This window comes from Balaenoptera borealis, assembly GCF_965194805.1.
Source record: "Balaenoptera borealis genome assembly, chromosome: 8".
Taxonomy (NCBI): Eukaryota; Metazoa; Chordata; class Mammalia; order Artiodactyla; family Balaenopteridae; genus Balaenoptera; species Balaenoptera borealis.
Genome location: NC_138865.1, coordinates 38,347,584 through 38,622,515, shown reverse-complemented (window position 1 = coordinate 38,622,515; position 274,932 = coordinate 38,347,584). Strand labels below are relative to the sequence as shown.

General features: G+C 39.4%; 2 protein-coding genes across 9 annotated transcripts; one reads left to right on the top strand and one right to left on the bottom strand.

Annotated features, from left to right (window-relative positions):
* The first annotated feature begins 38,071 nt into the window (after positions 1-38,071).
* NAA35 (N-alpha-acetyltransferase 35, NatC auxiliary subunit) lies at positions 38,072-132,823 on the top strand. 7 transcript variants are annotated; one of them, XM_082401178.1, is made up of 23 exons: positions 38,072-38,163; positions 39,051-39,179; positions 50,341-50,374; positions 55,748-55,862; positions 56,723-56,797; positions 59,105-59,272; positions 76,457-76,523; positions 76,603-76,646; positions 78,156-78,206; positions 78,876-78,959; positions 79,785-79,899; positions 99,449-99,627; positions 105,344-105,403; positions 108,689-108,795; positions 117,967-118,033; positions 119,434-119,532; positions 120,146-120,324; positions 123,665-123,801; positions 125,531-125,598; positions 127,740-127,880; positions 128,582-128,704; positions 131,492-131,572; positions 132,423-132,823. In XM_082401178.1, exons 2-23 carry the CDS (start codon positions 39,056-39,058, stop codon positions 132,480-132,482), a joined length of 2,178 nt encoding a protein of 725 aa, XP_082257304.1. In that variant the 5' UTR covers positions 38,072-38,163; positions 39,051-39,055; the 3' UTR covers positions 132,483-132,823. The 7 variants fall into 7 exon arrangements, with proteins under 7 accessions (XP_082257304.1, XP_082257300.1, XP_082257301.1 ...); XM_082401174.1 differs by having other exon boundaries at positions 38,077-38,198; XM_082401177.1 differs by having other exon boundaries at positions 38,089-38,329.
* A 5,999-nt stretch (positions 132,824-138,822) lies between these two features.
* GOLM1 (golgi membrane protein 1) lies at positions 138,823-203,288 on the bottom strand. Of its 2 annotated transcripts, none has more exons than XM_082401237.1 (10): positions 203,011-203,283; positions 192,846-192,995; positions 190,432-190,611; positions 170,488-170,542; positions 167,498-167,600; positions 160,757-160,886; positions 148,322-148,481; positions 147,380-147,649; positions 145,680-145,793; positions 138,823-140,246 (listed from the first exon to the last, which is right to left on the bottom strand). In XM_082401237.1, the coding sequence occupies exons 2-10, from the start codon at positions 192,972-192,974 to the stop codon at positions 140,236-140,238; spliced, it is 1,152 nt and encodes a 383-aa protein (XP_082257363.1). In that variant the 5' UTR covers positions 192,975-192,995; positions 203,011-203,283; the 3' UTR covers positions 138,823-140,235. The 2 variants fall into 2 exon arrangements, with proteins under 2 accessions (XP_082257363.1, XP_082257362.1); XM_082401236.1 differs by lacking the exon at positions 138,823-140,246 and adding an exon at positions 140,267-140,546 and having other exon boundaries at positions 203,011-203,288.
* Between the last annotated feature and the right edge of the window lie 71,644 nt (positions 203,289-274,932).

The following is a 274,932-nucleotide window of genomic DNA, read 5'->3' as shown; positions in this document are numbered from 1 at the left end:
GTGGATTTCTTTAGGTTTATCGTGTTTGGGGTTCACTCAGATCTTGAATCTGTAGGTTGACGTGTCTTGTCAAATTTGGGAAGTTTTCAGCCCTTATTTCTTTCAGTACTTTTTCAGCCCCATCTTCTTTCTCCCCTCCCTCCAGGACTCCAATGACACAAATGTTAGATCTTTTGTCATAGTCTCACAAGTCCCTGAGACGCTGCCAACTTTGTTTTCAGCCTATTTTCTCTCCGTTGTTCAGGTTGAGTAACTTCTATTTTTCTATCTCCCAGTTCACTCATTCTCTCCTCTGTCCCCTCCATTCTGCTGTTCAGCACCTCTACCAAGCTTTTTACTTGGTTATTGTGTTTTCCAGTTCCAAAGTTTTCCTTTAGTTCTTTATATCTTTATCTATCTTTGCTGAGATTTTCAATTTCATCGCTGAAGCTTTCAATCTTTTCATTTGTTTCAAATGTGTGCATTATTGCTTATTGAAGCATTTTGTATCATGGCTGCTTTAAAATCTTTGTCAGATAATTCTAACATCTCTGTCACATCATGTTAGCATCTATTGATTGTCCTTTTTCATTCAGTTGAGAACTTGGTTCTTAGTATAATGAGTGATTTTTTTGAAAACTGAATGTTCTCCTATTATGCAATAAAACTCTGGATGTAAATTAACCCCTCTGTTTTGGGAGGCTTTCTTTGACCCCTTCAGCAGGAGAAGGGGAAGATGCTGTCTTATTACTGCTGGATAGAAGTAGATGTCCAGATTCCCCAGTTGGCCTCCACTGACACCTGAGGAGGGGCTACCTCAGTACTACTGGGCAGGTGGGAGTTACCTCTCCTCACATGATCTCCACTGGCAGTCTCCCCCGTGAGGAGGGGGAAGGGTGCCTTGTTACTGCCGGATGTTAGTAGAAGTCCAGACTCTTTCTGTGGTCTCCACAGGGGTAGAGGTGGAATTTGGTTGCTGGAATGAAATGTCCAGCTCCCTACTCAGCTTTCTCTGCTACCACCCCTGCAGGGGGTTTAGGACCCTAGTCTAGGCTTTCTCCTCAGATTTTACTGGTGTGGGTGAGGGTGAGGCCACAGATTTTTTTCTATGGTATTTGGCTGGAATAGAGTGGTTATCGTCTAAAAGTTTTCTGCTTTGCCTAGCTGCCCTTTCCCTTATCCTTTGGCTAGAAAGAGCAGCCTTTGGTTGGGGCTATTTTTGTTTGTGCGCATTGATGTTTCCAAGTTGCTGACTTCTTTAGCTCCAAGTCTGAGATATATGAGGCCAAAAGGAAACCCAAGGAACTTACTACCATGTTGTTCCTTGGACCCTGCGGCTCCTAGCTGGTCTTCCTTCTTCTCTCCACATATCAGAGTCTTCTCATGTTTATTTTATGTATAATTTTCAGGGTTTTTATTTGTACTTAGTGAGAGGGATCAAGAAAATTATGCCTACTCCATCATCCCAGAAGCACAAGCCTCTAGTCTGTGTTTTTCTTTTTTTAACTATGTATTTTTGGCCAGATATAAATTTATTTCTTCTTCATAACACTTAAATTATGATGGTACAATCATTTCATTTTAATCATTATCTTATACTTGCTTGGAAAGATCTATTATATTTTTTGAAAACTAAAGTTTTAAAGCTTTTTACTGTCATTTAAACATTGCTTGATATGACTATATACATGTTATTTATAAATACATACCAGGACATATAAAAATTAATGAATAAACTCAAATGCAATGCAGAAGAGAAGACTGGAAGTTCAGAGGATTGCATCACTGAGTTTACAGTCTGCTTCAACATGATGTAGTAAAAAGTTCGTTTTGCCTTTTGTGCAATCTTCCCAGGTGGCAGAACTTACTGTTAGACCCATATGTATAATCTCACTTTTCAAAAATCTGTTAATATTTGTACTGACTCTAGTTATGCCTCTGGGTCCTTTGCCTTCATGTCCATAAACAATTGCCAAAAAAAAAAAGGCAAAAAAACAAAACCAAAAAACCTCTAAAGATTCCTTACTTTTGGACAAGATAAAAATTCCTAATAGCATGTCACATTCTGCTGTGGTTGTTATAAAATGTTGTTACTCTCATCAATAATCCAGTCATGGCTATAGCCATTCTTTGTTCTTAAACATGTTAGCTATACTCCAAAATCAGAAAACCGACAGGCTGTCCTTGCACCCAGATTGTCTTTGGTGCACACCAATGGCCACTTGGTAACACCAAGGTGTACTCCCTTCCTTGCTCAGAATCCAAGAGGGAAACGCTAGAAATAATTAGGTAAGATTGGTAGGCTCCCATCCCCAGTTTTTGTTTTTGTTTTTTGTAATTGCTCTACAGTATTGTCAAAGCTGCCCCACTTGTCCATGAACTGGGACCAGATGTCACAAAAATTTCTGAGGTAGCCTGATTTACTGGTAAACATTTTTTGGTCAGAAACTGATTAGTATTCATTTTCATCAGTCCTTACTGGGGAACTTTTACACAATGCCAAGACTGAACAAGATTATTAATCCTCTCTTTTGTATCGACCAAGATTGGAACAAAGATCATTACTGGAATTAAAAGTGTGTTTCAGTAATCCAGAGTAATCCAGTACCTTGATGCTTGATCAATACTAAGCAACATTCTACCCGGACTTTAAGTTGCAATTTTAAGATGAACAGGGTTCTCTGTCAAGAAAAGAGTAAAATTGACCTTCACTAAGAATGATGGGCCCAAGCTGGTAACTGTGACTCTTTGCATGATTTGGTAGCCTAAGAATACAATAATAATACACTTTTTGATTGTCATATCAATGTACAAAAAATGTAAGTATCTCTAATTTCTGTACCTGTTTTTACACATCATTCATCACTGTGTGAAGGATCACTAAGATGTTTTGTCTTTCACCTGGGATGATAGATGTGATGACTGAGCAGATGAAGGCAAACAAGTAGCTGAATATTGAGCTGGGTATGGCAGAGTTCTAACTTTGCAGACTGGCACTTCTCTGTTTTATCCCACTGAGAATATACTGGGTTCCTATATTGTTGCAAAATGTCAGTAGCAGCACCAGACCCTAGGCTGTGCTAAAAATATGACCCTTGAATATTTCCACATTGTTCCTGTGGTGAAACTTGCAGCTTCCCCACTTGTTTGTTTTCGCTTTCGTTGCCTGTTCTTTGGGTGTCAATTCCAAAAAATCATTGCCAAGATCAATGTCAAGTAGCTTTTGCCTTGTGGTTTCTTCTAGGAGTTTTATGGTTTTCGTTTTACATTTAAGTCTTTAATTCATTTTGAGTTGATTTTTGTGTACGGATAATGGTTCAGTTTGATTCTTCTGCATGTTGATATCCAGTTTTCCCAACACCACTTATTAGAGACTATCCTTTCCCATTTAATATTCTTGGGGCCTTTGCTGAAAATTAGTTAACCATATATGCATAAGTTTATTTCAGGTTCTCTATTCTGTTTCATTGGTCAATGTGTCTCTTTTTATGCCAGTATCACCTTTGTAATATAGTTTAAAATCAGGGAGCATGATGCTTCCAGCTTTGTTCTTTTTGCTCAAGATTGCTTTACTTATTTGGGGTCCTTTATGGTTCCATAGAAATTTTAGGATTGTTTTTTCTATTTCTGTGAAAAATGCCATTGGGATTTTGATAGGAATTTCAACTTAAAGAAAAAAAATTACAACTCATAAAGGCACCTATTTTATATGTGGAACCTATGCTTTCCCATACTTGCCATGCATTTGGTCCATTTCTTGCCTTATAGGTTTAAGTTTGCACAGTACCATACCAGTTTACACCTAATATTTCGGTATAATTATTAATAGCACCCCCTTATACTGTCAGAAGTATCCCAGTTTGGCTGAGAAATTATATGTTCACCTTATACATACATGTTGTAATACCTCCAACATGAATTATCTCCCAACTCTCCATATTGAAAAGGTTCACAGCTTCCAAGACGTAAATAAAACACTACAGTTTGATAGAATAAAATAGTACAATTTCTACCATATGGAGTTTTACACTTTATTCAAAGACTGAGGACTAAGCTGGCCTTTTTGGAACAGGGCAGCAATCCTTGGCTACATCTAAAATCTGCTCACTACTGCTGTGGTGGTCATTGTCCTCGAATTTCATGGCTCCAGATTTCACCTTTGTCAACAAAGGATGAGTATTTATTTGGCAAGAAATATGAGGTCAATATTCTTGTTAATTAGAACTTGTTTAGGATTATCGTGTACTCACATAGAAAAAAAGAAGCTGCTACATTGCAACAGTCTGAGAGATGGGACCTAGTTACACAGCCAGGTAGACTTTTGGGGAAATTTAAGGGTAAAAATTGAATATTAGCAATATTGTGAACTATGGTAAGCCTGTATATAGTGATAATAGTTAGAAAATGTTGCATATATTGTAGCCTTGAAAGAATGCATCAAAAGCTTTCTTTTAAGGATTGAAAAGTGCCCATTTTGTATTTAAGAGAAAGCAAATCTGAAGCTCAAATATTAAGAGATCTCATGCAGATTTAAATCTGATTTAAAAAGAACAAAACTGAGAGACTGGCAAATAAAAATGCCATAAGCTCCTTATTTCGTTGTTTTGTAGGTAATATCTTATTCATCCTTTCTCTATATCTGGAAGTAAATTCAAAAAATAGGCTTTTTAAAAACATGCTAATTAATTTAAATCCTCATAATTAACTAAAAGTCTATTTAAAAACTAAAAGTGATGTACCATCTCCTCTGCAGCTATAAAGAGAGAGAGAATTTTATTTTGCATCATAAATCAAATTCAAAGGATCTTATTTAATAAGATGTTAAGTTGAAACTTTCACAAAAATACCCATCTTGTTCTCCTTGTGAAATATGGAGACTTGTGTGAATTTGCATTAACATTATTTAGGTTTTGTCCTCTCTTAATGTAAAGTCTTCCAGGAAATATTATTTGACCAGAGTCCTTTTGAAAAACCCACTAGAAATTATTGTCATATCCTTTGAAAATAACCTCCAAAATATTCTATATTTTTAATTATTCTTCATACTTGATAAATTGTAGCTCTGAGTGTCATGTTGACTTGAAGATGTAATGTGGCCACTTTTTTAGGAACATCTCTGTATTCCTAAAGTATAAAAATACTTGTCAGATTTCTTTATCAATGCAGAAAAAGATCATTGCCAGCTTGATTCTGTTGGCACATAATTGAGAATCTGTTTTTCACTTAATTTAGCATGAGACTGGTGATTTTGAGAGACTTTTCATTGGTAACCTACATGCATTTTATTCCATAATGTTTTATATTTAGATTTTTATGTTATTTTTGAAATACCATTTTAGAGAATAAACTAAATAGTATAAGGCAATAGCTCCAAAACACCAATCTGCACACCTCTGTTTCCAGATAATCAAATTTTCACTGATTCTTGATGAAAGGAGAAAAATAACAACAAATTACTGAACTTTACATAATACTGATTTATCCAATTTAAAGGATCATCCTTTATGAGATTATGTCCTTACTGATTTTTTGTATCAAAATTCTTTCTTTTATGAAATAATCATGATGGTTAACATTAATTTTTATTATTTTTTAATGTACTTGGTAAAATAAAATTTTCCAACTTTATGTTTATTCTGAAAATTAAAATAGAATTTTTATGTTCTGAGAAATTAAGTTCAAGTACTCTGTTATCATCAGAAGTCACACATTACTACCACTTTACTGTTCATGAAGTGTTTAAAATAACATACATACAGCCAAAATACCTGCACCAAGTTAAGTTTACTAATCAGGAATACTGGGGCTTCCCTGGTGGCGCAGTGGTTGGGAGTCCGCCTGCCAATGCAGGGGACACGGGTTCGAGCCCTGGTCTGCGAAGATCCCACATGCCGCGGAGCGACTAGGCCCGTGAGCCACAGCTACTGAGCCTGCGCGTCTGGAGCCTGTGCCCCGCAGCAAGAGAGGCCGCGATAGTGAGAGGCCCGCGCACCGCGATGAAGAGTGACCCCCGCTTGCCACGGCTGGAGAAAGCCCTCGCATAGAAACGAAGACCCAACACAGCAAAAATAAATAAATAAGTCAGGAGCTCTTAAAAAAAAAAAAAAAAGAAATACTGATTTTAGTCCAGAAGTGAAGATGCTCAGTGTACCTGTAGGCTAGACTTAGCATTTCTCTTCTACTTGACCAATACTGCCACTGATGATCATAAAAGCTGGACAAAATACAGAAAACATCTACTTGAAAGCACCAGAAAGATAACGTAGTAAAGAATTGCTGGGCCAAAGAATTGCTTCCAAGAGAAGACAGGAATCTTGGCAGTTGGAGTCATTTCCTTCTGGGACATTTGTCACTTGAAAGTCTGAGTGGTGCTTTTGACAGCTTTCATGTAAAAGAGGGACAAAGATTTTCACCAAGGGAAAAGTCTGATTAAATCCCCCGCTTTGGGACAATACCGTAGAAGATGGTATCGTAGGAGTAATGGTGAATCAAAAGCTTAACACCCCTTACTCAGAGTACAACCCAGCTCCCAGTTATTTAGGTGGCCCATAAAAATCTTAGTCTCTGAAATTGGATTAAGGTAATCCAAGATGGCAGTGGTCATAGGCATCTGCTCAAAACAAATGAAAATTTTTTGGGGGAAAGATAACATCCTAGGGCTCATTCAAATAAAATGTTCAGCACATACGCATAGAGAACCAGGCACATAAAGAGACAAGGCAACATGAATGAAGACAGTAATAATCATAAGCAACAAAACTAGATCCATAGGGATTCTGGATATTGGAATTAACCATGCTTACTATATGCAAGTAAACACAACTTAAGATAGAAAATTCAGCCCAAAAAACCCCACAAATCCCTGAAAACTGTACCAAAATGACATAGAAGACTTTTTGAAAGAAGTATCCAGAAATTTTAGAACTGAAAAAGTACAGTAACTGAAATTAAGAATTCAATGGGTGGGTTTAACATCAGATTTGACATAGCTGAATAGAGAATTACTACAAGATAAGGCAGAAGGAAAAGAAAATAACCAGAGTGAAGCATAGAGAGAAAAATAGATAAAAATTATGGAAGAGAGAATAAGAAACCCAGAGGAGATGGTGAAAAAAAAAATCTAACATGCATTCCACTGGAGTTTCAGAAGAAAAGGAAAGAGGATGTGGGTCAGAAGAAGTATTTGAAGGGATTATAGCTGAGAATTTTCCAAGCTGATTGAAGACATTGTTATTACCCAGATAGCCTAGAAAACAGAGCCTGAAGCAAATGTTTATTTGTTTTAACACTTTATTGGAGAGTGTTATCCCACAGGAGCGGGAAGGAGGTAAAAGTGGTGTGAGACAAAGAAGGAAATAGTACAAATATAAGGACTGTGTTTTTACCAACGTGGCCATAAACTCATGACAAGCTTATTATTTAGTCTCACAGGGCATCTTCAGAGAGGGTACATGAGCAACTGTTATTACAACAGTCTGGTTAGGAGGAAGAAGGAAGAGAAGATTATCCACCAGTTCTCCTCTTGCATTGGGTAGAGTCCACCACAGGGGTGATAACTCATAAACTTCAGGATTGTGTATGTGTGAGTGCCCAGTGGGTACAATGTTATCTCTCACCTCGGCCACACTGGGAAAGCCCCAGGGCAGGATATGAAAGTGCGTGGTGCATGCATGATGTGAGACAACTGCAGATTGTGCCCAAGTGTGACAAGGGATGGGAGTAGCCACCACAGAGGGCAGGAGTGAGGGTGGAACTGGGGGCTTTGACCTGAATCTGTGACAAAAAGGCTAGTGCATGGATCCAGGGTGACACACAAAGTAACTCTTGTACAGATATCAGTCCAATCAATTCAAGAAGTCCTACAAACCTCAAGCAGGATAAGAAAAAGAAAGCCCACCTAGGCACATTGGAATAAAACTACCAAAACCCAGGAAAAAGAGAAAATCTTAAAAGAAGCCAGAGAAAAAAAAGGCAGATCATCTTAAAAGTGAACAACTAAAATGATAGTTTACTTCTCAGTAGAAATAATGGAAGTCAGATGACAATGAAATGGCCTTTTCCACTGGCTGAAAGAAAATAACTGCCACAAGCCAAAAACTGCATGTTGTAATCTCTAAGACAGCAGCAAAAGCAGAGTAAAATGTGTCTAACTTCCTAGCAAATAGAGAATAAAAGTAAAAATTTTAAAAAAGCAATCAATCCAAAAGAGGTAAGAATGGAGAGAAAATAAAACATAGAGCAGATGGAAAAAATATAAATCATGTGGTAATTACACAAATATATAATCACAAAATCAAAATATCAGTAATTACAATAAATGTAAAGAGATTAAAAGCTCCAATTAAAACACAAAGAATGACAGGCTAATTTAAAAAATAAACCCCAAGGAAGAGAGTTTAGAGTTCATCTCCTCCCAAGTTATCTATAAAGTATCTATCTATCTATCTATCTATACATACATACAACCACTTGGCTATGGTTTGAACTTGTAAACTATAGGAATCTCACTATATCACTATGTCCTGATCCAGATAATTCTTTTCTAATTCAGCTCCTTTGCCTCCAAATGTTAGAGTCCTTTCATTAATGAGCCAAAAAATTCATTCTAGTTTTACTTTATGGAATTCCATGACAGTCCTTCAAATATATAAATATTGGCTACCTACTTTTTCCTTTTACATATCCCAAATTCTTTTCAACAGCTTTTACATGATCTTCACCATCTTTTTATACTGTTTATGAAAACAGCCTCTGCTATATTTGGCTCACTGATTCAGTTTGCTGAGTTATTTTTGGGTTCTGCTTGAGTTGCCCATCATATTGGCACTTTCTTAAGTTTCATGTCATTGGGAAATGATACAAAGCCATGCTTTCTGTGTTTTCATCTTATTCAATGAGAAAAATATTGAATAGAACATATCTGATGACAGTGCTTTAAAGCAGGGATTGGAGAGCGTTCTCTAAGTTGACGTTCATCCATTAATCAGCATCCTGAAAGTCTCAGCATTTAAATATTAATATCAAATATGAATCAATAATAGCAATAACAAATGTAAATCAATAGCCAGCTCACTTTTCCCCAATTTTTCTGCAAAGTCAGCACAAAAGGCTTTGTTAGACATCTTGCTGAAATTCAGATACCCTAGGTCTACTTATCAGACTAGAGCTAACAATTTCAGTTGTGATGGTAAATCTCATTCCCATTTGTTTATGGAGACAGATAGGCAACTATAAAATGCAGCCTGCAGGTTTAGATTATTTTGGTACAATAATCCGGCCCCTCATGCATCTACAAGCACTGAAACTGCTGGATATTACTTTTCTAAGAAGAAGCCACATTGGAATATACTGGATCTTTGAACCCCTGGAGAAATTCAACTGGTCTCAAAGCATGAATAATCAATAAGTAAAACCAGTCATAGCTTTCAGAGACCCCAGGGACCACTGCAAAGAATGTCAAGCTAGACTAAGGTCTCCTACAGTCCAGAAATTACAAAGAGGTTTATCTGAGGCTCAGAGAGCACTGGTCTCAGAATCTAGGTGAAGATGCTCCATGGAGCATTTGATTTATGTGGTACCAGAATTCTGAGGTCCTTCTTAGTGAATTGGAACCATGGCAATGGACTCTTTTCCTAGGGGACCTGTATGCATTAGAATGCTTTATGCTGTGTGTAACAAAACCCTGACTCAAACTGGCTTCAACAATAAAGAAATTCAGGGACTTCCTTGGTAGCACAGTGGTTAAGAATCCGCCTGCCAATGCAGCGGTCCACAGGTTCGAGCCCTGGTCAGAGAAGATCCCACATGCCACGGAGCAAATAAGCCCGTGCGCCACAACTACTGAGTCTGTGCTGTAGAGTCTGTGCTCCACAACAAAGAGAAGCCACCGCAATGAGAAACCCGCGCACCGCAACGAAGAGTAGGCCCTACTCGCCGCAACTAGAGAGAAAGACTGTGAGCAGCAACAAAGACCCAACACAGCCAAAAATAAATAAATTTATTTTAAAAAAAAAACAGTAAAGATGTTCATTATTCCACCAAATCAACTCCAAGAAGCAGAGCAGGCTTCCAGGTTGGTGGATTCTTTAGGGAGGACTGTTATCAGCAACCCAAGAAACTTTTCATCACTCCACTTTGGAAGAGAAATAGAACTACTGCAACTGACTTCCAACTATTTATCTGGGATTGAATGGAGGTGGATGAATCGACCAGTGCCCATGACAGTGTTTTTGAACCCTGAATGTAGACTAGAACTCCTAGTTCTAATCCAGGGTTTCTTTCCTAACTTTTAAGATAGAGCAATAAAATTGAAGTTAAGGGTGTAAACTGGCTGGCCTGAGAACATCTAATAGGCTGTAACTTTACCCCCACCTACCTACTTATGTGCAGTCCTATGGAGACTCTCCAACATGGCGCTAACATAGTTCTTAAATTCTAAACAGAGGCCTGGGGTGAGGTGTCGTGGGAGAGCACGAGTTCCAAAGATATGATGCTTGAGAGGAAACCTATTTTTTCTTTGGAAGCTTGTGGCAGAAAATCTACCAGCGGGGAAAGACACCTAGCCTAATTTTCATCAACCTAGCCTAATTTTAACTAATAATAAAACATAAGCTGATGGATGATTCTGTATTTCATTGGCTATTCAATAATGGACTTAGTGAAAAGAAACTGGAACTAATGAATAAACTAAGAAATGGGCATTGACTTCATTAGTATATGCTATCCTTACCTTTGATCAAGAATATATGAGCTAGCTAGCTATATAATATGGGCAACAATATTTTTCTTTTTTCTTTTTTTTGGCCATGCCATGCGGCTTGTAGGATTTGGGATTTTAGTTCCCTGACCAGGAATTGAATCCGGGCCCTCGGCAGTGAGAGGGTGGAGTCCTAACCACTGGACCGCCAGGGAATTCCCAGCAATATTTTTCTTAATTTATTTCTTACTTATTGAGGTGTTTTGAAAAACAGGGAAATATTTTTGACAACTCAATTTATTACATATACTAAAATTTACAATGTACGCTAAAAAGAGAAACTATTAGATGAATTAAAAATGAAACATTGATTTTACCATAGAATGATTTCACTGTTCTTGGACATGTACATTTGTCTCAGTCATGTGGATCGCTATTTCAAAGATAAGAGGATTGAAAGGAAGAGAATTTCATTTCTAGAGGAAAATGAGTGTGTAACTTCTGTTGATTAAGAATAAAATTGCCTGAAATTGAAGCAACTCTCATTCAAGCCACATACTTTCTGTCTGGTCTCCCTAGCTTTGGAGAGACTCAGTATATAAATTTCTAAGAAATAGACAGGGAGAATGCTGGATTTGCATACAAATGTTGGTGCTTTTGCCAAATGTAGCTATGCAATGTAGGAAAGCTATCTCAGGAACTGACAACACGTATTTGGATAATGGCATCTTGGGATTAGAAAAGACTGTGTATTTCTATCTGATGCCTGCACTGCATTCTACAAATAATTACAAGTTAATTTTTTTTGGAATTTAATATTTTAATGCAAATATTTCAATGAAACTTTGAGACTCACTCAACCTCTTATGTATAGATATTAATTTAGCTGACTATGCTTTTGACACTTCATAATTTATTAATTTGTTCAACAAATTTGGTATCTGCCAGACAGGCACTGCTCCAAGCACTGGGGACAGAGCAGAGAACAGAATGGGTACAGTCCTTGTGCTTGGGGAGATTACATTCTTGGGGGGAGGCAGGATAAATAACTAAACAAATGAAAACAAGGTAATTTCAAATAAAGATTAGGCAATGGGACAGGATGATAGGATAGAGAGTGATATAGGAAAGCAATACGAGCTGGTCAGAGAAGGCCTTTGAGGAGGGGATCATTGAGCTGAGACAGAAATGATGCAAGGGAGGCAGCTATGTGCAAAAAATCTTCTTTCACACCAATATGAATAATATATACAAAACAATACTGCAGCACGAGCACAAGGTCTTATTTCTTACAGCTGGTTGGTGCTCAAAAACTGGTTTCATTGAAAAACTGTCTCTACATCTGTGTCTCTATTTCTGCCTTGCAAACCAGTTCATCTGTACCATTTTTATAGATTCCACAGATATGCGTTAATATACGATATTTGTTTTTCTCTTTCTGACTTACTTCACTCTGTATGACAGTCTCTAGGTCCATCCACATCTCTACGAATGACCCAATTTCATTCCTTTTTATGGCTGAGTAATATTCCATTGTATATACATAGAACAAACATATGGACACCAAGGGTGGAAGTGGGGGTGAGGGTGGTGGAGGGGATGCATTGGGAGATTGGGATTGACATATATACACTAATATGTATAAAATAGATAACTAATCAGAACCTGCTGTATAAATAAAATAAAATAAAATTCAAAAAAAAGAGAAAAACATTTATAATAAAATACTTACAATTGTAGATGTTAATTTGTCATGCAAAATATGGTCAAGTTTAGTAGCTGCCTCAAGATGCTACAGTCTGATGTCTGTATTGAGGGTCACTGAGAACTAAAGGAAGGAGTAGGAATTGCTAACTTCTACTTCCAGTTCTACTAGTCAGTTTCAGTTACCATAACATCATCAAATGCTCTTTGTGCAAATGTGAGTATCTTTGGCAGCTTTTTTGTTGTTTGGTCTTAAGTTGGAATACAAGTTATTTAACAATAACAAAAAAATGGACAGTCGGTGATATTTCACAGGCTTCAGACACATCTTCCTTAAATATTTCCATATGTTTTCACTTGTAACTGTGAAATTGTAGATAAAACAAAAACAGGATTACAATATGCTGTTGTCTAAAATATGCCAGTTGGTAAACTTTCCAAAAAAATATAGGTACCAGGGCATGTTCCTGCCCCTAAATCTTTCTTTAAAATTATTTTAAAACAAAACTTTAAAGAGATTTCAGGAAATAGTTTGATTTTGTAAAGATTTAAAATGGTTCAAAAAGTATGAAATGGTCATATTGAACACAATGTTACTTACACTGCCTCAGAAGATGAGACCAAAGATTCTTCTAAGAGGATTTTATTTTCTGAAAACTCGTTATTTAACTCCTGCAGTTACAAAAGTAGTAAAGGGGAGCAAAATTCATATAAAAGAGAGGCGATGCCACATGATCTGGCATACATATCTAGGAGAGTTAATGAATGAGAGAAAAATGAATGAGGATGATTAAGACATGAGAGGAGCTTCAAAAGAAAATAAATTAACAACCAAAGGATTAAGAAAGGTCTCTTGAGAAATCTGATGACATCCTTAAGTGTTTTACTAAAACACTTGTGTTGTGAAAGTCAGTTATAGAAGATGGCATCTCCTACAATCCTGTAAAACTCAACACTTGAATTATTCTTTATTTGTTCTATGATTTGATGTTTTCTTAAAATTATAATCTAAATTTTATTTACCATAAGGTAAAGTTTTTACATTTTTAGTTTTATGTTTCAGGATAAATTTCCAATTAAACCTTTTTTTTTTTTTCCCTATTGTAACCAACCAAGCAGGCTTATTGCCTTCTGTGCAATGAAAATACCAAATATCGAGGCAACAGTCCTTTGCAGAGAGAAAAGTCTTCATTGCAGGGTAGCCAAGCAAGGAGACAAGATCTATCAGATCTATCTCCCCATTGGCTTTTGAGTGGGATTTTTTATTGTGGGAGTAGGGAATAGGAGGGTTTGGAGGCTGAGATGATTGGTGGAGGGGTAGATGGAATTTTCTTTTTTTGGTTGCACTGTGCGGCTTGTGGGGGCTTAGTTCCCCACTGGACCACCAGGGAATTCCCTAAAGGGAAGTTTCAAGGGTCCTCTGCACAGGCGCAATTGCCTTTTATGTCTCTTCATGGGTGCAGTGTGCAAATTCGGGGGCTTTCCATATGTTACATGAGGTGGATTTTCAGCCTGTGATGTCCAGAGTTCACTGCTCGGTCATTCTAGTCCTTCAAGGCACCTGTGCAATGTTCAGTTGACAGGACCGTCAACAAGTTATTTCCTTATCTGCAGTTTTCTTGGTATTCTGCAAAACAAGCTAGAGGTCTTGGTTTATTATCTTTTGTTTCTACCTTATGGGCCCTAAGGGTATAAGGCACAGGGTATGGTTTCAGTACCTCCTTCTTTTGATCTTTCCTTAATCCTGAGGCATACTGGGTGAAGACAGCTGTTAAGGGGCATAGGCCTAACAAGGGCTTGAGGAATGAAACTGTTTCACACTCAATTGTAAATACTCACGGGTTCCAAGATGAGGTCAAGACTTTGGGTCTGGGCTTCTATGTTGAATGATCATCATATGGGTTGGGGTTTTGGGCTTAAAGAAACATGACAGGCAGCAAGTACAGAGTTTGACAAGAAGGAATATAAATCTTAGCAAACATAAAACAATAATACCTAGTTCAAAAAATCCCTCAAATACAGACCTCATTCCCAATGGGATGTATGAGATGATATTTTCTAAAAGATCGGAGATTGGTTCAAGATGGAGGAGTAGAAGGACGTGTCCTCAGTCCTTCTTGCGAGAGCACCGGAATCACAACTAACAGCCGAACAATCATCAACAGGAAGACACTGGAACTCACCAAAAAAGATACCCCACATCCAAAGACAAAGGAGAAGCCACAATGAGACGGTAGGAGGGGTGCAATCACAATAAAATCAAATCCCATAACTGCTGGGTGAGTGACTCGCAAACTGGAGAACACTTATACCACAGAACTCCACCCACTGGAGTGAAGGTTCTGAGCCCCACGTCAGGCTTCCAAACCTGGGGGTCTGGCAACAGGAGGAGGAATTCCTAGAGAGTCAGACTTTGAAGGCTAACGGGATTTGATTGCAGGATTTCAACAGGACTCGGGGAAACAGAGACTCCACTCTTGGAGGGCACACACAAAGTAGTGTGTGCATTGGGATCCAGGGGAAGGAGCAGTGACCCCAGGGGAGACTGAACCAGAGCTACCTGATAGTGTTGGAGGGAATCCTGCAGAGATGGGGGCTGGCTGTGGCTCACCGTGAGGACAAGGACACTGGCAGCAGGAGTTCTGGGAAGTACTCCTTGGCGTGAGCCTTCCCAGAGTCTGCCGTTAGCCCCACCAAAGAGCACGGTGTAGACTCCAGTGTTGGGTCACCTCAGGCCAAAAAACCAACAGGGAAGGAACCCAGCCCCACCCATCAGCAGACAAGCAGATTAAAGTTTTACTCAGCTCTGCCCACCAGAGCAACAACCAGCTCTACCCACCACCAGTCCTTCCCATCAGGAAACTTGCACAAGCCTCTTAGATAGGCTCATCCATCAGAGGGCAGACAGCAGAAGCAAGAAGAACTACAATCCTGCAGCCTGTGGAACAAAAACCACATTCACAGAAAGGTAGACAAGATGAAAGGCAGAGGGTTATGTACCAGATGAAGGAACAAGATAAAACCCCAGAAAAACAAATAAATGAAGTAGAGATAGGCAACCTTCCAGAAAAAGAATTCAGAATAATGATAGTGAAGATGATCCAGGACCTCGGAAAAACAATGGAGGCAAAGATCGAGAAGATGCAAGGAATGTTTAACAAAGACCTAGATGAATTAAAGAACAAACAAACAGAGATGAATAATACAATAACTGAAAAGAAAACTGCACAAGAAGGAATCAATAGCAGAATAACTGAGGCAGAAGAACGGATAAGTGACCTGGAAGACAGAATGGTGGAATTCACTGCTGCAGAACAGAATAAAGAGAAAACAATGAAAAGAAATGAAGACAGCCTAAGAGGCTTCTGGGACATTAAACGCAACAACATTTGCATTATAGGGGTCCCAGAAGGAGAGAGAAAGAGAACGGACCAGAGAAAATATTTGAAGAGATTATAGTCGAAAACTTCCCTAACGTGGGAAAGGAAATAGCCACCCAAGTGCAGGAAGCACAGCGAGTCCCATACAGGATAAAACCAAGGAGAAACACGCCGAGACACATAGTAATCAAATTGGCAAAAATTAAAGTCAAAGAAAAATTATTGAAAGCAGAAAGGGAAAAACAACAATTAACATACAAGGGAACTCCCATAAGGTTAACAGCTGATTTCTCAGCAGAAACTCTACAAGCCAGAAGGCAGTGGCATGATATACTTAAAGTGATGAAAGGGAAGAACCTACAACCAAGATTACTCTACCTGGAAGGATCTCATTCAGATTTGATGGAGAAATCAAAACCTTTACAGACAAGCAAAAGCTAAGAGAATTCAGCACCACCAAACCAGCTCTACAACAAATGCTAAAGGAACTTCTCTAAGTGGGAAACACAAGAGAAGAAAAGGACCTACAAAAACAAGCCTGTAACAATTAAGAAAATGGTCAAAGGAACATACATATGAGTAATTACCTTAAACATGAATGGATTAAATGCTCCAATCAAAAGACAAAGTCTTGCTGAATGGATACAAAAACAAGACCCATATATATGCTGTCTACAAGAGACCCACTTCAGACCTAGGGACACATACAGACTGAAAGTGAGGGGATGGAAAAAGATATTCCATGCAAATGGAAATCAAAAGAAAGCTGGAGTAGCTATACTCATATCAGATAAAATAGACTTTAAAATAAAGAATGTTACAAGAGACAAGGAAGGACACTACATAATGATCAAGGGATCAATCCAAGAAGAAGATATAACAATTATAAATATATATGCACCCAACATAGGAGTACCTCTATACATAAGGCAACTGCTAACAGCTATAAAAGAGGAAATAGACAGTAATACAATAATAGTGGGGGACTTTAACACCTCACTTACACCAATGGACAGATCATCCAAAATGAAAATAAATAAGGAAACAGAAGCTTTAAATGACACAATAGACCAGATAGATTTAATTGATATTTATAGGACATTCCATCCAAAAACAGCAGATTACACTTTCTTCTCAAGTGCAGACGGAGCATTCTCCAGGATAGATCACATCTTGGGTCACAAATCAAGCCTCAGTAAATTTAAGAAAACTGAAATCATATCAGTCATCTTTTCTGACCACAAAGCTATGAGATTAGAAATCAATTACAGGGAAAAAAACATAAAAAACACAAACACATGGAGGCCAAACAATACGTTACTAAACAAGCAAGAGATCACTGAAGAAATCAAAGAGGAAATCAAAAAATACCTAGAGACAAATGACAATGAAAACACGACGATCCAAAACCTATGGGATGCAGCAAAAGCAGTTCTAATAGGGAAGTTTATAGCTATACAAGCCTACCTAAAGAAACAAGAAAAATCTCAAGTAAACAATCTAACCTTACACCTAAAGAAACTAGAGAAAGAAGAACAAACAGAACCCAAAGTTAGCAGAAGGAAAGAAATCATAAAGATCAGAGCAGAAAAAATGAAATAGAAACAAAGAAAACAATAGCAAAGATCAATAAAACTAAAAGCTGGTTCTTTGAGAAGATAAACAAAATTGATAAACCATTAGCCAGACTCATCAAGAAAAAGAGGGAGAGGACTCAAATCAATAAAATTAGAAATGAAAAAGGAGAAGTTACAGCAGACACCACAGAAATACAAAGCATCCTAAGAGACTACTACAAGCAACACTATGCCAATAAAATGGAGAACCTGGAAGAAATGGACAAATTCGTAGAAAGTTATAACCTTCCAAGACTGAACCAGGAAGAAACAGAAAATATGAACAGACCAATCACAAGTAATGAAATTGAAACTGTGATTAAAAATCTTCCAACAAACAAAAACCAGGACCAGATGGCTTCACAGGTGAATTCTATCAAACATTTAGAGAAGAGCTAACACCCATCCTTCTCAAACTCTTCCAAAAAATTGCAGAGGAAGGAACACTCCCAAACTCATTCTATGAGTTCGTCATCACTCTGATACCAAAACCAGACAAAGATACTACAAAAAAAGAAAATTACAGACCAATATCACTGATGAATATAGATGCAAAAATCCTCAACAAAATACTAGCAAACAGAATCCAACAACACATTAAAAGGGTCATACACCATGATCAAGTGGGATTTATCCCAGGGATGCAAGGATTCTTCAATATATGCAAATCAATCAATGTGATACACCATATTAACAAATTGAAGAATAAAAACCATATGATCATCTCAATAGATGCAGAAAAAGCTTTTGACAAAATTCAACACCCATTTATGATAAAAACTCTCCAGAAAATGGGCATAGAGGGAACCTACCTCAATATAATAAAGGCCATATACGACAAACCCAAAGCAAACATCATTCTCAATGGTGAAAAACTGAAAGCATTTCCTCGAAGATCAGGAACAAGACTAGGATGTCCACTCTCACCACTATTATTCAACATTGTTTTGGAAGTCCTAGCCATGGCAATCAGAGAAGAAAAAGAAATAAAAGGAATACAAATTGGAAAAGAAGAAGTAAAACTGTCACTGTTTGCAGATGACATGATACTATACATAGATAATCCTAAAGATGCCACCAGAAAACTACTAGAGCTAATCAATGAATTTGGTAAAGTTGCAGGATACAAAATTAATGCACAGAAATCTCTTGCATTCCTATACACTAATGATGAAAAATCTGAAAGAGAAATTATGGAAACAGTCCCATTTACCATTGCAACAAAAAGAATAGTATACCTAGGAATAAACCTACCTAGGGAGACAAAAGACCTGTATGCAGAAAACTATAAGACACTGATGGAAGAAATTAAAGATGATACCAACAGATGGAGAGATATACCATGTTCTTGGATTGGAAGAATCAATATTATGAAAATGACTATACTACCCAAAGCAATCCACAGATTCAATGCAATCCCTATCAAATTACCAATGGCATCTTTTACAGAACTACAACAAAAAATCTTAAAATTTGTTTGGAGACACAGAAGACCCCGAATAGCCAAAGCAGTCTTGAAGGAAAAAAATGGAGCTGGAGGAATCAGACTCCCTGACTTCAGACTATACTACAAAGCTACAGTAATCAAGACAATATGGTACTGGCACAAAAATTGAAATACAGATTAATGGAACAAGATAGAAAACCCAGAGATAAGCCCACGCACCTATGGTCAACTAATCTATGACAAAGGAGGCAAGGATATACAATGGAGAAAAGACAGTCTCTTCAATAAGTGGTGCTGGGAAAACTGGACAGCTACGTGTAAAAGAATGAAATTAGAACACTCCCTAACACCATACACAAAAATAAACTCAAAATGGATTCGAGACCTAAATATAAGACCGGTCACTATAAAACTCTTAGAGGAAAACATAGGAAGAACACTCTTTGACATAAATCACAGCAAGATCTTTTTTGATCCACCTCCTAGAGTAATGGAAATAAAAACAAAAATAAGCAAATGGGACCTAATGAAACTTCAAAGCTTTTGCACAGCAAAGGAAACCATAAACAAGACGAAAAGACAACCCTCAGAATGGGAGAAAATATTTGCAAATGAATTAACGGACAAAGGATTAATCTCCAAAATATAAAAACAGCTCATGAAGCTCAATATTAATGAAACAAACAACCCAATCCAAAGATGGGCAGAAGACCTAAATAGATATTTCTCCAATGAAGACATACAGATGGCCAAGAAGTACATGAAGAGCTGCTCAACATCACTAATTATTAGAGAAATGCAAATCAAAACTACAATGAGGTATCACCTCACACCAGTTAGAATGGGCATCATCAGAAAATCTACAAACAACAAATGCTGGAGAGGGTGTGGAGAAAAGGGAACCCTCTTGCACTGTTGGTGGGAGTGTAAATTGATACAGCCACTATGGAGAACAGTATGGAGGTTCCTTAAAAAAGTCTGTCATACAGAGTGAAGTAAGTCAGAAAGAGAAAAACAAATACCATATGCTATCACATATATATGGAATAAAAAAAAATCCTTTTGAAGAACCTAGGGGCAGGACAGGAATAAAGACGCAGACGTTGAAAATGGACTTGAGGACACCAGGAGGGGGGAGGGTAAGCTGGGATGAAGTGAGAGAGTGGCATTGACATATATACACTACCAAACGTAAAATAGATAGCTAGTGGGGAGAAGCCGCATGGCACAGGGTGATCAGCTCGGTGCTTTTTGTCCACCTAGAGGGGTGGGAGAGGGAGGGTGGGAGGGAGATGCAAGAGGTTGGAGAAATGGGGATATACGTATATGTATAGCTGATTCACTTTGTTATACAGCAGAAACTAACACACCATTGTAAAGCAATTATAGTCCAATAAAGATGTTAAAAAAATAAAAATAAAAAATAAAAATAAATTAAAACTAGAAATAAAATCTAATAAGTCTTTTCTTCGGGACCATATGACGTGAAATTTCTGTCTGAAATATGTAAAGTACTATTTAAATATTTGCTATTAATCTTATGTTCTTCCAGCAAGCAGTTACTGAACCGACATCATTTCCCACATCAGATACTTGGAACCAAAGGAATTGTTTACAATCTAGAGGAGAAGAGACAATTACAATATAAACAAAAAAATGAACCAGCTACTGAAGTACAATAGAGTTGGAATGATTAACTGTTCCCTCTCTATAAAGGTAGGATGAGTACAATCATGAAGCATATTTTCTGGCTTAGTTTAAGTAAACAAAAGCTGTATATATCACAAACTTCTTGGGTGATTGTGCCAGAGCATAATTTGAACTTGAATAAGATCACTAAAATGTGATCTTGTGGAAGATCACTCAACATATACACAATAAATGCTCTTCCTCTACAAAGCTGGGCCTCACCCGGTTTTCTTTGCCTCAGTGAATGACACCACCAGTCATCAAAACAGGAAGGCAGAAATCTAGGGGTGATTCTTGGTACCTTCTCCATCTCTCCTCCAAACTTTCCTTACATCCATTCCTGTACAGTGGTCAAGGGTGCTGGCCATGAGTCAGCTAAGACTCTGCCACTTTCCCACTTGGCACGTTATTGAACCTCTCCAAACCTTGGCAAGTTATTGAACCTCTCCAAAGCTCCTGATCTATGTAATTGAGATAGCAAATTCCCACATTTTACAGTTGCAATGAGGATTAAGTAAGACAGTGTAAAACCTGCTACTTAGTAAACCTTCAATAAATGTTAGTGATCACTCATTACCCTACCAATCCATTACTACAGCTTATTGATTTTTCCTCCTCAATACATGGCTAATCCGTCCATTTCTGTCTTCACTCTCCCATCTTGTTAGTACATGTTACCACCACCTCTCACCTGCACTACTGCAGGTCTCCCCACATCCATTTCTGTTTCTCAGATCCATACTCCACACCACAGCCAGAGTAATTTTTCTTTTCTTTTCTTTTTTTTTTTAACATCTTTATTGGATGTATAGCTGATTCACTTTGTTATACAGCAGCAACTAACACAACATTGTAAAGCAATTATACTCCAATAAAGATGTTAAAAGAAAAAAAGAAAGTAATCAGATTTCAGCTGACTTTGGCTTACTCTGAAAAGAACTGAGCTTCTAAAAGAGTGGGTATCATTTCCAGACTGTAGGAGTTTGAAATAGGTGAGAGTGCAGAGAGAAGCTTCTGTTTAACAATTAGAACTTAGCATTTAGAATCAGTGATAAGTTCCAACGACACAGGTGGATGAGGTAGGCAAGGGGAAAACTAATATAAAACTTTAAGAACCCAAGCAAAGTAGAAAAAAAGAATTATCTAGGAATGGGATGGAGTAGTGGTGAAGATTCTTAAATAGCCCTAATGTTTTTACTAAAACAGTATTCTGTTTTAATTAAGATTAAGGTAACTCAGTAATATTGAAGTAAAGATGTTGAGTGAGGGAGAACTCCATTTGTGTGTTGCCAATTATTTGGCTTTTTTCCCCTTTAAATGACCCAAATGCTTGGGAAGGAAACAGAATTTGTTGTAGCAACTCTTGAAGCCATTACTATTAAATTATTTAGAAACGTAGATATGGAAATAAATAACATGGCAGTTTATGAATTTCTCATTCCTTCCCATCAATTGCCAAGAAACTATGCTACAGACATCTGTCCCAGAGTCTCCTTACCCCTGCTCCTGGGCACCCTTTTGTGCTTCCTGTAGAGGTAGCAGATGGGGCTTCTTAAGATCAAATACTACTATGATGGTTAATTTTATGTGTTGACTTGGCCACAGGGTGCCCAGACATTTGGTCAAAAATTATTCTGGGTGTGTTTGTGAGAGTGTTTCTGGATAAGATTAACACTTGAATCAATAGATTGAGTAAAGCAGATTGCCCTCCCCCGTGTGGGTGGGTCTCATCCAATCAGTTGAAGGCCTTCACAGAACAAAAAGGCTGACCTTCCTGTGAGTAAGAGAAAACTCCTCCTGCCTGACTGCCTTCTAGCTGAAATATCAGGGTTTTTTCCTGACTTCAGATTCTAACTGAAATATTGGCTCTTCCTGAATCTCAAGCCTGCTGGAAATACACCACTGGCTTTCCTGGGTCTCCTTGTTTTCAGTGTAGGTGTTAGACTCTTAGCCTCTATAAAAGTATGAGGCATTTCCTTATAATTATTATATATGTACACACACACATCCTTTTGGTTCTGTTTCTCTGGAGAACACCGATTATACAACCAGAGGTGGTCGCAACCACAGCACAGCCTGGCCATAGAAGACTTTTCTGAGGGTACCTGGCGAGACCAGCAAGAGGAAGGTGTCATGAGTCCAGTGATTCATGAGGATGGACTGGGCTTGGAACAAGAAGCTGAGCCTTGTCTTCACTGTATCAGGGCTCATCCAGCTTAATCCCCACTTCAGGCTAGATGCAGGCTAGATTAGCTAAATATACAGTAGAGTTCAATGATTTGGTTACCCCAGATTGTATTTTTGTCAATTTTCTCTAGAGTAGTGGGTCTCAAGCTTGGCTGAACATTAGAATCACCTTGAGGGTTTCTAGAAATCACATTACCCTAACCATACTGCAGACCAATTAAAACAGAATTTCTTCAGGGGAAGCATGGACATCAATATTTAAAGCCCCTGGAGTGGTTTCTAATGTGTAGCCAAGGTTGAACCTCTGAATCTAGAACATACCAAATTTGCTAGAAACCAAACATTATCTAAATTACAGTTGTGAGTACCAATATTCCTTTAATTGTGGTGTATATACCTACCTGACAAATTGGGTTCAGAAAAGCAATAAATGTTTTATAACTGATTCTTTTTCATGACAGAAGCCTCTGTCATTTTGCGGATTAAAGTTACAAACATCTTTATGAGGCCTCATTTAATTCTTAACCCAAACCTAAAAGATGGGGAGTGTTATGACCACTTCCAAGATGGTAAATCTGAAGGCTGGGAATGTTGTGACTTGCTGAGGTTCATAGAACTAGTAAATGGTGAAGCCAGAATTAAAACTCAGATCCTGATGGATCCAAATTCAGAGTCATTTCTACTCCTGACCCGCCTATCAATATAGTAAACTAGTATATTCCTCTATGACCTGAGAAATTACTGTTTTCACTTTGCACTGAACTCTGGATGCCAGGAAATAATGAAATCTGTCCTCATCTAAATGTTTACCATTTTTTGTATAATTATATCTTTCTGTCCTTTCCCTCTTATTCTGTAGCTTTTCCTGAGGGGTTAGGGAGAATAGCTCATTTATTTCTGTGGCTTCAGGGGTATAGAAAAAAAATCTAATTTCACATCTGATAAAAACAAGATGGCTTTACAGATGATGAACTTGAGGTTTAGCCAGAAAAAGTAACTTCACTCCTTAGATACTTAGCTAGTAAATGGCAGAGCAAGAATTTAAGCCCAGCTTCATGTAGACTTAGTGACCATGCCATCTCTACTGCTTACTCTTTGCAGATCACCCCCACAGTGACATTTCCAGCTCTCCTGATTTTTTTCCCCTGGAGATTTTATTGCTTAAGTACTTGTCTCTAGCCCAGCCTGAGAGCTTTAACCCACACAGATTAGATGGGCTGTCCCGGTATGTAAACCTTCAACTTAATTTCTCCTTCGATGGTTTTCTGTATTCTGTCGCCTAGTATGGTGTTAATCTTGGATGAGGTACCATTCAGTGGGCCCCATTAGTTGGGTTCCCAGCGGATGATAGCTCTTAGCTTAAGACCAAGGCTGATATATACAGCGTTGCATCCAGGTGCTACTTGAAGGGTTTGGTGGGATCTCTCTGGAGTGAGTTTGATGTGAATATCATAGTAGGTAGTTAAGCTTATAGTGACCAGTGTTACAAGTTTGACCAGAAACTAGATTTCAAGTATTTACCTGCTAAGTGGTCTTAGACGAATCCTGGTATGCCTGACTGTCAGAGAAATCAGGTAGTCGGATGAAGCTCTGTCAGCACTGTCCAGGGTCAGACATGCCTGTCTCCGGGTCATGGTGCTGATCTGCCTGCATGGGTGGCTACCATATGGATGTGTTCTGGCCTGCCAGGCATGGGAGGGGACAGAGGTACCAGCTAGGTGCTGCTCTACTTCTCTGCTTTCTCCCTCACTGTCTAAAAACTCTGAACTCTGACTTCTCCTGGAGTTATGTAGATGAACAGCACCCTCCCCCATCCACCCCCAATGCCCACCACCACCACACCTCCACCACTTATTTAACCTATGGAATTCTCTAGGGGTATTTAGGCCATTTCACCTACCAGGAACCAACCCAGGGGCTCAGATAACTACTGTTCAAGAATAACTCCAGTGTAAGAAGTCATGACGGATGATTGAGCTCTGCTGGGAATCCCACTATACATAGAGGTCTGTGCTCTAGAGGTTCAGGTGGGGCCATGCAGAAATGCCCATCTTCACAAGTTGCCCATTTTCTGCCATCTAGCCAGCTGAAAATCAACACATGACTAGTGAGCTGGAATTTGTGAGATACTATCGCTAGCAGCTCTGCCTCTGGTTCCTGTGGGTGGCCGCAGATCTCTCCGTGGTACCAGGCTGACCACAGACAATGCTGTCTTACAGGGAGCTTGTCTTCTGCCTCTGGGAGAGTGTCTATTCCAGGAATTTGAGTTCTGACCAAAAATATTTCTTGCCTCTCTGAGCTGGAATCTCAAATCCTCTAAGAGTTGACTTTAAAAAAGTTTTATTGATAGTTAAGTTATATACCATAAATTTCACTCATTTTAAGGGTGTACTTGAATGATTTTTAGAAAACTTAGAGTTGTGAAGCCATTACGATGATCCGATTTTAGAACATTTTCACCACTCTAAAAAATTCCTCTTGATGATTTGCAGTCACTCCCCATTCTTGCTCCCAAATATCCCAAATTCTTTTTAAAAAACAGCTTTATTGAGAGATCTCACATACCATAAAATTCACCCATTTAAAAATAGTGTACAATTCAATGACTTTTTCGTATATTCAGAGCAACCATTACCACAATCAATTTTAGATCATTTTCACTACCTCAGAGAAATCCTGTACCCCTTAGGCATCATCCACTAACCCTAGCCCAAGGCAACCACTAATCTACTTTCTATCCCTGTGGATTTGCCTATTCTGGATATTTCTTTTTTTCTTTTTTCTTTTTGGCCGCACCATGCAGTACACAGGATCTTAGTTCCCCCACCAGGGATCAAACCCACGCCCTCTATGGTGGTAGCGTGGAGTCTTAACCGCTGGCCAGCCAGGGAAGTCCCTGGATATTTCATTTAAATGGAATCATATAATATGTGGTCTTTTGTGACTGGCTTTTTTCACTTAGCCTGTTTTCAAGGTCCATCCATGTTGTGGCATGTGCCAGTACTTCATTTCTTTTTATTGCTGAATAATATTCCATTATATGGTTATACCACATTTTATTTATCCGTTCATCAGTTGATGGACATTCAGGTTATTTCCACTTTTTGGCTATTGTGAATAATGCTGCTATAAACATTCATGTACATGCTTTTGTGTGGTTATAAATTTTCATTACTCTTAGGTATTTACCTAGGAGTGGAATAGCTGAGTCATATTGTCACTTTATGTTTAGCCTCTTGAAGAACTGCTGGACAGCTTCCAAAGCAGCTGCACCATTTTACATTCCCATCAGCAATGTATGAGTGTTCTAATTTTTCCACATCCTCACTAACACTTGTTATTATGGGTCCCTTTTATTAGTATGAAACGGTATTGTGGTTTTGATATGCATTTTCCTGATGGTTTATGATGTTATATTTTCATTTGCTTATTGGCCATTTGTGTATCATATTTGGAGAACTGTCCAGATCTTCTGCCTTTTTTTAAAAAAAATTATTTATTTATTTTTTTATTTATTTATTTTTGGCTGTGTTGGGTCTTCGTTTCTGTCCGAGCGCTTTCTCCAGTTGCGGCAAGCGGGGGCCACTCTTCATCGCGGTGCGCGGGCCTCTCATTATCGCGGCCTCTCTTGTTGCGGAGCACAGGCTCCAGACGCGCAGGCTCAGTAGTTGTGGCTCACGGGCCTAGTTGCTCCGCGGCACGTGGGATCTTCCCAGACCAGGGCTCGAACCCGTGTTCCCTGCATTGGCAGGCAGATTCTCAACCACTGTGCCACCAGGGAAGCCCCTTCTGCCTATCTTTAAACTGAATCATTTGTCTTTTTATTATTGAGTTGTAGTAGTTCCTCATATACTCTATATACAAGTCCCATATTGGATATATGACTTACAAAAATTTTCTTCCATTCTTTGAGGTCTTTTTACTTTCTTCAAAGCTTCTACCACTGTTGTGGCACTCTCCTTCATTCTGGCTCATGGTTGTACTTAGTTGTTAACATGCAACTCTCTCCCTTGAAATCAGAAGCTAGTTGAGGGTCATGCCTTTATTTTGGCACACCCTCAGAAACCTAGATAATTCTTTGCACACATTTGGGATTTGAGGACTAAATTCTAGGTCCCGTTTTCTGAAGTATTTCAAATAATATCACTAAAGCCAGAGATTGTTTTCAAGCAAAGATGACCCAACTGCATTGTATCTGGATGAAATAAATAGATGAATACAATTGATTCTATCCATTGGCAATTATTCCCTTTAACAAGGAAAAATAACATTGCTATATCAGTCAACACTTTATAAATAAGTCATGTCCAAAAATTCATTTGTATGGCAGTTATTTGTAATGCTGAACATATTTTCACCTAGTACCAATTTGATAACAATGGTTTAGTTTATGATTCTGGTGTTCGAATCCAATTAAATTTTTGAAGAAGCATAATGCCAAGAGTACACTAAGTACATCATAGGCAAAAAACAAACAAACAACAACAACAAAAGAAAAAACCAAAAAAACCATAATCCTCATGATCTGGACTGGTCTAGGAATTGAAGATTATTCATCACATTATTTCTATGGGAAAGTGTGTCGTAGCATTGGTCAATAGCATAAATACAGGTCTCCTTTCTGTGTGAGTCTGTTATAGACCCAGTGACCTCTGATCAACAAGTCTGAAGTTAAAAGATCATTTGGAGCTATAAGGAGCATTTCTCACAAACTCCAGGGTAGACCAGTTATTCCTAAGGATGGGATATGTGAACCTGAGGTCCTACCCAATTGCCAGTGCCAAGAAATAATAAACATGTGAGCATTATAGACTATCAAAATGATGGCCATGAGAATTATGCAGTTACATGGACACATATTCACAGGTGCAAAAATGTAGGACTTGGTATGTTAAACAGCACCTCCCTCTCCCTGCAGTCATTCACCCAAAAGGGAAAACAACAACAACAAATTCTGGCAGAAGAAAAAAAATAGAAACAAAGAGATTAATATGCTAACAATAATTGTGTTTGGCATGAATTAGTGTGTCCTGTTTTTCTTTCTTCTCAATTACCTCTAATTTGCTAAATTGCTTTATAATAAAACACCAGAATAATTTAGTTTCATAAATTATAATTTCTGTGAGAGCAGGGATCTTATTTGTCTTACATACAGAGATATCACCACTGCATATAAGAGAACATGGTGCAAAAAAAAAAGACGCTTAATGAGTATTTGTGTTATATAAAGTAATCAAAAAGTTACAGAACTGAAAAAATAAGAGTTTGTAATGCAGTGATGGTAAAAGAGGTAATTTTTCTTCTTTGCATTTTTCTCATATGGAGTAAAGAGAGACCAACACCATGTGAAGAGGCAAAGAAACATATAGGTCTGTGTTGTGGAGAAAGAGTCTACAACATGAATGCAGTCCGCTGTTAGCAGAACAAAAAGGATGTGCAGAAGTGAAAATTGTATACAAAAATCCTAAGAAATAGGCATGTCCTATCTTGCTCAGTCTACTTTAATTTCCAGGAAGGATGAGCAAATAATGAAAGAAGAGGAGTGCTTGCAGACATTTTTAAGTTGTATCTGTTTGGTTGTAATATATGTGTGTAGAACGGTGTATCTCATACCTTAGATTCTTGAAGAACATTGAAGTTATGATGCTCCTTTGAATCTTTTAGTACAACTCCAGGTATTCTACCACTCGTGTGTTGACATTATAATGATAACTCTAAATTTCATATATTGGCATTATCTAGTTCTTGAATGTCCCTAAGGACATTACTAGTTCTTGAATGTCCTTAAGGACATTCCTAGTTCTTGAAGATCTCTAAGGAGAAAAAGAATAGAACAGTACTGCAAAATTGCCAATCTTAGTTTGTAACAGATCTTTTTTTTCCCTACACCCTTACCAATATATTTTATCTGGATTATTTTCAAATAATTTTGGTAATAATTTTGTAAGAAAGATTGCTAGAGTAGATTTCATTTTGCATTCTTTTTGGCTACTTTGCCTTCCAGTTTTGAATGAATCATATTATTAGTATTAACTTCATGTTTTATATTCCTACTTAATAATACCAATGAATATAAATCTCTTTTGTTTGTACTAAAGTATACTTTAAAGAGTATCTGGCATACAAAGATGGAAATATTGCTATTCTATAAATAACAACATTCTTCTCATGATTTTCTACATTTGGGTCGCCCAAACATGTTTTTTTTACCTTTGACAGAATTCTCCGAGGACTTCAGATGTCTAGGGACAGTGCAGGTTAAAGTACTATTTCATACTTCTTTTCTAAAAGGTAAACATGACCATCTATAGCTCTTAAAAAGTCATATGTAGGGACTTCCCTGGTGGCACAGTGCTTAAGAATCCGCCTGCCAATGCAGGGCACATGGGTTCAAGCCCTGGTCCAGGAATATCCCACATGCCGCAGAGCAACTAAGCCCGGGCGCCACAACTACTGAGCCTGTGCTCTAGAGCCCTCAAGCCACAACTACTAAGCCCGAGTGCCTACAGCCCGTGCTCGGCAACAAGAGAAGCCACTGAAATGAGAAACCCGTGCGCTGCAATGAAGAGTAGCCCCCGCTCGCCGCAACTAGAGAAAGCCCGCGCGCAGCAACGAAGACTCAACGCAGCCAAAAATAAATACATAAGTAATTTTAAAAAATAAATATCAAAAAAAAGAAAAGTCATGTCTAAAGGATAGGGAGAAATTTATATGTCTCACGTAAGCATCTATATTTTTGGTTCAATTTAGTTTAGAATAAAGGTGGTTTTACATTTTATCTCAGGGCTGACAATCATAAGAGGCTTAATGTAAATCTTCAAGCTTCTGAAAGGCTGCTTTTTAGGCAACTAAAAAGTACTTCTGCAAAGTGCTGAAACTAAAGCATGAGTGCCTTTATAGTTTTATAAACTCAAGTCATTGAAATGGATTTTTTTTTAAATTAATTTATTTTATTTTATTTATTTTTGGCTGTGTTGGGTCTTTGTTGCTGTGTGCGGGCTTTCTCTAGTTGCTGCGAGTGGGGGCTACTCTTCGTTGTTGTGCGCCAGCTTCTCCTTGTGGTGGCTTCTCTTGTTGTGGAGCACAGGCTGTAGGCGCACGGGCTCTAGGTGCGTGGGCTTCAGTAGTTGTGGCACACAGGCTCAGTAGTTGTGGCTCACAGGCTCTAGAGTGCAAGCTCAGTAGTTGTGGTGCAAGGGCTTAGTTGCTCTGTGGCATGTGGGATCTTCCCAGACCAGGGCTCGAAACCATGTCCCCTGCATTTGCAGGCAGATTCTTAACCACTGCGCTACCAGGGAAGCCCTGAAATGGATTTTTGAACAGATGAGCATATAAAATAAAGATCCTTTTCCTCAAAGATGTTTAAAAAATGGAATAAGCAGACATGAATCTGGGTGTGACAAAAGTGAAGTCCTGGAACTTTATTTTCAGTACTAGATAAATAGCTTTCTATACCATGTAGTCAAGTAGCACTAAATAACTGCAGTATCAGAGGAATGAGGAAAAGGATTACATTATGTAATTTTACAGTTCTCTAAACTTTGATTCTCACAACTCTGTAAGCAATGTAAAGTCATTGCTTTACGAATGAGGACACTGGAATTTAGCATGTTCAAGAAACTTGCTCCAGATCCCTTCATCAGACTTCCTGTTAAATATGGAGGACAGGACACAGGTATCAACTTCCACAAAATGAAGATGAAAAGGCACACACTCACGAGAACAAAAGAAATGGATGAAGAAAAACCATGCCTTTGATGCTATGAAGCAGATGGATGAGGGCACTTACTTAGTGGACCCAAGAGAGTTGGATCATGAGCCAGTGATGGGGAAACCCAAGAAACCACTCATTTTGTACCACAGAAACACCTAGAATTTCCAGGAACAGATGGAACCAGCTACCTCCCAAGGTGGAGGTTAGGATGAGGCTAAAAGAAGGGGAATATGTTTCAGAAGTACCAGGACCTGACATCTCCTCCCCAATGGGGAGGCTGTGACAGCCCCTCCTCAATCCCTGTGGAAGATTGGAAAAGGTAAAGGAATCTCTGGCAAAGGGGGTGCTTATGAAAAAGGGAGATTAAGTGAAAATATTATAATGGATATTGATTCTCCCTCCCTCATCTCCCAGCCTTCTTCCTCCACTCCAAATGGCTACTCAGCTAGTATATTTTTGGAGCAAAGCTGCTAAGTTGCACAGCTCTGGGGGAGCCTTTCATACACACAGTTTATGTGAAAGACACCCCTGGTGTGCAGTGCCCAGGCTTGCACAGCCACACATGAAGGCCCTGGATCAGAAGCACCTTTGAGAAATCAGACCAGCCCAAGACACAAGACCCAAAGTTGATGCTGTTAAAGATTCACCAACTGAATGGCCCAGCCAGGTCTTCTCATAGTGAAGACAACATTTGACAAGCCCTTCCTGGAAGCACAAACCCTTAGAGCTACTCTTTGAAACACCATGCTTCAATACGAACTTCTAGCCAACAATCACCAGACTGAAGAAATTTCTCATATGAAAGACAGAGACTGAAAAAAATTAGAAAAAAATAAGGTATGGAGGGAGAAGAGAAAATTATTATTTATGTTATCAGAGATCTGTTATCAGAACATAATGCATATGTGGAAGACAGTATTACAAGAAACATTTAGGGAACCAAAAGGACCTCTTGGAAAAGCATCTGACATTTTCTCATTATTAAATACAAAGAATGAAAATTAAAGGAACCAACTACTCATCTTATTTTTAAAATTTATTTTATTGAAGTACAATGCTGCGTTAGTTTCTGCTGTACAGCAAGGTGATTCAGTTATACATATATATATATATATATATATATATATATATATATATATATATATATATATATAATTTTTCATATTACTTTCCATTATGGTTTATCACAGGATATTGAACATAGTTCCCTGTGCTATATAGTAGGACCTTGTTTTTTATCCATTCCATATATAATAGTTTTCATCTGCTAATCCCACACTTCCAATCCATCCCTCCCCACCCTCCTCCCCCTTGGTAACCACAAGTCTGTTCTCTATGTCTGTGTTTCTGTTTTGTGGATAAGTTCTTTTGTGTCATATTTTAGATTCCAGATATAAGTGATATCATATGATATTTGTCTTTGACTTACTTAGTATGATAATCTCTAGGTCCATCTATGTTGCTGCAAATGGCATTATTTCATTCTATTTTATGGCTGAGTAATAGTCCATTGTGTGTATATACCACATCTTCTTTATCCATTCATCTGTCAATGGATATTTAGGTTGCTTCCATGTCTTGGCTATTGTAAATAGTGCTGCTATGAAACTTATCTTATGAAACTAGAAGAGGACTACCAACAGAGCCTGAGATGGCATTAATGAGGAAACATAAGAAATTAATTAGTTAGAAAACATACAAAAAGTACAAAAAATTAAAAGCTGGTTTTTTTGGGAAAAACCTACAAACAGAAAAATTATATGAGTTAAATTTCTTACTAACCTGAAAAGGAAAAAAAAAAAAAGGTCAAGATCTGTCGGGAACCAGCTGCAAGCTGACACAGTCCTTGTAGCTTAAAGCATGGCAAAGTTCTGCTTAATTCTTGACAGGACCCGAAAGAGTTATTAGAGAAGATATGAGTCGTGGCCCGTGAGGTTGCTTGCAGTTTCTCTAACTATAGTTTGTCCTTGGCATGTTTCGGTAATCACAGTCTGTTCTCACGCATGTTTATATTCTGGTTCGCAGAATGTTTTGTACTATAACTTCAACATTAAGGAAATACTGTCTGATGATTCTGTCTTGTGATTTTAACAAAAACATGTGTTGCCTACTGCAATCTATAAAAAGAGTTTTGATGGGAAATAAAGTGTGTGTGCTTGTACACCACCCTCCTGACCCCGTCTCTTCTTAATTCCCTCACCTGCTCTCAGGACTTGTTCCTCAGTCTAACAGCGACTGACAAAGATCAGAAAATCACGAAGGAGAAATAACACAGATATGAGCGAGATTTAAAAGAATCCTATGAGGGGAAAAAATACTGGTGTGTCTGAGTGTTCCACAATAATTTTATTAATGTGAAAGATATAATCCATTTGGAAGTTAAATAGAATACAAAGCAATATGTACAGTGAGAACCCACTTTTAATAAACAAAACAAAATAAAAGCATATATATGCCTGGAAAATGAATGAACAGTATAAACAAACATCATCTTTCAGTCTGGGATTATGGGTGATTTTTATATGCTGGCTTACATGCATGAGTAATTTTTTATATTGGTTTTATAACAAGAAAAATACCCAATGGTTATGGTAGTAAAATTTTAATAAACATTAAAGAATTTAGGTCACTGAACAGTAACTGTTTAGTGTAACATTTAAAGGAAGCCAATTTAAAATTTCCCAATTTACTTTGCAGTTTCCACACCAACATGCTTTATTTTGTAGCAACATACTTGTTGCAATGTTTCATGATACTCATGTTGCTAGGACTATGGTAATACAGAAGAGTAAAGACCATTTTGTCCTTCAATGAGATAAAGCCATTAGGGACAGATATTTGGCTACTAATTTCTTTCTTCAAGAAAACTTTTATTATGAAAAAATTAAACATACACAAAAGTAGAGAGAATAGTATAATGAAGTCTTATATCCATCAACATCTTCCATAATTATCAACAAATCTTATTCCCTCTATCCATTTACCTCCAAACCCACTGGATGATTTTGAAGCAAATACAAGGCATCAGATATTTTCACTTATAAATATTTCAGTATGTATCTCTTAAAAAAATTAAGACTGATGTTTTTAAAAGATTACTACAATACCATTATACTACCTAAATTTTTAAAAATGTAATATCAAATATCCAGTCAGTCATCAAACTTGCTCAATAGAGTCAAATTGTTTACAATATTTCAATTAGGATCTAAAGTTTATCTAATTCATACTTTTTCACTATTTCTTCTCTCATTTTCTCTTCTAATTCATTAATTTCATATTCTATCTGCAATTGGTTGATATGTCTTCTATGCTCATTTCCCACTTTGATAGAAGTTTAAGTTTCAATATTCATGCATTAGACAACTTATAAGGCCTTGTAAGTAACCTACCTATGTAGTTAATCTTTTTTTTTGTAAAAAATTGACTTGATAGGTCCCAGGAAACTGCTTGAAAATCATCCATAAAAAGGAATTTTGAAAAGATTTTCTTATAAAGAAAGCAGTGTTATAAGTTATGTATGTGTGTTGTTATTAAAGGGATAATTCGGTGTTAACATCTCTTTCAGATTCAGCGAACCACTCTCCTGGTTTTTCTTCTGCTTCAGCCTTTGTTCTCAGAGTCCTGGATCCTCTTCCTCTACTTGATCTCTAAATGTTGAGGTTCCTCAGACTCAATTTTGAGCCCACTTCCCTCTTGATAGCATCTTCTTATGTGATCTCAATAATTCCCATGGTTCTAAATGACATTTTTATTAATAACTTTGACTAAAAAATAATTTCAAATAGCAAATAAAAAAATAAACCAAAACAAAAACTAAACAACCAAAAACAAGTAAAAAGGCAAATGACACATTGGCTTAAAAAATTTCAACTTAAATAAAAAGTGAATATATAGAGCATCTTAAAAGAAAAAAGAAAATAATCAATCCCATAGACAAATGGGCTAGAGATGAGGACAGACAGATCACAGAGAAAGGTGCAAATTGTCCTTAAAAAGATAAAAAGATTTTCTACCTCACTCATGATAAGAGAATACAAATTAAAACTATACTGAGATAGCATTTTTATCACTTAGCAGTTTGGAAAAATTCCAAAAGATTGGCCACATACTGTATTGATGAGGTTATGGAAAAGGGAGCACTCTCATACGTTGCTAATTGTGGGGAGGAAACACTTAATGGGGGGAATTTGGCGATAGCAAAATTACATGTGCATGTGTTCTTAGACCCCAAATGCTGCTTATGGGAATTTAGCCCAAAGATACACTGGCAATATTATGAAAAGGCATACGTACACTGCTATTCATGGTAGCACTATTTATAATGGGAAAACCCTGCAAACAACCTAAATGTCCATCAACAGAGAACTGGTTGAATAAATTATGGTGTATTCACTCAGTGAAGTGGGGTGACTATCTTTTTAGATTGTCAATCCAGGACACAGCCACATAGGAAAAAAATATATAATAAATATACACATATGTCTTAAACATAAATTTATGAAAAATAGATATTTGAAATTGTATATTCTGGATTTAATTTTCTGTTACTTAAATGCCGTTTTTAAAACAAAACAATAGGACTAATTAACAGTGGTGATCAGTAGTAATTGGTAGTAGGAACAACTATTTAATGTGTGAGAAATACATAACTAGAAACATCATAAGAGGATACTTATACATTATCCCTTAACACAGAAGTTTACTTTAACTTTTTTATAACTCTTTATTGGATTGCTGTATCTTAAAATACATAAAATATAAGACTTTTAATAAGGAGAATGTAAATATGATAGAACTAACTAAACTGATATTACCTATACCTACTAAAAACTAATGCCATTTTTTTTTTTGTCACAGAAACATGGTGATACATTAGGATATTTTTACTCTTTCTATTTCCTTTTCTTTTTTTTAAGAGACATCAATGGTTTAATGGATGGGGGGAATCATGTCTGAAGCAAGGTTCTGGAGTGACACCCCACTGTGTGCAGCTGACAGCAGGGAGGACACAGTGGCAGTCTTCGCTGGGCTCTGTTTCCTTTTCTGAAAGCATTTCTCTGAACTGCTTATAGACTTTAGGACATCCTTAGCTTCTTTTATGTAGTGGTAAAACTGAATACATTCAAACATAAAATTCACTTTGGAAGCTCTTCTTTTATCAAAATCATGTTTTTCTGGTTCTTGGTGTCAGTACAATGTGATGACGTCAAGCTAAATTTCCTCTCAACACAAATGTTTAAGCATGGAACACTTAGGATTTTACAAGTCAAGACTTAGACTCATAGCAGTTAGTTTCCACCTCTCCAAAAATGCCCATCTATTCGACATCTATGGGCTTGTTTAGGTAGACCAACTATTTGTCAATCAGTTCCTTTGCATTCGTTTATTCAATATGCAGTCTAACTAATGTGTAAAACACTCATTTTTCAGCACTGTGAAGCATATGGATGGCACGATAAGTTAAACCTCTCCTTCTCAGGGAAAATGGTTTCTAAAGCAGAGAGATACATAGAACTTGTTAAAATAAGTTTGAATTTCAAATAAATTACAGTTTTAGTAAAGAAATTAAGAAAATCTTGTTTCACTTGGCTACTTTGTTCTGGTGATTTTTCTTTTTCTTTTCTTTCTAACTTTTTTTTTTTTTTGAGTTATTTTGGAAGCAGTCTTATTTCAAAAATTTGGTGTTTTGCTTTGTTTTTTTGTGTGCTGTATTGGTTTTTGTCACAATCTACACATAATACTGAATAACTCAGATGCAGTTAGTTCATCCTTTTCTAGATTTCTTATGGCCTCTGAAAAGATCATCAAATGCTTTTGGAGAAACAATATAAATTTCTGTTTTACTGTCATTCTTTTCTATATTCTTATCTTCAGTGTATTTAGTGAGTACCTACTATAGGCCAACCACTGCTTTTTATGGTAGGGATACAACTTTGATCAAAATAGTTAAAGCTCCTGCCCTTAGGAAACATTATTCTATATGAGACATGAAGATGTATATTTTTCTGTTTTTAAAATCAACTTTACTGAGGTTTGATTTACACACAGTAAAATGCACACGTTGTGTGTACTTCAATGAACTTTTACAAATGAATTCGGCCATATAGCCACCACCATAATCAAGATACAGAACGTTTCCATCCCCTCAAGTCACCTAGCCCTATTCCAATTAATCCTTCCTTGACATCCACCTCGTCTCCTGTCAGTCACTGTTCTGTTTTGTCATGATAGATTAGATTTGTCTTTTTTAGAATTTCATAAAAATGGAAGCATACTCTTTTGCTCATACTCTGATTTCCTTTGCTCAGAATAATGTTTTATGAGATTCACATTTTTGCATGTCAAGTAGTCATCCCTGTTTGTCGATAATTACTATTCATTATATGAATAATTACATATCATTGTATGGATATGCCACAGGTTGTTTATCCATTCACCAGATGATGAACATTATGGTTGTTTCCAGTTTTTGATCATTAAAAATAAAGCTATGAAGAGGCAAAAACCAGAGCCGATCAGTGGAATGTTAACTATGTAGAAACATCTGCTAAAACACGAGCTAATGTTGACAAGGTATTTTTTGATTAATGAGGGAAATTGGAGCCAGAAAGATGGAAGACAGCAAAGAAAAGAATGGAAAAAAGAAGAGGAAAAGTTTAGCCAAGAGAATCAGAGAAAGATGCTGCATTTTATAATCAAAGTCCAAACTCCTTTCTTATCTTGACCATACTAATAAATATAATTTATAAGCTTTGCCATTGAAGGCTCAGCTGACTGAAATTACTTTAACATTTTGGAGATCATGTATCTCTAAAAGCATGAATTGGAACTGCACTGAAAGTCAAATTCACTTAAAAAAGAAATTAATGTGGCTTCACCAAGAAAAAAAAAAAAGCTTTTGTGTGTAAAGTAAAAACCTAGGAGTGTAATTGTTGGATCACGTAAATGCGTGATTAATTTTATAGTAAAAGACAAACTGTTTACCAAAGTGGTTGGACCATTTTGGATTCCCATCAGGAACATATGAGAGGTCCAGCTGCTCCATGTTGTCAACATTTGATACCGTCTTTTAAATTCTGGCCATCTTAATGGCTATGTAGTGATAAGCATGCGTTTCGTTTCCTACCCATACTAGTCTACTTATGTAACCCCACTTTAAAACTGATCATTTTATTAATTTCAGGAAAAATCTAAACCATGTAAAGGGTGTAAAAGAAAATAACTGGCTTGATTCTGCTTATATTTTGTTTCCATTTTTCCGCATGAAATCCCCAGGCTCTCTAGGAAACATAAAACCGGTGTCAGGCAGGCTCTTCATTCAAGGCCCCAACATCTAAGGCCTGCGCGTACTTCCACCGCTTCCTCGCGCCTCCCCGACACCTTTCTAAGAATTTCCCAGGGAACCACGCGGCGCGAAGCGGGGCGGGCTCTGGGTCCCCAGGCTCCGCCCCCTACCGGCACCCACCCACTACCCAGAACAAGGCCGCAGGCTGGAGAAAGAAGGTAGCTTCCGGTCTCGCGACTGGCTCTAATCCCGCGAGAAGAGAAGATAGCCGCCCCGGCCGAAGGCGGTCGGTAGCAAGGAAGGGGGTGTGGCCGGGGAGCGCGAAGTCCCAAGGCGTGAGGGAGAGGAGGCGGGGTCGCGCGCACAGGGCGTACGCATGCGCGCACGCGGCCGGTCGGGCTGGGCTGAGAGGGGAGGGGTTGGCGGCGGCGGCGGCGGCGTCGATATTTCCGCGATCTGGACGGTGCGTGGCGGCGCGGTTGGCCACGGGAGAAGTAGGTAGGGACCGCCGTGCGGAGCCACTGAGACTTCTTCCCTCCCGTGTCAGAGAGCCGCAGCCCCCCGCGCGGGTGGCGGACCCTGGGGACGCCAGGTCACCCTGCGGCCCCTGCCCACCCGCCGCGCTTCAGGTAGGAGCTGCGGACTTCCCCGTGCCCGCCGCCCGCCGGGGCCCTGGCCTTACTCGGTGTTATCGGGGCGACGACCTGGCACCAGGCGTGCCAGTTCTCCCGCGCGACGACAGCCCTGTCCTTGCCTCCGTGCCCGTGGGGCTGGGGCCGGGCCGGGCCGGGCTGACCCGGGTGGGGCGATCCCCTCCTCAGGTGCGCCCCCGCCCTGGGCCCGGCGGCTGGGGCCCGGCGGTGCGCTCCCTCACGCCATGCCCCCGGACAGGCTGTGTAGGGGTCCGGCCGGGCCGGGCGAGGTTGGCCCGGCGAGCTCCGGGCAGGTGAAGGACCACCTTGACTTGAGTAGTTGCTGGGGTCTTGGGCTTCGAGAGGGGACCCTGAAGAGTGCCTTGGTTATTTGTGGCCAGTGTTGAAAGTAGGAAGCTCTGGAGTTGGTTCTTTTTGGGCCAGTGGTGGGATGGTTTGTGATTCTTTCTTCCTAAATAGGCAAACTGTTTGAGTCCTGGTAGATGGTGGGCTCTTATTAAATGAGCAGCAGCAGTGTTAATTGACGTGGGATTTAATTGCAGTAAGGTAGTTTTTTACAGTGCGGTCCTCAAACTCAGAAGAGCTCTGCTTAAAGAGTTTAGTAAGACTTTCATCCAATACTTAAACGCACATGGTTTGCAAATACTCTTGCCCCGAAAGCTACATCCTCTCTTTTACACCAATATTAATTTTATAGGAATAATGGTTATGAAAGCTTCTGTAGACGATGATGATTCAGGATGGGAGCTCAGTATACCAGAAAAGATGGAAAAAAGCAATACAAACTGGGTGGACATAACCCAAGATTTTGAAGAAGCTTGTCGAGGTGAGTTTGAATTTTTGAATTAGAAGTTCAAAATTTGGGAAAGGGTGCAATAAAAATGTGGATTGTAATTTCTAAACTATCTCAATAAGTTTAAAAAATCAACATGTGTGGTTTATCGAGTTTGTTAACCACACTTATTCATTCTCTATCTTCTGATTTTAACTTTCATTTAAAGCCAGTTTATATAGGATATAGCATTAAATACAGATGTTCAGGCAGTTTCTTGGGTTAAAATTTTCTAACTTTTAAGTAACAGGTTAGAGAGCACATAGCAATAATTTCAAACTGTGGAAATATGAATTCTGTTGCCCTAAGGACGGGAGTATTATTGTATATTTGAGGTTTGAAAATAATCAGATCATGTCATTCCCTGCTTAAGATCCTCCAGTGGCTTCCTGTTGCATGTAGAGTAAAATTCAAACTTCTTCCCTTTGGCCTATGTGATCTAGTGTCTGCCTCAGACTTTTTTTGTACCACTGCTTCTCTAGACTCATTATGTTTAGTCATGAGATCCTTATCTCATTAAACACACCAAGGTCGTGTCCCCAGGTCTTTACATAGCCGGCTTCTTCCTGACCACTTAAATGTTACTGTCCCAGGGACTTCTCTGGTGGTCCAGTGGTTGAGACTCCGTGCTCCCAATGCAGGGGGCCCAGGTTCCATCCCTAGTGAGAGAACTAGATCCTGCATTCCACAACTAAGACCCGGTGCAATCAAATAAATTAAAAAAAAAAAAAAAAAAAAAAAAAAGTTACCATCCCAGTGAGGTCTAACAGCCAATCTAAGCAGATTTATCCCCTCATTCTCTTCTATCCAGCTCCGCCTCAGTTGAATCACCCTGCTTTATTTTCTTCATAGCACTTATCTACTGTGAGAAACCATCATTTTCAGTTACCTTTTGTTGTTAGCCTCACCCACTGAAATATAAGTTCTGTGAGTGCAGAAATCCTGTCGATAACCCTAGCACACAGAACAGTGCCTGGTACATAGTAAGTTCAGTAGATGCTTGGGCATAAATGATTGGAGAAATAAGCATATTTGTTGTTTGAGAAGAAAGAGCCTTAGGGAGAGAATGAAGGTAAGAGAAAGGAACAAATGATAGAGTGAGAGCTTGAACTTTAAGAGAGGATGGGATCAAGAACATTGTAGAGAAATTAACCTCAGGAAAAGAATAGGGACTTACTGAGACAGGAGGAATGAAGGTTAAGATGATGAAGATACAGGTATATTTCTAAGTGGGTGGGGAGGAATGGTGGAGGGATTCACACCTTGATGGCTTCTATTTTCTTGGTGAACGGAGGGTTAGGCTTTTAGTGATGGTGACGTGTGTTTAGAATAGTGCTCTTAGGGAGAGGAGTAAAGACTTGGAGCAGCTGCAGGTGGAAAGGGAGCCAGCTGAGTATAAGCAAAGCGATAACTCATGTGCTTACCCTTCGACTGTTCTGAAATACATGTCCAGTTGAAGTATGCCTAGGTGAGATAGTGGAAAGAACGTTAGACTGAGCGTTGGGTGACTGCCCAAATATGTCTCTCTAAGGGAGAAAGAAGTGTAAGTTACAGTGTAGTTTTTTTTTTTTTTTTTTTTTAACGTTTTTTTTTTTGTTGTTGTTGTTTTTTAATTTATTTATTTATTTTTGGCTGTGTTGGGTCTTCGTTTCTGTGCGAGGGCTTTCTCTAGTTGTGGCAAGCGGGGGCCACTCTTCATCGCAGTGCGCAGGCCTCTCACTATCGCAGCCTCTCTTGTTGCGGAGCACAGGCTCCAGACGCGCAGACTCAGTAATTGTGGCTCACAGGCCTAGTTGCTCCGCGGCATGTGGGATCTTCCCAGACCAGGGCTCGAACCCGTGTCCCCTGCATTGGCAGGCAGATTCTCAACCGCTGCGCCACCAGGGAAGCCCTACAGTGTAGTTTTTGTGCTCAGTGTTCTTAAACTATTAAGTGGATCACACCTATAATCTCGGATTGATTTTCAGTGACCTATAAAGGTTTTATGAAGTATATATGGCTTGAGTTGGGCCGTAAAGGAGTGGTCAAGTTTCTGTTAAGTGAATGTTAGGGAATTACTCTAAACTGAGATGAACCATTAGAGCCAAAGTTCGGTGAGACTTTATGTTTTTCTCTTTAATATAAATTTATTTATTTTTGGCTGCGTTGGATCTTCATTGCTGCACGTGGGCTTTCTCTCGTTGCGGCAAGTGGGGGCTACTCTTCGTTGCCGTGCACGGGCTTCTCATTGCGGTGGCTTCTCTTGTCGCGGAGCACGGGCTCTAGGTGCCCGGGCTTCAGTAGTTGTGGCACGCAGGCTCAGTCGTTGTGGCTCGCGGGCTCTAGAGTGCAGGCTCAGTAGTTGTGGCTCGCGGGCTCTAGAGCGCAGGCTCAGTGGTTGTGGCGCACGGGCTTAGCTGCTCTGCGGCATGTGGGATCTTCCCAGACCAGGGCTCGAACCCGTGTCCCCTGCATTGGCAGGCGGATTCTTAACCACTGTACCACCAGGGAAGCCCAGAGACCTTTATGTTTGATGAACAGTGAATAATTCTGCTTCTTTGGGGAAGGAACCTTGAGTAGAAAATATGGTTTAATACCTGCTTCAGTGTGGATTGAGAGAGGGTGGCATATCATTTTGTTGCCAGCATCAGACTATCCTATTAAATACTCCTCCATAATTAGCCCTTGTACTGTCTCAGGTGGCTCAAATGTGAGGTATACTTCTTGAAACTAAAAAGTTGATAAAGAATTAATCTTTATGTATGATTTTTGGACTGAAGGCTGTTAGCATTCTTGAGCCTATGGTATTAATAATTTGTTTTCCCCTCCTGAAATAATCAGATTCATAGCCTTAATTATAGGTTAGACTTCTAACACCTTTCTGAAAACTAAATTTAATACACATACCATTACATCTTTTTCTTAACTGTCGCAGTGGTTTCTCTTTGGTAACAGTGTGATGGCATTTGGATAGACTTTGGTGATTTCAGGGGAGGGGAGTACTATAAAATAATCTGAATACTGCTGACAGCGTTTTTCATGCACATTTCTACTTATTCTTTTAGAGGCTCTTCAGAATCTTCTGGATCAAATTCTAACTTTCATCGTTTATTTCTTATTGGTCAGATGGCACACATTCCTGCCACATTTCCTATAGCTGACATTGAGGCTTTTTTTTTTTTTTCTTTTCCAAATTATTTTGAATGTGTAGTGCCATCACTGTTATTTTACCTGATATGTAACATATCATTCGTCTAAATTACACCTCTGAGCTTCCCTTCTCTGGGAAACCTTGCCCAATTCAGTCCATCTCATTTTGTTACCTGTAAAGCCTCTGCTCTTTATATTCCACTTGTTTGTCTATATTTAGGTACTTTCTGAATTACAAAGTTACGACTTAGACACTTCACTGAAACATAAATGATCATAAAAGATACACTGCTGCTGCTGCTTCTGCCTGCTAGATTCCCTTCTTCCACACTTGCTCTGCATAGGCAACAACCTCTCCTAGGATGTTGACACCATTAGGTGTCTAGAGCCCAGAGGTAATCCAAGGTCAGCTATAATTACTTTCATTCTTTCTAAACTCTAATTTAGGAGGATATGGGCCCATCCTCTCATCCTATTTTCTTCTCTCTTTGATGGCTTAGTTCATTCTTCCTTAGTCAATCTTTATAACAGGTATCACTGTTTAGGACCCCCATAAGCCATCCAGTTCCTTTAGGTCTTGCCCAGTACTTTCAGAAAACTCCTTTTGTTGTTTTCTCTTCCCTCATTTAAAATCCAGGATGCTTAAGCCTCTTATTTCTCTTCTTTCCTGTTGTCTTCTCTCACCCAGAACAATATATTTGTTTTTAAGAATAAATGAATATTCTAAGGCCATGTTTCTTCAAACCAGAGAATATCTGGATCTTGTACTTCAGAAGTATGAGAACCTGTATTACATGAAATGCTGTCATTGTGGGTGATTGCCAGGAACCAGCATAATTATGAACACAAGCTTGGGCCCTGACACTGTAGCAATACTTGATTATAATGTTATCATCCATTTGGTCTGGAATATGTTTCTGTAATCTTTTAAAAAGGTTATCATTGAACTGATTGCATAGCATTTAACAATTATTATAGAAGAAGTATAGATTCTTGATAAAATTTTAATGGACTTTCACTCCACCCCCTCAATTCATGAACCCCAGTTTGAGAATCATTGTTCTATGCATTTGCTGTTTGTTACCATTTTATTCTAAGAGGAAAAAGATGGACAAAAATTGTCCTGGTGAAAGATCAGGGCAACCTGTAAAACTTTTTTTTAAGTGATTTTGGTTTTGGAAATGAAAATTATGTTTTCCTTGTTCCATACTATCAGGAATATTTTTAGTGGTGGGGCATGGATGGGGTGAGCAGCACTGGTAATTGTGGATCATTCTTGTTCGCCACCAGGGGTGATTTTGCCCCTCGAGGGACATTTGCCAATGTCTTGAGACGTGTTTGGCTGTCACGTTCGGGGGTGGGGGTTTGCTGCCAGTGTCTAGTGGGTGCACATTGAGGATGCTGCTAATCATCTGATGCACGGTGTGGCCCCCACAAAAAATAAGCTTTCTGCCCAAAATAGCAGTAGTGCCGCTTAGTTCACTCCATTTAGATTACTTTTAAGAATGTTCAGCTATCATTTAACCTCTTTGACCTTGAATTTTTTTAGGAAAGGAACACATGGATGTCATAAGACCTCTAACGACTAGCATTAAATAGCACATGCAGTAGGAAGGGAATGGGATCTTTGTTGCATTTTGAAGGCTCTTCTTACCAGATTTCCCCCTAATCTTGTATTGTTTATCCTGCTCTATGTTAGGAGCTTTGGTCAATAGAAAAGGTGTCCTCAGAAGTCACTATTTTCCCCCTGTTAGTTGGTTATTTTAGTAATCATGATTCTAGATAGCAGGCTTTTATTGCTGTTTCTTGATTCCCCCCACTCCCATTTGGGCATTATCTATGGACTTCCCCCCACATAGTTAGAGCTATGCAAATATTATTCATAGCTGAGCCAAAGAGTAAAACTGTTGTTGCTTTTCCCTTCCTACACATTTCTGTTTTATGCAAAAAATATTTATTCAGAAACCATGTACTTGTCATTAATTCTACCTTACACCCTTCACCAGTTGTCTAAATCTTCTTAAGACATTCAGGCACATCAGACATCCTATTGTGTTTAATCTCCATAAAGAAATTTCTTCTCAAGTCTCTTACTTTGCTCAGATCTGGACTTTTGCCTTTTGTACCTGGTGTGATCCTGAGATCTTCCTTCATCATCAACCTGGGGTTTCTTACTTTTCTCCCTTGTTTTGATTAGACATCTTTATTATCTTCCTGAGTAAAACACATGGGAGATACAGTTTTTTGAGACTCTGGGTGTCTGAAAATGTCTTTATTGTATCCTCCTGCTTTATTGATAATACATCTGGGTACGTTTGAGAATTTTGAGCGCATTGCTCAAGTGTCTGATGACATTCTGATTACTGAGCTTTCATATGTAACCTTTTAGTATCTTCTCTTTGTTCCCCATGTCCAGAACTTTCACAATGGTTTGCTTTGTTGATGACTCTGGAGCCCTTTCACTTTGATCTTTCAGTTCTGGGGAATTTTCTTTTCTTTTTTTTTTTTTTTCTTAAAAATAGTTTTATTTTAAATCCAAATGAATTTTTAGTTTAAATCCAAACTTTTACAAAAACTAAACACTTTCTTAATTAAGTATATACCAAAAATATCAATGATTTAACTTGCTTCTGTGTATAGTTTTTCCAAACATGAGCACCACCATGATCATTACCATTACAACTATAGCATTCCTTTTTTTTTTTTAATTAATTAATTTATTTATTTTTGGCTGTTTCGTCTTCGTTGCTGCATGTGGGCTTTCTCTAGTTGGAGCGAATGGGGGCTACTCTTCATTGTGGTGCGTGGGCTTCTCATTGCGGTGGCTTCTCTTGTTGTGGAGCACAGGCTCTAGGCTTGCAGGTTTCAGTAGTTGTGGGACACGGGCTCAGTAGTTGTGGCTTGAGGGCTCGAGAGTGCAGGCTCAGTAGTTGTGGTGTGCGGGCTTAGTTGCTCCGCGGCATGTGGGATCTTCCCAGACCAGGGCTCAAACCTGTGTTCCTTGCATTGGCAGGCGGATTCTTAACCACTGCACCACCAGGAAAGTCCCACGGCATTCTTTTTTAAAACTTGTTTTTCATCCAGAATTTCACACATTAATTTTTCAGTTGGATATTTAAATTCCACTATTAATCATTAATCACAGAAATGGCAGTCAAAGATATCCTCTGATCTTCCTTACTCTGACCCTCTCTCTTTTCACGTGGCTTTCTGAGTTTGGCAATTGTCAACAGATTTACGGAGCTGCGGGAAGAAGCTGATGATTTACGGAGCTGCGGGAAGAAGCCGATGACCCCATTTCATTCTTCCTTCCCTCTGTAATTCCTATGTCTGTGTAAGGATAGGCTCTCCACTTCAATACAAGTCTTGCACAGGATGTTCTACACATATATTTTTGTATATTTATTGAAAAAAATCCGTGTATAAATGGACCCACGCAGTTCAAACCCATGTTGTTCACGGGACAACTATAGATCCTTCACACGCCTTCTCAACACTGCACTCCACGTAACCACTGAGTGACAAACATGGATGGGTTCATTTATCTTGAGTCTTTCTTCTATTATATGTGGAATCTGCTATTCAAGTCTGATAGGTTTTTGCTTCCGTTTGGTCTTTTCTGTTTCACATATTCTGTGGGGAACTTTCTTGAATTACTCTATTTCCTCTTTGTTTTTTTCTCTATTCACATTATGGAGTGTTTACTATTTGGATATTGAAACGTCTAGGCTGATTATCTGTTTTTTTTGTTATGCTTTCTTGCCCATTTTCCATCTCTTTGTATTTTTCCTCAACGCTACGGACTGAATGTTTGTGTCCCCCCAAATCATATATTGAAACCTAATGCCCAATGTGATGGTATTAAGAGGTGGGGCCTTTGGGAGGTGCTTAGGTCATCATAGTGGAGCCCACATGATTGGAATTGATGTTCCTATGAAAGAAACCCCACAGAGCCTCCCTAGTCCCTTTTGCCATGTGAGGTTATAGTGAAAAGATGGCTGTCTAGGAAGTGGGCCCTCTCCAGACACTGAATCTGGTGGTGCTTTGATCTCAGACTTTCTAGCCTCCAGAACTGTGAGAAATAAAAGTTTGTTATTCATAGGCCACCCAATTTATGGTATTTTGGTTATAGCTGCCTGAGTGGACTAAGACTCTTAATTTAATTTTTCTTTTCTGCTGTAATGTTTTTAATTTCTAAGATTTTTTCCCTCTGAATGTTTCTTTTTTTAATAAAAGTAGAGTGTTCTTGTTTCAGGGTTGCACTATTTTTTCTCTCTAAGAATAATAATAGTTCTTTTGAAATTTTGTTTCCCAATGTAGTGTCTTTCCTCCAGCTTGCCTTTTTTAGTTTGTTTTCTTTGGTTTCTATCTTTCGTGTTAGGGGATTACTTCAGATATCTAAGAATCCTTTGTTGCCTGTCGAATGGGGGGGCTGCCAAAAAGCCAGCTGGAAGCTCCGAATTTTTGAGCAGGACTCTTCTGCTATGAATGCCAGTATCAGGTGATCTGACTTGGCTTTTGTGTTGGAGAACCTCTGGTGTCAGTTATTTAGCTCCTTCCTCTTGGAAAGATTATATTCTGTAGAGAAAATTTATCTAATCTCCTGCTTGAGGTTGAAGATTTGACTGTCTGCCTGTGATTTAACAGTTAAGTGGGGGAAGAGGTCTGGAATTTTCACATATTCACTTAATGCCCCCTCTTCCCAGTACTGAACCCTACCCTTCAAATAACCTTCTGTCCCTGGAGATTTTTTGGTTTGCCCTTTTCAAAGAAAGCCTTCAGTATTATCCAGGGTGAGGGAGGGGTAGTTATCTTGTTCTGTAAATTAGGGCAGGGCTCTGGGCTGTCTGATGACTCAGTTCTCTATATTTTAGCCCATCTTTATATCCTCACTTTCAGAGGTAAGTGGTAAATCGGATTGGTTTTGGCTTTCTCCACTGCTGGTTTTATTTTTCTTGGGTTTGCTAGGAAACGTCTTTCTGTTTCCAAGTTTCCCTAATTTTGTTGTATTATTTCTGTACCTATTTTTCCTCTTCCTTTAGGTTCATAGCTTTCTTTAAAAAAAAAAAATTATTTTTTTCCTTTAATTGTTTAAATGAGATTTCAGGAGGGAGTTAAAGGTTGTTGCATGTGTTCAGTTGGCCACCTTTACCCAGAGGTAAACTTTAATTCATCTGTTTAATTATAACTGTACAATGGTATTGGATTCCAGCTATATCATAGATTCAGTAGGGCCTTCATAGCGACCCTAGCAGTGAACTTAACCATCATGTACAATGTTATGTGTAGAAATATATTCAAAGATCTGTAACACCAGTTTTCAAATGATCTTCTCATTTATAAGAGGGTAAAATGTATTTGCGTTGTCAAATAGTTCCATGTTTTTCTCATCCCGTTAGATTACTTTTCTTCAGGAGAATGATCGTATGCTTCAAGTGCTTAGCACTGCTGCAAACCCAAACTCCAGCTACAAGTTATAGTTCATTGTTCATTGCCAAGGCAAAAGGGAGGATGTCCTAAGGAACTTTAACAGAATCATCTAGTACAAGCCTTCATTTTACAGATGATAAACTCAGGGCCCAGAGTGATCAACTTGCTTCTGGGTCTGTGGAGTGTTCAGTGAAGCTATTTGGTACCCAAATCTACCCTAAGTATATGGTAAATTATTACAGCAATTCTCAATTTTTTGGTATCAGAACCCCATTATACTCTTAAAAATACCCTCTTATGCTTTTAAAAAGTGTTGTTTATGTGTATTATATGTATATTGATGTTTACAGTATTAGAATTTAAAACAGAAATTTAAAAAATACTTGTTCATTTGAAAATGGTAATAAACCCATTGCATGTCACCATAACATTTTTAAAATGAAAAATGTATTTTCCAAAACAAAGAACAACTTTGAAGAGTGGCATTATTTTATACTTTTGAAAATCTCTTTGATGTCGGCATAATAGAGGGCACCTGAATTCCCTATCTGCTTCTGTGTTCAGTCTGTTGCCACATGTCGTTTTGGTAGAAGTATAGGAAGTATATCAGGCCTCACCAAATATGTAGTTAAAAGATGGTGGAACCTTTTCAGGTAATTGTGGATATTCTTTGCTACTATACCAAAACTTGGCAGGTGGTAGTTTCTTAAAGATTAAGTTTGCAGTGTGGAATCTGAAAGCATATCAGTGGACCTTTCATGCTGTGTTACATAAAGTATATTGGTCTGTCTAGAACGTTGAATGGATCTTTTATCCATGCCTGATTTTGTAACATGCATTGCTATTTGCAAAATATTGGTTTAGTGAGTTAAGCACATTTTCCAAGTGTTGACACATTTCATTATACAGTATTAAAAAGCACATTTGTTAATATCGCCACAGTATCCTCAGGAAAGCCTTTTTAAGTATTGGGACACTGTCAAGTTCACAGTGGCAGATACATGTTTTCCAGAATTCTGATTTTTTCTTGAAAGCTCAAATTTTATCACTGGCAATAAACCTTGTCAGTTATTTTCCTAAAGTGACAAACTCATTTATTTTCAAGAAAATGTCATATTGACAAGTCTGAATAACTATAATTTGTCACTGTTCTTTCAAGTAAAAGTGGTGTTCCATGATAGTTGTGCAAGAGCTTTTCCTTGAGACAGTCTCTTACTTTGGTAAGCAGAGGAAGTGTTTATGTATACTTCCCATTTGTCAAATAGAATATTAAAAAGATGTATTCAAAGATTGAAATTTAATTACATATATCAGGACCAGCCCTAGGATGAAGTGAGTGAGGCAATTAGGGTACAAAATTTAAGAAGGCACTACTTGAAAGTACCTCCTTAAGTTTTGCACCCTCCATGCCTTACTTGCACTCTGGTCCTGGCCCTGAGATTAATAATTTTTACTGTTCCATCAAGGTCTTCTTAAGTGAAAGTGCATGGAAGTGAAGAATACACTGTTTAGCTTGGGGCCACTGTCTTGATTTGTGCTGAAGCTACAGAGTTTTGCCCTTTTCCTCTTTACACCATTGCTTTTGCATCATCGTTGTAAATGTCAACACAATGAAAAAAAGTTTAGTATTATTTACAAAATGTATTAGTATTATTTTAGTATTTTAGTTTTAGTATTATTACAAAATGACTTTAACATCACAGACTCCTGGGTTCTCAAACCATCTTTGAGAACCACTGTCTGTTCTATTATGCTTCATTATAGTATTTTGATAAATGCTTCTCATTGATTTATCTGTTTCAGTACATGGAACTTTAAAAAATGAATGTCATTTAACTTATTAGCTAGGGAGATTAGTAATATTCTGAGAACTGCTTCTTTATGTCTTCCACAGGAGTTGACCATCAACATTTAAGCTACTTAAAAATGATACAGTAGTGGTTCTCCCTTTACTTGCACATTGAAATCATCTGGAGTACTTTAGAACCACTCTATGGGTCCCACTCCTAGAATTTGATTGGTTTGGGGTGCTGATTGGACATTGGGGTTTTCAAAAGCTCCCCAATTGATAGTGATATGCAGCCAAGGTTGAGAACTGCTGCTTTATGGAGGATTAACACTCTTTTGATCAGCTGTTTATGCAAGTGTTTTCTACATTATTTAAATAAAATGTAATAAAAAAATAGTTTCGACACTGTTCCTGGGACAAAAAGAGATTAGATTATGATGCCAAGTAGGTTAAAAACAACTTGAGAAATAGCATACAGTTCTGTGAAAAAGTATACTTAGGGAGAAATGTATTAGTGGTTTTTTTAAAATGAGGCTGATAATTCTGGTTGTATTATTGTAGCCTGTGATGGGTCACTTGTTAATTCTCAGAAGTTCAATTTATAGTTAGTGTTTAAATATTCACTGTGTAGAAGACATTATATTAGTAATTGAGTAGAAATAACATGACCATTTCTTAGAAAATGAAGTTTAAAGGACTGCAAGCACATTTTTCAGGTGCTAATATTTTGTTTCATTTTTTTCTTAGAATTCACAGTTAAATATAAATAGGTATTATTCAAAAGATTTTTCTCTTTGTTTCTTTTAGAACTAAAGTTGGGAGAACTGCTTCATGATAAGCTGTAAGTATTTGTGTCCTTTGAAATAGTGTAGTGTAATATTTCCATCTATTTTGTCTCCTGTGCAATAGTATTCCTTGAAGTCTGAGTAATTTTACATTTCAAAGCTGTAAGAATAACACTAATTATATATTTTTAACCTTGGTCAGCTGTTTTGGGGCAGCTGACCTTAGTCGTGATAGGAAGTGGTTGTACCTAGTGAAACTGTGACTTATGGTCATTCCTTGAGGGTAGGTGTACAGGATGTGGAATTTCTTGAGAAAAGGTATTGGTTGCATGTCGTATGTGATAACGCTGGTTGATGACCAGAGGTAGGTGATTAAATGCCTAGATGAAAGTAGATTGAGAATCCCTAGAAAGGTAAATGAAAGGAAATTCTTGATTATATTTATACTCCCATAGATAGCCTCAGTTCCCATACTGCTGTGGCCAGACTCAATTTTCAAGGTTGGGAGTATGAAATTTTAAATTAGTAAGTAGACAAGATTGGACATTTGTTAGGGGAAGTAGGAACTTGAAGCTTAATTCTTCTCAGACTTTAGTGACATCAGAATCATCAGAAGGGTTTTAAAACACAGATTTCTGGAACCCACCCCCAGAGTTCCTTATTTAGTAGGTCTAGTGTGGGATCACAGAAGTTGCATTTCTCAAGTTCTCAGGTGAGATTGATGCTGCTGATCTAGGGACCACACTTTGAGAACCACTGTAGGTCATCATTTTGATGTCACAGGCCGTGATAGGAAGGATATAATGAAATCAAACCATAAGCTAATGCAGGAAAGAATGTGGCTCCTGACTATGGAATAACATTTGAGAGAGGGCCGCTAGAGGGACATAGCCCTCTTCATTTCCCCAAGGTTTTAGACACTGAGCCCAGGGATCATGATTGCCAGCAGCCTGCCCTGGCCATCTATTAAATTTGTATCCTTTTAATCCATATCTTCTTTAACTGTCATTTCTTTTCCCCCTAGCATGTATGGTCTTCTAGCCTTCTATGTCATTTACTTATCTTTATTGTTTGTTTCCTTCCACTAGAACGTAAGCCCCATGAGACAGGCAAGTTTTTTTTGCTCACTCATGTATCTCAAGTGCCTAGAACAGTGCCTAGCACATAAGCAGGCACTCAGTATTTGTTGAGTGCATGGAATAGCTAACTTACTGCTACTCTGGTTTCTGTAGCAATTTTACTAATAAAGCAAATACCTTATTTTTAAAAAAAATTTTTTATTGGAGTATAACTGCTTTACATTGTTGTGTTAGTTTCTGCTGTACAATGAAGTGAATCAGCTATATGTATACTTATATCCTCTCCCTCTTGAGCCTCCCTCCCACCCCCCACCCCACCTGTCTAGGTCATCACAGAGCACCGAGCTGAGCTTCCTGTGCTTTATAGCATGTTCCCGCTAGCTATTTTATGCATGGTAGTGTATATATGTCAATCCTAATCTCCCAATTTGTCCCACCCTTCCCTGCCGCCTGTGTCCACATGTCCGTTCTGTACATCTGTGTCTCTGTTCCTGCCTTGCAAATAGGTTCATCTGTACCATTTTTCTAGATTCCACATATATGCATTAATATACGATATTTGTTTTTCTCTTTCTGGCTTACTTCACTCTGTATGACAGACTCTAGGTCCATCCACATCTCTACAAATGACCCGATTTTGTTCCTTTTTATGACTGAGTAATATTCCATTGTATATATGTACCACATCTTCTTTATCCATTCATCTGTTGTTGGACATTTAGGTTGTTTCCACGTCCTGGCTGTCGTAAATAGTGCTGCAATGAACATTGGGGTACATGTGTCCTTTTGAATGGTTTTCTCAGGGTATATGCCCAGTAGTGGGATTGCTGGGTCATATGGTAGACTTTATTGATCTAGCGTTTTAATTGTGCCATTAACAGCTTTTCTTTAGTTGTTTTCATATAAGCAATAAACGGATACTTTGTTTTTAACAAATTTAAACATTAGAGATGAAGCAGAACTTCCCATGACACCATCTCTCCAACACAATCTCTGTTCTTTGCTTGGAGATAGTCATTGTTATAAGTCATCAGATTGTTACATGTCCTGGACCTATAAAAAATATATATACTTATATACGTGAATGAAATCTATAGAACTAGTTAACTGTAAATGGGGATATATAGTACAGTATTCATCTATATGCCATTTTTTATGTAAGGGACTTGAGCATCTGTGGAGGCTCCTGGAGCCAACCCCCTGTATAGCAAGGGCCGACTGTGTGTATTCTGCAAATTCCCCACCCCCCCCTTTCAGTATATCTTGGAGATCTTTCCATGTTAGCTCCACCTTGTTCATTTTAACTGCTGCTTTTTATTTTATAAAATGACTGTACCATAATTTGTTCTATGGTATCCCTATTGATGGACATTCAGATTGCAACATTTTTTGGTAACATGGGAAAATTGAAAACATTTAATTTATACAAGCCTCTTTATACATATACATGTGCAAATGATTTTTAGGATAGAAGCCCAGAAATCAAATGACTGGATTTTAATGGATTCAGTCAAATTTTTTCCCTCACAAAAGTCTTTATCAATTTACACTAACACCAACAGCATATGAGAGTACAAATTAAAAAACAAAAGTTTCCTTACCCCGCCCCCCCCCCGCCAAAAACCAGCATCATTTTGTTTTGCATTACTTGATTACATTAGAATTTGAATAGCTTTTTACTTTTTTATTAATAGTTTATATTTTCTCTTCTGTTAATTATCCATTCATGTCCTTTGCCTACTTTTCTTTGGATTATTTGTCTTTTCCTATTTGTATGAGTTAGTTATATATTCTGGATATTAACTTTTTCAAAATTACCTATATTAAAAATATTTCCCCTAGATAATTGTCAGTGTTTTAACTGACTGGTTTATTGTTGCATATAAATTTTTAATATTTTACACAGTTGGAGTTATCAACTTTTTTCTTTGTAGCTTTGTTAATTATTAAAAGAGTTTTTGTTTGTTTGCTTATTTTAGGTTTAGAACTTAGATCTGCCTGGGGTTTGTTTTATTAAATTGCGTAAATCAAAGATTTCACTTTTTCAGGATGGTTAGCCATTTGTCTTAATAGTATTTATTGACTAATACACTGTTTTTCCACTAATTTGAAATTCCACCTTTATCATATGTACTTCCTACAAAAACATGGCTTTGGATTGTTTTTTCTTCATCTGTGTATGCTAGAATGCTTTTAATTATTACAGGTTTATAGTATCTTTGATATTTGGTGAATCCCTATTGTTTTATTGAAAAGGTTCTTTTCCATTTTTGCATATTTTCTCTTTCGGCTTGACAAGCTCTTTGAAAAATACCATTTGGGTTTTGATTCGCAACATTGTGTCAGATTTATAGATGAGAGTTTTCTTCAGTATGCTCATATTGTCAGAGTATCTTAAATTGAAGCATTAAGAGGTTTGATGGATTTCAGGGAGTGTCTCCTTAAAGCTCTTCTTTTTTTTTTTTAATTGAATTATAGTTGATTTACAATGTGTTAATTTCTGCTGTACAGCAAAATGATTGTTATACGTATGTACATGTTTTTTTATGTATCCTTTTCCATTATGGTTCATCATAGGACATTGAATATAGTTCTCTGTGCTATACAGTAGGACCTTGTTGTTTATCTGTTCTCTATATAATAGTTTACATCTGCTAACCCCAACCTCCCACTGCATCCTTCCCCCAACCCCCTCCCCCTTGACAACCACAAGTGTGTTCTCTATGTCCGTGAGTCTGTTTCTGTTTCGTAGGTAGGTTCATTTGTGTCATATTTTAGATTTCACATGTAAGTGATATCATACGGTTTTTGTCTTTTTCTGTCTGACTTCACTTAGTATGGTAATGTCTAGGTCCATCCATGTTGCTGCAAATGGCATTATTTCATTCTTTTTTATGGCTGAGTAGTATTCCATTGTATTTAGGTACCACACCTTCTTTATCCATTCATCTGTAAGTGGACATTTAGGCTGTTTCCATGTCTTGGCTGTTGTGCAATAGTGCTGCTGTGAACATAGGGGTACATGTATCTTTTTGAATTAAAGTTTTGTCTGTATATGCCCAGGAGTGGGATTGCTTTATCATGTGGTAATTCTATTTTTAGTTTTCTCAGGAACCTCCGTACTCTTTTCCGTAGTGGCTGTACCAACTTACATTCCCACCAACAGTGCAGGAGGGTTCCGTTCTCTCCACATCGTCTCTAGCATTTGTTATTTGTAGAGTTTTTAATGATGGCCATTCTGAGCAGTGTGAGGTGGTACCTCATTGTAGTTTTGATTTGCATTTCTTTAATAATTAGAGATGTTGAGCATCTTTTCATTCATGTGCCTGCTGGCCATTTGTATTTCTTCTTTGGAGAAACGTCTATGTAGGTCTTCTGCCCATTTTTCAATTGGGTTGTTTGTTGTTGTTGTTGTTGAGTTGTATGAGCTGTTTATGTATTTTGGAAATTAAGCCCTTGTTGGTTGCATCATTTACAAATATTTTCTCCCATTCTGTAGGTTGTCTTCATTTTGGTTATGGTTTCTTTTGCTGTGCAAAAGCTTGTAAGTTTGATTAGGTCCGATTTGTTTATTTTTCTTGATGTCTTACTGCTGCTGCTTTTCTGAGAGAAATGATTTAATGTAACAAGGTAGATGTCTTTATTTTCCTGGTAATCTAATGGCTTAGACCAAGCAAAATAGGAAGTCAGTAGCTTGATGGACAGTCGAACTTTCTTTTAGGCTTTTCTTTTCTCATATCTCAATTAAAGATATACTAACTAATCTGTCCACACTACATCACAACTATCTGCTTCTATGTCTAATAAGCTACAAACATCAGACCATCAAAATTTCTGGATTTTATTTTTTTCTTATGTAATGGCCAAAACTTTGGGCATTATAGATGGTAACATGCCAGGTTTTTAGACTTTCAAGGTGTAAAGAAAATGAAAAAAATCTAAAAGTTACATTTGATAATGATTATTCCAAACATAACTTTCTAAGTGTTAAATAGAGAAAATTATTTAAAGAAGGCAAAATGAAATCCATTGTAGATCAGTTGATCTCTTTTTTTCCAAAAACTTCTAATGTGTGAACTTTTTGAAGGAAGAACAAAAACAACTTTGGTTTTAGTTCTTTTCTTGCCTCATAGTACATGTAAAATAATTTGAGTGACAAGTACATGGAAGAATTTTTATGTTAAAGGAAGATTATCTAATTGAAGTAGAAGTGATAGCAAGTTGGGAAGACCAAATACATAAAATAGGGTAGTTATTTAAAGTACTGTAATAATTTTTGTACCATTGTTGGAATCTGGGTAAGCTTATTAGTTCATAAACAATTTGTAGAGTCAGTTTTTTTATTTGCAGATTTGGTCTTTTTGAAGCTATGTCAGCCATTGAAATGATGGATCCCAAGATGGATGCTGGCATGATTGGAAACCAAGTTAATCGAAAAGTTCTCAGTTTTGAACAAGCTATCAAGGTAGTCACCATTGTGCCTTTTGTGTTTTCTTTTGTTGTTTGTTATTCATATTTTAAAACATTTTGATTAATAACGGAAATCAAACTTCGTATGTTAAAGTGTAATTTTCTTAAATGCCTCTCAGGTATGTAAACAAGCGTTGGTTATCTTTCTCTTTCCATTGAAATTTTAATTGTTTAAGGTCTCCATTAAAAGCTTGCTCTAAATTTGTGTCTGTGTGCATTTTTTAAGTTAATTTTTGAAAGCATTTGAGTATGTATTCATATACCTGGGTAATTGGCTTAGGGATTAAATTTTATGTATTAATATATTAAGTAAAATGCTCGTGGTAGTGAACTAGATGTTTAACTCAATGAGAATTGATTTAGAAGTTCATTCATAGTTGCCTCAGAGTTTAATTTTTGCGTATTTTGTGAAGAAAGATTTGCTAAGTAAGTGGATAGTGTTAAAAAAAAAATTATGAGTAGTATAGTTAATTAGTTTAAGGGAAATGTTTAAAACATTTTTTTTCTTTGTAAGTAGTTTTATTTTCTTTGTGAGTAGTTTCAATTCATTAAAATGCTTCATACTTATTAATGTTTAAAACTAATTTGAACTGTGCTTTTAAAATGCTTGTTGGTTTGACTTTATTTTTTTATAAAGGCCTTTATTCTGTTTCAAATTTGAGAGGCTTTGATTTTTCATATTGAAGACCCATTAAGATACATTATTTTTAAGAATACAGAGTTAATTTGGCACCTTAGTTTTATCAGCTGATGAGATAGTTTCCTTAGAACTGATATTTTAAAATATTTACTGTACATAGTAGCCATACATATTTTAAAAACTTATATATATGTCATATTTCCCCTTCTTTTTAGGATGGCACCATTAAAATTAAAGACCTCACCTTGCCTGAATTGATAGGGATAATGGATACATGTTTTTGCTGTTTGGTAAGAGTTAAGATAACATGTTGGTTAATTTAAAAACTGTGACTTACTTGAATTTCAGTTTGGAAGTATATACATCAACATTGAATATGAAATATATGTAATGCTTGGCCTAGTAAGATGTACATAAGATTAGCAGGCCAAGTTATGCTGTAGGAAACAGCATTTTATCTTTTCATCTGAGTGGTTTTAGGTTCTCATTTTCTGGAAGGATATTTTCTTTCCAAGGAAGATAATAATATATAGGCATTATCCAAAGTACCCTTTTTATTCTCACGCTACCCAGGGAAACAAATCTGAAATTGGGAGGTTCCATTAATAAGCATGAAATTGAACCAACGAGAATTTTGGATTGGCTTTGGATAAGTTTTTTTCCTAATCTAAGGTATACTGAAGTAAACTGGCCATTTTCTACTATGAAGAAAATTTTTTAATGATTTTTATATATATGCTGAATAGGTTGTCTTCCCTGGATCATGTGGTTTAATTGTGGGAAAATTCTCATTTGTACAGCCCTTTTTTCTGCCCCCTTCTTTCTGACTGTCCCTTTCTTTTTTAAACTTGATATTAAATCATTGTCCTTAGAAATAATATAAAATTTCTTCATTTGTGCATCCAGTAAAATACTCATTGATTGCCAGTGTGTGTGAAGTACTTCTGTTATGTATTTTTTGTGTGTATTTTTCACTTTGGTCTTTTTTTTTTTTTTAATAAATTTATTTAATTTATTTATTTTTGGCTGCATTGGGTCTTCGTTACTGTGCGCGGGCTTTCTCTAGTTACGGCGAGCGAGGGCTACTCTTCATTGCAGTGCGTGTTCTTCTCATTGCGGTGGCTTCTCTTGTTGCGGAGCATGGGCTCTAGGTGTGTGGGCGTCAGTAGTTGTGGCATGCGTGCTCTGTAGTTGTGGCTCGCAGGCTCTATAGGGCAGGCTCAGTAGTTGTGGCTCATGGGCTCTAGAGGGCAGGCTCAGTAGTTGTGACGCACGGGCTTAGTTGCTCCGCAGCATGTGGGATCTTCCCGGACCAGGGCTTGAACCTGTGTCCCCTGCATTGGCAGGCGGATTCTTAACCACTGCGCCACCAGGGAAGTCCCTCACTTAGGTCTTATATCAGCTCTGTGAGCTATCTGGTGTCACTCTTATCTATTTGCCTAGGGTTACTTTGCTAGGAAGGGGCATAACCAGAATCCTGGTCCTGATTCTTCTTCCTCCAAAGCTGTCTGTTTCTCTCAGAGATGTTTTAATTACTGTTTCGCCATTTACTGTCCTAGTGGAATAGGATAAAAGGAGGCAAGGAGGAGGATTTTTGTCAAAGTTGAGGAACAATTCTGTGAGACTCGGGGCTGTATCTAAGTTTGAACTTTAATAGGCAGATGGTTTTCAGTCTGGAAAGTCTCTCTTCTGCACACTAGTAACACAAAATACACATCTTAATTAGAGCAGTTTTCATGTGCTTTTCTCATTTTGTAATGTAGCATTTTTTTTTGCTCTATTGCAGAATTCTTGGACTTAGTGTAAATTATAACTGAATAAACTTGGGCAAATTATTTACACTCTCTGACTATTTCTTTATATGTAAGATGAGAAAAATACCGCCTTCCTCAAAGTGTTAGGAAAAAATGAGATAAGATATATGAAAATACCTAGCATAGTACTTAGATATCATAATTACTCAGTTTTGGCTGCTGTTCTTCTAGCTTCTAGCACATGGTACTTGGCTCATGGTAGTCACTCAGTAAAATGGTGTTGCCTGATTATTTTTGTGTTTTAGAAAGATCCCTCTGAATGGGGTTACTGAAGTAGAGGTGGGAGGCAGGGAAACAGTTGCATAGTTTCTTGTAGTAATCCAGGTGAGATGTGATGCACTTGACTGGGTTAGTAATAGTTGGGTTGAAAAAGAAGAGTTGAATGAGTGGCTAAGAACCAGGTTAGCTCTAAAGTTGTGAATTCCTTAATTTCATGGGTTTTTATTGACTACATTGTAGAATTGATAGCTTTTGGATGTGATGTAAGGAGGCCCTGTAATTTCATTAATCTCTGAATATTCGCAAACTGAATTATATAAAAGAATGCTTCCCATATCTGTTACTTTAAGGTAATCATGTTTTTAATTCTTGAAAGACTTTAGTTAATGAAAGTGAATTCTAACTGTATTTTGTCTTTTCTGACCTTCCTTTTAATCATCTTTTAAATCTTGTGATTAATCATATTTATTTGGGCCTGTGGCACTCTGGCCTTTGACTGTTGGATCAGACTTTTCAGACTCTGTGTATCACCTTAAACATGTGCATTCTTTTATTTCTTTATAGATAACATGGTTAGAAGGCCATTCCTTGGCACAGACAGTATTTACGTGCCTTTACATTCATAATCCAGACTTTATAGAAGATCCTGCCATGAAAGCTTTTGCTCTGGGTATCTTGAAAATCTGTGACATTGCAAGGGAAAAAGTAAATAAAGCTGCTGTTTTTGAAGAGGTAAGATTTTGTAATATAAGAATTCCTGAAGCTCGTTGACCACCTTATTCAGTGTGAAGTATTTAAATGATTGTGTGATATGTATTTTTTTGTCAACATTTATAGTTAAAAATAGTTTTTTAAAGTAATATGCTGTTGATGTTTACAAATATATTGGCTAAAACAATCCAGTTTTCTCCAAGAAAGGACCTTCATCTTAATGTGTGTTCCTTCTGTCAATCTCAGTCTTTAGATAAGAGGGAGCTAAGGAAAACAAAGTTATGAAGAATAATTTAGAATATAAACGTTTTCTTCCACTTAGTACTAAGTACCTCAGCCTGAGGAAGTGTTGTGCATTTTAGACATAGAAAGATTTTTTTCTCTTTATCATAAAAAAAAGATTTCAGATACTGATATTTTAAGGGGAGATGTGATAGCATTTGAAACTATTGATAAGTAATTATTTTTGTTTAATTCTTTACTTTGTTGAAACTGTTTTTTTTTCCACACTGTTACTGATACAGAATAAATATCTTAGGCTCCAGCAATGGTTCAGTGCAAAGCTTTTCTAAATTTATATTATGTATATGAGAATAATGAAATATATGCCTAATGTGATTTTCACATTTGAATGTGTGGCTTATGAGTTGTTTATGAAATACTGTGTACTTCTTATACACTCATTGGTTTTTTAGCTACATATTTGAATTGATATGGATGTCATTATGGAAAGTCTTATCCATTTGGATGGAATTTTTTATAAGATTAGTTTGAGTTAAAAAGTGAGAAGAGTCATACAAATTATTTTAAGTACATTCTTAAAGTACACCCAAAAAGACATAAAAAATCAGTGGGAAAGAGAAAGGATTTTTTTCCCAAATAGTACTGGAACAATTAGTTAGTACCCTTGAAAATTACTTCATCAGCGTTTTACATCTTCCTTAGTCCATTTGGGCTGCCATAACAGCATACCATAGACTGGGTAGCTTATAAACAATAATTTATTTCCTATAGTTCTGGAAGCTAAGAAGTGTAAGATCAAGGCAACAGCAGATTTGGTGCCTGGTGAGGGCCTGCTTCCTGGTTCATCTTTGCACTGTGGCCTCACATGGCAGAAGGAAGGGTGGGGAGCTCTCTGGAGTCTCTTTTATAAGGACACTAATCCCATGTATGAGGGCCCCAGCCTCATGACCTGATCACCTCCTAAAGGCTCCATCTCCCAGTACCATCACATTGAAGGTTAGGTTTCAACATATAAAATTTGACGGGACACATTCAGGCTGTTTACTGCAGTTGATTGATATGTCTTAAGTCTCGATCTATAGGTTCCCCCTCTTTTTTATTTTTTATTTTTTTAAGCCTTGCGACTTTTTGTTAAACAACTCTGTGGATTCCTCCCAAAGGCCCCACCTCCAAATACTATCGCACTGGGCATTAGAATTTCACATATGAGTTTGGGAGTGAGAGGGGGACACAAACATTCAGTTTATAACAACATCAGAGTAAATTGTAGATAGAAAAAATATTTCAAGTGTAAAAAGTTATTTAAAAATCGGAAGACAGTTTACGGAAATAAAATGACCATTAAACATAAGATTCTTAACCTCACTTTAGAAATGCAAATTAAAACTGTGAGATACCATGTTCTACCTGTAACAGGCACTCACATGCTGTGTGTGTGTGTGTGTGTGTGTGTGTGTGTGTGTGTGTGTGTGTGTAGGATATGAATAGTCATTGTTTCCCTCTTTTTAATCTTTGAAAAGAAAGTTTATTTGGAAATATTTTCCAAATAACAGCAGTTACAGTAACAGCACAAAGAACACCCAGATTCAGCTGCTATTAACCTATTATCTCATTTGTTTTTTCAGTTTTTCTCTCATGCATGTATGTATATATGTATTTTTTTTCTCTGAATCATTGCAGAGTAAGTTGTGTACATTATGATCTTCTTCCCTGAGACACGTCAGTATGCACCTTGTAAGGAAAAGGGCACTCTCATACACAACTACAGCACAATTATCAACCTCAGTAAATCTATAATACCAATCCATTACCCATGTTCCATTTCTATCAGTTGACTCAGTAATGTCCTTCTTATCTTTCCCTACGGTATGGGATCCAGTCTAGGATCATGTCCTTCATTTAGCTGCATATCTCTTTAGTGTCCTTTAATCTATAACAGTTCCTTATCCTTTTGTCTCTAATGACAGTAATATTTTTGGAAAATGCAGCCCTCTCCTGCTTTCCCCTTTTTAATAGAATGTTCCTCACTTGGGGTTTGTCTGCTCTTTCTTCATGATTAGATTTATATTATGCAGTCCTGGCTGGCATATGATGTGAGTGATGTTGTGTCCTTCTTATGATATCACATCTGAGGCATACAGTGTCCATCTGCCCCTCAATGGTGATGTGATTTTATCACCCCATCAAGGTGTTTTCTGATTGCTATATGGTTACTTTTTAAAAAAAATTTATTTTACTGAAGTATAGTTGATTTACATTGTTGTGTTAATTTCTACTGTATATCATAGTGATTCAGTTATACATATATACACATTCAGTTATACATATATACATATTCTTTTTCATATTTCTTTCCATTATGGTTTATCACAGGATATTGAATATAGTTCCTGTGCTATACAGTAAGACTTTGTTGTTTATCCATCCTATATATAATAGTTTTCATCTGCTAATCCCACACTCCCAATCCATCCCTCGCCCACCCCCTCTTCCCCTTGGCAACCACAAGTCTGTTCTCTGTCTGTGAGTCTGTTTCTCTTTCATAGATAAGTTCATTTGTGTCATATTTTAGATTCCACATATAAGTGATACCATATGGTATTTGTCTTTCTTTTTCTGACTTACTTCACTTAGTATGATAATCTCTAGGTCCATCCATGTTGTTGCAAATGACATTATTTCATTTTTATGGCTGAGTAGTATTCAACTGTATATATACCATATCTTCTTTATGCATTCATCTGTCGATGGACATTTAGGTTGTTTCCATATCTTGGCTGTTGTAAATAGTGCTGCAATGAACTTTGGGGTGCGTGTATATTTTCAAATGATAGTTTTGTCTAGATATATGCCCAGGAGTGGAATTGCAGGATCATATGGCAACTCTAGTTTTTTGAGGAACCTCCATACTGTTTTCCATAGTGGCTGCACCAGTTTACATTCCCATATGGTTACTATATCTAACCTTGCATACATAATAAGGAATCTCTAGGGAAACACTTTAAGATCATATAAATATCCTGCTCATTAAAGTCTCTCCCTATATATTTAGTATCCATTCATGATACTTGCTTGGACTAATCTTGACTGTGTTGGCTGCAAAATGATGATTTTGAACTCTAGCACTCCCTCCACATTTATTAGTTAGGACAGGATTCCATTATAAGCAAGATTCATACATTTTTTGATGGGAGTGTAAATTCATACAACTTTTTAAAAGAGCAGTTTGGTAATATCTATGACTTAAAATGCATGTCTTGTTTCAGCAGTTTCACTTTTAGGAATTTAGCCTATAAATATATTTGTGCTTATCCCCAAAGGTCTACATACAAGGACATTAATTGTAGTGTTGTTTGCAGTAACTAAAGTCTGGAAACTAATGTCCATCAATAGGAGACTCATTAAATGACACTACACTCATACAGCCAAGTAAGTGTTGTGTAACCTTTTCAGAGGAGGAGGTGGGCTTACTTATACAGATGAGATTAGATTTCCAAATTAATATAAAATAAGTTAGGTGTAGAAAAGCATGTGTAGCTTGCTACTGTTTTTGTTTTCTTTTTTCTAAAGAGATAGGTACTTAAATCTTCATACACAAGAAGATAACTAGGGTATTTGAGGGTCAGGGTATATACTTGTTTGTACTACTGGAATTTTTATTATATGCCTGTATTACTTTCTTTTTAAATAAACTAAAAAAATTTTTTTATGATAGAAGTAATCAAATTTCTATATAGTCTCTGGATGAAGGACTTACTAAGAGATGGGAGAAATCCTAAAGGAAAGGACTAATAGGAAGAAAACTGATAGAAAAAATTCTTAGGAAAAATATAGACAACAAAATAATCAATTTTTGTGTATTAAGATCCCATTCAAATAAAGCATGATACTAAAACCCGAATGAATAAATGCGCAGTAAAATAAATACCTCATTCATAGAGGAAGGTTATCAAATGGCCATAATATTTTAAAAATTTAGGCTCAGTGTAATCCAAGAAAAACAAAATAATAATTAGTTCACTTTTCATCTACAAAGTTTTTAAAATGAGAATATTCAATGTTGGTAAGGATGCAATATGTTGGCACTTTTTTTTTTTTTTTTTTTTTTTTTTACTAGTGGGGGGTATGCATTAGCATAGCTGTTTTGGAAAACAGTTTGGCAGTGTATATATCAAGAGTCTTAAACATATTGACACCATTTAAACTAGTTAGTTCACCTCTAGAACTCAGCCTTAAAGAAATTATTAGAAATGTGGATGCTTTATGCCCAAGTGCATTAATCAGTGTTTTTAATAGGGAAAACTGGTATCAATCAAAATGCCACCATTAGGGTTATGGTTGAAATAAATTATGGTTAATTTATTACACATAACTGATTACGTGTAATGAATATATAGTGATCACAAAGTATTTAATATAATGGAAAAAGGCATACTTTAAAAGGTTAAGAAGGCAGCACACAATGTAATCAATTATGTAAAAATAAAGAAAACTGAAAAGAAACATAAACAAAAGTTAGCTCCTAGGCTGGAAAGATGATATTTTTCCTGTTTTGCTAAACTTTTCAGATTTTCCAGATAAATTTGTCTCAGTTTTAATAATTAAAAAAAAAATTGATCTTCCAGTAAAATCCTTAAGAGGCCTGGTAATGAATAAATAAGAACGACTTAAATAATTTGCTTGTTTGAAGTGGATGCTTCAGAAGTTCCTAGATGATTATGTATTTTGTCTCTGCTTTGTTTTTACTCCTGAACTGGAGACGTTTTCAGTTGCCTAAAGATGTTTCTTTCTCAATATCTTGCTCTCATGCAAATGGGAACCACAGTTCCCCCATTGGATGGCTTTTCCTCTTGGATTCTGTATCTTGTAAAATGGTGTCTTTAGTGTTATCTTTGATTACTTTTTTTAACCTCCGACATCCAGATCCTTTTACCTTGCAAGTGTCTTGAATCTGGGCACTGTTTTTTCTTCCCTCTCATTGTTCCTGCTTTAGTTCATGCCTCTGTCCGCTTTAGGTTAGGCTCCTGTGAGAGTTTCTGAACTCTACTATCTGGCCTAGTCTTTTCCCTCTAGTCCATTCTCCACTTGACCATCAGTTTCTTAAAGGTAATCTGGTCATGTTCAGTTTTGCTCTTTGAAAGTTTTCACTAGGGTGTGTATTTTAATAAAAGTAATGATACTTGTACATAGTATACAAAATCGAATAGCCCACAAGACTTATAATGAAAAAATTATAGTGCTCTGCTCTTTCCTTATCCATTCATAATAATATTCAATTCTTTTAGCTTTTTCTACTATCTACTTCTATGTTTCTGTATAATAGGCTTATATTCTAGTTTCTGGGTTTAAGGGTTTATCAGTTTTTAGCTATAGTATAGCAGCACATTTTTAGCATATGTTTAGCATTCATACATTACCTCCTCACTCCAAATAGTAATTCACTTTGTGGTTAAATCATTCAATTCTGACATTATTGTGATTGTATATATATTAATGACAGATGAGCCAGAGTAGTGTATGCTTTTTTTTCCTCATACAAATTTTTTTTTTCTTGAAGGTAATAACTACCTCTTCTTTTTGGTTTGCTTAGTTTTATGTGTACTTTTCCTTAATTCTTCTTTTCCCATTATTATTAAACACATCAGGTAATCTGTATATTTCATCATGTATATAAACATCTATATATATATATATCAGGTAATTTATAATTTTTGTTTTGAAATGCTCTTCTTGAACTTCTTTGTTCTCTAGCTTCAGGCTGGGTCAGTTGCTTTCTAGGCCCACTGCACAGCTGTCATCCCAGGTTTCTCTGCACCATTCTCCTGGGAATTCCATTTCCCTCTCTTTTTGTTAGATCCCTAGTTACCTGGATCTCGTGCCTTTATTGTTCTTAGTTTATTACTTTGTGCAGTGTCTCCAGTTTCTTCGGGGAGACAGGGAGGGAATTTTTCTTTGAGACCTTGCATGTCTGAAAATGTCTTCCCTGCCCTCACACCTGATTGATAGTTTGGCTGTAATAGATTTCTAGGCTGGAAAATAACTTCCTCAGCATTTTGAAGGCATCGTTCCACTGATTTGTAATCCCAGTGTTACCATCCTGATTCTTTATATGCAACTCATGTTTTCTCTTTAGAAGCATTTAGAATTTCTCTTTTTAATGACCATACCTTAGATTAGTCTTTGTAACCCCTTAATGATCTTTGAAGTTTAAAGCATCCCGTTCTTAGACCACCACCTCTGTTTCTAAATTACTTGTGTTCTGATTCCTAGAGTTCTTCACTCCTACTTGGACTTCAGTTTATTTATATCATCGTTTCATTGTTATTAACCTCTTGACCCTCTTTTCCAAATTTAAGTATCATCATCCTTTATTACAGTCATTCCATTGCATATACTTTCAGCTCCCTTCCTCTCTTGCCTTGTTATACCTCAATTCTAGTTGAATCTAACCCTTGGCCTACTCTGCCCTTAAACCTGCACATCTCAGTGTGACTGGAAAAAAATTCATTTCCACTGATTGGTCCTACTACCATTTCATCACCAGTAACTGCACGTAGGCCCTCCGTGCTCCCTAACAATCATTACATTTCCCTAGTTCATTCACTCCACTCCCCTCAAACTTCTAACACTTTGACCATCCTCACTTGAAGCAAATGACCTACCTTTCTGTTGCACTGAATAAACAGAAGCAGTCTTCCCACCTACTTGCATATGTGACCTCTTTTCTGCTGCCCTTCTGTTATGTAGATAAACTTTCTCTGCTTCTAAGAGTGATCCCTTCTGCTTGTGCCTTAGATTCCATACTCAGTCTTATATTCAAAGACATTGGTCTACCAATTCTCACCTTTATCCCTTGAGTAATGAATTTGCTGCTCTACTGGATCATTCCTATCAGCATACAAACATGCTTTATTCATGTTACTCAATCTCAAAAATACCATTTCATGGCATAGTTTTGTCCTTCAGCTTCTGCCCATATCTCAGTTCTTCTTTTCAGCCAGTATCCTTAAGAGGTGTTCATACCCACCGTCTCTGGTTCTCTCCTCTTTTCTCTGTTGAATCCACTCCAATCAGGCTTTGAACACGTGTTCCACCAAAATTGTGACATTATGGTCATCAAAGACCTCAGTGTTGCTAAACGCAGTGGTTAATGTTTGGTCTTAAACTTGACCTATCAGAAGATTTTGACATAGTTGATCACTCCATCTTTGAAACAGATTATTTTCTTGGCATTTAATATGTCCTTTATCCCTGGTTTCCCATCTCAATGGTTGTTCTTGTTTGTCGTCTCATTCTCTAAACCAGCAGTATCCAATAGGAATATAATGCAAGCCACATACATAATTTAAAATGTTCTAGTAACCATGGGTAAAATTAATTTTAATAACATTTATTTAGCCCAATATATCTAAAATAATACTTCAATATATAATCAGTTTAAAAATATTAATGACCCTAGCTGCATAGGGTATCCTGTGTGGAGGATACCAATCCATAGTACTATCACATCTGTTTTTTATTTAGTATTACTACCCACTTCTGTGGAAAGCTGGGCAAGACACTAATTGTAGGGTATTCTCTGCCTGCCACTGGACCTTAGAAGTGGGGGAAGAGACAATTTACAAAACAGGAAATGCATATGGCTTACAAAATTATGGGAAAAGAATTTTTTTAAACAACTCACTGATGATCCAAAAATGCATGTTAAAACTAGATACCATTTTTTTGGCCTGTGAAGTAAATGGGTATAAATGTGAGACAACCTGAAGCTTGCAACAGAGCAATAAAATGGACAGTTCTTTTCTTTTTAATCTTTATTTATTTATTTGGCCGTGCCGGGTCTTAGTTGTGGCACGCAGGATCTTTTAGTTGTAGCATGCAGGATCTACTTCCCTGACCAGGGATCAAACCCGGGCCCCCTGCATTGGGAGCGTGGAGTCTTAGCCACTGGACCACCAGGGAAGTCCCTAAAATGGATACTTCTTTTCCTGTTGGAGAGAGAATAAATTGGTCCAGATATTTTGGGGAAAAAATATTAATGAAATATTTTGAATTCTTTTTTTTCTACTGAATATTCTCAATCTGGTATGTATTTTACACTTACAGCACATCCCAGTTTGAACTAGTCTCATTTCAAGTGCTCGGTAATTATGTGGCACACAGCTCTAAACATTGGTGTGACTCAGGCTCACTCTTTACACTTCTTTATCTATACTCTTGATGATCTCATGCAGTTTCGTATTTTTAAATTCTGTCTCTGCTAATGAGGCCAAATTTATATTCTTAACCTAGGCTTGTTCCCTAAATGTCATATTCATATACGCTGCTGCCTATTCTACATTCTCACTAGGATGTCACACATAACATTTCCAAAATGAAGCTGCTGGTTTTCCCCTTGCTTCCAACTTCTTTCTTCTGTAGTCTTCTCAATCTCAGCAAATGGAACTCCATTCTTCTAGTTGCGCAGACCAAAAACCTGGGCATCATCCTTAACTCCTCTCTTTCTCCCGTACCCTGCATCTAAACCCTCAGGAAGTCCTTGGCAAACTACAGCCTGCAGACCAGCCCTGCTGCCTGTGTCTTTTATGGTCCTTGATCTAAGAATATTTTTTTTCCTTTTAAATGGTTACATTTATATAGTTATATAAGTGCCTACTCAGTATTCTCTGTTTTGCCACTTGGTCTGCAAAGCATAAAATATATATAATCTGGCCCTTTAAGAAAAAATTTGCCTATCCTTAATCTGTACTATCTATTTATTGATTTCATTAACATATGCTGGACATTGTGGCAAGTGCTGGGAATAAAATGATAGGCATATCACTTTGCTGTGCAGAGTGAGGATGGGAGTCTAAGAGCTTCTTTCTTAGACATCCAGCTTCTTATTCCTCTAGCCCCACATCTTTTTTCTTTTTTTTTTTTTAATTTATTTATTTTATATTTGGCTGCGTTGGGTCTTTGTTGCTGCGCGCGGGCTTTCTCTAGTTGCGGCAAACGGGGGCTACTTTTCGTTGCTGTGTGCAGGCTTCTCATTGCGGTGGCTTCTCTTGTTGTCCAATTACTTGGCATCTTCCAAAAATTGCCGTATGTGTCTTGAATGTTGTCTTCCATTTTCTTTGTCTTCTTTGTCCTTTGGAATTCAAACTTTTCATTCCTTTACTGATGTATAGTATGATTTCAAGAGGTGTAGTGGAAATACCACATTTAACCAAAAGTCCAGTGTTTCTACTGCCTACCTGATAAGATTCAAAACCCTTAGAGTATCTATTTTTATCATCTGGCCCCAATTTTATTACTCATTTTTTATTACTTCTTGATTTTTTTATTGAGTTATATGGCATACGACATTGTCTAAGTTTAAGTAGTATAGCATATTGATTTGCTGCATTTATATTGCAAAATGATTGCCATAGTAGCATTAGCTAACACCTCTATTGTGTTACATAATTGTCATTTCTTCTAGTGTTGGGAACAATTAAAATGGAGTCTCTTAGCAAGTTTAATGTTTATAATAGTTTTGTTGTCTGTAATCACTGTACTGTATATTAGGTTTCTAGGACTTACTAATCTACTAGTTGCAAGTCTGTACCCTTAAACAACATCTCCCCAATTCCCCCACCCCTAGCCCCTGGTAAACACCATTTTACTCTCTGCTTTTACGATTTTGGTTTTTTTAGATTCCACGTATGAGAGAGATCATACAGTATTTGTCTTTCTCTGTCTGACTTAGCATAATGTCCTCAGGGTCCATTAATGTTGCTGCAAATGGCAGAATTTCCTTTTTTTCTTATGGCTGCATATTATTCATTGTATAAATATACATCTTCTTTATCCATTCATTCATTGATGGACACTTAGGTTGTTTCCATACCTTGGCTATTGTGAATAATGCTGCAATAAACATTAGAGTGCATGTCTCTTTGGTTACCTGTTTTCATTTCCTTTGGAGATACATATACCCATTAATGGGATTGCTGGATTGGGTGGTAGTTCTAATTTTAATTTTTTGGGTAACCTGCATACTGTTCTCCACAGTGATTGAACCAGTTTACAGTCCCACTAACAGTGCACAAGGGTTCCCTTTTCTCCACATCCTAGCCAGCATTTGTTATCCCTTGTCTTTTTGATGATCACCATTCTTAGGGGTGTGGGGTGATACTTCATTGTGGTATTTATTACACGCGTACCTCGGAGGTAATGCAGGTATGGATCCAGGCCACCACAATAAAGCAAATATTGCGATAAAACGAGTCACACGAATTTTTTGTTTTCCCAGTGCATGTTAAAGTTATATTTACTATAGTGTACTCTATTAAGTGAAACAGCATTATGTCTAAAAAAACAGTGTACATACCTTAATTAAAAAATACTTTATTGCTAAAAAATGCTAACCATCATCTGACAATGCAGGGTTGCCACAAACCTTCAATTTGTTTTAAAAAAAATGCAGTATCTGCAAAGTGAAATAAAGTAAAATACAGTAAAATAAGGTATGCCTGTAAACCTTTTTCTTCTCCCCTGGCATTTTATTCTTCAGCTGGTCCTATATGTTATTCTCTTTCATTATCCCATGCTTGTGCACAGGATGTTCCTTCTGACTCTTAGGCCTTTTCTCTTCTCCTTACCCTTTTAGGGCAGAGTCTTACTTAACTTTAAACTTGGATCCCAATCTCCTGACTTCCCCAGACTTCAGTTTTGTTCTCTGTTGTTCTTTAGCATGTTCTTCTGTCATAGGTAGTGTCTGTACATGCTGGTTTGCATAGAACAGTCCTGCCTGACACCTTTTGTCCTGGTATAATTATTACAGCATCCCCTCTTACCCTTAGTAGTATACCAGCTTGAATGTGGATGTGATGTTTGGAGGTACTGCTTCATTTTGTGAACATGAAGTGACAGATGTAAAAATCTGAAAGCTTAGGATAGTGGAGCTGAAAGAAAGATTACTTTCTAATATTCTAATGTTCATGTTATTTGGCATGCTGTAAATCTGTATCATTTAAGTCAGTGTAGTTGGATTTTTCTCTTACTTGCAGCCAAGCATATTTCTAATACAACAGTAAATAAATGAAACTATAGAAGTTCTTGGCTTGTCTGGCAAAGAGTAAACACTATTATCCATTTGATGTATATGTACCCATGTGTATTTTACTTAACATGATGGAATTATGTAGACTGTTTGCAACTTGCATTTTCCCACAGAGTATAGAGAATAGATTTCTGCACATACCAGCACATGTAGGTAGATCTACCTCATTGTTTTTATTTGCATTGCATCGTGTTGAGAATACAGATTTTGAAGAACTATTTCTGGCATGAATCATCAAAGGATGCTCAAACTAGTAGACAAAAGTATAATGAGACACAGGACTTGTACCTAGCCTCAGTGTATCATCCCACAAGACATTTATTAATTACAAAAGGGAAAATGATAAGTTTACAGTGTAGACACTTAGTATCTTAGCCAAGTGGCCAGAATTAACCACCAGTAATGGGATAAGTCAACACCATATGTGTCTCCAGATTCAGTGATCTAAGAAGGACACAACATCACTTCTGTGGTATTCCGGTCAAATATCCTATCAAATATTAAATTGATTTGAATTTTGGAAAAACATAAGACAAACCCATATTGAGGGACATACACAAAATAACTTTGGCTTGTACTGTTCTAAAACAGGGCATGAAAGACAAGGACAAAAGAAATGTTCCAGATTAAAGAGACATCAGTTTCCTGATTTGATAATTGTACTCTGGTTTTGTAAGAGAATGATTTTTGTTTTTATAAAATCACACCGGCATTTATAGATAAAGGGGTATCATAGTCTGCAACCTAGTCTCAAAGGTTTCAGGGGAAAAAAATAGAGAATTATAATGTAAAATGTGGTTTAATGTTATCATTTGGGGAGTATGGGTGAAGGGAATATGGGACTTCTCTTTACTATTTTTGTAATCTGAATTTTTTTCAAAATAAAAGTTAGAAAAGCCTCTGGGGAGTGAGACCACATAAGTTTGTGTTCTTACTCTGTCGCTTACTAGCTCTGTGGTTTTTCGGAATTTAACCTTTCTATGCCTCAGTTTCCTCATTTATAAAATGTAGTTTATAAAAGTACCCACCTTAGAGCATTATTGTGAGGATTAACAAAGTTAATACAAGTAAAATGTTTAGAACAGTGCCGGGCACATGATAAGCACTTAATAACATTAGCTGCTCTTAGTAGTTGTAGGAGCAGCAGCAGCAGTAGTATTCCACTGTATGTACAGTAAATTACAAGCCACTTACTAATGGACATTTAAGTTGTTTCAAGTCCTAATCTGAATTATCTGTGCACATGTTTTACCCTTACTTGTACCCTTACTAGGTTACCCAGTATCTGGTCTGTGGTAGGTACTCAAATTTTAGTTGAATGAATCAGATTATCTTAGGAGCCCCTGAAATATTTATGCAAAGTATTTTATCTGTGAAATGAATGTTTAAAGCAGTAATAAATCACAACTGATACATTGTGACTATTAAGTTTTAGAAGGGGTTGAAACAGTTTTACTTTATTAGAATATTAGTACAATCAAGATTACTGCTTTGGTGAAATCACATTCAATTCTGATATTGGGTGTTCTGTTACAGTTATGATTGTAAATATTTACTATTCTAAATTTCTTTGCAAGGCTGCATTGTTTTAAATGCTGTGTTTTATAGAATGCTAAACATCCCTTATAATTTTCTGCAGTTATATCTTGGTAGTATTGTAAAGATATTGTAGAGTACAAGCGAAGAACATGGGCTTTATCTGTCAAGACATCTTACTTCTGTCCCTGGATAATAAGCTCTATAACTGCAGTGATAGTATTTTACCATTGTATCCCTGGTATTTAGCCCATACCAGCCATCATAGGGTGCTCAGAAAATGATTTGTCCATTGCTCAGAAATGGACAAAATTTTTTCCCTACTAATTACTCACCTCTAAAATCTTGATATCAAGCATACTATCCTTTGATCCGTACCACTTACTTGGATTCCCCTATTCCTTCTGTCCTTTAGTGCCACAGAGACCTCCAATTCATAGATGCTGTCGCTTTAGTTTTCTCTGTTACTTTCCTCATGTTCTCATTTCCATGGCCCAGTTAGTGCTAAAATCGCTTTTCAAACACCCTTGCCCCTCTAATCTCATAATGTGTCACTTCTCTGGCAAAACCCCAACCACCTGCCTACTTGCTGCTTGCACCCAAACAACAGAAGGCAGCTAGGGAAAATTCACATCTGTGTGTCTGTTCTCACTTTAATTTTAGGACTGCAAGTCTCAGATGGGCACTCAACACTAGAGACAATCCTATCCTACAACACTTCCGTAGCAAACTTGCTTTTCCAGTCTCTAAGGTGACTTTTTCACATCTGTTACTTCTCAGACCTCCAGTGCCAACCCTCACTGTCAGCTTGCTTTCTACCTTAATGGGACATTAGATACAGTCAGATGTAATTAGAAGTATCCCATCTTCTCATTATCACAAATGCTAACCTGTTACGGTATCCACACACTCTGTTGTTGTTAAAATGAAAGTGTCCCTGTGACATTCTAAGCTCTCAGCCCCTCCACTGTGTTCTAGATTCTATCCCCTCCAGCCTACTGCAGTTTGTAACCCTTTGTATTGTGTTGCTGCTGTATCCTTCACTACTAGATTATTCTTACTGGCATACAAACATGTTTTTATATGACTCAATTTAAAACCAAAACACTGCAGTTCCCTTGATCCCATGGCTCCTTATATCTACAGTCTCATTTCTCTGCTACCCTATATGTACCAAAAACTCCTTGAATGAGCTGTTAATATTGATTTATTTTACTTTCTCTTTCGTTCTCTTCTCACCCACACCAATTGGACATTCTTCTACCACTACACAGAAACTGGTCTTAGCAAGGTCCTTAATGATACCCGTCTTGCTAAATCCAATGTTCTCACTCCTCCCTCTTCAGCCTGTTGGCTTCATTAGACTCAACTGACCACTTTTTGAAATACTTTCTTCTTCCTATTTTGACAATCTGTTGGATTTCTTTCTTTCTCACTGGTTAGTCTATTTCCTGTGCTTGCTCCGGTAGATCTCCAGTTCTCTTGGGCTCTCCCTGGGTTGATTTCCTCTAGTTCTGTGGCTTTTAATACCAACTATAAGCTGATGAAGTCCAAATTGATATCTCTAATCCTGATTTCCTCCTCTGACTTTCAGACTCAAGCAGGTGCCTTCCTGAAATCTTCCCTTGGATGACCAAAGGAATTACAAACTTAATATAGTTAAAATTGTACTCCATTTCTGCCCTTAAACCTGCTCCTCCCAGACTGCCCCATCTGAGTAAATGACATCATAATTTACCAGTTGCTCAGACTGCAAAACCCTTGATTGTACTACAGTTTACCTCATATTCAGTTCTTCAGCACATCATGTTGGCTTTACCTTTTAAATATATCCTGATTTCAACAACTTCTCATCATTTCTGGTTATCATATCAGTCCCATTCACCATCAGCTGCTGCTTGGACTGTTGGGTGGTATCCAGTATCTGGTCTCTCTGGGTTTACTTTGATTTTTGTCCTCCTCAAGTCCACAGAGTTTCAGTAGTGATATTTTAATGGCAGCATCTGTTGACATAACTCTTCTGCTTCAGACCTCCAATGACTTAGATTAAGTTCTTGTTACTGAGGTTTGTATTACACAGACCTGTGATAGTCTCCCAGATGAATGCTTTTCCTTAGACTCTTCTTGGCAAACTTAAGGGTCCACAGATAGGGCTTACAGGTTGGGTTTTTTTTTTCCCCCATTTTCTTTTTTCTACACAGTGTTGGGCTACTTAATTTTTTAAAACTTGGTAACATTAAAAAATCTGATGATTTTACATTAAATTAGGTTTTTCTGAAAACCTAGGAGACCGTACCAAACTAGTGCTGTATTCATTCATGGCCCCAAGAGGGTAAGCAGCGGCCTACTTCCTTTAGATGACATGTATGTTCTCTCATTTGCCACAGTCTCCACCACTCCTCAGTATAACTTGTAAACAGCCTGATGTTCTTAGTAAGGTTAACGGCCAAATGGCCCCTGCCCTGAAGTAGCTCATCAATCCTTCAACAAATAGGTTTGAACAGTACTCTGTGCCAAGCACTATTCTAAGCCCTAGAGATAAAGCATGAATACAACAAAGCCCTGAGCTCAGAGATTATGCATTCCTTGGGACAAATAGTCAATGTGTAAGTAAACAAATTACATATATAATGTCAGGTGGTGACAAGTTCTGTGAAGAAAAGTAAAGTAGGGGAAGGGGATATAAAGTTGTGGAGGGTGCTATTTTAGAGAGAATGCACAGGGTAAACCCTCGTATGAGAAATTGACATTGAAACAGAGGCTGAAATATAGTAAGGGATGGAGCTTTGTAAATCTTTTCAAGAAAATCAGTTTGGGGAGGGGGGTTCAGCGGGTACAGAGGTCCTGAGAAGAGTATGTGTTTGATATGCTTGAAGGACAACAAGAAGACCTGTGTGATTGCAGTGCAGTGAACATGGAGATGAGTGGTAGGTAAGAAATGGGGTTGGAGAGGGAGACCAGGGCCACATGATGGAGTGCCTTAGAGGCCATGGGGGAATTTGGAATTTTACTGTGAGGAGGGAAATTCCTGAAAGGTTTTGAGTAGAAAGTGACATGAAATGGCTTATCTTAAAACAATCTCTTTGGCTTTTGGTGGTGAATAAATTATATAGCAGACAGTTGTGGAAGGTGGGGGACCTGTCTGGAGACAGTTATAGAAGTGAGAGATGGTGGATCCTTGAACTGGAGAAAGCTGTGAAAGGAGTCAGACTTGGTGATTAGAATTTGAAAATAGATCCTACAGTGTTTTCTGATGGATCTGATATGGGTTTGGGGAAAACAAGATGACTTGAAATGCAGGTTTTCAGCCTGAGTAAAGGGATGGGGGTGCCTTTTAGCAATGTGGTAAACACTAGGAGAGTTCCTATTTAGACATGTATAATTTGAGAATCCTGTTTGATGTCCAAGTAGAGACAGAGTATAAACTTCATCTGGAGGGTAAGTTTATAGCTCTGTAGTACAACCTGAGACTTTTGAAAGACCCAATCCTGTGAGGCATACAATTCTCCTGAGTTCTTTGAGACTAGAGACATTGTTTGTACTTCTGTTTGTCAGATATAGTACCTGACGTGAATTGCATGCTTACTGATGTTTTTAAGAGTCCAGAAATTTCACTGTAGTTCTGGCCACTGCTGTGAATATCTGTTATTTCATTATGTTAGGCTTTTATATACATTTTTATAAGAATCGTAATGTGGCAGAAACACTCCTTTAATAGAGCTTCTAACTGCTTAGCTGAAATCAGCCAGATATTATTAAACTCTTCATAGTGAATCCATTAAACCACTTAATTTGCTAATATCTCATCAGTGTTTTAAACGATTTTGAGAGTGGGAATCCATGTATGATAAATCATTTTTTTTCTTTACAATGGGCAGAAGCGGGAATGTGGTTTTGCTGTCACTGAGTAATTCTCTTTGAGAAGACTTAACCTTTTAGCCTAACAGTGTGTAAAATGACATAATAAGTTTTGAAGAGTCTTGTTTAAATTTTGCAAATAGTAATTATTACATATTTACTGTTTACCTGTGAATGTGAGAATTCTTTGTAAGTGGGAATTATTTGTGATATTATCATAAGCATTATTTTGCAAATGAACATATTAAATGCAAGTATGCTTAAATAGCCTAAGGACAGCAATTGAAATTAAGGGGACAGAGACAACATTAGAATGTGGTGTTTTAATGGTATGCCTGTAAAGAAAGCTTGGATGTATGATAGCAATATTTCGGGTGACATTCCATTACTGTTTTCTTATTAGCAAATAGTGATTTTCTAAGAGAAATATAATGAAAGGTTTTGCTACTATTCAAGGGCCTAATTATTGCTTTTCTGTATAGGAAGATTTTCAGTCAATGACTTATGGATTTAAAATGGCCAACAGTGTGACAGATCTTCGAGTTACAGGTAAAACCATTTATAAATATAATTTACAAATTTTACATTTGTATTTGTTTCCTTTTAAAATCATTGTCTCTCTTTCTAGGCATGCTAAAAGATGTGGAGGATGACATGCAAAGAAGAGTAAAGGTATATATTTTTTTCTCTTTTCTTTGGTATAGGATATTTATATTCTTCTAAATGTCAGGTTAACTTTAGCTAATTACAAATAGCTAGTGTAGGTAGGACCACCAACTTTCTTTATATATGCCGTACCTTTTTTTGGTAATGAATTAGAACACTGCTAGAGGGGTTTCTGGTGAATTAGTGTTACTTTCAAGTGTTGCAAATTTAACCCTTTCAAATTTTTTCAATTTTTTGCCAGTGTTTTAAAATTTTAGTATGCTATTTTAAGAATAGCATAAGATTCTAGAATTTTAAATTCCTCAAAGGTAAGGACTACCTTCTTCACCTTTGTATCATTAATAGTTAAGGCAGTGTCTAGAACATAGCAGAAGAGCTCAGTAAATGGAAGTTCCTCAAATCTGATAAAAGCCTTCTTTGAATGACATCCTTTGGCCAGATGATCCTTATGATTTTGTTCTCATAGAAATTAAAAATGAAAAAAAGTTACATTTCTACTGTTTTTTTATACCTGTATAACACAGCATGGTTGTCAAAACAATTTTACATTATTGTCTTATTGGATATTTACAGTTATTCAGAGCATTAGGCAATAAAATGCACTTTTAGATGAAGAAAATACAGCTGAAAAGAGTTTAGTAACCTGTCTTGAGTCTTATTAAGGGCATGCCATTAGTAAGTGGCAGCTCCAGGGCTAGAACCCCGATCTACTAGATCTTCCTGTGGTACTGCCTTGGAATTTTGTCAGAATAGTCAACCATATGTAACACATGTATTAACAAGATGTTTTACATTTTAGTATAGAACTGATCAGTATTTACCATGTGACTTTATGATGTGATTTTGTAAAGGTTACTTTTTTTTCTAACAGGGTTAGTTTGGAGAGCATCAGGAATTTCAGTTAATAGATTTTTTTTTTAAATTAATTTATTTATTTATGGCTGTGTTGGGTCTTCATTTCTGTGCGAGGGCTTTCTCTAGTTGTGGCAAGCGGGGGCCACTCTTCATCGCGGTGCGCGGGCCTCTCACTATCGCGGGCTCTCTTGTTGCGGAGCACAGGCTCCAGACGCACAGGCTCAGTAATTGTGGCTCACGGGCCCAGTTGCTCCGCGGCATGTGGGATCTTCCCAGACCAGGGCTCGAACCCGTGTCCCCTGCATTGGCAGGCAGATTCTCAATCACTGCGCCACCAGGGAAGCCCCAATAGATTTTTTAAAAGCAGGAAGTACTGTATACCATGTGCTTCTGCTTATGTTTTTCATTGTTTTGCTTTTGCTATTTTTAATACCGTATTCTTTTGTGTGATCTTTATAATTTATATCAAAATGAACTTTCTGTACATAGTATTAATAGGAAAATAAATAATTGATACAGCTTTTTTCTTCCAAATATTTTTCTTCTAATAGATTCTTGCATATACTCAATAAATTAATTTATTGCTTTACCTTGTATAATTGTAATCTAATGCTTTTACAGGTTTGTGTGTGTTTTAATATACCTTTTTTAAAATTTTAGAGTACTCGAAGTCGACAGGGAGAAGAAAGAGATCCAGAAGTTGAACTAGAAGTAATTGAACTTATTTTCTGGTAGATAATATCAGAGAAGTTAATGTTGTAGTTTTATGAAGTACGTTATAATTTATGGAAACCCTTTTTAAGGTATTTCTTTACAAATTGGACATTGCAAGGGAGTTTATTTCCCTTGTATTTATTTTGATAGAATTTTAATACAGCTCTTTCAAATACATGATTTCAAAGCTCTTCAATATTCCTACGAGGTAGGAAGAAAAAAATGATTTTTTTTTTTTTTTTACAGATGATCCACCAAAAGTTGGCAGAATTCAAGAACTTACACAGTATCAAAAGTTGTCAAACCTTTGTTAAGATCCTAAATTTTCTGACTCTGCTTAAAGCACCTTTTTATCAGTCCTTTTAAAAATGCTAATTAAATCAGTTTTGAAATAATAGTGTAACTCCTGACTTAGGGAAAAATCAGTCCTCTTGATACATAAGCTTTATTATGTATTTCTATTTCAGTAAAATAGGCTTTGTTTTATTATGTTTCCTGCAGCTCATTTTTCAGACATTTAAAAGACTATAAGTGAAGGTGTTTGTAATGTATTCAATAGTAAGTTATTAACACTGAGATTTAGGACTTAAAATACTATATTTTAAAATGAAATTTCTTTGACAGACTTTGCATCTTTTAACTTTTAGTCCTTTCTTGTTTTTTTAGCACCAACAGTGTTTAGCAGTATTCAGCAGAGTGAAATTTACTCGAGTGTTATTGACAGTGCTTATAGCCTTCACTAAGAAAGAGGTAAGGGTATTTACTATAAATTTTAGTGTTTCTGTTTTCGATGGAATGCTTTATTTTGGTAGTTCTGAGACTTTTTATTGAAATGTATACGCACACATATACAGCACTCAGCATTTGGTGTGTTTACATCAGAGTATCCCTGATTTTCTCCAAAAGTCACATGAATTTTACATTCTGTTCCATAACATGTCCATGTCTGTTGTTGATATAAAAATAACGTATTATGTATTAGTGGATAAAATAATAGAAGCTGAAATTGCTTCTGGGTAGTTATTGTGAATTGGAGAAATTAAAAATGAGAATTTTAAGTAGGCCTCTTTCATTCAGTTAAATAATTAACTTAGATTTGTGTGGAATAGATGGTGAATATTTTTGTGTGTATATTGCATTAACTCGAAGTAAATTACAGACTAATTTGTGAATAGTTAATAAGTGGTAAGCAGAGATCCAACCTTTACTAACTTCTGTAATTCTGTTCTTTTTTTTAAATTTCACCTTGATGAGTGACTTAGTAGGAATGTTGCAATTTCCCATTTTCTAGTTGATTGCATCTCTCTTTTTTTTTTTTTAAACATGAGATTAGTAGAATAAACCAGAAATGTTTCCTATTGTTCTTTAATGGCTCCTATAATGTATAGATATGGGTAAAAAAATTATTTCTATCCTAACAGGATCTGGGCATCCTATATTAAGTGAATAGTTTGTGAAAACCAATGTCATTACAGCAAGCATTTAATTTCATTATTGTTTATAGGATTTTCCTATTTAATGTATATCTTTCAGTGAAAGAATATGTAAGAATGTTTTTGGTGATTTATTTGCTAGACCAGTGCTGTTGCAGAAGCTCAAAAATTGATGGTTCAAGCAGTAGATCTTCTTTCTGCCATTCATAATTCATTGCATCATGGCATCCAGGCCCAGAATGATACTACAAAAGGAGGTAATTGTCTGTTTTGCTCCTACTTTTTTTTTGTTCTTTCCCATCCAGCGTATATAGTGTTTGGTTTGTTCTAAAATATCCGTTAAGTCAGTCTATGTAGACTTTGGTATGTTTTGCTCCATAGACTTATATAGAGTGTTTATGGTACCTTCTTTTTAAATTTTTTCTAGACCAGTTGGCCATCTCCTGTATCTTACTGTTTGGGTTCTGAATCTTTACTCTGTCTCGTAATCACTCAGTGATGTCAGCAGTAAATCATTCTTTTTTAATGACCTCTTCCCTTTACTCCTTTGAGAGATCATCAGCTCCGTTACACAGTCTTCCCTGACTCCACCAGGCAGGCCTAGGTATTCCCTCTGTGGCCTCATTGCATTCATACATGCCTTTGTTACATTTTTTTAGTATATCATATTATAGTTTACCTTTTGTCTTTCCATGAGATTTTTAGTACTGTTAGGCCAGAGTCTAACTTTGTGTGGTCTCTACAGTGCTTGGCACGTTGTTGACAGGCAGTAGATTTTATTTATGAATTAAGCCTTAAAAATAAAAGGCATAGTGTACCTTTATTGTAAAAGCCCTGACTGAGTTAACATTTTAGTAATGTGTAGCAATTTTGGTTATCCTTAAAACCATTAAAATGAGATGATATTTGTATTTTAAAATTAGTTTTTCACAGTTGTTAGTCCTCTGACCAGGAAGTCCAGTTTTATTGATTCACACTCCTTTCCTTTTTCATCCTTTCCCCTCCTTTTAGGGACAGAAGTTGTGGTATTCCCCTTCCCATGAATTTTTTTTCTTACTCAAAGGTTAGGTAGTGGAGCAGTCCAAAAGGTAATTTGGTTTAGGAAATCAGTATTATCTTTATGGATAATAATTATACTGAACTTATAAATTCATTATTAATTCATTACCATTTTCTTTTTCTCCAGGAGAGAGAAAGATAAGTGACTATTAGATGATTGACTAGGTGACATTCTGTAACCATGGGACCTTAAAAAGAAAAAGGTTTTTATGCATAGCAAGCTATCTAGTACATGTTTACAGAGAGGTAAACATACCTACAACTCGTCAATACTTTGAAATCTAGTGCAAGAATACTTTATGGAAACCACTGTAAAATACATTACTTCCAAGTAATTTGTTTGGTTGGTTATGTATCAATAGGGTATTATGATGCAAAACACGAGTCTTTCAGATGACTCTATTCTGATGCTCCTTTTGCCATATCCTGACTACTGTGGGCTGTTCTTGTATATAACTGAGGATAATAATTGCCATGGGAACATTAGTTGCCCATGTGGTTTGTGGCTTCCCTGTAGTTCACATCAGTCAGCACTTAAAAATAAACAAACAAACAAACAAACCTGTGTGTATATTCTCAACTGTTTCTCTGATTTTATGGGTTGTTCATGAGTAAGCTTTAGGAAGATGGTTTGCATAAAGTTGGTTTGAATAAACTAAGCAAGTGAAGTTTTAAATTTAGGGAGTACTCACTCTGTGCTTAGTTAAACACTGTTTAACTCACTTAATTTAACTTTGTAATTATCCAACTGAAGCATGAAGCTAAACAGTTCTATAATAAAAAAAAAAGTGAATGCCTTCCCAGCAATGTTTATTCTAAGAAAATGGTGATTAAAGCAATAGTGTAGATTAGTTTTGGTCTCAGGTTATTCATTTTGCCTTCTTAATATTAGTACAACTGCAGCTAGTGACAAAATGACTGTGTAAAGCTTGAAATTGCTGAGCATTAATTTTAGCTTCTCATTGAAAAGCTACTTAATCAGTGGGAACTTGGAAACAGTGGTATAAAGGGAGAAAGTAGGAAGAATCAAACTTGATTCAAGGATTACTTGCTGGTCGGTTTACTCGGTGGATGTGATGTGTTGAAGATGAAGGAGGCAGAAATGGTTTGGGAACAGGAGATGCTTAAGGAAGGCAGCTCAGGTATGACGAATGGGATTTTTTGACGCGGTGACATGGAACAGTCCACCGGCAAAGTAAATATTTTGCTCTGGAAAATGGATGGAAGAGCAGGTTTTGGAGTTATTTTCATGTTAAGTGCTAATTGAAATTGAAGGAGTGGATATGGTTGCTCAGGGCTTGCTGAGTTCAGGACCTTGAGTTAGAACTTTGTTGAAAAAACAAGAAGAGGATCCAGTGAAGCACATGTTGCTCCTCACGTTTGCTTATGCTGTTGTATTGCTTGTGAATTCTGTGCTTCTTTTTATATGTCTGTGGAATCCTTCAAAATAATGTTCAGATCATTTCCTCCAATGAGATTTTCCATGTTCTACTTGTCAAAATTTATTTCTCTTTCCCATATTCTTTTATAGTTGTCTGTGGATTAGGCTTGGTTTACTCCTTAGAATGCAAGTATCTTTAACAGTTGCTAATGGAAATGAAAAATTTAATTAAACTTATGTTGCCTGAAATTGGTAGGTACTTTTGAAGTGTATCTCCAAATCTGACGTTCAGTTTCAAGAGGCCTTGGAGAATTCCCTGGCAGTCCAATGGTTAGGACTCTGTGCTTTCACTGCTTCAAGGCACGGGTTCAGTCCCTGGTTGGGGAGCTAAGATCCCACAAGCTGTGCAGCACAGACAAAACAACAAAAACAGAAAGAGCCTTGTCATCCTTTTGAAAAAAATTAAAAGGGGTCTGATTCAAGTGGTAGATTAAAGACATGCATTTACCTTCTGAAACCTTAATGAAACAGTGGTAAGTGTTCGGATTTTTTAAAAAAATAGGTATAATCAATAACGAGGAAAAGGAAAAGAAGACAATAGTAACAGAATTTTAAAAGCTGGAAAACAGAAGGACATTGAGCTGTCTGTCCACAAGTAACTGAGTTCTTAGCCACTGATAGGGAAAGTCAAGATACAGTCCAGTTTATACTGCAGATCCTCTGAAGGGCCTCATTTTTAGTATACCAGGTACCTCTAAAAATGAGGATGAGAATTATGGTGATGAGAACTGGTTAAAAACTGTTTAGAAACAGAGATTTCCTCCCCATTTTCTCCATGGTAACATTCCTGAGCCTCAGAATACTAAAAGTTTATTCTCTGGAATAGGGGAGCAGAGAGATTCTGAACTGAGAAGATACCAGACACTGTTGAATGGTACACATTATGGGGAGCTAAGTGGTAATTTAAGTACTTATTGTAACACCTGTTCTCCCCTTTCCTGCACACCACATCAAGCTCTAGCTGTTTTTTCCCCCCTACTCAGCTTCCAAAACAGTGCAGCCTGGCTATTGCACTTCACCTAAGAATTTGGAAGACTCTTAGGGAAATCTGGCAAACCCAAGAGATGGAGAAAAACATCAGCAAAATCTAAATTTATTGGTATTAGCAGTTCTCCTGATAAAATGGTTTGGTAGAAAAGCCTAACCTAATTCATAGAGCTCTTAATGAGATTTTTGGTCCTTTAGTTTCAAGCCCGAGTATATAGTCATGGGTGGAAATGTCTAGCCTATAAAAAAGACCAAAACAGGCAAGCAAACAAAAACCTTTAAAAAAATGAAAAAAAAAATCAATGCGTATGTAAAACAAAAATAGGATGTTATTTAAAAAAAGGGAAAAAAGAATATATTTGAGGTTCACAATGTAAGAGCAGAAATCATTTAAAAAAATAGAAAATATAGAACATAAAGTTGAGGAAATCTTAGAGAAAGTAGAATAAAAATGAACAGGTTAAAAATAAGGAGGAAAAAAGTAAAAATACAATAGGATCAGTCCAGAAGGTCCATTGTCTAATAAAGATAAATAATAAACAAGATAAATGAAGGATAAATTAATAAAAGTTTTTCCAGAAATAGAGATAAGAAAATAGAAGCAAAAAAAAAAAAAATCATTTGATCATTTAAGAAGATTTCCTGGAAGGAAATGAAGCAAATACCCAGGTTAAGAGGGCCAGTAAAGAGTTACCCAGCACAATTAGGATGAAAGTAGACTTCTATCGAGGCATATCATCATGAAATTTCAGAATAGTGGGGAAAAGTAGAAGATCCTAAGAGATTTGAAAGAGAAAAGCAAGTTGCACACACAGAATCAAGACGGAATGTAATCAAACTTTTCAACAACAGGAATGGAAGCTAGAAATTAGTGGAGCAAAGAACAAAGTTGAAGTAGTCACACTTCTTCATTTTAAAACTTACTACAGTGCTACATTAATCAAGAGAGTTTGGAACTAGCATAAAGGTAGACATAGATTAGTGGACTAAAATTGAAAATCCAAAAATGATCCCTCATGTTTGTGGTCAGATGATATTTCACATGAGTGCCAAGACAATTCAATGGGAAAAGAAAAGTATTTTCAACAAATGACACTGGGACAATTGGATAACCACATGCAAAAGAATAAAGTTTGTTACCCTCCCCCACCCCTCTTCACATCATAAACAAAAATGAACTCAAAATGGATCAGTGACATAAATGTAAGAACTAAAAATATGGAACTCTAAAACCTAGACATAAACCTTAAGAATCAATAAAAAGAAAAATTAAGTCAATGAAAAAATAGGCAAGGGATCTATATAAATTAGACATTTCTCTGAATAAGATTTACAGATGGCCAATAAGCATGTGAAAAAATAGACGTGCCATGGGAAATGCAAATCAAAATGAAAAGATACCACTTCCCAACCACTAGATGGCTGTAATCAAAAAGACAGATAGTAACAAGTGTTGGTGAGGTTATGGAGAAACTGGAACCTTCATACACTGCTGGTGGAAGTATAAAATAATGCAACTACTTTGGAAAACAATCTTGCAGTGTCTCAAAAGGTATAATGTAGATTTATCACATGACGCAGCCATTCTAATATTAGTATATATACACCCAAGAGAAATGGAAACATGTCTACACAAAATGTTGTACAGTAATGCTCAACAGCTCTATTATTCATGATAGCCAAAAGGTTGTTGGAAACAACCCAGATGTCCGTCAGCAGATGAGCGGATAAATGTTGTGCATCCATGCAATGGAGTAGCATTTGGCAATTAAATGAAGTACTAATATCTGCTACAACATGGATGGACCTTGAAAACATGCTAAGTAGAAAAAGCCAGTCACAAAAGATCATATATGATTTTCATTTATATAAAACATCCAGAGTAGGCAAATCCAGGGAGACATAAAGTAGATCAGTGGTTGCCTAGGGCTGGAGGAGGGTGGGAAGAAGGAGGACTGCTAACGTATATGGAGTTTTTTCTTGGGGTGATGAAAATGTTCTGTTTTTCATGGTGGTGGTGGTTTTACAACTCTGAATATACTAAAAAACTATTATGTTGTACACTTTTAATAGATGAATTATATGGTGTGTTAATTGTATCTCAGTAGAGTTGTGATTAAAAGAAAAGCAGTGGACCAGTGTTTTCAGAATTTGGGGGGAAATGGTTTCTAATCTTGAATCCTTTTCCAAAACTATCATTTAATTGTGAAGAAAGATAATTTCAGGTATTGAAAATCTTGCAAAATTAATCTTCCCCAAAGTTTTTCAAGGCTACTGGAATGTGCTCCATTAAAACAAGGGAGTAAATCAAGGTAAAGGAAAGCATGGAGTTTAAGGAATATAAGAATCCAGCATAAGAGAATAACGAAGGAAATCGTAGGGTGATAGTGCAGCAAGATCATAAGATACTATATATCTGAGCATAATACATGGAGGACAAGTCCAGATTGAAGAAAGTCACAAGGCTTGAGGGTAGATGGCTCAAAGTAGATACAAGATCTGTTGTCACCAATGAAATTGATACAATAGCTGTTCTCTTTAATGTAGAAAAAAGAGATTTAGAGAATTGGCAAAGGATTTGGGGTCGAATTAAAGTGTTAAGTACATACAAACAAAGCAAACAAAAAGTAAGAAGTGATTAACTTCAGAATATATATGAAAGTAAAACTTATTTCCATGTTTGCAAAAGTTATCCATGGCCCAAATATGAATGTAATTTGCTTAATCGTAATGGTGCTGAACATTGATAATAATCAAAATTTTGATCTAACTGTGTTGGAGGTGAGAGGACAGAAATGTATATATGCATATAATTTATATGTGCTTATAGTGCTACTTCATATTTTTTCCATTATCTCTTTTTACACATATCCTCTCCTTTTGAAGCTGGATTAAGTCAGATAATGTGTAAAACTGAAAAAATATGAAGTAAGTAACACTATAAGCTTGTTATTTGGTGATATGTAGGTAAATACCAAAAGAGCTAAGAAGAAGTGGAAGACATTGCCTCTGGGAAGAGAGGAAATAATGGAATTGGCAGGAGAGGGTGGGCAGAAGATTGTTAGTTTTAATAAAAACCTTGTTTGGCTATTTGATTCTCAAGTGGTATGCATTTATGACTGAGTAAAAGAAACTAAATTAAAAGTTAATGTGAATTAAAAGTAGATTAAAATATAGTTTAGAATTATGATGGTTTATTGTCTGGTAGTATTGCACCTTTAACCTCCTGAGGGCTGTACTTGGTGCTAAAGCAGAAATTATGCTGCCTCAACCCAGTCAACTTCATATGCTGGTTTGGCAGTGCACAGGAGAGGTGGGAACTGACTTCATTTTAAAATCACCACCCATTAGAGAGGCCTATGTCATGATGTACTAGTGCCAGGAACTTGAGGTGGTTTTACTCTTTTAAAACATTTTCTTTTTCCAAAAAATAAACAGACATCCTCACACATGTGAGGGATATGTGTAATCTAGAGGACTTCTGGTTTTTGGAGTTAAAGATATTTCTGCTACTTGCTTCTCTTGTCCACAACCAATTGAAAACTATAAGGAATATGAGAAACAGAATCCTCTCAACTTCTTAAAAAATAGGAAACCTTTATAACCTTAAAAAAAAAAAAAAAGGTAGCCAAACACTGTAACAGTAGGACCCAGATGAGGGAGAACATTGAGAATGGATTCCAAGATTTTCCTGGTATAAACAGAAGAAGTAAACCATCAAAAGCACAGTGTTCCCCAAAGTAGTTGGCATGATCTGAGGGACAAAACTAGGGATTCCTTTGGAATAACAGCTAAGAGTGGGGCACACAGGCTGGTTGTGGGAACCTACCTGATTAATATCCTGGAGAGGCAGAGGAGGTGGGGCTCTCCCACAAACCACGCAAAAATGTTGTTTTCGTTACTCATATAAGAGAGAGGAGATGCTATAGATGTTAGCAGCTTAGTGAATGGTAATCTTTGTCAGTAAAGGAAATAGAGAAAGGTAACTTCTCTTGCATACTCACACAGGCATATCACATGTGGCTTAACTGCAAGTCAGTGAGGCTTCCTGATAGTCTAGAGAGCTATTCTAACACCACACTCAAATAACTGGCTCAGAAAGCATTCACTGAATGATTTAATAATAAAAAAGAAACTGCACAGTAGTATTTACACACCAATATTCGAGGAAATTAATGAACAAAAACAAAAGGCAGAGGCAGATGAAAAACAGATCAGAAACATTCTTTTTCGAGATTTCAAAAAATTCATTAAAAAATAACCTCTGTGGGGCTTCCCTGGTGGCGCAGTGGTTGAGAATCTGCCTGCTAATGCAGGGGACACGGGTTCGAGCCCTGGTCTGGGAGGATCCCACATGCCGCAGAGCAGCTGGGCCCGTGAGCCACAATTACTTAGCCTGCGCATCTGGAGCCTGTGCTCCGCAACAAGAGAGGCCGCGATGGTGAGAGGCCCGCGCACCGCGATGAAGAGTGGTCCCCGCTTGCCACAACTAGAGAAAGCCCTCGCACAGAAACGAAGACCCAACACAGCCATAAATAAATCAAAAAAAATAAAATAAATAACCTCTATGAAACAAAAGCATGAAACAGAAATATTAGGACCAAAGGAAGAAATAATGAATAACAGAGTACAGGTGAGCAGGCAGAGTTCAGGAAAGAAGGAGAGAAAAATCCTGAAAGTGAAGACCTAATTAAAAATACCAAAAAGTATGCTAAGCATTGCTGAAAAATTGTAAAGGACGTGGAGATCAGGACTAAGGGGGAGGTGGGTGTCAGTGATAGGAGATTATAATGGGCTGAATGATAGCCCCAAAGATATTACGGTCCTAATTCTCAGAACCTGTAATTATTACCTTATTTGGGAAAAAAAAGATCTTTCCAGATGTGATTAAGTAAGACTCTTCCCATGAGGAGATAATTTTGGATTATCTGGATGGGCCCTAAATATCATCCTAAGTGTCCTTCTTACAAGAGAGGCAGAGGGAGATTGGACACACACAGAAGAGGAGAAGGTGATGTGATGACAGAGATAGAAGTTGGCATGATGCAGCTGTAAGCCAAGGAATTCCAGTAGCCACAAGAAACTGGAAGAGGCAAGGAACAGATTTTCCCTTAGAGCCTTCAGGAGTGCAGCCCTGCCAGTACCTTCATTTCAGCTAAGTGATACTGAAGTTAAACTTCTGGTCTCCAGAACTGTGAGAGAATAAATGTCTGTCTTAAAACACCCAATTTGTGGTAATTTGTTACAGCAGCCCTAGAAACTAATACAAAGATAGATTGCATACAATGGAATTGATCATATATATAAATGTATTGCTAATTATGCTTTGCCACTTTTTTCAGACTTGAGGTACTGACTTACAGTAATTTCTAGAAAGGGAGAAAACTAGATTGAACTCTGTGGTGTTGGATTGAAATTAAAGATATGGGTATAGTACATAGTTTCTAATATATATAGGTTGATATAGAAATAAATGTACATGTAAATATGCATATGTTTGAATGTGCATGTGCATGTATGTAAACATACTTACTTTTATGTCCACATAGCAGTGAGCACGCTTAACATCTAGATCTTGCTTCCTAAAGACGATTGTCTGCTAAAAGGAACCGGGGGTGGGAGTCAACCAAGATGGTGACATAGGAAGCGCCCCTTCCTCCCATGGGCACACTGAATGTATACCTACACATGGAACGCTTCCCTCTAAAAACGATCCAGAAACTAGTTGAGCGACTTATACACATGGGACAGTTGAGGAAATACCCACATCAAAGGCGGTAGGAAAGGCTGAGACACACTTGTCAAAAACCCCACCCCTGACACAGCCCCACACAATTGGGAGCGGACCCCCAACTCTCAGGTTCTATCTGAGGAGTGAAGCATTTGGAGCCTACATCTAGCACCCCAACTTTGACTCCTTCCCGAGGGATAGGCTCCCAAAACACCTAGCTCTGAAAGCCAGTGGGGCTTGTGTCCATGAGACCTATAAGACTATGCCAACCAGAGGAGCAGTTCCTATTGGGAATGCAGTCACTTGCTATGACTGTCCCCACAGGGATCAGCTCGGAGGAAGCAGGCAAAATTGCCCATCTCCTAGTCTTTTCTTGAGAGAGGTTTATCTGTATACATAAAAGGCTGGCTTCTGCCTCCAGCCCACTCCAAGTCACCGGCATCTGCCTGGAAAAGTTTGTACATACATTTGCACCCCAGCTTTTGTGGCTGCTGCCTGAAGCATGGGACCCAGATCTCCTGGCGGTGATAGCCAAAGGGGCTTCCACTCATGAGTTCCAGAAGACTATAGCAAAGAAGCATTCCTTAACTGGCTCTACACCCCAAGGTTCAGCACACAGAGAGCAAACGAAATCACCCGTCTTCCAGTCTTTCCCTGAAATAGGTTTAACTCTGTACTTTAAAAGCTGCTGCCTGCATGCTGGGCTTCTAATTTAGCAGGCATCTAAGGGCCACTTGAGATCTTCCCCAGAGACAGGGGAAGCCAGCAGGCATCTCTCCCACCTTCTCCCCATTAGCCTGCTCCAATAATAAAACCCAGTTGACAGCGTCTCCCCAAAAAAAGCTTGTACACACATCTGGTGCCCAAGCTTTTGCAGCTGCCATCTGAGGGATGAGCCCCCAGGTCATCTGGCTCTAGTGGCCAATGGGATTTGCATTCAAGAGTCTTACAGGGCTTTATCAAACAAATAGTTGTTAATGAGTGCAGGAGAACCCTTCCCCATGGCCGTGTACCGAGGTCCAGCAAAGAAGGATTAGGCAAAAACAACCTTTTCCCACTTTCTCCCTGGAAGAAGTTTAACTACATACTTATCCAGCTGCTCCCTGAGGGTCCAGCTTCCAAGCAGCGTACATCTAGGTTCTGGTTGTGATCCTTCCCTTTCGGACACTGATGGGTCTTGGCACACCCTCAACTACTGGGAGCCACTAAGAGCAAAGGAGGAGGCTTGGACGGTCACAAAACTTTGAGAGAAAACTAAGGTCTTGGTCTGGGCTGATTGACGAGGTCCATCTCTTATATGACAATATTCGTCTCCTACATGAGACCACTCTGTCAAGACTGGAAGATGTGACTGTTTTATCTAATGCATGGAAACCAACAGAGAGTCAAGAAAAATGAAGAAACAGTGGAATATATTCCAAACAAAGGAATAAGGTAAATATCCAGAAACAGATCTTAATGATATGGAGATAAGTGGTTTACCTGATTGAGAGTTTAAAACAACAGTTATAAAGATGCTCACCAAGGTTAAGAAGCAATGCATGAACAAAATAAGAGTTTCAACAAGGAGATAGTAAATATTAAAAAGTACACAAGAGAAATCACAGAGCCGAAGAATTCAAAAAACGAACTGAAAAATTAAATCGAGAGGTTCAACAGCAGACTAGATCAAGTGGAAGAAGGAGTCAGCAAACTTGACAGGGCAGTTGAATTCATTCAAACAGAGTAGGAAAAAAAGAGAAGATTATGGGATTTGTGGGACAACGTCAAGAAGATCAATATATGCATGATAGGGGTTCCAGGAGGAGAAGAGAGAGGAGCAGGGCAGAAAGCATATTCAAAGAAATAATGGCTGAAAACTTCCCTAACCTGGGGAAAGAGACAGATGTCCAGATCCAGGAAGCTCAGAGAGTTCGAAAGAAGTTGAATCCTAAGAGACCCACACTCAAACACGTTATAATTAGTCAAAAGTTAGAGACAAAAGCTTTTGACAATTGTCAAAAGTTAGACTCTTAAGAGCAGCAAAAGAAAAGCAACTGGTTGTGTACAAGGGAACCCCCATAAGACTATCAGTAGCTATTTCTACAAAAACCTTGCAGACCAGAAGGGAGAGGGATCATATATTCAAAGTACTGAGGGAAAACAAAACAAAAAAAAGCTGCTAACCAAGAATATCCAGCAGTTGTCCTTAAGAATTAAGGAAGAGAGAAAAAATTTCCAGACAAGCTGAAGGAGTTCATCACCACTAGACTGACCTCACAAGAAGTGTTAAAGGAAGTTCTTCATTTGAAACAAAAGGACACTAGTTAGTAACAGGAAAACGTGCAAGTATAAAACTCACTGGTAAAGGTAAATTTATAGCTAAATTCAAAATAATTCTAATATTGTAATGGTGGCAGGTAGACCATTTATATCTCTGGTATGAATGTTGAAAGACAAAGAGTATTTAAAAAACTATAACTACAGTCATTTGTTATTGGATACACAGCACAAAAAGATGCAAATGGTGAAGTCAAAACCATAAAATGTGGGAGGAGGGAGCTTTTGTATGCATTTGAAGTTATTATCAGCTTCAGATAGACTGTTATAAATATGTTTTATGCAAGGCTCATGGCATCCACAAAGCAAAAGCCTGTAGTAGATATGCAAAAGGTAAAAGGGAAAGGAAGCATACCAGTACAGAAAATCATCAAATAATAAAGGAAGAGAGCAAGAGAAAGAAAAATGGAACAAAGGAATTGCAAAACAACCAGGAAACAATTAACAGACTGGAAATGGTAAATCCATACCTATCAATATTTATGTTAATTGTAAATGGGCTAAATTCTCCAATCAAAAGACATACAGTGTAGATAAAGGTTTGTCAATTTTATCTTTTCAGAAAACTAGCACTTAGTTTTGTTGCTCTTCTATTCTTTTTCTATCTCATTTATTTCTACTCTGGTCTTTTATTTCCTTCCTTCTGCTAACTTGAGCTTAATTTGTTCTTTTTCTAATTCATTGAGGTGTAAAGTTAGGTTGTTATTTGAGATCTAATTTCTTAATATATGCATTTATCGCTATAAACTTGCCTCTCAGAACTGCATTTGTAGTATCCTATAGCTTTTTGTATGTTGTTTTTTTTTAATTTTCATTTGTTTCAAGATTTAAGAAAAATTTCTCCTTTGTTTTCTTCTTTGACCCATTGGTTGTTCAGGAGTGTGTTGTTTAGTTTCCACATACTTGTAGATATTCCAGCTTTCCTCTTCTTGTGTTGTAGTTTCATACCATTGTGGTCAGAAGGGATAGTTGGTATGCTTTCAGTCTTAAATTTGTTAAGAGTTGTTTTGTGTCATATCATATGCTCTATTATGGAGAATGTGCAATGTGCCTTTTTAAAAAAATTATTCTTTGGCTGCGCTGGGTCTTCGTTGCTGCGCATGGGCTTTCTCTAGTTGTGGTGAGCGGGGGCTGCTCTTTGTTGTGGTGCACGGGCTTCTCATTGCGGTGGCTTCTCTTGTTGTGGAGCACGGGCTGTAGCGTGCGGGCTCCAGTAGTTGTGGCTCATGGGCTCTAGAGCGCAGGCTCAGTAGTTGTGGCACATGTGGGATCTTCCTGGACCAGGGCTTGAACCCGTGTCCCCTGCATTGGCAGGCGGATTCTTACCCACTGCGCCACCAGGGAAGTCCCTCAGTGTGCCTTTGAGAAGAATGTGTATTCTATTGCTCTTGGATGAAACATTCCGTATATGTCTGTTAGCTCCATCTGGTATAATGTGTAGTTAAATTCCAATTTTTTTTTTTTTTTTTTTACTGATTTTCTGTCTGGATGATCTATCCATTGTTGAAAATGGGATATTGAAGTCTCCTGGTATTATTGAATTATTATTTCCCTTTTTAGAGCTCTGAATATTGGCTTTATTTTTGTGCTCCTGTGTTGGATGCATAAATATTTACGTTTGTTATATCCTCCTGATGAATTGACTGCTTTATTATGTAATAACTTTCTTTGTCTTTTGTTATATTCTTTGGCTTAAAGTCTATTTAGTCTGGTATAAGTTTAGCTACTTCTATGCTTCTTTTGGTTTCCATTGGCATGCTTTTTCAATTAATGCTTTTCCTAGCTTTATTCACTCTAGCTAAGGTATGGAAACAACCTAAGTGTCTATTGATGGATGAATGGATAACGAAAATACAATATATATACGCTGGAATATTAATCAACCTTAAAACAGAGGGAAATCCTCTTGTTTGTGACAACATGGATGAACCTGGAGGGCATTGTGCTAAGTGAAATAAGCCAGACAGAGGAAAACAAATACTGCATGTTATCACTTATATGTGGAATTTAAAAGAGATAAAGTTTAACTCATAGAAGCAGTAGAAACATGGTTGCCAGAGGCTGAGGGAAATAAGGAGAGGTTGGTAAAAGGGTACAAACCTTCGGTTAGAAGATGAATAAGGTCTGATGATATGATGTATGAAATGGTGACTATAGTTGATAACACTGAACTGTATAATTGAAATTTGCTCAAAGAGTAGAACTTAAATGTTCTCATCAAAGGAAAAAAATAAATATGTGAGGTGATGGATGTGTTAAATTAACTCAGTGGGGGGAATCCTTTCAGAATTATACATATATCAAATCATCACATTGTACACTTTAAATATCTTACAATTTTATGGTCAATTATACCTCAATAAAACTGTAAAAAAATATAAAAAATACAAGGAACTAGTACATCTTGGAGGAATGGGTGATTCCAGGTCTAGGGCAGGGAAAGAACAAGATGAGCCTGGAATGTCTTATTAGCTGGAAGTGAGTAAATGTTCAAAGAATGATGGGACAGGTCAATTAAACACAGAAAACAGCTTGAACACAGCTGTTTCACACAGTCCAGGTTGGGGACAACTTGAGCATCAAAATAAATAATTCTGATAGATCATAACCAATTGAATAAAAGAAGAAGCCATGGTTCCATACTGATATAAATAAATGAATTAATGAGTAGATAGTTTGATGATAATGAGCATATTTAGGTGTCCTTCCCCTGCACCCCAAATATTTATTAACTACAAAGGGAAAAGGTAACAATAGTGAAGAAGCCTGGCAGACACCAACTTAATCAAGTGATCAAAGTTAACACCAGTAGTAGTTAGTTAAAATCTCCACTTTGCTGATGGGTTGCAATTAGAACAATATAATGTCACTTCTTTTATAATCCAAAGGTTAATAATTTGAATCTAATCACAAGGAAACAGGAAAACCACATTGAAGGGCAGTATACAAAATTATAGGCGTGTTATTCTTCAAAGTTGTCAAAGTTATTCATAGAAGCCAAGCAGAAGAACTGCTCCAGATTGAAGGAGACTGAGAGACAATGAAAATAAATACAACTTGTGATTCTGATGTCGATTTGAAGCATATTACTGGTACAGTGTGCAAAACTTGAATGAGGTCTGAGCATTAGATGGTAGTAATTGGTCATTGTTAGTTCCCTAATTCTGATTGTTGAATCGTGAATATATAAGGGTATGTCTTTATAGGAACAACACTCTCATTGTATTTGAGAGTGATTTGGTATTGACTGCACTTGCAACTTTACTGTAAGTTTGAAATTGTTTCAAAAGAAAAATCCACCTTAAAAAATAATGCAGAAAAGCAGATCAGCGTGTATAAAATGTTGATGTTTTGTTTACAAAAGTAACATTGTTTGAATGGGCAAACAGTGGTATATCCATACAATGAAATGGTTTTCAGCAGTAGAAAAGATTGAATGTTGATGCACGCAACATAATGGATAAATCATTGAAACATTATGCTGAAAGGAGTCAGATATAAAAGAGTACAAATTGTGTGACTCTTTTTGTATCAAAGTAGGAACAACTGATTTATTCATGGAGAAAACAGTGCCATGGTTGCTGGGCATGGGAGTGACTGGCTGGTAAGGGGCACAGGGAACCTTTTGGGGAGATGAAAATGTTGTATACGTTGATTGGGATGGTAGTTACATGGTTGTATATATTTTTCAAAACAATGAACTATAAACTTAATATTTGTATTGTATAATATGTATACTATACCTCAATAAAGTTGAAAAAATATATATATATAAATAACCACACATGGAAGAAGCTTGTAGTAGTGGTTAGTTCTCAAGAGATGAACTAGTCACAAGTGAGCAGGAGATTTGCTTTTCTTTGTACCTCCGTTTGTTGCATTTGAAACTTTTTAAATCTGTTGCATGGATACCTATTCAAAAATACATACCAAAGAAACTCCAAAATTTGTAGATGTGTCTGTAATCTCATTTATATGCATATTATATTGCTTATATAACTTACTCTGACCAGTGATTAGGATAGAATATTCATTGAGACTATGCTTTTTGAGGTTAACAGTTGTGGTTAAATACCTTTTTATAACTTGTGTGTGTGTTGAAATATTTATAACATGAAATTTGCCATTTTAACCATTTTTAAATGTAGAATTCAGTGGCATCAAATACATTTACATTGTTGTGAAACTGTCACCACTGTCCATATCCAGAAGTTTTCATCTTACCAAACTGAAACTCTGTACTCACTAAATAATAACTCCCCATTTCCCCCTACTCCAGTCCCAGACAACCATCATTCTACTTTCTGTCTCTATGAGTTTGACTACTCTAGGTACCTTATATAAGCAGGATCATACAATATTTGTCCTTTTGTGTCTGGCTTCTTTCACGTAGCATAATTTTATAACATTTTATAGAGAGAAATCAAGTAACCAAGAAGTGTAGTATAATATAACAAAACCTCAGCAGCTTCTGCATTGTTTTCTAGAATTCCTTCCAACTTCAGGGCAACTAAAACTTATTTCAATAAGTCTAACTGTAAATTGCCTGCCTGCCTAACTTGGGAGAGATGTATTGTCCAAAAATGATATACTGTCTCTATCTCTTTTGACTTACACACTTCCAAATCTTTAATTTTGGCATCTAATTAATTTTAGAATAGCTTACTTTGTTAAGTTAAATCAAAGCACATTGTTACTATAAATCTTTTATCCAAGGACCTTATGCTATTTGTAATACTTTTCTGCTATTGATAATGAAGGTCAATTATCTAGCAAGAACTTTAGTAACTAAAACACTCTAAACCAATGTGCCATAATATTTTGAATATAGTAATTATATGTTATTATTGTATCCTTAAAAGAGTGCTAGTGTGAAGGGAAAATCATTTTATTTGTCATTGAAGAATTTTATGCATTTTTAACTGGAAAACCAAGATAATATTTGTACACCTACAGACTTGTAAAGTCAGAAGAGAGTCTAGAAGTTGTCTGATCTGTATCCAGTTTAATTCAGGAAATCTTTACCGAGCATAACACACAGTGGGTAGAAAGTGATGTGAATTAGCGTCTTTTCTGGGCTCATTTAGTAAGGGCTATTCAGGTTATTTTAATATAAGACAGTCTGAGATAAATTGTGTGATAGAGATATATGAAATTTAGTGGGAAAATGTTAGACCGGTTTATTCTGGGAGGGCTTGTGTGGTAAAGCTGTCTTTAACTTTTTGTAGTTTGTGTTGCCATGAAATCAAATGCAAACTCCTGCCTGGCTTTTATCCCCACTCCTCCTTAACTCGTCTATATCCTGAATAACGGCTTTGATCTCTTATTATATCTCAGTTCTTATGCTCTTTTCTAGTTAGGCAAGTTACTATGTCTTGTATAGGATGGTTACAAAGTCCTTAGGCATGAGATTCAAGAACAGCTGAGACTTAAAAATAGCTACGAGGAACCACTTTAGCACTTAACCATTTACAAGGACTATGTCCAGAAAAATGTAGGGGGAAAATTTAAATGTGTGTAGAGAATAGAGAGAAGCATGTAGATGACTTCTAACTTTTGTGCCTAGGGATTTTGTCCCCACTCTGTTTATATGCATCTATTTTTACTTTTGAGTTCAGAGAAGTTATGACTTGGAAAATTGCAGCTCCCTAAGGGAAAAAGAAAAAGAGCCATATTATCTGTCTTCCAGGCCTTTGATATTCTTGGAATACTTTGTCCTGACTAATATTTTGTCTTTTAACTAACTTATCATTTAGGTCTTTTTTTAAAAATTTTATTATTTTTGGCTGCATTGGGTCTTTGTTGCTGTGTGCCGGCTTTCTCTAGTTGTGGCGAGCAGGGGCTACTCTTCATTACAGTGCGTGGCCTTCTCATTGTGGTGGCTTCTCTTGTTGCAGAGCACGAGCTGTAGGCACACAGGTTTCAGTAGTTGCAGGCACATGGGCTCAGTAGTTGCGGCACATGGGCCCTAGAGCACATGGTCTTCAGTAGTTGTGGCATGTGGGCTCAGTAGTTGTGGTGCGCGGGCTGTAGGGCACATGGGCTTCAGTAGTTGTGGCACACAGCCTCAGTAGTTGTGGCGCACGGGTTTCGCTGCTCCACGGCATGTGGGATCTTCCCGGACCAGGGATTGAACCTGTGTCCCCTGCATTGGCAGGTGGATTCTTAACCACTGTGCCATCAGGGGAGTCCCCATTTAGGTCTTTTCTTATACTTCACTTCTATGAAGTCTTTCACCTAATTTTTACATGGGTAAGACGCTCCTCTGACATCCTGAGCTTACCCTCACTGAATTATACTTGCATCTTGTGTTCATCTAGACCAGTGTTTCTCAACTGGGGCTTCCCAGGGACATCTGGCAATGTCTGGATCTATTTTACAATTAGGAGGTTGCTACTGGTATGTAGTGGGTCGAGGTCAGGGATGTTGCTAAACATCAGCTGTGCAGGACAGCTGAGTTAGTTTCAAAAGGTAATATTGTTTTATATTGCACTTTTTTGTTTGTATAAAATTGAAGTCAGAATATATTGTGTTTGTTATCCATTTCCCATTAATATTTACTGCTTTCCATGGTAATATAAATTTTCATGAGTGTCTTATTATGTATTTATCTTCTACTTGTGGTTTAAAGCCTAAAAATAGATGTATTAAGAGTAAATGCATATTCCTGGGTAGTAATTTTCCGTGCATATTAGAATACTTTCAGAGAAAATCAGTGTAATGGACTATTTAAGTATCTGGATTCTGTGCGTTTATCATTAAAGTCTGAAATGTATTCATGTTAATATGGTAAAGAAGCTTCTTACAGCATCGTTACTACTACTTTTACCTTAGTTCTGAATGAAGTATTATAAGTCAGAAATTCAAATTATTATAGTGGTGGCAGTCTTTCATTTTATTTTGAGCATGCATATCTTGTCATTCAGCAAACAAGTATCCAGTGCATGTCATGAGCCAGGAATTTGGTGTTTGGGATCCAACCCTGTTCTTGCTTTCAAAAGAACTCAGAGAGAGAGACAAATGATGTAATCCCACACAGACAGTCTAGTAGTGTATATACAAAGAACATTGTATATACATCATCGGGGGGACCAATGATGAGAGAGAATTCAAGCTATATCAAGTTCAGGCTAAGAACAAGGGGGTAGGTTTTACAGGTAGAGAGAATAGTTTGTATAAGCAAAGAGGCATAAAAGGACATGATATTTGTAAGTCACTGTGCTTGCTTATATCTTACAGTACTTAGGGAATAGGGAGTATTAAAAGATGATTTTCAGACAAAGGTAAAACCATGACTCTTATACAGATATAAAAGTGAACATGTGTTAAAGATTTTGTTAAACTCATTCAGTGACACAACCAGACATGAAAAGTTTTAAAACACACATTTATATGGAGTAGTGGAATATTGAAATAAATTATAAATGGAGGCAAAACTTTTTTCTATAGAGTATAGAAGATGCCGGTAGAATCTCTACCAGACAGAACAGAATTTCATGTTTATCAGTTACCTACAATTTCTAGATTTGTAAAATAGCTCCCATAGAGTCAGTCTGACAATGCATACTTCATTGGAGTACAGAATTTTTTTCTATAAAAGTGGCAGGAAATTTCAAGTTGAGAAAGACTTAGTTTGGAGCTTTGTACTAGTGTGAAAAGTGAGATCACCAGAGGACAAAGAATGGGAGAGAGGAACTCACCCTCAGGTCTCTTGTGATATGTTATTTTCATTGTGAATTTCTGGAATTACATCTCAGTGCCAGATGCATTCCAAACTCATGGGGATGGGATGGGGACTGTTTTCCTCTGCCGCTTTACATTACTATGTAGTTGAGTGTGAATTGATTCTGCAGTTCAGAAATTGAAGGGAAGACAAGCCCATGTTTGTGCTCCCGTTTGAAACGTTTCTTCACAATCTCATGGTTAATACAGCATTGCCCTTTTGTTTATTTATTCTGAGAGAATATGTTAACTCTGTTTTATCCCATTCTTGGCTTGGAGTTAATTTTGAGGTAGAAACTTCTCTCTGTCACCACTACCACCACCATGTAGGGAGGAAGTACAATATTAGGTTATTAAATCTGCTTATCTCATTTTAAAAATGTGTGTGTATAGATACATTAATTGTAAATTATAAAATCCATTTAGAGAATATTGTGATTAGAATTCAGAGATGCTTTTGAAACTGGCCTTTTTCTTTTTATATTTAGTAGTATTTGAGGTTTAAAATTCAGAGAAATGTTGAAAATGTTACTTTTTTTCTTTTTAGATCATCCCATTATGATGGGTTTTGAGCCTCTTGTTAACCAGAGACTACTTCCACCCACCTTCCCTCGATACGCAAAAATAATAAAGAGGGAAGAAATGGTCAACTATTTTGCAAGATTAATAGATAGAATAAAAACAGTCTGTGAGGTGGTCAATTTAACAAATTTACATTGTATCCTGGTAAGTACAAATCTCTATTCTGGAATGTAACTTTGATTTAACAACAGAATAGTTTATTACTTTTTAGAGACTGACTGTCCCAAGGATAAATAATGCCGCTCACCTGTTATCTGTGATATCTGGAGAATTAAGTCGTGTGTGTGTGTGTGTGTGTGTGTGTGTGTATACTTTTTGTATTTAATCCTCATAAGGATTTTATACTATCCATTATAGAGATTAAGAACCTAAAGTGTGGAGGAGTTAGATAATTCACCCAAGTTTTAAGAATGGGGCTTTGAATCGTCAATTCTCTGTTCAGAACCTTTTATATAAATAAATGTTTGTGTTTATGCATGCATGTATACATATACACGTACATATATATGTGCATATGTGTAAATATTTTTTCATACAAAAATTGGATCATGGTATTTGGTAACTTGCTTTTTCATCACTAATCTCTATACCACGAACATCTTTTCGCGTCAACAAATATACATATTTCTACATTATTTTAATGGCTACATGGTATTGCATTGTAAGTATATACCACAGATTTTTTTTAGTCCATTCACGTTGAATTACATTGAGGTTATTTTCAGTGTTTTACACTTATAAACAATACTAAGATGAACATCTTTGTAGGTAAATCTTTATATCATGTGCCTCCTTACCCCTTAAGATAAATTGCTAAACAGTGAAGTTATTGGGTAAAAGAGTATGTACATTTTTAAGCTGGCATATTTTGGATTAATCTTTTTTATGGGTAAAAATATAGGAACACAAGGTTTATTTGGGGAATGTTAAGACATTCAGAGATGGAGTTTTATTAATTGGTAAGGCTATAATGACATATACTTCAATTAGGAAGGTAGAAAACAGGCAAAATAATAGTGTTATTTAGACATAAGTACACTAATTTATTTTGTATGACTATACATATATACGCATTTGACTTTTGCTCCCCCTCAGTGTTGAGGTACATAATTTCTAGCCCCATGTCATTTCCTCTGTGAAGTCCTCCCGTTTGGTTTCAGGTTGCTTCTGTACCTGTGTTCCTTCAGATGACAGATTATCTAGTTTATATTCCTAGAATTTAGCAGCAGCCTCTGGGGTATAATTGATAAATGTTCAATAAAGATTTGTGCTTCTGTTATGCTCTTTCTTATAGTAACTTTATTTTCCTTTTTAAAAAAATTTTTTTTCTTTTCTTTTTTACATTTATTTCTTTTTTATTCATTTATTTTTGGCTGTGTTGGGTCTTTGTTGCTGCATGTGGGCTTTCTCTAGTTGTGGTGAGCAGGGTATACTCTTCATTGCAGTGCGCGGGCTTCTCATTGCTGTGGCTTCTCTTGTTGTGGAGCACGGGCTCTAGGTGCACGGGCTTCAGTAGTTGTGGCACGTGGGCTTCAGTAGTTGTGGCTTGCGGGCTCTAGAGTGCAGGCTCAGTGGTTGTGGTGCACGGGCTTAGTTGCTCTGCGGCATGTGGGATCTTCCTGGACCAGGGCTCGAACCCGTGTCCCCTGCATTGGCAGGCGGATTCTTAACACTGAGCCACCAGGGAAGCCCTCCACTAATTCTTTACCATTAAAGCCCAGCTTAAGTCTTTGTTCCTTAGTGAAACTTTCACTGATTATGCCTTTATTACCTCCTTTTGTGTTTCCTTTCTTTTTAGTAGTTTTTCCTTATTCTGTCATAAGAATCATAGAATCTTAAAAGTAAAAAAGATTATACGCACAAGCCAGTTCATTTTGCAGTTTATTGTACAGCTAAACAAACTAAGGTTTTCAGGGCTTTATAACCAAATTAGATGGTTAGTTAGTGTCATAAGAGAATTAGAATAGAGATTTTATTGTTCTGCTGCATCTACTTTTCTAATCCTTAATTGATATATGAATATATATTTGTGTTCACTAGATTAATTGTAGGATTTCAGAAAAGGAGAAGATCAATGTGAATTGGAATAAGAAAGTATAATGCAACAGTTGGAACTTGATATTCTGACAAAAGATTATGGATTGCCTTGTCAGGGACGGGGTGAATGCATAATGACACATCATAATAGAGGGGAGCTGGAGGAGCCAGGCCTGGACTGCTGTCACTGGACATGGAGAAGGCATAGTAATGGAAGAATTTGGATCTCTGACAGACTTGAGACAGAGTGGTAGTGGGGGGAGTGCAGCAGGGACCACGAGTAGAGAAAAAGATTAAAGTTTTATGGAAGATAAGGGACCAAATAGTCTGGTGGATCTGCATAGGAAACCTGTTATTATTAGGATAAAGTGCCAGGTTCTAGAGAGTGCTTCTACATATCAGTAAGATAAAAATCAACATCCCAATGAAAAATTGGGAAAGGACACGAGCATACATATTTAAAAAGAAATAAGCATGAAAGATGCTTAACCTTACTAGTAATTAAAGAAATGCAATTTATAACAGCTAGATTGAAAAGTATAATAATATTTAATGTTGGTAAAGGGAAGTAGTCATTCTCTTATACTCCAGTGGCTGTCTCTCTCAAAAGTCTTAAAAATGTGTATACTTGGCCCAGAAACTCTCCTTCTAGACATTTAGAATAAGAAAAAAGGTGTTTGTTGCATCATCCTTTGTAATGTTCAGAAACTTGTAACAGTTTAAATACTGAATGGTGACAATATCCATTCTGTGGTATGTTTACAATATATGTCACACAGCCATTAAAAAATATGTTATAGAAAACTATTGACATGGGAAGTATTGACATTGGGAAATGTTTGTGAATATCAAGTTATGTTTAACTTTTCTTTTAATATAAATTTATTTATTTATTTATGGGTCTTCATTGCTGTACGCAGGCTTTCTCTAGTTGTGGCGAGCAGGGGCTACTCTTTGTTGTGGTGCATAGGCTTCTCATTGCTGTGGCTTCTCTTGTTGTGTGGAGCACAGGCTCTAGGCGCGCAGGCTTCAGTAGTTGTGGCGCGCGGGCTCAGTAGTTGTGGCTCATAGGCTCTAGAGCTCAGGCTCAGTAGTTGTGGCGTATGGGCTTAGTTGCATGTGGGATTTTCCCGGACCAGGGCTCGAACCCATGTCCCCTGCATTGGCAGGCGGATTCTTAACCACTGCGCCACCAGGGAAGTCCCTGTTGAAAGTTTTAAAATATTTTTTATATATGTTGTTGCACACAGAAAAGATATTCAGAGACAAAGCCAAATTCAACCAAATTCTTTCTCAAAAGATTAGAATAACAAATACTAAAATATTAATTATGACTATTTATAGATAGTGGAATGCTATATGATAGTTTTGTTTTTTGCATTTTTCTGCATTTTCAAAGTTTCTGGTATTTTGCATATAGGGCAAAAACCAATGGTAAGGGGGAAGGTAGTGACACTAGTAAAGGGAAACTCATAGTTTAGGAACCCATAAGATGATACTTTTGACAGCTGTGGATTAATTAAGAAGATATACCTAGTTTAAATGAGGTAAATAATGGACTTTATAGACTGTATCCTGTTAGGGGTGTATACTAGCAATAAGAAATTGAGTACAGACGAACTCTGATAGCGAGTACAGTATATGTACATTCATCAATTCAGCCAACATGCTTGTTTTGTGCTAGGTGCTGTGCTATGGCTGGTATACAGTGATGAGCAAAAGCATATCATCCATCTTGTCATGGAGCTTACAGTGTAGTATGAGATAGAAATCGATCAAATAATCATAAAAATCATTATAGAATTACAAACCAGTGTAGGGAGTATGAAGCAAAGGAACTAGAACATATAGCATATAATGAAGGAACTGACCTAAATGATCAGAGAAGTCTTTCTTAAAGAAGTGAAGGTAAAGCTAAGATCTAACAGTTAGGTAAACATCATTTGGGACAGTAGGGGGACAGTTCCAGGTGCAGGAAGCTGAATGCTCCTCCATGTGATGGGAAAGAACGTGATACATTTGAGAAACTAAAAGAAAAGTAGCAGAATGTAGCATTGAGTGATGGGGATGGGGGATTTGGTGAGGCTAGTGAGGTAGGCAGACCAGACAAGGCCATTTAAGCCACATTAAGGATTTCGATCTTTATCACAGAGCAAAGGAAAACCATTAGTTTTATCAAGAAAGATCAGTGTGTGGGGGGCACAGTGACATAATAGGATCAAGAATGTGCAAAAATGTGGCTGCATTGTAGAGAAAGGATTGGAAGGGACCAGAGTAAACACAGTGTGATAAATTAGGAAACCAGTACTGCAGTCCAAGGAAGGCGAAGATGGTAACTTGGACTAAAAGGATGGCAGGGAGATGGTGAGGTTGTCAGTGTTAGAGCTATGTGTGAGCTAAAATTGATAGAATACTGGTGATGAATTAAACATGGGGCATGAGAGAGCTCTGAGGAAGGTCTCTAGGCTTCTGCCTTGTAAGTCTAGATGCACGTTTGGTGCTGTTCACTCAAAGGGGGGGGATATTCTCAAAGGACCTTTGAGGGTCTTAGTGAAGTAAAGTTTGAGGTACCTTTAATATATTTAAGTAGAGATATTGGATAGTATTGGCTATATGGATAGAGTTTAGAAGTCTGTGCTTAGAGTTAAAATTTTATAATTATTACAGTATAGATAGTAATCGAAGCATGAGTGTTTATGCTTCAGAATTTACGAGGATAAAATATATAGGTTAAGAAAAGAAGGTTTTCTGGAACTAAACTTTGAACCTGCAGAATAAGCTGAGAAGTAGCCAGAGGGAGAAACATGAAAAGTCATTTAAAAGGTTTTTCAAGAAGGAAGTCACGCTGCTGAGAGGTCAAGTGAAAGAGATGAATAAGGTCCCAAATCAGTGTCCATTGGATTTAGTAATGGGGGACAAGTGATGACTAGAGCAAAGAGCCAGGTTACATGTGTTGAAGATGGGTGAGAATTGAGTTGAGTGAGTAGAGACAGTGGGTGCAGCCAACTTCTTCAGAAAGTTTGGCTGAGAAGAAGGCAGCAGTTGAGAGGAAAATGTGACATCATGTGATGATCTTCTTTTCTTTTTAAAGATAAGAGAAACTTGACTTTAAATGAAAATGGGAACGATCTGGTAGAGAGGAAGAATTTTAATATCTAGGAGAGCAAAGTATGGATAATTGACAGTGTGTAATGTTTGTGAAAAAGCCAGAAGGAATGGAGTCTTTAATACATCTGTTGTTAAAGTAGGCAAGGAAAGGATCTGTGTACAGATGTGGATACAACTAGAGGTTTAGAGGCTGAAGTTGAGGCATTTTCTGTGGGATAAATTGTTTTAATTTTCTTTGTAATGTGGAATAGTAGAATCTCTCTCTGGTGGAGAATATTCACTTTGAGGAGTGTGCGCAAGGTATAAAAATTAATTACGAAAAAAGAGAATGTAAAAAAAAAAAAAAGAGAATGTGAATTCAGTTAGCCTGGTTACTTGGTATTTATTTCTGTGAAGTAGGAAGTAAATCTCTGTCATTAGTTAGTAAATTATTATTGATACTGTTATTTTCATGATGTACAAATTTAATATCAGTATCCACATAATACTGTTACTGGTAAGTTTGTTAAAAAAAAATTTTAGGCTCTAAAATTATCCATTTTTCCGTTCATACAATTAGACAATTCTTATAGAAATGATCTTTAGCTATCTTTCTTATTTTAACTTTGGTAGTGTATCATTCCCAGAAGGTCTGGTAAAAATTATACTCTGTATACAAACATTTTCAGCTTTTATTTAATCTATTAATGACACTTTTTTTCTGTGTATCTACTAGGATTTTTTCTGTGAATTTAGTGAACAATCACCTTGTGTTCTTTCAAGATCTCTATTACAAGTAAGTTCCACTTAGTATCAAAATATGTCTTTAAACATCAAATACTGTGTATTGACATTGTTTTATTGATTGATGGAACAAAAGGTAGATACTTTTAAAGGATATTCCACAGTTAGTGGTATATTTTTGTAATAGAAGTATTGACTTACAGTGTTAGACATTCATCAAGATCATATTCTGGGCCATAAAATAAACCTTAATAATTAAAAAAAATTGAAATCATACAAAGTATGCTCTCTAATTTGGAATTAAATTAGGAATCAATAACAGAAGTATCTGGAGAATTCTCCAGATATTTGGAAATTAACACATTTCTAAAGAACCCATGGGTCAAAGAGGAAGTATTGAGGGTAATCAGAAAATATGTTGAACTGAATGAAAATGAAAATATCAGAATTTGTGGGATACAATTAAAGCAGTGTTTAGAGAGAAATTTATAGTATTAAATGTTCATATGAAAAAAAGGAAGAAAGGTCTGAAATTATAATTTAAGCTTCTATTTTAAAAAAATAGAAAAAGAAGAGCACATCAAACTAGAAGCAAGCAGAAGGAAATAACAAAGATAAAAGCAAAAATGAGTAAAATAGGAAAGAGGCAAACAATAGAGAAAATCATTGCAGCCAAAAGCGGGTTCTAAAATTGATGAACCTCTAACTAGATGGAACAAGAAAAAAAGAAGATACAGATGAATAATATCAGGAATTGCTACAGACCCTAAACAAATTAAAATGATAATATGGGAATATTCTAAACAACTGTATGTCCATAAATGCAAAAACTTAAATGAGATGGACCAATTCCGTGAGGGACACTACCAAAACTCACTCAAAAAGAAATAGAAAATTTGAATAATCCTGTATCTATCAAAGAAATTGTGTTCATAGTTAAAAGCCTTCCAACAAAACTCCAGGCCAATTCTATACACAGTCTCTTTCAGAAAATGGAAGAGGCAAGGGCACTCATCATATGAGGCCTGCATTACCTCAGTACCAAAACCAAACAAAGACATTTCAAGCTTAGAAAACTATAGACCTATATTCCTTATGAACATAGACATAAAAATCTTAAAGTATTATCAGATCAAATCCAGCAATATATAAAAAAAGAATACATCATGACCAAGTGGGTTTTATCCCAGGAATGCAAGGTTGGTTCAGTGTTTAAAATGTAATTTACCATATAATCTAAAGTCTCAATAGATTCAGGAAAACCATTTGACAAAACCAACGTCCATTCATGATAAAAACTCTCAGCAAAACTAGGAATAGAAGGTAACTTCCTTAATCTGATAAAGGGCATGTGCCAAACACCTATAGCTAACATCATACTTAATGACGAAAGATTAAATTCTTTCCTCCTACTGGGAGGAAAGCAAGGATGTCCACTCTCATCACTCCACTTTCACTCAACATAGTACTGGAAATCTTAGCCAGTGGAAAAAGGCAGGAAAAGAAATAAAAGGCATACAGTTGAGAAACTGAGAAATAATGTTTCTTTACAGACAACATGATTATCTATGTAGAGTACCAAGGAATCTGCAAAGAAGTTCCTAGACCTGATGGATGAGTTTAACAGTCTCACAGGATATGAGACCAATTTACAAAAAGCAATTGTATTTCTATATACTTGCAATGAACGATGCAAATCAAAAAATTTAAAGCAGTACTATTTACAATAACATCAAGAATGGAATATGTAGGTATAAATCTCTAACACCTGTTTGGAGAACCTGTATACTGAAAAACTACAAAGTACTGATGAAAGACATCAAAGCAGACTTAAATAAATGGAGAGATACATCTTGTTTGTGGATTAGAAGAATTGATATTTTTTTAAGATGTCAGTTCTTCCCAAAACTGATCTACAGATACAGAGCAATCCCAAAATCATAGCAGAAATTTTTGTAGATGTCAACAAGCTGCTTCTAAAATTTATATGGAAAGGCATAGGAACTAGTACAGCCAAAACAAATTTGAAAAAAAAGAATAAAGTTGGGGAACTCAATACTACCTGACTATGAGACAGGTGTGCTGTTGTCAAAATGATGGACATGTGATCAGCAGAACCAAGGGGAAAGTCCAGAGAAGTTCTGTTCCTTAATTAGTCCTTTATTATGTAGTACTATATGTGAAACCATAAAACTGTTAGAAGAAAGGATAGGAGAAAATTTTTGTGACTTTGGGAAAGGTAGAGAATTCTTAGGTATGACATCAAAAGCACAGTCCATTTTAAAAAAATGGCAAGTTGATAAATTTGAAACTTTAATTCTGTGAAAGACACTGTTAAGAAAATGAAAAGAGACTCTACAGAGTAGGAGAAAATATTTGCAAATCATGTCTGACAAGGGACTTGTATCGAGAACATTAAAAAGAATTCTGTAAACGTAACAGTAAGAAAACAGGGAAATGCAAATTAAAACCACAATGAAATACCACTATCCACCTATCAGAATATCTAAAATAAAACAAGAAAAAAGAACAAAACTGAAAATATCAAGCACTGGAGAGGATGCATTACTGATAGGAATATGAAGTGCTATATAGCCACTTTGGAAAATGATGGCAGATTGTTATAAAAACAAATATACAAACTTTACTCTTGCTTATTTACCCAAGAGAAGTGGAATCTGACATTCTCCTAGAAACCTGTATGCATGCCAGTGTTTAAAGCTGTTTGGTTCATGATCACCAAAAACTGGAAACAACTCAAGTGTGTTAGGAAATCAAGTTAAGGTATAGTATAGTAAATATTCAGATACATTGAGATTGTTAAGGGAAGAAAATTAAATGTAAATTATTATTAAATAGTAGTGTATTTCAATTTAATAATTTATTATTTTAACTATATTTTTTCCAATTTCAGAAAGTTTGTATGTATTCCAAGGTGTTTATTAGAGATAAGGTTATCGACTGACTTGATATTTATAACCATTAAATATTTCATAATTTATGAAACTCTTTCTTGTATATTAGCTCATTTGACATATTCAGACCCATCAGTTCATTTTCACTAGTTCAATATTACTACTCTTGACCTGAGAGATTTTTTTTCTGCACATTTTTTGTTCTCCTGCATCAGAATACACCTTAAATAGGGATTAATAAGTAGTACCCATTGTGGAGGCATTGTGGAAAAAAAATTTTTCCACCAACTTTTTACATTTTAATCTCTTTTGTATTCTGTGGCATTTATAAGAAGTATGTTCATGTCACAGTAATGACAACTACATGTACAATATGTCAAGATTGTGACAGCATTACTAATATATATAATATTTGTTTTAAGACCACTTTCCTGGTGGATAACAAAAAGGTCTTTGGAACCCATCTCATGCAAGACATGGTGAAAGATGCACTTCGGTCTTTTGTCAGTCCTCCGGTGCTCTCCCCAAAGTAAGTGTCATAAGACATTGTATAGCATGTGTGTTTCTTAAAAGCCCAAGTTCTCTGTGCTCCTTTATAGCAAAGACGTAAAAACTGTTGGAATCAAGTCTCCACATGAAAAAATAACTCAATCATGTTAAAATTAATTGATTTCTGCCACATATTATTTAGATTTTAAAAAAAATTTATTTATTTAAATATATTTATTTTTGGCTGCGTTGGGTCTTCGTTGCTGCGTGCAGGCTTTCTCTAGTTGTGGTGAGTGGGGGCTACTCTTTGTTGTGGTGCGCGGGCTTCTCATTGCAGTGGCTTCTCCTGTTGCAGAGCAAGGGCTCTAGGCACGCGGGCTCTAGAGCACAAGCTTAGTAGTAGTTGTGGTACACGGGCTTAGCTGCTCCGCTGCATGTGGGATCTTCCCGGACCAGGGCTTGAACCCGTGTCCCCTGCACTGGCAGGCGGATTCTTAACCACTGTGCCACCAGGGAAGTCCCAATTATTTAGATTTAAATTGAGGTTTTTGTGAAGTTGATATTGGGTCCAGTATGAGAAGAAAAGCTTACAAGGAGTGATCAGAAATTCAGCAAGTTATATTCACCCTTACTGTGTGCAAAGCACTGTGCTAAGTAGGCACTTTGGGGAAATAATTATGAAAAGATAAGATTTCTTCTCAATAATCTGATCTAGATAGAAATAGAAAATGCAGATAATCGATCCTTAAATTATATTCTGGTAGAGTCACCTCCCCAAAAACATGCTGCCATAAAATGCTGGAAAGGGTCGTTTGAGTTGGCATTTTGGAAAACAGTGCCAACTTTATTGGCATTTGCCTCAGGGAAGGAAGAAAGGAGATGTTATTTCTTAGGAAAGAAACCAGAATGTGTGAAGACGTGGTGTATGAAATTATATATTTTAAGAAAAGTTAGTGGTTCAGCATTCAATTTGTTGAATAAATCATGCCACATTTCACATAAAACTCTTTTAGCTTCCTGTGTTAGGTTGGTTCTCCAGAAGCTGACCCTGACACAAAGATTCATGTAAACGTAATTTAGAAAGTAATTCCAGGAAAACTTGCAGGGTTTCAGGCAGGTGGGACATAAAAAGGAAGAAAGCCACTTGAAGGTGTGCTTCACAGTTGGTAACTTTGGTTTGGTCCTGTCAGGGAGCCCTGGAGACTTGTGTGGATTATACCTCACAGTTGTCCAGTCAGGGACAAGGGAGCTTGAGAATTTACACATCTGTCAGTTAAGGACTGCCCCAGGGAGGCATCCTCAGTGTTGGTTACATTTCCAGTTTCATTGACAGTAAAGGCCAAAGTCCTTATTGTTGAACCCATGAGGCCCCATGTGTTCTGGGTTAGACCCCTGTCTTGGTGCCTCTCTGACCTCATCTCTTACCATTGTCCCCTCACCTTCTTTGCTTCAGCCACACTGGCCTCCTTGCTATTCTTGTAACATACTGTCCCTCTCTCATCCTACAGCCTTCACATACGATCTGGGGTAGAGGGTATTTTCCTCAAAACTCCGCAGGTTGACTTTCTCACTGCTTTAAGTCTATTCAGTGTCACCTCAGTGAGGGCTGCCCTGATCAGTCAATTTAAAAAGTATAAACCTTCCCCATTCTCCCAACCTGCCCAGCACTCCATTTCTCTCTCTCATAACAATTATCTTCTTACATACTATATGTAGAGGGGTTCCCAGACCCAAGCCCAGTGTGCGTGCATGTTTGTGTGTGTGTGTGTGTGTGTGTGTGTGTGTGTGTGTGTGTGTATGTGTATGTGTATGTAGGCTTCCCTACAATAAGCAATTCTCAGATGCCAGCAGGGTGCCCAAGAATTCAACTCAATTCTGACCGTTGTCTACCTGGAGATAGAATCAGAGTCCATAGGTAAAGGGCTTGGTCCCATAAGACCACCCTCTACTTCCCAGGTTGTTACCTGTGCTTCTGACTGACCAACTGGCTACAAATTAGAGGTTCTGACCAACCCCTCCTCTGGTACAGTTAATTTGCTAAAATGACTCACAGAGCTCAGGAAAAGCCATTTGCTCACTAGATTACCAATTTATTATAAAGAGATATTAAAGGATACAAATCAACAGCCAGATGAAGAGATGCATAGAGTCTGAATGGTGGCACATGGAAGCATGTTCCCCAATGTGGAAGCTCTTGGAAAAGGGCCAAAAAGCTTTTCTCTTCTGGTTTTTGTGGAGGTTTCATTAGATAGGCATGATTACTAAATCATTGGCGAGTGGTCATTGATTGAACCTCAAGCCCCTCTCCCCTTCCAGAAATCAGGGGGTGGGACCAAAAGTTCCAACCCTCTAATCACAAGATTCTGGTAACCAGCCCCCATTCTTAGGTGCACTCCAATCACCTCATTAACATAAGGAAAGACACCTTTATCACTCTCAACCCTTAGGAAATTCCAAGAGTTTCTGTAGCTGTGAGCCAGGAACTGTGATGAAGACCCAAATATATCTGAGAAATATATATCTGAATGACAAAATACATACTTATTATAAATCATATTGCACTATATAATTTGCTTGTTCATTATGTTTACTTCTATAAGAGCTTGTATAATTCTTCATTATGTTTATGTTTATTTCCACCCCCCCGAACCCCCATATATGTAGAACTATATAAATTCCACAAGGTCAGGGCTGATAGTTTTGGCTGTTTGTTCACTGTTGTGTAGTAGGTGCTGGAACAGTGTCTGTCACACAGTAAGCACACTTTGTTGAATGAATGAATAAACAAAGAAATAAAAGTTGAACGGTTAGGATAGTTTGGAGTTAGAGTCCAGAAAGTTTTGAATGGTTTGGTAAAGTTTGGTCTTTATTTTATGGTCAGTGAAGAACTGATTGAGTTTTTAGGAGGGAATTGGCATAGTAAAATATGTATTTTTTAATTGGAGGCAAATTGGTAGTAATAACGGAGGCAAAATGTTTAGCTAGGCTAATTCCGTTGTACAGGTGAGAGATGAGGAAGGATTAAACTCTGGGAATATAAAAGAGGAGACAGATTTGAAAAACATTTCAGTAGTAAAATTTAACAGGAAGCTGATTTAATAGGGGAAAGAAGGCAGGGGGAAAGTAAGTTGATTTAAAACAAGAAACAGAAGCTGATTATATAAATAATACATGGCCACACTTGAAAATTTAAACATGGTAGAAAAATATGTGGAAAACAGTAAAAATCAGCCAAAATCTTACCTCTGAGATAACTACATTTCGATGACCATCACCGTGGATATCTTTGTGTATAAAGACACACACATCTATGACTTTATATATATTTGGGATCACATTAAACTGTTTTTATCATGAGCTTTTAAATTATTTTTTTGGATTGCTTTTTTAAATTAAAAATTTTTATTTTAAAATTTCTTTATCTTTTTTCCATTCAAAAATACATGATGACTTTATGTCTCAAAGTACCTAGTTAATTCCTTTTAATGGCTGCCAAATGTTTCGTAATATGAATGTATTTTATAGGGTGGGGTTACTGGGTGGGAGGACATGTGTAGTTTTAATTTTAATATATATTAGCAGATTGTATTCTGAAAGATTTCAACAATTTATATTTCTACTAACAGTATAAGAGAGTACACTTTCCCTGCATTTTGACCAGCAGTAGGGGTCATCATTCTTTAATTTTTTCCAGTATGTTGAGTGAGAAATGATATCTCATTGTTAGTTTAATTTTAGCACTTAATATGATATTTATTGGACATTTAGAATGGTTTTTCTATAAATTGCTTGTTTATATCCTTTGCCCATTGACTTTTTTTTTTTTGAGGGAATAGTATAGTACTATAGAACATTTTAAATAGAAGACCTAATGAGCATAGTTTTTTTCTCGTTTGTTTACAAAAAAAGTTTTCCAGTTTTAAAGTATTCTTGTTTTTGAAATAAGAAACTGAAAATGGAAGACCTCTTCCCTTTGCTTGATAAACTACTACTTCAAGTGTTTCAAGACCCAACTTGTTTCCCTTTCCCCTGACTTTCCCCTCTCCTACTCCTGTAGGATTTTTTTTTTTCACACACACACTATTTTATTTTTACAAGAGATAAATAAACCGACACCAAGCATTGTAAATGGATGACCACAACAAAAGCAACAATGATTGCAATTACCAAACACGAAACACACTCATACTATGTCATAATATTGACATTCAGTCCAGTAATCCTCCACTGTAACAGCTCCTTTACTTTGCAGTGAAAATTGATTTGTATATTTTTTGCCTCTGAGTCCTTGTCGGATTTTTTTTTTTATTATTCAAACAGAAAGTCACAAAAATTATAATCATCCTCATCAGTTCACTCAGTCCCATGTAATTAATTTTTTTTTTCATCTTGATCTTTTGTTAGCACTTCTATGAATTCATCAGTTTTCCATTAGAGTTCTGAAAATGCTTATTCATTCAGTTCAGCCGTATAGTCAGTTACCAGAAACTTGTACTTGTCAGAGTCTTTTCCATGAATTCCTTGAAGATGAAACCCTTTTATAGGAACATTTTTGCAAAAGCATCAGAGTACACCCAGAACTGTCTGTAAATGACAAGACTTAAAAATGACCACGGTTAAAGATTTGATGAAAGTTCATAATAATGCAGCTGACGAGGAAATTTAGTTATTTCTGAGATATACATTTTTAAAGTAATAACTAGAATTATGACTTACAACATTATACCAGAACATATAAGATTTTTAGAAATTTCATGTAATGTCTGAAACATTTATATTAACGTATTTCCATACAAATAACCCAAAGAAAGTTTAGTATTGTTTTTGTTTGTTTGTTTTTTTATACTGCAGGTTCTTATTAGTCATCAATTTCATACACATCAGTGTATACATGTCAATCCCAATTGCCCAATTCAGCACACCACCATCCCTACCCCACCGCGGTTTCCCCACCTTGGTGTCCACACATTTGTTCTCTACATCTGTGTCTCAACTTCTGCCCTGCAAACTGGATCATCTGTACCATTTTTCTAGGTTCCACATACATGCGTTAGTATACGATATTTGTTTTTCTCTTTCTGACTTCCTCACTCTGTATGACAGTCTTTAGATCCATCCACGTCTCAACAAATGACTCAATTTCGTTCCTTTTTATGGCTGAGTAATATTCCATTGTATATATGTACCACAACTTCTTTATCCATTCGTCTGTGCCCATTGACTTTTATTAAGTGGTTTACTTTTTTCAGAAAATTTGTAGTAACTCTTTGTATATTATGAGAGGTTAATCCTTTATCTGTGATAGGCATTGCAGATTTACTTTTTTTCTTAATCTTTTGTCACATCAAAATGTGAAAAATGCTGTTTGCATTTTGATACGGATTACATTGAATCTGTAGATCACTTTAAGTAGTATGGACATTTTAACAATATTAATTCTTCCAATCCGTGTGTCTGGAATATCTTTCCATTTATTTGTATCTTCTTCAGTGTCTTTCATTAATGTCTTAAAATTTTCAGAGTACAGATCTTTCACCTCTTTGGTTAAATTTACTCCTAGGTATTTTATTCTGTTTGATGCTATTGTAACTGGGATTGTTTTCTTAATTTCTCTTTCTGATAGTTCAGTGTGACAGAGTTTTTTATATTGAGTTTGTATCCTACAACTTTACTGAATTCATTTATTAGTTCTAACAGTTTTGGTGGAATCTTTAGGGTTTTCAATACATAATACCGTGTAATCCGCAAATAGAGATCATTAAAAATTATTTTTAAATTTCTGTGATTAAATATATCGTATATTCAGTTGTATGAACTGACAGACACCTGTACCGCCATCCATTTTAAGCAGAGTTTTTATTTTGCTTTTATAAATTCCATTACTGGTAAGGAAATTGATAAAATTTTATAAATACTAAATATATTAATATGAATTAATAAATTTTATTAATTCCCTTATTTAATAAATATAATAAATTAGTATCTACTATTGCCGGACACCTTTCTGGGTTCTGGAGAAAAGGACACTCCTGCTGACAAGGAGCTTGCCTTGCAGTGGGAGAGACTAAACAGTAGACAAATATATAATGTCAGGTCATAAGTACTGTATAGAAAGATAAGGTAAGATAAGATGGTTCTCTTAGATGGGAGGCCTCTTGGAAGTGGTGATACATGTAAATAAACAGAGAGTAAGCTATGCAAAATCAGGGGATGAAGTGAGTGAGCTATGCAAAATCAGGGGATGAAGCTTCCTGACAGTAAGTAATAACTGAAAGGTCTCAAGAGTAGGGCTGAGCTTAAGTATCAAGGAGTGGGCTAATTTTAATGAATTCATTCTTAAAAGATATTAAGGACCCAAATAGCTTTTGTTTATATGGGTCCTGTTTATTGATACCTACTATTTTAGAAATTAAAACAATACTTTAAAAATATTTATTCTTTTTGAAAAACAGTAAATCTATTACATGTTAATATACATACATAACATTCATAAATTGCATATTAACATAAATAACATTTTTATGGAAAATAACTTTTTAAGAAAAATTAGTAAGAAAAGTGGAATTGTTTTACCTTTTTGCAAATCTCTCTCATGTCTGTGTTAGTAGAAGAAAGCTGGATTATTTTAACCTGCTTCTACTTTCAGTCTGTTGAAATATTACACACCATGTAGCCTCTGGAAAAGCAAACTGTACACTTGTGAGAGAATGAGTGCAAAAGGCAAATAACATCTTAATGTTATTATGAAAATAGTTTTGACCTTGTGTTCTCCCCAAAAGCCACCCCCTCAAGGGCCGCTCCTACCATCACCACCAGGTGAACCTAGGGCACATTTTGAGAACTGCTGACTATAATTTCAAATCCTCCTCCCTCACCCCATCCTTTTCTCTTACTTTGTTCCTAGAGGTAACCACTACGTTACAGTTTATGTGTTTCACTTTTATGAATGCTTGTACACTTTACCCAAATATATGTGTCCATAAATAATATCAGTTTATTTTGTTTTTAAACTTTGCATAAATTTTGTCACACTATATATATATATCCTTTTGCCACATGATTTTTTCCTTCAACATTAGCATTTTGAAATTGACCAAGTTTATCCAGCAAATTTATTTTATTCGTTAAAATCTGTCCTTTAACTGTACTGCAGTTTATTTTGCTTTTCTCTACAATTGGATATTTACCTTGTTTCTAATTTATCACTGTTGAAATCAGTGCTGTAGTGAACATCTTTGAATTATGTCTCCTTTTGCACATAGACTATGTACTTAAAAATATAATTAATTGCCAATCATAGGCATGTGCATCTTCAGCTTTACTAGTTTTGCCAAATTGCTTTCCAAAATAATTGAACCAATTTGTATGCCAGCCAACAGTGTATAAGGATTCCAATTTCCCCATAGTCTAGGCATTATCAGACTTTTCAATTTTTGACAATATGACGTATATGAAATAGTGTCTACATCCTCTTAATTTGCATATTGTCTTTTCTATTTAACAATCTTTAACACTTAGATTCCACATTGTCACACTTATCATTATCCATTTAGATTTAACTACAGTTTGATCCTCATTACTTGCAGATTCTGTATTTGTTAATTTGCCTACTTGCTAAAATTATTTGTTAACCCTCAAATCAATATTCACTCTGCTCCTGCTGTATTCATGGACACGTGCAGAGTGGCAAAATATTCAAGTCGCCCAACGCTGAGGTCAAACAAGGCAACTCTTGTCTTCTTGTGCCTTATACTGTAAACTCTATTAGATACCCCTGTTTTTGTGCTTTTTGTTGGTGATTTTGTAGTTTAATGGCCTCCAAGTGTAGTGATGGGCTTTCTAGTGTTCCTGGCACAAGAAGGCTGTGGTGTGCCTTACAGAGAGATTATATGTGTGTTAGATAAGGTTTGCTGAGGCGTGAGTTCATTGCTAATCAATTAACAATGTACATTACGTATAGTGTCTTTAAAAAGAAATACACGTAAGCCAAGGTTATACATTGATCAGTTGATTAAAATGTTGGGACCAGAGGCTGGCAGGAACCTAACCCTGTATTTTACCCTAGCAGCAGTGTTTCAGTATTCTCTATTCAGGGTCCACAGCAAGTTTATAGACCATAACTATCACAAATACCAAGAATCGACTGTGTATATAGGAAAGTTCATTGCATGGTAGCCTATAGATGTTATCCTGCTGTTTTAAAAATTCCAATGTTACAGATGTTACAATGTTTTTTTCCTTTGTGAGTGACTTGACACTTTCTTCTGGAGGATTGTAGAGTTTCTCTTTATTTTAGGAGTTCAGGAGTTTTACCAGAATGTTCATGTGTGATTTTCAACTATTCCTATCTGGAAATCAGTCATTAAAGCCTCAAGTCTTCAAATCAGATCATTTTTCCTATTTTATTATTTATTTAATTATTGCCTCACCTTCATCTGTTTCTTTTTCTTTTTCTTTTTTTTTTTTAAAGAGCTCCTTATATACTCTATCTTGTAGATTTTTTCCCCCTGTATTCCTCATGACATTTATCTCTTATTTTTGCTGTGTTGTAAGAAAGTTATTTTATTCCCTAGAACTTCAAGGCTACTATGAGCATCTTTCACCTACTAAATTTTTTAATTTGAAAATCCTAATTTTCAGATCCAGAAAGTCTTTTTTTTAAGGGCTTTATTTTTGTCATCTTAAGTAATTTTCTTACTTTGGGCCTTCCAGCCCAAAGTAAGTGGCCTTCCACTTCTGTTTTGCTGCCACCTGTTCCAGGTGTCCTGCCTTTTCTTTCCCCTGGCTGCTGCATGCTCTGTCATTATCTGTTGCATGACCATGACTCTGTTTATCTTTGAGGTTCTGGTCAGATTGCTCAGTTATGGCAAACACTTAGGAGTAGCAAGTTGTCAGCTCCTTTCAGTGCGCCAGGAAAAGTGTTTACTTTTTCCCATCTCCTTAGGTGCAAAGGCTACTGTCAGTCCCACCTCAGGGAGAGAAAAAAAAAATCTTTCCAACTATTCAGCCCTGTATTTCCTCCAGGGCCAGGCAGGTAGCAGATCCTCCCAGACTGTAATGTTAGCAGTCTTCAACTTAGTAATGTATTTGGTTCCATTTTCTCATTTTTCCACTTTTCCCTATGTGTTGGTAGCACCTACAATAATCACCACTTCTTTATGCAGGCCAAATAGTTTAATTTTAATAACAAAAATATTATATTATCTTACAGGTGCTGCCTATATAATAATCACCAGGCTAAGGACTGTATTGATTCCTTTGTTACTCACTGTGTTCGGGTAAGAACTACAATTTGGATCATTATGGTGGACACTTAAAAATCGTGGTGTGCAGTATCTTCAGTAGCATTAATTTGTGCTATTTTTTCATCTGACATTTCTTATTCATCTTCCCTGAAATTCGTAGGAAATTTCTGTCTCTTCTTACGCTCGAGTGGATAGCTTCATAACCTGTAGTCTTCCTGGAAGGTTGTTAGATACTGAGGCACCTTTTGATGCCCTTTCACTGTAACCCTTGGGGACCACAGAAACAGAATAAGCTATGACCCCCATCTGGGAAGAAAGGAGTTCACTTTTTTTTTTTTTAAATGGACACAAAAACTTTATTTATTTTTGACCTTATAAACAAAGAATATGGGTAACATCCCCAGGCACTTATCTTTGTACTGCCTTAATGAGAACAGGATTGTAGTAAAATTAAAATTATCACTTTTAGATGAGAGTATGAACTTTTTGCAAATCTCAAATAATTTGGAAAAATAAAAACCTTGTAGGTGATTAAATTAATTATAAATCATTCTTATTTAATTATAAGCTCTTTATAGACAGCTCTTTCTTGCCTAATTACAGTTACTAAATATTTATATGTGTGTGTGTGTGTGTATATATATATAGATAGATAGATAGATAGATCTATCTATCTGTATAGATATAAAGGCAGCATGGTTTGATGAAAGGAAAACCAATAAAAGACCAGATTTTATTTTTATTACTAACATTTTATTGTTATTAGGCAGATCACTTTACTTTTCTGTAAACTTCTCAATCTTTAAAAAGTGAAATGTTAATACTGCCTCTATACCTCTTATCGGCTACTTATCAATTAAATGAGATATCTGTCAAAGTATGCAAATGTAAAACATTATTATCCTTAAAGAATCTTAAAATGCATACTTCTTAAATCAGAACAAACTTCTGTTCCTATTGTCTGATTCATGAAATGTTACAATATTTTATATGAGAATACTGTGTAGGTAAGAATAGGAATAAAGAACCTTAGTCAGGGTTTGTAGGTATTAGCCCTTATCTAATTATTAGGCATTCTGGTATATTTAAAGCAGCAGAGAAGTGGCAGCCTTGAACACTGGCTTTTGGCTTGACATAAGCAAAAAAGAAACTGTTCTCTTTAATTTGTGGGAAAATATCTAAAGATTGAAGGAAGATATTTTTGCCATACGAAAACAAGTTTCATAAACAGCCACTCCTCTAGCTATTGATAAATTCCAGTATTGAGTTTCTTAAAAAGAAACACCTATGTAAAAAGTATGCATAGCATGATTCTTATATACATTTTTTTCCCTTAAACAAGATTTTGAAAACTTGTTAACTTTTGAATGTTAATTTTCTTTAGTATAAGCGTATTTCATATTGACGGTTAACAAATTGTATGTGTATTGCAGCCATTCTGTAGTCTTATTCAGATCCATGGACATAACAGGGCTCGACAGAGAGATAAGCTCGGTCATATTCTTGAGGAATTTGCCACCTTGCAGGATGAGGTAAGAGCCAACAAGTGGCCCTTCCTTCCAAAATTAAGCAATTCATATACCTTGACCAGATTTTCAAAAACAATTCTTTGGAACAATAATTTGGCTATTTAATTTTTCAATATGGTGAATTTCCTTTTGACTTAAAATGTAACAGTTACGTATACCAAAGAAAGGGTTTACAGAACAAAACAAAACAATAATCCAAACCTTGAAACATCTTAAATAATTTTTTTTGATAATCGGGATGAATTGTAAAATATGTGTAGAGCTGTAGTTATAATTAGAGCAAGTTTACATTATAATAAAAATGTATTAATCTTCAAGTAAATTTGTGAGCAGAACCATATTAATAATATAACTAAAGATATGAAGTCAGTTATTTTTACTTTTGTACTATAAAATGGATATCTTTTTAATTTAGGAAATGTTTAGATAAATGTGATCCTTTGAGAAATGAGAAGTTTGAATGTAGACCTAACCAAAGGTACATTTGAAAGTATGAATTCTTGAGGTGGTGAGATTTACATTTTCTGCTCATGTGCTATTTTTAGCTGGTTTTTTTTTTGTAATTCTCACATTACCTTAAAAAGAAAGTTAATGTTATGACGTTTTGTTGTGATAGGCAGAGAAGGTTGATGCAGCCCTTCACACTATGCTGTTGAAACAGGAGCCCCAAAGGCAACATTTGGCTTGTTTAGGTACCTGGGTCCTTTACCATAACCTTCGAATTATGATACAGTATCTTCTAAGTGGCTTTGAATTGGAACTCTACAGCATGCACGAGTACTATTACATATATTGGTAAGAGAATGATTGGAGTTAAAATTGGTGGTGGGTGGGATACATAACATCTGAGAGAGTATCTGTAAAGTAGAGTGTAACTTTAAGGTACTTTTTTATTTACTGTATTTGAAATTTAGTTGTGGGACAACTGAAAAATATCTATTGAAAATTAGAGCTAGATCATCTTAAACATTTTAAGTGTCATAAAAATGTACAAATATATTTTTTCTAGCCATTGTAATATTTATTTAAAATTCACTAATAAAAGTGGCTTCAAAGTAAATGGATTAATTGACGAGCTTTTGTCTGTTTCCAAAGAGAAAAATTAACATACATTTTGCACTGACTTCAGTGATGCTGTGTACTAGCTGTGGAATGTACTTAACTGAAATAAGTTTCAAAATTTGAACCACATCTTTCTTCTGAGAAGAAATTATGGCTAAGATTATCATTGGGAGTATAACTTGCAAACTATGGCCCTGAGGATTTGTCTCAGGAGCTTTGAAGGAGTTGATAAGAGATGATCTTCAGCAGAGTAGTTCTTTGCTTTCAGTTGGAGATGAGATAAACCTAGTAAGAGGATGCTTGAGAATATTTTAGGTGTGAAAAAGCTGTCACAGAAATAAAATAAGAAAATTGAGAGCTAATGAATTCAGTTATCTTGCATCTTTTTCTTAGTCTAGTAAAGTATGGTAATTTAGTTGTGGTAATTTTAAAATAGTAATGACCTATTATTGCCCATCACAAACAGCTAAGTTTAATATATTAGATCTTAATATATCTAAGATATATCTAATATAACTAATTAGATCTTAGTTCATCTTTTTAATTCATATTTAAATTATTTAACTTGGTATTTAAGATATTGTATATTCCCTGGAGTCACTGCTGTGGAGGCAGGAAAGTAATTATTTTCTATGCTTTTAACATGGTTTTGTGGTCATGGCTGCTAGGGCTCTTAACAGGTAATTCTTGGTAACAACTCTTGGAACAGGTGTTGTTATAGCTACTTGGGATTTTTTTTTATTATTCATACTAGACACCCCTGTTCAAACGAGGCATTTTATAGGGGAACATGCTCAAGTGTTGTGGTTTGAGACAGCTAATTGGAAGCTTTTGTGCTCTTGATTTCTCAAGATACAATTTTTATATGTTTTTTTGCACGATGGATTGGCAAATGATATTCCGATAAATACTCCATTAGAAATTTACCTGAATACTTGAGCAGATTCATTTCTTCTCTTGTTAACAAAAGAAATTTTAGTTCTGCTTATAAGTACCCTTCTGGTCTACTTTCATGTTAGTTTTAACTGCTTTTTAGTTTCAAAATTACAGATTGGGCTCCAGTATTTTCACAAGATATACACTGTTGTTGTTCTTCATGAATGTGATTCCTAAAGCATGTGGACCCTTTTAAAATCAGTAGAAAACAGTGCTTCTTAAATTTAGCGTGCATGATAATCACTCGGAAAGCAACTTGCTGGGGCTCTGTTCCTAGAGTTCCTGGTTTACTAGGTCTAGAGTAGGACCCACCGAATCATTTGCATTTCTAACTGCTTTCCTGGTGAGACTGCTGCTGGTCCTGAGATCACAATTGAGAATTGGTATAGAATATTTGCACTCTGACTCTCCTTAGATATAACTGTGTATTAATTTTGATAAAGCACTTAATAAAAGCTCATTGAAATATCTGATATTTGAAAGGAAAGTCCTGAATTGTGCCAGCTATCCCCTTTACTTGTCTGTCCTTCGGTTAGATAGCTAAAAGGTAAAAGGTATCATTAGTTCCGTACAGAAATCTTCTCGGGACTTCCCTGGTGGTCCAGTGGTTAAGACTCTGCGCTTCCATTGCAGGGGGCACTGCCTTCGATCCCTGGTCGGGGAACTAAGATCCCACATGCTGCATGGCATGGCAGAAAAAAAAAAAAAAGAAAAAAGAAAAAAGTCTTCTCATTGAGTTAAGAGAGGTTACAAACCCTCATTTTGTAGTGTGATGGGGGAAAAAAATTCATTTGTATCCTATAAAAGTATACTATATTGAATGCTTTTCTTAAATTCATTGCCAGGAATGATTTTCTCTCCATGTGAAATTATATACTTTTTTAAATCAAAAAAAAAAAAAAAATATATATATATATATACTGGTTTGCTTTAACTGCCAGGAAGCGTAGTGCTCAGTTTAGCTTTAAGATACAGTACCTAAGTCATTCCAGGTGTATCTTTTCATTTGTTTGGTTTTTTGTTTTTTTCCCATGCCACGTGACTTGCAGGATCTTAGTCCCCGACCAGGGATCGAACCTGGGCCACTGCGGTGAATGCGCCAGGTCCTAACCACTGGACCGCCAGGGAATTCCCTTGTTTTGCTTTAAAATGTTCTTTTTTTATGTTTTATTTTTTTTATGTGTTTTAATATTGTAACCTGCCTTGTAACTGTTTGAAAAATTTGGGGAATAGGTGTCATACACTCAAACTTGACCATAATAAAATTTCTTATAAATCTTTGATTTTCATTAATGTAGTAGTGGTCCTTAATTTTATTTAAAGAATATATATTCATATCCTAGATTTAAACTGCTTCTCTGGCTTAAGAGAACGTATTGTTTGTTAGTTTAAACTTATGAAAATTTAGTATCTGGTGGAATAATCTGTATCATTTTTCCTTATTGAGTAAACTCAAGTAAATTATATGCTTGCATGTTTATAATTTTTTATTTTTTTCTGTATTTGTTTCCTTTTGTAATTAATAACAAAATAAGACATTAACTTAATAGGTTTAGGAGAAATGTGACCTATATTGATATAGTAAAAACAATTTAATGGCCATTCATTTGATTTACATATATATAAATAATTATCAAGAAATCGCTTTTTAATTGAAGTATAGTTGATTTACAATATTGTGTTAGTTTCTGGTGTACAGCAAAATGATTCAGTACTTTTGCAGATTCTATTCCATTATAGGTTATTACAAGATAATGAGTATAATTCCCTGTGCTATGCAGTAAATCCTTGTTGCTTATCTTACTTTATGTATAGTAGTTTGTATCTGTTAATCCCATACCACTAATTTGTCCCTCCCCACCAGAAATCTTTAGAAAAGTTGTAAAACTCATATCATTGTAGGAAATTAAACAAAATTTTCCATACTGTGTGGCAACAAGTAAGGGAAAGTTAATCATTTGTAATGCCCATTTCTTGTAAGATCTAATCTATCAATTATCTAACTGAATAATTTTGTTTTTGGAAAAAAACTTTTAAAGCATTATAAAAAATATCTCTTTATTAATACTAGTACTTGCGTTGACCAAGCTATCTCATTTATACATCTGCCATTGACTAACATTTTCTTTCCATTAAGGTATCTCTCTGAATTCCTTTATGCATGGTTGATGTCAACATTAAGTCGTGCCGATGGCTCTCAGATGGCAGAGGAAAGGATAATGGAAGAGCAGCAGAAAGGCCGTAGTAGTAAAAAAACAAAAAAAAAGAAGAAAGGTAAAAAAAAAAAAAAGTTAGAAAGGTGCTGTGAATTTTTTTTGAATTTTATTTATTTTTATACAGCAGGTCCTTATTAGTTATCTATTTTATACATATTGGTGTATATATGTCAATCCCAATCTCCCAGTTCATCCCACCACCACCACCCTCCCGTTTCCCCCCTTGGTGTCCATACGTTTGTTCTCTACATCTGTGTCTCTGTTTCTGCCTTGCAAACCGGTTCATCTGTACCATTTTTCTAGATTCCATAAATATGTGTTAATATATGATATTTGTTTTTCTCTTTCTGACTTACTTCACTCTGTATGACAGTCTCTAGGTCCATCCACGTCTCTACAAATGACCCAGTTTTGTTCCTTTTTATGGCTGAGTAGTATTCCATTGTATATATGTACCACATCTTCTTTGTCCATTCATCTGTCGATGGGCATTTAGGTTGCTTCCATGACCTGGCTATTGTAAATAGTGCTGCAGTGAACATTGGGGTGCATATGTCTTTTTGAATTATGGTTTTCTCTGGGTATATGCCCAGTAGTGGGATTGCTGGGTCATAGGGTAATTCTATTTTTAGTTTTTTTAAGGAACCTCCATACTGTTCTCCATAGTGGCTGTATCAATTTACATTCCCACCAACAGTGCAAGAGGGTTCCCTTTTGTCCACACCCTCTCCAGCATTTGTTGTTTGTAGATTTTCTGATGATGCCCATTCTAACCGGTGTGAGGCGATACCTCATTGTAGTTTTGATTTGCATTTCTAATAATTAGTGACGTTGAGCAGCTTATCATGTGCCTCTTGGCCATCTGTATGTCTTCTTTGGAGAAATGTCTATTTAGGTCTTCTGCCCATTTTTTGATTGGGTTGTTTCTTTTTTTTAATATTGAGCTGCATGAGTCTGTGAATTATTTTTAAACTTAAGAAATAAGTAACATTGGAGTGAGCTACCTGTGCATTTTAATGGGTGAATTAGTCATTATATTTTAATTCTTGCCCATCTTCTCTTCAGAAGGTATAAGGGTAGAAACTGAGTCACAATATTGGTACAAACCTTTTGGTTCCTTTTTTTGCTTTTCTTTTACTACTTTGCTATTTCATGTGTCAAAGGACCTTAGGACAAGAAGAAGTAGCCACATGGAATAAGATAGGTTAACGAACAAGACAGCAGGAGACTTTTGATACTCTTTTGACAGAAGGCTGACAGCTCAGGAAGGAAATCTGGAGTTGTGCTGTTACAGTCAGCACAGAAAGATGATCACAGAGCACTTTGGCATACTGCCCAAGGACCGTGAGGAGAAAGATATGTTTCAAAGGGACTCCCCTGTGAATCACTCATGGGAGGGTACAGATAGGCTACAATTGTTACAAAATAGTGCTTTGTGTTCCCTTCAGATTTCAACACTTTGCCTGGGTCATTAAATGACTTGTATCATGATGGCGTTCCTATAAAAGAAGTCCCTGTATTGTGACTTGAGAAGAAATTACAATTAATTCATACTAAAATCTTACGGTATTAACTATTTGGGAACACAGTTATTGTTTAAACTTTCTGCTATATTTTATTGTTTGTAGATTTGGGCCATAAAATAAAATTTAGCCTGTAGGAACAAACTGTTTGACATTTTAATTTAGTAAACAAGGTAGAAAGAAGGTTTTTTAAATTTAGATTTCTCCTGCAGTAATGCAAGAGGAGGAGGGAAAGAGTTTGGATGATTTTCTTTCTAATTACAGTTCGCCCATTGAGCCGAGAGATCACAATGAGCCAGGCATATCAGAATATGTGTGCTGGAATGTTTAAAGTAAGTTGCTACATTGCTATTACATTGTTTAATTCTTGGGTTGACCAAAAGGTTCGTTCAGTTTTTTCTGTAAGATGGCTCTGGTAGCACTTAGTTGTCTTTAACTTCATTCGAAACAATTTTGTTAGATTGTATGTGACAGCTGTCATATTCAGTGTGCATTTAAAAAAAGACATCAAAATTGGTGAATTTTTGTGTAGCCATTTTAATATTGAAATGGAAGAAAAGCAACATTTTTGGCATATTATGCTTTATTATTTCAAGAAAGGTAAAAACACAATCGAAGCGCAAAAAAAGATTTGTGCAGTGTATGGAGAAGGTGCTGTGACTGATCGAACATGTCAAAAGTGGTTTGTGAAGTTTTGTGCTGGAGGACGCTCCACGGTTGGGTAGACCGCTTGGAGTTGATAGCGATCAAATTGAGACATTAATTGAGAGCAGTCAACGTTATACCACGCGGGAAATAGCCGACATACTCAAAATATCCAAATTAAGCGCTGAAAATCATTTGTACCAGCTTGGTCATATGAATCGCTTTGATGTTTGGGTTCCACATAAGTTTAGTGAAAAAACCCTTCTTGACCGTATTTGTGCATGCGATTCTCTACTTAAACGTAATGAAAGCGTTCTGTTTTTAAAACAAATGGTGACGGACAGTGAAAAGTGGATACTGTACAATAATGTGGAACAGAAGAGATCGTGGGGCAAGTGAAATGAACCACCACCAACCACACCAAAGGCCGGTCTTCATCCAAAGAAGGTGATGTTGTGTATTCGGTGGGATTGGAAGGGAGATCTCTATTATGAGCTCCTTCCAGAAAACCAAACGATTAATTTCAACAAGTACTGCTCCCAGTTAGACCAACTGAAAGCAGCACTCGACGAAAAGTGTCCAGAATTAGTCAACAGAAAATGCATCATCTTCCATCAGGATAATGCAAGACTGCATGTTTCTTTGATGACCAGGCAAAAACTGGTACAGCTTGGCTGGGAAGTTCTGATTCATCCACCTTATTCACCAGACATTGCGCCTTCGGATTTCTATTTATTTCGGTCTTTACAAAATTCTCTTAATGGAAAAAATTTCAATTCCCTGGAAGACTGTGAAAGGCACCTGGAACAGTTCTTTGCTCAAAAAGATAAAAAGTTTTGGGAAGATGGAATTATGAAGTTGCCTGAAAAATGCAGAAGGTAGTGGAATAAAAAGGGTGAATATGTTGTTCAATGAAGTTCTTGGTGAAAATGAAAAATGTGTCTTTTATTTTTTCTTGAAAACCGAAGGCACTTTTTGGCCAACCCAATAAAATGAACTCTGTTCTGTGATTCTTTCCAGGTTCTAATTTCACCTTTATTTTTACTATCTGCTTGAAAATTACCTTTTTTCCAAGTCTAGTGGTTTATATTACTTTAACAAATATTGAACCCTTGTCATGTGTCAGATGTCTTGTACTGGCTACATTGCAGCATGCCAAGTCTAATCAGATGTGATCCTTGTATCACGTGCCTAGTTAATGACAGGCCAGGTGACATATATGTGTCATAGGTACAAGAGAAGGAAGACTTTACTTCTGATTGATGATCAGGAAAGGTTTCTTGGAAGAGATGGGGTCTGGATTTTTTTAAGAAGTGTGTTAGGAATGGGGCAAGCTCCACAGTAAATGGCTTAAGCAAAGCAGGCATTTTCAGGAATTAGTAACTCTTAAGTTGTGCTTGGCAATTCAAGAAACGATTTAAGGCAACTTACATTAAAATACATAAAACAGAATATGGACTTCTGTTTGAAAAACAGGACCAATGCTTTTCTTATAAAAATTATATTCTACTTTTTCTTCAGGAGCTTTTACTTGAAGATTTTAAAGCTATTATAAAAGCATTAGGAAGAATAATGTGCATGTTGTACCATTTCACTAGGAAAATTAGTAATATATTAGACACTGGAACTTGAACATTTTTTGTATAAAAGGTGGCTCAGGATATCAAAATGAATACTAAAGCCAGTTTTTCTCTTCCTGTTTCTGATTTCTGAGCCTTGTTTTGATTAACTATGTGTAAATAGCTGTTTCTTGTTTTCTATTCTGTATTAATGAGGATGTTCACATTTTCATATTAATACCATGTGTTTTTCTCTCTTTTTCCTGTAGACTATGGTAGCATTTGACATGGATGGCAAAGTACGAAAACCCAAGTTTGAGCTCGATAGTGAACAAGTTCGATATGAGCACAGATTTGCTCCATTCAACAGTGTAATGACACCACCACCAGTGCACTATCTGCAGTTCAAGGTGAACCTGCTCCTTAAAATAATTGTAAAATATTTAGTCTTAGATCTCCCTGGTGATGGGCTGTTCATACCTAGCCATTTTGTTAAAATAGTCAAGTCAAACTTATTGGATCAATGGGATAAAGTGATAAAATAGCAGTTTTAAATAGTATGAAAATTATTTGACTTTGGATATACTCATCACATTAACAGTTATTTAAATATGAGAATAATATGAGGTGTGGTATATGAAGATTGAAAATTGAATAGGAAAAAAATAGGGACATGCCAAGGTGTTTGCTTTAGTGTCCGTATGTGAATGGATAATCAATGTAGAATTCTTTAATTTAAAAAAGGTATTTTAGGGCTTCCCTGGTGGCGCAGTGGTTGAGAATCTGCCTGCTAATGCAGGGGACACGGGTTCGAGCCCTGGTCTGGGAAGATCCCACATGCCGCGGAGCAACTAGGCCTGTGAGCCACAACTACCGAGCCTGCGCATCTGGAGCCTGTGCTCCGCAACAAGAGAGGCCACAATAGTGAGAGGCCCGCACACCGCGATGAAGAGTGGCCCCCACTTGCCACAACTAGAGAAAGCCCTCGCACAGAAACGAAGACCCAACACAGCCAAAAATTAATTAATTAATTAATTAATTTTAAAAAAAAGGTATTTTAGAGTTTTTTCATATTAAGCATGTTTTAAATAATAGTATTTCTTTTTTTTAGGAAATGTCTGACCTCAATAAATATAGCCCTCCTCCTCAGTCTCCAGAACTGTATGTGGCAGCTAGTAAGCACTTTCAGCAGGCAAAAATGATATTGGAAAATATCCCAAACCCAGACCATGAGGTAAGACTGCAGTCACAGTAATTCTAGAGGAAAAGCTTGGCAGGAACTACCTATCTTACTACTGGATGACAGTTTAATTATAAAACGAACCTTACAGTATTAATAAATGAAGCCTGTCATGTTTCTGCTAAGGATTTCAAATAGCTTTGCTAACCTAACCTTGTCAGACTTAAAATTATTTGATGAAAGAAGTGATGTAAATATCTCCTTTGTGTACATTTAGAAATCAATGCAAAGAGAAATTAAGACTTAGAACCATAAAGTAAGCAGAAAGAATAGAAATAAGATCCAGATTGATCCACAGTTCAGTTGTTATGATTAAAAATTTTTAATTTATAGTTTACTGTATTAAAATATAATTATATAAATCTTAAATCTAAAAAATGATCTGGTCAATTATCACAGGAAGTAAAAACAACTGTATTCCACTTAAAATAAAGACTATTGTTTTGAAGACTATTTTGAGTATCATTCTAGAGTTTAGAACTTGTAAAATATACTGTTTCAGCCTTTTGTTAGTTTCATAATTTATACCTAATTTTACTGAAATGCATTTATTCTGTAAATGAGAGTTACCTGTAACACACAGACCATTTTGTGGAGTATATCTTGGTACAAACTCCATGGAAGGGTATTTTAGCAATCTGTCAAAAATCACATGTCCTTAGGCCCAGAAATTCTGCTTCTTGGGATTTATCTTATAGATAACATGTGCACATGTGGGAAATGATGAATATACAAGAGTATTTATTACAGCAGGATTTGTAATAGTAAAAGAATGAGGAAACTTTAGTGTCCATCAAAAGGAACTGTTACATGATTTTTCATTATGCAGTAGGGTACCGTGCAGCCCTAAAAAGGACAAGGAAGATATTTATTTACTGTAATGGAATGTTCTTCAGAATATAAGAAGTTTAAAAAGCAAGCTTAAAATCTGTATATATAGTATGCTGCCATTTCAGTCGAGAGGAACAAAGGAAGACCACATGTATGTGTGCCAATATTATATGAATATAACATATCTCTGGAAAGATACATAAGAATTAATAATAGTGTTTGCTTCTTAGGGTTGCTAAGTGCCTTAGGGAAGAGGGGTAGGAGAGAGATGACTTTTTAAAAAAATCATATATAGTCATGTAATGAAAGAAAATAAAAGGGGGGAGTGTAAAAATTAGAGGAAGGTGCCTGTAATAGATGGAATATTTCTTTTAGTGGACTTCATTTATTTAACTCAACAAATATTGTTGAGTGCCTACTATGTCCTAAGCACTATGGTAGGTTCCAGCATGGAAAAAACACAGAAATCTGGGCCCTTCTCGGGGCAGGGGAGGCAAGCAGTAAATAAATAAATAAGTTATATAGTGTATTAGAAGATCATAAGTACTATGAAGAAAAATCAAGCTGGGAATAGGGGTAGTGAATGCTACAAGAAGGAGGCAGGTGGAGGGGATTAGACATTTTAAAATAAGTTGGCCTCTGGGCAAGTCCTGGAAGAAGGTGAAGAAGCAAGTCACGTGGCCATCTGGGGATGGAGCCTTCTAGGCAGAGGGATCCAATATGTGTAAAGGTGCAGAGGTCGGAGTGTGCCCTGTTGTATTTGAAGAACAGCCAAGGGCTTTGTGTTGGAGTGAGGTGAACGAGGGGGTGAGCTGTTGGGGAGTTCTGAGCAGAGGTGTGACCAGATCTGATTTTTGTTCTAAAGGATCACTCTGGCCACTGTGCTGAAAAGAGACTGTGGTGGGACCAAGGGTGGAAGCAGGGGAGCCAGTTAGAGGCCATAACTATGATCCAGTTGAAAGGTGGTGGTGCCAGTGGATCAGAAGTGATTGCGTCCTCTGTGAATTTTAAGGTCTAGCCAGTGGGATTGATTGATGGTGATGGATTGGATGTGGGGTAAGAGAAAGAGAGTCAAGGATGGTTTTGAGGGTTTTGGCCTGAGCACCACCAGGGTGGATTGAGTCATGTAGGGAAGACTGCAGGCTGGAGCACGGGGGAGGCAGGGCTGGGAAGGTCAGGAGCTCAGTTTTGGACATGGCTTTTGGAGGTCCAAATGGAGTAGTCATGTAGGTAAGTGGATGTGTGATCTGGAGCTGAGGAGAAGCAGTTCCTGAACTCGTGGTGACGTGTCAAGTGAGGTCACTAAGAAGAGGGCAGTGGGAACTTGTTTTCCTTCAAGTTGCCCATTACTTCCTCTTAAGAGAAGTGAATATTCCATTCCATTGTTATTCATGTGTTCAGGCGAAGCCTTTTAGACAAATGGTTGTCAGAAGTAACAGTCAACACTTAAAGGACACTTATTACCTGCCAGGTGTGGGTCTCAGCTCATAATATGTATTAACTCACTTAATCCTCAGAACAAATCTTTGTGGGATAGGTAAATTATTATCCCTATTTTTACAGATGAAGAAACTAAGGAACAGAGAGGTTAGAAAACTTCCAGAGGTTTCATAGCTAGTAAGTGGCAAAGCTGGAACTTGAAAACAGACAGCTTAACTCCAGAGTCCATGCCCCAAACACTATATTGTATTGTCTTTGTAGGACTTTGCAACGTAATGTTCTTTTGTTTTAATGAAAACGAGATACAGTAGCCCTTTCAAGTTTTCCTGGTTGACTACTGGAGTTCTGTGTTACTAAAAGACGTATGATGGTGTTCATGTTTTTAAATTGCCTTTATTTTAATAAAATATCAACACTTACATCGTGCCAATTTCCTCTTATTATCTATATATCAATACATTTTGACTATGAATTTTATGTTTTGATAGCTTAATGTTGCTCATTGTTTAGGTCAATAGAATTTTAAAGGTTGCCAAACCCAACTTTGTGGTCGTGAAGTTATTGGCAGGAGGACACAAAAAGGAATCTAAGGTAAGTATATTGTAGGGAAAATAAATGGTCTTAATTTATTGTAAAACTTCATTTTGTTTTTCAGTAAGATGAATAAATATTACAAAAAAGTCAAAACGCTCATAGATACTATTCTAAAAGAGATTCAGTGGCAGAAAATAAATTAGAGCTTGCCGTTTTTCCTTGAAACTTAAAGATTTTGTTGACTTAAAATCTCTAAAGTCTGCGCTTCCATGTAAATTACTGAATGACTTAAGGTAATAAAAGAAAATGTGTATAAACAAATTTATGGGAGAGTTATTTAAAAAGTCATCTGCCTTTAGAAAAGTGAATGCTTCAATAATTAAAGACTTTAATGGCTCAGGACATGGAAGATTCTGTAAGCTTCCGTTGGTAATGCTGTTGTATCATTAGTGCTGTATCAACATTCGGTGCAGAAGTAAGAGGCCAACCACCGAGGCATTTTTGGTGGCATTTGCCCATTATATACATACGTCTATTTGTTTACTCCCATTGCTTTTCTATGATCTCTCTTCCTTATCTCCTGCTTTGCTTTAGCAGTGATTCATTTCATTGCTCAGGAGTATCAGCGACCCTGGAACTAAAAAAAAATTGCTGGCCCATGACCTTTTCCTGTAATTTAAGTCCATTTTCCTTTGCTAACTATTCTCTGAAGTTAGAAAACCACTGCTCAGAATGTTTTCTAATGACCTTCATAATCCCAGAGATAAGCTACATCATTTTCTTCTAAATCTCTTTTGTGCTGCCTTGTCTCTAAAAACATGAGAAACTCTAAAATTATAATAGTCTTTATTTTGTTTACTGTCTGAATATGTATAAGATACATTAATTGACTTTGTTTTCTTTACAGGTTCCTCCTGAATTTGATTTCTCTGCTCACAAATATTTTCCTGTTGTGAAACTTGTTTGAAAGAGAGACTGAAAAGGTGACCAAAGAGGTGGAGTCTACTTTCAGATTCTACTCTTAGAGGATCTATCCATCAGTCTTACCACATAACATGCAGTGAGATGGATTTCTTGGGTAACAACCCATTATAAGGAATACTTTTAATTTGACAGCCTTACATGACGTGAATGAAAACTGCTGTTTTAAAGTGGTTTATTATGTTCCATGGATGAAACTGGTCTTATTGAATGCATTGATGAACGTTATATGGTTTTATTACAGATTTACTCAGAAATCATTTTTTATGAATGATTGAGTGAAAATAGTGTTTGTAAAGGTTAATAAATTTCTTGACAAAAAATGTACCACTGGAGATGAAAAACAATAGCACTTTGTTGATACATGTTAAGAATTGAAGGTGTTTATTACTCTTAATGTTTGAGTAGTTCAAACAAATTATCCAAAAGAAGTTTCAAATTAAGGGATTTTTTAAACACTCACGTGGGATTTGGGCAAAATACATTTAAAAGGGATTCTGGGGGGGCCTCCTAGCTACATAGGGAGACTAAATTACATGGGGATTGTGATTTTATGTGTCATGGTATCTTAAATTATATACCTGTCAGAATATAGATTTTTTTTTTTAAATCCTTTAACTGTTACATTTGGCACTTTTAAAGGATTACACATCATGTTTGCTAGTGACATTATTCAAAAGATAAGACTGTATAGATTTATTCATTTTTAGAGTTAGGTTTCAACACGGCATGCTCCTTTTTCTTTACTACTTCACAGTTTAACCCATCAGACATTTTCAATCAGGGTCTTTCCAGCATCCTCTGGCTTTGAAAATTGACTTAAATCACCTATACCTACAAATGCCCAGTGCCAGTGGCTTCACCCTTCTTCCTTTGCTGCCAGTTCCTCTTCCTGTCTCTGCTCTGCTGTTCTGTGTCAAGCTGCCACGGCCTCTGGGGGCCTTTCCTTCTCCTCCACAGGAAGCAATACTATTAGCAGAATGAGCTACCCTGCGCCTAACTTAAATTGACTTTTGGCTTGGCTTAAGACTAGCACCCATTTTATATTTGCTCTGTGGTTTCTGAGTTTCAAATATCCTAATTCTTATTTGACACCTTTCTTGCAAATGTGATTATTGAAACTTTATTTCTGGAAATATTTGCAAGCAGCTAACCTGAGCGAATCTTGCCGGCTATAGAGTAAGAACTTTCCTGACCCCCTCCTTCGTGGCTGTTTGAAGTAAACTGGCGACACATGTGTCATCCAGGAACAGCCAGTAGGCATCCTGAAATCTCAGAATCCAGAAGTCTTTAAAAATAAAGTAGGCTGTACAGTAGAAACTTGAGCAATGAAGAGATAGAGAATATACCTGTCGTTAGCTATGTGGTTAGTTTTTTGAGAAGGAAACACTTTCTGGCTGGTAATTTCTGAACACTTCAAACAAAAATGACAGAAATGGTAGAAAAGAGGCAGTAGAAGAAAGAATCAAAAGAAAATGCACAGAGGATAAAAAACAGCAAGATTTTGCAAACCGCCAAGAGCCTGAGGCAAGCTAGAAGAATGCGGGTCAGGGCCACCAGGGACTGTTGGATTAAGAGGGCACTCTGGCGTTTTTTAAATGATGTCTAATTAGGTCAGCTAATGTAAATGAAAGTTACTGAGCAAGTGTTCTGCCTAATTAGAGAGCACCTAAGGCTGTTTTTTCAGGAGTGGGTCTTCTTAAGAGCAAAGAGTGTTCCTAAGTTTTAACTGCAGGTTTCTAATCAGAAAAGCTGAAAGTTACATTTTTTAGAACTTTTAAAATATCTGCCATTCGAGGTGCTAAAAAAAATGATGGGGGAAATAAGACCACCTCTCCCCTCACAGATCTAACAACCTTAAGAATGCAGAAAAGCAGACAGGTCTTTATCCTGGGGAAAATGCAGTATGCTGGTGTAGGAGAACCACCTCACATAAAAGATTTATGGAGAAAGTCTCCATCTCATCTGGGTCCCAGAGATTAATAAAGAGGCATTATTAGCTGGTAAAGGGGTCCTAGACAGGGACACAGATGTGCACAAGCCTGAGATGAGAAGGCGGCAGTTTGACTAAAGTATAGAGCGGGACAAGGGGCTGGAGGGATGAGCTTGAGAAGTGAGGGGAGGCCAGTCCTCCAGAACCTGGGAAGCCAGGTGAACGAATTTGACTGTCTGATGTTGGTGGATACCACTTAAAGGTTTGACTCGGGGAAACAACAGGATCAAATCAGATCTGCTTGCTCAAGACTGCTGGTTCAAAAGGGGACAAGGCTGCAGGCAGGGAAGCTCCTCAGGTGAGAGGAAATGATGGTTGGTCTTAATTAAGGTAGTGGCAGAGGGAATAGAGGAAAGTTAATAGAATCAAAAGATAAAGGAGGTACAGGACTTGGTAATGATTGGGTGAGTTTGTGGGACTCAATGGTGATGATTCGTAGGTTTTATGGCTTTGATAACTAGATGGAGTGGTGCCATTTGCTTATATAGGCAAAATAGGAGACGAGGTTTGGGGATAAAGATTGTTTTAGATGTTGAGATGTCTTTTTTTTTTCTTTTTTTGGCTGCGTGGCTTGTGATATTTTAGTTCCCCAACCAGGGGTTAAACCCACGCCCCCCAGCAGTGGAAGCGTGGAGTCCTAACCACTGGACCACCAGGGAAGTCCCTATTGAGATGTCGTTGAAAGACATCCTAGTGAAGACAGCAAGTAGTCTGGTGTGGAGCTGAAAGGTGCATTCTTGGGTAGACATGAACTGAGGACTAAGTGGCTGCAAAGATGTAAACTAAAGCCTGGACTGGGGGTTGCAATTGCTCAGGGAGCATGTAGAAGGGCCTGAGATTGGTCCCAAGGAATAGAGTTGGGACAGCCAAGTTCTAAGAGTGGGCCAGGGAACGGGGGTGGGGGGAGCAGGTAGATGAAACATAAGTGAGCACCTTAAAATCATGCCATGCCACCTTCTGGCAAAGTTTTTATGTCACTATTTTCATAAGACTCTTGACTTTTCTAAAACATTACCTCAGTTATTGGTCAAAGAGCACCCTGTTTAGCAAAGTTTAAGGGAGTTCCGCTCCGGCTATGCAAAAGCCTGCAAAGGAGATTTAGCCAGAAAATAATGCAGGGCCACAGACAACTGAAAGGCCTAAGATAAGGACCAAAATGGGCCCACTGGATTTGACAGAGGTTGCTGGCGACAGCAGGGAGACCTTTCTTGCAGAGGTGGGGCAGAGTCTGGAGAGTAAGCTGAGGTGTGAGTGCGTGGGATGAAGTAATGAAGACAGAGTCATTGCGAAGAACTGATTTCCCCCCAGTCATCCTTGCCCCGCCCTGTTCTTGGAGGAGCTGGTATGATCGTGAAAGATCCACTATTCTCTGGTTAATGATATAGTCTTCACCCACCAATGCCCAATTTGGCCACTCCATTTCTGCCCTCTCCCCTTGGCTTCTCAAGCTGCAGCTCTGTTGCTTTTCCTCTGACCAGCAAGCCTCTTCTCTTAGATAGCTTCCCTTTATCCTTTCAGCTGAAATGTGACATCTTCAGAGAAGGTGTCTCCATCTCCTGGTTTAGGCCAAACCCTTTAAAAGTGCTTAGCATTTTCAGTTGTAATTTAAATAGTTAATTGTTTCTGTCTTCCCAGCTGTAGTATAAACTTGAGAAAAAGGCCTTCATTGTTCCAGAACTTGCTCACTCAATTAATGGGATGTGGATCTTTTAAACATGTAAAAGACATCCTGGAGGCAATTTGTTGGAAAACTGAATAGAGAAGGTAAAACAAGGCCTCCGGGGCTCCCTTTAATAACAGAGACACTTGATGGTGAGAACACAGGACACTAAGAGTGCAGAGGAACTTGGAGGTGGCAAGTTGAAGTCTGGTAGCTTTACCCCTAAACAGTTTGCTTCCAGTGAGGTGAAGAAGTTGCATTCACTTACACTATGACTTTTTTCTGTAGTCCTCTGCTAACATTGCCTTCTATTCCTTCTATTTAAAAAGAGAATTATCAGCTTTTCCAGGATCACATAAAGTTATGTAAAACTCTGAATTTCTAAACTACTGCAAAGATAAAGATAAAATACCTGCAACCTTCTGTTTAGAATTCAGACATTAAGCCAAGTTTAAAGGAAAGTGTGGTGCTTTGTTTTGACCACAGATGTGTTATCTGTTGACTTCCCAAATAACTTCTGAATGAACCCATCTCAAAAAACGAGAGCAAGGATGTTATTATACCAAGATATCCTTCACAGGGAAAAAACTGGCAGTTGTAGACTGCTGGTTAAGGTCACAGAACTACTCTTTTAAATGATGCTCAGATGTTAAATGTTGATAATGCAGCAGCTTTTTTGGACTGAGTTAAAATATTCAGGTGAAGGTTTGATTTCTGGATAAAGGCAGACATGTCACATTATACTGGAGGTTCCATTGCATTTCACTACAGCTTTAAGAGAGACAAATTAGTAAAAAGCAAGCTCTAACATCAGGAGCTCTTCCACAAAGACTCCGGCTTACCTCTTAATAAGCCTTGAGTTTTTATCCTAATTCCCATGTGTTTATTAACATTCATTCTAAAAAGGCATTTGTTCATCTAAATCTGTTTATAAAGGTTCTAAAAATTAAAACATTGATCAGTCACAATCATTTACTTGGACTTTAAATAGTCAAATATTTACCAAGCACTCCCACAGTATTAATTAGAATCTCTGTAAGGGTATGAAGTGTAAGCCTATGTCACTTGACTCAGGATTTTTATTCTACTTTAGAACATTTTTTTTTAAGATTTTTTTTTTTTTTTGATGTGGACCATTTTTAAAGTCTTTATTGAATTTGTTACAATATTGCTTCTGTTTTATGATGTTTTGGTTTTTTGGCTGCGAGGCATGTGGGATCTTAGCTCCCCCACCAGGGATTGAACCCGCACCCCCTAAATTGGAAGGCGAAGTCTTAACCACTGGACCAGCAGGGAAGTCCCTAGAACATTTAATTTTATTCTAAGGAGTAAGGATAAGAAGTAGGCATTTGTCTTGGTTAGGGTCCTGGTTTATAAAAATGTCACCTTAAGTTTATATATAGTTTACAGATGAGAATATTTCAAGTCATGTAACTAACTTTCCCAGAGATGTGTTTCACAGGTGCACCAACAAGGATAGAAGCATTTTAGTTTAGTATTTTTGTTTCTTTGTTTTTTTTGTTTTTTTTTTTAAGTGCATGGCAAGATAACTACTTCTGCGTAATCCTTTACAAACCAGCTGTTACAGAACAGTGGCTTAGTTAGTACACTTTTTAAGAAAGTGTTGCCCTCTGAGCTGAAATAGTACACAAACAAACATACAAACATTTAAATACACAAGATAAGCCATTTCCCCAACTTTCTAACACTAATGAACATTTTCAGTCTAAGCTAACTATGTGAAAAAATGTTAATATAACCCACAGTTGACGGAAACTTTAAAATGTATATATTTGTTTTCAAACTTATTTCAAAGACAAGTGTTAGAAGTTGGTTGAGTGTCCTATAAACTATCATTTATTATTTATAATAATCTTTTAGGCTAAAATACATAGTGGGAATAGACCAATTCCCCCTGGACCTTAAAGCACCCTGAAATCACAATTCTCTTACACCATTTCCAAGTTCTACTATGAATAGATAGCCACCTATTACCAATTAAAACTATATCAGTCAGGCTAGTTATCAATCTAGTTATTTAATGACAGCATACTGACTTAACAGATAATGGTTTATTTCTCAAATTCTATCACACAAAGGTATACTATGTGTGGTGATTAGATAATTCATGAAATCTAGTCCAAAATTGCTTAGGGAATTTTCACCTGCAGTCCTACCTGCAGGAAAAAAGATCAAATGAATCATCACTCCTGTCTAACACACCATCTGACAGTATAGAGGAGGGTGTGAATCAAATAAAGAGTTTATACCTATTAAAAATTGGACTACCTTGCTGGTTTAATTTTGGATGAACCCAAAAGACCAAGGTTGGGGGTCTGATATCTATTTGATGCTTATTACACAGGTTTTGTTTGTTTTTTAAATAACCGTGACACCTCTAGATGATTCCTTGGAAGAGGTGTCTGTGATCCCAAGGGAAGTCAACAGTAATAAAGCATGACTGCTTGAAGAAATAGCTAAAGTACACACCTCCTGAACAGATGGCCTTTTGGTGCCTCTGTACAGGAGATGAAATCATGATTTTTTAAATTTACAATGACATCTCATTCCACAAAAGGTTGAATTAATAAGGCAAACCACCATGCTTAATCCACAGTTTACAAGCTGATTCCTTAGGGATCCAGCAGGGGATGAAGGGAAAACTGAAAGCAGTTTTAAAAGTTGAACTAACAGTATTTTATTTCTCAGCAACTCTAGGCATACTGATTAAACATGAGATGAATAAAGGCTAAGCAAGAGAGAATATCAACCCTAAGACTAAGACACAGAGGGAGGTTGGACAAGGACTTAGATAAGTATCTTATAAAGCTACTTTCATACCCTTCTTCAGTTGCCTTTTCTGGGTAGAAAGTTTAATCTTAGTGATTAGGTAGGAGAATATCACACAGCATTCAAGTTGGAGATCTTAACCTGAATGCAAACCAGGTCCTGCCCTCAGTGACTGCCAGTGGCACCCGGAGTCCACAGCTGGCCGTGACGCAGGCACTCCAGCTGACGGGCTGCTGGCCTGGAGAAGCTTCAGAACTCCTCCGGGCCCCAGTTTCTTCTTTGTAAACAAGGGAGTTAGTTAGTTATGTCCAATGACCTGAGGCCCCTGCATCTCAAATCCCATGACTCAAAATGTATTTTAATAAAGCATCACCACCCACCTACCCTCTAGAGAGCCTCACTAAAGGTCATTAGTGTGACTTTGCCAGTCATTCACAAGCCCGGCAAGAACCTATTTACCTTAAAATGTTAAGAACCAACTCAAGTCAAACCTGACGTCACTATTAATGTAAATTATGATTAGTCGTTTTCAGATTAACTTGATTTTTAAATCAGTTTTGTGATAGTCCTTTACCACATGCTAAATGTGTAAACTGACACGAACAACTATTGCATTTCTCTTGACTTTCTAATCTTTCCAAATTTGTAATGATGTATATATCCTTCAACATCAGCTTTCTCTTCTTTTCTTCTAGTAGCGAAGTAGGCAGTTCTCCCCACAGTACTGTGCTGCCCTCACTGTTCTGCCGCAGGCAGCCAGGGTCAGCTCTGCTTTGGCCCCTGCTGTGTCAGAAGTCTAACCCACAAAAGTCTAAGGACTATTACACAAGATTTTGCTTTGCCCACACATATTAAGCAAGGCAAGTATAGATCACAAGTATTCAAATTACAAGTCACTTAAAAGCATTTTGTACATTAATGACAAGGGTTATTATACAAGTAATCTTTTAAAAAATTATCGCACAAAACACCTTTGTGTTTAGACTTGTTTAACACCGTTGCTAGTGATGTTTGTGTTAACACTCAGTGCTCTAGGCCACTGATTGTCAGAACCAGAGGTGGCTACAGGAGGATAAACCAAAAATCATTCAGTGCCCACCGAGGAGAAATACCAGGGGCTGGTACCCGTCACTCAGCACAGCATGTGGAGAAGAGAATGACTCCAGAGGGAACTGAGGACAAGGAGCTCTGTAAGTGCGGTGGGTCTCCTTCACGTCAGAAGTTACTTCCACGGTAGAATCCTACTGCTGCCGTACTTGAAGGAGAACCTGTGTTCTATTTCTGGTGTTGATCTTCTCATGAAATACCTATTAGCCAACAAATTTCGACAATTTTGACATCTCAATACAGACACTTCAAAAGTGTCTCAAAGACAATCTCATTTTCCTACATAGTGAATACAAACTAAAACTCCACAATAATCATCTTTAGATATTTTACTTAGTACATTTCACAGTATTCAATCCCTCATGAATATTTTGTAGTGATCTCTGTTCAATTCTGACACAAAGTATGTGATTCCAGTTTGATTCAGAGTGTATGATTCCTCTTTTCTCGCTGTTCTAGTAAATTTATTTTGCCTCCTTTCTGATTTTCAGCGTTAAGAACTAAAAAAGGAAAACAACAACAACATAATGTTCTAGTATTAAACATTTTGAGAAACCCAGCCCAGGCAGGTCCCATTGGACATAAATGTCTAGAAGCTGTATCATAAAGAGGACTGTATCTCCCACAGTAACATTACAACATGGAAGTGCACTGCTAATCAAGGAGAAGATAGTTAAAGCATCTAAAAACTCCGTAATTGTGTGAAAGAGTGAAATAACGTCCTGTCAAATGGACAATATAAAACGTACTCTCATGGAACTTCTGACATGATCGTGAACCTTGTGGGTTGCCTGAATCTCTGTTCCCGCACCTCGGGCAGCAAGCACACTGCCTCCTAAAAGCCATTCGCAACTTAGGTCAGCTTTCGTGACGCCAAAGCTCTCATTACAGAGCTGATGTCTAGACATGGCTTCCAGCCTCCTTACTCTATCCTTTGATACACAAAGGACATAAAAAGACACATCACAAATAAAACCTAAAAGCAAGATCCTTATTTACAACTACTGCACATTAAATGGTTGACAATTTTATTAAATAAACGGCTGCCTTAAGTTCTCTAATAAAGTTGGAGCTAATGCCTCTTTCTTCTAATTCTCCCTGGAGCAAGCAGGGTCTTAAACTATCTTGATGACATAATTTTAAAATGATTTCAACTTAAAATTCTTTCTTAAAAGAGCTTACAGAACATTTAGCTTCTTTCCTTTGCCTCACTCCTCAATTTGTTTAAAGTCTTAGCAGGTACAAGGTCAAATCCTTATAAGGACGCCTGGGTATAAGGGATGAACGATCCCAAGGCTTCACTGCAAAGTCACACATCTAACTTGTATCTGTTTAAAATTCTGACTCCTAATGTGTTCATCTTTTGCATTAAAGAAAAAATTACCTAAAGAGTCTATGAAAATAATTTAAAAATCAACTTGAGACTTCCAATTTCAGAAACCCCAAACAACCAACTGTAGTGAGTGACATGCTGGATAAAATATGAAAGACATTTTTTAAGGATGCATTGTTGAATCAAACAACTTTCTACCAAACAACTGGCCAGAACACTTCAAAAATTATCAATGATACAAATGATAAAGACAGAAGGTTCTGTCACTAAGAACACTTAAGTTAAAAGACACTAAGTACAATGCTAAATGCAGTGTATGATCCTGGATTAGATCTTGGACCAGAAAAGGGATATTAGTTGGACAATTCAAGAAATTTGAATAATGTCTATAGATAATAGCATTATATCAGTATTAATTTCTTCATTTTGATAACTGTACTGTAGTTACATAAGATGTTAACATTTGGGGGACCTGGATGGAGGATATATGGAAATTCTTACTAGTTTTTTTTTTTTTTAAGTCTAAATTATTTCAAGATGAAAAGTGAAAAAAAATTTTAATTAAATAAAACATTAAAATGCATTGCCTATGAATGACACTAAAAGGAGGAATCTGTGAGGCCAAAACTGAAGTGGAAGTGTCAACTCCTGAAGGTAATAAGCATCAATGCCAGCTTTTGCCCTGAGGACTTGTGCTGAAGCCTGAAGACTCTGGGCTTCTCCCTTCACAGCTTCAAAAGGTGCAGGAGGACAGGCCCTAAAGACAAGGGCTCCCCTCAAGGTGGGGAGTCAAGAAGGGGATGCCTATATAAAGCTGAAACCCCAAAGGTTCACATCCTTGGCTTAAAGGTAATAGGAAATAAACTTGCAATGAAAGGGGGACAGCAAGAAAGCCTAGTGTGTGGAGTCGGGGATTCTTAACTGCATGAGATGACTGTACAGGTATATACTTTGAACTCACATTTTTTCCATGTGGTCCAAAAAAAAAAAAACCCTGAAGATGACAATCTACTTTACTGAAGGGGTTGTGAGTTTGTAGTACCCTCCTTGAGACTGGCAGAGGCAAGCGACCGTCTCTAATCCAATACAACTGACTCAGTCCTCAAAGACTTCCCACAGGTAGAGTTCCAAGGAAAGCAGTAGCTCACAGTTAAGAAGCACAAAACACAACAAGGAAACAAGGGGTCGAGGAGAGCCTGCAGAAACAAAATAGAAACACCCACAAAGTTTTCAGATATTGCAATTGGAAAATATGAAATATGAAACAACCCTGATATAGTTAGAGAAATAAAAGGTGTTTGAAAACATGAGCAAGGAATAAGGGCCCATAAAGAATGGCCAAGTATAAAGTTTAGAAATGAAAAGTTAAAGAACAGATAAGGCATAGCTGCAGGAAAAATTTTTGAACTGGAAGATATTTCTGAGGCAATAATTCTCAACACAGATCAGAAAGGCAGAAATGCGAAATATGAAAAAGAGGGTAAAAGACACGAATAGACTGAGAAGAACTAATATACTTCTAATCTGAATTCAAGAAGGAATCAAAAATGACAAAGAGATGTTGGCTGGGATTTTCTAGAGGAACTCAACTTGCCACATATGTTTTTTTAAAAAGCTGTTAAGAGTAATGTGGTACACTGCAAATCAAGAGACAAACCAATGGAACAAAAATAGAAAATCCAGAAATTAGGACCAAGTACATATAAAAATTTAGTGTATGATGATGGTAGCACCTCAGATCACTAACTCTGAGGCGGTGAATTAAGATGGTGTTGGGCCAATTGTAAACATCTTTGGAAAACGAAAATTGGACCCACACCTTGTGCCATTCACCTGAATACATCTGAAATGATTCAAATGAATCAAGAGATCGAAATGTAAAATATGAAAGCAGAGGAGGATTCTGGAAAGATGGTAGAAACAGTGGTGTAGTTTTTGAACCTCTCAGAGTCCCTACATAAAGCAACTAAATTTAAAAACTCAAAAACTGGAGAACATTTAGAACAAAACTAGATGACAAGGAGTCCCGCAGACCCCCAAAATACAAGCGGTTAAAAACAAACCATGGACAGCGACCCATATGATCGGGGCATCGAAAGAAAACAGGGAAGCAATGGAGCATCAGATGGACCTGAGAACAACAGAACCCCTAACAGCCAACAGGTTTACACCAGAAAGTACCTGGGCCAGTGGGAGAACTGCAGCTGGAAGTGGCAGTGTTTCTGCTACTACCATAGCAAGTGACCACAGAGTGTCCATGGTAAGACAAAGGAGCTGGTGGAGGCTCCCTCTGAAACTGGCTCCTTTCTGGGTCCTTCCTAGGTAGAGCCCCTCACAGAGAAAAAGCACTGAGTGGAGTGAAGCAGTGGCTGAGCAGGACAGGGACAAAAGAACCAAAAGGTTCAGATGAAAGTGGGGAAGACCCCACTAGCCAAAGAAGATGGGACAATGTGAACTTCAAAAAGGATAATAAATGCAACTGAGTGAAACCTGTCAAAAAGGTTTAAATCCTCAAGTTTATATTTTTTAAATGGTCACCTTCAGAAGATGAGAGGAAATAATTCCTTACTGTGAAAATTGGTAAATTTCACAGTAAATTACCAATGCTTAGGAGAAGCATTTATCCTGCCTATGCTATATGAACAATACCACTGACATCTGTTTATAAAATATTCCAATTAACAAATGAAATAGGAAGAGTTGAATTAAAATACCACCTAGATATCAGCTGGTGATCTGCAGGAAATAGGGAGGAAAGAAGAATACACTACACCAAACCATGAATACACAATCAACACTATCCAGATTGTGGGAAATTCCAGGTCAAACAGCTATGGCTCTTAAACAGACTGTAAACAAAAAAAGAGAAAGGAATGGAGGGGGAACCTGGAGACTCAGAGACTTAAGACATATCAAATTTAAGAAAACGGGCAAGACTAAACTATGGTGTCCAGGGATGCCCACTTGAGTGATAAACCCATAAAGAAATTCAAGCAAATGCCGACTGGAAAGGTCAGGATAGGCATTTCTAGTACAGGGAGGGGAGGTGCTGGGACAGGACGAGCAACAGAGAAGGAGCCTCATGAGGGCCCCCCAAGTTCTGTTTCTTGACCAGCAAGGCAGGGGGCAGTTACAACGTGTTTACCTTCTAAAAACTCACTTGTTATGTGTGGTTTTGTGAATCTGTTTTATTTCATAATGGAACCAAAAAAATTTGAAAGCATACTGAACAAAAACATGGGTGAATTCCTTTCAAGTCTAGATGAGAAAACTGTGACTCAATATCTAGAGGCAATAAAAGAAAAGACAAAAATTTTTGAAACTTTCACATGGCAAAAAACCATAAGCAAAACCAAGACACACTGCCAGGCAGTATTTGCAACTTAAATCACAGATAAAGGCCAACCTCCCCAGCATATAGAGAGCTCTTAAAAACAGAAAGAAACACCAAGAGCCTGATGGAAAAACGAATTTCAAAAAAGGAAACCTTGAGTCCACAGTGATACTAAAACAAGGGGGGAAGACACAGAGGGAGAGAGAGTGTGTGTGTGTGTGTGTGTGCGCTCACATGTGTACACGTCAGGGGTGAGGGGGTCCTTAAAGAACGGCAGTTAATAAATGTGAGGAGTTATCATTTAGACAACGGTTTTCAATGGATGGCAAAGCCACACTATTTCAAAGCATCCCCCTCTAGACGATGTATTACACACAGAATATGGACCTTTGCAACGGAGAGACCTGGTGGGCACCACCTTAACCAAGGATCAACCTGCCATTCCGTGCCTCCTGGTGGGGAACCAGAGGAACACAACCGCACCTAGAAAATGTTCAACCTGAATCCAGTCACAAGGGGCAGACAGATCCAGAATCTGATCATCCTGCTGGCCTGGACTCCTCAAGAATTCAAAATAACAATAACACGAAGTGCTACTATAAACAGCTGCCTGGAAGCTCTGTGCGTGTATCGGGGCTTTTCAACTGGTGCTGTGGAGTAACGAAGCAGTGAACTACCATTTTGTTGGGAAATCCCTAAATGTCACCGAACACAAATCCTCACTGATTCCTGAGGGCTTGAGCCCCACATCATACATGCAGACTTTCTGACACGTCTTTGTCGTGGCCTTTTCAACCCTTCACCTCCCTCCACTGCCCCTACACTCGAAGGCTTCTGAAGAAAACAAAGTCTTCTAATGATGGATCGTTTACACTATTATTGTTGGGCTTCGGTGTACAGTCACTGCAAAAGTGAACGACCACAAAGCAGAAATGAAAGGCGACCCCACCCACCACCATTAATTACCATTTCCGTTTCTGTCATTCCCCGCAAGGGCTGCCTGCTTGTCTGTTTCAGATTCTGCCTCATTTTCATCCATGTTGTAGTCATCATCTGCTCCCAGTTTTTGCTGGTTTCTCCCTATAAAATTAGCAGAGCCATAAAACATAAGCTACATCATTTCTCTCTCGATGCCATGGGAACACCAGAGCCCAGGTACTGGGGTTATCCCAATCCTGGTTTAACAATCAGATCTTTTTGCTTCCTCTCAGGAAATGACAGGGACGCACGTGCTTGCTTCCAGTGCGAATACCATGCAGGCGTTCTCTGCTTATGTATGCCCCACTCCAATTCTGAATCTATACAAAATATGGCCCTAAATAAAGGGCTATATTCCAGGCTGGAAACGGGGTAACTAGCTCACCAAACCAAAATCCCAGTTTTTTAAAGAGACAATCAACTCAAGGTTAAAGGAAGGCACCACTGTTTTTGGAAACTACGGGTGGCTGGTTAATGGCAGCCGTCTCCTTAGAATGGCTCATTGCCCCGAGAGAAGGAAACAGAGTGCCTACTGTGAGCCAAAGGATAAAATTTTCACAGAATTAGACCATTCATCACCGCATTCATCCCTGGAGAGAACAGCAACCAGAAAAGAAGATCGGGACAGAATGCATTCAAGAAACATACTCACAGGGTTTAATGTAAACATTTTATATCTGTATATAGGTAGGTAAATAAAATCTTTTGTTAAAAAAGTGTGCCTGGAAAAGGCAGCTCTAGTTCTATTTCCCTGCACTCACTGCCTGAAGTGGAAACAAAGGCCAGGCCTGCGTTTCCTGTAGCTTTATCCTACTAATCAGACCGTTACAGCTGACCCAGGACAAGGTGTGACACACAGCCCCAGCAGTATCTCAGGCCCACTGGTAGCGGTTGCACTTGATGACCAGCTACTGAATGGTCTGAAACTTGAATGCCAATCTGATCAGCCACCACAGTTTCCCTTTTTCTTTTTTTCCCCCCAATTCTTTAACTGAAAACTTGTGAGAACACAGTTGTCAGAAGCTTGAGTGAAAATTAAGATTTAAATGGAATCAGGGTAACTTCTGCAAATAAGTACATTCCCCAACTTCTGTCACTTGATCAGGCTCAGAACACAGGTGTCTTCTGTCTAAGCACTCCTGGCTTAGCTAGGATTGAAATTTTCCCCATCTTTCAGGGACCAAAATACACCCCAGAATATTCTGCTAATCTCAGTTTCCCACACTTTTCTTTAAAAAAGAGAAAAGTCAACCAAACCAGAAAGGTGGGATTCCCACGTCACTTTTCTGCAAGGCTCAAACATGCGTGAAACTCCATCTAGCCAATCCTTCCGTCCCTCCTTCCTCCATCTGCTTGCCAGGTACTGCTGGTGAAACCGCATGCGGAAGTGGAGCAACAAAGATGAGGCGCGGGGTCCACCTGGCAGGAGACCTATGTGTACTCGACGCTCAGCTCCCATCCCAAGGTCTTCCACCTGGAAAGCCCCCTAGGCTCCCTGTGAATATTATTTCTAAAAGTTCCAAGTGCTGGGAGTGACGGCTCTTCTGTCCTGCCTCCTGCTGGATAGCACGTACAAAACAAAACGAACCACCAAACGGTGACCTGCTGTTTGGTAATCCTCATGGCTGCCCATCCTGCGTCAGGAAGGAGACTGAGGAGGCTGGTGCCAGGTAGACAATCTCACCCACCTTCCTCGTCAGCCTCCTGCTCCTCCTCTTGCCCGTCGGGGATGACGAGCTGGTCCCGCTCAGGGCCCTCCATCTCCTGATTCTCCTGGCTTGCCAACAGGGCAGCTGGCACCTGTGGGGTGTGGCCCACTTCTCCGGGTTCTACATGGCCTTTTCCGCCCACACGTCTGTCTTCCTCCACATTCTGCTCTCGCCCTGGCTCCTTCAGCAGCCCCAGGCCGTCCCTCTGAAGCTCCTCCTTGCTGGCGACCTGCATCTCCTTGGTTCCCTCTGTGCACAGAACATAGTTAGCTGTGACCTCACTAGCAATTAATTAAGACAAAACCAGAAACCCTCGTACCACTCAATTCCCAGAGCCTTCCCAAGGGCTGTGGACTGACGGGGCAGGTGGATCATTTCTTTTGTGGCCTCAGCAGACTCCAGGCCTCTCTATGCCCGCAGCTCATCTTCAGAACCACCAGGAAGAGGAAATGGCTTAGAAAAAAAATTCAGACTAAGTTATCTGGCTCACAGAGACACCCTGCAAGTGGAGGAGGCTGCACTGCTGAGGTTATCTGATCGTCCTGTTTAAGACGAGTGCTTGGGAGCCAACGACAGCTGCCTAGGACTCAGCCACGTCCCCTTAATCCCACAGTCCCACCACTGTCCTGAATAAAGGCTCTGCCTGGACCTGCCTTTACAGAGCTGCCAAAGAACTAGGCACTTAGTTTACAATGTGAGACATCAGCAAGGCAGAGAAAAAGCCCGTGGCCCCAAGTCCAGGTGCCAGAGAGACACTCATCTGCCACCTGCAGCCCCGTTACTGAGTCCCCACCGGCCGCCAGCAGCTAACTCTGCCCTGTGTATTTGTGTGGAGTGGAGGGCATGACCCGCTGCTATGCTTTCTATTGGCAAGGGACCCTGAAGAGGGCTTAAAACATGTCATTGCCAAGCTTCACTTACCTTTCTCGCCTTGTTTCTTCAAATCCAAAGCCGCCTCAGAACTGGGGACTGGTGTCTGGGGCTCGCTGTTGCTGGGCATGTTCCCTCTTGCTTGTGGCACCTCTACCTGGGGCAGGCCTGCTTCCTGTGGCCTGGGCTGGGGCTCACTGGGGGCTCGGAGCTGAAACAGGACCACAGGCAGCCAGGGGCTCCATGACCATAAACCTTCAACAACGCTGAGCAATGCAATGGACCACTACGTCCTTCTGATGAATAAGAACATGGAAACCCTGAGAAATGCCACACTCTACCCAGGTCATGCCCTACCACCTGGCATAAAGCAGAAGATCTGAGGCTGGGTCCACATCTCCCAGAGAAACCTTTTAATAGTGTATTAACAAGTAAGCAGAAGATCAATAAGGAAAGAGAAGACTTGAACAACATGACAAACCACCTGAACAGACATCTACAGAGCACCCAACCCAACTAGAGCAAAATACACATTCTTCTCAAGTGCACACTGACTATTCTCCAGGACAGACAGATGCTAGGACACAAAACAAACCTCAACAGATTTTAAATGTTGAAATCATACAATGTATGCTCTCTGGTCACAATGGAATGAAATTATAAATCAATAACAGGAATGAAATTTTTTGAGAAATTCACAAATATGTGGCAATTAGATAACATACTCCTAAATAACCCATGGGCCAAAGAAATCACAAGGAAAATTAGAAAATACCTTGAGAAAAATTAAAAACACAACACATCAAACTTCTGGAAGGCAGTTAAAGCAGTACTAAGAGGGACATTTACAGGCCTATCTCAAGAAAAAAGATAGACCTCAAATTAATAACCTAATCTCTCACCTTAAGATACTTGAAAAAAGAGAGCAAACTAAACCTAAAGCAAGGAAGGACATAATAAAGATTAGATCAGGAATTAATGACATATGGAAAAGAAAATAAAGAAAATCAATGAAAACAAAAGTTAGTTCTTTGAAAGATGAAAAAAATTGACAATGCTTTAGCTAGATGAACTGAGAATAAAAAAAACTCAAATTACTAAAATCAAAAATGAAAGAGGATAACACTACCAACCTTACACAGATAAAAAAGTTTTATTATAAGGAAATACTAAGAACAATTGTTTGCCAACAAGTTTGGTAACTTAGCTGAAACAGACAAGTTCCTAGGAAGACACACACTACCAAAGCTGATTCAAGAAGAAGCAGAGGGGGAAGAGGGGCAAGATGGCGGAAGAGTAAGACGCGGAGATCACCTTCCTTCCCACAGATACAGCAGAAGTACATCTACACGTGGAACTGCTCCTACAGAACACCCACTGAACGCTGGCAGAAGACGTCAGACCTCCCAAAAGGCAAGAAAATCCCCACGTACTTGGGTAGGGTAAAAGAAAAAAGAAATAACAGAGACAAAAGAATAGGGACGGGACCTGCGCCAGTGGGAGGGAGCCGTGAAGGAGGAAAGGTTTCCAGGTACTAGGAAGCCCCTTTGCGGGCAGAGACTGCGGGTGGCAGAGGGGGGAAGCTTCGGAGCCGCGGAGGAGAGCGCAGCCACAGGGGTGCGGAGGGCAAAGCGGAGAGACTCCCGCACAGAGGCTCGGCGCCAACCAGCACTCACCAGCCCGAGAGGCTTGTCTGCTCACTCGCCGGGGCGGGCGGGGGCTGGGAGCTGAGGCTCGGGCTTTGGTGCTAGCCGGGAGGGAGTCCGGGAAAAAGTCTGCAGCTGCCGAAGAGGCAAGAGACTTTTTCTTGCCTCTTTGTTTCGCGGCGCGCAAGGAGAGGGGATTCAGAGCGCTGCCTAAACGAAATCCAGAGACGGGTGCGAGCCGCGCGGCTATCAGCGTGGATCCCACAGCAACAGGGGCGCAGAGGGAAAAACGGAGAGATTCCCGCACAGAGGCTCAGCGCCGAGCAGCGCTCACCAGCCCGAGAGGCTTGTCTGCTCACCCGCTGGGGCAGGCGGGGCTGGGAGCTGAGGTGCGGGCTTCGGTCGGATCGCAGGGAGAGGACTGGGGTTGGCGGCGTGAACACAGCCTGAAGGGGTTGGTGTGCCGCGGCGAGCCAGGAGGGAGCCGGAGAGGAGGTCTGCAGCCACCGAAGAGGCAAGAGACTTTTTCTTGCCTCTTTGTTTCGTGGCGCGCAAGGAGAGGGTATTCAGAGCGCCACCTAGACGAACTCCAGAGGCGGGCGCGAGCCGCGGCTAACAGCGCGGACCCCAGAGACGGGCGTGAGCTGCGGCCATCAGCGCGGACCCCAGAGACTGGTAGGAAATGCTAAGGCTGCTGCTGCCGCCACCAAGAAGCCTGTGTGCGAGCCCAGGTCACTCTCCACACCGCCCCTCCCGGGAGCCGGTGCAGCTCGCCACTGCCAGGCTCCCGTGATCCAGGGACAACTTCCCCGGGAGAACACACAGCGCGCCTCAGGCTGCTGCAACGTCACGACGCCTCTGACGCCGCAGGCTCGCCCCGCCTCCTCCGTACCGCTCCCTCCCCCGGCCTGAGTGAGCCAGAGCCCCCGAAGCAGCTGCTCCTTTAACCCCGTTCTGTCTGGGCGGGGAACAGACGCCCTCAGGCAACGTACATGCAGAGGCGGGTCCAAATCCAAAGCTGACCGCTGGGAGCTGTACGAACAAAGAAGAGAAAGGGAAATCTCCCCCAGCAGCCTCAGAAGCAGCAGATTAAAGCTCTACAAACAACTTGATGTGCCTGCATCTGTTGAATACCTGAATAGACAACGAATCATCCCAAATTCAAAAGGTGGACTTTAGGAGCAGGATATATTAATTTCCCCTTTTCCTTTTTTTCTGAGTGTATATGTATATGCTTCTGGGTGAGATTTTGTCTATATAGCTTTGCTTTCACCATCAGTCCTAGGGTTAGGTCCTTCCATTTTTTTTTTTTTTTTTTTTTTACTTAAAAAAATTTTTTTTTCCTAATATATGCTTTCTTAATAATTTTTTCCGTATTTTCTATTTTTAGAAATTAAAAAATTTTTTAATAAGTTTTTTCATATTTTTTATTTTAAAAAATTAAAATTTTTTTTCTTAATAAATTTTTTTCTTAAAAATCTTTTTCTTATTTTTTACTATAAAAAATTAATAAATCTATTTTTAAAAATTAAAAAAAATTTTTTCTGAATACATTTACTCTTGATAATTTTTTTTCTTTCTTATTTTTTATTATAATAGCTTTATTTTATTTTATTTTATCCTCTTTTTATCTTTCTATTTTTTTCTCTCCCTTATATTCTGAGCTGTGTGGATGAAAGGCTCTTGGTGCTCCAGCCAGGCATCAGGGCTGTGCCTCTGAGGTGGGAGAGCCAACTTCAGGACACTGGTCCACAAGAGACCTACCAGCTCCACGTAATACCAAACGGCAAAAATCTCTCAGAGATCTCCATCTCAACATCAAGACGCAGTTTCACTCAACGACCAGCAAGCTACAGGGCTGGACACCCTATGCCAAACAACTAGCAAGACAGGAACACAGCCCCATCCATTAGCAGGGAGGCTGCCGAAAATCATAAGGCCACAGACACCCCAAAACACACCACCAGACGTGGACGTGCCCACCAGAAAGACAAGATTCAACCTCATCCACCAGAACACAGGCAAGAGTCCCCTCCACCAGGAAGCCTACAAAACCCACTGAAACAACCTTACCCACTGGGGACAGATACCAAAAACAACGGGAACTACGAACCTGCAGCCTGTGAAAAGGAGACCCCAAACACAGTAAGATAAGCAAAATGAGACGACAGAAAAACACACAGCAGATGAAGGAGCAGGGTCAAAACACACAAGACCTAACAAATGAACAGGAAATAGGTAGTCTACCTGAAAAAGAATTCAGAATAATGATAATAAGGATGATCCAAAATCTTGGAAACAGAATAGATAAAATGCAAGAAACATTTAACAAGGACGTAGAAGAACTAAAGAGGAACCAAGCAATGATGAAAAACACAATAAATGAAATTAAAAATACTCTAGATGGGATCAATAGCAGAATAACTGAGGCAGAAGAAAGGATAAGTGACCTGGAAGATAAAATGGTGGAAATAACTACTGCAGAGCAGGATAAAGAAAAAAGAATGAAAAGAACTGAGGACAGTCTCAGAGACCTCTGGGACAACATTAAATGCACCAACATTCGAATTATAGGGGTCCCAGAAGAAGAAGAGAAAAAGAAAGGGACTGAGAAAATATTTGAAGAGATTATAGTTGAAAACTTCCCTAATATGGGAAAGGAAATAGTTAATCAAGTCCAGGAAGCACAGAGAGTCCCATACAGGATAAACCCAAGGAGAAACACGCCAAGACACATATTAATCAAACTGTCAAAAATTAAATATAAAGAAAACATATTAAAAGCAGCAAGGGAAAAACAACAAATAACACACAAGGGAATCCCCATAAGGTTAACATCTGATCTTTCAGCAGAAACTCTGCAAGCCAGAAGGGAGTGGCAGGACATACTTAAAGTGATGAAGGAGAAAAACCTACAACCAAGGTTACTCTACCCAGCAAGGATCTCATTCAGATGTGATGGAGAAATTAAAACCTTTACAGACAAGCAAAAGCTGAGAGAGTTCAGCACCACCAAACCAGCTTTACAACAAATGCTAAAGGAACTTCTCTAGGCAAGAAACACAAGAGAAGGAAAACACCTACAATAACAAACCCAAAACATTTAAGAAAATGGGAATGGGAACATACATATCGATAATTACCTTGAATGTAAATGGATTAAATGCTCCCACCAAAAGACACAGACTGGCTGAATGGATACAAAAACAAGACCCATATATATGCTGTCTACAAGAGACCCACTTCAGACCTAGAGACACATACAGACTGAAAGTGAGGGGATGGAAGAAGATATTCCATGCAAATGGAAATCAAAAGAAAGCTGGAGTAGCAATTCTCATATCAGACAAAATAGACTTTAAAATAAAGAATATTATAAGAGACAAAGAAGGACACTATATAATGATCAAGGGATCGATCCAAGAGGAAGGTATAACAATTGTAAATATTTATGCACCCAACATAGGAGCACCTCAATACATAAGGCAAATACTAACAGCCATAAAAGGGGAAATTGACAGCAACACAATCATAGTAGGGGACTTTAACACCCCACTTTCACCAATGGACAGATCATCCAAAATGAAAATAAATAAGGAAACACAAGCTTTAAATGATACATTAAACAAGATGGACTTAATTGATATTTATAGGACATTCCACCCCAAAACAACAGAATACACATTTTTCTCAAGTGCGCATGGAACATTCTCCAGGATAGATCATATCTTGGGTCACAAATCAAGCCTTGGTAAATTTAAGAAAATTGAAATCGTATCAAGTATCTTTTCCGACCACAACGCTATGAGACTAGATATCAATTACAGGAAAAGATCTGTAAAAAATACAAACACATGGAAGCTACACAATACACTACTTAATAACGAAGTGATCACTGAAGAAATCAAAGGGGAAATCAAAAAATACCTAGAAACAAATGACAATGGAGATACGACGACCCAAAACCTATGGGACACAGCAAAAGCAGTGCTAAGAGGGAAGTTTATAGCAATACAAGCCTACCTCAAGAAACAGGAAACATCTCGAATAAACAACCTAACCTTGCACCTAAAGCAATTAGAGAAAGAAGAACAAAAAAACCCCAAAGCTAGCAGAAGGAAAGAAATCATAAAGATCAGGTCAGAAATAAATGAAAAAGAAATGAAGGAAACAATAGCAAAAATCAATAAAACTAAAAGCTGGTTCTTTGAGAAGATAAACAAAATTGATAAACCATTAGCCAGACTCATCAAGAGAAAAAGGGAGAAGACTCAAATCAATAGAATTAGAAATGAAAAAGGAGAAGTAACCACTGACACTGCAGAAATACAAAAGATCATGAGAGATTACTACAAGCAACTCTACGCCAATAAAATGGACAACCTGGAAGAAATGGACAGATTCTTAGAAATGCACAAACTGCCGAGACTGAACCAGGAAGAAATAGAAAATATGAACAGACCAATCACAAGCACTGAAATTGAAACTGTGATTAAAAACCTTCCAACAAACAAAAGCCCAGGACCAGATGGATTCACAGGTGAATTCTATCAAACATTTAGAGAAGAGCTAACACCTATCCTTCTCAAACTCTTCCAAAATATTGCAGAGGGAGGAACACTCCCAAACTCATTCTACGAGGCCACCATCACCCTGATACCAAAACCAGACAAAGATGTCACAAAGAAAGAAAACTACAGGCCAATATCACTGATGAACATAGATGCAAAAATCCTCAACAAAATACTCGCAAACAGAATCCAACAGCACATTAAAAGGATCATACACCATGATCAAGTGGGGTTTATCCCAGGAATGCAAGGATTCTTCAATATACGTAAATCAATCAATGTGATACACCATATTAACAAATTGAAGGAGAAAAACCATATGATCATCTCAATAGATGCAGAGAAAGCTTTCGACAAAATTCAACACCCATTTATGATAAAAGCCCTGCAGAAAGTAGGCATAGAGGGAACTTTCCTCAACATAATAAAGGCCATATATGACAAACCCACAGCCAACATTGTCCTCAATGGAGAAAAACTGAAACCATTTCCACTAAGATCAGGAACAAGACAAGGTTGCCCACTCTCACCACTATTATTCAACATAGTTTTGGAAGTGTTAGCCACAGCAATCAGAGAAGACAAAGAAATAAAAGGAATCCAAATCGGAAAAGAAGAAGTAAAGCTGTCACTGTTTGCAGATGACATGATACTATACATAGAGAATCCTAAAGATGCTACCAGAAAACTCCTAGAGCTAATCAATGAATTTGGTAAAGTAGCAGGATACAAAATTAATGCACAGAAATCTCTTGCATTTCTATACACTAATGACGAAAAATCTGAAAGTGAAATTAAGAAAACACTCCCGTTTACCATTGCAACAAAAAGAATAAAATATCTAGGAATAAACCTACCTAAGGAGACAAAGGACCTGTATGCAGAAAATTATAAGACATTGATGAAAGAAATTAAAGATGATACAAATAGATGGAAAGATATACCATGTTCCTGGATTGGAAGAATCAACATTGTGAAAATGACTCTACTACCCAAAGCAATCTACAGATTCAATGCAATCCCTATCAAACTACCACTGGCATTTTTCACAGAACTAGAACAAAAAATTTCACAATTTGTATGGAAACACAAAAGACCCCGAATAGCCAAAGCAATCTTGAGAACGAAAAATGGAGCTGGGGGAATCAGGCTCCCTGACTTCAGACTATATTACAAAGCTACAGTAATCAAGACAGTTTGGTACTGGCACAAAAACAGAAATATAGATCAATGGAACAGGATAGAAAGCCCAGAGATAAACCCACGCACATATGGTCACCTTATCTTTGATAAAGGAGGCAAGCATATACAGTGGAGAAAAGACAGCCTCTTCAATAAGTGGTGCTGGGAAAATTGGACAGATACATGTAAAAGTATGAAATTATAACACTCCCTGACACCATGCACAAAAATAAACTCAAAATGGATTAAAGACCTAAGTGTAAGACCAGACACTATCAAACTCTTAGAGGAAAACATAGGCAGAACACTCTATGACATACATCACAGCAAGATTCTTTTTGACCCAGCTCCCAGAGAAATGGAAATAAAAACACAAATAAACAAATGGGACCTAATGAAACTTAAAAGCTTTTGCACAGCAAAGGAAACCATAAACAAGACCAAAAGACAACCATCAGAATGGGAGAAAATATTGGCAAATGAAGCAACTGACAAAGGATTAATCTCCAAGATTTACAAGCAGCTCATGCAGCTCAATAACAGAAAAACGAACAACCCAATCCAAAAATGGGCAGAAGACCTAAATAGACATTTCTCCAAAGAAGATATACAGATGGCCAACAGACACATGAAAGAATGCTCAACATCATTAATCATTAGAGAAATGCAAATCAAAACTACAATGAGATATCATCTCACACCGGTCAGAATGGCCATCATCAAAAAATCTAGAAACAATAAATGCTGGAGAGGGTGTGGAGGAAAGGGAACTCTCCTGCACTGTTGGTGGGAATGTAAATTGATACAGCCACTATGGAGAACAGTATGGAGGTTCCTTAAAAAACTACAAATAGAACTACCATACGATCCAGCAATCCCACTACTGGGCATATACTCTGAGAAAACCATAGTTCAAAAAGAGTCATGTACCAAAATGTTCATTGCAGCTCTATTTACAATAGCCAGGACATGGAAGCAACCTAAATGTCCATCGACAGATGAATGGATAAAGAAGATGTGGCACATATATACAATGGAATATTACTCAGCCATAAAAATAAATGAAATGGAGGTATTTGTAATGAGGTGGATGGAGTTAGAGTCTGTCATACAGAGTGAAGTAAGTCAGAAAGAGAAAAACAAATACAGTATGCTAACACATATATACGGAATCTAAGGGGAAAAAAAGCCATGAAGAACCTAGTGGCAAGACGGGAATAAAGCCACAGACCTACTAGAGAATGGACTTGAGGATATGGGGAGGGGGTGGGGTGAGATGTGACAGGGTGAGAGAGTGTCATGGACATATATACACTGCCAAATGTAAAATAGATAGCTAGTGGGAAGCAGCCGCATAGCACAGGGAGATCAGCTTGGTGCTTTGTGACCACCTAGAGGGGTGGGATGGGGAGGGTGGGAGGGAGGGAGATGCAAGAGGGAAGAGATATGGGAACATATTGTATATGTATAACTGATTAACTTTGTTATAAAGCAGAAGCTAACACACCATTGTAAGGCAATTATACTTCAATAAAGATGTTTAAAAAAAAAAAAAAAAAGAAGAAGCAGAAAATCTGAGCAGACTTATAACAAGAGACTGAAGTAGTAATTTAAAAATCCCCGCCCCCCAAAAGCCCAGTTCCAGATGGCTTCACTGGTGAATTCTACCAAACATTTAATTCTAAATCTTCACAAACTCTTCCAAAAAACAGAAGAAGAAGGAATACTTCCCAACTCATTCTATGAGCCCAGTAATTACCCTGATACCAAAGCCAGAGAAAGACATTACAAAAAAATAAAACTATAGACCTAATATGAATATAGACCCCCAAATCATCAACGAAATACTAGCAAATCAAATCAAGCAACATACAAAAGGATTATACACCATGGCCAAGTAGGATTTCTCCCAGCAATGCAAGGTTAGTTTAACATCTAAAAATCAATTAATGTAATATCATGTCAATAGCATAAAGGACAAAAACACATGATCATCTCAATGCAGAAAAAACATTGGCAAAATCCAACAGCTCTTCTTGATAAAAACACTCAACAAATTAAGAACAGAGGGGAACTACCTCAACTTGATAATGTGCATCTATGAAAAATATACAGGCATACCTTGAAGACATCGCAGGTTTGGTTCCAGACCACTGCAATAAAGTGAATATCGCGATAAAGCGAGTCACGCCAATTTTTTGGTTTCCCAGTGCATATAAAAGTTATGTTTACACTATACTGTAGTCTATTAAGTATGCAATAGCATTATGTCCAAAAAATGTACTACCTTAATTAAAAAATACTTTATTGCTTAAAAAAGGCCAAAACAATTACAACAGTAACATCAAAGACCCCTGATCACAGATTACTGTAACAAACGTAATAATGAAAAAGTTTGAAATACAGTGAGAATTACCAAAATGTGACAGAGACATGAAGTGAGCAAACCAGAAAAAGTGGAGCCAATATTTGCTCAACACAGGGTTACCACAATCCTTCAATTTGTAAAAAAACACAAATATCTGTGAAGCACAATAAAACGAGGTATGCCTGCACAGCTAACATCAGACTTAATGGTGAAAGACTTAATGCTTTCCCTCTGTGATCAAGAACAAGGCAAAGATGTCTATCCTCACCACTTCTATTTAACATTATACTGGAGGTTCTAGCCAGGGATATTAAGTAATAAGAAGAAATAAAAGGCATCCAGATCAGAAAGGAAGATGTAAAACTATTTTTAGATGACATAATCTTAATACAGAAAATCCTAAGGAATCAAAAAAAAATACTATTCAAACTAATAAACAAGTTCAGCAAGGTTGAAAGATACAAGATCAATATAAAAAATGAATTGTATTTCTACACACTAGCAATAAGCAGTTCGAAAATGAAATTAAGAAAACAATTCCATTTATAATAGCATCAAAAAATACTTAGAAATAAATTGAACAAAAGAAGTGCAAGACTTCTGAATATTACAAAATATTATTGAAAAAGACTTTTAAAGGACTTAAGTGGAAAGACATCCCACATTCACACAACAGAAGACTGGATGTTTTTAAGATGGCAACATTTCCCAAACTGACGTACAGACTGAATGTAATCTCTGTCAGAATCCCACCTGGCTTTGTTGAAGACATTGACAAGCGGATCCAAAAATTCATACAGAAAGTCAACCAGTGCAGAATAGCCAAAACAATCTTGAAAAAGAAGAACAAAGTTGGAGCAGTTAAAGCTGCTGATTTCAAAGCTTACTACAAAGATACAGTAATCAAGACTGTGTAGTATGGACATAAGGACAGAAAAAGAGATCAATGGAACAGAACCGAGAGTCTAAAAATAAACACTCATATTTACAGTAAACTGATTTTTTGACAAGGATGCCAAGGCAACTCAGTGGGGAAAAGAATATTTTTTTTCAACAAATGGTGTTGAGACAACTGGATATCCACATGCAAAATAATAAAGTTGGACCATTAGCTCACACCATACACAAAAATTAAATTAACTCAAAATAAATCATAGGACTAAATGTAAGAACTAAATACTAACGACTATAAAAGTCTCAGAAGAAAATACAGGTGTAAATCCTCAGGATGCTGGATTAGGCAAAGCAGTTTTAGACATGATACCAATAGAACAAGCAACAGAAGAAAAAATAAACTAGACATAATGAAAATTTAAAACTTTTTTGTGCTTCAATGAACACTATCAAGAAAGTGAAAAGACAACTCAAAGAATGGGAAAAAATATGTGCAAATCATATATCCAATATCTTTATATGAATATATAAAAAACTCTTACAACTAAATAATAAAAATAACTCAATTTCAAAATGGACAAAGGACACAAACAGACATTTCTCCAAAGAGGATATACCAACAGCCAATACAGCATATGAAAAGATGCTCAAAATCATCAGTTATTAGGGAAATGCAAATCAAAACCACAATGAGATACCACTGCACACCTACTAGGATGGTTATAGTGAAAAAGACAGATAATAACAAGAGTTGGCAAGGATGTAGAGAAACTGGTACCCTCATAAACTGCTGGTAGGAATGTAAAAGAGTATGATCACTTTCAGAAACAGTATGGCAGTTTCTCAATACATTAAGGAGAGTTGAGTTACCATACGACCCAGCAATGCTACTCCTAGGTATACAGTATACCTAAGAGAAATGAAAGCTTATGTTCACACAAAAATGTGTGCATGAATGTTCACAGCAGCATTATTCACAGTAGCCAAGAAGTGGAAATAACCCAAATGCCCATCAACTGACAAATGAATAAACAAAATGTGGTACAGTCATACAATGGAATATTATTCAGCCATAAAAAGGAAGTACTCATACATGCTACAACATGGATGAATCCTGAAAGCATTATGCTATGTGAAAACCAGTATGATTCCATTGATAGGAAATACCCAGATAAGGCAAATCTGCAGAGAAAATAGATCAGAGGTTGTCTCAGGCTCCAGAGACTGGGGGTAAAAGGTGAGTGAGCTAATGGGTATGGGATTTCTTTTGGGGTAATGAAAATGTTCTAAAATCGACTGTGATGATGACTGCACAACTTTGTGAATATACTAAAACCCCCTGAGTTATAAATATTATATAGGTGAACTATATGGTAGGTGAATTATATCTCAATAAAAGTGCTGCATTTAAAACAAACCAAGATCCCCAGAAGGCTGTGAGCAGCATTTTCATGGGCTGTGCTTTCACAAGAGGCAGCTTGATAGCACGGGCTCTGATCAGCTCCATCACTGACTGGGTACTGTGACCTTGGGACAGTTTCTAACCGCCTCCATGGGCCTCAGAGCCCTCCAAACAAGAAAACAACAACAACAACTCCCTCCCAGGGTGGCTGTGAGCTTTAAATGAAGCAATCGCCTTACGGCCCAGAGCACAGGGACCAGGTCTGGAGGCCAGCATGCTTGGCCAGAGACCCTGAATCCCGGGACCAGGCTGTTGTGTGTCAGGGACCTAGAGCGAGTCAGAGAGCACATGAAGGAAGAAGATGCCTGAAGAGAGGGTAGGAAGACCTCCGGGAGATCCTCGGCAGAAAAAAGCCAGGATTACCTGCTGGCTTTGGTCTTTTTGTTCACTCAGGTCTCTGGAAGCTACAGCCTCATTTCCCTTTTTGGTGACTTCTTCTATTCGCTCTTCACACTGCTCCTTCACCTCTTTCATCTGACTGATGCACTGGTTCCTGTGAAGGTGAAAGCAAGCAAATGAAAGGACAGCTATTTAGAGATGCGTCTATACAGCAAGTCTGCCCCTGCTGTGACAGTGAAATCCACTTCCCAGTGAGACACAGCTCGTCTCTTTCCTGCTTCCCGCACTTTATCTGAAGAGGACACGGGCAGGGCAACAAATGTGTTTTCAGTTATTAAATGACAAGGAAACAGGAGTTAATTGAAAGTTACAAAAAAATATGTCACGTTGTTGTAAAATAAGTGAACTTCACTGGTTAGAAAGAACAAATTTTTAAAATATAATCTGTGGCATAATAAAAAAAAAAAAGGTGGTCTTTGTCCCCAACTATTGCACAGAGCTCCTAAAACACTTGGAATTTCCTGAGTAACAGGAGTGTCTTCTGTTATACATAATGGGCCCCTGCAGACCATACGTGAGTTCATGCTAATGAGTTAACTTACTGGGAGGAGCCAACATAGCTTTAGGATGGGGGCTGGTGGCCAGGGGAACCAACCATATGATTAGAGGGTTGGAACTTACAGCCCCATTTTTCAGGAAGCAGGGAGAGACTAGAGACTGAGATCAAACACATGGCCAATGACTCAGTCGGTCATGCCTATGTAATAAAACCTCAGATAAACACCCTGGACTCTGAGGCTTGGCGAGCTTCCTGTTTGGTGAACATATCTGTGAACCAGAAAGGTGGCACCCCAACGCCAACAGAAGTTCCTGCCTGCGCCCTACCTCCACCCCAGACCTTGCCTTATGAGTCTCTACCATTTAGCTATTCCTGAGTTGTATCCTTTATAATAAAACTGCAATTGTAAGTTTACAACTTTCCTGAGTTCTAGAGAATTATTGCTCCTGAGGGGTTTGGGGAAGGCCTGAATTTGTAGCTACCCAGGCAAAAAGGACAGGTGGCCTGGGGCCACCGAGAACTTATGACTAGCATCCAAAGTAGGGGCAGTCTTGTGGGACTGAGCCCCGTAACATGTGGGGTTTGTGCTACCTCTGGGTAGTGCCCAGTCTGAATTGGACTTCTACTCCAGGAAGATGGGATAGATGTATTTTTCACTCTTCCTCCACTAAGCACAACTAGAACTCTGGACATTACATTTAAAACAAACAGGGACTTCCCTGGCGGTCTAGTGGTTAAGACTCCACACTTCCAATGCAAGGGGTGCAGGATCAATCCCTGGTCCGGGATCTAAGATCCCACATGCCGTATGGTGCAGCCAAAAAAAAAAAAGAAGAGTAAGTAGGGTGGGGTAGGGGACTAACATTGTCTGCCATGAGAATTAAACATTTAAAACAATAAATAAATAAAACAAACATAAGAAGACTCTGAAAGATGGAGAGACGAAGGCAGACTGGCTAGGGACCTTAGGATCTAGAACAACACAGTGGTGTCATTGGAGATTACATGGGAAGCCTGCATTTCCATCCCCATCTGACACTAATGAGGTCCCCCCTCCCTCTCCCCAGGTGGTGGCGTCAGAGGACGTCAATGAAGAGCCAGGGCTTTCACCACCACTGCCCAGAGGTTTCAATCAAAGATCGTTCATCATATGAAGAACCAGGAAGATCTTAAATTGAACAAAAAGAGACAATCAATAGATACCAAATCAACATGACAGAGAAGTTAAAATGATCTGACAAAGACTTTAAAGCAGCCACCAGAAAAATGTTTCAATGAGTAATTAAAACATGCTTGACAGAAATGAAAAACTAAATAGTCTCAGCAAAGAAACAGCAAGTTTTAGCAAAGAAAGGGATGATATAAAGAAGAACCAAATGGAAATTTAATGCAATAACCAAAATTTTTAAACTCAGAGAAGGAAAGAATCAATGAACTGGAAGACAGAACAATAGACATTACCCAACCTAAACACAGAGAGAAAATAGACTGGGGAAAGAGAAAGGACACAGCTTCACGGACCTGTGTGACTATTACAAAAGACCTAACATTCACGTCATCAGAATCTGTGAAAGAGAAGATTTTCCTAGCAAGATCCACATAACTAGTCACTTTCACGCCCATCCTCAAGATACTACTCTTACTCACTCCCCTCCATGACCATATGATACTATCTGCCTTGCCCAGATCACTCTGGGCTCCCCAGGTTCTCTTTTCCTAACATCTCCTCATCTCCCTTCTCTACTCCTTATTGTTTAGGACTCAATTCTAAATGGCCTTTCCTAAGAAGTCTTTTTTGGGGGTAATAGATGAGCATTGATGAAAATGATCCAGTTTAAGAAACAACAATATTTAAAGGCATTTTCAAAAGTATATAAGTTAGCATCAGGTTTGGCTAGGTGAAACAAAAAGGCCAAAAAATAGCAGTTTATTTTTTCCTCACATAAAAGAAATCCAGGGTTAGTATGGCAGCTCTGAGTCATCAAAAATTCAGGCTTCTCTTGCTGTTTCAATATCCTAACACTGGTTTCTATCCCCATGATTACCTCATGATCCAGGATAGCTGTGAGTGGTCCAGCCATCTTGTGTGAAGCCCAGGCAGCAGGAAGGAGGGAGGAGAAAAGGTAAAGGAAAGGGATGTGCAGTGGACTGTCCTTATTCTCAGAAGCCTTCCTGTAAGTCCCACCCCAAGATTTCCTTTCCCCACTGGCCAGAACTTAGTCACTTGGCCATACCTAACTGCAAGGAATTTGCCCAGTATTTTTGCTGGGCAAAAAGATGAATGGATTTGGATAAGCACTGACCGGTCTTGCCACAGGCAGTTTCAAAATTTTTTGAGTCACAGTGACTTCCCTGGTGGTCCAGTGGTAAAGAATCCATCTTCCAATGCAGGGGACACAGGTTCGATCCCTGGTCAGGGAACTAAGATCCCACATGCCATAGGGCAACTAAGCCCACGCACCTCAACAAGAGAGCCCACGTGCTGCAAACTACAGAGCCCATGTGCCCTGGAGCCCGCGCGCCACAACTAGAGAGAGAAAATCCACATGCCACAACTAGAGAGAAGCCTGTGCACCACAACAAAGAGCCCACGCTGCAATGAAAGATCCCACATGCCTCAACGAAGATCCCACATGCTGCAACTAAGAACCAATGCAGCCAAAAAAGTAAAAGAAAATAAATTTAAAAAAATGTTTTGAGTCACAAAACATTGATAAAATAATTGAATAGCGTCCCAGGTTGAGAACATAACCAATTACATACTATTATGTTAATGTAAATGGATTAGAGTTGGGGACAGCAGTACAAATTCATGTTTAGTTTAATTTAGATATAGATGAATACATATAGAAATATTTATCAGTATCTATATATAACACAAGTTAGTATACACACACATATATCTCTTTGCTCTGTCATCTCAGAGAGCCTAGCAGCAATGACACCCTAGTAGCAACAAACACACCTAGTACCCCAGATCTTGGTTTCTAATACCATTCTCCAATAAAAAGAACAAGGGCTCCTTGGAGAAATGGTTGATTGGTTGATTGGGACAGGAAGTATATGAAAATGAGTCTGGAGCATCTTTTGGTGCCAGAGTATAAAAAAGTAATTTTAAAAGTGGCGGGGGGCCAAACCCACAATATTAGGGATATGTCAATTGGATAAAGGAATCAACTGAAAGAGATCCCAATGGCAAAAGCTGGAAAAATGTAAGCAAAAGAAAAAATAAATAAGATAGTATTAGATTATAACCCAAAATATTCATGAATCCGTACTGATATAAATAATTAGACAGACAGATAAGAAGAAGAGTCAAATCTCCTGTACAGGAAAATTCCAAATAATCTGTGTAGACACTCCATCCTTAGGGAAGTGGAGCATAGCTTCCCAATCTTTAAGCGTAGCCTAAGCATAGTGAATTTCTTCCAAAGATTAGAGCATAAAGGGAGAAAAAAACAGAGTAACTTTATAGTGAAAAAACCTGATAAACATTACCTCAATCAGGTGATCAACAGTGATAAGTCATCCTGATAGCACGTACCCTTGATGTGAAGCCATGAGAATGGCACTTCACCTCTGTGACCTTCCTCTCAAAAATGTGTTGCCCCAGTTTCACCACGAGAAAAACATCTGATAAATCCCTGAAGGACATTCTACAAAATACCTGACCAGTACTCCTCAAAACTAATAAAAAATAATCCAAACCATAAAAAATAAGTAAAGCTTGAGAAACTGTCGCAGCCAAGAGGAGCCTAAGGAAACATAATGAAGAGGGCATGCAGGTGTGCTTCAGCGGTCCCTCAAATTGAACATGCAACTTTGTGTATATACCCATTTATAAAATTGCTAACAAGGAGTCTACACCTTTCATCGAATTCTCAAAAAGGGGTCTATAATCCAGAGAAAGTTAAGAAAACCTAACTCATTCCAGCTTTCAACATTTTACAAACATTAGATATAGGATGGGAAGCATCCTATATCTGGTACAAGGTTTTGGGCACAGCTAGTAAACTAGATGCAGTCAGTCAGCTTTTTCAATTTACCTATCAACTTCCTAAGAGAAAAAGAGTGCATCCTGCACGCATGGCCACCAGGCTTCAGTATTCTGCTCACTGCCCGTCTGAACACTCCTCCATGGGAGCAGAGCTGCCCTCCTTGTCACTGGGCCCTGGCCGATTTCCAGCTAGGTCAAAATCTTCTGGGTCAGCATTTATCAAGTGAGGCCATTAACGGCTTCTTGTATTTCAATCAATGGAAGGGAAATACGTGTGTTAAGGTATCTTTCAAGGATGAATAAGAAGACTGGAGCACTTCACTTTGGTCTGAATGCTTTCCAGTGACTACCAGCCTAACTCAGGGTTTCTCAGCTCGGCACTGTTGGTGCCCTGGGCCAGATAAATGCTCTGTTGTGGGAGCAGCCCTGTGCTTTGCAGGGTGTAGCAGCATCTCTGTCCTCTACCCACGATGTGCCAGTAACACCTCCTCTGAGTTGTGACCACCAAAAATGTCTTGGGACATTGCCCAAGGTCTCCTGGTAGCAAAACTGCCACCCACTGAGAGCCACTGGTCTAGCGGAAGAAGGTTCCATATGCATGTTTTCTAATGACATTTCCTTTGCATTGTTTGCACATGTCCTTTGCATATTTATGTATTTGAGGCTTCCTGGTTTTAGTAGTATTTAGTTTTAAAGTGATCAGAAAGATATTATGGTGAGTGGAAGGACATCAGAATCCTTATGAGTGGGTGTGAGGTCACCAACACTGCTGTTGACCAGATGGCTAAAATCCTTTCAGAAGGCAATTTGGCGATTTATACCAACTGACACACTAAACCTACAATCCAGTCTTTTTTAGAAGGAAATAATCCAAAATAATAACTTTTAAAAGTTATATGTATTGATGTCAGGCCAATGTATAATAACCAAAACTTAGAATTAACCTAAATATCCAACTGGGAAATGGTGAATTGAATTTGGTACCTCCACATTATGGAGTATTTAATATTCTGAAACAAAATGGATTTTTATATACACATAATGCAAGAAAGTAAAAAAATGATTAAAAAATTTAATGGCAACTGCAATTACGTAAAAACTCTGTATGAACTTGGGCATGGACTAAATAGAAGTAAGTCAAAGAAAAAAAGAGGGTGGAGTTAGGGCAGCTGGTTGTCTCAATCCCAAAGTTCCTGTGCTTGAGTTATACTGTTTCTATGAAGAAAAAAGGGGAGAAAAATACATAGACTACAACTTTATTCGCTACCCTCTAAACTGGTTTTTACTATCTTACTAATGGGTTTAGCCAAACTTTTAAAAAGTTTATTGTTTTGTTTTGACCACAGAAGGACTCTGATATGTAGAGTTTTTGTATGTGACTAAAGTCATCAGCTTAAAACAGATTGTCCTAACCGTATGCTAGAGATCTAATGTACAACATGGTGACTACAGTTAATAATAATGTGTTTTATACTTGCAATTTGCTAAGAGAGTGGATCTCAAGTGTTCGCACCATAGACACAAAAAAAGGTAAAGATGGGAGACTATGGATGGTTAATTAGCTTGATTGGGGGTATCATTTCACAATGTATAGGTATATCAAAACATCATGTTTTTATGCCTTAAATAAATGCAATGACTATTTGTCAATCATACCTCAATAAAGCTAAAAAAAATAAAAGTACTCCATTCTCACTGCAAAAATTTGGAAAGACACTTGAAAGTCTCAAGAAAACAAAATGCCCACAATGCCAACACCCAGTGATAAATTATATTAATATTATACCAAACTCCTTTTAGTCTATGAGTTTGACTTAGGTCACTTCTGAGCACTTTTGGAACACATTTTTAAAGGCTTTAGATTATTGATTTAACCAGCACACCTGCGCTTCACAGAGTTCTCAGTTACATAATTTAAGGTATATTGAGTTAAGTCATTTCTTGCTAAGGAGACCTGTGCCCTCTTGTATGAGGAGTCCACTGGCTAACACTTCTCCAAGGCTTTCCGAAGCACTGCTGACACTTAAAAAATAAAATGCATTATGTCTAAAGGACATGACTCCTAGAAAGGACTGAACCTTTTCCTCAGAGACCTATATGCTCTATACCAGAAAAGGCCAGTGGAGATTATGCTGCACCTCGTCCAAGGCCCTCCGCTTAAAACACGTCAGCCCCCCGAGGGGCGCACACTTGATGTGGACACACTTACAGGTCGTAGGAGAACTTCCTCTCCAGGTTGGTCTGGTTCTTCTGAAACTGAAGGACATCCTGCTGCAGCCTGCCATAATTCTTCTGCAGGGCCTTCAACTGGTCTAAACCGAGAAGAGGACACGAAATCACACAGGGCACCGGCATGGCCATCCTGACAACAGCAGACACACCAAAACCCACCACGGAACACAATGGGCCGTGGCACCAACAGAATAAGGAGGGGAAAGAGGAAGGGATGAGAGCACGGCCCCTCCCCAGGAACCTCCCCACCCCAGCCCTGGAAGCGGCCCAGAAGATGTGCAATCCTATGGGAACCAGCACCTTGATTCCTTTTCACACATCTCTCCTAAATCTCCTTTTTGACCTGCAACCCTTACAGTGCACCAGGAGGTTCTAGCCACCTATTTCTCTCCTAGACATCATAAACCCTGAAATGTCCCACAAGGGCACACACGCCACTGTGTCTCCTGCCCCCAGAAGACGTATCCCTCAATCTGTGAAACACTAATTTCGACATCCAGTCAGATAAGCAGCCACTCCTGCTGAACCCCCTGTTCTCAGCTACCAGGCTACCTGCCAGCATCCTGTCATTTGGTCACAGGCCAGTTATTCTCTGAGGCCCCATGTGCACTTAGTCACCTGACCCTCCTATCTGGGAAACAACGGCTTTCTTTGAGGAAATCCATCAGCCGCATCACTGCTGCCCTGATGACTTGGCTCGGAAAAGCTCTGTAGAAAAAAAGCAGCAGCTCACTGACCAAGAGCCAAGCTGGGGGGTAGAAGGAAAAGCTGCCACAAAGGGGACACCAGGACGGGTCGAGGGCAGCAACGAGGGCCTGAAACACAGCCCTGGACAGACACCTGAGTTTCCCCAAGGTCTGTCCTCACAACCCCTAGACCTACAAGGCTCTCTGGGGGGCAGGAGCGGGGGGGATCAAATTATATAAAAGTGAAGGATTCGATGAACTGCTGATACACACAGCAACAGGGATCCATCTCAAAAGCACTTCTTTACATGCCATGCTCGAAAAGACAAAACTACAGGGGTGGACAACTGGTCGCTGGGTGCCCGAGGCTGAGGAGAGCGCAGGTGTGGGTGGGGCTTCCTGGAGTGACGGACACGAGCTGTGTCTTGACTCTGGTATCCAGGGGACGGTGCATGTGTCAAAACACACAGAAAGGTACACTGCAAATGGGTAAACTTTATCGTGTGTAAATTATACTTCAACCGACCTAACTTAAAAAAAAAAATTCTATAATCAAACCGAGCATGGGGCGATGGAATACTACTCAGCAATAAAAAGGAATGAACTATGGCAGCCACAACAGAACGGATGAATTTCAAAATAATTATGCCGTGTGAAAGAAGCCAGACGAAAAAGGGTATATGCCGTCTGATTCCATGTATACAAAATTATAAAAATTACTAACTCATCTAGAGGGACAGAAAGCAGATCAGAGGGGCCTGGGGAGGATTACCGAGGGGCACAAAGAAACTTCTTGGGGTGATGGATGTGTTCACTGTGTTGATTTTGTGGTGGTTTCTTCAACTGTACGTTTACGTCAAAACTTATGTCACACGGTGCAATTTAAATATGTGTAGTTTACTGTATGTCAATTACACCTGATTAAAGCTGTTTAAAAATACTAAGTAGAGCAAAGGCTGCAGGCTGTTGTGCCCTACTTGAGGACTGACCAGCAGATCATCAGCTCTGAGAAGCCCCCGGCAGTCAAGCAACCCATTTAAACTTAGTGAAACTCTGAGTTTCCCCTATTATTATTCTTAGAAGCTGATCTGGAACTACAATTCTAGACCAGCACTGCCAAATAGAACTATAATATTATAAGCCACACAGGTCACTTAAAATTTACTAGCAACCACATTTTTAAAAACTAAATAAAACCAGGTGAAATTAATTTTAATAATATATTTCATTTAACCCAACAGATCCAAAATATTACCATGGCAACATAGAATTAATGTAAACAATTATGAATGAGACATTTTATATTCTTTTTTTCATACTAAGTCTTTGAAACCTGGTGTGTATTTTACAGTTATAGCACATCTCAATTCAGATGTTAAATAGGAATCTGGAATTCTTGATCTGAATTTAGATTTCATAAAATTTACAGTTAAAAAGGATATTGGTATACCCAAGTTGTCCCAAAGATACTTAAGTTTCCCAATAACTGAGTCAAGTATCAGTTTTAAATTTAAATTGCCGAAAATTAAACAAAAATTAAAAATTCAGTTCTTCTGTCCCATGAGCCACATTTCAAATGTTCACTGGCCACAGGGGGCTTGTAGCTACAATTCTGGACAGCCCAGTTCTAGACTGACCTTCCCACCTTAGAGGTGGAAACTGAAGCTGAGGGCGCTGATGGAGTTTAACTAGGGGCAAAGGTGAGACTAGGGTCAGGTCAGGGATCAGAGGCCCCAGTGCTCCTTTCACCAGGTTCTAAGGCTGCACTGGACCCTGTGACCCCTCCGGTCACACCTCACAGAGGGGCTTCACCCCATCCCTGCCTCCCCCGGCGGCTTCAGAAGGGCCCAGAGAAAAACCTTGGCTGCCAAACTGAATAAGAGTAGCTAGGAAATGGAATTAAACTAGGCTGGATAATTTTTATATAAATTTCATGAAGGAAATCTGATTTCAGGGTGACCTAATGAAAAGAGAGCATACATATACCATATATATATATATATATATATATATATATATATAAAACAGATTACACACACATATGTCTTAATGTATCACAAAATGAGAATCTGAATTCTCTACATAACAGCTTGCAATGTATTCAGTAAACTTATACAAGGAAAAGCTCTTTAAGGAAACATAGTTAGGCAAAAAGAGTAAAGATTACTCAATTACTTGTAATACCACCCATCATTAGAGTTCACTAAGAGACCCTAGAAAAGGACAGAGGAAAGGTGGGTTTTTCCTAACAGGCCTGATGTCTGGGGGGAGTGGAACTCACCTTGCAAGGTTCTGATGAGCCTCTCGCTTGTGGTGATGTTATTCACTAAAACTGCCTGCAAGGAAGATAATCACATAATGAGACACTGGCAGCCTGACAACTCAGAAGCGCCCTGACAATATGCGCCTGAGGGAGAAAAGGTGGGGAGCAGCCCCTCTCCCACCCCGGGCTGTGAGCCCTCTACGGCCTGAGGAGGGGCAGCACCATGTCCCAGCACCAGCCTGCAACCCGAGCAAGGGGCGGGCGGCTCCGCGGGTCCTGTTTCAGCTCCGTGCCGGCTGAAGCAGCAACTCCGGCCTTTCTCTGGGGGAGCCCAGGTACAGTCCTGTCTCAGTCAGAAGTCAAACTGAATTCCATCCTGGCTAATGGGGAAAAGAAACGGGGGCTCAGCGACCGCTCCGCCTGCGAAGCTTCCTGATCCATTTTAACTTCTGACGTCCTTCCTTCTCTCCAGACCCTGCGGGCTCAAAGGATGGAGAGGTCACCCCCAGTTAGTTACACAAAGCTGGGAATGCTGACAACAGAGGAGGAAGAAGCAACACAGGCCTCGGGATAACAGTGAAAAACAGTAAAAAGTAAGAAGAGTGTGGGGTTAGGTGTTAACCAGCAGCCGGTGGGCACGGAGTCACCACCTGGGGCCAGGTGCCGCTCTGGGCACCCCGCATCCATGGCCCCATGACTCTTCACACCAGCTGTGTGAGGGGACACAACATGCTCCCACTGTAGGGGACAGGAAACTGAGGCACAGCTAGCTTTAGAGACTCAAGGTCACGTGGCCTTCTCAAGAGCAAACAGGCAGAGCCCAAGCCCAAGCCCGGCAGGCCTGCCCCAGACACGCAACTCTTCCTTACTGCGTACTTGCCAAAGCGGGATGTAAACCCCAGCAGGACAACGATCCTGTGACCATACCCGGTGCAACAGCAAACAAGCACCTGAAGAAGAGGGGACCAGAACATCAAATACCAGCACGCGTCACACAGGTTAAGTGATGTTCTCTGGACACACACACAGAGGTGCGTACTGGGCCATAACATGGAAGTTTCTTACCGTGTCATAATCAACAAGGTTTTGTCAACCTGCTGGCCGTAACTTGGGGACAGGCTGCTGTCTCATTCTGGGTAAAGGAGGACAATGACAGCCACACCGCCTCACCCTTCTGTGCCTCTGTTTCCTCTCGGACCTCTCCGTCCGGCCCTCACTCTTTGTCCTGGATGGAGCTTTCTGGAGGAAGGTGTTTCTAGGGGTGCGTGCCTAGCAGTGAAATCTGGCCAAATGATTCTGGTGTTTATTTCAGGAAGTCTGAGCATGGGGAACACTTCCTGGCACAACAGGAAAGAAGTCACAGTGATACTATCTGTACAGTTAATCTCTCAGGGAGAGATCATCAAGAAGAGTGTTTATGGATATTCTGCGTGGGCCAGCAGGGAATCAGATTCACACAGCTCGCAGGTCCTGCCACTCTCAGAAATGGTTTGCACACATTCAATTAAAAAGGCAAAAGATCGCCCTAAGACACAGCGGTCCCACTTTGGGGTATATATTCAAAAGAACACAAAGCAGGATCTTGAAGAGATATCTGCACCCATGTTCACAGCAGCACTATTCGCACTCGTCAAGAATCGAAGCAACCCAGGTGTCCCTCAACGGATGAATGGATAAAGAAAATGTGGCATACACATACAATGGAATAGAACACGGCCTTTAAAAAGAAAGAATGTCACATGCTACAACACTGGTGAACCTCAAGGACATCATGCTAAGCCAGTCACAGATGGGCAAGTACTGTATGATTCTACTCACAGGCAGTGTCTAAAGCAGATGGAATCATGAAACCATGAAGTAGAAAGGTGGCTGCCAAGGGTGGGGGAGGGGAGGAGGGGGGGAGGGGTAGGTGGAGGGGACGGACTAGGGTTTTATGGGCGTAGAGTCTCAGTGTTGCAAGACGAAAAAGTTCCAGACATGTGCAGCACAACAATATGAATATATTTAACACAACTGAATTGTACACTTCAATTTCCACCTTGCATGGGTATCAAAACCACCTTCCCTCTGAACAACAGTGCTGAAACAGAACAGAAAAAGAAAAGGAGCACTTAGATGATTACATGCTGATAATCTCGAAAGCCGATCTCTCCTGGGCAAATCATTTCTACAACAATTATGGCAATCTTACTTGCCCCTTGTCCGCTCATTCCCCTCAGCCCCACCCAAAAAAATCCTTATTAGAGTATGCAACTGCCTGAGGGCTTAGGAATTGCAGCAATTTGAAACATCTGAAGATATTTCTGTCTCCCATGTGACTTTATTCTTCCAAACAAAATACATTTTAGTTATCTTCCCCCACCTACTTACGGATGCATGGAAAAATACAGTCTCCACGTAAGTAAATGAGAAAAGAACCATAAAATGCCAGCAAGATCTTTATATATGCAGTTTTATATTTACTGAAAATCTTGAATCATTTTCAGGAAAACTAGGAAAACGCTTCTAGTTTTTTTGGGGGGTTCAATATAAAGGAAAAAAACACCTTCATTAAACAAAATTATTTTAAAATGAATTACGTATTGTACTCTAAACAACCCAGTTGACTTTCGCATTTTGGTGCAGAGTGACTTTGGGGGGAGCTGTACTTCCTGGTGTGTGTGACCCGTCCCCTGGGAAGTCTCAGCAGCAGACAAGGAAGTGCCACCAGAGTTTAACTGGACACTAAGCTCAGAAGACCTCGGAATGAATCACCCACAAACAAATGTATTATAACCATTCTATTCCAGGCAGGAAACAAGTACATTTTATCAAACTATTTCTCCATTAGATTCCTAAGAAAATAACCTCAACATGTCATAGTAAATTTCCAAAGCAATAAATCTACAATAGATTATCATGTTCTGAAAAGCTCAGTAAGACACAAAATGACTGAAGTTGTTAAAATGCTAACTTTTGAAAAGCTCACTGGAAGTGTGAGGCTCATCACGTTATAAAAAAGAGAAGGTGACCTTTATTGCTGTGTTTGTTTGGCTCATTAAAATAACCAACCTGCTTTGAAGATGTGGGTCCATCTTAAGCCTTGCTAAAGATGACCCTCAAACAATCTAGCCCTTGTCAACCCACCGGCAATCAGGTGCCTGGATAACTTCTTTGTAATGACATTCCTGTTAATGCTCTGGGAGATGAACCTCAAAAAGAAGAATTTAACCTTCGTGACCAGTGAATGACATTAAGAATGAAGGGAAGAATATGAAGTATTCATGAGAGTTTTCTTTTTACCCCTCACCAATTTCAAAATCTCCCAAAGCAATGCTACCCAACAGAAACATAATGTCAGTCAGATATGGGAATTTTAAATTCTCTAGCAGTTACATTAAATTAAGTAAAAAAGAAACAGGTTAGGCAAAGGGTTGAATAGACATTTCCCCAAAGATACACAAATGGCCAAAAGTACATGAAAGATACTCAGCGTCATTAGAGAAATGCAAATCAAAATGAGAAGGTGCCACTTCACAACACTAGGATGGCTACAAGAAAAACAAACAAACAAACAAAAGGAAAATAACAAGTACTGCAAGGATGTGGAGAAACTGGAACGCTCAGACCCAGCTGGTGAGAATGTAAAATGGTGCGGTCGCTGTGGAAAACAATTTGCCAGCTCCTCAAAAAGCTGAGCGGTTATCATATGACCCAGTAATTCTGCTGCTAGGTATATCCCCAAGGGAACCCATGTCTACTCAAAAACTGTCCACAAATGTTCACAGCAGAATTATTCAGAACAGCCAAAAAAGTGGCAACAACCCAAATGTCCATCAGGTGATGACTGGATAAACAAAAAGTGGTCTATCCATATAATGGAATATTATTCAGGCATAAAAAGAAATGAAGTATTGACACACTAAAACACGGTATACACCCGTAACAGGCACACCTATACAGAAAAAATAAATTAGCGGTCACTGGGGGCTGGGGGGAGAGCAAAGCGAGGAGCGACTGCTCCACGGGTACACGTTTCTTCTTAGAGGGATGAAAATGTCCTGGAATTAGATAGTGGTGATGGTTGCACAACACTGTGAATATACTAAAAACCACTGACTTGTATGCTTTAAAATGATTAAAGTGGTGACTTTTATGTTGTGTGAATTCATCCCAATTAAAATAAATAGATGAAATTAAATATTAATATTTTATTTAATCTAAATACCTCCAAATTATCATTTCAAGATGTAATCAACATAACAGTATTAATGAGATACTTTACTTTTTTTTTTTTTTTCCCCCCACACCAAGCCTTTGAAGTCTAGCACATTTTACACTTACAGCACATCTCAACTGGGACATTTCAGAGCTCAGCAGCCACCTGCTAGAGAGAGAGCATAGCCCCTGAGCAATAAGAGGAGAGGGCAGGAGAGTGCCAGTTAGTTATTATTTATTTACGACACCCAAATAGGATTACACACTCACACTGGCACCGATTCACAGCAACAACAGACAAGTTGTCATCCAAACGCTTCACACCCACGGTGCCTGTGGGCCAAACACTGGCCCACTGAACATACGTGGTTTCTCAGAGAAACCACAGCACAAACGGTGAGGCAACACGTCCAGTCCACAAAACCCTACAGCTGACATAAGTCATTGCTGTGATTTAAAATATCACATGCAGAAATGTGAACACTGGCGGAATATTTGATATTAAGAAATTATGTGGAGTTTGGGGGTAGTGCAGTTACGACAAAGGATGATCCCACCTTTTAGAGATACGTACTGAAATATGAATGATCAAAACGGCATGAATTATAATCACTGAAGCTTGATGTTGGACACTGGGAATCCATTAGATCATTCTGTCTATTTTTTCATGTTTAAACTTTTCTACAGTTAGTCTACACACACAGACACACTAATCTTGTGACACTGCCAATAATTAAAACAGAAAAAGCAAAGTTAAAAACAAATCCTTTTTTAAATCTTAACTACAAGGCTGATTTTAGTGGGAAAAAAAGGTGAGTTAGATGATAGTGAGGTTAACTTTTTTTTTTTTTGGCCGTGCCACACAGCTTGCAAGATCTTACCTAGTCCCTCGACCAGGGATCAAACCCAGGCCATGGCAGTGAAAGCACTGAGTCCTAACCACTGGACCGCCAGGGAATCCCCAAACTTTTGTTTTCTGAAGGGAATTTTGGGAGGCTCAAGACCTTTTAGAGGCGCGGATCCTTCCCATGTGTTACTTCTCACTTACACAGTTGGCCCTCTGTATCCACGGATTTCACACCCGCCGTCGGTTGAAGCCACGGACACAAGGGCGGGCTGCACTCCACCAGTCATACGCCGGGCCTGAGCATCACGGAGGCTGGCAACCACGGGGTGTCCGGGAACCGATCTCCCGAGGCTACCCAGGGACGACTCCAATTTCACTCCCCAAACTGAGCAGTTGTCTTATCACAGTATATACAGCTCCGTCAACAATTTATCAGCTATAAGGGCTTTTGAGGCTCATTAAGGGATAAAAGGGAGGAGCAAGAAAGAGAGAAATAAATAGAGAGATTGAGAGCATCAGAAAAAAGATGGGGGAGGGTCGTGATTTTCTTGAAGAAAATAAAAAGACTTGAAAGGAGACGGAAGGTTCTGTGGATTCTGATTCCGGGTCTGCTCAAGCTGCCCACCGTGGGGACGAGAACGAGGCCGACAGGGAGGTAGCCTTGGACCAAGACTGGTTCACACCCATGCCCAGCTCCCCAGGAAGGGGCACAATGGTTAAAGGAGGGAGGACAGACGGAGGGAGAGGGGAGGAAGGGAGGGTAGGGAATGGAAGATGAAGGGAGGAGGAGGGGAGGAGAGGGGAGGGGAGGAGGGATGGGGAGGGGAGGAGGAGGGGAGGGAAGGGGAGGAGGAGGGGAGGGAAGGGGAGGAGGAGGGGAGGGAAGGGGAGGGGAGGAGGAGGGGAGGGAAGGGGAGGAGGGGAGGGAAAGGGAGGAGGGGAGGGGAGGGGAGGAGGGGAGGGGGAGGGGAGGGGAGGGGAGGGGAGGAGGGGAGGGGAGGGGAGGGGAGGGGAGGGGAGGGGAGGGGAGGGGAGGGGAGGGGAGGGAGCAAACCAAGACTGCCCTGACTGAGAACCTGCGGTAACCGTCTCCCTGGTCACAGGCAGCCCAGCCTCTAGCCCACTGTGACCTGGGTCACAGAGAACTGCCAGGAGGACCCAAACAGGGCAGGCAGTGGGAACCCCAGATGGTTCTTTGCTGCCTCTCTAGCAGCTGGCTCTCAGGCAGAATGGCCTCGTTCTCAGCGCGCAGACCCTGATGATCTGTCATCAGCTGCCAGGGAACTTGGGGCCCTTCCCCTGGAGCAGCGCACTTGGGGTGCCCCTCCTTGGCACCACGCCCCAGCCCTCACCAGGACAGGCACAGCTGGAAAGCTGCCCACACAGGGGCTGGAGCTGGAAAATCTTCATCCCTGCTTTCGGAGGAAGAAAAGCACTGATGGCAGCACGTACAGCCTCAGCAATCCAAACGCTCCCTGGCCGTCCTTCAACCGGCCTGGAAGCGCCCCTGCCGCCGGCAGCGTGGGGTCCAGCCTCCTCCCGACCCACCCACCGCACCGGCCGCAGGAGGAGCTGGGCTGAGCCCCTTCCGTGGGCGCCAGTTTTCCTGTTCCCAAATGGGAATCCCAACAACTCGCCCTCCCCTGTGGGAGAGGCCACAATTTGGGAAGTTCTGACTTTCCGCAAACAGGGTGTACACAGACACTTGGGGACTAAGGAGAAAACTGAACTAAGTGTACGGATCCAGGGCCGCAGCCAGCGCTCCTAACACATCCCACACTGTTTTAAACACGAAACCGCAGATCTCACTCATCAACACCAAAGGGAAATACATGAAAAGACGGCTAGGTCAAATTCCCTTTTTGTATTTCACATCAAATGCCTGTCCTGCAGTGCTGGGTTAGAAGAAGAGAGGGTCGGGGAACTGTGAGGAGGGGAGAACCAGACAAAAGCCACCCGGGGGCGCCCCTCACTCCCGAGGAGCAAGGAGATGCTGACGGAAAGGCTCTTTCCTGCAGGAAGAAGCCGAGCGGAGAGCGAGCACCTTTGCAGGGCTTGTTTCCCTTCCTGTGGACACAGGAGAGCAGAGCACAGAAAACACACTCCCGCCTGCTCAACCCAGACGGTCAGGGGCAATTCACAGACGGGAAGGCAAGATACCGCCCTCCCCATGGAGTTAACCCAGGACGTACTGTGACATCTAATTGGGTCTTGAATCAAGTAAGCTTCTCCCTTAGCTTCTCCTGACGTCCAGCATCAACCACAACAGACCCCAGGTGCGTTCCCTGCAAAGCAGGGACGGCGCAGAAAATGTGTTTTGCTGTTTCTCCTAACAAACACTCTTTTTTCTTTTTAATGTTGGGGGGTAAGTTACTTGAGTTTAATCACAAAGCTGTCTTTGAAGGCTACATTCAAGCAGCAAACTATAGTATTTACAACCTGAAAAGACTGAGAGTCTTCTGAAACACTTTTTCTCAGGAAACAGATTTTTGGTGGATTGCTTTCACCTGCTTCCCCGTTCTGCCTCTATACAGACCTGTCCCTCACCTCAACCCATCCCACCTGCCACCCAGGCCTTTCCACTCTTCCTCCTGGCCGTCTCTCAAATATGCTCACTTTACAGAATTCATTCCACTCCTACCTCAATTCAGCTCAGCAACATGTTTGATTCAGATATTTCAAGAGCTGCCTGAGTGGTCTGCCTCCTCTCTGCCCCGCTCCCTACCCTAAGCACGCTCCCCAGGGGCCCGGGCCTGCCTTTTAAGCCCCCAGATCTGATCTGACAGCCTTCATCTACAGCTTGAACCCTGTGATGGGTCCCCCGTCCTCGAACTCAAGTCCAAACCCCCTAGTGACTTACAAAAGACCCTCTTCTTAGGACCCCTGCACCCCCCTCTACTCTGCGTCCAACCCCACTCTCTCTACACCCAGTCACCAGGTGCTGTCCCCGCACCCCGGGAGGGAAACATTCACCTGTCGCTTCCAGGTGACACGTGAGACGGCTCTCCTCACACAGTGACTCACACAACGTGCAGACACCCCGCTCCACCTGCCTGGTGGAAGATGCACTAGGTGTCTGAGGCACGCAGCTCTTACTTACTGTGCCCTCCTGAATGGCAAAGGCTAATGCATGTTCTTCAGATTCGTTCCCAGCAGGATTTAGATTCAGATCAGAGGTATTGACTTGCGACTGGAACGCTGAACAGGGTGAGGGGGCTGGAGGTGTGGAATGCAGCAAGGCATGGGGACCCTGGCTCTGAGCTAGAGGTGCAGCAACCGCCTCCCGTCCAGCTCTAGGTCGGGCACAGGGAGCGCGCCTTCGGGGCCAGTCCTGCCTGGTGCCCCAGGAGCCGTCCCTGGCCCGGGGCTGCTCCTCCAGACCCTCCCACCTTTCTATAGTCACCTGCTTCCCTGTACTAACTCCTTTCTGCTTAAAAATCGACCCCGATAGACCTATAAACTCGTCTTTCTGCTGCATTCGACGGGAAGTGCACAGACAAAGGGCCCGGCTTGGTCCACCACAGGGTTCAAGGCCAGCACCTGGCAGAATAAATACTGAACAGATGGATAGAAATGGACATGGAGAATTAACAGCAATAAAAACAGAAAAGCTATTTTAGAACCCTTGATTCTTCAGTCAACCACAGTGGTAAAAGGTGATAAAAATCAAAAAAACTACTTTTATCTGCACAAGCCCACTCTGATTCCCTAAGAAAACCCACTGTCTGGAAGAAAATCATCACTGTTCCCAGCTACGGAAGAAAGGCTGGCCCAGAAAGAAGAAACTGGAACACTCAGAACTGTGTCCTGCTGTTTGAAAATTCAGGGTGGTGAGGCCAAAGGGATGGAAAGAACCAGCAGCCCAGGCCCAGCCCTGCCCCCGCCAGCCACTCTGCAGGCCCCCGAGCCGGGTTACCTCTCAGGGGGTCAGTCCTCGCTTCCATCTCAGAGGTGACAGTGCCTGTCTCCCAGGCTGGCACGTTGAGAAATGACATGTGTGAAAGCATTCTGGGAACTCTAAAGCAGGACAAATGGCCAGACTTCTTAATGCTCGTCGTTTCCTTTTCAAGAGGCAGAATCTTACAGAGGAAGTCACTCATAGAAACCAGCGCTGCCGCGACCGAGGGAAGCAGCCCCAGCCCAGGTCCAAACACCACACAGGAGCCAGGAGGCACACACCTGGGGTTCTCCTGGCCCCAACACACCCCCCCCCACTACCCGTCACTCACAACAGGAAAGCCCCAGAAACGTAGGATATTTTCCCGCCACTCACCTCAAATAATGCCTTCCAGAGCCCCTTCGTGCCCCACATCACCGTGCAAGAGAGGACAAACCGGCAGCTGATAGGCCACCTCAATGGGGGCGCAGGTCACACAGGTGAGTGACAGCAGGGGGCCGAGGCAAGTGGAATGGGGGCCCGTCCTCCCTCTACCTTCCCAGCTGCCTCTTCTATTTAAGATTTCCTCTTCCTGGACACAAAACAGTTAACGTGTCGCCAGCGTCCCCTCCTCCACCCTCCCGCTTTACCATCTTTCTTCTTTTAGGTCAGGAACGGCACGGGAACCGTATTTCCACCACAAATGAAATGTTACTCAAACGATTTTCTTTGCACTACTCAGTGTTAATTTACATATTTTAACAAATAAGTGAAAAGTCTCAATATGCCAAAGCAGACAAATGGCTGCAAGAAACCAGCCTAGAAAGAATGTCCCAAACAAAACTATGGCAAATGAAGCTATTTCTGACTCTCACTTCTGGCAAGTGAAAATGAACACCAACAGCAGGACGTTCAGCCTTCCCTGGACAAAGTGCTACTTAGTAATTCAGCGTCTCCCAGACTTCTCCCCCGACCATCTCAAATATTAGGTAATCAGTCCCTCAAATGCCTTTAGGGCCACCACGTGGCTACAGGGCAGCAACTAGTCAGGAGGCTACCCAAGATCTTGGTCAGTCTTCAGACCCACAAACATTAACTGGCATTCTGCCAAGAGTAAAAGAATGAATTCAACCACTCTGTGCCATCCTCAGGAGTCGAAGTAGACCTGTACAAGAGACTCTCCATTAGATTTGCCAAAACTAACTACAACCTGGGGCTCTGTTTCCACTGAGGACCCTTAAAAACCTGTTTTATAGGTATACACCTATACGCCGGTACAAAGAAAATAGTATTTCACTGGGTGCTTATGTGAGGATTATTTGTACCCACACAAATGCGGTGGTTTAAAAATATCCCCTCAAGTTCTTGACACTGCTCCCCAAAATGGAGTCTAATTCCCGCCCCTTTCATCTGGTCTGGCCTTAGTGACCTGCTTCTAACTAATGCACAGGAAGTGACCCTGCAGGCTTTTGAGGCCCAGCCAGTGAAAGGTATATGGGGTTGAATACGGTAGCCCCAAATTCATGTCCACCCAGAACCTGTGAATGATCCTGTTAACAACCTCATTTAGAAACAGGGTCTGTGCAGATGTAAGTTGTAGTGAAGTCAGGGGGGTGGGCCCCGAATCAGCATGACTAAAGAGAAGAGGTGAAGGTACAGAGACACAGAGGGAAGACAGAGGCAGAGACTGGAGTGATGCACCTACAGGTGAAGGAATGTCAGAAACCGCCAGCAGACACCAGAATCTACTACAAGAGCCAAGAAGGGTCCTCCCCTAGAGCCTTTGAGGGAGCATGGCCCTGCTGACACCCTGACTGTGGACTTGCAGCCTCCAGAACCATGAAAAAATCAAGCTTTTCGTTTTAAGCCATCCAGTTTGTGGTATTTGTCCTGGCAGCCCTGGGAAACTCCTGTAAAAGATGACAGCTTCCTCCTGAATTGCTCGCTCCCTCTCCCTTTGTTGGTATCATCACCCTGGGAACCCAGCCTCCATGCTTCGAGGAAGCCGCCAGCCACATGGAAAAGCCACGTGTAGGGTCCCTGACTGCCAGACACACGAGTGAGGGAACCTTCAGGCAACTCCGCCCCAAGCCTTCAAAGCACCCCAGGGACTTCCCTGGTGGCGCAGTGGATAAGACTCCAGGCTCCCAATGCAGGGGGCCCGGGTTCGATCCCTGGTCAGGGAACTAGATCCCACATGCATGTCGCAACTAAGAGATTGCATGCTACAACTAAGGAGCCTGCCTGCTGCAACTAAGACCCAGCACAACCAAATAAATAAATAAATATTTTAAAAAAAAAGGGCACCCCAGATGGTGGAGTGTGGAGTAGAGACAAGTTGTTCCCTCTGGGCCCTCCCAAAGTGCAGACTGTGAGCAAAATAAATGTCTGTCATGGTTTTAAACCACTGTGTTTGGGGGCAATTTGTTATCCAATAATAAATAACAGGACAACACATATATGTATAATCCTGTTCACTTGACTCAAACGCAGATCTTCACATTCAAAACATGGTCCCCTACGCCAACTGGATGTCAAGGCAGTCTACAAAAGTTCCCTTCAGCAAACATTTATGAAGAATCCTCTTATCTGGAATTATACCCTTGCCTTCCTACCTAAGGGAGGGTCACCTCAATACCCCTAAGATAACAATGCAGAATAAGCCAAGAGTTTCTGGGTCTTTTTAAATGACGTGCAAAAACTAGGTGTGTTCAAACACGTTTATCATTTAAAGAACCCACTTTATCTACAATCTTCATGGCACACTACATTTATAAAAGCTTGAATGCAACCATCATTTATAAAAGCTTGAGTGTAATGTGTATTTTTTAAAAGGGGGTGGAAGGTTCCCAGTGGTTAATCTCTGAGTGATGGAATTACAGGTGATTTTGATTTTCTTTTTATATTTTCAAAATTGTCTACAACAACAATATTTTGATAATTAAGAAAAAGACAACTTTTTGACATTTACTTAATCCTGACTCATACACAATCATTTTTTGTGTTAAAACAAAGCTGAATATCCCTACTTATATATAACTCAGGAAATGAGTTTCCACCCAGTTAACTTGCATAATAGCGTTTATGCCAACGGTCTCAACCACATCTATTTATGCAGCAGACAGGAATGCAGAAAAGAAAGAAAATGAAAATGACAGTCCAATCTCCAAGAATCATCTGAAGTCTCATTTGAAGTGTTTACCATCAAGCGGTCAGTCTGTGAGATTTGGTTCAAATTATCAAGACAGAGAACCTGACTGATCAGCCGCTGCCCTGGCAATGGGTGCACTTCACTGTGCCAGGCTTCTGCCTGCATCCAATGGGCTGTGGCTGGTGAAAAAGGAACAGGCCAGGAAGGTGCTGCAAGAAAAAGACAACAACAGCAGGACCACATTTGGTGAGCAAGGTGGAAAGAGCTAATAAAAATGTAATAATATATATGTACAACTTCTGTTCCAGCAATTCAACTTTTAAGTTTATCCCTAAAACTCCTGTGACCATGACTCACAATGACAAATTTTCTTATAATACAGTGTAAACATTCACACATATATTTTTATATATAAGCTGACACAATGGTTTGACCAAACAATACAAAATGATATAACAGTACTCTAATCTTTTAAATGTTTCCAATGTGGGTCATAACCTAATAAATTATTATTCACGGCTCATTAATGGGTCCCAAACTATAGTCAGAAAAATACTGCAAGCTTGTTGAAACTCACAGGTGCTGAGGGAGCAGCTCATTCTCTGCAACAGCCAGACCCTAGAAACAACTTACGGTCCCATAGCAGGGGTGGGTAAACTGTGCTATATTTATGCAAAGAAATAGGGCACGGCAGTGAGAATGAATAAACTAGATCTATATACCAACAGAGACCTCAAAAACAACGTTCACTGTAAAAAGCAAGTTAAGAGTGTTAGAGCAACCAAACATACAGTAAGAACTGCCCCCCCCCAAAAAATGCATTGCTTTAGACGCATGTAGTAAAAGTTCAGAAATAGAAACTACAATCATTAAAATTCACAGTAGTGGCTTTGAGCAGGAGGGAAAGAGGGAACGAACTGACAGGGAAGACACAGGGGACCACAACTTTATGTTTTTGTTTTAAATAATTCCTGAGTGAGGAGCACAGAGGTATCAACCTACTATTCTTCTGACCTTTCTGCACATCCAGCTATTTCATAATGAAACTGTTCTAGGTCTCATGACGTCACTGTAGCGCAGCTGTTGAGAAGCTCACGTGATGTTTCCCACTTGCTACCCATTCTCGGTGACATCTGAAGGGGAGTCTGAGTAAGTTGGTCTCGGTACTGATGACCCTGAGACACACCTATGTCCCACATCTGGGTGGATGGCGCTCTCAGGGGAACAGCAGTGAGCAGTACATCTGCAGCCTGGCACATCTAAAAACTTCCAAAGATTCCAGTAAACGTGGGTAAAGATGAAAAATAAATCTTAGGGAAAAAAAGCAACTGCTTTGTAACAGTACTGCCAATTTCTTTTTAAAGAATTATATCTATTTATAATGCCCTCTACTTTTAAAATCATTTCATTGAGGAAGGGTCAAAAAAAATGAAAATAAAAACCTGAGAACACAATTTTATTTTTAAAAGTATTAATACCATGAAACGTCCCATCTCCATCAGCAGTCTCTCTGGATTAGCTATCTGCACCATGATGATCTTGTGCCTGTGCACACACTGCAAGTGCATACAAGTTTTTGAAAATTCTATACTTCTGAGGCCCAACATTCAGAGATTCTGACCTAGTGTATTTTATTTATCAGTATATATATTGATTCTTTATTTTATTTCATTTATTTATTTTGGCCAAACCACACAGCTTGTGGGATCCTAGTTCCCCGACCAGGGATCGAATCCATGCCCCCCACAGTGGAAGCACAGAGTCCTAAACACTGGACTGCCAGGGAATTCCTGACCTAGTGTATTTTAAAACTCTGTATCTCTTGGGTAAGCTCCCAGGTGATGGCTCCCGGGCACCCAGGCGAAGAGCGATTGCTCTGAAACAACTTCTGTAACCAGTAAGTTCAAAACCCCAAGGTGAGGCATAAACACCAGCCAATTTCATAAGCTGAACTGATGATTCTGCACCACTGAACTCTGGCAAGCAACAGAGGCTTTGATGGGGAGCACAGCCACCCGATGAGGTGACCTCATCTTCCATCGCCCAATTCTGAGCCCTACAGAGAAAAGGAAAAGGCACCAAAGAAGCAAAGGAGACCCAGCCTTGGCCCAACTGCTCCTCCACGGAACATGACTGTTAACTCAGAGGCCAAAAATCAGGGGTTTTACATGAGTTTTGTCTCTATGATCCAAACCTGTGCTGTCTACTATTTGGCTATTTAATTTTTTCCTTTCAGTTTTATTGAGATATAATTGACATACAGCACTGTGCAAGTTTAAGGTGCAGAGCATAATAATCTGACTTATATACATCATGAAATGATTATCAAATAAGTTTAGTGAACATCGTCTCACAGATATAAAATTAAAGAAACAAAAAAATTTTTCTTCCTTGTGATGAGAACTCTTTAGGATTTACCCTCTTAACAACTTTCATACATAACATACAGCAGTGTGAATTATATTTATCATGGTGTACCTTACACCCTAGTACTTATTTACCTTGTAACTGGAAGTTTGTACCTTTTGACCGCCTTCATCCAATTCTGCCTCCCCCCACCTCCGGCCCCGCCTCTGGTAATCACAAATCTAATCTCTTTTTCTATTATTTTGTTTGTTTTTGAGGTATACTTGACCTACAACACTATGTAAGTTCCTGTTACACAACACAGTGACTCAATATCTCTATACATTTCAAAATGATCACCACAGTAAGTCTAGCTACCATCTGCCATCATACAAAGATATTACACAGTTATTCACCATACTCCCTATACTTAATGCCTGTGACTCATTTATTTTGCAACTGGAAGTCTGCACCTCTTCATCTCCCTTACCTATTTCTTTCCTCCCCCCATCCACCTCCCCTCTCCCCTCTGGCAACCAACCATCTGTTTGTTCTTTGTATCTATAAGTCTGTTTCTGTTTTGTTGTTTGTTCATTTGTTTTGTTTTTTAGATTCCACATATAAGAGAAATCATACAGTATTTGTCTTTCTCTGTCTTATTTCACTTAGCATAATACTCTCTAGGTCCATCCAAGTTTTTGCAAATGGCAAGACTTCATTCTTTTTGATGGCTGAATAGTATTCCACTGTATGTATACACCACATCTTCATTATGCATTCATCTACTGATGAGCACTTAGGTTGCTTCCATATCTTGGCTATTGTGAATAATGCTGCAATGAACACAGGGGTGCATATATCTTTTTAAATCAGTGTTTTTGTTTTCTTAGGATAAACACCCAGGAGTGGAACTGCTGGATCATATGGTAGTTCTATTTTTAATTTTTTTGAGGAACCTCCATACTGTTCTCCATAGTGGCTGCACCAATTTACATTCCCACCAACAGCACAGGAGGGTTCCCTTTTCTCCACATCCTCGCCAACACTTGTTATTTGTTGTCTTACTGATAATAGCCATTTTGACAGGTGTGAGGTGATATTTCACTGTGGTTTTGATTTCCATTTCCCTGATGATTAGTGATGTTGAGCACCTTTTCATGTGCCTGTTGGCCATCTGTATGCCTTCCTTGAAAAAAAAAGTCTATTCAGATCCTCTGCCCATTTTTTAATCGGGTTCTTTGTTTTTCTGATGTTGAGTTGTATGAGTTCTCTGCATATTTTAGATACTAACACCTATCAGATACATAGTTTGCAAATATCTTTTCCCATTCATCTGGCAGCCTTTGGTCTTGTTGATAATTTCCTTTGCTGTGCAAAAGCTTTTTCAGTTTGAGACATCCCCATTTGTTTATTTTTGCTTTTGGTCTGTCTCTACTGTCCAAACCTGTGCTGTCCAATATCTGGCTATTTAATTTTAAATTAGTTAAAATTAAAGAAAACTCAAAATTCAGTTCCTTAGTCCCACTAGCCACATTTTAGGTATTCAACAGCTACACGGGGCCAGCGGCTACCGTACCACAGAACAAAAAAAAGGAACATTTCCACCGTCACAGGGAATTCTGTTAGACAGTGTTGACCCGAACAAAGCATGAATTTCATTACCACACTGTCCCTGATAGGTTCGGCTTTCAAGCTTCTACCCAGCCCCCCACTTGGGGACTTTTATACCCATGCAGAGTAGCAATGCCAGCCTGAGGTGAGGATGCTGGCCGAGGCTGGAACTCCCTAGGTCACGTGAGGTTTGCACCCATACATGCCAGCAAGCCGGCTCCTCCCACAGCTGAGAATCACTATCAGTCCACCAGCAGGGTCTTTAAAATTCTGAAAAAGAGCCTCATTGCAATTCAAAGCACAAGTGCTAACTTCCTAAGATTAAAAGAAATAGATAACACAGAGTCATGTACTGGGGTGACGGACCAGCCCAACTTCTCTGAGGACTTCCCAGACAGATTGAAACAATCAGGTATTTTTTGCCTCAGAATTTGGAACTGGGGACAAAGGAGAGCTAGCAGGAATACAGTAGTCTTTCGAAGCAAGGAGACAGAAAAGTGATCCCATCGCCCGGCTTTAACAGCTACCAACTCAGGCCAACCTGGTTTCTTCTGTGGCCACACCCAGGCCCCCTGCGTGATTTAGGTGATAGAGAGCTCTGGAGAGGCCCCCTGCGGCCCAGAGAAGCGGGGTCTGCACAGAGCAGAAGGAGGCCAGGGGCAGAGATGGAGGCCCCGCTGGCGGCCATCCAGGGTCTAGGTCACATCCTAGGTGACAGTTACGAACTCCCTTTGGACCTCAGATCCCTCCCTGTACAATGAGCACCAACTTCATGAGGCTGCTGAGAGGAAGACAGGAGACAATCCCTGTGTAATGCTGAACGTAACCCTGGCTTGGCAGAGATTTGAAAAACATGCGCTCTGGTCGCTGGTGTGACAGCCGTTGTTGGTGCTCTTTCCACGGCTCAACTGTGCTGTTCGCGCTTGGCTCTAACAGACACTCCAGCCCCTCCTTCATCTCTTCTGAAAGCCAGGACCATCTGGTCTCATGGTTTTAATTTAGAAGAAAAAAGAAGAGTCCACACCAAAAAATAATAATAATAATATTATCACTCCAGACGCTGTGGTTTACTACTACCTCTACCCCTACGCTATCACCGTTACTACCACGACGACTAGTTGCCATAATACTAGCTACCGCGTTTCGGGCTCCTGCTCCATGTCAGGCACTGTGATAAACCCTTCATAAATATTACACTGAATCATTGCAGCCACCCTGCAAAAGGGATTCTGTCGTTATTTCCACTTGGCGGCTGAGAAAACAGGTCCAGAGAACTTAACTGACCTCCCTGAAATCATGCAGTTAAGGAAAACAAGAATTCGAACCCAGGGCTGCCTGGCCGGAAGCCCCATGCCATTCACCGCCACCCCAAGCTACGGCAAAAATCCTCCTGGAGCTAAGAAACGAGCCCCCACTCCCAAAATGAAAAGACCTTTATATCACATCTCCTAAAAGCTTACAACTCCAAATGAAAGGACTCTCACCCTTTCCCAGCGGCTATATGACTCTCTCTCCAATGTGTACTTTACCTTCTGTACTGGGGCTCCTTGACTTTCAATATCCACTGTTAGATGTTTGCTGTGACTGCAAGAGCCTCCCTCCCCTTGGATGCTCAAACAGTTCTTGAACTTGGAGGTGGGGCAGGAGTGCTAAGATCCCGCATTATGTCCCCTTTTTTAAAAAGAAGCCGTAAAACTGAAGCATTCAGAACCGAGGTGTAACAGTCACCTGGTTTCTGGCTGGGAGATGTTCCCTCTCATTTCCTCCTATAGAGGCAGATGTTTTTAGGAAACAGTCAGTCAATCACATTTCAAAGAATTCCAAGTCTGAAGTCTTATCCCCACAAAAGCTCACACTCAATAAACCAGCATTTCTATATCTAGGGCTTGCCTGTGGTGAAGCTTCATTGACTGTGTTACTATGAATTCGCTAGAACAAATGGTTCTGTGCAGCGCAGTCTCTGAGGACTCTGCCCATACAATAGGGGAAGCACGGCTGTCTGCAACCTGTTTTACAGGACTCTGGAGCCCCTTGGCGTACCAAGGCCAAGGCAGAAGGTCCCATGAGCAGAAATTACCCTGCAATCGCTTTTCCTTCTCCCCACCCCAAACAGGCACCCACACTTTGTGCAATGCACAAAAATATCCAGGAGCTTGGAGGAGTATGAAAAGAGAGATTAGTCATTCCCAGAATTTTGGATTTCATGAGCCAGTAAAATTTCAGAGGCATTTGGGAGACTGATAAAGTTAAGAAAACAAGGACAGTTAAAAGCAATAAGCAAACACCACATGCAGACACGAACAGCCCTTCTATCTTCAAACACCACATGCAGACACGAACAGCCCTTCTATCTTCTATCACTACCATTTCAAAAAAAAAAAAGTTAAAAACAAAACGTAGAAGGCCAGAGACTCAGAGTATCAATAAAAGACAATTCTTCCTACAGAAAAAAGAGTCAAATTTTCAGGTAATGACACACATACACACAGGGGTGGAGAGGCAGGCAGACAGGTACACAAAACTTCCTCCTTTTTCTTCCCTCCCTGTAGATGGGAAAACCTTGCTCTGGCTGGTCCCAGACCTCAGCACGTACGGTCCTTCCCACCTTGCCCTGTTCGGCCCAGGCCCAATGGGGCAAGGCTGCTGGTCTCTGCTGGGTCCCCTTTCCCAGCCCAACACTCCCCAGGTCCTATCACAGGCCTCCTTCCTAACTGGGCAGAGGGCCAGGGTGCCAGAGACCTTCTCGGCACATCCTGCAAATCCCAGATGGAGTTTCTGCCAACTCTATCCCTTGAGAATAAACTCTGCCACCTCCCAAAGCGTGCTTCAGGAGGTTAAGCATGTGTACACACTGTGAGAAATGGCAAGGTGCCATTCTATTCAGTTAAAGGGGATTTCAGGAGCACAGATAGTGTCACCCACACATGAGAAAAAGGGAGAACTTTCCTATAGGAAAGCACTTTATTATAAAGTTATAGGGAGCACTTTCCTATAACAGCATTAAAACTGGAACAATTCCCAAAGGAGAAATACACATTTGTGACTATGAGAAAGTACTCCGCAAATAAAAAAAAAGTATTTCTCACCTTTTAAACCAGTTACACAGGAAAAGTCTGAGGCCCTATCTAGAAATGATTCATGATCTGGTAACTAGTAGCACTCTACACAGATTTGGCTCTTACTAATCCGTGTGCCTCTCTCTGTGAAATGCTTGATTTATTGGAAGGAGGTCATATCCTGAGATCCATTATCTTGAATGTGGACTTGGTTTTAGTAGGAAATAGTCAAATCTTGCGAGGAAATAGTCATGAGTTTGATGCACTTTAGAAAGGAAGATATTAGTAACTCACACCATTATACAATTTAACAAACAGGAAAGTGGAGTCACACAGTCCCAAGAAAACCAGAAAAAGCAAGACACGTAAAGCTTAGATACGCTCACTAATGGGAAGCCCCTTTTTTAATCTGTGCAGGATCTGGTATTCTTTAAATTTAAAAACCAGCACTCTTGGGTCCCCTACCTTCTTTGTTAGTATATATGAGGAGGTCTACATCTCCTCTCACTGTGAGATGCTCAAGGGCACAAATGCTATTCCTCTGTGAGATACAAGCATCCGGCACAGGCCTGGCACAGAGTAGGTACTTAATGCATACTTGTAGAAAGTAAGGAAAAAAGGTAACAGGAGGACGAACGTGCCGCTAAGACAGTTCTTTTGCATTTCTCCCATTTATCAGCACTGCAAAAGTTTTTCCAACAAACCCACCCAGGGCCTAACGGCGATATGAGGAGACATCCAGAGCTTGATCAAGAGGCTCATTCCACGTAACTACATTACATACACACACAGCGGCTTATCCTCCCACTGAGGAGAATTCGACAGCGTATAAATGGTACTTAGAACAGAATTAAGAGGAAAACCAAGCAGGTCTTGCCTTTTCATCCTGGTATAACTTGTTGACGCTCTCCATCTGAAAGTTGTGGCTGGACTGAATTTTGTCCAGCTGTTCCCGCTGCTTTTCCAGCTCCCCCTGGAACTCGTTCTTTTTCATCTCCACGGCCCCTCGCTCCGCTGCCGCCCTGCGGACCCTGCCTTCCAGCTCCACGATGCGCGTCTGCAAGGACATCGCAGCGTAAGGACCGTGTCAAGCCATGTCCAGACCAGACCGCCCGCGCTCCCTCAGCAAGACCACGCTGGGGCCCCAGCCAGCATCAAGTGTGGTCACACACGGTGTGTTCCCAGGGCTCAATCTTTTAGGTCAGCGGTGTAGATGCTCCCACAGGTTATTCTAGAGAAATGGTGGAATTCACTTCTCTGAGCATCTGTGTCTCCACCGCGTGTCTCCGTGGAAACACCACCACACCCCTCACAGGGATTTGGGAGGCCTGAATGAGGCAGGTACACACACACCTCATTTTATTGAGCTTCACAGATACTGTGTTTTTTAGGAATTGACGGTTTGTGGCAACCCTGCGTGGAGTAAGTCTGTCAGCATCATTTTTCCAACAGCATTTGTTAACTTCACATCTCTGTGTCACATTTTGGTAATTCTCGCCATATTTCAAATTTTTTCATTATTATTATATTTGTTATGATGATCTGCAATCATGATCATTGAAGTTACTACTATGACTCCCTGAAGGCTCAGATGATGGTTACCATTTTTTGGCAGTAAAGTATTTTTATTTTTTTATCTTTTGGCCGTGCCTCGAAGCATGTGGGGATCTTAGTTCCCCGACCAGGGATCGAACCCGCACCCCTGCATTGGAAGCGAGAAGTCTTAACCACTGGACCGCCAGGGAAGTCCCAGCAGTATTTTTAAATTAAGTATGTACTTTTTTTAGACATAACACTATTGAACACTTAACAGACTACCATATAGTGTAAATATAACTTTTTATGCACTAGGAAAACAAAAACTCACGTGACTTGTTTTATTGCGCTATTGGCTTTATTGCGGCAGTCTGGAACTGAATTCGGGATATCGCCAAGGTCTGCCTGTACATAAAATGCCTTATGCTTTACAGGGCGTGAGCTGGTGCTCAAATATTTAGTTCCTTTTCCTCACTAACAGAGCATTTAACACTCTTTATAAGACACAGTCTCTGAAAACAGATTCAATTCTCTGGACACCAAGACCCCATCTGCCCAGAGAACAGGGGTCCAGTGGAAGCTCAGACGAAAGCACTACAACCGTGGGAGGTAAGCATGAGAGGAGGACAAAACGCCCCTATGGGATGGATTTCCATGGCTAAGAGCTCAAGCTCTGCCGTCAGAAAGACTGGGTTGGCATCCCAGCTCCCCTCGTCCTTAACCTCTCCGAGCCTTAGTTTGCCCACCTGTGAAATGGGGAACATAAAATCCCAACCTGAGAGAGTCTGTGTACAAAAGAAGGTGATGTATGCAATATATCCTTAAAGAAAAATTATTCTGACGCTTGCTAAAATGATAAGGAAAACTTTATTCAAGGCTACTGCAACAGGGGTCGTGACTACTGCAGTCAGGAGAGAAACTGTTCTCCACTCTGAGCACAGCAAAGACAGCAGAGGATTTATAGCCAACGAGCAGAGTGAGGGGGTCAGTGGGTGGAAAAGCACTGAGAGGGTGGGGAGATTCTTGCTAAACTGGCCTCACAGGAGTCTTGCTAAAGGCAGGCCCAGGGCTAGACATCAAAGGTAAGGGATGAGGAACTTGCTCAGGTATCAGGGGTGGAGGGATGAGTTAGCGGGATTCTTTGCTAAGCCTGGGCTGGGCAGGCCAAAAACAGGATGGGGGACCAAGATGGAGGCCTAGTCACGAAGGGGGCTCCTCAGAGGCTGACTAAACTGCGGTCAATGAGAGTCTCTGTCACTGCTCAGCACTGCCTGACCCACGATGGGCAGCGATGAATGGGAAAGATAAAGTTACTATTATCAGTAAATGATGCTGATAAAGATTGGTACCTCTAAAAACATATTTCTCGTGCCCGTTCTCCACGTACATTACCAACACCACTCTTAGATTTTGAGTGTGGATTGGAGGACCAGAACGGGCTGTGGGCAGGGTACTTACTACTTACGTAAGTTGTCTTCCCAGAACCAGCCCAAAAGGCTTGACTGAAAATTGTTAACTCACAGGAGAAGCAGAGAGGCATGTCCTGGCAGCAATCCTAAAAGTCACAAGGGGGTCCTCTCCCACCCAAGAGCAGAGCTGGCGTGGAGTCAGGCCCGGGGCTGGGTGGGGGGACATGCAGAGCCCCCAGCGAGCATTACAGCATGCAACACCTTAGGTGGTGATAAACAGCAAGCCCCTCGGACCCCACCGCCCAGCAGCTTTAAATACTCTATGACATCCACACAAACAGAACACCTGGAGATCCACGCTCCGGGAGCTCGCAATCCAGTAGTTGAAGCCCAGGACAATGATACAGGCCACCAGGGCAGCCAGCACGAGGGGCGGCGACTTCATGCTCCGACGCCCGTTTCCCAATCCCATCATCTCAAAGACCAGGCTGAGAATCTGCCAAATAAAAACAAATACACAGGCCTCAGTAGCAGTATTAGCATGCCCCAGGCACGCCACAACCGTCATCACAACCAACACGAAGGTGTCCTGCCCCGAAACATGGGTTGGCGTCTTCTTGAATTGCAAAGCTGTCGGTGGACAAGACCGTGTAAGTAGCCCACCCAGAGCCAGTGGTGTGTGCCCTGGGCAGTGCGGCCAGATCCCTGGGACAGGCTTGTGGGAGCAAGCACCGTCCTAGAAACCCATCACACACCGGCTCAACACCTCGGGCAGGTAACAATTTCTCTTACGCTTCAGTTTTCTCATCTATAATTATAGTTCCTACCTCCCAGTACAGTCTGAGAAATCACCTCTTGAAGCAGCAATAGCAAATATTAGTGCTTCTACATCACACTAGAAAGACTCCATTTCTCATTATTCCCCAAAGCCTTTTTGATCTGATTCCTAACCAGGGAGGGTTTTTTACCCTGTGACAGAATTGCCAAAGATACCCAATTAAAGTGTTTCCTGAGCAAAGCCGGAAAGCCTTCTAGAGGTGTGTGAAGCCAGGACCGGAGGTGCCCCGCCTGCAGCAGAAATAGGCATTTATGCTCTGCTTCCTTTGAGCACTGTTCTCTCCCTTCGAAGCCATATCTGTGCAGCACAGCCGAGTGAGGAGGAGACTTCAAGGGCTGCAGGGAGCATGGAGCTTCTTAAAAGAAACACAAATACAGCTGAGAAGAAAGGAGCTATGTTTCACTCACGGGCTTCAACCCCAAGCCAGGTCTGGCTGGATCCTGGCCCTGGTCAGCAAGGACAAGGGAAGCTGACTTTTCCAAATGGCTTTCGCTGAACCAAATCAAAGGACCTTATCAGAGGGAGGGCAGCACACACAATAAAGTCTCCCTCAGAACAGATATGCTTTTATGCCAGGTGTGGCCAGCAACGGAGGAAGAGGAAAAGGAGGTGAGAGAGGAGGGGGAAGGGAGACTACCAGGAACTCAGTTTTGAGGTGAAGTTCCTGCAGGTGAGAACACAGAAGAGCTGACAAAGCTGGCTCTCCCCCATGGTATCTGTAGCTAAGTGTGTCCCTGGGAGACATCCTCTGTCTCTGAATGAGCAATCTAGTTGAATCACCTAAAACAAAGCACCCCCAGAATTCCCATGAATTGAGGGCTGAGTCCAGCCTCTACTGGCTGATGGCTTCTTCACCAGCTTCTCGTCTCTCGGGACAAAAGAGGGAAAAAAGTTTTAAATTCAACTGACAGTTGATATCAGCAAACACTGTACGTACTAACAGAGACTAATGCTCAGAAATACTAAAGTTCTAGAAAATTTTATAGATCTGCTAAAAATGTCTCCACTGCCTCATCATGTTTGATTTTGATCACACTTTTTTTTTTTTTACTCTTATTAACTTTTTAAAATATAAGAACACAAATACAATTGGGGAGAAAAATCACACGAAGTGTGAAATTAAGACTGCTCCTCTTCCCACTCCACTGGCTGTATCCTTCTATTCCAGCTGTTCTTGACCCTCAGAGAGCATCAGAATCGCCTGGGACACTTCTTAAATTACCAACAACTGGGCCCACTCCTCCTTTCTCTGTAAAATTTTTTGCCCATAATTTTTGGTGGTTGGTAGTGTTTTTAAAATAACCTAATCTTATCACTCTTTTCCTTTATTGCTTCTAGATTTTGCTTATGTTTAGAAAGACATTTCCTACTCTAAGTTTATATATACATTTACCCATATCTCCTCTCAACGTATCTATGGTTTCATATTTATATGTAAATGTTTCATCCACTTGGAATTCCTTTTTGACGCAAGGAGTAAGGAAATACAAAGAAAACAACTTCTTTTTTTTTTTTTTTGTAATGGCTGGCCAGTTCCTTTGGAATCCTTTATGGAATAAACTATTTTTACTTAGTTCTTTGAAAGGCCATCTTTGTCATATGCTTAATTCCCTAAAAATAAACTTTTAGATGGGACCCTCACTTGACCCTTTGTTATTCCTGCAGATGTTAAGTCAGGGTGGGTATACTATAACTCTGAAAACAATATAACTCAACTCTCACTTCAAGGAAGTGTACAGACGATCATTTAACATTCTCCTTCCTTTAGCCAGTCAATAAAAAATGTAATGAGCAACTACCAGGGGACAGGTGCTGTGCTAGCACCAGGAAGCTCAGGGCAGTGTTGAGAGAACAAACTCTGGAACCTGATGGCCAGAGTCGGATCCTGGTTCCACCTCTTCGGAGTCACAGGACCCACCTGTGCCTCACCGTCTTCCTCAGAGGGTTAAAGTGAGTAACAGATGAGTAAAGATGTGAGAAGTGCTTAGAACCACAACTGGCACATAGTGTCAATTGCTCGATAAATGCTGACTATCATTATTAGAGATGGAAAGATGAATAACAAATCATTTCCAGATCTGGTCTTTTTCTTGTTTTATAAGAAAAAGGTGATGAATGTTTTCCTTCCTCAATCGTTCTACTTTATAGGAACCAGCCATCTGCGTTCTTCCCTTGACTCTGCTGTCGACTGAAGCAGCAGTAACTGCCATCTCCTGGGACTGACTCCGGATGCCGCTGCAGCAGTAGATATCCCAGACCAGGACCACATTATGTAAAAGAGAGGTTCCAGGAAGTTGCGTACAGTCTCAGAAGCCCGTCACTGTGACCCAGCACTTGGCCAGCCGGACGGTGTGCAGCCTCCCAGAGGGACGGTTAGGAGAGCCCTGGACTTCCCAATGGACACAGGGCTGCCCAGGTAAGAAGATGACCACGAGGAAGGGGGGGCCAACAGTGAGCCTTTGGGCCTGCAACATGCCTCACCACGGACTTCCAGGACTGCAGGAACCCTGCTGCTGAAGACAAAGGGACAAACACAGGTGCTAAATGCCAAAGCCTGATGAAGACTGAGGGCAGGAGCTCAGAGCCAGAGTTTACGGCTGTCAAACATTTCAAACGCCTTCCTCTCCTCCACCTTAGAATTTATGTTGACTGGAGGGTGATGCAAGTGGGTGGGAGACAGACTGTGTCAGACAGATTAATAGTTATAATTTAGGCTTCAGAATGTGTTTTGTCTCATATTTGATTACAGTCACCTGACATACTGAAAAAGATTAACCTATATCAGCCAAACTTTGTGAAATTCCAGGCTTCCCTGGAGTGAAAGAAAGTGGTGTGTGTCTGCACTAAAAGTTTCTTGGTAAGTTGAAAGAGTCATAAGAAAAAAAAAAAAACCTGCAGATTCTTTCTACTGACTTAATTTAAAAAATTCAATCTACTGGTTAAAATTATTGTTTGCTTGTAAGACAAAAATTTTTATAAGCAAACAGAGACCTCTAATTACTTTTTTCAGAAAAAGAAAAAGCATAAGAAAATGGGCAACTGGCCAAATGCATGAGCCCCTTGAACCTCCTAGTTAAATAATTTTTTCATTTCCTCATTCTCACATAGAGGTTTTTAATCATATAGGCAAATATATGGGAGCAATCAAATCGGATTGGCTTGTTTGACCAATGTCATCACTGCAGAAACAACACAGCTTCTCCAAACAGCAGGGGAGCTGCACCTTTATTCCTTTTCAGAGGAAATGGCTTCACCGGGATGGCGGAGGGCCAGAGCCGGAGGTGCCCTGCACGGAGTTCAGAAGTCACCATAGTGAAGCAAACAGACCAGAGGATGCCCCACTCAGCATTTTTTTGGAGGGTTTAGAGATATTCTACTCTGTCCCAAGAATGTCTCCAAGGAAGGGGTCAGCATACCAAAGCCCACAGGCCGTTGGTGGCCCATTTTATAAATAAGGGTTTGCTGAACACAGCCATGCCCAGCCCTTGAAGTCCTGCCCACAGCTGCTTTCTAGCTACAAGGCAGACTTGAAAAGTAGAGATGGGGATCTACTCATAGGGTTATTACGAAGATTGAAACAGTTAAAGTATTTACTATCTTTCCCTTTGGGAAACTTTGCCAACTCCTGCTCTAAACCATTAGGGTTAAATGACAAGTCCGTTGTATTCTCCTTAAATTGCTTTCAAAACTTACCAGGAAGTGCACAGATTCTCCTCCTCTCACTTTCCCAACCTCCATATTTTCCCCAATTCTAGAAGCTAACAATTTAGAAAGAAAAACCTTCAACAGCATGGTAAGTGTAGTTAATAATACTGTATTGCATATCTGAAAGTTGCTAAGAGAGTAGATCTTAAAAGTTCTCATCACAAGAAAAAAAAAATTCGTAACTATGTGGTTACAGATGTTAACTAGACTCATCGTGGTGAGCATTTCACAATATATACAAATATTGAATCATTTTGTTGTATGCCTGAAACTAATGTTATGTCAATTATACTCAATAAAATGTTTTAAAAAGAAAAACTAAAAATTCATGTGCATGTTTAGCGCTACACAGTGAAAATACCAAAAACTGAAGTGAATGAGTGAAAGTGAATGAGGAGAACCAAATTCCACTGTGTTTCTTCCAGCACTTGATTTTCTGAAGAAGGGCCACCTTCCCTACAGACACCAAGACTACACGTTGGCAGGCGTTCCCAAATTCCTCCTAGTCTAGTTCAGGAGTTGGCAAACTTCAGCCTAAGGGCCGAATCCTGCCAGCCACCTGCTTCTGTACACTGCCTGAAAGCTCAGATTTTAAGTTTTTTAAGTGAAAGAATCAGAATAATAATATTTCATGACATGAAAAGTACTGAAATATATGAAATTAAAGTTTCAGTGTCCCTAAATGAAGTTTTATTGGGATACAACGATGCCCATTCCTTTACGTACTGTCTATCGCTGTCAGGCTACAAGAAGTGAGTAGCTGTGACACAGCCCACAGGGCCTGCAGAACCTAAAATACCATCTGGCCCTTTACAGAAAAGGTCTGCTGTACCTTGAGACACCTGCTGTAGTTCAGTGGTTCTCAAAGTGTGTTCCCTGGGCCGGCAGCATCAGCATCACGTGGGAATGTTAGAAATGTAAATGTTCTGGCCCACCCCACACCTACCAAGTCAGCGACTTGGGGTCTGTGTTTACAAGCCCTCCACGTGATGCTGATGCAGGTCAAGGCTGAGAACCACTGTCCTCTCCAGAGCTCACTGGACAAGTCTGACAAGTGAATCTTGTTCTGGCTGCACTCATTTATTTTCAAAAAGAGGAAAGGCATGTTGGAGGGGGTGTGTTGTTTATCTTTGGAGAAATATTTGTATTTCCCTACTGTTTAAAGGTTAAGTTTGAGTTTTTTCCTCCCGGCTCTTTCTTGGTCTTTGGCCTTCTGTTTTATTCTACTATTTTCTCACACCTCCCATCTGCAGTTGCAAACATTGTCCCTAAACCTATCTACTACTGTGTGCCCTAGAGAAATAGGTTTCTTTTTACCTCCCTAAGAGGTAAAGAGTAACCCCAAATGGACTCCATTTAAAGTAACTTCTCCGTCGAGGGTCTTGTCTCCCTTTGGCCATCTCAAAGTCAAGGCTCACCTGTGGATAAAGGTACCTCTTCTTTAATCAGAATGAAGTGATCACTAATTCCAGAGCAACATGGCTTCTACAGGACCTCCCTCACTGATACAGAAAACACAGAGAAAAGATAAGGAATCATCTATCTGCTCCACAGATATAAATGACAGAGAGCATTTTGATGGGCTAGACATTCCAGTTCTGACAGCACTGAAATCAGAGAAATAGTTAAAAAAAATTTTCTAAATCAATCATTAGTATATTAAAATTCTGTCCAAGAATTCACCACGGCAATACTTTAAAAACTGGTAATAGCGAATGAGCCATCTCGAAGTTCCAGCCCAACTGAGCCTCAAAAGACTGCAGCCCAGTCAACCCACAGAATCAGGAGCAATAATAAAATGATGGTTTTAAGCTTGGAGATGATTTGTTATGGAGCAACGGATGATCAAAACACAAATTGTTACATGAAAAAAGTTACAAAATAGCAATTATCATATCCTACTTTTGTTGAAAAAATTTTTTAAATACTCTCAATAAATCAATATATTTTTCCGCCATAGAAAATGTATAGCAAATGTTTATAAGGAAGGATATATACAAGTTGTAGTAAGGGAGCAGAATGTATAGAGGAATGAAGCTTTCATTTTTTTGCTTTATACCATTTTTTTTCCCTCAATGAGCGTATCTTTAATACAAAAGCCAAACAGTAACAATAAAAAATTGAGATGTTAGGCAGATGTATAATGGTAACATTAGCAAGTTTTGAAGCTGTATTTGTAGCATTCCCAGATTAAAACACCGTATTTTACAGCTTCTTCTAAAACAAAACAATGACAACATATATATGTATTATGAAGTAGAGAAATACACTGAACTGATTCAAATACATTCCAAGGCTCCCTTCTGTGCTGGACCTCACCACCGGGGACACTAAGAAGACCCAGGTCCCTGTCCTGAGCCTGGGCAGGTAACTGAGAGGAGATGCAGGGCAGCGTGAGGACCCGTTTCTGACTTGGTGACGGGGCGGTTCCTCTTCTCCTCCTAACCTTCTGGGCTCATTTGTAAAGGGATAACCTTGGGGTCTGTCTTCTAAGGCTGGTGTGAAAATTAAATGAGAGCGTTTACTTGCCACCAAGTAAATACTTAACTGAAAGGAACTGCTGTGGTATTGAGAGTGTGGCTAAAGTGAGAGAACCAACTGTCTACCAGCAGGGTGCATGCATCCCAGAAGGTGTAAAAGATGCTCCACCTGGCTGGGGAAAAAATCCTAGAAGTTACATTTATTTTTATCCAAAAAGTAGAATAGCAACTATGTTTTAGTAATATAAATATTACATATAACAAGTTAAATATATTACGTATATACTAATTATTTTACACTATGTTACACTGTACTAATTATACTACCATGAAATACTAATAGTGCTAATAAAAGCAGGAATTGACTGACTGCATCCTCACAAAGACCCTCTGTCGAGGGTCACCTGTCACCAGCCCTCTGGGGTGCCTGAAGCGCTCCTTTGACTTGGGCAAGCGCACCATGAGGTAGATGGACAAATTATAACTAAACTAAACCCCACAGAGGATATGAATAGCTTTAAGATTCCTACAAAAAGCACAAATTAAAGCTATACTAATAAACGCAAGCAGAGGTGAACACAAGCCCAAGGCTGGGAACACACTTCCCGCCCTGAGTCAGCTTCACCTGAGCCACATCACGAAGTAAAAACAATGACGATGTACTCAGATCTGACAAGAACCAGGCCAAAAATACTCAAAATTCAAGGAGTATATGAAAAAGGGTTTTACCTCCACTGTGATTAACAGTGAATCCATCCCTAAGTGTAAACTGAATCTTGAGGTACAAGAAAACAACGACAGTACATGTATATAATTTATAATTAAGTAACAAACACACATAAGAGGAGTGCTAAAAATTGGCCTTAATTGAGATATAATTGACATATTACAGTCTTCGTTTTAGGTGTTAAAATTTTTTTTACTAACAAGAATGAGCAAAAAAGCTTGGAAACCACAGCAAACTACAATATATATCACTATAATCATATTATATGGTATTTTTACATATATATTCTTCCTGTCAGGCACTAATTAACCTTCAAAACTTTAGTGAGAGGAAGTTCTGTTAATGCAGCCTTGAAGGAAAATAAGATCAAAATGTTGTAAAAATCTGAGAAGGTATGCATTTTTTTTCCTGAAAATGGGAGAAATTTCTTTGTGAAGCAAAGTAGGCTCTCTGGGAATTTTGGAAATAATCCTTAAACTTCAAGCCAAGTCTCTCTTTCAATGTAATTTCATCAGTCACTTGAAAAAGTCTAGAAAAGAAAATAACCACAATCTAGGACCATCTTGGGGGAGCAAGTGAAATCCCATTCACACTTTGTTAAGGTGAACGCCAAGGGCATATCAAGACCATTCCTTTTACTTCCGTGAATTTTTCGAAAATAATTTTAACCAATTTTTTTTTTAAACCAAAAAAAGTGCTTTTTCTTCTTATCCCAATTACAGATGTTATTTCCCATTTCCCAAGTCATTAAACAAGAAATTAATCTTTTCCTAAGGCACCTTAGTTTTTTCTAAAGAAAAATAAAAACAACAATAATACAACTGAATTAAAGCCCCAGGCACAGGGCCTCTCATCCCTGTCCCTGCCTCCCCCTCTCCTGGCCACCCCAGGCCTGTTTAGAAGCAGGGCTGGTCTTCAGGGACCACACTACCTTCAAGCTCCCTTTCACTAAACTGCCCGTGACGGGATCCTGTTCCCCACGCAGCACAGCTGGCTTGAAGCGACACCCCACCTTCTAACTCTTCCCGGCAGAGGCAGTTTCCCCATGCTCTGCCTGGCTATCCTTTGTGCTTCAGATGCAGAAAGCCAGCTTGCAGCATTCACAGGATCTTCAGTATAGTCAGCAGTTCCCTCCCTGCTGGGGGATGGTGGCCACATAAATGGACTGAAGGTAGCCCTGGGCCTGACATGGTCAACCATCCTCACTGCTGTTTCAGCCACACCCCTCAAAAAAAACTATATAAATGCAAAATCTTTTCATTCCCCCATCAATAACTGGACCTCGGGCCAGCAATTAGAAAGCAGATGGCATCCTTAGCTCCTAATGGCAACGTCCCCAAAATCTGACACCCCCCCAGCATTCCTTCCTCTCATCGTTGGTCTTTCATTTTTGAGAAAAACCAAAAAAAAAAAAAAGGTGGTATCTTCACAGGAGAACAAAATACGTCTTGAAGAGTTAACCTGTTTTCTTTAAACATCCTATGAACTCAATGTTTTCACCACTGACCCCTTAAAAATTGAATTCTGACCTAAGAACAGCAAGCCTTAGCAAGTTACTGGTTTCTATTTACAAATAAAGTAAAACTATTCTTCACGATAGCATGAGCTTGGCTTAATCTTCTCTAACACAAGTAGAAGGAGCTAGGGATGCCCTAGGAGACCCACAAGAACCAACAAGAGATTCCACTTCTCAGGTTTCACGTTACAAAAAATTCAGAAATACTAAAACTGCCAAATTTGAGTCAATCTCATGGCCATGAGTCAAACAGAGTCACTCTAAAGCTGTTAAATATTTAAGCAGGCTACTGGACATCTTACTCTGCTCCTAGGAATGTCCCTCAATATTTGCATAATTTAGGGCAACTGGGCCTTGAAGACCACAAACCAGACAAAGGAAATCTCAAAACCGTGAAAGCCACACGAGTCTGGTTTTGCAAATTTGTAAACGGGATATCTTAAGCACCACCATTACTTGCCGAATACAATGATTCTTAAATTCCGCTAAAAAGAACACTCATCAAAATAGGCATTTTGCCTGTTTTGTTTTACCAAAAAACAATCATTAAAAATACTAAATAGGGTGTGACATATAAAGAGTATGAAAACCCAGGAGACTATTTTTACAGCAGAACAAAAGTTCTGTGGACCCTCCACGCCGCCAAAGGTGGGAAATACAGGTACAGGAGGGAACCCGGAGCATCCCTGAGACGTGCTTCAGAGGAGCCCTGGCGGCTCGCAGACCGAGAACCCGGCGTCAAGCTCCCGGTCACCTGCCAGTACGCGACCGCTGCCAACTTGGGCACCGCGGCGGCCCGAGCGCGCGCGGGGCTGAGGGGGAAGAGATGAGCGGCGCGGCCAGCCCGCCCTCCCCGCGTGCCAATCACGCCCGCACGGCTGGCACTAGCGCGACTTTGGAGAATGCTCGCTTTTGACTTTGGATGCCGACGCGCGTGACATACCTAAGAACAAAAAGAAAGGCCCCGCATCGCCCCAGACCGGCCTCCGCAGGGGAGCCCAGCCCGGGAGACGGAACCCGGCGAGTCGGGGCGGCCCCGGGAAGGAGGCTCCGGCGCGGGGAGGTGCGGGGCCGGCCCCGAGCCGACTCCGGTAAAAGGCTGAGGCCCGGACGCAAGCCGGGGGGGTGTTTCCGGGACCCGGCGCGGGGTCCCTGGGCGCGGGCCCGGGACCGAGGAGGGACAAGGAGAGGTAAGGCGGCCAGAGCGGCCGGAGGGCGCGCCGAGCACGCGCGCCGCCCACTCACCTCCTGCAGCGGCTCAGGCGGCCGCTCGGTGCTGCGAGGCCCGGCTCCCAGGCCGCCCGGGCCGCTCTCCTACCGCCGCCTGCCTCGCGCTCCCGCCCGCTCCGCGCCCCGCGCAGCCTCCAGCGCCGCCGCGTCTCCGGCCTCCGCAGCGGCGAGTCCCCGCCCCCGGGCAGCGCCGGCGGCGCGGGGAGGAGGCGGCTTCGCGAGCGCGAGGAGGCGAGGCCGTGGCCGCGCCCGGACGCTCGGCCCCACGGTGCGCGCGCCCTGGCCCGCGGCCGACCTGTGGCTGGAGCCGGGAAGCCCCCGTCGCGCCCCCTTCCCGCCGCTAGCAGCCCAGCCCCTCCCCTTCCCACGGCGGCTCCCGGCGCGCCTTCTGGTCGCGGCTCAGAGAGCCGAGCAGAGAGGTCCAGAGGCTTTCGGAGGAGGCGCGTAAGGTGGGAAGCGGCGGCGGAGAGAAGGGGCCCGGGGAGACGGGGCCCGGGGGGCCCGGGGAGACACGCCTCCCAGCACCCCCGCCCCCTCCCCGAGGGAATTTTCCGGAACCCAGAGCTGACCACACCCAGCGCCACACTCCTGGTCATACTCACGTCTCCTTCTCAGTAGTCCCGGGATCTGTGCTCACGAATTTGTCCTTTTTCTTCCACCAGCCCTTCTCAGTTGGTCCTGATCTCCCCACAGCTGTTATCTCTCAGCGCTAATTTGTCGGGTTGCGACCCTGGGACGGCGTGCAACAGAAGACGAAGACTCCTGGGCGCTGCGCAAGCGGGATCCTCTAGGACTTTCTAAGGATGGGGCTTGAGAATTTGAATTTTAAACAGTGCCCAGGTGGCCTTCGGGCACACGGAAGTTTGAGAAGCACTGTTGAGCCGTACCTGCCTGAGAAGATGCCACAAAACTAGCGACCTTTAGGATAACCATACTAGAAAATTCTAAAGCAGTGGTTCTTGACCCTGACAGCATTGGCCAGACATTGGAATTCTCTGGGAGCTTTTAGAGTATTCAGATACCACGGTCCCACCTCTGGAGTTCTGAGCCCGAACATTGGTATTTTTGTTTTAAAGCTTCCCAGATAGTTGTAACATGTGGCCAGGATTGAGAACAGTTTTCCTAGAACAATCTCTTTTTGAACCTACCTGGCTCTAGTGTCTGGGAAAAGAGTCCCTTGGTTCACCCCTCCCAAACCCCAACACCAAAAAACAGGCAGAAACACACGCAAACTCCTGAGGGAACACTCACAGCCAAAACTGTTTTCAACCAGAACAGACTCCCCTTCAAAAAGGTGACTAAGATGTCTTACTAACACCTGAGCGTGGATCTCGTTAACTGCAGGAAAAGTATCTTCATGAGCCAAAACCTTTTACCTGAATCATGAGCTGACAATAATGACCCCTTTAGAGTGATATTCGAGTATATTCCAAAATGATGTTTTCATTACCCATTGTTAGACTGCCACCTGGTCAGACTAAGTGTTCAAAAGCTGAGCGTGTGTTGGCTGTCAGCCCTGGCTTTTCCATAGACTTGACTTGTATTCCTTGGTTCTGACCTTCTCCCCATCTTCAGTGACCACAGTCAGGGTTTTAGGACAGGCACGGTAACTTCCCTTATTGCTCCTTTTGGCTCTCCTAGCAATGTTTTGCCTTCTTAGACTGTGGACCATAACTTCCACCTCATTTGCCTCTAAGTATGTTTCCATTAGTGTCTGTGATTTATCAACAGCTAATTAGTCAGTGACTAAGCCAGTGATTCTTAAACACTTTATAGAAGAGGTCCATATGTCTAGGTACTAGGGAAGCTAGCTGAGTTAACTACATCTTTATTGAGGGGGAATCAGTCCTTTCCAAGTTTCATAAGAATCTTTATGACAAAATTTGGAATTTTTAAGATGTAGTTCTTAAAGTTCTTTTAAGATGCAATATTTATATATGCAGTGTTGCATATGTAAATTTGGGTTTACATTTCTTATAAAGTTCTCTTCTGTTTCCTCAAGGCTTCTCGCCCAGAACGTTTAACCTAATCGGTTGCTGGCCCTAAAAATTCAACCGGATAGATTTTGATTAAACAATGTGGAAGGGGCTGTGGTGGTTGGTTGCAGCAGGCCCCCAGGTTTTGTCTGTTCAGCCTTCTTTCCCTCACTAGGTAATGGCACCCGATTTTCATACAGGAACCTACCTCCTACTCTCCAAGGGATACAGCCTTGGTCAGACTGTCAATCAAAGTGATGGCTTCTCCAGCTCAAGGCATAGACTGTTGTATTAGTTTTCTATTTTCTGCCCTAACAAATTATCACAGACCTAGAGTTAAAACAACACAGTTCTGTTGGTCAAAAATATCACTGGGCTAAAACCAAGGTGTCAGTAGGGCTGCATTCCTTTCTGAAGGCTCCTGGGAAGATCCATTTCATTTCATCCATCCAAGCCTTTTCCATTTCATCCATCCAAGCCTTTTCCAGCTTCTAGAGGCTGCTGGCATTCCTCAGCCCATAACCCCCTTCCTTCATGTTCCAAACCAGCAATCTTCAAAATCAGTAACATCTTTCTAATCCTGCTTCCATAGTCATATCTCTCAGATCCAGCTGGAAAAGTTTCTTCACTTCTAAGGACACTTGTGATTACATTGGTCCCACCCCAATAATCCAAGATAATCTCCGGAACTCAAGGTCCTTAATTTACTCACATCTGCAAAGTCCCTTTTGCCATTTAAGGTAACGTTTACACGTTTCAGGGATTAAAACATGATCATCTTAGACTTCCCTGGTGACGCAGTGGGTAAGAATCCGCCTGCCAATGCAGGGAACATGGGTTCAAGCCCTGGTCCAGGAAGACCCCATATGCCATGGAGCAACTAAGTCCGTGTGCCACAACTACTGATCCTGTGCTCTAGAGCCCACGAGCCACAACTACTGAGCCTGCGCACCCTAGAGCCTGTGCTCCACAACAAGAGAAGCCACCGCAATGAGAAGCCCATGCACCAAAACAAAGAGTAGCCACTGCTTGCCACAACTAGAGAAAGCCTGCACACAGCAACGAAGACCCAATGCAGCCAAAAATAAAAAAAGAAAGAAAGAAAAGAAAACCCAACAAATAAGTAAATAAAGAAAAGAAAAAAAAAAGACATGAACATCTTGAGGGGCCATTATTCTGCCTACTACAGACCCCTACTCTCAGCTGATCTATTACACTCTATTTCTGGGATGAGCAAAGTGATGACCCAAGAACTTAAAAAGATCATTGGGCACTTATCTCAGTGATGGTACCCATCATTTTTGGCATGTAGATCTGTGGGGCTGGTTCCTGTGCTTCCCAAAGCCTGACTTTTCAGTTTATCCTGCAATTCTGAGACTTTCCCCATAGCTAGAACTTGCTAGAAATAAATGTAATACATAGTAGAACAACAATACAGAATCAATCAGAGTTTTTGGTTGCAAACAACAGAAACAGCTTTTGTAACTCTTAAGGAAAAAAAGGAATTGATTGTTCAAATTTCAGTTTCTCAGAGAGTCAATGGTGAGAATCCATGAAATCATATTGATTGAATTCCAATCAGTTTGGAAAACCTAGATGCTGCAGAGGGCTAGGCAGCAGAAATCGCTGCAAAAGTGACACAGCAGATAGAGTGAGTATGGTATATATGCCACACTGCTGCGTCACTGGACCTCCAACTGACCCCACTTGTTTGCAACACTTGCTCAGGATACATAGTGTCCAGAGGGAGCATACAGTTGGAGGAATTTGATTCTATGCCCATCTCCCAGGCTAGCAGGGACAACTCTGGTTTCTGTAGCTGGATGTGGCCACTAATTCCACAAAAGGAGATTGAGATGCCTATAGAAAGAGGAGGCAAATAACTAGCAAATGCCCCCCACAATTATCCTAAGAAAAATTCAAAGAGCTGTGGAGGAGGCAGAAGTCATGTCTGTTTAGGAAAATCAGGAAAGACTGAACAGAAAATGGGTGTAGGACAGGGCTGTCCTATAGAAATAGAATTCAAGCCACATATGTAATTTAAAATTTTCCAGTAACTGCATTAAAAAAGTGAAAAGAAACAAGTGAAAATAATGTAAATGTATTTTATTTAACCCACTATATCTAATATATCAGTGCTCCCCAACCTTTTTGGCACCAGGGACCGGTTTCATGGAAGACAATTTTTCCATGGACGGGGGGGTGGGGATGGTTTTGGGATGATTCAAGCACATTACATTTATTGTGCACTTTATTTCTATTATTATTACATTGTAATATATAATGAAATAATTATACAACTCACCATAATGCTGACAGGAGGTGGAGCTCAGGCGGTAATGCGAGTGATGGGGAGCGGCTGTAAATACAGATGAAGCTTCGCTCGCTCGCCCGCCACTCACCTCCTACTGCGCAGCCCAGTTCCTAACAGGACACAGACCGGTACTGGTCCATGGCCTGGGGGTTGGGGACCCCTGTAATATATTATCATTTCAACATGTTATTAATAAAATACAAATGGGACATTTTACATGCAATAAAATATTTAACAGAAAAAAAGTACACTGCTTCAGGTTTTTTTTTTAAATTTAATTAAATTAAAAATTCAGTTCCTTTTTGGCACCAGCCACATTTCAAATGCTCAATAGCCACATGTGGCTAGTGGCTATAACATTAAACAACAAAGGTGCAGAAGGATGGTGTATCCGCTTGGATCTAATCTAGAGAGAGAGAAAACACACAGTAATTTAAACAGGGTAAGTTTAAATACAAAGAATCATTAACAGAGCAGCAGGTTGGACTCATGAGCGTCTGGCTAGTAAAAAGCAAAGAGAACTGTAAAGAATATAGGAACAGAAGGTATTCTGAGCAGCTGCTACCCCCATGGTGCTGAGATAGAGCATCTGAGAAAGAGCTGCCTCTCTATCCCCAGGCCACAGGAATAAGATTGAGACCTCCGTGGAGAGGGCTTGTGGCTCCCTGAGTGGCAGAGAAGTTGCTGTGGCATCAGCAGAACTTGCTGAAAATCTGCCCTCCAGAACTTTCCAGAAATCACCTTCTAAGCTTCCCAGGAAAGCTGTTCATGGGTTGGTTTCTCACAGGAGGTGCTCTCTTACGAAACTGCTCCGGGTGCCTGGAGAAGCTGTTGGTTGCTGCCGGCCACCGTGGCGCTGCAGAGCTGGGCGCTGGGGAAGCCGCGTGTGCGGCAGGAGCTCGGCACAGGCCTGGAAGTGCGGAGAAATACACCAGCATGATGACAGGCCTAGAATGAGAAAAGCGTGAAGCAGAACAGCAAGGGGACTAGTTTGGATTGAGGAGTCATTATAGATGGGAGGGTAAGATAGAAATGCAGTAAGATAGAAAGGTAGACCCAAGGGTTCTACCTCAGACTCAACAAACCATTCTATACAATATTGTAATTTTCCCCAAATACCACTCTGGTCACGTCACCCCTCTCTTAATAACTTTCCATGGCTTTTCCGTGCCTATATAGAATTTAGCGTCCTAGACACTCTGTCCAAACTTCCTCAAGCCAGGCCACTCTCCTGTGCTCCCCACAGACCAGCTTTGCTCTGCTATTCTGCCTAGAAGGTCCCCCTTCCCCCTTCCTTTTCTCACAACTCAGCCCAAAAGTCCCAGTCAGAACCCACTCCTGTAGTACCCACCACAGTCTGCCCACAGTGTAAAATCAGTAAAGTTCCCAAGGGGAGGGACTGTCCTTTGTTAGCGTGGTTTCCTCCCTGGCACTTACACAGTAGGTGCTGGATAAATACTCCAGACTGGACTACAGGCTCCTGTGGGCAGCACAGTGCCCAGGACATTGGAGGCGCCCTCCAGGTATTAAATACATGAAATCAGTGGAATGGAGTAGAATAGAAAGTCCTTGTCGTAAACCTCTTGCTGTGTGTGCTTTGTAGCGTCCATTTTCCCCTTCCTCAGGTACGTAGTTCTCACTGGCTTTTCAATCCTAAATGCCTGTGGTAAACAGAGCAGTTACCCCCCAAAGATGTATGTCAATGTCCTAATCCCAATAATCTGTGAATATTACTCCATATGGCAAAAGATGTGATTAAATAAAGATCTTGAGAGGAGGAGCTTATCCTGGATTATCCATCTGGGCCCGAAATGCAGTCACAGGTGTCCTTATAAGAGAAAGGCAGAGGGAGTTTTGGACAGAAGAGAGGTGGAAGCTATGTGACCACAGAGGCAGAGACTGGAACGATGTGGCCACAAGCCAAGGAATGCCTGGAGCCACCAGAAGCTGGAAGAGGTAAGCAATGGATTCTTCCCTAGAGCCTTTGGAGAAAGCACAACTTTACCTTCACTACCATGTCAGGATAAAACTTCTGTTGTTGTAAGCCACCCAGTTTTGGTAATTTGTTACGGCAGCCACCGGAAATTGATACAATGTCCAATTCCAGGGGTTGTAGTGATTGATTCATAGATGGGCACATGACCCAGTTAATGCATTGAGACTCTGTTACAGGACATTTGCTGGAGCTGCTGGGAAAGGGAAGCTCTTTTTGCCACTAAGGCAACCCATACTAGGAAAAGATAAGCCTAGAGCTGTTCGGGGCCTACATGTGGAGACATCAGCCTAACATGTTGAAAAAGACAGAGACAAAATCTAGTGTTGCTATCATTTGATCTTCTGTACCCAGCCATATCCGAAGCCAGTCCTATCCCTGGACTTTCAATTATATCAGCCAATTAATTCCGCATTTTACTTAAGCCAGTATGAGCTGGGTTTCTGTCACAAGCAGCCCAAAGAATTCTGACTCATAGAGTCTTTTCGTTACCTGCATAGGGTTGTCAGATATATATGAATTGTAGATAAACAACAAATAAATTTTTAGTGTAAGTATGTCCCAAATATTGCATGGGTCTGATACCATATGTGTATATATTGTTGTTTAACTGAAATTCAAATTTAACTTGGCATCCTGTTTTCTCGGTTTTGGGGGTTTTTGTCTTTTGCCAAGTCTGGCAATCCTATGTTGAAAGAAGGTTTCTTATTGATCATCTGAAACCTTTGAAAGGCCAGTTGTTATAGTACAAAGGAAGATAGGCATAATCTTTATTCTAAGTAGATACCTCATAATTTTAGGCATTTGAATTACTGTCTTCAGTCTCTTGTATTGACTGGGGCTGTAAAAGAATGTGATTATAGCCTCATAATGTCATGAACCTTCATATGATTTGAAGTTGAGAAGGACACGTTATCAGTTTTTAATAGCCTGAGCAATACTGAGCAAAGCAGTAGAAAGGTGCCTGAATGTGTTGAGACACCTACAACAAAGATGTAAAAATAAATAAATAAAAGAAACTAGTATTTTAAAAACAAAACAAACCCAAAAAAACAAAACAAAACAAAAAACTGATGCTGTTCCAGAGCTGCTTTCACAGTTTCCTCTACTTGGTGTGATGTACCTATTAGGGTGTGGTCCAAATGCAAAGGATTATGGGAGACCCAGCTGGAGGAGCAGAGGAGGGGGCCAGGCAATGACCATTGAGCAGGTGAGAAAAAAAAGTGGCCAAGCTGAGAGTATCCTGAAACCTGGAGACCAGCCTGACAGCATGAAGTCTGGCATATATAAAACAGTACCCCCACCCAGGACATACGGGAATAGTGTGTGTATTTTGCACCCAGATGCAGTGTTGAAGAAAAGAAGGTTCTTCTACTTTACTAATGCTTGCATGTCTTTGGTTCTCAAAAGCCCCTTCAAAAGACTTCTGCGGTAGATTAGTTCTTTAACCTTGAGACGTATATCTAGAATGAGGGATTCACAGTTTGTTTTAACTTTGCAGCAAAGGTAAGAATACTTGAAAACTTACAAACTTGAGAAGTTGCCTGGCTCAACGACTCTTCCACTATTGCTTATTTTTCAATGATGTTTGAGAAAGGAGGATATTTCTTGAAAATACAGTTTGAAATATCAATTGTATTTCAGTCGTTTCTACCCTTTGTTTGATGTGAATTCTTTTCTTCACACAAGTATATAGTTAAGTACTGTGGAGTAGAGTACATGCATCCAATTCTGCTGTCCTAGCTTTTGTTTATGTTCCCACTGACTGACCATCTTACCAAATGTGGCAAGTTCTCCACGCCCAGCAAGATCTTCTCACAACTTGTGTTAAGAACTACTTCGTGTCACCTGGGGTGACATAGTGAGATCACACCCTTGTGGGTATGGGATGGGTCATGCCCAGTAATCATCTTCAGAAAAAAAGAACTAAAGTGGGTGGGTCAGTCTCCTTGGTCTGGAGCAGTGGTTCTCAGCTGAGGGTGGTATCCTGCACCGAGGGAGCATTTGGAAATGTGAGGAGACTTTTTTTGTTGTTCTAAATTATATTTTACATATAACATTGTGTAAATTTAAGGCATATAACATGTTAATTTGATGTATTTCTATATTGTAATATGATTGCCATTGTAACGATACTTAGCACCTCTGTCATGTTTTGTAATTATCATTTCTTTTTAGTGATTGGAATAATGAAGTTTAGTCTCTTGGCAAGTTTGATGATTATAATCAGTCTTGTTTAAAAGTCTGTTTTTAAACAGTGATTCATGGGGGTGGGGAGAGGTCTGCTATTGATCTTAATTGGGGATCCTACACAGCAAAAAATGCTCCTACCCCAATGCCGTTAGATTCTCTGGTCTCAACAGAGAGCCTAATGATCCAGTGAGCAGTACAAGGATAGTCACCCTATGGAAGGACCTGGAAAAGATCTTTTTTCCCTGTAGGGTTCCACCCTATGGGACATGAACTTCAAGCACAGAAAGGGAGCTTTGCTTTTTTTTATCATTTTAGGATTGGGTTCGGCTGCCAGTGACAAGAAACCCAAATAATAGTGGCATAAGCCCACAAAGTTCCATTCTCTCACAGATGAGTCTCCAAGTAGACAGTCTTGGCTGAAGTAGCAGGTCTGCAGAGTCAGCAGGAATTCCAGCTCCACGGCTCCTAGGTGTGGCCTTCATCCGCATGGTCCAAGATGGCTGTTTAAGCTGAAGCTGTCACTTTCACATTCCACCCAGATGATGGAGAAAAGGAGAAAGAAGAGCTTGTTCTCTCCCTTTGAGGACACCTCTCCGAAGTTGCATATGACATTTCCGATTACATTCCTCGGCCAGAACTTTGTCTCATGTCCATTCCTAGCTGCAAGGTAGCTGGGAAATAGAGGCTCCTATTCTGGGTAGCTGTGTGCCCAGCTGTGGGCACACAGAAGAAAGAAGCAATGTTTAGCAACAGCTAGCAATTTCTGCCATTCCTAGCAAGGCAGATTACCTACATCAATAAAGTGAAGCCCTAGTATGTTATTAAAGCTGGTCCAGCCTTGACTAAGTAGGGAAAGAAAAAAAGTATTGACTTGCCTTGGCCCCAGAATTCTTTGACACTCCTCCCATTGAGACTGGGGCTGTGTCTCCTCCCCATAAATCTGGGTGGGGACTTATGACTTCTCCAGCAAATAGAGCACAGCATAACTGATGTCATACAAGGCAGCACAGCTGCCCTCTGGCTTTCTCTGGGATGTTCACCAGCCACCAGGCTGTGAGGGAGCCCAGGCCACGTGGAGGCCACATGTGGGTGTTTGGCCGCCAGCCCCAGCTGTGGTCGTAGCCAACAGCTACCAGCAACTGCCAGACACGTGAGTGAAGAAGCCTCCAGATGATTCCCCCTTGAATTCCAGAGTCACCCACTGCTGTGACCTGAATGTGTCCCACCGCCAGATATTTAACCCCCAAGGTGATGGTATAAGGAGATGTGGCCTTTGGGAGGGACTAGTGCTTTTACAAAGAGACCCCAGAAAGCTCCCTTCTCCTTTCACCACGTGAGGACACAGTGAAAGGTCGGCAGTCTGCAACCTGGAAGAGGGCTCCCACCTGGTCCTCTGACCTCCAGCACCATGAGAAATAAATTTCTGTTGTCCGTAAGCCACCCAGTCTGTGGTATTTTGTTACAGCAGCCTGAAGGACTAGGACAGCCTTTGGGTTTTCCATCTGACTGTGACTGCGGGAGGAACCCTGAGCAAGAAGTGCCCAGCTGCGTCCAGTCAGCACCAGGGCTTTCGGGAGGATCACAGAATGATTATTGTCTTAAGCCACTGCGTTTGGGGGTGGTTGGTTATGCAGCAATAGATAATCAGAACAGCCCGCAGAACACTGACACTTTAGTACTGACTGGTTTTCCAGCGCATTCCTGAGGCCAGTGAGTGTCAATCAATCAGGAGAGACATCAAGAACACAGTAAATCAGGGCCCAGCGGGGTGGGTGGGGTGGGGATGGGGGTGGAGATTGCGGAGAGAGAGGATGTTGCTTAGAAAGCGATGCAGCTGCTCTTCATCATGAAGGGCATCTTCTTCCACCATCAGCCTTGGTGGCACTAGTTCTTCACATGGTACATTCAGAAGAAACCATGTGATGTGAATAAAAAAGTGAGGAAGCTGGGAGCCAAAGAAAAGGAGGAAAATGTGTTATGTGTGCCAAGAGACTGTGACTGGAAATAAAGACAAGAATCCAAAAATCTAAATTATATTGTCTGTTGTGTATATTTATACCACATCTTCTTTATCCATTCATCTGTTGATAGGCACTTATTGCTCTCATATCTTGGCTACTGTGAATAATACTGAAATGAACATAGGGGTACATATATCTTTTTGAGCTAGTGTTTTGTTTTCTTTGGAAAATAACCCAGAAGTAGAATTGCTGGATCATTTTGCTCTCCATAGTGGCTGCACAAATTTACATTCCTAGCAACAGTGCACGAGCATTCCCTTTTCTCCACATCCTCACCAACACTTGTTATTTGTGGTCTTTTTGATGGTAGCCATTCTGACAGGTGTGAGGTGATATCTCATTGTGGTTTGGATTTGCATTTCCCTGATGATGAATAATGTTGAGCATTTTTTCATGTGCCTTTTGGCCATTTGGAAAAATGTCTATTCAAATCCTCTGCCTATTTTTTAATCAGGTTGTTTGTTTTTTTGATGTTGAGTTATATGAGTTCTTATATCTTTTGGATATTAATCCCTTATCAGATATATCATTTGCAAATATCTTCTCCCATTCAGTAGGCAGCCTTTTCGTTTTGTTAATAGTTTCTTTTGTTGTGCAGAAGTTTTTTAGTTTGATGTAGTCCCGTTTTATTTTTGTTTTGTTTTTCTTGCTTGAGGAGACATAGCCAAGAAAATATTGCTAAGACCAATGTCAAAGAGCATACCATCTATGTTTTCTTCTAGGAGTTTTATGGTTTTAGGTCTTACAGTCAAGTCTTTAATCCATCTTGACTTTATTTTTGTACACTGTGTGAGAAGGTAGTCCAGTTTGATTCTTTTGCATGTAGCTGTCCGGTTTTCCCAGCACCATTTATTGAAGACAGTATCATTTCCCAATTGTATAATCTTGCCTCTTTGTCATAGATTAACTGACCATGTCAGTGTGGGTTCATTTTTGGGGGTCTTTATTCTGTTCCATTGACCTACATGTCTGTTTTTGTGCCAGTACCATACTATTTTAATTACTATAGCTTTGTAGTATAGTTTGAAATCAGGTAGCATGATACCTCAGCTTTTTTCTTCTTTCTCAAGATTGTTTTGGTTATTCAGGCTCAGGACCACAAAATTTTAAGTAGACACACTTAAAAATTATTGATGGGGAATTCCCTGGTGGTCCAGTAGATAGGACTCAGCACTTTCACTGCCAAGGATGCAGGTTGAATCCCTGGTAGGGGAACTGAGATCCCACAAGCTGTGTGATGCAGCCAAAAAATAAAATAAAAATTAAAAAAATAAAGTGATAACTTATTTTTTTAAAATTATTTGTGACCCCAAAGAGTTTTTGATCATGTGAGTTCCACTACAATATTTTAGAAATTAAAAAAATATTTATTACTTTATTTAAAAACAAGTTCATTCCATGTTAACATAAATAATACTCTTCACATTACCTTGTGGGAAATGGGGCTCAGAGAACTGGCATGAATGTTGATGCCTCTGCCAGTGCTCTGGCTGTGATTAATCAACTGTCCTTTGTCTCTGCCTCAGAAGTCTCCTGTCTTCTATGAGCATCCGTGACACCATGATATGCTAATCTGTACCCTTTGAAGGAGGGCAAAACCTCAGCCCTTCACAGTTCTTGAAATAACCTCTGAGACTCAGCATACCTTCCATTTTAATGTAGCAATAGACCTCACTGTATTCACAGTACCCATGACTTTGTAACCAATAAAAAACACAGATATTTTCATAACATACCATATTTGTATCAAATATCTCTAATTAACATTTATGCATATCAACACTTTGAAATCAAGGTACTTAATCTTATTGATATATTAAACAAGCATGTATATTACTATATCACAATTTGTATTTTAATATATTGACAACTGTATTTCAACATGATTGGTTTCTTTTTCTTTTATTTTTATGCATTTAACATTTTTGTTCTAAGAAGGGGTCCATAGACTCCTGATCTAGGCACTCTGTTCATTGCCTGAGGCTCTGAATAGCACAGGAAAACCAGAAAGAAAAAAAAGTTTCAATTATTGGTGTTTGAATTTTCCAAGCCCAGGCACCAGAGAGAAATGGAGGGATGCATGCATGTAGAAAGAGATTTGGAAGACATGAAAGCAGTAAAAGCCTTCTGTACCTGAATCTGGAAGGGAGTCCCTGGACTGGGGGGAGGGGATTGGACACAGGGGTGATACTGATGAAGTCTGGATGGGGGTACAGAATCTGAAGGGTGGATTTCACCTCTAGAGGCCATCAGCCTCCTCTTGACATCCAGGAGGCCTCATGGGAGCTTCTCCAGCCTGTGGCCCACCTGTTCTCCATCTGAGTGAGCCACAGAACTGCCTCACCTCAGTCTACCTTCTCAGAGACTGGTGAGGCCCCCCTTCCTCCACAGCCAGAAGCCCCCATGCTGTACCTGTGTCAGTCACCAAATTGTGTTCAGTCCCAAGCAACTCACTTCTCCCTCATTCCATAGCCCAGGATGCAAGCCTCGTGAGTTGTAGGGTGGCTCTAAGCCCTTAGAGGGATGGTGCATTGTGGAACAGAAGGTCCCCTGGCCTATATATTGGGTCAACCCTATATTGAGTGAGATTAAACAGAACCATCTTGAGGTTTTCCTCAGCATTGGGTTAAAGAAAAACTCTATCAGATATATACAGGAGAGGAAAGAGGTCTGGAGGTGTGTAGTAATTTGCCCAAGAGATAATCTCTCCCTACTTTTAATGTCTGTGAGCTAGGAAATGCAGAGTTGCCGCTTTAGCAGGCCTGAAATGGCTGTGACCCCAGATCTGCCATTGTGTGGGAGCAGGTACCCCCCTGCCCTTCGTTGGTGCTGATTTCAGCATTGTGCTCCTATTGCTATGGTAATGAGCCGTGAAAGCTTTTCAAGCTGGCAGGAAGAGCAACCTGCATAAAAGAGAGGATCAATCAGGGCTGCAGTTTGACATTTGAAAGGAGTCAGAGTAGAGAGACATGAAAGTTTGAATTATTGATGGAAGAAATACAACAGTGCGGCCAGCTTACCCCAGGGGAGGAGAAGGGGCAGGAGAAGGGGCACATTTTGGGAGGCTCAGAAGTAGCTTGTCCTACCCCCAACTATCTCCCTGAAAAGCCTAACTGTTCCAGACGTCTGATTTTGCACCGTTTGTACTGTATCTCCTTGTGTGTTTACCTACATATGTGTATTTTTAAGCAAACCCTCCAGAGATGAAAAATACATATATCAAGACAGTAAGACATTTGATAATTAAGTTTTTTAAAAAGATCTTTTCCTTTTCCTCTATCAGAATAGAACACCATTCACATATGGATGGAGCAGCTAGAAAGGGGCACATGTGGCAAAGAAGAATGAGGAGAGAATGGAGAGAGGGTTGCTGAAGATGGGCTTGTGAATTGCCTAAGATTCCAGGACTAGTGATAAAAAAAAAATCACTCAGAACACTGACAACACCAAATGCTCACAAGGAAGTGGAGCAACAAGAACTCTCATTCATTGCTGGAGGGAACACAAAATGGAACAACCTCTTTAGAGGACAGTTTGGCGGTTTCTTACAAAACTTAATATACCCTTCCCATAGGATCCAGCCATCATGCTCCTTGGTATTTACTGAAAGAAGTTTAAAACTTATGACCACACAAAAACTTGCACATGGATGTTTATAGAAACTTTGTTCATAATTGCTAAAACTCGGCAGCAGCCAAGGTGTCCTTCAGTAGTGAATGGATAGATAAACATTGGTCCATCCAAGACAATGGAAGATTATTCAGCGCTAAAAAGCACTGAGCTGTCAAGCCATGAAAAAGACATGGAGGAACCCTAAATGCCAATCACTAAGTGAAAGAAACCAGTCTGAAAAAGGTTACATACTGTATGATTCTAACTGTATGACATTCCGGAAAAGGCAGCTATGGAGACAGGAAAAAATCAGTGGTTGCCTGGGGTTGGGTTGGGGGTAGGATGAATAGGTGAAGCACAGAGGATTTTTAGGGACTCTGTAATGATGGATACATGTCATTATACATTTTTTAAAAACCCGTGGAATGTATAACACCAAGAGTGAATCCCAAGGTAAACTATGGACTTCTGGCATGATATATCAGTGTAGGTGCATCTGTTGTACCAGATGTATCACACTGACGGGGATGTTAACGCATGGGGTGGGAGTGGGGGAAGTATATGGGAAACTCTACCTTCCTCTCAATTTTACTGTGAACCTAAAACTGCTCTTTAAAGTAAAGTCTTAAAAAATAATGATAAAAAAATGGTAGGTTGTACTCTTATAATTAAAATGTTACTTAATTATGCTTCATCTTGGTATAAACTATTTATTAATATACATTTGTATTAGTTTGTGAGGACTGCCATAACAAAGTACTATAGATGAGGTGGCTTAAACAACAGAAATTTTTTTCTCATAGTTTTGGAGGCTGGAAGTCTGAGCTCAAGATGTCAGCAGGGTTGGTTTCCCTTGAAACTTCTCTCCTTGGCTTATATACGGCTGTCTTCTCCCTGTGTCCTCACATGGTCTCCCCTCTGTACCTGTGTCTTAATCTCCTCTTCTTATAAGGACACCAGTCATATTGGATTAGGACTCACCCTAATGACCTGAATTACCTCTTTAAAGACTATCTCCAAATACAGTCACATTCTGAAGTGCTAGGGGTTACGGCTTCAACTTATGAATTTTGCGGGGACACAATTCAGCCCATAACATGTTTGTAAAATAAAGCTGTTTTGTTACTTGTAAGCAGTTTTCTAAAAATGGTTGTGGTAACATAGAATTAAATAGACATAATTCCTTCACTTTATGCTCAAACAAGGAGTCGCTAGCTCTGCTCTTATTAAAAAATATAAATAAACAGTAACGATTCAAAAAGAACACAGACCTGGAAGTCTGATAAATACTAGTACAAACATCTGTAACAATAGCCAACAATTCCCAATGATTACCATCTGTCATATATTGTGTTAAATTCTTATTTACTCCCTGCAACAACTCCATGAAATAGATACAATTATTATTATTATTTTACAAATAAGTATAGGCTTGGAAGGTAAGTGACTTGCTCCAATCACAGGAAGTGGAAGAAGTAGGGCTGAACACCAGGTGCCTCAGGCTCCAGAAGCCAGACTAGTGGCTGCTTTGCTCTACCGTAAGTCCCCTACATACGAACCTTCAAGTTGTGAACTTTCAAAGGTGTGAACATGTGTTTGCAAGTCCAATCACATAGGTTAGTTCACGTGTCTGGTGTACATTGCCACATGCATGCATCCTCTACAAGTGGTTGTGCTTTTGTGTACTTTACTGTACAGTACTGTATAGAGTACAGTAGTACAGTATGTTTATTTCAAGCCCAGTATGTCTGGAAGCAAGCGTAAAAGCAGCGGTTTTTATAGCTGATACTGCTAAGTCTCCTATTGCTGACGATCTTTCAGCTCCCACCTCCTCTCTCTCCTCCAGTCAGTAACTCTTCTTGCCTGTTCACTCGATGTGCCCCTGTATGCCAGCTGTTGTACTGTACTACTGTACTTTTCAAGGTACTGTACTGTAAGATTAAAAATGTTTTCTTTATTTTTTGTGTTTGTTTATTTTTTATGTATTATTTGTGTGAAAAGTATTATAAACCTATTACAGTACAGTACTATATAGCTGACTGTGTTAGTGGGGTACCTAGGCTAACTTTGTTGGACTTATGAACAAACTGGACTTAAAAACGCACTCTTGGAATGGAACTCGTTCATATCTAGGGGACTTAGTGTACTGGACGTAGTTCATACTCTGATGGTGTTCCAAGTTCATAGACACCAGCAAGAGCCTTTCTGACCAAGGCCTCTTGGTGACCAGAAAACATGAATTCAGGTCCGGCTCTGTGTCCTAATACAAGCCTGGGCCACCATTTGGTAGCATGGCATTCTTTTCCTATATGCCCAAAAGTGGTGTTTTCATGAGGTAGAAATGAAACTTTTTGGTATTTTCTTGTATGGAATATTTAGATACAGTGAAATGCACAGACACTCGCTGGGTTGACAAATGGATTTACCTGTGTAACCACAAAACCTGCCTGAATTCTTGTCCAGCCTCTTATCAATTTCTACTGATTAAAGGGTCCAGGAACCCAGGTCGGTAACAATGAGGCATTTGCTTTTTAATCCTTTACCCATTTAGCTGAAGGACTGAGGTCTTCACAGTGAGATTTCAAGGTGGACCTTAAATGGAGAGGCAGCTGTCGGCATCTTGGCCTTGAATCCACATCACATAATGAAGCTGTGTACATCGCAGGACCTTAAGGAAACAGCTACAGAGCCTGTCACCTGGGGTGCCTGTTTGAAAAGCTAATGTTGGGCCCAATCTTTAGGAATATTGATTCCATGGCTAGAGTGGCGCCCATAAATGTGGATTTTAAGAGAAGATCCTAAGTCATTACTCTATGCTTTGAGAAATGTTGCCTTGGGAGTGAAGCAAATGAAGTATGACACAATTTTGACAATGTACGATTCTGAGAGACTCTTCCAGCCCCCCACACACCAAATCAAGGGGTGTGTATTAATGTGCTGGGGCTGCCGTTACAAATTACCACAAACTGGGTGGCATAAAAAACCAGAAACATGTTTTCTCACAGTTCTGGAGGCTAGAAGTCTGAATTCAAGTCGCAGGCAGGGCCATGCTCTCTCTGAAGGATGCGAGCATAACGGAGGATGCTTCCTTGCCTCTTCTAGCTTCCGGTGGCTACTGGCAATCCCTGGTATTCCTTGGCTTATAGCTGCACCACGTCCGGTCTCTGCTTCCTCTCTTCACATGGCTTTCTTCCCTGTGTGGATCTCTGTGTGTCCTCTCCTCTTACAAGGACACCAGTGGTTGGATCTAGGGCCCACCCTAATCCAGTATGACCTCATCTTAATTTACGTCTTAGTTATATCTGCCAAGACCCTATTTCCAAATAAGGTCACAGTCACAAGTGCTGGAGGTTAGGTTAGGATGTGAACATATCTTTTTGGGGGATACAATTCAACCCATTACAGGATCTATACTCTGCTACTCAAAATATGATGCTCAGACCAGCAGTACTGGTCTCACTTAGGAGCTGTTAGGAATGCAGAATCTTGGGGTATATCCCAGACCTACTGAATCAGAAACTGCATTTTTAACAAGATGCCCGGGTGATTAATCTGCATATTAAAGTTTGAGAAGTGCTGTGTTACAGGTCCAAATAATTCGAAGTAAAAAGGGACAAATGTTCTTTTCACACCTAACCCTGGGAAATAAGGGTTTGTGTTCCCTGGAATTCCCAGCTATATTCCATTTATCCAGTTGGAATCATCTCTTTAACCCCACAGCAATAGATTCTTTTGAGAATTTTCTCTGTACTTAGTTTTACAGATGGCAGAGACTAATCATTGTCCCCCATTATCTGTTCTCTTCTTTTCAGCAGTAGCAACCTTGAGTTTCAGTGGGACAAGTGACCACCCTCAATATACTTTCCATTTTCCCAGCTTCCCTGGAAGCAAAGCCTGCCCATGTGGCTAAGTTACTTACAGCCAGTGGGATGTAAGGGGAAGTGATATATGTATAATAGTTTCTGGGGCATAGCCTCAAAAGGAGGGGATGTATACTTTCTTTTCTCTTTCTTCCATCCAAATGAAGCAGAAGAAAGGAAATAAATATCAAAGTGGAAATCAGTGATATAGAAAACAAAACAATAGACAAAATTAATGAAAATCTGGTTTTTGAGAAGATTGATAATATTGATAAACTTCTAGACAGACTGATCGAGTAAAGAAGAAAAGACACATATTACTAATATCAGGAATGAGATGGGTGACAGCTACAGATGTTAAAAAGATAACAAGGGAATAACATAAACAACTTAATGCCAATAAATTCAACAACTTAGATGAAATGGGCAAATTCCTGAGAGATATAAACTCTAGACATAAACCCTAGCTCACTGAAGAAAAGCATACATAACCAGAGTAAACCTATATTTATTGAAGAAATTGAATTTGTAATTAAAAACCACCTCATAAAGAAAACTCCAAGCTGCTATAGTCTGAATCTTTGTGTCCCTCCAAAATTTATATGTTGAAACCTAGCCCCCAAGGTGATGATATTAAGAGGTGGAGGCCTTTGGGGTGATTAGCTCATGAGCATGGAGCCCTCGTGAATGGGATTAGTGCCCTTTTAAAAGTGGCTGGAGAAAGCTTCCTTGCTCCTTCCACCATGTGAGGACAAAATAAGAAGTCAGCTGTCTGCACTAGGATGAGGGCTCTCACCAGAACCTGACCATGAGGGCACCTTAATCTCAGACTTCCAGCCTCCAGAACTGTGAGAGAGAAATTTCTGTTGTTTATAAGTCACCCAGTCTGTTATTTTGTTATGGCAGCCTGAATGGACTAAGACACAAGCCCCAATGGCCTTACTGGTGAATTTTAAAAAGGATTTAAGGAAAAAATAATAAAAATTCTACACAAACTCCTCCTCCAAAATTGAAGAGGAAGAATAAGCAATACTTTCTAACTCATTCTACAATATAAGGCCAGCATCACCCTGATCCTGACACCAGTCAAAGGTAACACAAGAAAAAAAAAAACTGCATACCAATATCCTTCATGAATATGGGCGCAAAAATTCTAACATTTTAACAAGTTGAATCCAACAATATATTAAAAGGATAATACAACATGACCAAGTGGGGTTTATCCAGGAATGCAGAGTCATTTTAGCATTTGAAAATCAGTTATTATAATTCACTATATTAGCTAAAAAAACAAGAACGAACAAATCATATGATCATCTTAATAGATGGAGAAAAAGTGTCTGACAAAATCCAACATTCATTTCTTATAAAAACTCTCAGCAAACTAATAGTAAAAGGGAACTTCTTCAATCAGATAGAGGGCATCTGCAAAAAACCTGTCTGATGTCATACTTAATGGTGAAAGACTGAATATCTTCCCCCTAAGGTCGGGAATAGGACAGGGATGTTTTCTCTCACCACTTTTATTTAACATTGTACTAGGGGTACAACTGGACAAGAAAAAGAAATAAAAGGCATCCAGATTGAAAAAGAACAAGTAAAACTGTCTTTATTTGCACACAAGTGCATCTATCAGAACATTCCATCAGACTATCAGATGGAATTTGAAAAAAGAAATAAACAAAAAAACACTAGAACCAAGAATCTGGCCATTTCTTAAAAAGTTAAACATATATCTACCCTATGATCTAGCCATTCCCCTACTAGATATTTAACCAAAAGAGAAGGAAATATTCATCCATACAAAGACTTGTACACAAATGTTCATAGCCACTTTATTTGCAAGAGTCCCAAACAGGAAACTACCCCCATCCGTGGGTAAATGGATAAGAAAGAATGTAATATATCTATAGAATAGAGTACTCCTCAGCAATAAAAAGGAATGAACTATTGACACACACAACAACATTGATGACTCTCAAAGTAATATTTGAGTGAAGAAACCAGACAAAAAGAGAATAAATATTTGTATGATTCCATATATATTTTAAAAGTCTACATTTTTTAGAATTGGAATTGTTGAAAGGTGATCAAAAGGTACAAACTTTCAGTTACAAGATAAATAATTACCAGGGCTGTAATGTACAGCATGATGACTGTAGTTAACACTGCTGTGTGATATGTAGGAAAGTTGTTAAGAAAGTAAATCCTAAGAGGTATCATCACAAGGAAAGCATGTTTTTCCTTTTTGATTTCTCTTTTTGTTGTATCTATGTGAAATGATGGATGTTAACTAAACTTATTGTGGTGATCATTTCACAATATATGTAAATGAAACCATTATGCTGTGCACCTTGATGAAATAAAATTTATATTTTAAGACAGGACAAGAAAAAATTAATTTAAAATTCTCTTTGTGTGTCTGTTTGGGCCTCCTGCCTCCCTGATGTGCAGTGTGCATCTGCATTACACATTAACCAGGGCTCCTCAGAGATGGGAGAGCCTGCTCAACCGTAAAGATCATTTTTTTTTCTTCTGATGCTAGTAATATAACTTCTTAAAGAATAGTGTTCTTTCACAGCTCCGTGGGGGGTCATGGTGACTTGCTTCTTGCTTTGTACGTGCTTACCTGTACTATGTATCCTTGGTGAACTTTATGTAACATATCAGTATGTCATTTTGATGTATGGCCCTTTGTCTCAAAAAGTGTATTCAACTTCCAACAGGAGGAAGAGTTCTCAGAGCTTTCTGAGAATCTGCTTCCGCGGTTATAATTCTCAGTTTGGTTCTAATAAAATTCCCTTTTTTTCTTCTTAACTTGATAGTTAATTGAATTTTCTTCAACAACCTTAAATTTATACTGTGATGTATGTCAACTCTATCTCAATAAAACTGGGGGAGGGAGTCTAGAAAATGCAATTTATATGGACAGAAAGCACATCAGTGGTTGCCTGGGGTTGAGGAATGGATGGGGAGGGTCGGGAGGGCCTTTTAAACATTGAGGTGAAAATTAAATTAAATTAAATTAAATTAAAAAGTAAACACCAGAGTGAACTAAGGAAAAGTCCTAGAGGACATTAAGAAACGTGATTAGAGGTAATGCCCATTCCAGGCAAAGGTTTGCCTTTCTTAGCATTTCCTCATCCTGACGTGTTTATTAAGGAGGATGCTAAAAGCTGAGGCAATTATATTAATGATAATTATGGAGGTATTTGCTACAAGCAGACAGTTTGTGGACAAAACAAAAGAAGGGAATGGGAAATGAAGTCTCTCCCTCATGCGCTTCTTCCTAAAATAAAATTCTGCATTATTAAAGTGGTAACGCATATTTTGGAGGGTAGCTAGTAATCTTTGCTTTAGTGGAATATGTATTTTCTAGGAGATGTTTAATAGGAAGATAATTCTTGTAAGCTCCTTGCAATTATAATGCATCTTTATGAAAAATTAGAACTTTTTTTTTTTAATTTTTTTTTTTTTTAACTTTGGGTTTATTTATTTATTTATTTTTATGGCTGTGTTGGGTCTTCGTTTCTGTGTGAGGGCTTTCTCTAGTTGCGGCAAGTGGGGGCCATTCTTCATCGCGGTGCGCGGGCCTCTCATTATCGTGGCCTCTCTTGTTGCAGAGCACAGGCTCCAGACGCGCAGGCTCAGTAATTGTGGCTCACTGGCCCAGTTGCTTCGCGGCATATGGGATCTTCCCAGACCAGGGCTCGAACCCGTATCCTCTGCATTGGCAGGCAGATTCTCAACCACTGCGCCACCAGGGAAGCCCTAGAACTTTTAATATTCAAATATTTTAAATATCTCTTTAAAAAAAAAAGAGAGAGATATGATTCGGCCATCTGTGTCTGCTAACTGGTGCTTATTGAAGTTGGTTCCTACCCTCCCACAAAGACGGCATGACAGGGGGCTTATCCTTCTTGATGGTCACATTTCAAAGGAAAGGCTCTGTTTGAGAAAGACATTCCTGGGTTATAGAAGATACATATACTTCTCAAAGAGACAAGGCAAAGGACTTAACAATTGCAAGTTTTCTAACATAATTGCTCTAAGAAAAGGGAGGTCAGGGGCTTATCAGATCTTGGCTGGAACAAACAGTACATTCTTTTGGCAGCCTGGGTTTTCCCAGGCAGGAACTTAGGGGGGCTGGGTCAACCCAGGGACACAGCGTTAGGCTACTAGGAGCCAAGTTAGAGTTTGGTCAAGTCTCTTAGTGTTAGGGATTGGATGGAGTCTTCGTGTGGAGAGATTTTGCAATTTTCAATACATATGTCAAACATCAAATTATACACTTTAAATGTGTACAGTTTATTGTCTGCCAATTATACCTGATAAAACTGCCTTAAAAAAGAAAACACAGCATCGTAAATTGACTATATTTTAATAAAAAAAAGAAAAGGAAGGAAAAGGAAAAAGTCTTGTTGGTTGAGATCTCAGCTGGAGGAGGGAACCAGAAATTCAGCTTCTTTCTTTTTTTTTTTTTAATTATTTATTTATTTTTGGCTGTGTTGGGTCTTCGTTTCTGTGCCAGGGCTTTCTCCAGCTGCGGCAAGCGGGGCCCACTCTTCATCGCGGTGGTACGCGGACCTCTCACTATCGCGGCCTCTCTTGTTGCGGAGCACAGGCTCCGGACGCGTAGGCTCAGTAGTTGTGGCTCACGGGCCCAGTTGCTCCGCGGTATGTGGGATCCTCCCAGACCAGGGCTCGAACCCGTGTCTCCTGCATTGGCAGGCAGATTCTCAACCACTGCGCCACCAAGGAAGCCCTCAGCTTCTTTCTTGATAAAGAGTTTCTTTGCTTTGGGATCAGATGTGACCACGGCATAGGGTTAAAAAATACCTTGCTCAGACACAACATTTCCTAATGTTCTCAGAAATAACTTAGTGTCTTTGTAAACACCAATAGCCCTAGGATCCAAACCTTGGCTTAAATTGATCTGATGGACAATTTGAATTTTTTTTTTCTTACCAAAATGGAAGATTTGCAATACTTCCTGATAATTTGCTCTCGAAATTTAGCATAAACTGTGCCTTAAGAAGCGGCATAAGTGCTTTTGAATTTCATTTTTTGAATAGGTAATACATTCACATGATTCACACATTAAATATGTATACAGTGAAAAGCTCCCCCTCCTGCTCTTCATCCAACCAACTCCCAACCTGCAAGAAGATAATAAATGCCATCAGTTTTTTGTATATCCTTCTAGAGTTCTTTACGCATGCACACTCTACTCTATACCACTGATCATTTTGTCTACCATTACGCCAATACCATGGTGTTTTAAATAACATAGCTTCATAATATTTCTTGAAATCATGTACTGTTAGTTCTTCAACTCTGTTCTTTTCCAGACTTGTTTTGGCTCTTCCAGGATCTTTGCATTTCCATTTGAATTCTAGAATCAGTTTAGAATCAGAAAAAAAAGCATGCTGAGATTTGGATTGGGATTGCATTGAATAAACACATACACACACACACACACACACACACACACATATTTTTGCTTCTCTATACCTCAAACGAAGAATGCTACTCATAGATGTCTTAGAAATTATTTTAAGTTAAATTCAAAAGATACTGAAAGATAATACATTCATACTATAACAAATTCAAAAATAGTGAAAAGTATGTCCCATCCCACTCACCCCCACTCCAACTCCTAGTCATGCAGCTTTTGTCCCTAGAGGAAATCTCTGTTACCAAATTCTTGGGAAAGTTTCTGTGTTTATTCTCCACATATTTATATCCTCTTCCTCCCCATTCCCTGCCTTGGGCATGAATGGGAACACATCATGCACACTGCTCTGCTTCTTACTTTTGTCTGTCTCCAGTGTGTTCTGGGCTTGCTCCCTGTCAGCACATATGGCTCTGCCTCGTTCTTTTTAATGGGTGCAGCGTCCTGACCTCAGTGCTTTAAAGCCACGTATTTATGTGATTCATCCTCCCTTTGCTTAGCTCTGGAGTTTGTGAGGACACAGGCTTGACTTTGGCAGGCCAGGTATCAGCTCAGTGCCACTTTTCTATTCCACCCCATCTTCTTGTGCACTTGTGGGTCCAAGCGATCGTGAGTTTACTGAGGACAGGGACTCCAGTCTCCATAGTTATATTCCCCACCACAGGTAATGTTCTACAAATAGCAGATACAAAGAGAGAACACAGCACAAAGTTTAGATCCAACCAGCTTCAACTTGGTAGAGCAAGCAAGAGGGACTCAGCAAGAATTAGCATCCTTTCAATTAGTGAGAAGGCGGTGTCTTACGGACAAAGTCTGCATACTTGAAAGGCTGCTCTGAGGTCTGTGACAACACCCCTCTGTTTGGGGGTTCATTTATAGGGAGTGTTTGTCTTCTAGAATTTCCTCACAACACCCTTTAGAAAGGATTTTGAAAGTAGTGGAAAAATCAGTATGTGCAGCCACCAACAGGGCAAAAAGCCAGCCATAGTTATTCATGGTCATTTTAACAATCAAGCCATGTTTGCCCTGCCGGTGAGGAGGAGAGAAAACAGGCCTGTGTGAAGCATTTTCTACAGCAGAGCTCAATTGACCTGTCAAAGAAGGCTGGGTCACTTCTCCCTCTGAGCCCCCTCTCTGGCAGTGTGTGCCTTCGTTGGGAGCCAGCTGGGCCCCCAGACTTTGGCAGTGTTCCTTTGGGCAGAGTGATGGAACAGCTGTTCATTCATGAAGAAAACTGGCTGTCTCCATAACAATCAATGTTAACAATCAATGTTAACTTGACTCCGTTGAGATATTTGAGTGAACACTGGGTCTCCTGGCCTGGCTGCCATCATGCCTGTGGCTTTTAATTGGGTCAGCTCCCCACTAGAGTTGGGACCCTTGAAGCTAAGGAACCTATGGGTGAGGCAGGGCGGTTTTCCGAGTCTCTTCTAAAATGATTTTGAAACCGATGGTGTGTGTGTCTGTAAGATCTAGCCTGGAGGAAAGTGCTGTGTTCAGTTTGTGACTTATTTTCTTGGTGGCAAGCTTTATATGTTGTCTAGATTTTACCTTTGTTTTATTATTTTATTAAGTAGCTGTCACAAGAACGGGGACCATTTCCTCCATATTTGGAGTCTTGTTTTACTTGATATCTCTAGATATGTGTCCTAGGGGCAGGACAGGAATAAAGACCCAGACATAGAGAATGGACTTGAGGACACAGGGAGGGGGAAGGGTAAGCTGGGACAAAGTGAGAGAGTGGCATGGACATATATACACTATCAAATGTAAAATAGCTAGCTAGTAGGAAGCAGCCGCGTAGCACAGGGAAATCAGCTCGGTGCTTTGTGACCACCTAGAGGGGTAGGGATGGTGGGAGGGAGACATAAGAGGGAGGAGATATGGGGATATATGTATATGTATAGCTGATTCACTTTGTTATAAAGCAGAAACTAACACACCATTGTAAAGCAATTATACTCCAATAAAGATGTTAAAAAAAAAAAAAAGAAAAAAGTCATTATATGTGACCCAAACTGGAAAATAAAGTGAATAATTAAAAAACTAAAAAAAAAAAAAAAAAAGTGTCCACTTTAGAGATAAGAGCCTTGAGAATTAAAAAGTACAGACAGTTTTTACCCTTCAAACAAAACTGACATATTTAAACATTGGTAATCAATAAGATTTGTCAGTATGCCTTTCAATAATCATCATAGTATTTACAATATTTATAAATCATAAACATAAATGCACATTGCAACAATTTATTGACAATGTCCTATAAACCTAAATGCACCATGAATGCAAAATAAATTATTAGAGTTCATGAACAGTACTTGCACCTGTTAAATTTTTTATGACCTTCAGCATTCAGTCCCCTGCTCAAAGAGGAGAGCAGCTTTGCAGTAGAAGATTTTGCTCTAGCTGAGGACTCAGGTTACTGAAGAATTTCAGTTTAGGCCTTAGTGGATACGCCTCTTCTTGGTTACTGTAAAAGTCCACAAGACTTTGTTTCCTTGATATGCTAGACATTTGTCTTGCTAAAGCTCCATCAAGGGGGCCTGAGAGAATCTCCCTGGAAAGAAAACTACAATTTGTTGATGATAAGGATGAAGGTGAGGGTGATGATTACAGTGATACAGGCATCGTGAGATGGCCGTAGCTTGAAGAAGCTCATGGCAAGGGTGACAAGCCACAGCAGATTTATGGAACATGTATGCACTTACTCAGTGGTATGGGCTGAGTTGAGTCCCCCTCCAACTTCATGAAGCTCTAACCCCCAGTGTGCTTGTGTTTGGAGATCGGGGCTTTATGAATTAAAGTTAAATGAGAACCTAAGGGTGGGACCCTGATTTGATAGGATTAGTGTCCTTTCCTTATAAGAAGGGATGCCAAAGAACTCTCTCTCTGTCTGCCATGGGGGGACACAGTAAAAGAGAGAGAGAGAGAACCCAAACCTGATCATAACCATACTGGTGTTTGTTTTTAACCAGTTGGTAACATCTTAGTGTTTCTTCTCTTTCTTTTTTAAGAGAAATAGGACTTGAATACACATATGTCCGAAGAAGAAATACAAATGGCTAACAAATGCATGAAAATATGCTCAACCTCACTAATCATAAGAGAAATGCAAATCAAAACCACAGAGATGTCACCTGATACTTGATAGTAGGATGGCTACTATTAAAACAAAACAAAACAGAAAATAACAGGTGTTAGAGAGGATGTGATAAAATTGGAACCCTTGCACACTGTTGGTGGGAAGGTAAAACAGTACAGCTGCTAGGGAAAGTAGTATGGAAGTTCCTCACAAAATTAAAAATAGCACTACCATATGATCCAGCAATCCTATTTCTGGGTATATATCCAAAAGAACTGAAAGCAGAGTGCTGAAGAGATATTTGCATACCCATATTCATAGCAGCACTATTCACTATAGCCAAGAGATAGAAGCAACACAAGTGTCCATCGACGGATGGACAAATAGACAAAATGTGGTATGTACAAGCAATGGGATATTATTCAGCCTCAAAAAGGAAGAAATCCTTGCACATGCTACAACACAGATGAACTTTTAGGACATTATGCTAAGTGAAATAAGCAAGTCACAAAAAGACAAATACTGTATGGTTCCACTAGTTTGGGGTACCTAAAGTAGTCAAATTCATAGAAAAAGAAAGTATAATGGTGGGGCTGGGGAGAAGGGGTAAAAGGGAGTTGTTGTTTAATGGGTACAAGGTTTCAGTTATGCAGGATGAAAAAGTTCTGGAGATCTGTTTCACAACAGTGTGAATATACTTAACACTACTGAACTGTACAGTTAAAAATGGTTAAGATGGCACATTTTATGTATATATATTTTTTAACCACAATAAAAAAATACACTTAATCCTGGATTGATGAGTATAATAACATCTACCAAGGTACTGTGCAAAGTGCTCAATGTGCAGAATCTCATTTAAGTTTTTGTAGTTCCTACGTAGGAGGTGATAATAACCCCACTTACTGAGAGGTTTATTTGGGGTTGGCATTGTTCTAAATGTTTTGTATGTAACTCCTTTAATCCTCACCACAATCCTAGGAGGTTGTACCTCCATTTTGCAGATGAGAAAACCGAGGCACAGGGAAATTGTCACTCAACCAAGGACACAACAGATGGTAAATGGCCGAACAAGGATTTGGGTTTGGGCTTCTCCTGTTATTTAACCCCTTTCATAGTTGTCATGTGGCTAAGAGAGATGATGTAATTTGGCCAATGTCATACAGTTGTAGTGACAACTCTGGGATCCGAATCCAGGATTTTAAACCCAAAGCTGATCGCAACAACTTGGTGTTTGTTTTTAACCAGTTGGTAACATTTTAGTGTTTCTTCTCTTTTTTTATAAGAGCAAATATTTGACAAGATATGCATCCTCAAGAAGTTGACAGGTTGTATATAAAAAGATGTTTGGTTTAATTGTTTTTTCTAGGCTTTGAGTTTGTGTATTAACTTTTATTCCTTTTTCTTTCAATGGTGAATTTACCTCATGCTTGTTATAAAAGGTTCAATCAGTACTGAAGTCTGCAGGATGAAATTTCTAGTTGTCTTGCCAGCTCCTCCAAATGCCTGTTCTCAGAGGAAATCACCATTGACTCTTGTCCTTCCAGATGTTCTCTCTTCATTTTTCTATATATGTAATAGGTAGAATAGGTTTAAATTTTAAGTTTGTGGTTTTAAGGTTTTTAATTTTTTATTTGACAAATAATTAAAGAACAAAAAGTAAATATTCATCAATTACAGTACAACTGTAAACAATTATTAAAAGTTATATTTCAAAGTCCTCTTTCTTTCCAAGCAACACTTTCCCCCCAAGGTAACTGTTATTTAAATTCTGTGCATTTTATTCCTATTTTACCGACATGTATAGGGTCATTTCTATATCTATCATCTAACTACAAAACTTTATATTGATGAAATATAATTATGTTATATATTTTTACCTTCAACTTGCATTTTGCATGTACCAACCTGAGAAAATGTATTAAAGACATTTTCTCAGGTTGGTATATTTAGATTGAATTCTTCTTTTTTTTTTTTTTAACTACTTTAATAGGGACTTCCCTGGTGGTCCAGTGGCTAAGACCCCACTCTCCCAATTGCAGGGGGCCTGGGTTCGGCTCCTGGTCAGGGAACTAGATCCCACATGCCGCAACTAAAGAGCCAGTGTGCTGCAACTCAGACCCAGCATAGCCAAATAAATAAATAAATATTTTGAAAAAGTGAAGTATAAACTACTTTAAAATAAATCCGTAATATCATGTTATTTTACCCCAACATATTTCAATATGCATCTTTAAAACATTGGAACATTTTTCTATTAAAAAGCACGTCTAACAAAATAAGTGGTAATTCCTTGATATCGGGTAATATCTAGTCTATATTCAAATTTTCCTAATTGCATAAAAAATCAGAGATTGCATTAAAAATGTATTTTTATAATGTTTGTTTGAGTCAGGATCCAAGCAAGGTCCATATGCTTCATTTGGTTGTTCTGTTTCTTTAGTTTGTGAATCTGCAGCAAATGCCCCCTCCCCTTCTTTATACATGCTTTTGTCCCACAGAATGTTCTATGACTTATCTGTTTGTTTTTTCAGGGGGTGATTTAACCTTTATTTCACCTTCGTATTTCCTCTGCATTGAAAGCTATATTTAAAAGCTTGATTAGATTCAAGTTCAGTGTTTAAGGTATGACTAGTTCACAGTTGGTGCTGTGCTGTGCACATCATAATTGCATCCCCTCAGGAACACATAATGTCTGTGTGTTACACTTTTAGTGATGTTGAGATTGACTGACAGGCCCAGGAGCTGAAGGATAACAGATTTGAAGACATAAACACTTTGTTCTTCTCTGACACTTAAGTCTTGGGTTTCCCTCTGACTTCCTGAGCATTGAATCAATGGTTGTTTGAAAGGCCTTGACTGAGAGATAAAGGTCTTTCCGAATTTCAAAAACCCTCTCTTGAAATGGCAAGAGCCAAGACCTGGTTGACTCAGATCACTTTAGCCATTGAGAGGATATGGAAAGAATGTCATGTAAAGCCATTCTCACCTGGCAAGAATAGGGAAGGCCTTTTTGATGAGGGAAGGAGTGAGTAGATGGCTGTGTGTGTTGAGGGTGAGTGAGAGGGGACGGGGTGAGGTTGAGGAGGTGGGGAATAGAAAAATCAAATAGATCTGGGTCAATCTGAAGCCTTTTTGACTAGTGCCCCCTTCCCCCAGGTATAGCCTAAAGAAGATTCAAACGTGGCATTCCACATATTCAGCACAGGAGATGGGAGGTTTCTATTGAGATAGGATTCAGTTTCCATGGTTCATGACTAGAGGGGATCCTGTACTGAGGGCTGGGAGGCGGGGGATGGAGGTTAAATTAAGCTATTTTTGGTTAATGGGAACCCTTCAAGTTGGCTTCTGGTCTTTCAGATATGACTCCTGTAGCTTTGATAATTTCCTTGCTTTCTAATATGATATGATGTTCAGGCTCATCTTGTACATTTCCTGTCTCAGACTTGGTATCAGTGATTTTTCCAAGGAGCCCTGGTTCCTTTTAATGGAAGATGATTTGGAGAATAATCTAGGTGCTGGAGGTCCTGACTGCTACTGGGATTGTCATTTTTTTCAAAGCTTTTTCAGCAGAAAGACATGGAAAAAAGTGGTTTATTTTGTTTTATAAAAAGTATATCATAGTCTCAAAGTGATGTTTCCAAATCAAATGTAGGGCTACAGAGTTTTACTTAATCTCACTTATTTTATAGCTCTATCCCTTCTCTTTGACCCTGAGAATCCTGGTTCTTGAGAACACTGAAGATGTTGAATTTGGAATACCGCATAATTGCCTATTTGTTCTACCCACAGAGAAAAGTTTTAAAATAGCAACACTACCAACTATATGATATGTGAAAACAGTTTAAAAATATGTTATAGTTTTCACCTAATTTCTTTAATTCACTCTCCTTCCTGGTCTCCCTCCTTCCCTGTTCACTGAGCTCCTCTCCTGCTTCCTGGGATTAATTGGCAGCGTGTAAGCCTTTGCCTCTGGGCTGTGCTTTCTGGGAAATTCAAGCTATGATATTTGTCAGAGAATGTGTATTCTAAGAAACGGTGCCATTTTACGTAGGAACCCTGAGCATAACCAAACCTTATCTCTGTCAATCAGATAAATATAAATAATCTCATTGATTTAATTTGCATTTCTTTAGTGATGAAAGAAATTGAGTATCTTCATATATGTTTTTTGGTCACTTTTATTCTTACTTTTTCTGGTCCTTTGCCCATTTTCCTATGGGGCTGTTTGTCCTTGTTTATTGCTTTATGAGCACTCTTTATACTAAGGAAATTAGGCTGTCATATGTGTTGCAAACATATTTTTTCAATTTGCATTTTTTTCCTTAGCTCTGCAAAGGATTTTAATTTTCACTTAATCAAATCTGTTAATTGTTTTACTTATTTATTTGCTGCAGGCTTAAATGGGTCTTCTCTCCAAGATTGTAAACATATTCTTAATGTTTACTTTTATTCCTTTATGGGTTTTAGTTTTTACACTTGAATCACTGATATATCTCAGTATTATTTTGATATGAGTCACTCTATAATTTTACCTAATGAGATGCATAAAGTCCAAACTGTATTAAAGAAAAATGTGCCTCAAAATAACACACTGTCTGGGTATAAATTAATTTCCGACCTGCAGTGTCAAAAAATTAAAAAATTAGTGATCTTTTTCTTGAAAATTTATTCTAAAGTAATATCTTTTTTTTTTTAAACATCTTTATTGGAGTATAATTGCTTTACAATGGTGTGTTAATTTCTGCTTTATAACAAAGTGAATCAGTTATACATATACATATGTTCCCATATCTCTTCCCTCTTGCATCTCCCTCCCTCCCACCCTCCTTATCCCACCCCTCTAGGTGGTCACAAAGCACCGAGCTGATCTCCCTGTGCTATGTGGCTGCTTCCCACTAGCTATCTATTTTACATTTGGTAGTGTATATATGTCCATGACACTCTCTCACCCTGTCACATCTCACCCCTCTCCCTCCCCATATCCTCAAGTCCATTCTCTAGTAGGTCTGTGTCTTTATTCTTGTCTTGCCACTAGGTTCTTCATGACCTTTTTTTTTTTCCCCTTAGATTCCATATATATGTGTTAGCATACTGTATTTGTTTTTCTCTTTCTTACTTACTTCACTCTGTATGACAGACTCTAACTCCATCCACCTCACTACAAATACCTCCATTTCATTTCTTTTTATGGCTGAGTAATATTCCATTGTATATATGTGCCACATCTTCTTTATCCATTCATCTGTCGATGGACATTTAGGTTGCTTCCATGTCCTGGCTATTGTAAATAGAGCTGCAATGAACATTTTGGTACATGACTCTTTTTGAATTATGGTTTTCTCAGGGTATATGCCCAGTAGTGGGATTGCTGGGTCATACGGTAGTTCTATTTTTAGTTTTTTAAGGAAACTCCATACTGTTCTCCATAGTGGCTATATCAATTTACATTCCCACCAACAGTGCAAGAGGGTTCCCTTTTCTGCACACCCTCTCCAGCATTTATTGTTTATAGATTTTTTGATGATGGCCATTCTGACTGGTGTGAGATGATATCTCATTGTAGTTTTGATTTGCATTTCTCTAATGATTAATGATGTTGAGCATTCTTTCATGTGTTTGTTGGCAATCTGTATATCTTCTTTGGAGAAATGTCTATTTAGGACTTCTGCCCATTTTTGGATTGGGTTGTTTGTGGTTTTGTTATTGAGCTGCATGAGCTGCTTGTAAATCTTGGAGATTAATCCTTTGTCAGTTGCTTCATTTGCAAATATTTTCTCCCATTCTGAGGGTTGTCTTTTCATCTTGTTTATGGTTTCCTTTGCTGTGTAAAACCTTTTAAGTTTCATTAGGTTCCATTTGTTTATTTGTGTTTTTATTTCCATTTCTCTAGGAGGTGGGTCAAAAAGGATCTTGCTGTGATTTATGTCATAGAGTGTTCTGCCTATGTTTTCCTCTAAGAGTTTGATAGTGTCTGGCCTTACACTTAGGTCTTTAATCCATTTTGAGTTTATTTTAAAGTAATATATTTTTAAAAAAATAAAAAGTTATATGCATGAACACTTTTCTATACATTTTACTTACAATATAAAAAATTAAAAACAAACCATGTTTAATAATAATTAATCGTGTTATTTTAACTTGAAATATGTTTCCTTTAAAATTTTAATTGTCAAACTATGAAAAATACATATACATTATTGTAAAGAAAATACAACATTGTATTTATCCAATGATTTCAATATATAGTGCCTTTATAAGAGGGAAAAATGAAAATGGACAGGGTTTACCCTGAAAGTCTGAGGTTTTTTTCCGTTTTTGATTTGCATTATTGTTACCATGTTTACTGATGCAATAGTTTTTTTTTAAAAATCCCATCATATTTATAATATTATAAATACCTGTAAATCATAACTGGATGAAGAGTTAAAAATGCCTTTTAGGCGACTGAGAAAAAAAGTAACCACAATGAGAGAAGGAAGAAGAGCTACAATCCTGCAGCCTATGAAACGAAAACCACATTAACAGAAAGACAGACAAAATGAAAAGGCAGAGGACTATGTACCAGATGAAGGAACAAGATAAAACCCCAGAAAAACAAATAAATGAAGTGGAGATAGGCAATCTCCCAGAAAAAGAATTTAGAATAATAATAGTGAAGATGATCCAGGACCTCAGAAAAAGAATGGAGGCAAAGATCGAGAAGATGCAAGAAATCTTTAACAAAGGACTTTAACAAAGTCCTAGAAGAGTTAAAGAACAAACACATAGAAGAATTAACGAACAAACAAACAGAGATGAACAATACAATAACTGAAATGAAAAATACACTGGAAGGAATCAATAGCAGAATAACTGAGGCAGAAGAACGGATAAGTGACCTGGAAGACAGAATGGTGGAATTCACTGCTACAGAACAGAATAAAGAAAAAAGAATGAAAAGAAATGAAGACAGCTTAAGAGACTTCTGGGACAATATTAAATGCACCAACATTCACATTATAGGGGTCCCAGAAGGAAGAGAGAGAGAAAAGACCCGAGCAAATATTTGAAGAGATTATAGTTGAAAACTTCCCTAACACGGGAAAGGAAAGAGCCATCCAAGTCCAGGAAGCACAGAGAGGCCCAGTCAGGATAAACTCAAGGAGAAACACACTGAGACACATAGCAATCAAACTGACAAAAATTAAAGACAAAGAAAAATTATTAAAAGCAACAAGGGAAAAACGACCAATAACATACAAGGGAATTCCTATAATGTTAACAGCTGATTTCTCAGCAGAAACTCTACAAGTCAGAAGAGAGTGGCACTATATATTTAAAGTGATGAAAGGGAAGAACCTACAACCAAGACTATTCTACCTGACAAATATCTCATTTAGATTCTGTGGAGAAATCAAAAGTCTTACACAGAAGCAAAAGCTAAGAGAATTCAGCACCACAAAACCAGCTCTACAACAAATACTAAAGGAACTTTCTCTAAGAGAAGAAAAAGACCTATGAAAACAAACCCATAACAATTAAGAAAATGGTAATAGAAACATACATATTGATAATTACCTTAAATGTGAATGGATTGAATGCTCCAACCAAAAGACACAGGCTCACTGAAAGGATACAAAAGCAAGACCCATATATATGCTGTCTAAAAGAGACCCACTTCGGAACTAGAGAAACATACAGACTGAAAGTGAGGGGAAGGAAAAAGATATTCCATGCAAATGGAAATCAAAAGAAAGCTTGAGTAACAACACTCATATCAGATAAAATAGACTTTAACAAGAGACAAGGAAGGACACTACATAATGATCAAGGGATCAATCCAAGAAGAAGATATAACAATTATAAATATATATGCACTCAACATAGGATCACCTCAATACATAAGGCAAATGCTCACAGCTATAAAAGAGGAAATTGACAATAACACAATAATAGTGAGGATCTTTAACACCTCACTTACACCAATGGACAGATTATCCAGACAGAAAATTCATAAAGAAACACAAGCTTTAAATGACACAATAGACCAGATAGATTTAATTGATATTTATAGGACATTCCATCCAAAAACAGCAGATTACACTTTCTTCTCAAGTGCACATGGAACATTCTCCAGGATAGATCATATCTTGGGTCACAAATCAAGCCTAGGTAAATTTAAGAAATTGAAATCATATCAAGCATCTTTCCCCACCACAATGTTATGAGATTAGAAACAAATTACAGGGAAAAAATGTAAAAAACACAAACATATGGAAACTAAACAATACATTACTAAATAACCAAGAGATCACTGAAGAGGAAAATGGTAACAATAATGCAAATCAAAAGAGGAAATCAAAAAGTACTTAGAGACAAATTACAATGAAAACATGACGATCCAAAACCTATGGGATGCAGCAAAAGCAGTTCTAAGAGGGACGTTTATAGCAATACAAGTCTACCTCAAGAAACAAGAAAAATCTCAAAAAAAAACAATCTAACATTACACCTAAAGGAAGTAGAGAAAGAAGAACAAACAAAACCCAAAGTTAGTAGAAGGAAAGAAATCATAAAGATCAGAGCAGAAATAAATGAAATAGAAACAAAGAAAACCATAGCAAAGATCAATAAAACTAAAAGCTGGTTCTTCGAGAAGATAAACAAAATTGATAAACCATTAGCCAGACTCATCAAGAAAAAGAGGGAGGGCTTCCCTGGTGGCGCAGTTGTTGAGAATCTGCCTGCCAGTGCAGGGGACACGGGTTCGAGCCCTGGTCTGGGAAGATCCCACATGCCGCGTAGCGACTAGGCCCGTGAGCCACAATTGCTGAGCCTGCTCTCTGCAACAAGAGAGGCCGTGATAGTGAGAGGCCCGCGCACCATGATGAAGAGTGGCCCCCCACTTGCTGCAACTAGAGAATGCCCTCGCACAGAAACGAAGACCCAACACAGCCATAAATTAATTAATTAATTTTAAAAAATGTTAAAAAAAAAAAGAAAAAGAAGGAGAGGACTCAAAGTAATAAAATTAGAAATGAAAAAGGAGAAGTCACAACAGACACCACAGAAATACAAAGTATCCTAAGAGACTACTACAAACAACTCTATGCCAACAAAATGGACAACCTGGAAGAAATGAACAAATTCTTAGAAAGGTATAACCTTCCAAGACTGAACCAGGAAGAAATAGAAAATATGAACAGACCAAACAAAAGTTATGAAATTGAAACTGTGATTAAAAATCTTCCAACAAATAAAAGTCCAGGACAAGATGGCGTCACAGGTGAATTCCATCAAACATTTAGCGAAGAGCTAACACCCATCCTTCTCAAACTCTTCCAAAAAATTGCAGAGGAGGGAACACTCCCAAACTCATTCTACGAGGCCAAAATCACCCTGATGCCAAAACCAGACAAAGATACTACAAAAAAAGAAAATTACAGACCAATATCATTGATGAATATAGATGCAAATATCCTCAACAAAACACTAGCAAAGAGAATCCAACAACACATTAAAGGATCATACACCATAATCAAGTGGGATTAATCCCTGGGATGCAAGGATTCTTCAATATATGCAAATCAATCAATGTGATACACCGTATTAACAAATTGAAGAATAAAAACCATATGACCATCTCAGTAGATGCAGAAAAATCTTTTGACAAAATTCAACACTGATTTATGATAAAAACTCTCTAGAAAGTGGGCATAAAGGGAACCTATCTCAACATAATAAAGGCCATATACGACAAAACCCAAAGCAAACATCATTTTCAATGGTGAAAAACTGAAAGCATTTCCTCTAAGATCAGGAACAAGACACGGATGTCCACTCTCACCACTATTATTCAACATAGTTTTGGAAGTCCTAGCCATGGCAATCAGAGAAGTAAAAGAAATAAAAGAAACACAAATTGGAAAAGAAGAAGTAAAACTCTCACTGTTTTCAGATGACATGACACTATACATAGATAATCCTAAAGATGCCACCAGAAAACTACTAGAACTAACCAGTGAATTTGGTAAAGTTGCTGGATACAAAATTAATGCGCAAAAATCTCGTGCATTCCTATACACTAACAACGAAAGATCAGAAAGAGAAATTAAGGAAACAATGCCATTCACCACTGCAACAAAGAGAATAAAATACCTAGGAATAAACCTACCTAAAGAGGTAAAAGACCTGTACTCAGAAATCTCTAAGACACTGATGAAAAAATCAAAGATGACACAAACAGATGGAGAGATAAAATATGTTCTTGCATTAGAAGAATCAATATTGTGAAAATGACTATACTACCCAAAGCAATCTACAGATTCAATGCAATCCCTATCAAATTACCAATGGCATGTTTTACAGAACTAGAACAAAAAATCTTAAAATTTGTATAGAGACACAAAAGACCGTGAATAGCCAAAGCAATCTTGAGGGGAAAAAAAATGGAGCTGGAGGACAGACTCCCTGACTTCAGACTATACTACAAAGCTACAGTAATCAAGACAATATGGTACTGGCACAAAAACAGAAATATAAATCAATGGAACAGTATAGAAAACCCACAGATAAACCCATGCACCTATGGTCAACTAATCTATGACAAAGGAGGCAAGGATATAGAATGGAGAAAAAACAGTCTCTTCAATAAGTGGTGCTGGGAAAACTGGACAGCTACATGTAAAAGAATGAAATTTGAGCACTCCCTAACACCATACACAAAAATAAACTCAAAATGGATTAAAGACCTAAATGTAAGACCAGACACTATAAAACTCTTAGAGGAAAACATAGGAAGAAATCTCTTTGACATAAATCACAGCAAGATCTTTTCTGACCCACCTCCTAGAGTAATGGAAATAAAAACAAAAATAAACAAATGGGACCTAATTAAACTCAAAAGCTTTTCCACAGCAAAGGAAACTATAAACAAGACGAAAAGACAACCCTCAGAATGGGAGAAAATATTTGCAAATGAATCAACGGACAAAGGATTAATCTCCAAAACATATAAACAGCACATGCAGCTCAATATTAAAAATATAAGCAACCCAATCAAAAAATGGGCAGAAGACTTAAAGAGACATTTCTCCAAAGAAGACATACAGATGGAGGCACATGAAAAGCTGCTAAGGAGGCACATGAAAAGCTGCTAAACAGCACTAATTATTAGAGAAATGCAAATCAAAACTACAATGAGGTATCACCTCACACCAGTTAGAATGGGCATCATCAGAAAATCTACAAACAACAAATGCTGGAGAGGGTTGGAGAAAAGGGAACCCTCTTGCACTGTTGGTGGGAATGTAAATTGATACAGCCACTATAGAGAACAGTATGGGGGTTCCTTAAAAAAACTAAAAATAGAACTACCATACGACCCAGCAATCCCACTACTGGGCATATACCCTGAGAAAACCATAATTCAAAAAGAGTCATGTACCACAATGTTCATTGCAGCACTATTTACAATAGCCAGGACATGGAATCAACTTAAGTGTCCATTGACAGATGAATGGATAAAGAAGATGTGGCACATATATACAGTGGAATATTACTCAGCCATAAAAAGAAACGAAATTGAGTTATTTGTAGTGAGGTGGATGCACCTAGAGTCTGTCATACAGAGTGAAGTAAGTCAGAAAGAGAAAAACAAATACAGTATGCTAACACATATATATGGAATCTAAAAAAAGAAAAAATGGTTCTGAAGAAACTAGGTACAGGACAGGAATAAAAATGCGGATGTAGGGAATGGACTTGAGGACATGGGGAGGGGGAAGGGTAAGCTGGGATGAAGTGAGAGAGTGGCATTGACATACATACACTACCAAATGTAAAATAGCTAGCTAGTGGGAAGCAACTGCAAAGCACAGGGAGACCAGCTCGGTGCTCTGTGACCACCTAGAGGGGTGGGATAGGGAGGGTGGGAGGGAGATGCAAGACGGAGGGGATATGGGAATATGTTTATATGTATAGCTGATTCACTTTGTTATATAGCAGAGACTAACACAACAATGTAAAGCAATTATACTCCAATAAAGATGTTAAAAAAAACAAAAAAAGACACATGCAACCCAATGTTCATTGCAGCATTATTTACAATAGCAGGTCATGGAAGCAACCTAAATGCCCATCGACAGACAAATGGATGGAGAAGATGTGGTACATATATACAATGGAATATTACTCAGCCATAAAAAGGAACGAAATTGGGTCATTTGTAGAGTTGTGGATGGACCTAGAGACTGTCACACAGAGTGAAGTAAGTCAGAAAGAGTAAAACAAATATCGTATATTAATGCATATATGTGGAATCTAGAAAAATGATACAGATGAACCAGTTTGCAAGGCAGAAATAGAGACACAGATGTAGAGAACAAACATATGGACACCAAGGGGGGAAATGGGGTGGGGGGAGGGTGAAGGTGGGATGAACCGGGAGATTGGGATTGACATTATACACTAGTATGCATAAAACAGATAACTAATAAGAACCTGCTGTATAAAAAATAAAATAAAATAAAATTCTAAAAAAAAAGTAAGCACAATGAGATCTTAGTTTAGAAAAAAATGACATGGTAATGCTATTTGAGGCAAAGAAAATCACATTGATTTTAAGAAGAATAAAATAAAAACAAAATATTTTTTTAAATCTCATAAATGTGGAATAAATAAAGTTGTCACTGCCAGTATTCAATCTGGAAAAGGAATTGGCCACAGAGATAGAGAAACAATATCGTGAAGTTTATGTTGTTGTCCTTAACTGGCAAACTTTTTTTTAATAAATTTGTTTATTTATTTTTGGCTGCATTGGGTCTTCATTGCTTGGCTCGGGCTTTCTTTAGTTGTGGCGAGCAGGGGCTACTCTTTGTTGCGGGGTGTGGGCGTCTCATTGTGATGGCTTCTCTTGTTGTGGAGCACGGGCTCTAGGCATGTGTGGGCTTCAGTAGTTGTGGCACGCAGGCTTTAGTAGTTGTGGCCCACAGGCTCTAGACCACAGGCTCAGTAGTTGTGGCTCACAGGCTTAGTTGCTCCGTGGCATGTGGTATCTTCCCAGACCAGGACTCGAACCCGTGTCCCCTGCATTGGCAGGCAGATTCTCAACCACTGCGCCAACAGGGAAGCCCTTAACTGGCAAACTTAGTAGCCAAGGCTTTTTGTCCTGTAAAAGGCAACACATTTCTTTAAAATTTCCAAAAGAAACTGAATGAGTTGTTTTGTTCTGGTCTTAATAGACTGTTTTTTGTTTGTTTGTTTTTGTAGGAGTTTTAGATTTATAGGAAAATTGAGTGTAAACTACAGAGAGTTCCTATAACCCTCCCCACTCCCAGTTCCCTATCATTAACATCTTGTGTTAATGTGGTACCTTTGTAATTGATGTTTGTTGTAATTGATGTGCCAGTGTTGATACGGTATTATCAGCTAAAGTCCATAGTTTCATTAGAGTTCATCCCTGTTGTTCTATATTTCTTGAGTTTTGACAAACATGTAACGACATGTATCCACCATTATAGTATCATTCAGAGTAGTTTCACTGCCCTAAAAATCCTCCATGCTCTGCTTATTCATCCTTCCCTCCCTCCAAGCCCCTGGCCACCACGGATCTTTTTACTGTCTTTATAGTTTTGTCTTTTCCAGAATGTCATCAAGTTGGAATCATACAGGATGTAGCCTTTTCAGATAGGCTTAAAACTTAGTAATATGCATTTATGTGTCCTCCAGGTCTTTTCATGGCTTGATTTATTATCTGGAAGTACCAGAGTTTGTTTATCCACTCACCTGTTAAGAATGTGGTTTTGGTTTTTAATCATAGGTTCAGTTTTAATCAACTTTAAGTGGTTAATGATAAACCTCCAGATATGCTCGTACAATGAAGATCCGGGGTGAAAGTAAAGGGAGGCAAAAATGAAGTGGATTAAAGGCTGGAAACAGCCTACTACCTTTTTTTTTTTTTTAAAGGAATTCCTTTATTTTTATTTTATTTATTTATTTTTGGCTGTGTTGGGTCTTCGTTTCTGTGCGAGGGCTTTCTCTAGTTGTGGCAAGCGGGGGCCACTCTTCATCGCGGTGCGCGGGCCTCTCACTATCGCGGCCTCTCTTGTTGCGGAGCACAGGCTCCAGACGCGCAGGCTCAGTAGTTGTGGCTCACGGGCCTAGTTGCTCCGCGGCACGTGGGATCTTCCCAGACCAGGGCTACGAACCCTTGTTGCCTGCATCGGCAGGCAGATTCTCAACCACTGCGCCACCAGGGAAGCCCAGCCTACTACCTTTGAAAGTACTATTCTGACTTTAAAAAAAAAAACACCCCCAAACCAAAATAAACCCTTCTTATTCCCGTATTCTTTCATCTTTATTATACAATGAAAATGATCAAATACCTGAATATGATGAATTCATTTTCTGTTTGAAGATGCACCAAATCCACTTTAATAATTACAATTCATGTAATACATAGTTATTATGAAAAAAACTAGAAAATGCAGGTTGGCAAAAACAAGAAAATTTAAAAGACCATAATTCTATTCATTACCTGTTTGTATAACTGTTTGTATGCCTGTGCATATTCTTTCATATTTTTCCATGCATTTGTGTATATGCATACATCATATAAAATTCATTTCAGTGGATGTACTGTTCAGTTGATTCTTATTATTCACAGTAGTTATGTTCTACAAAGTAACCACCAACACTGAATTCTAGAACACTGAACCATTGCTCCTAAAGGAAATACAGGGTTAAGTTCCAGGGAGCCTTTGATCACCACATTTTCACCAGCAGATCAACACATAACCTTGTTTTATGTATGTTTCTGTTTAACGATCACTTATTTAATGTATATAGTTGGTTCACTAACATTGAACTCATGGCCAACAGGAATATAACTGCCCGAATGAAGCTTATCTAACACACGTATTTTCTCCATAAGACACATCACAGCCTTCTTGCACTTAGGAACACTAGTCAGCACTTCAACACTATACTTGGGCTCCATTTTAAACAGTGGAATCACCAACAAAGAGCACAAAAGTATAGAAAACGTGGCACTAAATAGACAGCAAAAGGACACTTGCTTATAGTATGGGAGCTGAAACAAGAAGGTAGAGTGTCATCTTGTCTGATCTCAGCTGGTAACGTGCACATCAGATGACTCAAATTTTTGGCCTCCCCATGCATGTCTGAAAATGACTTTGATTTGGAAGTTACAAATCAATTTTAGCAAGCAGGCAAATTCACAAATAGGGAATCTTCAAATAACGAGGATTGACTCTATGTATGCCAAAATCAAGCACGCTGTTTTGTAGGCGGCACTTTCTTCTTAATATATGAGTAAACATTTTCCACATCAACAAGCATACTTCCTCATGACCATTTGTCATGGGTTAAAAAGTATTTTATTGTGTGGCTATAAGAACATTGATTTAGACAATCTGATTTTCCAGTGGCCGCTATAACAAATAACCACAAACTTGCTAGCTTAAAACAACAGAAATGTATTCTCGCATAGTTCTGGAGGCCAGAAGCCCAAAATCAGTATGACTGGACAGAAATCACGGTGCTGGCAGGGCTGTGCTCCCTCTTGGGACTCTAGGGGAGAATCCATTCCTTGTTTCTGCAGCTTCTGGGGGCTGCAGGCATTCCTTGGCCTGTGGCCACCTCACTCCAATCTTCAAGGCCAGCATCTTCAAATCTCTCTCTGCTCTACTTTCACGTCACCTCCTCTATGTGCCCAGTCTCCCTCTTGTCTCCTTCTAATAGGGATACTAATGATTGCATTTAGGGCCCACCCTGATAATGCGGGGCCTGTGAAAACAAAACCTCAGACACGGAGCTAGGATGCAAATTACATTTGCCTGAATCAAGCCTAAAGACACAGGTTTTGGTAAGAAGGGAGCAGTGGGTGAGGGCAGCCCCAGGGTCTCCTCATGGGAGACAGGCTTGAGGTGAAGGTAGAAATGGTCAGAGGTCCAGGGCCACACCATAGGAAGATCCAGACCAGGGTGTTTTAAAACTCTTGTACCCCCAGCAAACCTTGGAACCTTAACACAATTCATTTATATGGTTGCAAATATTCTCTTAGGGAAGCTACGTCACCTAGTGATATCACCTAGTTCTGAGTTCGCATTCTTGCTATGTCGCCGGTGCCATATTTTGGTATCGGTCATAGGTCATGTAATAAACTACTGTAATCATGTGATGATGAGTTTATCGTCATTGTATGCAAGCATGTGTTTCTTGTACACCAGGCCTGGGTGCGGGGTCCAGAGTGCAGCAGGCTTGGCCAAGGCCAGCCACCCTCCTGGCATTGCAGGGGCTGTGGCTACAAAGGCTAAGGTTCTGCCATGGTAGGAATAGATTCTGGAAGTGGACATGAAGCTAAGGTTCTGCCCAGGGAACTAGAGCTGGGACTTGGGGAGCTTCTGAAGAAATGATGGAAGTAGCTGTGGGACTGGATTGAATTTAGAAAAAAACAAAAACAAACAACAACAACAACAAAATATATATATATAATTATAATTCACACACGGATGGAGTTCAGGACATACTACCCCCCAAATATGGCACCTTAGCATACTGAATATTTTATGCTGGAGGAATTTGAGTAATGGCAGGTGCAGGAAGGATTTCTGGTCTTCCCCTGAAGCAAGTCATAAGACTTTCACATGAGAGGTGCCTTCCCTATACCCAGAGGAAAGGGGATGCTTTGGAATCTGAACAAACAGGCCTTGCTGTTTCTTCCAGTTTACCAAGCTTACCTCATACCCTTCTGTCCTATTGTGTTTCCCCACAAGTCCCCACTCTCATCAAACCTGGCATAAAAACTCAGGTAAAACTGCTCCTTCAGATCTTCATTCCCTTATGGAGGCTCCTGTATCATGTAAAACTTATATGAAATCAACTTGCATGCCTTTCTCTCATTAATATGTCTTTTGATACAGGGGCCCCAGCTGAGAAATTAGGAAGGTAGAAGGAAAGATCTGTTTCCTCCCCTACAGCACGAAGTCAAGGAAAGCGTGGACCTACGTTGAGGGCCCCCATGCTCCAGGGATAAAGGGTCAGTGCAGTTTGAGGAAGTGACAGGGGACTGACAACGCTTATTTTACCAAATACAGTTATATGGTGGAGTTGGGGAAATAATTATAAATAAGATCTCCTGCCAACCCAGAAACATCCTCTCCACAAATGATAGAAAAGAACGAAACAGTTTCATTATTGAACAAGAGTTGAACAAGACTGTGGTGTACATTCCAGGTCGTCCACTAAAGAGATTGCACAGATGGGGAGAAATCCCTCCCCTTTGTATATCCAGGCAGATAGAGTCCATTACATACATGTGAACTGTCTTTATCCAAGGGAAAAAATAAATAAAAATAAAACTACCCAGATCTTTCTGACAAGCAGGAAGTTACAATTTGGAGTTAGCACCAAGGCTGGATTCCCACAGGAACAGGAGACAGGATACCATCCTTCTTGATGTTCACATTTTGAAGATTTGGCTCTAAGGCCTCAGAGAAAGACACTCCTGGGCTACAAAACTGGCATGAGTTTTACTCAGCTTCTTAAAAAATATATCTACATCTCAAAGAGACAGAGAAAGGATTTACCATGACCAGTTTCCTAAAGGGAATGCTCTAAGAAAAAGAGAGGGAGAGAGTTTTCTTTCCCTTTTGGCACCAGGGAAAATTCAAGCATTTTGTAGATCTTACTTGCTCATACTGATGGAGCCTGTCAACCATGGTCGGTTTCTCCTTTTTCCACAGCAGCAGAGTCTGAGCTGGTTGCAAAGTTGCCAAGTGAGAGAGTATATTTCTCAGCCCCCTGTGCCGCTGGCTGTGGTTCTGATACTAAATTCCTGTCCAATAGTAGACATGAACAGAAGGAGAGTGTGAAACTTCTGAGTCCTCTCCAACCCCAAGGACAGACTGCCTGCCTGGAGTTCTCTACTTTGATGTGTCTGTGACCCAGGTTTGACCACATAGACAAGGAGATCCCACCTGAGGGAGCAAGATAATGAGACGGAAGGACCCTGGGTTCCTGAACGACTGCATGAGAAAGGCTGCCCCACCAACCAGGTCTACTCACCGTGGCACAGTTGTGTGAGAGAAGAATACTCCTCTCTCCTCAAGACATTGAACTTGGGGCCTTTCTTGGTACAAAAAGCAGTTGGTCATTACTCTGAACAATACAAGATATTAAAATATATTAGTATACATATTCTTATTACATATAAATATGTAGTATATATATCAATGTTGTATTGTTATGTATATCTCACCTATTGTGTGTGTGTGTGTGTGTGTGTGTGTGTGTGCATGCACGCCCATGGGTCTTACCTTCTATTTACTTCACCAGTTCATGAAAGAAAAATATTTTTATACCAAAAGAGTGGGAAGAGAATTATTTATCTTAGAAAAAAAGTGTCATTTTACCTCCATGAAAACTCAATACATGGGCTTCCCTGGTGGCACAGTGGTTGAGAATCTGCCTGACAATTCAGGGGACATGGGTTCGAGCCCTGGTCTGGGAAGATCCCACATGCCGCGGAGCAACTAGGCCCGTGAGCCACAACTACTGAGCCTGCGCGTCTGGAGCCTGTGCTCTGCAACAAGAGAGGCCGTGATAATGAGAGGCCCGTGCACCGCGATGAAGAGTGGCCCCCACTTGCCGCAACTGGAGAAGGCCCTCGCACAGAAACGAAGATCCAGCACAGCCATAAGTAAATAAATAAGAATGCATAGTGACACCATGATATCTTAAAAAAAAAAAAAAAAACTTCAATACATGTCCTTATTTTTCCCATTGTGCAGCTGATCAATAAATGATCTATTGTGGACCAGCTTCAGAACATGCATTGTCCTTTGGGAATCACTGTTCTTCATTATGGAGAACATATGATCTGATTTCACTGTACATATAGGGCACACAACAAGTAGCAGAAAATAGATTGTCTAAGAAGGGGCACAGAATACATTATCCCAAAATATGACACTTTGGCAGGTGGATTATTTTGAGCCAAAGGCAGTCATGACCCAGCAGACTCAAGAAGAACTTTTACCTCTCTCTTAATTACCTAAAAGAATGTGTTACGGAGTCCAAGCTCATACTGCTCCCCACATGACAGGTCAATCAATCAAGAAATGAGGTGTTGGGGCAAGGAATAGTGACTTTATTTGGAAAGTCAGCAGACCTAGAAGATGATGGACTAGTGTCCCAAAGAACTATCTTGTCCAGATTTGGATGCTAGTTTCCTTTATAGAACAAAGGGGGGGGGGTGGTTGAGGAGGTAAAGTAAAAAAGACAATAAGTTGTTGCAAACATTTCCTGGTTCCAGTCAGACTCCGGAGGGGATGTGTTAATTTCTTCTTGCCTGCAACCATTCGCAGGTGGGCCTGGTCAGGATGTTTTCTGCTAGCTAAAAAAGGTATTTTAGCTTAAGCTCAGGCAGGGGAGGCAGGGTTCCTGCAGATGGGCCATTACGTATACTTTAAGTGGTAGGCAACAACCCTTTAGTGATTAACTTGTCGCAAAAGCAATAAAATACAAAGTTTAAAGTAAAAGAAAGGGACCCAATATGGAGTCAGATTTGTTCTTCCCTGTTACAAATTTACATAGGGAGCCTAGCTCAGAGGAAGCGGCTCTTACCAGAGATAACTTTTATCTGAATGACCTATCTGGATGCAGGGTGAATATCTAATTACCAAACATCCGCTCTTCTTTTTGTCCTTTGAATGACCCTCCTCCCCTTTGAAGCCCCAGCCCCTATCACATTCCTTAGCTCAGGATGGCATATAAGCCTCAACTGCCCAACTTGTCCTTGGGTCTTATATTCTTATGGAACTCCCATATCTGTGTAATCAAGTTGGTTTTTCTCCTGTTAAATTGTCCTATGTCAACTTAGTTAATAGGCCAGCCAAAAGAACCTACAAGGGTAGAGGAAAATTTTTCCTCCCCTGCATCTGGACTGTCTATAATAAAACATTTTTGGGGAGTGGCAGAGAGAAAAATCTTCAAGCTAAATCATGCATCCATCCACTCACTGAACAATCATGAATGGAATATCTACTCTGTGTTAGGAACTATGTTCCTTGTCGGTGTCACAGAGAAGAAAAAGGGATACTTTTTGCCTTCAAGGAGCTCACATTCTCACGATTTGCAATACAGTGCCATGAGTGCCAAAAGACAGGCTTTAATATGGGATTTCAGAGGTGTGTGATTCAGCTTGGGAACAGGGAGTTCTAAGAAGAGGTGACGCCTGAATTGTGAAAGTAGGTGAGCAAGGTTGGGGGCCACTGAGGAGGCACCGGTGGGTGGAAAGAACCAACCCGTGTCTCACATATGGTAGTATCCATCCCTACTGGGAACTCATAAATATCTTCTATGGCGACACATGCTCATATTAGTAAGATTTTGAACAATTAAAAAAAAAAATAGGGACTTCCCTGACGTTCCAGTGGTTCAGACACAGCGCTTTCACTGCCGAGGGTCCAGGTTCAATCCCTTGTCGGGGAACTAAGATCCCGCAAGCCGTGCGACGTGGACCAAAAAAAAAAAAGAAAGAAAGGAAAGGAAGGGAGCTCTGGGTTTTTTCCTTGCTGCTGTACAATCATATAGCTGTTAAATTGCAAATGCTTGAGTAAAATCAGTCCTGCAAAACTAGGCATTCTCTCCCCCAATCAAGGCATAATGTGCTGAATGATTTCTTTAGCATAAAACCAATTTTCTCCCAAACACAAATGACACGCTAAACTAAATGAGCTCAACAAAAAGATCTCAGGGGGGAATTTTCTCAGTATTTGTTTTACAGATGGTGAAGGTTACTTCTGAAAGCCAAACATTTAAAATTATTTTTAAAAGAATCTTGTCCTGAGTCACACAGTGAATCTTCAAATAAAGGTTTCTTCCTGAAGAAATGACATGCAACAAAATTCATATTCAAGTCTTGCTGTACAGCAGGAAATCAGAGAAACATTCATCTAAATAACTAATGGTTAGGACCGAATGCTGAAGACAGAAAACATTGGGATTTCAAGGCAAAACTGATTGGGAATGTGTAGCACCAATTTGGTTTTTACCCAATAGATGTGGGAAAGCCTTCAACTGAGCATTTGTCTTTTTGAAAACCATAATCTTTAGGAAAGATAATAATATCCTTTATTGGTATAAAGATGATAATATCCTTTTGGACTCAGTCATGTCTCTCCTGCATGAATGTTTCCTGAATTCACAAGTCGTCTCCTTGTCTGGGATGATTCGCACACTTGGCTGCTTCCTCACCAGGTCTAAGCCTGAGCCCCAAAGCCCTGAGCTCCCCAGGGGTGGCGTGCAACATGACCACAGGTGGTCAGCTAGAATGCAGGCAGAAAAAATGCCTGTGTTAGTCAACAACTGCTGGGGGACAAACGACAGACGTTCATTTGAAGTAGTTCAGGTACAGGGGTATTATTGGAAAGAATTCACCATGCAGTCTCCCAGACCCCCAGGAACCCTGGCCACACAGGAGAGGAGCCCAATCACACAGGCCACATGCTCTTCCACTTCTCTTTCATCCAGATCTGCCTCATTCTCCTGCTGATTTTTAAAGCAGGTAAAATTCACATACCATAAAATTCACCCTTTTAAAGGATGAAATTTGTTGGTTTAGTATATTTGCAGAATTATACAACCATTAGTACTATCTAATTTCAGAACATTCATCAACCCAAAAAGAAACCTGTACTCATTAGCATTTACCTCTCATTCCCTCTCTTCCCTTCAGCCCCTGACAACCATGAATATACATTCTGAATCTCTCTATGGATTTGCCTATTCTGGATACTTCATTTAAGTGAAATCATATACTATGTGGCTTTTTATGACTGGCTTCTTTCACTTAGCATGTTTTCCAGGTTCATCCATGTTGTAGCATGTATCTGTACTTTGTCCTTTCTGTGGCTGAATAATATTCCCTTATATGGATAGCCCACATTTTTTTTATCCATTCACTGGTTGATGGGCCTTTGGGTTTTTTCTCAGTTGTTGGCTATTATGAGTAATTCTTCTATAAACACTTGTGTATAAGTTTTTGTGTCGACATATGTTTTAATTTCTTTTGGGTATAAACCTAGGAGTGGACTTGTTGGGCCATATGATAACTCTATGTTTAACTTTTTGAGGAAATTCTAGATTGTTTTCCAAAGTGGCTGCACCATGTTATATTCCTGCCAATAGTGTATGAGGGTTTCTATTCCTCCATATTCTTGGCCGCATTTGTTATTATCTGTCTTTTGTATTTTAGTCATTTCATTGTGGTTTCTATTTGCATTTACCTAGTGACTAGTGATTTTGAGCATCTTTTCATGTGCTTATTAGCCAGTTGTATATGTTCTTTGGAGAACTATCTATTCAGACTCTTTGTTTATTTTTTCAATTGAGTTATCTGACTTTTTATTATTGAGTTGTAAAATTTCTTTACATATATCTTAGAGACATGTCCTTTATCAGATAGATTCATGCTTTGCAAATATTTTCCCTCATCCTATAGATTACACATCGCTTAAAAAATTTTTTTCTTGATGATATCCTTTGAAGCACAAAAGGAGTTTTTAAATTTTTATGAAGTCCTATTTATTTTTTTGTTTGTTTTTCACTTGGGCTTTTGGTATCATATCTAAGAAACCATTGCATGATCTAAGGTCATTAAGATTTACTCATATGTTTTCTTCTCATGGTTTTAGCTCTTATATGTAATTCCATGATCCATTTTGAGCTAATTTTTGTATATGGTGTGAGGTAGGGTTCCAACTTCATTCTTTTGCATATGGATATCCAGTTGTCTCAGCACCATTGTTGAAAAGACTATTCTTTCCCCACTGAATTGTCTTAGCACTCTTGTAGAAAATCCATTGAACATAATGTGAAGGTACATATCTGAACTTCAATTCTATTCCATTCATCTATTTATCTATTCTTATGCTAGTATCACTCTGCCTTTATTACTATTGTTTGCAGTAAGTTTTGAAATTGGGAAATGTGATTTCTCCAACTTTGTTATTTTTTAAGATTGTTTTGGCTATTGTGGGGTCCTTGCAATTCCATATGAATTTTAGAATTAGCTTGTCAATTTCTGTAAAGAAACGAGCTGGGATTTTGATAAGGATTGCTTTGAAGTTCTGTATCAATTTGAGAATATTATTATCTTAACAATATTGTCTTCCAATTTATGAACATGGAATATCTTTCCCTTTTATTAGGTCCTTTTTGATTCCTTTCAATAATATTTTATAGTTTTCAGTGTACAAGTCTTGCAGTTATTTTATTAAATTTATTCTTGAGTACTTTATTCTTTTTGATGCTATTGTAAATGGAATTTTATTTTCAGATAGTTCATTTTAGTGTATAGAATACAACTGATTTTTGTATATTGATCTTGTATCTTGCTACCTTGCTGAACTTGTATTAATGACTTTATGTACAACACCATAGTCACAATCCATGAAAGAACTGATAAGATGGACTTCATAAAAATTAAACACTTCTGTTCTGCAAAAGTCACTCAAGAGAATGAGGAGATAAGCCACAGATGGTGAAAAATTATTTGCAAAAGAAACATCTCATAAAGGACTGTTATCCAAAATATACAAAGAAAGAACTCTCAAAACTCAACAACAAGAAAACAAACACAGGTTAAAACATGGGCCAAAGATCTAAACAGCCATCTTACCATTAGTATTAATTCTAATGTTGTTTTGTGGATTCCTTGGGGTTTTCTATATATAAGATCATGTCATCTATGAATAGAGATAGTTTCATTTCTTTTTTTCCAATCCGAATGCCTCTTATTTCTTTTCTTTGCCCAATTGTCCTGGCTAGAACCTTTATTACAATGCTGAATAAAAGTGTTAAAAACAGACATCTTCTGTCATTCCTGATATTAGGGGGAAATCTTTCTGTCTTTCATCATTAAGGATAATATTAGCTGTGGGCTTTTTTTTTATTTTAATGTGAGCCCTATCTCTCTGCTTCTTCATGATTCCAGCCCATTTTTAAGTACCGTAGGACTGCCTTGGCCCTGGATCTCCCTGACCTCTCAGTTGAAGGGTCCCTCATCCTCTAATTTCCTATTTCTCTCCAATTCTAGAAAGAGAGACTCTAATTGTCTCAGGCCAGTCTAGGGGTTGGCTTCTTTTTGGTCAAGTGTCTGCTCTGGTGCAATCTGCTGTGGTAACCACAACTGGGCTGGGGCAGGTAGCACAGCAGACAGCACACAGCAGGTAGCACACATGTGGCTGCTGAGGCCCACATCTAGGAAGATGACTTCATCCCAGTTTGCCCAGAACTTTCCTGGTTTTAGCACTGAAAGTGTCCCCCAAATCAAAATGGTTGGTTACCCTATGCTTCCCCCTCAGCAACACCTGTGTGTAAGGGGTTGGTGTGGGTCATTTATAAGGAGGGCAGTGGGTTGGGAGGTAACAATAGACACATTCAGCACAACGTTTTGACTCTCAGAGTAAATCAGGTTGGTAAGTGGATTCAAAATTGCAGTTCCAGAAGTATTATGAATCCTTGTTGGTCACTGAGCGCCCAGGCTATGATATAAGATACTTTTTAGACATGGCCCTTGGGAAGACCTTACAAACAAAACAGAAGGAAGAGCTGTGTACCAAATATCTAAGCCTATGGGTTGCAATCTAGCAGCAATTGGCCGAACTCAGTTGTCTCAATCAGCCAGCGAGGCAGTTCTATAAAATTTGTGTTTGAACACTTCTTAGGCTGCCCACGCTTTGTCCTCCCTGTTGCTATCCACATTCCTCTCTACACACAAAGATCACCTGCCTGATCCAGGAAGGTATCTGACTTTGTAACCTCTGACCTAAAGAGTACTATTTATACGACTACTTCTGGTGGTGAGAGAAAGAAAAGGTTACATTCAGGAGTTGAGAAATAATTCCAGCTGCAAAGAGATCACTTATATATTGAAAAAATTGGGTATAATTCAAATGTATAAAGTGATTGATTAGTTAATAATACTTATTGAACATCACCAGTACTTAAAACAAGGGGGAATTCCTAGAAAAGGTTCGAATTGGCATGGAGGAAGCAATTAGAAAATTCATAAATCCATGAAGATTTGGGCATCGCTGGAGGCAAACCCTGAGATGAGAATCCGAGTGGGAGTAGTTCAAAGGGAGGTGATCCCAGGCAACCCTGTAGGAATGGGAGCCTGACTCAGGGAAGGAAGCCAGTAAGAGGCAAGTCAGCTCCGTACCCTGAGGAAGTCCGGGCTGGGGTGCAGAACAAAGCCTCAGAGCTGTCCCATGGCGGGATGGGAGCAGGCTGGGGTATTTTTTCACCAACTCCTGTCAGCCATTGGTTGAGGGCTGCTCCCTGGGGACAAAAAATCCCTGACACTTCCAGCCTGTCCCAAAGAAAGCCCTGAAGCAAACAGGTGCAGCTGCTGGCAGTTGCAATTCAGGCCACATTTGCTGGCAGGGTGCCCGCTGAGGGCATGGGGGCCAGCGGCCTCTCTCGTACACACATTCTGCTGTCACTGCAGCACCCGCATCTTGCAGCGATGTCACATGCCTGTTCCGAAAGGCAGACAGTTTGGGACATTAGGTTTTGTCAGTCAGCCTTCTTGGCTGTGAGCACCAGGGTTGCCTCTAGCTGAGGGAAGCAGAAAAGGAACTTATTATTGAGTATTAGGTGACTCACAGAATCTCTGAGGGGCGGGGAGGAGGGGGCATTGGCCACACAATAGGCTGTCCCAGGGAAGATGCCACTGTCTTGCTGCAGGGCCAGCATTGTACTTCACAGAGCCATCACTGGGCACTGTCCCTCACCAGTGTCCTGGGCGAAAATACATGGCGGCCACCCACAGGGGAACAAACAGAGGCACAGCACGAGTGTGCTGTAGCGGGGAGTCCACACCATCACTTGCATTTGGGCGAAGGCTCCGAGGCAGGCAGGGAGTGGGGAAGCTTGAGGTGAGCCCCACTGGAGCCTGCGGGCCATCTGATGGGACTGATTAGAGGACCACGCGTGGCTTTCTTGGGATGGTCCTGACTTGGAAGCAGAGGCAAGAATGAAAGAAGCCGGCAGTTTTGATCACGTCCTCACTGTTCTGTGGTTTGGCTTCCCTGGCGGGTGGCTGCCGAGGCTGGGGGTCAGAGTTCCATTTTCATATATGGTCTGACCATTGTCCACTGGTATCTTTAGTCTCTCACCCCCGAAGTCGGATGCCTCCGCTGTCGCCCTCTCTGGTCAGAATCCAAGTAGCACCTGCTTCCTCACGTTGCTGTCCTTTTGTTGCTGGCCGGGCTTCTTGGACTCTTTAATCAATAGGAAGTGTAAGAGGCCAGATGAGAGATTCAGGCAAGGTTTTACTGGGACTCGTGCTGAAGCAGGAGGGAGTGAGAATAAGTAAGAGATGCCCCTGCTCTCTCCCCTGCGGGGGGGGCAAGCTGGTCCCTTAAATGGGGTGAGGGTAGGGGCGGGTCAGTGGGTGGGACAGGAGGGGTGGCTTTGGTGGTCTGCCCACCCCCTTGGTGGTGCTGTGTGCAAGGAGCATGTGCAGGACCCTGCTTTTGCTCCCTGCACCTCAGAAGTGACAGTTGGGTTTTGGCCTTTTTGTATCTTACAGGTCATAATTGCTGCTACTACGCATGCGTGCGGTTAGTTTTAGTCGCTTATAGTTTCTTTGTATTCTGTTGCTTGAGGAGATGTTTGTCCAGGTGCAAGCACTGCAGCAAAGGGTCCCAGGTCCCAAGTCCCAGCCTGTCTCACTTTGAATGGACTCTCTGCTCTTGACTGGAGAGCCCAGATCAAAGGCCTGAGCTGCAGGGAACCGCCTAGCTCCTCCCTGGAAAAAGGGAGTCAAAGATGCTATACAACATGACCAGGGTCCACCACGTAAGTACAGCTAGTGAACAGAGAGTCCCAAAACTTTGGAGGTTGGGACCGAGAATCAATGGATTTCTTGAATCAGTGGATATAAAGAGAAATGATTTCTGGGTACATATTCCTCCAGGGGGTGAAACTTAAACCTCTTCTTCCAGAGAAAGTACAGAGGGTTTAAAGAAGCACAAGAAAATCCTCATGATCTCTCCACCAAAAAATAACCATTGTTATCATTTTGACAGAAGTGTATTTCTTTGGTCCTTTTTGTACATGGTTGAGCTCACTCTGTATATGCAATTTCATATTCTGCTTTTTAGTCTAAGTCAATTTCATAAGCATTTGACCACATCATTAAAAGTCTTTGTATATACCATTTTATGACTTCATAACATTTCATTGTGTGGCTGTAGGTACACAATTTATGCAGATATTCCCAGAAATGTTGGCTATTCAGATTGTCTCTCATTTTTGTTGTTATTATGGGTATAAAATCCTTGTCTTTGTTTCTAAGTGAGATAGAGTTTTAGAAGGAAATTATTCAGCATAGGGCATGAATATTTTTGCTTTTCTTCATCGGTAGTCCACAGGACAATCTGCAAGGATAGGAGGGTGAAATACAATACCTTTGACAGTCTTTGTACTTTGTGCTCTCTATTTTTGTATGAACAGCTTTCACCAGGAGACAGGGACAGAGTAAGTGAGGACAATAGAAAGACATAAACATTCAGGAAGAAGAGGCATTCTGAAAAACGGTCCTAGATGCCTCCCGGCTTGGATTACATTGTGAAAACGGTTTATTGTCTGCTGAGGCACTCTGCAAGTGTATATGAGAGAAGATTTTTTGCTAGCTTGTGGTTTGAAAAGAGAACAGAGAAACTCACCCTGATTCTATGCTTTTGGAGGAACCTAAAGGAGTACAAAGGGTGGGCCTTACCTCTGAGCACATGGCTTGTAGCTTTCCGCTCTGCACCTGTCCAGGGCACCAAACATCAGCAGACTGAAAAGACCACAAGATTCTATGGGGTAGAAGCAGGCCCCAGAGTTAATTAAGAAGGTGGCTTCATCCTAGCAGAGTCCTTTCTTCTATACCGGTGCTTCTCAAGGTGTGTCTCCAGATGGGACCAGTAGCTTCAGCAGCACCAGAAACTACAGTTGAGCCTTGAACCATGTGGGGGTTAGGGGCACAGACTCCCGAGGAGTCAAAAAATCCCCAAATAACTTTACCGTCCACCCTCCAAATCGAGGGTTCCGCATCCACGAATTCAACCATCCACACATTCAACCAACCTCAGATGGTGTAGTACTATGGTACACACTTAGTGAAAAAGATCCGCATATAGGTGGACTCATGCATTTCAAACCCGTGTTGTTTAAGGGTCAACTGTAATTAGAAATGCAAAGTCCCACACCTCACTCCGGACCTACTGGATCAGAAACTCTGGTTGTGGGCCAGCAATCTGTGTTTTAACAAGCACTCCGGGTGACCCTGATGCACTCTGAAACTTGAGAACTATTGCTTCATACTTACCAGTTTGAATAAAAATAACATTCTCATAATTGACCTATAGGTTCTGCATGGGGGCGGGGGGAGGGAGGTGGAGGTCCTCCCTACTCTCTGGCCATATTGCATGCTCTCTATCCCTCCTCAGATGGAAAGAAAAGAGAATAAGCCCCTATTTTTTATGGACCCCTCCGTTACAGACAAATATGTTTCTTCTTTAAGAACAGAAGATAAACTCCAAACAGTAAAACACTGCTCCCTAGATATAAGGTTAAGGATGAACCTCAATGAACTTACATTTTTCTCCTTTTAGTCATTGTTCAGTAAGAATTTGCCTGCTGCTAATGAACTTATAAGTTATGCATTTTTATCACACACTTAGTGACCTCTTATATGATTGAGTTATTTCAAGCAATTGTGACTATTGTTTAGAAAAATTACAAAACAATAGCATGAAAATTAATGACAGTCACCAAATTGTATCAATTGTTGTAATTAAATCAGCAGTGAGCTCTGAAAGATTTTCCTTAAAGGTGCATTGGATTCTGTAGGGGAGAAAACCTTTTTCTTTACCCTCTTATGTTCAGTAATTAGGGTCTGGAAATTAAACTGACAAAAGGTAAATTAACAGGAGAAAAGATTTATTTCATATGCATGTGGGGATCCTCAGAGAAAGGAAGTGAAAACCCTAAAAACAGGTTAAGCCTGGGAGATTTTATACCATTTTAACAAAGGACAATAAATTGTGGAGAAGTGACAAGACAAAGGAAAACACTTTGGCTTCTAGGGCTAGTAAATTGTGGGAGGGTAAATATATGGGGGAAACTAATGGAAGGTTAGGGTTACTTAGCATTATTTGTTATGCAGACTCAAGTCAGCGCTGCTTCCAGTGATAAGGGTCATCTCCTCTTCCTGGCACAAGAGAGGGGAGGAAGGACACCGGCACAAAGGGAAATGCCATGTCCTGCTTCTAGGCAGAAAGGGAGAGGGCAGAGAATTCCTCCTGTATCTGTTGTTTCTCAATTGCCTCCAGCTCCAAATAATCTTTATGCCAAAGTGGAATAAAAAATTGGGGGTTGCCATATTCTGATCCTCAGCAATGCAAAGTCCATAAAAAAAAAATCCCTTTGTGGTAGCGATGTTAGAACTTTTCACTGTTCTCTTGCTACTGAAGGATAATGTGTTAAAAAGTGATTTCTTTCTGAAAACTCAGAAGAGTCTAATAATGAGAAAACAGCAGACAAACCCAGGTTGGGGTGCATTTACTGGTCAGTGCTCCTGAAGATGTTCAAGGTCATGAAAAGCAAGGAAAGACTGAGAACCCACCACAGACCAGAGGAGACTGAGGAGACGTGATGGCTAAATACAATGTGGTGGCCTGGATGGGATCCTGCAACATTAATGGAAAAGCTCGAGAAATGTGAATAAAGTGTGGAGTGGAGTTAATATTCATATACCAATGTTAGTTTCTTTGTTTTGACAAATGTACCACAGTGATGTAAGATGATGTCAGGGGAAATGAAACTCGATGAGATATATGCAAGAAAGCCCTGTACAATACTGTACTCCTATAAATCTAAAATTATTTCAAAATAAAATTTATTTTTAAAATGCTGTGGTAAATGATATTTAACGATTAGACTATGTTTCCTAAACTTCAGTCATTTATGTACAATCATGAGTTTGCTTTTTGCTATGTATTCATACCATCTGTAATATAATAAGAAACATATATTTGATCTGTGCCCACAGCTCCTGGCATAGAGCTCCTAAAGCCCTTGTAATTATCTGAATTATAGGGGTGAAGGGAACATCTTTTGTTATAATATTTGGTCTTAATCCCTGGTTTCTGACATAGAGCTTCTAAGACCCTTAGAATCTCAGAAGTGATGAGTGTCTTTTTGCTAATTAGGTGACTCTTGGTTGGGGTGTGGCTGTCCTAGGTAACTTCAGCTGTGAGCTGGTCACCAGAGGAACCAATCATGTAATCAAAAGGTTGAAACTTCCAATCCCATTTCTTCCTAACCCCTACCTCCAGGGAGGGGAGAGGGGCTGGAGTTAATCACCAATGACCCATGATTTAATCAAATCATACCTACCTAATAATGGAATCTCTATAAAAAACCCTAAGTGACAGGGTTTGGGGAGCTTCTGGATTGGTGAACACACTGGTCTACTGGGAGGGTGTGGCTCTTGGAGAGGGGACAGAAGTTCCTCAGCCCCTCCCATACCTTGCCCCATGCAATTCTTCCTGAGTTGCATTTTTTATAATAATAAATGTGTTTCCTGAGGTCTGTGACACATTCTAGCAAGTTATTGAACTTAGGTCTTGGGAACTCCCAATTTACAGCCAGCAAATCAGAAGTACAGGAGGGATGGACTTGTAACTAGTATCTGAAGTGGGGGCAGTTTTGTGGGACTGAGCCTTAACCTGTGGGGTCTGCACTAACTGGGTAGTGTCAGAACTAGATTAAATTGCAGGACACTCGGTTGGTGTCTGCCAAGAACTGGAGAATTGCTTGGTGTGGCAAATACACACATTTGGTGTCAGAAGTGTTATGAGTAGAGGAATGAGTTTTTTCTTTTACCATCCACACTAATATTTTCTATAAATTAAATATTTAAAAATAATGTAAGCATAGATATCTTTGTCATGAGGTTATTTCCTGTAACCTCAATGTAATAGTTTAAGTTTAATGTGTTATTTAAAGAGTTTTCTAACACACAATTTAAAAAAGTGAATCTTGTCTGGTTCTTTTTCTCCTGAAATCTAGACATGATGTCATGCTCTCTGTTTGGTTTTTCCGGCACGTGCCACAGGACCTTGGCACTGCTCCTCTCCCTGGGTGGTATGCTGTGCCCACCTTTCTCTACCTGGGAAACTGCCCCTTGTCCTTCATCTCTCAGCTTAAACCTGACTTCCTCAGGGAAGAGCCTCCCATCTTCCTGCCTAGCCTCTTGAAGCTCTGGGTAGCTCTCCTTTCCAACATTTTGCCACCGTTGTCTACTGCCTGTTCACAGCGGCTCTCTTCCCTTTTTCACATCTCCTCCTCTGCCCCCAAACAATCAAGCTTCAGAAGCAGCAGTATCCCCTAAGTTTTGCCCTTCCTGGAGACACCTGGAAGCCTGGCATCCACTGGCAGAGGCAGCTGCAAGGGGGCACTGGAGTGTGGGCTGGGGGAAGAGGGGAGAGGGCAATGATGCATAGGGAAGGATGCAGGTTGAGTGCATGCGAGAGGGGGCCAGAAAAGGACTGGATTTTCTAGTTCCAGAAGAAGGGAAGGGATAAAGATGGAGGTGATGAGGTCCAGAATAGGCCACTCCACCATATGCCACGCTGGCATGAGGATTATTTTGTGCTGAAAAAGCAACCAAGAAAGAGCAGACAGAAGAGAAACTCTCTGTCCTTCCCCCCTCTACCAGAAAGGGCAGGATGATTCCTAATACAGAGACAGCTCTAGATGCTTATCAGCTCAGAAGCAGCGCCAGAGGAACCCAGATAATAAACCTTACTAACGAGCCCTTATCTCCCGCTAGTTTCCCCGTATACTTACCTTCCCACAACTTGCCACTCCTAGAAGCTCAAAGTCCCTTCCCTTTGTCTTGTCACTTCTCTACAAATGTATTATTCTTTTGTTAAGCTGCTGTATAAGTCCAAGTTCTAACCAGCCCTTTGAGTTCCTTGTCACTGAGTGCTTCCGGGTGTATGCATGATGTATGAGTTAATAAACCTCTGTTTGTTTTTCTCTTGCTAATCTACCTTTTGTTAGTCTAGTTTACAGGGCCCCAGCCGATGAACCTCAGGTGGGAAGAGATCAAAGATTCGTTCCCTCCTCTACAGAAATGTGGAAGAGAATGAGAGTGAGGATGTCTTGGGACTGGGACTTGGAAGGATCATAACTTGGAAAAGGAGAAAAGATAAATGGTATCAAGCCAGATATTCAGAGGTGAAAAGCCTGGTGAGGTTGTACAGCTTGTATTTGGCAAAGGGCAAGTCATGTTCTTAATAAATACACAATATTGACAGTCAAAATACAGCTTCCCTGTATTATAACAGTTTTACACTGTGTGGGTTGGGAAGAAAGTGGAATTATGGAGTAAATTGAAATATTCTGATATCTGATCCTAATTAGGGATGACCCCAATTCAAGCTCGATTGGAAGGTGCTCTGAATAAAGGCTTAAACATCTAGGAATGATAGGCAAGCCCATTGCCAATAACACAGCCAACTCATAACGGGCTGGTATACTTATTAGGAATCAGAAACACATGACATGGAACAAACGGAGAATGCAATGTAATGCAAAATTCAATAAGCTTTTTTAAAATTCACTTTAGTTCAACAGAAGCTTATTAAGCCACACCTTGTGCTCCTGCTGACAAGTAAGAGGTGCTTGGCTCTTAGAGCAGACGGGCGTGCATACAGCTGTTACAATGAAATGGATGAACGTATGCCTTCGTACACGTGTGTGGGAGGTGAGAAAGTGGATCAGAGGAGGGAGTGATGTATGTGGATGGATGTGAGGGCTAGAAGAGTTCACAGAAGCAATAAAGCAGCATACGAACTACCCAAAACTCGGCCTGAAATAGCCAATAGTTATTTTTTTCGCTCATGGTCTGCAAGTCGGTGGGAGGGTCTCCTCCAGGTTTCTCATCCACTTTGGACCAGTGGCTACCCCAGGACGTGTTCTCTTGGCAAATGACAGGAACGCAAGAGGAGAGATGGAAACATACAAGGCCTTGACTTGGAACTGTCTCCGAACCACTTCTGCCCACATGTCATTGGCTGGAACAGCTGCTCATGGTCAAGGCCAGCAACCCCAGAGTGAAGTATACTCTGCCCCTCTAGCAGGAGGTGGGGCAAAGTCACATGGCAAGGGGTGTGGGTGCAGAGCCTTAGCCTGGGGTTGGGGAGGGAAGGAAAATGGGAACAACGACCCGCACCATCTGAGGTGGTGATGCCTGAGCTGGGTTTTATCCTGAGAAGGAAAAACAGGAGCTAGCCAGGAGTAGGATGTGAAAATTCCATTTCACAATTCAGGCTAGAGCCATGATGTGTTCCCTCGGATGTCCATTGCTGAATTTCTGAGATCTGGGTGTGAAAGAAGGGAAATTGGATCCCCTGCTCTCTTCTAGTTGAGACCTTATTTCTTAGTCTTTCTCTGCACAATCCTCAAAGGATTTCCTTGAGTGAGGTTCCACTGGTCAGTCTTTTGCTTTTTGTTCAGCCTGGACATTGAAAAGGTGGACTGAGAAGAAAGGCCCTGGGTAACCATGAACTTTAGGACGAAGATGACTTGCGCTGTTATGAAGCATCTTTGTATTCACAGGGCAGCCTGTGGTCCTCCCTGGGGAGTCAAATATAAAGGGCCCTGTTTATTAGAGCCTCTGACCCTGGAGAAGAACTTTGGTGTCTGCAGGTACCTCATTTTCCACTCCGTTTTATTGAGAGATAATTGACAGAGAGCATTGCGTAAGTATAAGGTGTACAACATGATTCTCTCTCTCTCGCTCTCTCTATATCAATGATCACCAAAATAAGTTTGGTTAACATCCATTACCTCACATAGGTATAATTTTTTTCTTGTGATGAAAATTTTTAAGATCTACTCTCTTAACAATTTTCAAATATGCAATAGAGTATTATTAACTATAGCCACCATGCCGTACATTACATTCCCAGGACTTACTTATCTTATAAACTGGAAGTTTGTACCTTTTGACCATCGTCCCGCATTTCACCCCACTCCCATCCTGACCTCTGGCAACCACCAATCTGTTCTCTGTATCCGTGAGCTTGGTTTTTTGTTGTTGTTGTTGTTGTTTATAGATTCCACATATAAGTGGGATCATAGGTATTCGTCTTTCCCTGTCTGACTGATTTCACATAGCCTGCCTCTGTCTCCGCTTCATCGCGCTTCCCCTCGGCAGCTGCACGCCGGCTCTCGCTTCCATCGGGGTGCTAATCTCATGCTTGCCCTGGGACCTTTGCACTGGCCGTTCCCTCTGCCTGAAATGTGCACCCCTCCAGTTTTTGCATAGCTGGATCCTTCCTGTCATCAAAGCTCAGTTCAAACATTTCTTTCTAGGTGAGCCTCCCTAATAATGCAACCAAAAACAGGACCCAGGGCTGTTTATTTCTTTACCTTAGCAGTCTCACCATCTGGTATTTTTGCATATGTGTGTATGTGTACATTTATATATCTATTGTTGTGTCCACACACTGGAATATAGAGACATTGTCTATATCCCAGCAATGTGGCACAGTGCCTATCACATAGGACTTCCTCGGTAGACATCTTTCTAATAAGTAAATAATGTCATGGACCCCCCCAATTCAATGAAACTATATTTTCCTTTTTTTGAGTTATGCTTATAGTTTGCAATTTCTTTTTTTTTTTGGCTTCCTGTGCAAAAGTCATTGTTCACATAGAATCACTGGTGCTAGGCTGTGCAGAATCATATTCCATGTTCTCATTTTTCAATCTTTACATATAACCTATACAATTATTGCAATTCTGAGCAAGATTGCAATAGAATTTTTCAGGGAGGTTCAAAAATGTATTCAGAAGTTTGTATGGAGATGTAGGAATAGGAAGAATGCTATAGGAAGAGCTAAAATAATTTTGAAGATGAAGAGCAGCAAACTAAGATCTATGTATAAGATGTGTACCTACAGCATTGGGAACATCTTAAGTGGGATTGAGACTGGTTAAAGAAATTATGAAACAGCAAGCATAATGGAATACCATGCAGTTATGAAGAAAAATGAAACAGCTCTGTATTTGCTGATATGGAAAGGTCTCTAGATGCTAAATGAATGACATGTGATGTATTAATTTGTGGCAGACCAAGCATTTAAGTCATCAAATGACATCAAATGACATATTAGTTTCTCCTTCCCCACTACTGAGAACAAAGAGAATTCTAAAGGCTTGATTCAAGGTCTCTGCTCTCATTGGAAGTGCGATGGGACAGGCCACGTCTTTTTACCAAGAGCAGTTGGAAGGCACGGAATGACTTTGAACATGTGTGAGAATTGAACACGATTAGGCTTGCATGTTGCAAAGATTCTTCTGGCTGACATGTGGACAACAGATTAGAGGGTATTATAGAAGGATTAGAAATGATGCAAGGAAAACGACTGCAGTAATCCAGAAGAGAGAAAAGTGGCGACTGGCGATATGGAAGTGTTACGAAAGTTGGGGTCTGGCTGCTCGCCACTCAAAAGCTAATACTTGAGAGGCAAGGTTGGTGGAAGGGAAAGTTTGCTTTATTCCAGAGGCCGGCAACTGGGGGAAAAGGGGACTCATGTCCAAAGGCCAACTACCCACTGACAATCAGTGGGCAAGAGCTTTTAAAGGGGAGTTTCAAGGGTGTCTAGGTGGAGGAGGGGTTACATGCAGAAGCAGCACCGTCAGCTCTGACAGTCATCTTGAAATTGGTCATGCGGTGGTCTGACCAGCATCATCTTGATTGTTTTGAGTACAGTTAATCTTTAGTTCCAGGGTCGGTGTGTTCCCATTTCTTTGAGGCCAGTTCTCAGAATTGTGGCAGCTTATGTCATGGCTACAGTCTGGTCATCATGTAGCTAACTTCTTCCACCTGCTGGGGGTGTCAGTAAGTACAAAACAGCTCACAGGATATTATCAGAATATTATCTATAGCCCTTGAGGAGGAACTAAAGTCCTTGACTGTATTTAATGACTAAACAATTATGATTTGGTCTTGTTTGACTGTTTTCCTTTGCTTCTGCATTTTCTCACTTCTCTGATTAAATTTATTCTTTGACTAAAGTTTTTCTACAGACAAAAGGCGGCTGGAGGACATTGGGGGGAAGGATCATAGGGTCCTGCTCCGTTTCAGAGGTGGTGATAAAGATGGAGAGAAATGAATGGATTTGAAAAATACTTACGGGTAAAATGGGCAGGACCTGGTGATAGATATGGGGGGAGGGGTGCATGAGGAGCATCAGAGTGACTCCCAGGCACTGTCAGATATGATTCCTGCCTTCAAGGAATTTAGAGTAATTCAACCAATACAATAACAGCTGAAATTAGTTTTCTTAGGAGCTTTTTAGTGGGTGAGTGCTGATCTCTCCCGTCTTCACCGGGCCAGCCCCTTGCATCCTCTGCGCCCTCATCTTCATCTTTGATTCTGCATCAGCACCTGGCTCAGTGCCCAGCACATGGTCATCAACACAGGCTCGTGGAACGAGGCAGAGTGCTGGTGACCATGGCATGCACGGAGGGTTTAGAACCTTATAGCCAATTTGTCAAATGGAGTGGATTCAACATTGGAGGAGCTGAATCAATTACTCTTTTTGAAACAGGATCAAGAAAACCATAAGCAGTTAGCAGAATGTGAGATGTGGTGTAATAACTGATAAAGTTAGAAAAATTATAAGTCTAAAAAGCATAGCCAACATCATTGTAAGGACTGACGTTTACTGCCCCTGTTCCTTATACCTGTGGTGCCTCTGCTAGGAACACCTTCCTTCCTGGTGCCCCAAATACTTGGAAAACACCCACTGACTTTTTTGAGATGAGACTTAAACCTCTCCACCTCCGGGCAGCCTCTCCTGGTCCATCCAAACCAGGGGGACTTCAATGACGGCATTTACACCGGCCCCTGCTTCAGTGACTGCATTTACACTGGCTGCACTGTTTCCGTCCAGCTGTCTCGTCTGAGGGCAGGGAACTTGATCTCTTTCGCCTCCCAGCACACATTATAATGCCTGTCTCACGGTAGGCATGTCAGTCTAAAATCCTTTTGGGGTCAAAGTGATTATAAGGATGAAAGAGAGAAAGAAAAGAAGGAATGGAGACGAATGATCAATAAGTTACTGTAAAATAAGTGATGGAGAATATTAATACGTAAAATGTTACTAAGGTCCACAAAGCACATTTTATTCCACTCAAGTTAGGGGCAGCATGATTTAGAAAGAAAAAGTACTGAACTTTGGACTCAGAAGTCCTGGTTTTGACACTTGACTTTCTTCTCTGCTGGGTTTTGGTTTCTCATCTGTGAAAGTGGTGGGGATGGGTGGGCCACATTTGTAAGGTTCTTTCTAGTTCTAAAGAGTCAGGATAGCAAGTTTGATGTCAGGAGGTCTGAGTTCTCATTCTACTCATCCATCAAAGGCTATAGCCAGATCCTGTGCCAGGCCTGGCAGTAAAATGATGACTAAGAGTATTTTGTCCATTCTACTCACAGCCCAGTGGAGCAGATGGGCAGTGAAGAGATAAGGCCTCCTGGTGGATACATCCAGGGGACACACAGGGCCTCCACACACCTCTCTGATACCTGGCTTACCCCCTGACCCTTGTGCCTTGCACAGACTAGTGTTCATGAAAGAGTTGTTGGTGAGTAAATGAAAAAGTAAATTGTCATGATGGAGATATTCTGGAAGCAGGAAGGAGGGGTCCCTGACACAGTCTGGGCCTGGGGGCTGAGGTGGAGGAGAGGTGAGCAAGGCTATCTAGAGGGATCTAATAAGTAGGATTAGCCAGATGAAATGTTTGCAGGGGGACTTCCCTGGTGGTACAGTGGTTAAGAATCCACCTGTCACTACAGAGGACACGGGTTCGAGCCCTGGTCCGGGAAGATCCCAAATGCCGTGGAGCAACTAAGCCTGTGTGCCGCAACTATTGAGCCTGCGCTCTAGAGCCCACGAGCCACAACTACTGAGCCCACATGCCTAGAGCCTGTGCTCTGCAACAAGAGAAGCCACCGCAGTGAGAAGCCCGCGCGCCACAACAAAGAGTAGCCTCCGCTCGCTGCAACTAGAGAAAGCCTGCGCGCAGCAACAAAGACCAAACGCAGCCAAAAAGAAATAAATTAATTAATAAATTAAAAAGAGAAATGTTTGCAGGGTGAAGCTTATGGACAGAAGAGACAATGGAGGCCCAGGTGGAGAGACAGCTGGTGGAGGCCTCCAGCGGCCAGGGTGTAACATCTGAGGCAGGGATGCAGCAAGTGAGAAGCAAGAGAGGCCTTGGGTTCCACTCAAGACCCTGGACTTTCTCCTGTAGATGAAGGTTTCAACACTGAGCAAGAGAGTTGGTTTGCCTTTCAGATGGCCCACGCTTACCCTCCTTGTGGAGTGTGGATGTGACATGGGCTAGACGAGGCCAGAAGGTGGTCCTTAGGAGGCAGTACCAGGGGCGATGTGAGAATTAAGGGGTCGGGCAAACGAGGGTAGAGGTCAGAGAAGAATTTCGAAGGTGAAACGGACTGGAGTTGTATTATGTGGACGTGGAGGGTGAGGGAGAATGGAGAGTGTAGAGTCCCCAGCAGGCGTTTGACTCGGGTGACAGGTTGGGACGGTCACTGAGCTGGGGAACAGAGTGGGAGCAGCGGGTGGCGAGGAGGAGGTGCTTGATGTAGTCTGCAGTGCTCCTGGCAGGTGCTCGGCCGGCCATCCGGAGGACGTGGCTGCAGACGCGGATCTGGGAGGCATCAGAGAACCGCTGGTTCTGGAACTGTGAGGAGGGCTGGGCTCACCTGGGAGAGTGGACGGAGCAAAACAGAAGGTCTTCCCCACTTAGGACATCATCGACTGCGGTGCCCAGGGAGCAGGCAGAGCAGATTTCAGCAGGAGCGAGGGCTTTGGAGAAGACAAACTTGAAAAGACTAGATGATAGATAGGGAGGACATGGGCTCTAGAATGGGGGTGGGGGCTAGGATTTGAGCCTGTTTAGAGGTTGTAGGAAAGAGGTTTTTTTTTTTTTAACAAGATATGACAGGTGGATCTAGGCCCAAACAAGCATGACTGATGGCGTTGGGGACAAAGGTAAGCTAGAGAGACCTGGACGGGACCAGGCTTGGGAGAGGCCATGGCAGGGAGTGAACCTGCAGATCCCACAGTCTATAATACTGAAACAAAACAAAAGACATAGTCAAAAAACCCTTATACTATTTTTCAAACAATGTTGGGAATCTTTTTTAGGTATGCTGATCCTATAATTTATTAGCAAAGTGAATCACTTTGAAGAGGAAAGAGGACAGTATTAATAAAGTCAAGACAACAGGCATAAACAGGGATTGTCTCACATCAACTGGCATGTACCGTCATTCTAGTTTTAGATCTCTATTATTGTTTTTGTAAAGTAATCAGGGGAAATTTTCTGTTGCTTTGGTTATGTAAATATCTTGAAAAACTTAATTCCTAGACAAGTATTTCAGACTACTGCTGACTCCCTGCAGAAACTGGTCCTTCTGTCACCACAACACAGCAGCCTCAAACACAAGCCTTTCGTCCTGAGACTGTTTCACATTTGATTATTCCCTGAGTGGTCACCCCAGTGAAGTGTGTCCCTTCTTTTATATTAAAGTCGGAAATATTGCCTTGAAAAAATCCTAAATAGAAATATAGATCTGCAAAAAGTTGGCCTTGTTTTTGAAGTCTTGCTCTATGAATATGTGCATAACTTATTAAAATTTTTGGTGACATCTTTTTCACAGGGTACAAAAATGTCCCAGGCAACAAGAGCAGGAAGAGACAGAGAAAGACAAATACTATATGATATCACTTATATGTGGACTTCTCAGTGAATTCTTGGGTTTTTTTTACTGATGTATAGTTGATTTATAATATTGAATTACTTTCAGGTGTAAAGCAAAGCGATTCAGTTATTTTTTTCAGATTATCCATTATAAATTATTGCAAGATATTGAACTTAGTTCCCTGTGCTATATACAGTAAATTCTTGTTGCTTATCTATTTTATGTATAGCAGTTTGTATCTGTTAATCCCATTCTCCTAATTTGTCCCTCCTTCCCTCTCTCTCCCCTTTGGTAACCATAAGTTTGTTTCCTATGTCTGTGAATCTGTTTCTGTTTTGTATACAGATTCATCTGTATTATTTTTTAGATTCCACATATAAGTGATATCATATGATATTTGTCTTTCTCTGTCAGACTTACTTCACTAAGTATAATATTTTCTAGGTCCATCCATGCAAATGGCAATATTTCATTTTTTTTACGGCTCAGTAATATTCCATTGTATATATATTCCACATCTTCTTAAGTCAATTGTCTGTTGATGGACACTTGGGTTGTTTCCATGTCTTGGTTATTATAAATAGTGCTGCTATGAACATTGGGGTGCTTGTATCTTTTTGAATTAGAGTTTTTGTTTTTTCTGGATATATACCCTGTAGTGGGATTGCTGGGTCATATGGTAGCTCTATATTTAGTTTTTTAAGGAACCTCCATACTGTTTTCCATAGTGGCTGCACCAATTTACATTCCCACCAACAATGTAGGAGGGTTCCCTTTTCTCCACACCCTCTCCAGCATTTATTAATTTTAGACTTTTTGATGATAACCATTCTGACCAGTGTAAGGTGATACTTCATTGTGGTTTTATTTGCATTTCTCTAATAACTAGCGATGTTGAGCATCTTTTCATGTGCCTGTTGGCATCTGTATATTTTCTTTGGGAAAATGTCTATTTAGGTCTTCTGCCTATTTTTTGATTGGGTTGTTTGTTTTTTGATATTGAATTGTATGAGCTTGGTGGATTTTTATGTGGTGAACCCTTGGGTAGTAATGGAAGTGATTTTATATATTTATTTTAGAATAACTTTTAATTTTAGAATAGTTTTAGATTTATTGAAAAGTTGCAAGGCTAGAACAGAGGGTTCTTATAAGCACCTCATCTCCTTTCCCCTGTTGTTAGCATCTTATGTTACCATGGTGCGTTTATCAAAACTAAAGAATCAATGTTGATATATTACTATAACTAGACTTTGCACTTTATTCAGATTTCACTAAAACCATTTAGTGTTCTTTTTATGTTCTAAGATCACATCCAGGATCCCATTACTTTTGGTCATCATGACTCCTTAGGGTCCTCTTGGCTGTGACAGTTCCTCAGACTTTTCCTGTTCTAATGACCTTGACAGTTTTGAGGAGTACTGGTCAGGTGTTTTATAGAGTATTTCTCAATTTGGGTTTGTCTGATATTTTTCTCATGGTTATATTACAGTTATAGCATTTTGGAAAGAACACCACAGAGGTGAAATGCCATTCTCATGGTCCATCGTATCAAGGGTATGTGCTACCAATATTATTCATCACTTGATCAATTGGCTGAGGTCATGTTTGCACGTTCTTCCATAGCAGAGTTATTCTTTGTTTCTCTCCCCTTTTCCAAACTATGTTCTTTGGAAATGAGTCATTAAGTGCAGCCCACACTCAAGGGGTAGAGATTTGAGCCCTACCACCTCGAGAGCCGAGTTTTTACAAAAATTATCTGGAATTTTCCTGCATAGGAGATTTGTCTATTCTGCACTTCCTTGTCATGCTTCCAATTTAGCCTGGGAGGCTGGGAAAAGGGAAATCCTGGGAAAGAAGTCGGGCCTTTGGGAGCAAGATTTTTTAGGGAGATATATAGAGTTACCCCTTTGGAGACCCCTGGTGGGAATCTGGCGGATGTAACTTATCTTTTTCTTTTTCTTAAACATCTTTATTGCAGTATAATTGCTTTACAATGGTGTGTTAGTTTCTGCTTTACAACAAAGTGAATCAGTTATACATATACATATGTCCTCATATCTCTTCCCTCTTGTGTCTCCCTCCCTCCCACCCTCCCTATCCCACCCCTTTAGGTGGTCACAAATCACTGAGCTGATCTCCCTGTGCTATGCGGCCACTTCCCACTAGCTATCTATTTTATGTTTGGTAGTGTATATATGTCCATGCCACTCTCTCACTTTGTCCCAGCTTACCCTTCCCCCTCCCCATACCCTCAAGTCCATTCTCTAGAGGTCTGTGTCTTTACTCCTGTCTTACCCTTCCCCCTCCCCATACCCTCAAGTCCATTCTCTAGAGGTCTGTGTCTTTACTCCTGTCTTGCCCCTAGGTTTTTCATGACCTTTTCTTTTTTTTTTTTTAGATTCCATATACATGTGTTAGCATACGGTATTTGTTTTTCTCTTTCTGACTTCACTCTGTATGACAGACTCTAGGTCCATCCACCTCACTACAAATAACTCAATTTCGTTTCTTTTTATGGCTGAGTAATATTCCATTGTATATATGTGCCACATCTTCTTTATCCATTCATCTGTTGATGGACACTTAGGTTGCTTCCATGTCCTGGCTATTGTAAATAGAGCTGCAATGAACATTTTGGTACATGACTCTTTTTGATTTATGGTTTTCTCAGGGTATATGCCCAGTAGTGGGATTGCTGGGTCGTATGGTAGTTCTATTTTTAGTTTTCTAAGGAACCTCCATATTGTTCGCCATAGTGGCTGTATCAATTTACATTCCCACCAACAGTGCAAGAGGGTTCCCTTTTCTCCACACCCTCTCCAACATTTATTGTTTGTAGATTTTTTGATGATGGCCATTCTGACTGGTGTGACATGGTATCTCACTGTAGTTTTGATTTGCATTTCTCTAATGATTAATGATGTTGAGTATTCTTTCATGTGTTTGTTGGCAATCTGTGTATCTTCTTTGGAGAAATGTCTATTTAGATCTTCTGCCCATTTTTGGATTGGGTTTTTGTTTTTCGGATATTGAGCTGCATGAGCTGCTTGTAAATTTTGGAGATTGATCCTTTGTCAGTTGCTTCATTTGCAAATATTTTCTTCCATTCTGGGGGTTGTCTTTTGGTCTTGTTTATGGTTTCCTTTGCTGTGCAAAAGCTTTTAAGTTTCATTAGGTCCCATTTGTTTATTTTTGTTTTTATTTCCATTTCTCTAGGAGGTGGGTCAAAAAGGATCTTGCTGTGATTTATGTCATAGAGTGTCCTCCCTATGTTTTCCTCTAAGAGTTTGATAGTGTCTGGCCTTACATTTAGGTCTTTAATCCATTTTGAGTTTATTTTTGTGTATGGTGTTAGGGAGTGTTCTAATTTCATTCTTTTACATGTAGCTGTCCAGTTTTCCCAGCACCATTTATTGAAGAGGCTGTCTTTTCTCCACTGTATATTCTTGCCTCCTTTATCAAACATAAGGTGACCATATGTGCGTGGGTTTATCTCTGGGCTTTCTATCCTGTTCCATTGATCTATATTTCTGTTTTTGTGCCAGTACCATACTGTCTTGATTAGTGTAGCTTTGTAGTATAGTCTGAACTCAGGGAGCCTGATTCCTCCAGCTTCGTTTTTCTTCTCAAGATTGCTTTGGCTATTCGGGGTCTTTTGTGCTTCCATACAAATTGTGAAATTTTTTGTTCTAGTTCTGTGAAAAATGCCAGTGGTAGTTTGATAGGGATTGCATTGAATCTGTAGATTGCTTTGGGTAGTAGAGGCATTTTCACAATGTTGATTCTTCCAATCCAAGAACATGGTATATCTCTCCATCTGTCTCCTTAGGTAGGTTTATTCCTAGGTATTATATTCTTTTTGTTGCAATGGTGAATGGGAGTGTTTTCTTAATTTCACTTTCAGATTTTTCATCATTAGTGTATAGGAATGCAACAGATTTCTGTGCATTAATTTTATATCCTGCTACTTTACCAAATTCATTGATTAGCTCTAGTAGTTTTCTGGTAGCATTTTTAGGATTCTCTGTATATAGTATCATGTCATCTGCAAACAGTGACAGCTTTACTTCTTCTTTTCTGATTTGGATTCCTTTTACTTCTTTTTCTTCTCTGATTGCTGTGGCTAAAACTTCCAAAACTATGTTGAATAATAGTGGTGAGTGTGGGCAACCTTGTCTTGTTCCTGATCTTAGTGGAAATGGTTTCAGTTTTTCCCCTTGAGGACGATGTTGGCTGTGGGTTTGTCATATATGGCCTTTATTATGTTGAGGAAAGTTCCCTCTATGCCTACTTTCTGGAGGGTTTTTATCATAAATGGGTGTTGAATTTTGTCGAAAGTTTTCTCTGCATCTATTGAGATGATCAGATGGTTTTTCTCCTTCAATTTGTTAATATGGTGTATCACGTTGACTGATTTGCATATATTGAAGAATTCTTGCATTCCTGGGGTAAACCCCACTTGATCATAGTGTATGATTCTTTTAATGTGCTGTTGGATTCTGTTTGCTAGTATTTTGTTGAAGATTTTTGCATCTATGTTCATCAGTGATATTGGCCTGTAGTTTTCTTTCTTTGTGACATCTTTGTCTGGTTTTGGTATCACAGTGATGGTGGCCTCGTAGAATGAGTTTGGGAGTGTTTCTCCCTCTGCTATATTTTGGAAGAGTTTGAGAAGGATAGGTGTTAGCTCTTCTCTAAATGTTTGATAGAATTCGCCTGTGAAGCCATCTGGTCCTGGGCTTTTGTTTGTTGGAAGATTTTAAATCACAGTTTCAATTTCAGTGCTTGTGATTGGTCTGTTCATACTTTCTATTTCTTCCTGGTTCAGTCTCAGAAGGTTGTGCATTTCTAAGAATTTGTCCATTTCTTCCAGGTTGTCCATTTTATTGGCATATAGTTGCTTTTAGTAATCTCTCATGATTCTCTGTATTTCTGCAATGTCAGTTGTTACTTGCCCTTTTTCATTTTTAATTCTATTGATTTGAGTCTTCTCCCTTTTTTTCTTGATAAGTCTGGCTAACGGTTTATCAATTTTGTCTATCTTCTCAAAGAACCAGCTTTTAGTTTTATTGATCTTTGCTATCGTTTCCTTCATTTTTCATTTATTTTTGACCTGATCTTTATGATTTCTTTACTTCTGCTAACTTTGGGGTTTTTTTTGTTCTTCTTTCTCTAATTGCTTTAGGTGTAAGGTTAGGTTGTTTATTTGAGATGTTTCTTCTTTCTTAAAGTAGGATTGTATTGCTATAAACTTCCCTCTTAGAACTGCTTTTGCTACATCCCATAGGTTTTGGGTCGTTGTGTTTTCATTGTCATTTTTTTCTAGTTATTTTTTGATTTCCTCTTTGATTTCTTCAGTGATCTCTTGGTTATTTAGTAACGTATTGTTTAGCCTCCATGTGTTTGTTTTTTAGGGTTTTTTCCCTGTAATTCATTTCTAATCTCATAGCGTTGTGGTCAGAAAAGATGCTTGATATGATTTCAATTTTCTTAAATTTACTGAGGCTTGATTTGTGACCCAAGGTGTGATCTATCCTGGAGAATGTTCCGTGTGCACTTG

What these genes read in the sequence shown, in the direction of transcription:
- GOLM1 (XM_082401236.1), bottom strand. Translation starts at nt 192,974, where the DNA reads ATGATGGGATTGGGAAACGGGCGTCGGAGCATGAAGTCGCCGCCCCTC. An exon ending in AGGAAGTTCTCCTACGACCT is followed by an intron (nt 160,887 to 167,497) that starts GTAAGTGTGTCC and finishes TCACCTTCACAG; the next exon opens with GAACCAGTGCATCAGTCAGA. An exon ending in AAAAAGACCAAAGCCAGCAG is followed by an intron (nt 148,482 to 160,756) that starts GTAATCCTGGCT and finishes GTCCTGTTTCAG; the next exon opens with CTCCGAGCCCCCAGTGAGCC.
- NAA35 (XM_082401178.1), top strand. Translation starts at nt 39,056, where the DNA reads ATGGTTATGAAAGCTTCTGTAGACGATGATGATTCAGGATGGGAGCTC. An exon ending in TAGCCTTCACTAAGAAAGAG is followed by an intron (nt 78,960 to 79,784) that starts GTAAGGGTATTT and finishes TTTATTTGCTAG; the next exon opens with ACCAGTGCTGTTGCAGAAGC. An exon ending in AACAAAAAAAAAGAAGAAAG is followed by an intron (nt 123,802 to 125,530) that starts GTAAAAAAAAAA and finishes TTCTAATTACAG; the next exon opens with TTCGCCCATTGAGCCGAGAG.